The following is a 252624-nucleotide window of genomic DNA, read 5'->3' as shown; positions in this document are numbered from 1 at the left end:
CAAATGTCCAAATATCAATTTAAAACTGTATTAAAAAGTTGTGATTTTGCTGTGATACTTTACAACATAGTTTTTTTTTCTAAACTGAAAACAGAATCAATTCTAAATGGAGAAGGTATAAAATATTGTGTTTAATAATACCAGTGTGCTGAAACGACCGTCACTGCTAAGCATTCATTCATTCTAAAAAACATGGGTGTCGGTTCACTTTTCGTGGCAGTTTTTCTGACCACGTCACGTGTCTTTACGTATTTACGTCACATGTACAGCCTCTAAAAGGAGAGGATCCGGCTTCGTTTTACTGAACGCGAGCTGGTAGAGCAATGGAGACTTCAGAATGGGAAATTCAGAGCTCAGTTAGCTCATTCACTCATATAGTAAAACCAAAGAACGAATCAGAGTGCTCTCTCTCTCTCTCTCTGACTAAACATGACATGGAAACGGATTCATCCGCTCTGAAAGGAGGCCGCATCTCACCCGCCCAGTTTCAAATGATTCTTCCGCATGCTTTGTGCTATTACCCATTCTTACCAGAGAGGGCCCTTAATCCTGCAAATCACAAAATTATGGACATCAGCATATAAATACACTTACTGTCTGACTAAAAGCGTATAATGCTGCAGCTCTTCAGACATTCATTTCAAGCTACATGGAAATCATATTTTATGCGTTTATGTGACATAGACTTAAAATTTCCTGCTACAGCATTTTGTATACTGTTTACCACTTAATAATTACTATCACTTGATGCAACCAGTGCTGGAAGTGTGAGAGCTAGTATAGCTAGTATAGTTCCATTCTGAAACCAGCTGACTGCATTTTTTTTCATACTGTCACTAATGCAGTGTCACTGAAAAAGAGGAGGAGAGAGGAGGAGAGAAATAACTGTTACATCAGCTTTGACAGTTTCCCACAATGGCTAGTACAACGATCAAGTGATAGAAGAGAGAGAGATCTGTTCCACCCAACCAGAGGAAAAAGCAAGGCCAGTCATGTTCTCTAAAACATCTCCAGAGATCAAACCTCACAATCTCCTGATAATAGGGTCAATGCTTAGACAATTGTAGCACTTGAAAGACCAGAGAAGTTTAGATTTATGATAATTCACTAGCGTTATGAAGGGGGAGTTTGAAAAAAAATATTTTTTTGGGAGGAAGAACAAGCCCCATTTCTTAATATTATTAACATTATATAAAATATAATGACTACCTTGACCACGTGTCCATGAAGTGTCTTCACAACCCTCCCCACCCGTCTTCTGCTTTTAATTCTGTTGCCTTTTCTTCCTTAATCCACTTTTTAAAGAGTCAAAGACTGGCTTCTTACAACAAGTAGAAACTGCCCAAATTCCATCCCAATAAATTTCCCATCTCTCTCTCTTCAGTCTTCATTCAATAATCACAAGCTGACTAGAAAAAAAACACAGAAATCTTTAGTCTTTAAAGCAGAGGAGAAACCATAGCTCTACTCTTGTTTCAGATCTGGTTTCTACACTGGTATCTCTGTCTGTCGTTTCACTGTGAGCAGATACAGTCACTGAACACTGCTTGTCTAAAAGGATGTCAGAAGATCAAAAAGCTCTTACTGGGAAATGTAAGGTTTATGTTCTCAGATCAATGAACTGAACTCACAATTTAGTGTCTCCAAAAAAGAAAAAATAATAACTTTTAACATAATGCCTTGCAAACAATGAATGTTTTGACCAGCAATAATGAAATTAATTTAAATAATATACTATATACATAATTGTATATGTTATTTTCTATAAGACATATAGTGCACATTTTTTATGTATACTGAATAAAATTTAGCAATTATATAACTTATGATTAATGACTAACGAGTTCATTTCTTTTACAGATCCCAAAAATGTCTTGGTTAGCAAGACGAGCTTCATTACCAGACTCCCACACACTGCCAAAGCACAGAACATCCTGTTTAATTAAAATTATTTTATAAAGTAGCTTCAGATTTCTGCATCAAATTATTTATAAGGATAATTCAGTCAGTTTTTTTTAAGAATAAAGAGCAACAATAGGAAAGCAATAAAAAAGTGTATTACAATGAGAGTAAAGAGGAGGAGTACAGAGAGAGAATGATGTGTGTGTGTGTGTGTGTGTGTGTGTATGTGTGTGTATATGTGAGGTGTCTCCATCAATATGCTGAATGGATTTGTCTAACTGCAGGTCATGGAAAGGAATGCCAATGAAATCTCTCTGTCTCTGTCGTTCTCCCTCACCTTCCTTCCAATTTATTATTAACAAGTGTTGTCTGTCTCGTTAGCGTTCAGAAACACCACACTGTAAAACGCAAACAAAAGCCGGAGCACCAGCCCAAGCTCAGATAATTGCCCTCTTCCCGTTTGTCTCCGTCTCGCTATCTCTCTCTTGCTCGCCTTCCGTCCCTTTAACTGCTGAAAGTTTCACCCCGACAATTCAGAAAACATCAACCTGAGGACAGAACTCTGCTCATTCCGCTCACACCACATCCGTTCATCCATCCATTTGTCCACCCATCGCCATCTGTCTGTCCATTGAGGGCTACCTATCCTCCTCTGATTGAGTGCTCTACTGGAGCGTGAGGAACAACCTTTTCCACTCTCGTCTTTAGCCAGTTGGAGAATACCTGATGAAGTTATGAGACCTTGCTCTCCCAATTTTCCATCTCTAGTGTAAAGACTGCTATACTGTACTTCCTTACTCTCATCACTGCATAGTAAATTACATGGCAGTGACTAAATCGTCTATAGAATTTGTTTTAAGTAGAAATATAAGCCTGGAATTTGGTACGAAGGTTTTGCCTAAAATCAATTGAGCCCTAAATGTAATCAATCAGAAGAGGCATATCTGACAAATTAGCTTCTTCAATTTTTCCAGAGGCTAAGAAGTAAAAGGTCATTCCTTCTATTTAGCATTAAAGCTTGTTTATATTTCTGCATCAAATCAAAATGCTATTTTATTGCAGTTTAAGTCAGGAAGAAAGGAATGTGTGGACAGGAACACAAGGCTTGCCAATCACAGCTGCTGCTGTCCACATTGAGTGACAGGTAGTAACATTTCTGGGGAGGTATATGTCGGGCAACACTGTAGGGTATGCAGCTATGTGCTACGGCATAGGTTTGAAGCAGAACTATAAATTGTTCTTTATCATTGTACAAATTTCTTGGCTGCATCATGACTACAATCCTTTTAAATTTGAATTAAATCATTGAATTTGAAGGGTTGTGTAATAAAAGATACTGAATTATCTTCAGCAATCTGCTTAGAGTGTAAAGGGCCTCACAATGAGCACTAGATATGACAGTCGGCCACTCCTCATAATTCAAGGAACACTAATAGACATCCTGCGGGCACATGTATTGCCTTTTATGGCATTTTTCAGCGAGATAATAGTGGCCCACATACAGCTAGGGTTTCCACGAATGTCCGTAAAATACCCAGTCACTAGATTTTTAGTTAATAGAGCATTTATGGAATTAGCTAGGACATCAGCTTCGGCAACCTACAAGTGAAGAAGATCTGCAGGCCCATCTTGTATCCAGGCTAAGGGCAAAGACTAAAACCCACAGTGTCCTTTGTACAGGTTTCCCCAATAATTCCCCTTATCTGTTTACTCTAATAGTGTTTTTACTGAAACGTGTCATGATACATCTACAGTTTTGTCAATTCCATGTTTTATTTATATAAGTTTTTAAATTTTATTTCATTTTTTTTCCATTTTCTCCCCAATTTACATGGCCAATTACCCCATCACTAGTGATGCCCCAACACACCAGGAGAGCGAAGACTAACATGTGAGATACATGTGATACATGTGAAGTCAGCCACCACTTCTTTTCAAGCTACTGCTGATGCAGCATCGCCGAGCAGCCAGGGGAGGAAAGCGCAGCGACTCGGTTCCGATACATCAGATCACAGACGCCCAGTGCTGCTGACATCACCCTAGGAGTGATGTGGGGAGAGCACACCATCTACCCACCCGGAGGGAGCAGGGCCAATTGTGCTCCCTCTGAGCACCAGCAGCTTGATGGCAAAGCTGCATGAGCGGGGTTCGAACCGGCGACCTCCCGCTCATAGTGGCAGCGCTTTAGACTGCTGGACCACTCGGCACCCACAGCTTTTAAACTTAAAATGAATGAAACCCTGTGTAAATATAGATGCTTTGAAAATAGCTAAAAGAATGCTTTTGTGGGAGCGTACACATATGTATAGAATATGTTCAATGCTCATAACTTACTTTAATCTCCACAAGTATGTATAAATATTTTCATATTGTTCACTACTTCAGCATGCAGAGGACTCAGTCCTAATATCATGTAGAACTCTTTCATGCTCTACACTCATTCCACGAGGAGAGGAGCTGAAGGTTTTTATGGAAAAGCCGTGCGGATCATGTATTTAAGTAAAAACGGAAACAAATGTGGGGCTGCTGCTGGTGTGGGGGTTCCTCTGAGCTCTCTTTCTCATTGGAATTCCACACACTCTCACTCTGTCTTGTTAGGAACATCTTTTTGAGCCAATTAATTTCTCCTCCTCATCTCCCTCTCTCTTTCTCACACACACACTAACGCACTAACACACACACTTACACACAGACTGCCCCTTGCTTCATGCATTCGTAATTCCCCATCCATTTTCTCTTAACTACGCACCCTAACCACAAATGAGGAGCGTGTTTGCGTATGTGTGTGTGTGTGTGTGAGCACAACATTTGATTTTGCTCAATCCATCCAGTTCCGTCCTTCTGCCAGAGAGCTTCGAAAGTTGGGGTAGGAGAGGGAAAAAGAAAGAACAAGAGAGAGAGATAGAGAGGGAGAGAGAGAGAAAGAGGGAGGGAGAGAGAGAGAATAAGAGAAAAAGAAGAGGGCAAAGAACAGAGAAAGATTTAGGAACAGTAAAATAGTAAGATAAAGTAAGAAAGATAGACTAAAGAGAGAAACTAATAGATGGAGAAGAGAGAAACATAACTAGATTGGAAGAGAGACTATAAAATGAGGGGAGAGAAAGAGAAAGAGAGAGAGAGATTAGAGTGAAACACTATCACACAGACTGTTTCTGCAGACTACAAACTGAAAGAGGTAAGCTAAAAAGAGACAGAGTGAGCGAGACATAGAGAGAAGTGCCATAAACCTTGACCAGTGAATGTAACAGTATGCAGGACTCATCCTTCTTAAGTGTGTGTGTGTGTGTGTGTGTGTGTGTGTGTATAAGTGTGTGTGTGTGGGTGTGTGTTTTGTGTGTGTAAGAGCAGCAATCCTGCTGACAAGCTATCTCAGGAAGCTGACAGTATTGACAGAAATCACTGTGAAAATAACACAAGACATTTCGACATGTGGACCTGGACTTGCCCCTTACGAAAACATGAAATATCATTCAGGAATGTATTTATGTATCTGTGTGTGTGTGTGTTTGTGTGAGTGCATGTGTGTGCGCGATATCCTGCATCCTTGAACAGACACTGTACTTGTAGTATATTAATTATGAGCAGCACTCTTGAGCAAAACATGAAGCTTTCGCACTTTAATTAAAGAAGACACTCTACTAATCACACACACACACACACCCACACACTGCGTGAGCTATGCAGGTTTTAAGTGTTGTGTATTTGCTGTATTTCACAGTATTTTTAGCATCTTCATGCAGTACAGAGGCCACGCAGGTGCTACCTTTCTGCAGATACGTCAAATTAACTAAACTCATCTGTCTAGTATTTTTGGAAATAACTCACCAGAATACACTTACAGTATTCACAGCTACAGAAACTTAGTCCAAGCTGTCTTTTTGACTTAGAATCACATTAATGGCTGAGTTAAGGGGTAGATGGTCAGGGATTCTATCCTCTGGACAAGCTTCCACTGCTGCCATGACAATGAGCAAGACACTTAACCCCAGTCCCTTAATGGCTCTGAGGTTGTGTTTTCTCACTGGCCTGATCACTAGTGTGAACATGGGCATGTTGAATTGCACAAACAGATAAAAATTGAGCATAATTTTCATTTTGTTCGGCTACTGTTCAATAGTAGTAAAAGGTGCTTAATCTTTGTGGCCTATGTTACACCCTGCACAAGGCACGTCACAATGCTTATTACTATCTTACACCTCGGGAACAATCTATTTTCATGCACTGTGTTCACGATATATCTGATGGGCATGATGGTCTGAAAGTGAGATGTGTTCAGGTAAACTTCTGGTGTATTGCTATCTTGGCTATGGACAACACAGGTGCGCCACTGACTGATTTGAACCCCGACAACAGTCACCAGTTAGACATTCATTTTGTGCACTCTCAACGCACATACACCACTGCTTGTTACACACACATGGACACACTGCAGCTCAAACAACTTTTTCATCAACAATAATCAGAATACAAAATAAACAACATTGCTGTTCCTGTACCTTTACAGGATGAACAAGCAGGTCAGTTTCTTCTGCTGAGAAGAGCCATTAAAATACCAATCTGCCAAAGCCAGAGCCACCTGACTCTAAAAGGGAAGGCAAGTGACACGCATCATTATTTATTAAAGAAGTAGTATATGCCTTTTGCATGTTTGGAGTTATGCAAGGCATTTTTTAAATATATATGATACAAAAGACACACTAACTGCCAGGTGTGCGGTGGTCGCTAAATCTGTGCTTAATCTTTAACTGTTTGTAGGAATTAGTCTACATGGATCTGGTGCATACAAGGGCGTAGGAGCGGGCTTGATATTGGGGGGGACACATTTGCCAATATGAACCCAAGCCCACCCAATAGTTTCCTAGAACAACATTTGTGGAAATTACTTTTAATTAAAAGTAAATTATTATTATAAGGTGATTTTACAACCTAAACATGTTACTCCACATTACAGCTACTGTTGTTAGAAAAATTATGCAAGCAATGTCTGAATTATATACATATGACAAAAATTTTCAGTTATCACCTAATATTTAAAATAATATAACAGATTATTATTATTGTTATTATTATTATTATTATTATTGTTATTATTATTATTATTATTGTTATTATTATTATTATTATTATTATTATTATTATTATTATTATTATGTATTGGCATGTCAATTCTGTTGTATATTTACATTTTCTCCTGCACTTTTATTTTTTTCTACTGAGAGCTCTTCTTAAGATGGTGTCCTTTTATGTAAAAGAATGTAACTTTACGTTTCATAGAGACTTTTATAAACGTCAGGATATGTGGTCTTACTGTGAAATACAAATGAACAGAAGTCAGGTTACAGCAGTATTTCTCAACCCTGTTCTTATATATTCTACTGCATATTAAAACTGTTCTGCATATTTTAGAGCTTCCTCTGGAGGATATACATGATTAATTTAGGCTCCATAGGGGGCTAAAGGATTTTAACAGGTAAACTCAGTAAATGACTGTTTATTAGCTGATCAGGTGGAAAACACTAGTTTAGGGCAGTGATCGGGGTTAAGTAACTGCTTTAAACTACCAACTTAAAGTACTGTACGAAATTCTGGCGATCATCTACATCCAGCTTCTAGATAACTAGTTAGCTAAATTAATTTTCGTTCATTATAGCTCACAGTAAGTCCTGTAATCCTAAATGAATAAACAGTTTGAAAATTAAAGTGATTAGCTGATCAGGTACAGGGAAACATTACATATATATTTTATTTTTTTCCTTTAACCCTGACTCCCAATCCAGCTAATTCCAAAGATAAGCTTACACACTAACACAGCTGCAGTTTATTAATCACAGTGGGTTTAAACTGTGGGCTGATTCAGAGACGTGTATTTTTAACCAGCTATCAGAAACATATCATCACAGTTTACGTGGTTAGCCTATCGTTACCTTTATTTTAGTAAAATCTCCGTATATTCATCTCTGTTTTAAAATCAGCTGAAGCTGCTGCGTCCTGATCCCGCTGCTAAATCTCACAGCGAGGGGGCGGGGCTTCCCCAACAGCAAACTGCCTCTGCTCCGCGCGCCGCAAAACCAGCAAGCTGATTGGCTGTTTCTACTGAGAGGCGTGACTTAATACCTGAACCGGCTCCGTAATTGGTCCGGTCTGTCTCCTCATTAATAGTACAGCTGACCTGAGCGAGCTGATATCATTTTTGGGGGGGACAAATCCACCTGTTTCTAATATTGGGTGGGACATGTCCCACCCATCCCCCCCGGTTCCTACGCCTATGGGTGCATATATTTTAGGACATAACAAAACACAATTATACCATCAATTATACAAATACAGGTGAATACAAAGGCAACATGATTGGGAGTATGACCAGGATAAATAGTCTGTTTTTAGCAGAACTGCCTTAAAACAGGTGTAAATGTCCATGTGTGATCCAAGATATTCAGGGCACAGTTGTATTCTTGAGACAGAAGAAGGTGCTTTCACATCTAGATATCCTGTTTGGTCCAGATCATCTGACGTTTCAGTTTAGTCCAAATTAAAATAGCAGGTCTGAAAGGTGCCTCAAACTACAGTCCAAAATTCAGGTCTGATCAAAAGAGGAAGCCTTAGTCCTGATCAACTGAACCATGGTCAAGTTTGTTTGGAGTACAATGTAACAGATACATGAACTTTGGTCCGGACTTTCAAGTGTGAAAACACACTGACATCATATCACTCGCTGTATGAAAATGGGAAAAATTACATCATGTTTAAAGGTTTGAAATAAAGCATATTAAGCATATTAGTTCATAATTGCTATGAGGATTTCATAATGTCATCTACTGATGTTAAAGGATAAGTGTAAATATGTATAACATATTTTAATTCAAATGGTTAATTAATGTTCCAGTAGAAATGATCAAAATGAAATCTTTCTAAATTTACTTCTATTGAACCATAACATGTTCAATGTATGTACTCCTATAAAGTTGTTTTGGAGTTTTGGAGATTTAAGGATTTTTAACCTTTTTGATTTATCTTAAATTCACAACTCATCATGGTATAAGGCAAGTGTGTGTTAGTCATGCTGTTAGCATGATGCTTACTGTCACTGTGGCCAAATGCTGCACACCAAACATGCCCTATAAATATGACAGAGTTTGGCCAAAGCACTGTTTTAATTTGCCAATACAGTAATTCTTCTCTGATTTGTAGACACGAGGCCTGAGTCACTAAGTTGTAAAAACAGCAACAATCTGCTTTCCTTCCTGTTGTCAAACTGTGTAGCAGAATGAGCGATCACAGAATCTGTGCACACTGTAACATATGATGCAACATTGAAGTAATGGAGCATTATTGCTGCTCTTCTACTGTATGAAGTGGCCTTTTCCTTTATGCCAGAGGAGGGATGTTGTGTTTTGAAGAGAGCCTTTTGAATAAGAGCTGCGGAGCATCTCTCCTTTTCTCCGTCATGCTCTCCTGCTCACGCTCTTAAGGTCACGGTTTGTACCCACCGTCACCGCCTGTCATTCCATTTCTCTCTCTGCCTCCTCTTCCACCACTCCTCTTCCTCCCTTCCCTTCTCTCCCTGGCCCTCTGTCAGCCGTTTCAAAAACACTTCAGAGACAGCGCGAGAGAGAGAAGGAGAAAGAGAGGAAGAAAAGAGTGAGGGGGTGAGGGAGACAGAAAGAGTGCAATTGCTTGTTTTCTGACTGTTTTACAGAACTGTCCCCCGGAATGCCAGAATGCCATTTTAGACATGAGAATTAAAGTTTTCTGTGTGAATGAAAGAAAGAAAGAGAGAGAGGGAGAGAGAGAGATGAGAGGTGGCGTTTCCCTTTTCTTCCTTAATCAGGTAGATCCATAAAAGTAACAATGACTATGCAGTTTCAGTACTGCACTGTAATCAGTTCTTTAGCAGTGTAAACATCACAGTGATTTGGTGTAATTAGAATTATTCAGGAAATTATTTAGAGTATTAATGAATTGGCCAATATATCCATCCAAAATATATATTTTTTGACATTGATATTTTTTATTTCTTTCTTTCTCTGTGACATTTCCCTTTTGGAGACACCTAATGTTTTCTAAACATTTTTTGATGTGTACATGAGATGGTTTGATATTTGGAGTAAGCACACGGAACAGTTTCACGTGAAATTACATATTTTTTATCTATTAGTCTTTATTTGCATACGTGGCTTTAAAAGACAAATAATCTGATCATGGAGCATCAAGCATGTTGCTGCAATCACAGCTACTCTGGGTTTAGCACACTGCTAACTGCTCTATGTAGCTTAAATAAACAGGACAGGAGAGAACTCATAGGAAATCTGTAACACTGTGTAATATGAGTCATAATTTTAACAATCCTGTAATATTACTCTACAGCCTCAATCCACATGCTTCTTTCAGTTCAGGTGGTGGTTCTATGTCTCAGTTAGTAAAATGCATCTGTAAAGCTGTGTTCCTTAGTGGTGGCTCAAAGTTGCAGAAAGTGAAAAATGCCAAAACAAAAGGGGATACTAGGTTTTAGTCCAACAGAGACTGAGAATTTGCAAGGAATACTTGGAAGCTATACCTTATTACAATATTAGGAAACAGGGTATCCTTTCAGTCACTTTTAAATTTATTTATTTATTTTTAATAAGAAGCTGACCTTACTGTATGGTTTATTCTGTTAATATACTCAAAGTAATCATTTTTTAGTCCATCATTTGTAAATCTGAATCTGTCTAACTGAATATATTGTTGCTTTTTGTGCACATTTTAATTTATAAAATAAAAAATATATAAAAAGAGACATACAGATACCTTTACAGTATAAACAGTATACAAAGTATACTCTATAACATTACACATAACTTACACTATAGACAAATATTGCTCATAAATATGTTAAGTAAGACTGAATAAGTAAATAAACGATGCTATGTAGATATGCAGATATCTGGAGTGTGTGTGTTTGGAAATGAGGAAATAGTCCAATAAGTGACAGAATAACTATGAGTAAGTGCAGGTAAGGAATGTGTTGAGTGGGAAGTGCAGGGTTCAGAAAGCTGTATAATATGAGAAAGTCTGATAGATGCAGTGTAAAGTAAAGTGCAGGGTGCAGAGTTTGTATGGGTGTCAGTCAGTGGGGTGGGTTGGGCAGAACACTGTTCTACTGGCTGTTCCACAGCCTGGTCGCCTGAGGCAAGAAGCATGTATTTACATGTATATGTACAGTACTGGCCAAAATTTGAGCACACCCCTTCTCATATAATGTTTTATTCTTTTTTTTAAAATCTTCATTGTAGATTAATACTGAAGGCATCCAAACTATGATGGAATGTGCATGAAATTATGAAGTGTTATAAAAGTGTTGAACAAGTTAAAATATGTTTTTTACGTTAAATTATTCAAAGTAGTGCCAATTTTGCCCTCTTGGCATTTTTCTCATAGTTGACCTTATGAAAGAAGAACATGGAATGATTCTCCAACTGTTGCCTATCACCTAAATTCATATATGTTCCTTCCTAGTATTTAATATTAATCTACAATGTAGTAATAATATAATACAAAGGATACAAATAAAGAACAAATATTATTCAGAATGTGTCCAAACTGGTTCAGGCTGTTACTGTATATGTACCTTTATTTGCCTAATTATGACATTTTTTTCTAGATAGGTAGATAGAATGTATTACAGAGAAGAATACACAAACATTTATTTGATTTTCACCATATATAACAGCTCTCTGTTATATTTTAGTTCTACTCTGTCTTTTCTAGTCTCCCCCTCTCTCTCATCCTTTCTCTCCTTCTCCTTCTGTCTCAGTGTGATCCCTCTCTCTGGACCTGCTGTGGTGCGTTCAAGCGCTCCACCGCCACGCACTAATGAACCTCCAACATCTTGTCCCGTCACGGCAATTACACACACACACACACACACACACACACACACACATACTCAACACTTTTCTTCCTTACACCGATCATACCACATAAATAAAAACAATATATACATAATATATTTAATTACAACAAGATGTGTTGCGTTTAATGTGATGCACTACCACACATATTTTACATACACATATACTGACCCACAAAAAAAACCAATGATTACAGGTTTTATCACAGTGATATCACACACATCTCTGCCTACCACGGAGTCCTGGGGTTAATCAAGGCTCACACTTTAATCAGACATGCTTAATCATTCATAGCCTCAGCGACCAGCCCAAACAACCAGCGCACACCAGCATACATTATTCAGCTATATTTCCTTTTTATACTCAAACGTTCAGTTAGGAAACGGCCGAGCAGGCAGAGCAGGTTTATAATAGGAACAACTGTTTTGGTCCAGGATGGGTCCACCAGAGGGAGCAAGTACAAACAGGCTACATATTTTACTACGTCAGTCTACACAAGTGCGCTACACTAATATGAGAGTTTTTATACCTAGATGTTTCTACACTGCTCTGCAATGACACTGTTAAAACTCTAGTTGGCAATGGTGATATACTGTGTACTAAAAACCATGATAAGTCCTGGAAGTGGCAAAAAGAGGAATCCATCTAGCAACCTTCAAGTGATTTAGTGTTTGAGTTTGCACAGTAATGCACATACTAAACGCTGAACATCTCCATGTCTGAAGATACACACCTCTACTGAAAAGCACAAGAAATCTACAGATTTAGACAAGTAGTGACTCAGAAGATCCTTCCTCGCTGTGAAATATGGTGGTGGATATATGATATTGGGTTATCTTGCTTCCAAAGACCCTGGAGACCTTGTTAGGATCCAAGTTCAGCAGAATCTTGCTGCCAGGCTAAATCTGTTCTACCATCCAATCTTCTAGCTGAACCTAAAGCACTCTTTAAGACCTTCACATGGCTCACAGAGAGCAGACTGAAGTTTTGCTATTATTACCACAGTCTCTTATTCTAGCTTCATTAAAAATCTTTGATAGAAGCTGAAGAAAATGCAGGACAGTGATGAGAAGTGAACATTTGGTGTATACAACAATGATATCAGATCTCAGATTCAACAGAACAGAATCAGAATTTACATAGCTTTAATTACTATGGTCTGACAATGCAACAAGCAATCTGGTGAAACTAAAAAGAGAGCACTACCCATTTAATCTTAGAATTAGGCTCAGGCTTGAGAATAAGGTAGGAATTTGTTTAGGTTTAAAGCAGGACTATGAGTAAAAATGTTTTTTTTTTTGCTCTTTGACTCAATAAAGGACATGCCTTACACATGCATTTATTGACATGCATTTCTGGACAATCTGTTCTGTGCAAGTATGTTGTTTGTGAAATGATTTTGGACTTCTCTTCTACTCATGTTACATATGGTTGTTGGGAAAACTGCCAAACTGTCCTAGTAGGCCAGGTCTGTCGGGAGGGGCTGACAGAGAATGGACCCTGATCAAGACCTCTATTGTGGAAGTGATGTACATACTGTAATTGTGGATAAGAGCTTGTTGGAGTCTGTTATGGTGGCAACCAACGAACCTATTGGTAGGCACCTGGAGTGAGAGAAAGCTTTCTGAGCTTGGTTGGCTTAAAACGCTCACAATTCTGATGATACCAGCAGGTTGGCTTGAGATGCTATCGATTCTGATGATACCAAGTAAAATCCAGGGCATGTGAGTTTGGAAAGGTCATGGAGAACGATGTTCATGTCATTAAAGGAGGTCCTAGAAAGGGGATAGTGGAAGGAACTCTTTGGGGGAATCCTAAACCAGAGGAAAATGTAGAATGGCTGGGGGTTACCTGGGAGTCAGACTTCATCTCTCGGGCTGATGTAACTGAAATAATTACGCAAAACTCCACAGGGGCAAGGCAATGGGAGAGGAGGAGTTCTGCCTAGATTTGCTGAAATCTCTGGATGTTGTGTTGCTGTGCTGACACACTTCTGCAGTGGTACATGGACCTTGGGAGCAATGCCTCTGGATTGGCAAAGCAGGGCCATGGTCCCCATTTTCAAGCGTCCAAAGAAGCTGTGAATGCTAGTAAGGGGTTGAGCCTAAAGGAGTTTAAGTATCTCAGGGTCTTGTTCATGAGTGATGGGAAGAGGGACTGTGAGTTAAATCATAGGTTAGGTGTAGCAGCTACAGTAATGCATTTGGTGTAGGACAATTTCACACCTGTAGTTCGTTTCTCTGGTCAGAATCAGTTGATGAGTTTGATTATTTGGAGCGTTATCTCCCTTTGTTTGGTTTGGTTTCACACAGGCATAAACTTAAATGCACTTAAATGTGCACCAATAAACCACAAGAGCACATGGATTTCTCTGATTAGTCAGAGCTGTCTGGTGTGGAAGCAAGAAGGTAAATACAGTGAAAAGATTCTGTGTTCCAGCGTGTATATCTACGCAGTGTAAAGCTGATTTAACACAAAACGCTGAAAATATGCTGCTAAATGTGCTGCTAAAAGGAGTATATTTAATCACATTCTCACCACAATCAAAAGGCTGCAGAGTTTGTTTGGGACCGGACCGAGACAACCTGCAGTAGCTGGTCTTGGTCTTGTTGTTTTGACCTGCACCCGAGTGTGATTACTGATTTCACATCTGCTTAATCAAACCGCACTAAGGGTACAAATGAACCAGAGTCTGTTTTAACTGCACCAAATAGTGCTGGTGTGAAAACGCCTTTAGACACTGTGTGTACAAGTGATTAAAATGTGTTTTCTTCATCAGGTAGATCAGGAGTTCTGTTATCCAGGTAAATCTGAAGCTCCTCTATGTTACTATAAGAAGATGAAACTGGGAGGAAATCCAGGGCAGACCCTGGACTCACTGGAAGGACTGCATCTCCTTACTGGCCTGAGAGTGTTTGAGAATTCTCCAACAGGAGCTGGTAGAACTTGCTGGGGACAGGATTTTCAGGGCTTCTGTGCTTGCCTTATTTCCACAGCAACCCTGAATTGGACCAAGCCGATAAGAGGATGATAATTACATCCCATTTCTACAGTTATACAATATATACTTTTATTTGAGGCTGGATTTTGACCTTAACTGCTCTGTTATGTCCCGAGAGCAAAAGCACAGTGCCTTGGTAAAGTATAATAATGGCACACAGACACTTTGACCAAAGACACCACAAATCAGAAGCTTTCTTTTTCTTAGTGTGGGGCTTTTAATTGAGTCTGTGGACACAGATATAACACAACAGGCTAGCTGGGATAAAAGAGCACAAGAGAGAGGAAGAGAGTGAGAGAGAGAAAGAGAGACTCTAGGGATGTCAGGATTTATAGCTCTGTAGCCGAACACAGTTTATGATAACTCGACCACTGTAATTCTTACCTCTTTAATCTAGGATTTCTTTTGTCTCTCTTTTGTCACTGATACACCAAAATATAAATCTCCTTCTCCCTCTCTCTTTTTCTCATATACACACTCACACAGAGGAGACAAACCATCATATTTAGAATTCATCCTAACATCCTATACTATTATTAACACATCTATTATCCTACTTTCCATGGCGGACTTGATCTGCATACACATAATCATAATCAATCCAACAATAACAACTCAAAATGTCAGCCGTAACAGTGTGCTAAAGCAGCCACATCTTTTAAAGGCTATTGTACAGTAGTTGAAGACTTTAATGCCTGTATGTGTGTGTTTGTGTGTATGTGTGTGTACATGCCTGTAGTCAATGAACCATTACAGCACAGGCAACCACAACCACAGAGTAATGTAACAAGCATCACCTCCACACAACTCAAAAAGAAACAAGCAAACAAATAAATACAGCAGAAACAAAAGTCCGGCAACTTTGGAACGTCTTTGGAAATCACACACACACACACACACACACACGAAGACAGACATTTAATTCATAGGTATGTTTTGGTGGAAGCTAAACGAATGCTTGTTAGTGGTGAGATAAAAAGAACTGAATCCACCTCTACAGTAGAGAGGAAAGAATGTACAGAGGTTTGCTGCTTGCTGTAGTCAGGTGGTGTTTACTAATGGCTGTCAAATATGAACAGTGCTGTGGAGGTGAAGATGATTATGTGTGTGCGTGTCTGTTTAACCGTGTGTTCTTTTGTGTGTATGCATGCATGTAAAAAAAATCACTGACTGTTGGAAATCGTGGTAATGTTTGTGTGTGTGTGTGTGTTTGTGTGTGTTTTTGAGAGAAGACAGACTGTTTGGACACTTTGTTCAAGTTTCTGAACCAATAATGCATCTTTGTGAGTGTAAGAGGTTTACAGAAGAATAATCACTGTGTATCTGAGACACACACCCACATACACACACACACACACACAGCGTAAGGGTGTGTGTTGGGGGAAGGGGATCGATGTGTTTCTGTATCTCTGTTGGTCTTGTTATTCCTGCTGGATGATCCCTCGTTTTCTTTCCACCCCTGCTATCTATCTCTCCCCCTCTCACTCTCTCTCTCTCTCTCTCTCTCTCTCTCATTTTCTTCCTTTCGTTTCTAGGTCTAGCGCTTTCTTGTTCCTAATGCTCTAGCGGCTGACTGCAATCAAACAGCAAAAACTTGATTCTGGAGGAAATGTTGGATGAGCAGGTGTCTACAAACTTTTGTTCCATCTGCATGTCCATCAGGCTATTTTAATGCAACTAAGACTACTGCTAATTCTATAACTTCGGTAGCCAACCCTCCCACCCAGTGAGAGCGAAGTCAATTATGCTCACTTGGACTCACACTTGGTGATTTTCCAGTAATAGGGCCCTTATAATCAAGTTTAATTGAGTAATAGGGATAAAACCTTTACACAGAGAAACGAAGGCATGTGTTTGACCTTTAACATAAAATCTAGAGCAGCTGTTACTAAAGGTGTTTTCACACCTGTAGTTGGTTTCTCTGGTCTGAATCTCTGGTTAATGAGTTTGTCTAATTGGCGCATTTTCCCCCTCGCTTTGGTTGGTTTTCACACAGGCACAAATCTAAACGCACCAAAATGTCAGAGCTGTCTAGTGTAGGAGCAAGAAAGTAAATATAGCTAGAAGGTTCTGTGTTCCAGAACAGAACATATATATGTGCAGTGTAAAGCTGCTTTAACACACTGAACACTGAGATTTCAATAGGATGTTCACACATTAAGTGGAGTTGCCAGGGTATGATCTTCATACATACACATAAATGAACAAAAAAAAAACATTAATTCAGAGTATCTGTTATTTATCATTTGTCCATTTCATTTAATTTGACATTTAGTTTTTGACTAGATAAAATGTTGATATAACTACTAGGCTACTTAAGCATAGAAGGACGTGGCACAGAATAATAATGATGTTCCAGACCTTTAATTGGACCCTTACTGAATTTTAATTGAATAACCCTGGTTTAGAATGTGCGCAAAGTCATTTTCTTGAAAAGTGTGTAACCTCTGTGTCTGTTTACAAAACTGTTACGACTGCATAACACACCATATAAACATACTTGTGAAAATAGTAAAATTCTATTCACTCCCTAATCCTTACAGTCCATACATCGAAATTAGTCTGCACATATCTCCGCCTATTTAGCCAAGCAAGTTTATATGTCATAATATGTTGTATATTTGGGCAGTGCAACTATATATATTAAAACTCACACCTTTTCAATTATCTTCTTGCCCCATCTATGTGCATACTGGGTGTGCTGTTATACTGTGAATTTGAGTAGTGTCAACTTAAACAGAGTAATTATAGTTGACTTAATGTACTTAACTATTTAACTTTCGTTTAACTCATTAATACATGGCAGTACAGTTACAAATAATGGCTTTTTTAATTCTAAGACAAAGAGAGAGAGAAGAATGCAAGTATTAATATTGTAAGAAATACAGGATAAAAATAACAATAAAAAGAGTGTGTGTGTGGGTGTGTGTGCACCATGTTGTGGGGTGATGGGATATATTTTCTGTCACCATTTTAAAGGTTATGACCCTGCAGCTAATTACTCTTCAACTCTTCAATTATTCAGAAGTGTGTGTATGGGGGTGTGTCTGTATAGGTGTGTATATGTGTGTGTGTGTGTGTGTGTGTGTGTGTATGTTTGTGTATGTGATGGTAATCCAGATGGTGAAAGTCCTGAGTCCAGTGACTGGCATTTGCACATGAAAATCAGTTCTGGGTTTAAACACATGCATCCCCCAAGACTCCACAGCGCTCCTCATAGACCACATGCACCACTGCAGACTGCGCATACTCTGCAGTCTGGATTAAATATTAATGTCTATTCCTAATGCATATCAATAAAATGCTGAATTTACTAGTTAAGTCTTCATAATACAAACCAATGCATTATTGCTCAATAAGCCATGAGGTCATGGTGCAAAAAAATACCTGAATGCAAAACTTTTAAATAACTCTGACTGGGCAACCACAATTTGTTTTTACGTTATTACATTTTAACCACTGAATCTATAATAAAAACCAAGCAATGTGCTCCAGCACAAACATTAAATGAAAATACATTATTTACATTCTTTTCATATGATCTATAAAGTGCAGATTGCCATATAATATAAATAAGATAAAACAGATTATTTACAAATGTGTTTCTTCATTTTCTTGTTTTAGATTTGCACACATTTAAAAATCATCCTTTGCATTCTCTGTATCATGCACTGTTTTTGAAGATCTCTAACAAAAGTCTCAGACTGAAGGCAAATCACCATTTGTTCAACACTCATTCAGTTGCTATATGCAAAATGTAAAAAAAAACATAATCAGAGACTTTTTCGGGTAATCGCTGATGCTTTACAAGCTCCCAACAAATATCTGGTAGATTTTATATCTGAATCTGTTGGCAAATGCTACAGCCAATAAGAGCCCAGGACAAAGAGTGCAGAGAAAGTTTTTGGAAGAAAAACAGTAATGCCTCAGTTGTGATTTTGTGAAGCAGACAGATTTGTCATGGGTTTGTCCTGGTAAATGATAATAATTACGGCAATTTGTAATACAGCCTTAGGTAACATTTGCTAACTTAGTTATCTGGCTTTCATGTTTAGTGTATGTATGAAATATTGAAGTATTGAAATATTCAGTTTTTTTACAACGTTTAAACAGCCTCCATAAATTTACCTCACAGTTGTTAGATGTTAGTTCCACATATCATGAGAATGTTTTTTTTTTTGGTCTGGCCAGTGTGTCGGTCACTAAGCAAAGCATATGTTTCTTTATATTAAGTGAGTATTTTGCAAACATGCAAATAAACATGCAATTTGATACGATTTCAGAATTCTCCTTAAACCCTATCACTAAAGCTGCCATGAGAAAAGGTGCAGAAATTATTAAAAAGAAACATGGATGTATGTATAATTAATACTTATAACATTAATATTGTCTGTATTTAATCTGTTAGTTGTTACTGAGTAAATAAACTAGCTGATTTTCTCAGAGTGTAACACAGCTGTATTATTTATCAGTGACAAAATTCTGATCAGAATATTTTTCTTTGTTCTGGCAAAATGAGAGGAGTTTTTCTTTACATCAGACCATAATTTAGATCTGCCTTTCTTTGTGAAAACTGTAAAATTGAGAGTGTGAGTGTAAGCTGGGTTTGGGGTAATGCATTACTGTTTACTGAAGTGAAACAGTTTATCTAACCTTGGAGTGTCACCTAAATTAAAATATAAAATACAGACTATACTGAGTAAAGGAATCATATCAGAGATATTTCAATATCAGAGATATTTCAGAAAAAAGCTAAATAGGACAGAAGAATGACGGCTTAGAGCAGAGTGGTAGATATAGAATAAGGTTGCATCCAAACTGCAAATCAATCAGTAATACTAAACAGTGGCAGGAAAACCTGCAGTAATGTATGTTGGCATATCAATGCTTTATTTCTTTCCATTAGTAAAAGAACAGATTACAAAACTCGCAAGAGTAAAGAGAATATACCCTAATATTAGTGTGTAGTACAGAATTGGGATACAGCCTAGGACTTTTAGAGGCAGAAGTAGAAATGAAGGAGGAGAAGGAGAGATGGTGAGAGAAAGTGAAAGAGAGATAGAGGGAGTGAAATAGAGAGAGCGAGACAGAGAGAGAGGGAGGATGACAAATTGAGATGAATAGATGTAGTCCGGTGCAACAGTGGGGAGCTGTGCCTTATTAATAGAGAGAATTAGAGAAGCAGGCCAACTCAATCTGCACCATGTCACCCCATATCAGCAAGCAATCAGAGAGACACACACACACACACACAAACACCAATGAACAATCTAATATATAGACACAAATCGCTGCTTATAGAGTACATACACACACACCTTTTGTGTAGCAAACATGCATCTATTGTGTAGCAAATCAAGTCAAATGTAATGAACAGAAATTACAGAAATAGAAACTGTTTTATGTAGAATTAACTGCATAACCTCATTTACGCAATGATATGCTCAAGGTCTGTGATTTAATGTGAGGTATTAGCACTGGTGTTCTCTGGTCATGGGCACAGGGCTGCAGGCAGAGTATAGATTACATTACATTACATTGCATTACGTTACATTTGGCAGACGCTTTTGTCCAAAGCGACTTACAATAGTAAAGTACAAAAGTAATAGAAGTTAAAGGTAAAAACATCTTTAGACAGGGACTAAAGGAGGTCAAAGGGAAATAGTGGCATAGAGGAGTAAAGGAGGGGAAGAAGGAAATGAGGTTAAAAGTACCGTAGTTAGTTTGTTAGAGGTGTTAAGAGAGTAAGCGCTCTTTGAAGAGCTCTGTCTTCAGGAGTTTATTAAAGATAGTGAGAGATTCTCCTGATCTGGTAGTGGAAGGTAGTTTGTTCCACCATTGGGGAACTCTGTATGAGAACAGTCTGGATTGCTTTGTGTGAATGTTTATATGTTAAAGTGAGGCGACATTCATTGGAGGAGCGCAGCGGCCGGGAGGTAGCGTAAGCCTTCAGGAGCGAGTGCAGGTAGGAAGGAGCTGTTCTGTCATCACCTTGTAGGCCATTGTAAGGTCTTTGAATTTGATGCGAGCATCAACTGGTAGCCAAAGGTCAGTACATGAGTGTGAATACCCTGCTTTATAGCATAAACCTAGAGTGTATTATCATTTATACCACATTGATTATATTGATTATAACAAGGTTTCACTATCTATCGTAAGATTTTAAAATGTAAAAAATCTATTTGTTTTTTTGTAATGACATTTTGGTTACATAGTTGTATTTCATCAAAAATCCCTATACCCTTGTGTCATAATAGTCCAGGAACAGTTCATACATTTCCAATTATCAGGGTTACAAGCAATGGCTAGCTCCTTAGGTGATGTTACAGGTTACACAAGGTATTCAGTATTGCCCTGCCTTGTACAGACAGTATCTGTGCTTAGTGTAACTTTGTGCAATGTGGGATGCCATGTGAATAACAGCAAGAAATCTCCAGCATTTAGATTTCATTTCTTTTTTTTTTTATTAAGTGATCACTATAGTAACAAATTAAGCATATTAAAGGCACTCATATCAAATACAATTTAATCTACCTTTTATTTGTGTAATTATAAGTCATTGCTTTGTTATGACTGGCTCTGGCATCATTGCTGAGTTATATATGCATGTGGTTAAGTTGTTCCTAAAGACTTTAAGTCAAAGTGCCATTATCCTGCAATACTGGCTGTCCTAGAATGTCCATCGTAAGGTTGGAACAAACTGTAGTATTTTAACCAATGATTACATTAGAGTTAATGTGTTCAGCAGGTCATGTTGTTTCAGTTCTGTTTCGTCTTGTGAGGCCTAAGTATTAAATATATGCTGGCTTCAAACTACTCCATTTAATTATTAAATTGCAGATGTGGTCATACATTTACATACACTTATCATAGGCAGCAAAATCTTTATAAGCTTTCACTTAAAAAGTATTGGTTATCGAAAAAAGAGGCGATGGCTGCCTTCACATGTATCAGAGTACACATGTGTCCATGTGTCTTCACCCTCCTGGAGTTGGGGCATCACTAGTGATCCTAATGAGTGGGTAGGGTAGTTGGCCTTGTTGTAATTGGTGAGAAAATCAGATACAAATTAGAAAAAAAAGTATTGATTAAAAGGATTGATTACAGATAAAAAAATATATATCCGTTTAGAATCATCAGCTGAAACAGTTGTACTTAAGTAAAATTTTTTTGGGGAAATGTAGCCAGTCAAAACTGTCATTCTCAGCTGAGGAGAACACAGGTGTAGCTGGTCAGGAACAGCACATACCTGCCTAGTTCTGGAAGCTGCTGAAACACCAGTGTCACTGTCTACTATCAATGTTTTACATCACCATAGACTGAGAGGCTGTTCACTGTACAAGAAAGAATCCCCTGCTCCAGAATCAACTAAAGCCTGCAATGGATGTGAACTCCACCAATTCTGCCAAGAAAAGTGGTCAAATATCCAAACAAAATGCTGCCAAAAGCTTGTTGATGGCCACCAAAAGTGTCTGGTCAAGGATTACTTTACTAAAAAACGTGTTTGCCCAGAAAGGTTTGGTCACATCTGACATTTATCGCATGTCAAATTTGTGTTTTAAAGAATATGGAGAAGTTTGTTTGTGTTTAATAAAGTTGGCCAAGATTAGGACAGACATTTTCATAAACAGCAGCGCAACCACAGTTGTACTGTGAGCCGTGGAGGGAGCGTCACAGTGCTGTTAGCCAATCAGAGGGGACACTTTTGCATGTCATGAATATTCATGAGTAAGAAAAAAACCTGCTCACAGTGCATTTGTCATGCTAGAGACCACCTCAAAATGAATGAAAACATGAGATGCAACCTTCAAAATTAAATTATATTTTGTTACATATGTATAATAATGCTGAGGACTGTAGTAGTTACAGCCTAACTCCTACTGTTTGGCAATGTTAGCCTAGTATCTCCTGTGGTGAACTAAAGAAGGAAATGTATAAAACATAAAAACATACCTTTTCTGAATAACTACATCTGGGGTGTATAATAAATCTATTCAAATGATTTTGTTGTGGTACTATTTATTTAAGGTTTATGAGTATAAAACTATTTTTCCTTAGTTTCTGCATACTAAAAATCTCACTTTCGCATATTTGTGTGTGTGAGCGCAATTTTCTGTGTATTTATTCACTATGTTAATGTGACCACGGACACACCCTGTAGTCTGGGGTAAAGACAGTGGACAGGCTGCATCACGGGAGCTGCTCTATTGATCGAGAGCCAAAATGGCAGCGAGTTCTCTATGGACTCGTCCTGATGAGCTTTAAACAGGGAGGAGCAGTGACAGCGCCTCAAACACCACTGTCTCTCTGCACTGTCTACATCCCCTGAGCCCACAGTTCTCTCTCTCACATACACACACACACACACACACATTTTTAAATGAGAACAGTGACAACATTTCCCTATAGGTTTGGCCAGACCAGATCACCATGACAGAAACAAAATTATTTGTTAAAAAAAAATTAACTTTCAGATTTAGAAATTACACTATACGATACCAGAGCACAATTACATTTGTGCTATCTTTAGCATTACTGTTATTCTACACTGATATTAAAGAATCTGTAGTTTTTTAAAAGGCATATCATTATTTTTATGCACGTTAAACACTAAAACATTATTTTGTTTTTATCCAATTAAAACAATTACTAACCAGAGTTTTCTGAATGATTTCTTTTTGCAGATTCTAAGGTCTACACTCAAAAAATTACAAAACTGGGGCTTTGAGTGGTCCACTATGATCGGGAGATCATTAGTACGAATCCTGTTCATGTAGCTTGCCATCAGCTGCCAGAGCCATGAGAGAGCACAATTGGTCTTGCTCTCTCTGGGTGGGTAGATCGATGGAGCTCTCCCTCACATCAATCAAAAGGGTGATGTTGCTCAGCACAAGGCATCTGTGAGCTGATGTATCGGAACCCAGTCACTGTGCTTTCCTCCAAGCGCGCTTTGTTGCTACACGGAAATGCTGCATCAGCAGCAGTTCGAAAAGAGGCGGTGGCTGACTTAACATGTATCGGAGGAGGCATGTCTTCACCCTCCTGGTGTTGCGGCATCACTAGTGATAGGGAAAGTCCTAAATGAGTGGGATGGATAATTGGCCTTGTAAATTTAGGAGAAAACTGGCAAAAAAAGTTACAAAACTATCACTGGGATGTTTTTTTCTTTTGTGGTAGTTTTAAACACTTTACTCTCCTCACTCCTGGCATTTTTTTTTTAAACGTACAAATATGTCCTTTTCTCATGGAAAACTGGGTGCAGTGTACTTTGCAAGTTCCAACTGTACCAGCTTATAAGGTGTTGAACAACATGTTCCTGTACTGCAGTGTTTGTACTGACAGCATGCCTTCAAATTCAAAGCATTACAGGTTTTATTATAAGAATCAGATATTTTTAACAGCATGACTTTGCAAACATATGTGCAGGCTCACTCAGCAAAGCTTAGCTAAAGCAGTGAGATGGATTGTGATAGGTGTGACAGATGTTTGGTTCAACCTAATACAGATGTTTTTTGTATAGCATATTACTACATAAATTAAATGGTCAAAATTATTGGGACACCTGCTTGTTCATAGTTTCTTCTAAAATAATTGGTATTAAAATCCTGATTGTTTTTCTGTTATCCAGGGAAAGCTGTCTTCTACATTATGGTCCAATGTTGTGAGGTTTTGATTACATTAAGCAACAAGATTTAGTGAGTTAGTGAGATTAGTGATCACCCAACCTCACTGCACACATTCAGTACTGAGATCTGAGTCGCCACTGCTTGGTCCTGTCTATTTATTGTACCTGTGTCTACTGTATTGATTGCATCTGGTTTGTACTGTTTGCACACTGGACTTCATTGTACACAGATGGAAGGAAATAATAAAAGTAATAATAAAAGTCTTTTGGCCTTACTTGAACAGTCAGATTAAACTATAGATTTCTTTATATACAGTACATTGTCGCTATTAAGCAAAACTCATTTTAAAAATTAGAAATTTTTTAAAACTCATTTTAAAAATTACCTTCTTAATTTTTATTGTAATAAAATATTTTATTCCAAATTGTTTTAAAGCATATTTATCGGTCCATTTATCATGAACCTTTAACATAACTAACATACTAAAATGACATTTAAAAATAACAAAATTATTAAAAGATATTAATTAACTGAGGTAGTTTGACAAAATGGCATGATTGTCTTTTTATCATATACTCCTAAATATTTTTGTTGGAAATTCTGAAAAAAAAAAAAGTTTAATTATATTATTATTGTAACAAACAAAGAAAATTTAAATCAGTCTAATGATAATAACAGAGGTGAATTAATGATGTTGCATGTATTCTTGTTTAAAAACTGATGATCTACTCATTTAGAATTTTCTAATGATCATTTGAGCAGGCTTAACACTATATGCTGGAATTTTGCTGTAGAGATTTGATTGCATTCAGCCACAAAAGCAATAGGGCGGTCAGATAGTGATGTTGGATAATTAGTACTGGCACTCCAACTTGTTGAATGGAGTTGTCTCTCTCCAGAGAACACAGCTCCAGTGCTCTGCAGCCTAAAGCTGCACTCTAAAAAACAGAGGTACGATATGAGTACTTTTTTGTACTCAAAGGTACACTCTTCATAATTGTACACTCAATGGTACAATATTGGTCTTTACAGGGTCAGATTTGTTCCGTCTGAAGTACAAAGTAATTTCTAACAGCAATAAGTACAAATTTGTACCATTTAACCAGCCAAAATGTACATTCAGTAATCTGCATCACTGTATTGATAAACAATATATAATTTAATTACACATTTTTATTTGAAAGCCAGACAATTTTAGATTATCAAGTTTTTGAGCCATATTTAGTTGATGATAATGTTTATAATCTTTATAATCTTTACTGGCACAAAAACCATGGGTACAAAAAAGGACTGTCACTGAAAGGTACTTTTTTGTACCTCAATATAAGGTACAGCCCCAGCGACAAGCTTTGTACTCTTTTAAGTACAAATCTGTACTTACTTTTCTTAGTGTGTGGGGGCTATGGTCTGGTGACTCAGACAGGGATTAATTTTAGCCCTTGTCAACACAATATTCTGAATTGAGATTCTCCATTAAAAGAATGTTGTCCAGGATGAGATGCAATCCCTGTCAAGAAAACCAACCACAAATTAATCGAGCTCAGGGGTAAACAATTTCTGTTCCAGAAGGCCAGATTCCTGCACGTTTTTTGCTGTACCAGCTCAAGCACACCTGGTTTAACTTCCAGGTTAATTCCCAGGTTCAGTAATTCTGTTCAAGCAGGGAAATCAACAAACTGTGCTGGACTCTGACCCCTGTTACCCACTAGTTAATCTAGTTAAGGCTTGCCACTAAGCATGATGACCCATTCTACTTGCAATGTTGTTCGTAGATATTGTACAAACTCAAAACCTGTGTCAGCAGTGGGTTTACTTTACAGTAATATGAGAGAACATACAGTGTATATATATTATCACACAGATCAGATTTTACAAGTTATTAATATTTTGGACGATTTCTCTTAAGTTAAAGGCCTTAAGCTTACACAATCAATAGGAAGGTACCCACAGAAAGGGTAGTGTGTGTGTGTTTGCGTGTGTTTGGGGGGAACAGCAGGGTGGGCCACTTTGTTAAGATCGAGTCTAATAGCAGTAAACCCACAGAGAGGGTGATAGAGTCATAAACAATGATGAAAGACTGAGTGGTGGAGAAGGAGAGGTGAAATGTAAAGAGAGTAGAAGAGGGGGAGAAGCTGTCAGGAGCAATGTGTCTTTCACTGCTAATGAGCACTGAAGGCAAGAGAAACACACACACACACACTCGCGCACACTGACAACAGACTTGAAAACATTGCTAAACTGTCTCTTTGTCATTCTATCTCTCTCTAACCCTGCACACCTCTCTGTCATTCTTTCTCTCTGTCTCTCGTTCACGGCCTCTCTCTTCCACCCTCGTCCACTTTCTGTCATCCTCATCCTCTAGCTTTCTCTCACCTTTTCCACCTTTCTGTCACTCTTTCTTTGTGTGTGCTCTTTACTTCCCTTTATATCTTGCATTAATGAAATATTGAGTTTTGTTTAAGTAGTATTTAATTGATAATTCTGGTTGTGAGTTTGTAAGCAAAGGTAGGTAAACATGGAGGGATGAGGTTCAGTCAGTATTGTTGGTGGTGGATTGCAGTGTATAGCCGGTGAGCTCCTAAGGGAATGGCAGTGAAGCGAGAGTTGAGTTAAGACGGGGAGAAGAAAACAGAGAAAAGCCAGCATGCTGGATTTTTGTTGAAGGAAAAATCCTATATAGTGGGTATGCAAATCCTGTTGCCAATTTCCAGCATTCATTCGTTTTTGAAAAATATTGTTACAGGCTTATGGATATTGGGAAGTATGATTGTTCTAGTTTAAACATAAATATTTTAAATTGGTAAAATTGGGATTCATATAGCTTTCAAACTAACACGGCTCACATACAGGTTAAGAATATACATTTATGTATACAGGTTCTTGTTACCTAAATGAACCATTCACAAATTATTTTGTAAAAATAGATAATTTGCATTAAGGTGTTTTTTTTTACATTTGTTTACACAACACTTTTACCTCAAAATAACAAAATCTGCGGAATCACTATCATGCTCCACTGCCTTATTTAATATAGAATGACGATTCTATCATTGCCACTCTGGGCACAGCATGCTGGCAACAGCACTATGTATCTTTGGTGAAGTGGACAGAACAATGCTTGTGAAAGCTTGTTATGAGAAGTCATATTTATATAAAATATTGTTTTTTACTCTACAGCCTCAGTCCATATACTTATTTCACTTTCAATGATGGTTCTTTATCTCCCAGGTGAATGAGCTCATTTTATTAACCTAATGCTGCTCGTCAGTTATATCTGCCTCTAATACTTACGTCTGGCTTGTTTTTGATTAAAATCTTGATTTATTGAAATTTTAACACAGTTTTTATTCAACAGCATTTCTTTCCACACCTGTCCATATGGTCATTTTATCATTACTGTGATACAGTTTAAAAGCTGTTTTTAAAATTCAGCACAATTAGCAACTATTGTATTTATTATGATATTTTTTGTCATAAACACCCCCAACCCCATGTAGGAAAAAAATAATAATGCATGGCCACAACTTATTAAGAAGTGGAACCTATATTATAAAGTTGTGTGAATGACTTATTAAGGCATAGGAATTAGATAATTAAGTCCTTTCCATATACGTTGTCCCCACCACTTAATTATCTTATTCCCATGCCTAATAAGTTATGGCAATGCATTATATATACAGCTCTGGAAAAAAAAACAATAAGAGATAACTTACTGATTATGTTTTTCCTTAATTTTACCAAATAATCAAGAGGAAGATGGATGATCACAAGCCATCAAAACAAGATGAACTGCTTGAATTTCTGTGTTGTTTTTTGCACCCACTCACCTGTGTGACTGCACCTGTGTAACCCCCAAACACGTGTTACATCCACGGGTATTAACCCCCAACAGACACAAAGCACGCCTCGTCCACTTAGTTTTGTTGTTGTAAATGTTTTTTTTTTCTGTAGAGAGCCAGTTTGAGGTCTTGGTGCAGGTTTGTCGGTTAGCGCGCGGGCTAACGGGTCAGTGGAGAGAGAGCGCGGCGTCCCCGCGAGGAGCAGCGCGAGGGGGGCGGGGGAGCGCGAGGCAGCGCGAGACACAGCAGCAGCTCCTCGCGCAGATCACACAAGTGAGAAAACTGTTGCTTCTCCCGCAACATTACCGTGTTTTCTTCCTCAGTTCTGAGATAATTCAGCGGATTACTGGCACGACTAAAGCCGGTTCCATTTAAACTGTATGAGACATTTTGTTTCCCGTTTGTTTTATGGGTAAAAGATAAAAAAAGTAGTTTTAGCAGCGAATTTCAGGAAAAGAAGAGAAAAAAAGGAAAGAAACTAAAACTGAAAGGAAAATCCGTTAAAGATGGACTTACTTTTTAATGGAAATGACTGGAGCTAAAGCGCTGGAGAAGAAGAGGAAACCGGCGAGTCTGAGAGAAATAAACGGATAAACGGGAGAAGAAGCGGAGGAGCTGCGGGACTTCTCCTCAGAATTACAGGACCTGAAGGTAAAGTGAATATAAATACCACGAAAAACAGTTTACAGAGATCACAGATAGACTAACTACTGTTAATAAAAGTCTTAATTGTGTTGTAAACGTTGCTTAACGTTCCTTAATTTGAAGCCAAATTAACTTATATAATTAAACGTTTAGGACGAGAAGCTATCAGCCACTCATTAATAAACTGTATTTTAATACAAATTTCTCAAATTCGAGCAGAATTAGCTGTTCATGTGGAAAATATTAACCTAGTATTGTAAAGGACTATTTACTCTCATTTATATAGTTTAATTGCTGCCATCACCTTTAATAGGCCAGACCTCCCTTAGATTAAGAATCTTAATAGAACATTATAGAACCAAAAACAGAGAAAACGAGAAAATATACAACTTTATTGAATTCATTAATATTGCACTTTTATTTTAACCAAAACTACCAAAGAAGTCTGAAAAGGTTTACCAGAGCTAGTAACCTATTTCACCAGACACATGCAAATATATGCATGTATTCTTACTGTATAAATGACTACCACTAGTTGCTTTTAACGACACTGAAACGTGAGCAGTTACCCGACTAATAAAAATCTGCAGTTGCTAATCCTAAAGAAGCATTTTTTTCTACTGTAAGAAAGAACTTATACTGAATTAATACAATCACTCTCTATACTGTAATACTGAATATTAAACACTTTAACATTAAAGATTGCTATATACCATATAATACATCACTACAGGCTTACCATGTATATATATATATATATTATTGTTTAGATTATACAGCCAGAAATAAATATTGTTTCTTATAGCAGCCGATAATGAGACTGGTGTAATTAGCTACATTTAAGCTGTTTTAATGGGTACTAAATGTTTCCATTTATAGTCAAGGTAAGGCCCATAAAAAGTCAGCAAATGTAAATCTTTCTACATATTATATTAATGTGCATGGTAAGCATTTTAACTAATCTATTATAAGAACTATTGAAACCATTTACATTTTTTTTTTTCATTTATTGATTCTGTTTAATATAGGAGAGCAGTGACAGTCACACATGTCTAAGGCAGTCTGTCGTGGAGCTTAAAGGACTCAGACGGTTAGTGAACTGAAACTGAAGACCCACGGGAACTAAAACCCTGCCAGCCTGATTTTATATTCACATTCCTGCTTTTTCCTTCCTTCCCTCTATCTGCAATCCAGATAATGCAGCCGAGCAAATGGACATATATCCTGGACGTGGGATTGGCATTAAAAAGTAACCGAATTTACTGAAAAGACATGAGAAAAACACATGCGGTGAGAAAAACTGAAAAAATCTTGTTTTTTCCAAAGGAAGAAGAGAATGAAAGGCAGTTTCAGAGCTGCAGTAGACATGGGATCTGCAAGGGATTCTGCAGAAATAAAGCACTTCTGTGAACACAAGGCGGTTAACCTGAAAATAATGCAATGCTACACTGTTATCAACTCTCTGCATCTATAGAAATACGTTACTAGCAGGATACAACTTCTCAGCTCAGAAATACACCTCCACATCACACCTTGATAAAATTGCCAATAAAGGAAAAGCCCCACCAGCGTAATACAACCATACGCTGCCTCTGGAACACTGAACGTTGTAGGTGAAGTTGTTGGGGTTCATGCCCTTTATTGATTAAAAGAGGGCTTCTTCATGACACTAAATAGACAACTCTGACATTTAGAAGACTGCAGTTCAAACTGAGGATAATTTATTTATTTACGTACTTAAAGAGTGTTGGATTGTTTTTCCCGTCTTTTTGTGCTTTTTTCCTTTTTGCATTTCCCATCGCTCTCACCCTAGTTCTCTAATTTTCCCAGAGTTCATTCTGGCCGGCCCCGTGACCTCTAAAGGAGAGGAGGACTTCCTCTCTCTGGCGGCCTCCCGCCTCAGCCGCAGGAAGCGCGTCATTGGCGCTGCAGTGGGCGTGGCCATGGTACTGGTTCTACTGGTTGCTATCCCGCTGTTAGTCCACAGCACCAAGCTGGGAGGAGCCGGCAGCGGAGGGACGCATTATGAAATGTTGGGCAGCTGTAAGATGGTGTGTGACTCCCTTACGCCCACTAATGAACTCACACCTGTTTCCCCACCTCCACAAGACATCCCTGGGCGCAGAGGTGGAGCGAGATCTGGTTTCCGAGGTAACCCGGGGCTTCCGGGGCCCCCAGGCCCAAGAGGGCCACCTGGTGAGCCAGGCAAACCAGGTCCCCCTGGTCCCCCTGGCCCTGGCCCAGGAGGATATGTCCCTTCTTTCTATAGTCCCAAAATAGCCTTCTACGCTGGCCTACGTAAGCAGCACGAGGGCAGTGAGATCCTCAAGTTTGATGATGTGGTGACCAATGTGGGGAATTACTATGAGCCCACCACAGGCAAATTTACCTGTCCTCTGCCTGGAATCTACTACTTCACCTACCACGTCCTTATGAGGGGAGGGGACGGAACCAGCATGTGGGCGGACCTCAAGAAAAATGGGCAGGTAGGAGATAGATGCACATTATGTTATGTTGAATATGTTATATTATGTTATGTAATATGTTAATTTACATCACATTATATAAGTGGAGTGGACTTGTTTTCAGATGGAGAGCCACATGATGCAGACCAGCCCATCCCAAGACAGCTCGTATAAAAAAAACTTATCTGTTTCTACTAGGTGGTACTAGGTACTCGATTATGTGCTCTTAACAGGTCCATATACTACCTTTTCTTGAAATTTTTCCCCTAATCTGACATTTGTGTTTTTTTTCTCTATTAAAATGTAATAATAAAATTGGTACATGACAATTTTTAGACTTTCTGCAGAATTACACATTTTTTTTATTTACAAAGAAAAAGATTCCACATACGCTGTGTGCTTTAGGGCACAAACACATAAGAAACAAGATGTAAGAACTTGTAAGAAAGTCCTGTAAGTTGTAACACATTTTTAACACATCGTATGAAGAACTTACTGTTGTTCACTTTCTGCCTAATATATCCCACACTTTAATAGATGCAGCAACAGATGACGATAATCCGTATTTTCAATTTACATATTAGTGGTGGTGTTATGGCTAATCAGTGTAAAAATTTACAAAATAAATAAGAGCTAAAAGGCATCACAGAGTGGAGTCTGAAGCAGAGACCTGTGGTGAAGGGCCTCTCATGTAGCTGAAGTGAATATCACACCAGTTTCAAAAAATGCTGAGAAACATGAGATGGCATGGACAGTGATTGGCATTTAGGATTTTTTTGGGATTGTTGTTTGTTGAGATGAGATCAGGGAATGGATTTAACATTCAAATAAGATCTGGTAAAGCAGCTTTTCAATAATTCAACAGCCATTTTCTCATCGTATTGTTCCAGACTTTGCTGAAATTGCTGACATAGAGAGAGAGAGAGAAAGAGAGAGAGAAAAAAGAGAGAGAATGGATGATCAAGGGCTTTTTGACGACATATAAAATGTTTCTATGATAAACAACATACTGTTTAAAAACACAGTTCAGTGTTCACTATATAGAACCATTTTGCCTAACGTGTACTAAGAATGATTTGTATCTATGTTGAAACACCCTTAAAAACATTTAAAACAAGGGGTTTTAAGGTGCTAAAAAAGGATCTCTTTCAATCTCTTTCTCTCTCTTCCTCTTTGGAGTGGAACGAAATGCAACAGCTGGAGGCAGTCCTCAAAGGACCTCAGGATTTTTGAATAAACGGATAAGTAAAGCGAGTGAAAGAACTACCAGAAGAAAACACAAGTCTCCATCTGGTGAAACATGACACGGATCGGGGACTCAGTTGCTCTCAACTCAACCGTTCAGTTTTGATTTGAGTCACAGAACAGAGGAGAGAAAGGCAGGGATTATCCAAAGAGAGATGAAAAATTCCCTTGTTAATGTGTGTTTACACACACCCTCTGTCACACATATACACACACACCTGCACACACTAGCATTACAGGCACTCTGCTGTTTCCTCTGGTGGCAAATTCAGACTGTAAGATAAGAGGAGAGGCTAAAAACCCTTGGGAGTCTCTGAGATACAGTGTCAATAAGCCTTTATTGCAGTGTAATTAGGTGGACATAATATTCAGTTATTAGTGCTCAAAGGTGCTGGGAGTAGGGAGGAGTTGTGCATAAACCTTCTAGTCTGGCTGGTTTTCGGATAGACAGTGAAAATTTTAAAAAGCAAAGTCTAGTTTAGTGTAAGTAATGTAACCCTGCTGTCATGCTTAATAATAAAAATAAAAATAATAAAAATAAATCTGGCAGCTATTCTTTATATTGTATCTATTGTATTGTACATGAGTTGGTGTCGATTTCAGAGCTGTTATGGTGTGACTGCATGACTTGGGCTTGAGAACAAATAGAACTGTACTGTGATCTTAAATAGTTTGGAGACTTCTAACATGAAAAATATTTTTTTTATAATACCAGATCCCTTAAGTCATTTTTGGGTTAGCAGCTCCACTCTGGCTTTTTGGGTTTCTGGTGTCTTGTGAGGCTGAGCTATACTGGAAGGCCAGAGATATCTAAACATGCTGACTTGTAGTCTTCTTTTTTGCTCTGCTGCAGTGGCATTTGAACCTGGACTTTAAAGATTCTGTCTTCTTTTCCAGATGGTAAAATTGCTTTGTTGGCATTCTGAATAAATGTACATTCAGTGCCTTCAAAAATGACTGACCTTTTTAGATGTTTTCCTCTTTACTTAATTTTCTAAACGAAATTATGTTCAGTAAAATGTTTTCAATATTATTTTTTTACAAGAATTGACACAAAAAATATTTTTTGTGTTTACTTTATGTTTAAATATAGAAAGTAATATCAGTTCAATGAAAAAGTTGAAAATAAGTTATTACATAAATATGAACTCCTTTAAAAGTGACAACTCAATGACCATGTAAGGAGACCAGTGAGGCAGGACACTAAAAGCTTCAGCTGCTCAGGATCTTCACCAATCAAGCTTAATGGGGAATCTGTACTACAGTTAACTAAAAGGCAAGATGAAGCATGGTGGTGGTAGCTTTAGGAATCATGGCTTCTTTATAAGTTTGTGTGGATGGCTGGCTCTAGGCAGATTTACATATGTGTAAGATTGCTGCCAATACTTATTGATGGATTTAACTGCCAGTGACCTTCACCTGATAAATTGCTCGATATATACTCTTCAGTAAGCTCTTCTCAGAGTTGTGTGGAATGTTCTTTTGTATTTATGGTGTATTTGTAGGGAGGTAGGCTTAGTGGTTAGCATGTTTGCCTCTCAGCACTGCGGTCTTGTGTTCAAGTCCATATCTTGCTGTACATATGTTCTCCTAGTGTCTCTGATTTCCTCGCACAGATCAAAAACTAAAATCTAATTCAAAAACTAAACTATCCCGGAGTGTGTAGTAAATGTCACTCTGTGCTGAGTCAGCTTCTCAGTGCCTGATGCAGTCCTCCAGGTGGACAGTTGTTTCCGGTTGAGAGTACGCTGTGCACAGTTGGCTGAAGCTTCTCAGCGGTGTGTGTGTGTGGATGAGTGCTAAGTGGTTGTGTGTAAAATGTGATTGTAAAACATTCTTGTTTGGCTACCAATGCACTATATAAGAGTTACTTCATCCATTCAATCATCAATTTTATACTTCTAATTTTTTAGTCACATTCACTGCCCTTAGAGGATCTCAGTTTTACTGTCAGAATATTAGCACCAACTGTCTGGACCTCTGTTGAATTAGGTTTGTCACTTTAAGTATATATATATATATATATATATATATATATATATATATATATATATATATATATATATATATATATTTATTTAATTGGCATTACTTTGTAGAAATATGTTTTCACTTTGACATTATAATAATAATTAATTTATGCTTAACATTTTCTTACACAGGGGTAAATAGCATGCAATCAGCTGTCTGTAAATTACCAAGAGGACACAAGGTATCATTCTCTACAGTGCAGGATTTAAGACATCGTTCCCTTAGAAATCCTTCCAACATCTGCCATTTTTCTCTTTGAATCTCTGTCCTACAGGAGTATGAGGATGGCTCCCGTGACACTCATACAACACAACCGTTTTATTGCCAGAATACATAAGGAACACACACACACACCACACACACACACACACACAGTGTCATACATTACAGGCCACAGCCAGACTGTTCATTGATTTAACACTACTGGCTCTATTAAGAGTAAAGGGACAGTGAGAGTGTGTGAGCTGGAGGAATGGAAAGGGAGTGGGGTGGTACGGGGGTGCAGGTTTGCAGGTTTAGCCGGCTTATTGCATGCTGTGATATATTGTCATTCTAGTGCTTTCCTCTTCTGTTAAATCATTCATGCCTTTAAGATGAGATTCCTCCTCTTCCACCTGTGACACACACACACACTGCTGTATGTCCATCTGTGGCCTCATTAATTATCTTTCTGTTTAGCTAAACTCTCAAGGTGCTCTCAAACAGCCTCTATTTCAAAATTGAGCACACCCTTGAATTTATGCACACACACACACATGCACACACACACAAAGACACAAATGCACGCAAATAGGCTTCACAACATGGACCAAGTACTACATACTTTGTTACATATTGAGACTGAAATGCACTTTGTAATATGTTTATTATATGTCCAAATATTTATGAACACCCCCTTTGCTTTCTGCAACTTTAGGCTGCACCAGTTGCTGACATAGATGTGCAAATGCACATACACAGCTTGTCTGATACCTGAGAAGTACAGTAAAAAGACTCTCTAGGCTTGTTGACATGGGGTAGAACAATTTTAGCATTATGACTGCAACAGGATATCAAAAAAGTAAAGAAATGCTGAATAATACTGCATCTATACAATTAATACCTGTCAATATTTCTCCTACTTGTAGATTTTGTCTCAGTTGCTATGGAACACAATCATAAAGTCTTATAACGGCATATTTCAGCTCCAAGTGGTCCAGCTGCCACTATGATCAGGGGATCGTCGGTTCGAATCCTGTTCATGTAGCTTGTAATCGGCTACCATCTCTCCCTATATCACCATCTCAGCTACAATCTTTTTCCATATCACTTCAAAGGGGGATGTTGATCAGCACAAGGCATCTGTGAGCTGATTTATCAGATCCGAGTGATGCTACTTGGCAATTCGTAAAAAGAGGCGGTGGCTGACTTCACAATTCGGAGGAAGCATGTGCTAGTTTTCACCCTCCTGGTGTGTTGGGGCATCACTAGTAATAGGGGGAGTCCTAATGAGTGGGTTGGGTAATTGGCTGTGTAAATTGGGAAGAAAATGGAAAAAAAAACAAGCAATAGTATTACAATAGTATACACGTTAGGTCTGTTTTAACAGCTAAAGTCAGGGGCGTAGCAGCAACTTTTGGGCCCTGTACACTCTTAATGTCAGTGGGACCCTATCCATGCCAGTACACAAGGAACATGTGTAGGAATCCCTACTTGGGCCCTGGGTAGTCAGGTCCACTTTTCACCCCACTACCACAGCCATGGCTATAGTTGTGACACAAAGTATCACTTAAGTAACAATTAATTAGTCTGAACCTCAAGCGGTTCTGATGTAAGAACAAAGCAGCTCTTTTCACAATTGTTTGTGGACTACAATAAGCTGAGCATTCTCTTGGTATGTGTGTTTTTTCATATGTGGGGAAAACTCTCCTTAATCAGGTGTTGATAAAAGCTACTAAAAAATGGGAATGAGCAGATGTGCCAGTAAGTTTGTGCATACAAATGGCAGTAGTTCCTTAATCAATAACAAAAAAGAGTGCCGTAATAATTTGAACAATTTTTTTTTTACTAAACCCTAAATACGTTGTAATTGGGTAGAGGATTTATTTACATATATACATATATTTTTTTCTAAATTGTTGTTACTAAAAAACATACAATTCAAAATATGTACACCACTACATGAAACACTACATGTTTATGAGACCGCAAATGTGTGGAAAGTGTGTGTGTAAGATAGAGAGAGAGAAAGGGATCAAGAAAAAAAATGCAATCACTGGAGCTCATGTCCATCAGTAGCTTTAATTGTAACAATTGCAAGGCAATAAAAGGCTAAAACACAGAAATAACAGTAAACCGACCACCCCGTGTTTCTGGTGAACAGTGGGAGGGAGCAAGATTGTGTGGGATGATGGAGAGATGAGCGGAGGAGAGGAAGATGGATGGCTAATCAGAGGAGTGCAGACAGAGAGGTCGAGAGAGAGTTGCAGCGAGGCCAGAGGCACAGACATCATCAGATCAGTGTAAGTAAGATAGATGAGCAGAAATGGAGGTGGGGGGAGGGTGGGCCAGAGCGGGTGAGAGTAAATGTCTGTTGACCTTATCACAGGTCGTACAGTTTTATAACTGATACTATGAAAAGAATTACCTCCACCATTACGATACGCCTTGTTCACACCTTGTAAGTAAAGAAACAGTGATCAGCGTGTCAATAAGGTAACAAATTTGTAACCATGATTTAAAAACTTCTTATTTTTGTACATTCATTATTTATTAAGCTTTATTATTAGTCATGTTGACGAGTCCTGATCAATTTGCACTCAAATTAATTTGCACACAAATGTGCTCTTTAACTGGTTTAAAGAGCAAAAAGTTAAACTTTTAATTTACAAATACAGCAAAACTGTACTTTTACAGATTAGTATCTGGATGAGCTACAACAGCAAAAGACCACATCAGGTTCCACTGTCAGCCAAGAACTGCATTAGGCTCACGCTCACCAAAACTGAAAAGTGTAAAGACATAAACCAATCCTCATCTGATTAATTTCAATTTCTGCAGAGGCACACATATGGTTAGGTTTAAATTTTGCATCTACTTTATGAATCCATGTATCCAACCTCTTTTATGTCAGCAACATTCCAGGCTGGTGGATGTGATGAAATGGTGTGGTGAATGTTTTCTTGGCACACTTTGGGCCTGTTACTACTAAACAGTCAACATCTGAACATCGCTGCTGACTATGTGAGTTTGTTTGTGACCACAGTTGGAGCATCTTATTATTCATCACACAACAAAAACTCTCTGAAACTGGTTTAATGAGATTTGTGTTCTTCACTGTCATTCTCATTCACCTTATCTGAATACAATAGAACACATTTGGCATGTGCTTCAACAACAGATTTATATAATTAATAGTGCACCTGAGATATCTTTTGTAGTTGAGTAGTACAATCATGTCAACATGGACCAGAATCTTAAATTAATGTTTCCAACATTTCGTGGAATCTGTGCGAAGTGAGGCCCTACATAGTATGTGTTCCTACTAAATAGATCAGTGAATGAATTTGCCCAGACTGTAATTTATATATACTTTTAAATCATGTCCAATTTAGGACTGTAGATGAAGGATCATCATCGTTTTAATTAATTCCTTTCAGTTAGACTAGTATACGTTTGATGTTTGGTTAGATGTACCTCAAGGTCGATTTTCTCTAAAGTGAAACATATTCAGTGTAGACAAATTACTGTCATTCCCTGAACAGATGTAACAATTTTTGCAGTTAATTAATTCATTTGACTATTAAAATGTACTTCCTATATGTCTCCAACTTTTTTTCACCCACTGTATTTCCTCACTCAATCGCTTTTTCTCCTGTGTTTACCCACCTTTTTGCTCTCACTGCATGTTGCTCTCCACTTCTCACCCTACCTCCCTACCTTTCTCTCTCTATATCCCTCCCTCTCTCTCCCTTCCTCTCTCTCTCTCTTTCTCTCTCTCTCTGTCTCGGTGGAGCTGTCGGTGTACCACACAGCTAATTACAGCACGATACAGAGGAGGTGTTAGCACTGGCACTAACAGTCTGTCAATTAAACCACAGCTAATGAGTTTACATCCTCCGATTAATTCATTAATTTGGCTGATGATAGAAGCCTGCGTTACCTTGATGCCACTGCTGTTGCCGTTGGTGTAATAGTGCACAACAGGAGATTCAGTGCACTGTATGAAATACACCCCCAGCATTTCTTTCAGCGTCTCCTTTTCCAACCTTTCTCCCCTTGTTATCCTTTTCTCTCTCCCTTTTCTTGCTCTCTCTCTCATTTCCTATGTTTTCATTGCCCTTTGAATAGAGCAGCCTAAAGGTCGAACTCATACAAACGCCGAGATTAACGTCAGCGTGGGATTGCAAAGAAGCCCAATAAAGGACACCCCCTGTCGCAACCACACACTCACACACACATGCTCAGCCTTAACCTATATCATGTTCATGTTGCTGTTAAATGTCCAGGTATCACCTTTTTTTTATCAAATTAGGCTTTATCTAAAGTCAGCTGCCAATTAGAGGATTCCTAATTGAGCGGTGCACACCTGAACCACCAATTAGCCTTCAGCACCACAGTGAGACAGAGATTTGTCAGCTAAGTAAGGGCTAACCCTCAGAGGAAGGCAGACAGGATTTCTTTCTGTTCGGTCTGTTCTTCCTGTGAGTCCCATGAGGACTTGCTTTCAGAGCTTTTGAGAACCAGAGAGTTCATATTTTCAGATCTCTTCTGTACTACTGTATGGTAAGGGTATAATAGTATGTGTATTTTTGCCTTTCACTTTTTGTGTTCCCTATGTTAGATTAGGCATTGATTGTGTCATAATTACTTATTATGTATTGCTTGGAAAACTGGCAACATTTTACATTTAAGGCCAACTAGGGCTGCATGATATTGAAAAAAATTTACATTGCAAATGTTTTTTTTTCGACGATATATATCGCAATATGTCTCGCGTCTGGACCGATCAAGAGCTAAGTCAGCACCAAGCACTCAAATCCTGAGGAAAACAGCAAAACAACAGTAACCTACCTTTAATCAGACATTTAAATGGCTTCTAAAAAGGTAAATAAGAGTGTTTTTCTGGGATTAAAAGCGTGAATTCAGCTGTAACTGGAAATATCTGCGCAAAACTGTGCTGGACTGAGGTGCACAGCTTTCCACATGTGCGTTTACAAGTACGTGCCCAACCATGTGAATGAAGGCCATGCAGTTACCTCGTGTTTACTCCTGCCCCCTCGCTCTTCTCAGGCAGCAGCAGCCTGTCATTTACACAGACACAGAAACAATGCTGTGTATCTGCTTGTGTCAAGAATCAAAACATTGCAACATGACGTGTTTGATTTAATTGCCTTAAGTGACATTGCATGTCCTGCGATGTGTCTATTGCGCATGCACACATTGAGATGGCAATTCTTAAACGATATATTGTGTAGGCAAAGGCCAACCAATTATTGTTCACATGCTTGAGTGAGTTTGTAGGTCCACAAGGAGGAGGGTCAAAGAGAACTTGTGTCAGGCAATGTGTCAATAACATTAACATAAAAGTAGTTACCAGCTTCATTGCATATAATCATGCAGTCATGATGCTTCCTCGATAAAAGGGCAAGAAGGCACGGGCATATATGTGTACACACAGTATATGTGCATCAGAGTGCATTCTGTCCTCCTATCAGTCATGTCACAGGACATCCTACACTATAGGCAGAAAAACACAAATAATCTAAGACTTATTGTTGGGGTGTTGTAATTCCCAGGCAACTGCTAAACTGGCTAAACTGATGTAGACTGTTGCCAACATTAGGGTAAATATGGTAATTTTACAATTATTCATGCCTCCTAGAAACCTTAAGCTGTAAGGTGCAGGATCTGAAATGGCAGGAACTGTAGTGGTATAGGAGTATTACTACTGTGACTGTAGTCAAACCCTGACTTCCATTGTTGTATTGTACCATTACACTTTAACTGCATTTGACTAAAGTTGACTTATGTCACAAAGTATTACAGCCATCATTTTATCTCAACATAAATCACAGTTCCAGTTTATCTTGAGATATTTTCAGTCTATTTCTCCTTGTTTATCTGCCTGCCTGTCTGTCTCTCTCTCCCTCTCTCTCTTTCTCACTCTTTCTCTCATACATTCTCTTTCCCAATTCTCTTAACCAGCAGTTCCAGAAGTTGCAGCGTTTTGTAACAGACGCAGACTCCCTCCCCTGTTGATACACATCACCTCTTGTGTGGATACTGAAACTGGTCTACCGCTTTCTCTTTTTATCTTTTTTCCTTTTCTCTGCATCCTACAGTAACTTTCTCTTTCTCTCTTGATTTGATATCTACAGAGAATGTATTCGTTTATCAGATCAGGCAACAATAAACTATAATTCTACAGTTGTAAATGTATTGTATAGGTCCAGAAGGGAATTTTTATTTAGCTAATGAAGTAGCTTGCCTTTGGATAGTGCCTTTTGTGTGTGTGTGCGTGTGTGTGTGTGTGTGTCTTGATCTTTCTCCATGTCTCACTTTCAATGTCAGTGTCAGGATGGCTAAGTGATCTCTACGTTTTCAGCTTGTGGCGAAACACAATTAGAGGTCTATTTGTTAAGGGAAGTCTTGGCCTTTTCTGAAGGAGGCAGCGGCTCAGAACGATACGCCAACCGCCGTCCATAAAGAAACGCTTCCAGCCACACAGTCGGGGGCCAGTCGAGGATCCTTTCACCAATTAGCTTTTTAAATGTTACTGAGGGACATGAGCTTGTGCTGAGCAGAGTTATGGCACATGATTGAATCACATGTGAATCCATAAATCACTGAGTTAACATTTACTGATTGAAATTCCTCTCTTGGGAGATAAATGTCCGATATACTCTATTACTGGAAAGGCTATATGCCTCACCCCGCTCTCCACTGACAGATATTATGAGCTGATCGACATACTTAAATGGCAGCAGTGTTTAAAACAATCAAAAGCTCTTAGGCATATATGATCATGATTCACATTATATGTAAAGGATGTCAAAAGTAATTGTATTATGTATAAATGTTTTTTAGTGATTTCTTACAATGAAATGAATGATGAATCGTTGTTTTATCATCACCAAGCTTGATTTCATTTATTTATTGATACAAAGATCAGAATAGATGAAATGTCTTAGATATCCCTTGAATCCTAATTCTAAATGACAGATTTAAGATACATATATTAAAATAATGGATTATATGGGATGGGTCAATAAATATTGAACTTAATTATTGAAGAAAGTATTGAATTATAAATAATAAATGCATCTATATTGATTTTGGACAGAGCCAATACCACAGAAATGCATTAATTGGTTGGAGAAGATTGGGCATCCTACAGCTGAATTGTGGATAGTTTCCTAAATTTCTTAAATATTTGTTTTTTTTTATTTTGGGAAAGTCTACTGTTCTGTGAAACTGTGCTCTTCTATAAGTGTACCTTCCACAGAGAACAAACCTAAATATATGCATGGATTAATGCAAATAGTGTTACTTTTTTAGCACATATAAATACAATCTCATCATTAATAATGATTAATGATAATATTAGACATAATAATAGAATGTGTCTAAAGGTTTTTAGACCTAAAAAGAAGATTGAAGTACTGCGTATACTTTCACATTTATTATTTTCAGGCTTAGTAAGGAGATGCACTATAAAGCCATTAAAGTTATTTACAATATATAGAGCAATAACTATAGTTTTTTTTTTTACTCTTTCCTATGTTTAATATCTCTCTCTCTCTCTCTCTCTCTCTCTCTCTCTCTCTCTCTCTCTCTCTCTCTCTCACTCCTTCATGACTGCATTTGACCGCTCTGCTCCTGCTCTCCGTTTATTGTCCTGCACTGCTCTTATTGGTCACCGGGCTCCATTAGCAGCAGCTCCGTGGCGTGTGCTCACCATCCCGCGGGAGACGCCACTGTGCGCCCTTAATCAATCTGATTTAGAGCGGACAGCGTGAGCGCAGTGGGGGGACACATGCGTGACCTGCATCTCATTCAGCACGCAGACAGGAAAAATGGATACATGTTTCCGGGGTAGACAGAGAGAGAGGGAGAGAAGGAGAGAGAGAGAATTAATGAGAGGATGTGAGGGGAATTGCAGGACAGATTCACGTGTTTCTCACACAGACCTTCTGTAACCGCGTATAGTAGTGCTGGGGATGTAATGGTTCATTCGTTATACTGTAAAAAAAAAAAAAAAAAAAAAAAAAAAAAAAAGCAGTGCTAAGTAATTTAGACACTCTACAAACAGCACAAACGCTTAGCACTAATGTGTAGCTAGCGACTGTAGGATAGCACTTTCACTCACTACCAGAGGATGTCCTGGCCGTTTTCATGTTCGCCTGATTTAAAATTAAACCCCTCTCTACTCAGAGAACCTGATTGGGAAGATTAAGCCATCACCACTTTAAACTAATTAAACTGAGATTGCGATTATTAGAGGTGAGCTCTCAACCAGTGGCCATGTGAGACACTTCAGCCACAGAGCACAAGTGGAGTTTCTCGCTTCATTCAAGCCTAAAAGATGTGTTTAAAAAAGGCTACACCATCCATTAATCAGAATTCAAAGTGAATTTTAAATATGCCATGTATTTCTTCCCATCGAGCCCATTACTACTAGACTAAAACTGGAATGTTCCACAACCATTTTAATAGGCAACTTGAAAATACAACTTTAGTACTTTATGCTTTTTACAAAAAACATTTTTATTTTTTGTACTCCTGAAAATACCATGATACAAAATTTTGATCATACTTCCCAATCCATAAAAGTTTAGCCTCCAAAAATCACTTTTTTACAGTTAAAATACTAGTTTCTAATATGGTATAGGACAAATTACAAGATACTATATGGCCAAGTTCACAAAATATCATTGGCTAAATGTTTTTTGTTTATTTGTTTTCTTCAGCAGTCTAATTAAAACATAAAAACTCATATTTGTTACTGTGTTATAAGGATAAGAGCTTTCTTCCCCCTTTCATTAACGGTAACCCCCGTCTGCTCCCTGTGTGCTCAGGTGGCTGCCCTCCGGGTGTGTGTTCTCACTGTCCCAGTCACTGCCACAAATGGGTTACATGTGGAGGTTGAATCTCTTTGTACTGCTTTTTCTAATCTGACTTCTTCTAATACACCTGTTCTCCTCTAACATTAGTGCTGGATGGTACAGCTCTGCATGAGAGCTGGCCTTCTCTGTTTAGCTTGACTTTGACAAGTCAGAGTACATTTCCTGAAACTGACTACGTGAAAATAGACAAAGAAGAAAACCGTGATTTGATGAAGTGACCAAGTGTAAACAGAGTCAAACCCAAACCTCTACATTTTGCCAGACATTACAGTACCAGCAGGGTTGTGTTCTGTGGTCAAATGTGAACAAAATTGTGCCTTTTTGTTTATAAACCGAAGAAGTGTGTTCATATAGATACATAGGTAGCCTTTAAAAAATACTGTATCACCATTGTGAAGTTTAGTGGCAGATGTTGTAGATGTGTTTCTTCCAAAAGCACAGAAAGTCATGTTTGAGTACATTATATCATGGACTCCATGAACTACCAGCAGATACAAAACCTGATACAATAACTGTGTCCGTCCGGATTAACTCGGTTCATGGTTGGATCCTCCACTGGGACAAAAGTGGAGTCCAAAGCTCACCTCAAAAGCAACACAGAAATGCTTCACTGGTCATGGAATCCAGGTTTATCCATGACCATCCCAGTCCCCCAACCTAAACCAGAGAGAAAACCTCTGGGATGAGCTGGAGAGAAGAGTCCACACGCACAGACAGAATCTTCAGGATCTAGAAGATCTTCTTTAAAGCTTTATTAGCTAAGTACAGCTGCAGAAAATATTAAATAAAATGCTGCAAAATGTAGCAATTTTTTGTTCATATTTTAAACGGAAGTTCAATTAAAGTCTTAATCAGTAAGGATTACGCTTAAGGTCACATCCACACAAAGACATGTTAAAAACTCAAATTACTCTCCAATATGGAGAGTTAAAAATAAGTTTTCAGTGTTTTAGTGTTTTTGTGAATGACAAAAACAGAGCTTCATAAAAATGCCAAAGTCACAGATACCTAAATCTCAAATACCTCTTTACACCCTATATATACAACATTACAACACATTGACATAGATAGGATGAGATTTAAAATATGAAAAAATATAAATACTGATCTATTACAAATATATATACAGTTGCAAGAAAAAGTATATGTGTATTTGGGGTTACTTGGATTTCTGCATAAATTGGTCATTCAATGTGTTCTGATCTTCGTCTAAGTCCCAACAATAGACAAACACAGTCTGCTTAAACTAATACCACACAAAAAATATATATGTTTGCATGGTTTAATTTAAAACACAACATATTAACATTCACAGTGCAGGGTGGAAAAAGTATGTGAACCCCTAGACTAAGGACTCCCGCCAAAGGAGGGTCAACCAGTTATTAAATCCAATGGTTCACATACTTTTTTCACCCCTCACTGTGAATGGAAATAAATATTTTCAAAAACATTAATAAAAAAAATAATTAAATAAAGACTTTTAAAATTTCAAGTACAGGAAAGACATATTCTTGAGGCAGAAAATCAACGTTTGTCCAAATTTTCCTTAATGAATTAGGTTTTACAGAAGTCTTGTGGGATACAGCGGTGTTTTTTTCTAATATATCCTAATGCATTAGGTGCAGCGAGTGGGCGATGCGGTGAGTGGGCCCATGATGAATTTGCATGCAGTAATGTAGTGAGCTGGAAACAGTGTAAACAGAGCACAGTTGTACCATTTATGTCTGGGATTAAGTTATTAAAGGGCTGCAGGGAGCTTGTGCTGAGACGCAAATCTTGAGTGAAGTAAAGAAAAAATAATAGATGGTGAAGTAGGACAACTGATTGTGTTACCAAACATATACACATTTGCGGGGCCAACTAAAGCCCTAGCAGCTTTCCATGTAAGACTGACTGTGTGTGTGTGTGTGTGTGTGTTCAGAATCTAAAATCTAATTCAGGGCATTTGTGAGTCAGTGAACCTTGGGGTGTGTTATAGAATGCAGCTGGTGTGTCCAAATCAAGTATCAGAGGAAGGCCGTCTTATAAATTACATGCAACACGTGGATCGATAGCCTCATCCCTCCAGACTTTAGACTTGTGTAGACACACACTCTCTCTCTCTCTCTCTCTCTCTCTCTCACACACACACACACCTCCGTATCTGTATCAACTAAAACACACTAATGTATGTACTTGTATCCTAAAATCAGTTTGTTTGAGTGTGTTATGTGTTAACTCTTACTGCTTTTAGAAACAGGTTAAAAGTGTGTATGTGGATGCTTATGTGTGTGGGTGGTTAAGAATGTATATGTGTGTGTCAGGGCCAAAAAGAGCGAGAGAGAGAAAGAGTGAGTTGTCCAGTGTCCAATGAGATTTGAGGGTCTAAGGTCATTGCCCATCTCATCTATTTGAGCCGAGCCCAGTGGACAGGAAGAAACGGAGATGGCATTACAGAGAAGAATAGAGGGAGAGAGAGAGAGAGAGAGAGAGGGAGAGAGACAAGGATAGAGTGAGAGAAAGGTAGAATAGGAAGACAAGTGCAATGGAAATGGTGTTCCTATTTTATCAACATTACAGCTGGAGCCGTTACTCATCTTTGGAACCAAATTGAAACTGTTCTGCCATGAAGAGGGTGCTGTGTGTGTGTATGTGTGTGTGTGTACATGTTTTAAGATTTAATTGGAAAGTGTGTTAGTGTGTGTGGTGAGAAAGGTAGCAGATCAGCAATTTAGATATAGAGTAGTTATTCTGAGGTTAAAGAAATACAAGTTGTGAATTTCCTAAACCAAATAGCATATTTTTCCCACTATAAGGCTATTTTCTGGTCTATTTTCATACATAAGGCGCACTGGATTATAAGGCGTATTTTAACTTCTAAATCAGCAGGTCTCGTCGCTGGGTGGTGGTGAGGGGTAGCTAACTAAGTTGAGTAAAGCTAAGTAAACAAAACTGTAAAAAAAAAAAAAGAATTTCTTTTTAAGTCAAATGAGCACTGGATATTAATCTAGACAGATTTCTCTCCTAAAAACTGTTTATTTGGGTGAGTAAAGTGCTTCCAATTATTAACAGTAAGCTTAGACTCCCCAATTTCTCCAGCACTAAGACTAGAGCATTAGCATTAGTGGCTAACCTTTAGCAGGTAATGCTAATGCTGCTCCAGCAGTGCTATCTATGGTTAGCAGCAGGCTACAGGCCAATACTTATCTCTGAACAGCAAAATAGCAGATAGCAGCTAATGCTAATGCTACTCTGAAAATCTCCTGCAATAATGCTGCACTTCAGGAGAGTGGCTTCACTGCTCCTTAATACGTGACTGGTAAAATTCATACATAAGGCGCCTTATAGTGCGAAAAATAAGGTACCTGAAAAATAAACAAGTACAGCTGGTTCTGCTTTTCTGCTCTAAACTTTCCATCATAATCAGTGTTTTTCAAAACATTGGTGACCCTTCCAGTCCAAGCCCAAAATAACATTGTGAAATTTGCAACTTTAGAGACCAGAGGCAGAGCCAGACACACTCATTTCTGCATTACATTACATTTGGCAGACGCTTTTGTCCAAAGCGACTTACAATAGTGAGGTACAAGAGTAATAGAAGTTAAAGGTAAAAACATCTTTAGATAGTGCCTAAAGGAGGTCAAATGGAAATAATGGAATAGAGGAGTGAAGGAGGGGAAAAGGAAATGAGGTTAGAAGTAGTTAGTTTGTTAGAGGTGTTAGGAGAGTAAGAGCTCTTTGAAGAGCTCAGTCTTCAGGAGTTTATTAAAGATAGTGAGAGATTCTCCTGATCTGGTAGTGGAAGGTAGTTTGTTCCACCATTGGGGAACTCTGTATGAGAACAGTCTGGATTGCTTTGTGTGAATGTTTGGCAAAGCGAGGCGACGTTCATTGGAGGAGCGCAGCGGCCGGGAGGTAGCGTAAGCCTTCAGGAGTGAGTGCAGGTAGGAAGGAGGCTGTTCTGTCATCACCTTGTAGGCGATTGTAAGAGCTTGAATTTGATGCAAGCATCAACTGGTAGCCAATGGAGCTCAATGAGCAGTGGCTCATTTGGTAGGTCCACCCCCTTTAAGCAGAACAAGCATCTTATGGTGTTTTTATCACACCTCAAAGTCCAGACCAGGGTCTGCACTAAGGCCTGTGTCTTTGTTACAGCTCCGTTTAGTATTGGTTTTACACTGCAGTTTACTGAGCGGACCAAAGAACTTTACTACATCCTGGCACTATTAGCTACGTGATCTGCGTCTCTCTATATGTGGTTTGTTTAAAGACTGACTCAGCTTCCTGTAATTGGTCAGAAAGTCAGAACCATCTAAAAAAAAAGCTTTTACTCTGCAGGCAAACCAGACCATGGTTCAGTAGATCAGGATCAAGACCACTTTTTTGTTCAGACCAAACTCTGGTCCTTTGGTCTGGACTGTGGTTCACGGCCCCTTTTACACCTGATACTGTGGTTCAGACTAAACTGAAAAGTCCGAAAGTACAGACCAAACAAGGCGGGTTTGAAAGCACCCTTAGATCAAATTCATTTGTGGACCCAGAAAAGACAGTGGTGTTTCTGAATTGTGTTTTTGGCTTGATACAGCTTTAACGGGTATTCGTGGAGTGCATGGTGAACTGTTTTAACAGACAGTGATTTCTGTTTGTGTTCCTGAGTCCTGGTTTTTAAATTCAGTGTCACCTAAGGGCCCAAAGATCACCAACATTCTTTAATTACTATCGGTCTTGTTCACGTTTCACTGTAAATAAACTCCTTTTTTTGCTGTAGATAATATAATTCCTGTTTCCAGTCAGTAGAGTTCCCTAAAATTGACCATGTTTCACCAGTCACACAGAATTACTTTGTGTATAACTTTAAGCAATACAAATTATACAAAAAGTTGAAATATTGTTTGAATTCTCCTTTAACCTTCTGCCTGTGTGTGTGTGTGTGTGTATGTGTGTGTGTTTATTAGGTGAGGGCCAGTGCCATTGCGCAGGATGCAGACCAGAATTACGACTACGCCTCCAACAGTGTGATACTGCACTTAGACGTGGGGGACGAGGTGTGTGTGCAGCTGGACGGTGGAAAGGTGCACGGGGGAAACACCAACAAATACAGCACCTTCAGTGGATTTCTCATCTACCCTGACTAACACACACACACACACACACAGACATCTACCATCTATATGAATTACGAATTACAGATGCAAATGCAAGTGAAAATTGATGAAGGAGCGTATTGAATTTCATAATGCCTTCGCTAGTGTAGTACATGTGCGTGTGAGCGTGATTTTAAATTTGTTCTGATAATTATCAGTCTTAACTTTACAGTTGCTGCCAAGACCCAGGCTGACACACACACACACACATGCACACAAGCACAAACACTGCCCTGAAGGCATTTGCGTCAATCACATTGTTAATGAGGTTGTAGAGTGATAGTATTGACAGAATGTCACTAATTCCGCTCACATAATTCGCCTCGACCCACACACACAGAAACTCACAGGTCTCCACAGTTCACTGCACACATCGATAGGTTGAGTTTCCTCAGTGTTTCAGCATCTTTTAGCCTGATCCCCAACCTGCCATATCTGTAGTGTACAGTCCATTACCCCACATGATCATTTCCCTGTTCTCACAACTAAACAAGTTAAAAACACACATTAACCCATTAACTCTTTAGCAGGCACTGTAAACACACTGTGAGCCTTTTTTCTTTAAGAAATCTTTAGCAGTTTGACCTTATTCCCCGCATTGAATAGAGTATATAATGCAAATTATATCGCCTGGATGCTAATTTCATTTAAAAAAAGCAGAAGTATATTGGCATAATGTGGCTCATTTATGCCAAGCTACACAGAACATTGTTGTAAGAAAAGTATATATATATATATATATATAGTATCAGTCAAAAGTTTAGATGCACCTTAAATTCAGTGGTTTTTTTTATTTACTATGTTCTGCATTGCAGATTAAGGTTATCCAAACTATGATAAAATACATATGGTTTTATGTATTAAACAAAAAAAAGTGTTAAACAAACCAGAATACGTTTTATATTTTAGATTCTTCAAAGTAGCACCTCGTGCTTAGATGACAGTTTTGCCCATCTTGGCTGGATTTTCTCAGTCAGCTTCATGGAGTAGAGTCACCTGGAATGGTTTTCAGTTAACAGCTGTGTTGAACTTATCAAAAATTTATTCATTGAATTTTGGGCCTCTTAATGTGTTTAAGAGCATCAGTTGTAAAGTTGTGAAGGGTAAGAGTTACAGGGATACAGTAAATAGCCCTATTTGAGTAATGTTATAATCCATATTATGAAAAGAATGACTCAACTAAGTAAAGAAAATGTACTTTAAGAAATGAAGGTCAGTCAATCCAAAAAAGTTCAAGAACTTAAAAAAAGTATCCTCAAGTGCAGTCGCAAAGACCATTAAAACATTATGATGAAACTTGCACTTATCAGGACTGGCCCAGGAAGGAAGAGCAAAACTTAACTCACAGGATAAGTTCATTAGTACTACCAGCCTCAGAAACTGCAAGTTAACAGAACCGCAGAGAACAGCCACCTAAATGCTTCACAAAGTATTTTGGTTTGTTTAACGCTTTAAAATGTACTAAATGATTTCGGTACCACTTTAAAATAAGACTACCTTTATAAAGCGTTTATAAATGGTTTATAATTAGTTTATTAATGGTTACTAATTAGGTTGTTAATGCCTTAAAAATCATTAATCAGTTACAACACATACGTAGAAAGGGCAACAATGACCTGTTGTTTGCCAAATAGTGAACTCACAGCCATCTATATTGTTGCCCTTTCATGTGTTATGACTGATTATTAATGATTTTTAAGGCATTTACAACCTAATTAGTAACCATTAATAAACTAATTATAAACCATTTATAAACCCTTTAAATGTCTTATTTTAAAGTGGTACCATGATTCTTTATGTGTTGTGGATGACTTCAGTATTAATTTTGATTTAGAAAACCTTTAGAAAGTAAAAAAAAATGCAGAAAATGTGAAGGATATTTTGACTGGTACTGCACATTTGTTGATATTTTTTTTAGCACATTAAATTAAACATTAAACTAGTTCTATTGTGTAACAGTGACTGTAGTTCTTTTTATTTCATGCATAGAATTATTGTAACCAGGCAAGTCAACAGAAATACTAAATTAGGATCCAGTAACATAATTTTACCAATATTTGTTTTTCAAGTCATTTGGGTTTCTTTGATGTGAAACGCCCAGTGTGATGGTGACAGGAACCAGACATTTGAAGTGCCTGATGCCACTAAAAGCTACCTCACAAAAACTAATTGCATGTCGTAGTTACAAATATGTTGCCTGATGCCTCGAACATTGCTGTACAGATGATTTAGGGTAAAGTTCCTTAATGTATTAAATGTATTAAAAAGACCTTACGTGTATTTAGTGTATGGTGGAGAGGCACATGCTAGGCTGAAACCTTTTTATATATATTGTGGTCCACATTACATATCATATACAGTATAACTATATTACATATATCACCTCAGACACTATGTAGAGATCCATGTTTCTTTTTTTTTTCAGTCAGAAGTTATTTATAATAAAAAATGCATTGTAGACACAAGCTCTGGTTCCTATCACCACCACGGCCAAGAAATTTCATTTACATTGAATCAGTTTACACCAAAACACTAAAATAATTGGTTTATAACTACTTCATAAGGCACAAATTATGCAGAATATTTAAAAAAATCAGTGGAGTTTCCTTTTTAACTTGACTTATTATAATTTTATGTCAGTAACTGAATGGCCCAGAATTTAACTAAAAGGTTATCAATAAAACAGACTGAGAGTGTTATACTATTACTATCCATATCAACTTTCTTTCCAGATTGACTGTCCTTACAAAAGTAAAGAACGTTTGTTTTGGTTCTCTTAAAGCCAACATATTGAACAGTAAGAAATCTGTCCTCTTTCCTCTTGTCAAATTGTGAACATGAGATTCTGGTGATTGCTGATATCTGTCAGTCCATTGTTTATTGAATGTTGAGCATGAGCTGTTGTGTTTTTCTCCAGTATCATTCTTTTAAAGTCTTTCTGAAGTCAAATTAATGATAATTGTTAAGAAAAGTCTGAGAAGCATATCCTGTGTGCTGTTTCTTTTTCTATTTTAATTTAACCTCAGCAGTAACTAAGACTGAACTGAATTACACTGCAAATGATACAGGGACTGATCATAAACAGGGAAAAATATACAAATATAACTAAAACTCAGAACTGAGAGATGCTCCTGTATTGTAAGAGAAAGTCTTCATAATAGTATGATTTCTTTTTGCAGCATGAATACACACTATGTTGTTTCCAGATGTACTGTATCTTAATATGTACATTATATTTATCTTACTTTATAACAGACGAACTCTGAGGTCTGCTGTTCTCTGGTGTATTATAACATAAGGATGTGGTACATACAGTATATTATCAACTGTACAATACATGTAATGTGTCTGTATACTGGGGTGGGTGAGTGGTGTGTGGGGGTAATGGGGGTGGGGGGAGAAAGAGTGATTGTGCCCCAATCAACCTGTAATATAAAACCACATGTATGTGACTGTGTTGACTCATGGTGTGATTAATGTACTTATACATATGAGCTTAAAGTGTACCTAGTAACGGGCTGAATGTCGCTGCAATGCCTTGCAATTCCAGAACTGTGCAGTTCTTTATTATGCATATTTATTCTGCCATATTGAACAGTATATAAGAATAAAGAGAAGTTTCAAAGCCTGTGTGTCTGTGTCCATTTTGTAGCATTGTGCACCATTGTTTGTTGGATATGAAAGTAAAGCAAGTATCCTAAAGCATGTGTCTCTGATTATTGTGCCTATTTATTTTATTTAAATCAATTAAATAAAACATGTTCAAGCCTCTTTTGAGAAAAAAAAACCCTGCACATGAGAAGGACAAACCCTTGAGAAGAACCAAGACTCAAAAAGGAAACTGAGCCTCCTCTGGCCAACAGCAAAACCATCCCAAATACACAACACAGCAGTCCAGCTAAATCCAGTTATTTTATAATTTTATTTCTAATTTTTATCCCATTTTCTGGGGCTAATTACCCAACCCACTCATTAGGACTCCCCCTATCACTAGTGATGCCCCAACATCAGAAGTGTGAAGACCAGCACATGCCTCCTCCTACACATGTGAATTCAGACTCTGCCTCTTTTCTAACTGCTGCTGATGCAGTATTGCCGAGTAGCATCACAGCGCACTCGGAGGAAAGCACAGCGACTCAGTTCCGATACATCAGCTCACAGACGCCTTGTGTTGATCAACATTACCCTAGGAGTGATGAGGGGAAAGAGCGCCATCTACCCACCCAGAGAGAACAAGACCAATTGTGCTCTCTCAGGACTCCGGTACCTTATGGCAAGCTGAATCCAGTTTTGAGGAACTTGTGGAGCTGACCTCAAGTAAACTCAATGATTGTAAATGGATAAACAACTCATGACACCTCAATTCTTTAATGATTCAGAATTATTTCTTAAATAATATTTATAATATTTTAGATAATTAAATAAATATTTTGTAATAATATTATTACAAAGCAGTTGTCTTCATCAGCTCCATGCCTCACAGTGAATACACTCATTGACAACAACATGGCACATGACCCCAGATTGTAAATAATGTAAAATCTGTCCTTGTGATAGGAGGTGCATTATTGGACTAAGTGAAGCAGGATGGGGGCTTAATATTCTCTTGTAATCATTTCTTTTGTAATCACACTCTTTTTTTTGTCAGTTACTGTATTTTTACAACATTTTTCTTTAAATCACTTTACACCATCCATAACATGTTTTTAAACCAATGCGATATCACTGTACAGCTGAACACTCTTTAGGATCCAGTTCAGATGCATCAGGTAACAGATGCCCACCCTGGTAAACATCACACAGAGTGATGATGAGAAAGAGGGACATCCTACTCAGACTGTGTTCTGTAGGACTTCCAGTTCCAGATGGCTGTGGCTTCAACCAACAATAGGGTTCGAACCAGCAATTGCCCTGTGCCAACACCAATACAGCTGTGCTACAGGTTTTTTATTATTTTTTGTTTGTTTAACGATGGGTTCAATGTTTCTTTTCAGTGACATAAAACCTGCTCTATATGACTTAAAGGTTTAATAAGCAACAAGTAACAGAATATTTTAGGTACTATATCATTCTTGCAAAGTGTGTGTGTGTGTGTGTGTGTGAGTGTGTGTGTGTGTGTGTGAGTGAGTGAAAAAGAGCGACTTTGCCCCCATTAGTAATCTCCCTGCTAAAGGCCAGATAGAAAGGTCCTCACACACATTCTGACAAGCTTACACACATTAAAATAATCAATACAACACACACACACACACACACAAAAATAAACCTATTTGTAATCATATCACACAGGTTCACACACACATTGACCAATACATACAATAAACACAACACAAAAATAAAATACATATACACAATGAAAACGAAGACAATAAAATGGATAACTGTTAGTTTCTCTCTCTCTTTCTCTCTCTGTGTCCACACACATACACACACACACACACACACACACACACACACACACTAATTAGTCACTGAGCCACTGACAGTATTGATCATTATTCACTCTCCATCTCCTAGATTTACACACACACATACACGCACTCACACTTATCCTTGTATCCTTGGTAATGAGGGGGAATGGTTGCAAGTATCTTTTGAGGGTAGATAACGAAAAGGTCAAAGAGCTGCTGTTGGCGAGACAGAAACAAACACACACCCGCACAAAAGAAGACAACTGTGACATAAACAAGCCTCGGAAAGGAGGAGAGGAAACTGCAGACCAGTCTACATCCAGCCATGCCCTCATTATCAATTTACCAAAAAACAGGCAATACTCACAATACATACTGTTAAGTGAAAAATGTGAAAGATAGATATGAAGGAATGCAAAAAAAAATACATCAAAAATACATTACAAATTATGTTGGTATAAAAAGGCAGCTACCTTCCTGTAAGCTATATTAAAGAAATATTAATGATTGCACACTATTCCTACACTATTCGTTATAGCTCATTAGTCTAAACTGTGATGCTTTCGTTTGCTTCCAGTAACCAGGTGGAAATCAGGTAGTGCAACAGTTAGGTAGGTATCTGTTGCAGTAGGTCAGGAGCATGAGGCAATCAAGACAAATGTCTCAAGAATCTTTATTTTTAATATATGATTTCCAAACAACGAGCTCTGTTCCTATAACAGTCCCATAACAAAACATTTATAGCAACTTACTAATAAATCAGATTAACCTATGAGGGACAGACAGACATTTTCTCTATGTTGGGTTAATAATGAGATCAGTCATTAACCCAAAATTTTCTGTCTGTCTGTCTGTCTGTCTGTTAAAAAAAGAGTAAATATTTATTTTTGCATACTTAAAAGCCTTTTAATATTTTAATATTTTCGTTAACCTGTAGTGTTAAGTGTGCATTTATTTATTAGGTGACTTATTTGTTTAAGTTTAGATCTAATAATCCTATATTGGTCAGCATAACGTGGTATAAAAGAAAAAGAACTGGTGAAATGTGCAATGATGCCAGGACTGGAATGCACTCAGAATTCCTGAGTCGGTGGGCTGATCTCACGTTAGATTACCTCTAAATCTCCTGAGACAATTGGTGCTAAGACCCAAAATACAAGTGGCTCTCAGTCCCAGTGTAGAACCTGTGCAGGTCTGGGGATTCCCAGCCAGCCTCCTCATGTGGGGCTCATATGAGTGGATTGTTGGTTTCAGGTGGGCATGGGCTCTGAGTGGGTTTATACATGTGTTTTTATTGGCTCCATCACTACAGCCTACCTTAATCCCCCATGTCATATCTAGGCCACATGTACATTTTAAAACCTGGATGGGGCCCCAATTGAGCCCCTCCTCATCCCATCACTGGCCTATACAGACCACACATGGACATGGCAGAACTATTGAACTCCTTAAACACACACACCTGGTTAAAAAGATATGAGTTGAAAAAGCATTGTTTAAGGAGGAACATCACCAAAGAGGTGACACTGGTCCTCTATAACTGAATGAGTTGAAATTCACTGCTACAGTGTACAGGCCATTAAATCCAGGCCTTGGTGGCTGTTTTTACGAAGCATCAGCTATCTTTTTTTGTTCCAGTACATCTGATCCAGCTGTAAAGGGGCTTGATCATTATTATCTGTTGTGCTAGAATAGGTGTGCTGGAGGCAGGGAATGCAGTGCAGGGGGTCTCCAGAACTGGGTCTAAAAATCACTTAATTCAACTCAACTCAAGGGCAAAAGTGCGTATTGGTTGTCTGACAGTGCCCTCTAATGGTGAGATACTGTAGTAAAGTTGGCTAGAGACCAAAGTTAGAGCCTTCATTCATAGTATCTCAGAGGTCAAGAAGTACAATTGTTACCTTACTTAAGTAGAAATATCTGTTATCTGTACTGCAGTAATTATTTTTCAGCCAACTTTTTACTCCTTACTCCTTATAGAAAGTATCTGTACGTTCTAATTAAAAATATCATTTTTCTTCTGGCTAGTCATTGTAAAAAGCTATGGGAAAAAAAAGTACTGCAATAAAAAACTACTTAAAAGTATAAAAGTAATGTAAAGGGAAAAAATACCATTAAGGACAAAAGCTTAGGCCACGACACAGGGTCCTATACTTCACTACCCTCCCTCCCCAAAACACATTTTCTAAAAGCCGTAATGATTATAATGTTTTATTAACCCTTAAATATCCTGTATCTATCACACATGCACACTAAAGTAAAGCATGGTAGCATCCCAGCTAACGTGGCAGAGAAAACATCTTTTCCAATCTTGTTTTTTTCTGACTAAACATAATTTGTGAAAATATATAGAAATATATAATAAAATGTGTGTAGAATAAAAAAAACTATAAAAGTTTTGTTATATAAAAAAATAAAAACAACAGTGTTAAACAAATGACTCTACTGCAATAAACAGACAAAATACAAATATTATATTTGATCTTTAATTATTAATTAATGTATTATTATTTTTTACTGCATCCTGTTTTTAAGTGCATTACAGGCAGAAAACAGCATTCTTATGTATTTTTTATCACTAAAACATAACTTAGGTCTGAAAGGGTTAAAATGTTAATGTTGGAAATTTTGATTTTGGGATGCACTAAGCTAGTTTTGAAACCAGTACTGTTATACTTTTACTTGAGTTTTTTAAACCCTGGTATCTATACATCTACCTGTGTAATGAATGTGAATACTTTTTTACACGTTCGGTTAAGAATCTGAAAGCACGTGGAACAAACCCCTGCCACGGTTATGAAAATATGACGACACTTACAGCAAGTATTCATTCATTTATTTATTTATTTATTTTAATTTTGGAGTCGATTTGAAGGTAGAGGGGGATGGGACTGAGAGGTCACCGCCGGTCCAGCTCTGCCATGTTGGCTCCAATATAATATGGTTTCCTTCGGCAGCTGGAGGATCTGATGTGAGCCGGAATGGACGCAGTTTCAGCGCGTCTTCAGCGACTCTCGCTGAGCCGGAGAAACGGCGCTGCGTGTCCGCCAGGCGGCGCGCCGCGTCCATGGTTTTGGATGTAGACAAAGATGGCGGTACGGAAGAAAGACGGCGGCCCGAATGTAAAATATTTCGAAGCGTCTGATACCGTCTCACAGTTCGACAATGTCCGAGTCTGGCTGGGCAAAAATTACAAAAAGGTACTGCTCGCTTTTATTCATTTAATACGAAGCTCTGCGCTGGAATTTAGTCAGTGGGAAGTGGGTAGAGTGATGAGGAGAGGCAGAAAGCGGTGCACAGAGGGATAGATAGAGAGAGAGAGAGTAATACAGAGGAGGGAGAGAGAGGGAGAAGGAAAGAGGGAGGGAGGGATGGAGAGAGAGAAATCCAGCTGTTTAAATCCGCTGAGGAGAAACGAAACAATAGAAGAGGAGAGATAACTAAACGCTTTGGGAATCGCTTATAAAACACAGACGTTTAAACTCTTGCTAGCGAACCCCCAGCACTCTCCGGCTGTTTCCATATTTTTCTGATGGTCCATCAGCCATGTTTAATGCGATTTCATGAAGGGGCTGGACAACGTTTTTCTTTATCTGGGGAGGAGAAAGCTAGCTGTGAGCTAACTAACGGTACTGCGGCGGCTGCCCGCTCTCCTCCAGTCCAGATGTGCAGCCGCAGGCTGGCTCCGCTTCGAGCCGCTGGCCGGAGCGGTTTTAGAGGCTCCGGTAAAATCCCGTAACGCTACGTCTCTGATCATTAGTAATAGGAGGTGAAGCCACAGCGTGTTGTGATTTTGCGGCCGATCTGCCCCTCCCCTCCCTTTCACACCGACCCGGTGAAGAGTCTGATACTGTCTGATAGTGAACAGTTTACCCGAGAGGAGAGAAACACCAGCTAAACCAACTGTGAGAGAGAATAACATAAATCAATAAAAACTCCTTAACAGGCCAGGATTATTGTCAATTGTCTGCCTGACATTATACCCCTAAATCTAGAGCATTTCTATTTAAGCTTTACATAAAAAGCTTTCATGTTTGACGAGTAACATTACTAAAAAGCCTTTTTCAAAAGTATTTGTAATTGTAATAGAACTTATAACGTTATAAATCAATAAGTAAATCTGCTAATGTCAAAATATAACAAATAAAATCATAAAATTGTCCTTTTCCTAAACTTTATTTTAAAATAAAAAAAATCTTGAATACAAATCAGTAGAAAGTGAACAGGCAGCATCCAAACCCAGTGTCCTGTAGGAGATTTCAGAGCCCTCAAATTTTCTGAATGTGAATAACTTATTTTACTGCAGAAAAAAGGGTTTTGTATCACCTATACCTGTAGCCTTAAGGGGTTTTAACACTAATTCTGACGTATGTAACCTAACCCTAGCTAAGCTAGGAAACCAGCCTATATAACATAGCTACATTAGCTACATTCCCATATTTCATGTACATAAAAGCTAACCTAGATTCATTATAAAAATGATTGAGTGAAAATGTAAATGCTATACATGTCAATGGCTTTGTTCAGCCAAAATAATAATAGCCATATATCTATTTAGCTAGCTACATCAGTCACAAAGTCTTAAATTAACCCATAAGAGCCCAGACCCATTTCTGAATATTGATAACTTACCATGTTAAAGTTTTTTTTTATTGTGGGCAGATGACTGTAAATATGTTAAGGTTAAAATCCTGATGAGCTTAGATCACGAGAATGTGGAGGACAAACATTTTTTTGTTTAGTATGTGACTCCATATGTGCCCCTTAATAGTTTTCATATCTTTAATATTAATCTACAATGTAGAAAATAAGTTTAATAAATAAATAAAAACAATTGAAATAGAAGGTGTGTCCAAACTATTTATACTGTAAACTACTATACTACTGTAACTATTTATATATTTTAAGCGCAGTACTATTTAGGTACAAGAAGTGCACAAAATATCCAGAAGGACATTATGCCGTAACACTTTATTTGGATAGCTACTCAGCTTTGGATGGTGGTATGTCTATTCATCAGACTCTTACTATTATCTTTAGAAGCAAATTAAGTATTAGGTAAAAAAAAATCTTATGAGCTATAGGACAAACCATTTCCTTAACCTCGCCCCTATTTTTCTCTTTCCTTATATTCTTATAACACTGTGAATTCTAACACCTTGTTTCTGTGTGTGTGCATGTGTAGTATATCCAGGCAGAACCTCCCACCAACAAGTCTTTGTCTAGTCTGGTTGTTCAGCTGCTGCAGTTTCAAGAGGAAGTTTTCGGGCGGCATGTCAGCAACCCTCCTCTCACCAAGCTACCGGTACACAAAAACACACACGTTCATACACACACTCACATACAGTCATAAAAACTACCCATGTTACTATCATAAACATCCCCATTCCCAAAACCTGTCTGCTGCCAAAAAGATGCACTTTAACATTGCTTTCAAACAGAAAAACTGGATTCTAATGTAGTATGTCTAGTAAGACAAGACAAGACAATATAAGCTGCCATATTAACCATACTTGTTTTGGACATACAGATGGAATGTGGCGTCCACCTTTATCCCACAAATATAGTGATAAATATAGTGATAAAAAATATCACAGCAGTGCCAAGAGCAAGTGATGGTTAAAGGCCTTGCTCAAGGACCCAGCTGTGGCAGATTAAAGATGCTCTAACTGGACTTTCTAACTGGTACCTTCATCTTCTTTACTATAACATTTAGTTTGAGTCAATAACATCCATAATATCTATAACCTGCAAACCATTTTAAAAATGAGTATACGTTTACTGCACAATATCAGAAATGAACTAGCAATAATATGTTATTACCTGAACATTTAAAATATATTTGTAAATATATTTGTAATGTAAATGTATTCTAAAATAAGCAACTGATCTCCAACTCACAGACCGTGCATCTGACTAATTTACACATGTGAGACCTAGCACTGTGGTGTTTATTCGTATATGTTTGTTAACAGCTATGCTATTGTTATAGGGAGCATTTTAATTGTATTAATGCTTATTTGCGATATTGCTGTTTAAACAAGGTATCACTTGACATTTCTGTCTGTTTGTTTAGATGAAGAGTTTTCTGGATTTCAAAGCCGGTGGAGCTTTGTGTCACATACTTGCTGCTGCTTACAAGTTTAAGAGTGACCAGGGATGGTGAGATACTTTTTACTTTTTTTTAATTGATTTAATCTATGAAGTGAAATCTGCAGTACCTAACTGCTGTTAATATTAGAAAAAAAAATGAAATGAAGCTGTTTTCTGATTATTTGTTTGTGTTCCAGGAGAAGGTTCGACTTCCAGAATCCTTCTAGAATGGACAGGAATGTTGAAATGTTTATGACCATTGAGAAATCTCTGGTTCAGGTAAGATTTTCGCTTGTACGTGTACATCTCACTCGTACAGCAGTGCCTGTAAATGTTTGAAACAGTAAAGAATAACCTTCATCCTCTGTCTGTAGAATAACTGTCTGGCTCGGCCTGTGATCTACCTGAGCTCAGAGATTGAGCCAAAGCTGCTAGGAAAACTGAAGGACATCATTAAGAGACATCAGGTACAGTTCTATTGTGTATGTTTGTGCGTTAAAGAGAGAGAGAGAATATTTTAGATCAGGTTTTAGTTTCTGTAATTTTTATGTTCTTTGTGTTTGTCCGTGTGTTTCAGGGTTCAGTGACTGAAGATAAACCATCCAGTTCTCATGTAGTGGTGCCTATTCCTGCCAGTCTGGAGGATGGTGAGTCAGTTAAAACCAAAACACTTGGGCTGGACATTAGAGAAATGACACTGCTAGAGTTCTTCTTATGCAGATTTAGAGCATAACAAGAGGAACACTGATCTGAGCACAGAATTGAACACAGATTTAAAAGCCACTCACTTTCACTGAATAGGCAGATATATGGATGGTAAATGTTTTTTTAAATTGTTGGTAAAATGAAGGTTTAGTGACATACCTCTAGTCCCAAATGGACTAGGGAGTAGCTGAATGGGATACTCTAAATCATCATCCTAATGGACAATTGCACAAGTGTGCCCTTTAGGACTGGGCTTTGTTCGTGTGAATGTCTCAGTACTGACTGACTTTGTGTGAGCGCTTTTTGAGTACCATACAATCCACCTGTCAATTTGTCAATTTGAATCCACATCAGCATCATTTTAATACATTTGATACCATAAAAGTGCAGAATTTCAATACACTGTCATGGTGCAAAATGATAGAATTATTAAGCTGTTATCTCACATAACTGACTGAGAGTATATGTGTGCATATGCAGAGGAGTGGGTCCGTCCTGTTATGAAGAGAGATAAACAGATGTTGCTGCACTGGGGCTACTGGCCTGATAGGTGAGGCTACACAAAAATACCATGTGGCAACTGCAATCTATATATAATCTAATGCAACAATTGAACTGTTTGTTGAATTGTGTCTTGTCTCATCTTATTGTGTAGTTATGACACATGGATTTCAGCCAGTGAAGTTGAAGCAGTGGTGGAAGATGCACCCAGTCCAGAGAAACCCAGGAAGGTCTGAGCCCATGTTCAATTAATACTCTCTATTTCTGTCTGTAGCTGTGTCTCTTTTTGTTTTTCTGCCTCTTTCTCTCTCACAATCTGCAGTATCAGGAACACTTTGTAAAACTCTGTTATTACTTGGAACATAAGAGTGTCATACTATATGAAAGTAGTCACGTTCGGTTGCATGAGCATACAAGAAACATGCCTTCAAGTAGGGCTGCACAATATATCATTTTAGCATCGACATCGCGATATAATCAAAAAAAGAACATATGCAATGGCAATTTTTTTCCAATATTGTGCAGCCCTACCTTCAATCCACTGTTAATCAGTTTATTCAGTTAAATCAACATAAATTTGGGTCGTGGAGTTGTGTGTGTGTGTGTGTGTCTCATCACGTATATATGTGTGCTAATATGGGTGTAGGTTCATGCTAAGTGGATTCTGGATTTAGACCAGTATAACGAATGGATGAATGAGGAAGATTACGAGGTTGGTGAAGGTGGCACGAGGAGGAAGAGGATTTCAGCCAAGACTCTGACGGACGAAGTGAGCGCTCCGGATGAGAGGAGAGATAAAAAAGCCAGCAATGCCAAGAAAAGAAAACGCTCCCCCTCTCCATCTCCTACTCCTCCCCCTCAGGAGAGCAAGAAGAAAAACACAAAGAAAGGGTATGAGAGAGACTAGGGAGCGTTTGCTACAAACACTCTGTAATCTCACATAGAGCTGATGTAACATCATTGTTGTGTGTATATGTGTGTGTGCGTGTGTGTGTGTGGGTATGTATGTTTATGCTCATTTGTGTTTGAAGACCCACTACTCCCTACACTAAGTCTAAGCGTGGCCAGAGAGAGGAGGAGCAGGAGGATCTAACTAAAGACGTGGATGAGCCCTCACCTGTTCCCGCAGCAGAGGAGGGATCACAGAATAAAACAGGTAACAGGATGCACAGAATCAAAAACCAACAAATCACACACAAACACTGACATACACTCTAGACCTGCACCAGACATTGAGATTGTATTGATATCATTCTGATATTAATCATTGCAGTACATATTACTGATATGACAGATGGCTGTCCAAGTCAGTCCAAGTTTGTTTTGTAAGGTCATCTGCATTATACAGTTCCCATCCAGTTACATCCCATAACCATTGCTTATGGATAATAAAACTGTGCTTAGATGGAACTGAGAGCCAGTTGCCATAAAGCACTGTTTTTCTTCAAAACTGTATTTCTTTTGTGTAGTGTTTTTTTTTTTTTTGCCAAAAGTTGAACAAATTCTTTACTTTATTACACCCTGTATATTTTAGAATTCAAAGCTACAGCTTATTATGTAAAGTCAGCTTCCAGGACTTATGTCATAATATTAGAAAAAAAATGTATTATTATGTTTTTAATGACCAAGTCATGGTCTGTGTCAAAACCCCTTTACATTTTGTTCATCATTATGTACATGGAAGGCTGTATACACACTTCTGTATCTGTTAAACAAGCAAAACAGCAGAATAAAAAGTACAACATACGTATTTAGGCTGATATACTGTAGATATGAACTACAAATGACTATTTTATATAATTATATTTTAGTACTGTTCAAAAAACTGTTTTTAGGACCTAATCACATTATTATCAGTAATAAGAGTGGGTTTAATTGTATCCACCACAGATTAGAATATCTGTTTCAGATTTCTCCACTTTTTCTTGAATTTATATATATATATATATATATATATATATATATATATATATATTTATTTTTATTTTTATTTTTTTTGACAATTTTACAGGTGCTCAAAAACTTTATTAACTTTATTAGTATGGTATACAATGACTTTTTTGCTATTTAAATCCAGGGACGGTATGTTTTCCCACCTTTCTGTAGTCCAACATGATGGATAGTTGCAATAGATACAATTTATTAATGAAAGACTCTGTGCAAGTTTTAAGAATATCTACATTAGACATCTATGGATGTATTGATCAGTCTTTCATGTACCAAAATCATTTATTTTCATCACGTTTAAATAATACTCATGTCACATTGCTGAGTCCTTGTGTATTTTTTGCATATTTTAAAACATTTCACAATATTTAGCACTATAAACAAAACAAAAACTACAACCCATTACTCCATTTTGGGCAGCATGAACACACACATGCATTCCATTAGTAGACTTATTGTCGTCACCTGTCTTCCACACGTATCCTACATGTTAACTCACCGGTGCACAATCCTGCTCCTTGAAATCTACCACCCTGAAGAGCTCAGATCCATTAACCCTGAAAGGCTTCAACACCTGTAATCAGTAATGTTATCTGAGGGTCGGGGTCTAACTACAGTCTGGTAGATCACTCGGCTCAGGATTGCCCACCCCTGTGTTGCGCGGTAGATAATGTTTTAAACCAGCTCTTTGTGTGTGTGTATAGTGACCAAGAAGGACTCAGACTCAACTCCAGTGAAGGGTGGGACTGACGTGGGTCAGTAGATTTATTAGTGTATCTGCCACTGTGTTTGCCAGCTGTGTGTGTGTATGTGTGTGTAATAGCTGTGGTACTGATAGTGATATTAGTCTTCTGCTTCTATAGCACTAACTGCTGTTGCGCTTTCTCTATTACAATCTGCAGACGAGCAAGAGGATGAGTCTATGGAGACTGTGGGAAAGGTATATCCATTGTTTTTGGACAATTAAGATATTCTGATGAGAATGTGTTTACACGTAAATGTGTTTATAGGTTAAGCTCTGCTCTTAACTGGATGTGACTCATCCCAAACCTGTGTAGGTGTGTCCTAAAACTACTAGTCATGCCATCATATTGTTTACACTGCAGGACAAAACTGATATGTAACTAATACATTAATACATTAGTTTCACACCTTAGTTCGTTCAGTCTTTGTTAGAATCCGATAAGTTTAATGGTTATATGAACTAAAACAATCAAGGGGTGTTTCCATGCCTGCACATTATGGCTTGGTTAAAACCGTTTCATTTGGGCAGGTGTGAATACAGATGAGATATGCGTGGAGTTAATCTCGATTATGAGCAAATGCCAGCACTGCCGTTGCTGTATGTTAAACTGCACAGAAATAAACACTAGTCCAGAACACAGGACATTTTTACTGTATTTAGCACCAATAAGCAGAGAGAATATTTGAATATGGTTGGTTGTGATGCATTTGGTATACTTACATTTTTCCCTGTGTGAAAACAAACCAAACAAAGGGAGAAAGTTAAACTCATTAACCAAGTCAGACCAGAACAGACAAACTAATGTCTTAATTTGTCTCATTTGGTCTCTGTCAATAAACATGTTAATATCTTTTTCTCAACAAAAAAATCTTTAGAAAGTTACTGGTGCTTCCACACGTTTGGCCTAAATAATCAATAAACGACATTCAGAACCTTAGTCTTTTTTAATTCTGTTAATCTTTTTTCCACTCTGTGTGTTCATGTACTGTTCCCTTTAAAACATACTAATGTGTACTGGACATGGTGGAGTCGCATAAGTACACATTCAGCAGTCTGTGTACGTTTAATGTTTAAAAGGGAACAGTACATAAAACGCACAGAGTGGAAAAAAAATTAACAAACTTAAGATTAAGTCAGTTAGAGGTGACAAATATCACGGTATCTCAAAGCAGCATAGAGGAGAACTGAAATATTGAGCTAACTGAGCAACTTAAGCAGCTTGTTCATTAAGTAATTGCTCATTAATTATTGAGTTATTAAGTTAAAATATTCATTTAATCGTGATATACATTTGGTCATATGGCCCAACTCTAGCACTTTCCTTCTAGAAGGCTATAAAGGTACATACATGTCAAACAGTAGGATTAGTACATATAACTCTACTGTTCCATAGTCAAGAGACTCATCTTGCCTGAGCGAACAGCAGATCAGAAACACTAAAGCATTTCAGTGGAATTAGATGTGTGGAAAGACAGTCTGTATGTATATGTTTGTGTAGGAGGAGGAAGAGGGTTCCCCCAGTGTGAAAGGAGAGCCAGTGAAGGGTTCTGATCTCCATGAGGATAACGTAACAGAGCAAACTCACCATATCATTATCCCCAGCTACGCTGCCTGGTTCGACTACAACAGGTAATAATACTAATATATCAGCCTTTGTTTCCCAACATGCCTCTTAGTATTGTCTCTATTGTATGAATGAAGGTACTTTAGAGGTCTGAATTTAGATCTTCATATTAGTATTTAAAATATTTTTATTCTTTTTACACTTCCCTTTATTCATTTCTCCCCCTCTCTCCTCTCTTTTAGTGTTCATGCTATAGAGCGCAGAGCTCTGCCAGAGTTCTTTAATGGGAAGAACAAGTCGAAGACCCCTGAAATGTGAGTGGATGTACACACATCCTAATGCATATCATGTAGAACTTTCTCACGTTTATAATCACTCTGTTTATTACTTATACTGTCTTCTTTTCTCCTCTCTGTGCTGCAGTTATCTGGCCTACCGTAACTTCATGATTGACACATACCGACTGAATCCGCAGGAGTATTTGACCTCCACAGCTTGCCGTAGGAATCTGGCTGGAGATGTGTGTGCTATCATGAGGTTAGTAGATCACAAGTAGCAAAATGCCACAAAAGACTAGCGTATTTTACGGACTATAAGGCGAGCTATCAATGAACATCTATTTTCTGGTCTATTTTGATACATAAGGCGCACCAGATTATAAGGCTCATTTTAAGCGATACTAGTAAGGAACAAGGGTTTCGCCATGTTGTTAATCTACACAGATTTCTCTCCTGAAATCTGTTTATTTGGGTTAGTAAAGCTCTTCTGTTTATTTACAGTAAACTTTGATTTATAGTATTTTAACGGTGTGGTTAGCAGTGATTAGCTCTAGTAAATGCTGTCTGACAGCGCTACACTGAGGATCCCTGAGTATTCCGGTAACCCAGGACGATATCAGCTAGCGGTTAGTTTCACGTAGCTTGTTTTAACACGGAAAACACACAGGCTTCAGTCCGATATTCTCACATCTGAACAGCGAAAGAGCTAGTGCTGAGGTTAGCAGCTAATGCTCATACTGCTCCAGCCTCGGTGCTGGAGAAACTTCACTGAAACTCCTGGCTTTACTGCTCCTTACAACCTGACTTGTAGTGCATACAAAAGGTCCACTGGATTATATGGTGCACTGTGGATTTTTAGGAAAATTAAATGCGCCATATAGTGCGTAAAATATGATGTTTGAGATGTAATTGAGATGATTTGTATTTGTTTATTCTGCTGGAGACTGAAGCTGTGTATTGTATACAGGTGCAGGTTGAATGAGAACCGTTAAAGTAATAGAGGTAGATGGAGAACCGTGTGTTTTTGTGGATGTTTACAGGGTTCATGCTTTTCTGGAGCAGTGGGGTTTGATTAATTATCAGGTTGATTCAGAGAGCCGCCCTACTCCAATGGGACCACCACCCACATCCCACTTCCACGTGCTGGCAGACACACCGTCTAGCCTGGTACCCCTACAGCCTAAAGCTTCTCAGGTATTTATACACATATGTACATACACACATACAGTACCAGCAAAATGATTGGACACAACTTCTCAGTGAATGGTTTTATTATTTTTTTTATTATAAATCAGTACTTTAGTCATCCAGATTATGAAGGAACGCATAAGGAATCATATAGTAACTTCAAAGCGTTAAACAAACCAAAATACTCTGTGACGCATTTAGGTGCTCTTATATGTGGGGCTGTTAACTTGTGGTTTCTGATGGTGGTAACATCTGATGAACTTATCCTTTGCAACAGCATCACTCCTGATGAGTGCCAGTTTCATTATAATGTTTTGGATGGTCTTTGCGACTGCACTTGAGGATCCTTTAAAAGTTCTTGTTTTTTTACTTTGGTAGTTCTTGCCTTAATATGCATTAGATCATTACTCATTGGTTACCTCCAACTCTACCTCTTCACAACTTTACAATTGATGCTCTCAAACACATTAAGAGGCAAGAAATTCAGGTACTGGAATCTTGATAATTCAGCACAGCTGTTAACTGAAAGCCATTGAATGTAAGATGTGTCCACATTTTGACTGCTACTGTACAGAATATATGTACAGAATATAATACTTATGCATTAAACCACCATCTACTTATTCAGTTCATAATATTTATTCATTTAAAGTAAACAGCAACTACTACAGATGGCATATTGGTATTAATGGACAATTTTTTTATCAATATGAGCAGAAATGTAGAAATGAGAGTTATAATTGCCTCATTATTATTTTATGATATGCCTTGTATCTGTTCTTTGCTTCATAGACTCCATCCTCCCAGCAGATGCTGTCTTTCCCAGACAAAGTAAAGGACAAACCAACAGATTTGCAGAACTTTGGTTTGCGGACAGACATGTACAGCAAAAAGAGCGGATCTGCAAAGGTATGACCGTGACATCTGGCTGTTTGAAGTATGTTCTTAATAAGAGTCTGAGAAAAGAGGGTTTAAAAATGTGTTTAGGATGTTTGTTGCTTTATTAACATGCAGTCATTTTGTCAAATTGCATTTTAGAATTTCGCTTTAAAAGAAAAAAAATGCCATACAGTAAAATCTTCACTTTATTGTTTTAAATAATGAGAATCTTGCATTCTTTCTTCATGTATGTCAGAATTTTAGATAAAAATATTTTTGCAGTGCCTACTTTTAAGCAGGATCCATAATGTTTCAGTTGGTTTACTAACTGGATAACACTGTTTGTGTGAATAAGTTATTTACAGTAATTGTGGAAGCATGGACATTTTAGAAAGTTCATTAATTAAACATTCATTATCTGTCTTCTCACAGGGCAAAAACGCAGCCAGTGCTACACGAGAATGGACTGAACAGGAGACTCTGCTTCTATTGGAGGTGCACAAACACACACACACACACACCAGAAATCATCCCTGTTCTCTCTCTAATCCACACAAACACATGCTATAAGCTCCTCTCTTCATTCTGTGTCTTTAGGGTCTGGAAATGTACAAGGATGACTGGAACAAGGTTTCGGAGCACGTGGGCAGTCGCACGCAAGATGAGTGTATTCTCCACTTCCTGCGGCTGCCTATCGAGGACCCTTACCTGGAGGATAGCTCCTCCACCCTCGGCCCGTTAGCCTATCAGCCGGTTCCATTCAGCCAGGCTGGAAACCCCGTCATGAGCACCGTGGCCTTCCTCGCTTCAGTAGTCGACCCACGAGTGGCCTCCGCTGCAGCCAAGTCTGCTTTAGGTGAGAGTTAGTAAAATTAGTGTGGAACCCTCGTATGTCCTGTTAATAATAAACAATATGGGCCCTATTTTAGCTATCTATAGTGCACTGTTCAATTGCGGATTGCGCAGATTGATTTAGGGTGTGTCTGTTTGTCTTTGGTATTGCAAGGGCCCAAAAAATATGCCTTGCGCAGCTTGAAACGCACAGAAGGCATGTACTAATTTTCTTAATTAATCATGTTTTTTTTAGTGGGGGGGGGTCTGCCTTTAAGAGACGGATGCGCTTTGACTTTGGCATGTTCGTATCTTAACAGTGAGGTGCTTTGTGCATCTCAGCAGAGAATAGTGACCTGCATGTTCATGCTGTGAAGGTACACCAGCAGCAGCATTGTGATGCGCCTTGCTCAGAGTGTTCGATAAGGCCCTAAGTGTCCAATTTTTACAAATATTTTTTATAAATGATAATTTAAGTTGCATCTCTTGCTGGCACAGATGTGCAAAAGCACACAGGTCCCTGTTGAGACGTATTGCCAATAGAATGGAACTTCCTAGAGCAGATAAACATTGATCTGCTACTGGAACAATCCCTAATGCTAGGTGTGAGCTAGAGGGGTATAAAGACCCCCAGCATTGAGCTATGGAGCAGTAAAACTGGGTTCCACTTCTCAGAATATACTTCTTGGCCTCACCAAACAATCCTTACAGCTATGCTTTTTGGAAACCATAAAAAAAACATTTGTCCCAATACTTTTGCCCATATACTGCATAAAGTGATGCAATTTCTGGCCTTTTGTTACTGTATAAAATATATCTGATTGATTTGATGTTATCTGTGTGGCAGAGGAGTTCTCTCGTATGAAGGAAGAAGTGCCAGCAGCGCTGGTGGAGGCTCATGTGCGTCGGGTGGAGGAAGCAGCCAGAGTAAGCGGCAGACCAGATCCTCTCTACGGCCTGGAGGGCAGTGGCATTGCCGGCACCGGCCTGGAGGACTCAGAGAAGCCTGGTAACTCAAACACACATATATACATACATACATACATACATAAACATATATACATACATATACATACATACATACATACATACATAAACATAAACACACAATCACATGCTCTAATAAAAGCTCATTTAATGCTTTAACACTTTGATTTCCTTAAGAACTTGAGAATTTGTGTTAAGTAACTTATAATAAAGTAAACTATTATGTAGCTTTAGACCCTGAAAATAAAACTTACATATTGGCTCTTGCATTTGTTGTTGCAGCAGAGGAAAGCAGTGAGGAGAGCAAGAGCAGCGATGGCCAACCCAGTGAGGAGAAGAGAGAAAGTAAGGTAAGCAACTGCACTGGCTTTATCACACTCTTCATGTAGTGTATGCTTCAGTTAGTGGACGTTGCGTTGCATTGTGCTGTTTATTATAACACAGTTTGTTCTGACCCTGCAATGTGATTGGCTGAGAAGTATTCTATAAGTGCTGTTATAAGCTGGTAATGCACTGTATCCGAAGCTCTCCATGTATTACTCCGCCACATACAGGTAACCTAGCAACGATGCAGCGTTTACAAGCCAAACAGTGCAGCTACAAACAGAGCAGCAATGGAACTATTTTAACTAGCGGAGTGTTTGTAACCAAACCAAACTCGTGCCCGACCGCAGTACAGCAGTGCCAATAACAATGTTATAAAACTTCTTCTTGTGTATTATTGCTTAATTATATGCACTGTATGTAGGCCTGCCTCAATTGCTGTTACTAACTTAACAAACAATTAATTTACATGATCCTAATAAATATTGCTGACTATGACATTGCCTAGTATTTATTTAATTTTGATAAAATGTGCCCATTACTAAAATTTGGCCAGTATGGTTACGTTCTTTGAAATTGTTTTTAAATTTTAAATTTTTAACTTTTAATTTATATTTAAAATTAATTTATTTTATTATTATTATTAGATTGTAGTTCAATTCCGATGCGTTTTTATTTTTAATTAAACTTTTAATTTATATTTAAAGTTTGTTTATTAAGAATATTTTTTTTAAAAGATTGTATTTCAAGAGTGTACCTGTGGTATTATGCTATTGTATTATCATTACATCAGTGGCATAGAATAGTATTAAAATAACAATAATACAGTTTTTTATCACAGTTATTTCTAGGACAATATTTTGTCCAAACAAACATGGCATAACTGTATGTATATTATTCCTGCTTCTTTGGTACAGGAGGGTAAAGATGGAGCGAGTGAAGAGGAGGAGAAGCAAGCAGAGAATGGGAAGAAAGAGGAAGAAAGAGCAAGAGAAGGAGAGACGGAACGAGAGGCTGAGAAGACAGACTCAGAGATGGGTGTGTTCATGTGCCCAGAGCTGATTACGTCTGATTAAGGAATGATTATTCACTGATGACCAGATCTTTCTTTAGGTGATGCAGAGAAGGAGAAGGAAGGGAAGGAGGGATCAGAGGAAGGCCAGAGGGAAGGAGAGAGTGAGGGAGAGAGAAAAGCCAAGGTGGAGAGAGATGTTGGGGAAGGGAATCTGGCCACTGCAGCTGCTTCTGCCCTGGCTGCTGCTGCTGTAAAAGCAAAGGTGAGTGGTCCTGTAGATAAAGACCATTTGGAACTATTTCTTTTTGCTCGTGACTAATATTTTAGGTGTTTTAGATCAGGACACATTTCATGTCAAAAATATATACAAAATATTGTATTGAAAATAAAAAATACATATTTAATCAGCACTATAGCATGTTTACCTTAAAACGTCAGCTTCATAGTCATGTTGATGTTCTTCTCTCTGACTTGCAAAGGGAAAAATTGCATTTCTATCAGATGCATTCTAATGAATGTTTGTTGAAAACCATACAAAAGAATCAGTCATACAAAACATACAAGTGCAAATCCAAAACACAAGGTTGTAAATACACAAACAAAAAAAGACGCTTCAAAACTAAGCACTGTAAAGATAATAACAAGACGTCACACCGTAGTTCAGGTGTGGCATCCTTAAAACCAAGAAACAGATGTTAAAAAAAAAAAAAAGAAATATATGTTTAAAAAAAAAAAAAAGAAACAGATGTGCACAAAATGAAACTACAAAACCTTACATAATTTGAGTCAAATTTGTGTGCAATCCTGTATTATTACTTGACATTCTCAGTCCACATGCGTCTTTCACCTTCAGTGGTGGTTCTGTATTTCTCTGCTTGTAAAATGCATGTAAAAAGCTTGTCCTTTGGTGGAGGCTAAAAGCTCTAATTCCACTTCCTGACTGTGGGGAAGCCCCACATCCTATTATCACATATGATGATGTAATGTTGGGCACATTTTCACCCAATCATTACATTTACTTTGTCGAGTCAAGACACCACATTAACATATCAAATCAAATCGTTGGATATCTGCTCCTGAATGAATTAACCCTCTGTCTTATTCCCTCTATCTCTCTTTAATGTGTGTGTAGCACTTGGCTGCAGTGGAGGAGAGGAAGATTAAGTCACTGGTGGCTCTGCTGGTGGAAACTCAGATGAAGAAGCTGGAGATCAAACTGAGGCACTTTGAGGAGCTGGAGACTATCATGGATCGTGAGAGAGAAGCGGTAAGGCATTATGGGTATTGTAGTTTTCTAAAAGACTGACTTTCTTTTTCAGACATTTTTTTTCTGGAACTTATAAGTGTAGTAACTGTAGGAATGCATTTATTCTCACTTATCTGACCCAATGTGTGTGTGTCTTTAGTTGGAGTACCAGAGGCAGCAGCTCCTTGCAGATCGTCAGTCGTTCCATATGGAGCAGCTGAAGTATGCAGAGATGAGAGCCCGGCAGCAGCATTTCCAGCAAATCCAGCACCAGCACCATAGCAACCAGCCTGGAAACCAGCCTGCCAGTGCTCCTCCTGCTCCCCAACCGTCAACTCCCAACACTAGTGCCCCAGCAGCCACACCCAGCCCTGCCCCAGCAACCACTACCAATGCCCCCAGCGAAGCCCCGCTCCCCACAGCCTCTCATACTTCTCCACCCAACAACACACAGACTGGAGCAGCACAGGGTGAGAGAACATGAACATGCTGCCTCATCTCACACACAGACACACACTTTTATATATACATACTCTAAACAACATTACAGATGTTTATATTGTGCCATACTAGATGCATGTACCCACTCAGTTGATAACATTTAAAAGTTACATATAATGCTGTTATTGTGTATAATAAGTGCATCACTGATGTTCCTTGCTCTTATCTCTCTCTCTCTCTGTGCTCCATTTCCTCCCATCTTTCTCTCAGACTCCAGCACTCCACTAGCAGGGGATTCCCTCCATCCCAATGCCCCGGTGCCCCCATCACAATAAGCAAGCAGTGAGTTTGAGGAATATAAGGCAGTGGATGGAAAGAGATAGAGAAAGAGACGAGATTGAGACAGGGAAACAAAGGGAAGTAAATTGTCGTTTTTAATCTTTAACTTTGTTTTTGGGAGAGAAAATGTAGTTCTCTGTAAACAAAAAGATAAATTGCCAAAATTACTGATTCAGTGTTTGACAAGAAAAGCCCACCTGAATCTGTGCAGCCTTAGAGACCTGTTTGGACCAACCCCTGTTATACAGCCAGAGAAGAAACAAACACAAACCACACAAACTTCTGACTTAAACATATCAAAAAACACAAACACTGACAGACAGACAGACAGAGAGACAGACAGACAGGCAGAATGGAGATGAACAGTATTCTTTAACCTTATGTTTGCATCAGAACACCAGAAGCAGTATTGAAGGTCCTTTCGGGATTTGTAGACAGGCTCCAGCCTCTTCTCGGTTAATGTTTACTGACCACTACAACAAGCTACAAGCTACAGAATCCACAATCCAGAGGTAACTGTCATCTAAACACAGTGTAGGTACTTATGCCTGTAAACAAAACAAAAAGCTGCACTTTTTAGAATGTTTCCCTGTTTTTACTTTTGGAGACAAGAAGTCAGATTTGACCTGAAGCACTTAAAAGTCCTTTAAGCAGTCTCCTTTCTCTCACTTAATCTTTGTATTTGTTGAAATAGAAGACCTCCATTTGGAACGAAATTGAAAAGAAACTTGACTTTGTATTTGTTACTCTGTATGTGTGACTGTTGGTTTTACTCTTGGGAAAATGTGAAAGCTTTAGTGGGTTGGCCTGTTGTGCTTACTTTATTTTTTACGTACAAGTAACCTTTAGCATGACGGAAGAAAAAAAATGAGGGCAAAAAAATAGCAGTGAAGATGTTTTGCCTTGTATGAAACTTGTCTTTGACTGTAGATGAAAAACCATGTACTGTAAACTTGGAGAGTCTGTTATAAGCTTGTAACCTTTCCACTCTTTAAGTATGTGTGTGTTTGTTTGCAGTTAGCAGCATACTGTAAGAGGCGACTCTGTCTGCAGTCTCTTTCACCCCAGTTTAAAACAATGAGCGTTTTAATGTCTTTATAGTGTTTTTCTTTTTTAAGATCAACTGTCTTGCTTTATATGGTCAGCCTAGACGACTGGTTTGGGTTTCGAGTTCACCAGTTCATTGCCAATAGTGAATTGACAGACTTGACCACGTGTGTGAACAGCAGGGGATATTTCTGGTTCTGGATTGGGTCAGTGGAGATGTGTGTGGATTGTGTATGATACAAGAAAACAGGTAGAATTAGTCCATCTGTAATCAGAAGTGTTTTAACATAAAAAGCCCATATCACACCATATATTTCATTTACTGAAGCTCAGAATGTGTGTTTGTAAGTGTGTGTGTGTGAATGATTGTGTCTGTTGAATGCCAGGCCAAACCCACAGCTAAATGAAGCATGGCTAAATGAAGGAGAAAAGCCTTTTGATTTCATTACCTGACGACTATCTAAACAGGACTATCTAAACAAGGGATTTCAGCGTTACATTTGCAGTTGTATTCTGTGTATCTTCATATTGTATCCTTCCTATTTTTGTATTTTTATATGTTTTCTTTCACTATTATCATGATTGCAGTATTGCTGTTAACATACTGTATGTAACTCTGCTCTCTTTCTCATTGTGAACATACTTGTGTTTCTAATTTGTTGATTTGTGAAAGTGTCACTCTGTACCATGAGACTGGACCGGTGGGTGTGCATTAGCCTGGAATTATTTGCCACGCATTTTTTTTTTATTTCAGGACGTTTTCACACCTGTAGTTGCTTTGCTCTGATCTGTTAACAAATTAGTAAACTTTGACCATTTTTTAGTTTAGTTTTGTTTGTTTTTACCAAAATGTGTCACAGCTGAAAATGCAAGAAGGTTTTCTCCATTTAATAAGCAGAGAGAACATTCTCACATGGTATGTTGTGGTGTATTATAATGTGCATGCAGAGCACACCTGATGGTTGGTTTGATTCGAGGTCATATCATGTTCTCACCACAAACAAACCACACTTTGTCCTTTAAGGAACGGAACCGAGACCAACATCTCCTATTAGTATCAGTACTGTTGTTTTGATTTGAATCCAGGTTTAATCGCTGTGTTCACACCTGCTCAAATGAATTGCACCAATTTAAAAGTCTGAATAACCGGACTAAAAACTGCAAGTGTGAAAACACCCTAAAATCCTCTGCCTTTTATGTGCCATGTGTTTTTCATATGCAGATGCTGGTAACTCACTGCTAAACTTTGTACTGTAAAAGCAGTAAACGCCACAGCCAGTATCAGACTCCAGTTTTTTCCACTGTAATTCTGTTTACATCACGCATGCATGTTAACACTCACATTTGCAGTAATCAATCAAACGTTTTACACACACCACAGGCCTCATTACCAGTGTTACATATGTAATATGCCAAACTCTTTCAGATCACCGGCTGTCTCTTTCTGTCTTTTCCATTGTGTGACACAAGTGATATATTAAATAGTCAGTCTGTATGTTTCTTTTCTCTTCATTCGGTTTGTCTTTTTAAGCGATGGTGCGAAGCGTTGGAGAGAATTGCGTGTACAGTGTTCAGATGCTTTTGGATGTGTGTCCTTTGCTCACTTGTTGCAGGTTAATGGGTCAACACCTGCTTGCTCAACAGACTGGATAGAAAGAATGCATCAGTTTTAGTTTCCGAAATACATCCATAAGTCTTGAACAATAAAAAAAACTGTCATCAATGATGAACTTCAAGTGTCTAGTCTCATTTCAGATGTTTTTTTACATTTAGCTTATCATTGTGTGCTAAATTATATGTAATGGTCCAGAAAATGGACCAATAAAAATTATTTGGTGCCAGATGGATTAGATGGATTGGACCCCCTATGTCCTGTGACAAATGCCATGTCAGTTTATAGGATTATGGTAAAGGTTTCATATGCTAGCCTCACCTGGGCTCAGCTATTACACCAAAAACACACAAAATTTCTCCAAAATGTCAGCATTACAGTTAAACTCTTAGCGGAAATCAATGTAAAAAGTAATTTTGGAGTATTTCAATTAGTCCATGAAACTTTGATACAACCTGAAGAACAACTGTCAGATCCACATTATGTAAAATGGCACAAATAAAACATAACTACCAAATTGAATCAAGTGTGTTTGAGCAGGACAATCCTACAAACTATGTAGGACTCAAGTCCTCCAGGACCTAAAATTTAAGTAAAGTGTGTAAAACAGTCATACAACCACAAGAGGGCAGTAGAACCAATCCATTTACAGCTCTCCAATTGGGTTATGGGTCAAATTGACCCGTTTCAAAGTTTAAAGATCTAGGAAAAAATTTTTTTTTTTTAGTATAAAACTTCTTCTGCTCGTCTTAATTAGTGTAATCAACATATAATATAAAAATGGGTCATCTTACATATTTGCAACCACCCCCTGAAAAAACAAACTAAAACAAAATGACAATGTTATGTTTCAATTTTATGTAAAACTATTGTTAAAAGATATTAAGATATTGTTATATATATATATAGAAAAAGGAGTAAATTATCCTAATTGAACCATTACCTGTTAGAGGTAAGGAACACCACTGCACTAAATATTGATAGAATAATTAGTGATGGAGTTAGTAATGAAATGTTTACACTGCTTGTTAGGATTTTTTTGGTTTCAGTCAACTTTTGATTAGTAAAACATGCACCGGAAACCCGCACGCTGACCCGGGAACAACATTGCTGTTCCCGACAAATTAACATAATAGGAGGGTTAAAAGCACTTTTATCACTTGTTCAGGCTTCTATTATTGTTTCCAAGAATGCTGTTATAATCATGTGCAGAGTTGGATTCATTAACTACCCAATTAATTTCCCTTATATGAAAGTAAAGATGATACATTAGCAGGTGTTACTGCCGCAATCGCCATATTTGTTCAGGCCTTTCTAATCTAACCCAAACAGTAAATTAACCAAACAACTCACATAATCACACTGATAGCCAGTGTTTGAGCTCATACATGTGTGGAATTATGTTGTAAGTGTTTGCTTTGCATACTTTATCTATATGGCTTCCAAGTTCACCAAGCTTCTCTTTGTTTTACCAAAGAAGGATCACTCTCACCACAAGCCTGCATGACGCTCCTCTCTACATACACTCACAGTGACACCGCATTCCTAATTTGGTTGTGCCATGAATTGAACTGGAATATATCCATCAGAACGATAAATCAAGCACTAAGTGATGAAGGTTGGAATAGCAGAACCTTACTAGGTAATCTATTCTCTTAATAACTGACATAAAAAGATATATCCAAAAAAACAAAATGCAGAACTATTTTGAAATCTCTGAGTATTTATTAATTTACACTTGAACAATACAACAGGTAATGGGGAGGGACATAAAGTCAGCTACTAACAGATGAATGAATTGGCCTGTCCCTGCTTACAGGAACTCTACATGCACCTTTTCGGTATAAAACACAATGACAGCATGAGAAAGTTCAGGACACAGTGGACCGAGTGGAATGCTAAGCCTGACGCAAAGCTATGAGACTTAACGTCTTAACACCATGGAAGATGTGAAAAGGAATTAACATTCAGAAACTTCCCTGGACAAAAAACAAAAAAAAAAGGAAAAAACTTCCATAGATGTTTCAGGAATGACAATGTAACACAAACAGATCAAAGGCACTTAAGAAAAAAAATACAATGCAGCCATGGACATATACAAAAAAAAAAAAAAAAAAACAGGACGGGGGGAAAAATAAATGGGAAATAAAAATGGGAAATGTTCGTGAAATTTTAACCGCTCATTACCATCCTTACGAGTTCTGCAAAAGAGAAAGAGAGAGAGAGAGAGATAAACAAATGTCAGACAAATGTAGGCAACCAAGTGGCCTCCACCTACAGAATCAGTTAGTGTCATCATGCAAATCTGAAAGCTAGCACTCAGCACTGGAATAGCACACTATACATCATATGTGCCGTGGCTGTCAGTCAAACAACACTCTCGTGGACGCACCTGACAATAAACAGATAGGAAATGGGATGCTGCAGCCTGAATAGGAAAAAACTGAAGCAATAGGAGAGGCTGTCCAGGCCTACAGGAAGCTGGAATATGTTAGGGTTAGCACACCTCCTTATAAGGACAGAGAGATAGAAGACACCGAGATATACAGAGAGAAAGAGTGAGGGAAAGAAAAAAAGAGAGATACCAACAGAGAGAGTGAGAAAGAGAGAGAGAGCAAGAGAGAAAGCACGAGAGAAATACAGATGAAAGACATTGAGATACAGAGAAAGTACTGGAGACATACACAACCAATAGTCAGGAACGGAACTAAAAACTTCATCTCACTGCACCACTATAACACACATACTAGCAGTGTAACGATACGATCAATTTACACCACAATTCACCACAAATGTTACAATGTTACAATGACAGGAGGAGAAGGGTAGAAAAAAATCCACACATAAGATATAATGTCTGTAGATGGTTAACTAACTAATTACTAAGTGTAAATGTTCATGATGTTTCCAAAGACACGCTATGCTGACATCATCCTCAAGTTAAAACATTAAAACCAACAAGATCTGTCGATTACTTATTTTTCAGTCACTTCAAATCTTAAGAAGGGAAAAGGACAGACATATAAGAGATAAGAGGATAAGAGATAAGAGATAATTTGATAATTTGAGACAGAAACAACCATATGGGCCACTCCCCATATACCCTGCAACGAGAGATTTAAAAAAAAAAGTGAGGAGGTGACAGTCTTGTCACAGCATTACACCAAAACCACAATGACTTAACAAAACCAAGCATATCCAACAGCTTACACCATAAGGTTTTCAGGTGGCATGTGTGGTAGTTACATTACTGTATTCATCCTAATGGTGTGTATTCTGCGTATCTGTGTATTCTCTGTGCACTGAACCGTGAGCTCTGAACACTGGCCCCTGTACTGTGATGTTTCAGTGCAAATATGCACACCATTACACCACTAACACACATCACTATTAAGTATCTCTACAACCACCAAGATTGTAGAGGTTCACATGTACAAGGCAAGGAAATAACAGTTATTATTATGATCAACAGTTAATAATGCCTACTGCAATCTTTTTATATATTTATTGGGTACGCTTACTGTGTAGCTACACTCATTGGCCATTTTATCAATGTCACTTAAACATTGAACATTCAGTCCCAAAAAGAGGTTCAAAAACCTCAGCACTGCTGTGCTGAGAATGATTGTTTAGCCATATCATATCTGGTTCAACGTCTGGTGGTCCCCGATGGAGAGGATAGGGACAATTTGGCCAATGAGTGTGTGTACAAAGTCAGTACTCTGCCTACTCTGTGTAATCCTCAATATTGTCAGGAACTTCATATGATAAGGATGTGGCTGCACAGTATCACACTTTAAGCTTAAATACATATGCAAACAGTGCTCAAAGCAATATAGCCCGAAAAAAAAGTGAACAGCACAGTGGGGCTCTTTCAGACATGTATTAATACAGCTGATATATGGGGAAAGCACTGCTATTAGACAGGGCATCAAAGGAGGCCAGCCAGTTGTGCTAATGATAAGGTTAGCTCTCAAATGAGTCTCCTAGCCACATGCTGAGACGCTACATGCTAGACTACAGAAAGGAGGAGCAGGAGAGAAGTAGCTGCTGGAGAGAAAACCAATACCACACAAACTACAAGCAATATAACAAGAGAGAAAGTTGGGTTCACTGTCCGTACCCTCCACTCAGCCAGCCATGATCTGGCGCACAAAGGCTATTGGGAGGGGAGGGGAATAAAAACAAACACAGGACATTAACACAGTGTGTACAAACAAACTAATCAAAAATAAAAATAAATGAAAAAAGGAGGAAAAACTCACAGAACACTATGGTCTATGACCATTGGATGTATGTCTTACCTTCATAATTGATACAGCCATTGGCATCCTCATGTCCTGCCAAGAGTGTCTCTACCTCCTCTTCTGTCATTTTCTCACCTTCAGGCGAACACACATACAATCTCTAGATTATCTTCATTATACATCTTTTCATGCTGAATATTAATAACAGCTGACTATGTTCACATGGCTTTACTGTTCATATGAAACAGAAACAACTTCAAGATTAACTAAATTAATAATGGTTGTGCAAATAATTTCTGGGAGATCCTCTTTAAACTGATAGTGAAGAAACGTTAAAATATTTTCAACTTTGCCTTCATCTTAGTATTCAGTTCTGCACATCACAGAGAACCCAGTTGACTACTTACCCAACGTGGTCAGGACATGACGTAGCTCAGCGCCCATCACTGTCCCATTGCCCTCTTTATCAAACACCCGAAGTCCCTCAACAAAGTCCTCAAATGAGCCCTGGTCTTTGTTCTTGGCAATGGCTTGGAGCATGGGCAGGAACTGCTCGAAGTCTAGCATTTTTATATTCATCTCTGAGAGAAAAAGAACATCATGCACTACATTATTCAGTGCTTAACAAGCAACATTTCTACTTTCACTAAAAGGCAGTAAGCAAAACTTCTAAGCAAAGTGCAACAAAAATATTTAGGACTACGCAATGCTCACCTGAGTGCTTGTATAATTCCTTTTACAGTTTTAGCTTTAATATTTTCTATATTTAAACTTATACAAAACCCTTTTCTGTTTGTAGCCATGCTACTCTTGACAGACTGGATTTCATGAACATCTTTCTAAAACCTTCTATAAAGAAAGTTACAGAAGATAGGTACTCACTGGACTTATCAACCAAGCTGATAAGTCCAGTGCTAGCTATGACTCAGCTCAGTACTCATCATGATGCATCACTTCCTATACAGCAGGGGTGGAGAACTGTAGCCCAGCACATTTTGCTGTTGTTTCTGTTCCAAAACAAAGAATCCACAGCACAAGTCTAATCCTGGAAATTAAATGATGACTTAAATAATGTGGTCAACAAACACCTCAAGTCTGGCAGTGATAAATCCAGCTGTAAGTTAGCACATTCATTTAAAGCAGGGTTCTGACCTTCAGCTTTGGGATTGCCGAGCACTTTGAGCACTTCAGCGTTGACGGGGTTTTGACCCAGCGCGCGCATCACATCCCCACACTGACTGTAGCTGATTTTTCCATCGCCTGTCCTGTCAAAGAGCAGGAAGGCCTCCTTAAATTCTGAAGAAAAACAAACAGAAATGGATTAGAGAGATATACATATGTAGTATAAATAGTGCTGGGAATTATTCATAAAAACAATATGATTAGGGGAGGGTTAAATCTTTAAAAAAAAAAAAAAAAAAAAAAAAACCCTACATCTTTAATACCAATAGTATTATTCCCAAGGTTCCACTATGCACTAGGGGACTCAGTAAAATGAGGAATCCAGCAATAGCATGGTGTACCAATCTTGATAGCTAACTAGCTACTGTAAAACAAAACTATTTAAGTGATTTTGTGAGTAAATAATTAAAAGCTGTGATAATGGTAAGCTCTAAATATACATTAATTTACCTACTATTTCCTTTGCCAGATTCTACTTTTTACCAGGTCTCATCCACTAGTGCTATGCAGCTAATTAGTTTCACAAACAGAATGGCTAAATCAGCACACACTTGCCTCAAACCAGATCTAAAAAAAAAAACACACCATGCACTGGGTAATTTGATACATGTTGGGATACTGGAAAAGGTGTGTTGACTGCATTTTTGGCCAAAATATTCCTTTAAAGGAATGCAATAGCAGATTAAAAGAAACCCATGCAGGTATGTTTATATTAGTTATGTATATGGGATAGGGGAACTCTCTCACTCAAGCATATTAAACAAAAGGGGCATCTGAACATGTTAACACACAAATGCATTTCATTTCACAGCTGTTTATTCCAGGAGTAACTGTAAAAATACAAGTTTTAAGCCAATAACATACAGGCCAAATGAAACAGGAACAATAAGAGGCAACCCTTAAGACTAACTTGCTTTATAAGTAGATATATGCTGACATAATGGTAGTGCACATATTTTCTGTGAAAACCTACAGAACTCTTTAATCCCTTAACAGGCCAGGATTTTTGTTAATAGTTTAGCTGACATTACACCACTAAATCTTGAAGATTTCTTTTAACGCATTACATAAAAAGCTTTCATGTTTGATAAGTAACATTACTAAAAAGCATACCGTAATCGTAATTGTAATAAAAAATATATATTTAATAAAATCATAAAATAGGTCCTTTCCTAAAGTTAATTTTAAAATAAATATTTTCCTGAACACAAATCAAACAGTCCAAGTCCTTCAAACCTTTAGTTTTGTTATGTTTTTCTAGTTTTTGTCTATTTTCAAAAATGCAGAATTTGGGTTAATTCCTGTTACTGATCTGGAATTATTAAGCGGAGCAGATTTCAAAGCCCTTATATTTTCAGAACGTGAATAAGTTATTTTACTGCTGAAAAAAGGGGTTTGTATCACCTACACCTATAGCCTGTATACAGGACAAAGCATTTTAAAGGGGTTAAACTGATAATGAAGAATCATTAAAATGTTTAACTTTGCATTTATATATTAGTTTTCAGTTCTGCACATAATTAAGAATCCAATGGACTATTTACCCATGCAGGTATGTTTATTTTAGTTATGTGGGATGCCAATTAAACAAAACTGGGCATCTTCAACATGTTAACAAACAAATGCATTTTATTATTTCACAGTATTGGAATAAAATCTGTTTGTTTCAGGGATAACCGTTTTGATTTAAGGTCAGTATAGTAAGAGAAGGCCTACACTTTGTTTATTTTGGCAGTGCAGATAGAAATCTCTCCGGGCCTCCTCGGGTCTGAGCTGTTAGCAGGAGGAATGCGGCTCTCCCCGGGCAGGACTGACTCAGACTCAGCTCCACGCTACTCCACGCCATATAAGGCAGTGAGAGAGCGGGGGGAACACTGCACTCCATCAGGCAGGACTTTATCAACCAAACAAGAAGAAGGAGGAAAAACAACGCTGTTCTGTTAAAACAGACCCCCGCCTAAAAAGGAGACAGAGCTCCTGAGTCACGACATGAGGGGCCAGTCCAAGACATCTCTGACCTGAAGGCAAAACCTAAACAACGTAGCAAACCTGCCTAACCTAGCTTGACTTCCTTTATATCAGTGTGGTCACGCCTTTCAGAACTGAAGTTGACTTGTGTGTCTAATTTTTCGTTCCACCTTAAATGGGGTAGAATTTACATGCAAGCGGCTGACGCTCCAAAATGAAACAGAGAGACCTTTTAAGGTGGAACCAACAATTCGAATAAGTCAACTGCAAGCCAAATTTTAAAAACTAAAATGTTATTTTAACTATTTAAACAACTATTTATACTAATGCATATTGGGTTAGGCTGAATTTCTCTGTTTTGTGGCGTTTTTACCATTTTGTCCTGAAATTAATAGTTATTGAGTTTGTGTTTAACGGTTTCAAATTCCGTTCACTTCCTGCTTACAAAAGTCACACGACTTAACCCATATATTATTTTATTATATTTCATCCAGATGTTAGTTTGACAAGATTCACACAAACACACTAACTAGTTAACTAGCTACGATTATAGAACCACACTCCCACTTTAATTATTAAGTGCACGTTAATTTAGGTTATATTTGTAGTGACATTCTTTCAGGAGTTAACTAACTAAATAGACCCATTATAACGTTAGTAGTAGTAGTAGTAATCACACCAACGTTCACTGAACTCACCAGCAGCTAAATATGTGCCCTAGCAGTGACATGAACATGAATAAACCTATAAAGACAGTGCAGAATATTCAATAAACTGAAGACAGTCATTATTATAGCTAAGGAATCTTAGGTATAGACTAGGTTAACTCACCACTGATCTGGTCCTCTGAGAAGTCAGACTGGATGCATAAAGGTGATGCAGACATTGTAGTTAGGTTAGAAAAGGAGAGAGAAAGGCAAAAAAAGAAAATAAAATCTTATTAGCTACTGCTACACAATAAAACGTAGTTAAAGAAAGACACATTCATTCTGCATTGTTATTATCACATAACAGCCGACTAATAAACTGATAACACAGGTCAGACAATAGGACTGTTAGTATTTAATCTATGTAGGTTAGGATAGCTGGTTAGCTGAGCTAGCTTCATCGTTAGCTAGCTGTGTTAATCCCCCCCTTGCCTGTCAGGCTCAGAAGGCTCCACAGATGCCTCCTCTCAGGGTAAGACCAAGCATAAAGCCGGGGTAATGCAGTAAAACAGCGAAACGCCCGCCCGTTCCCTTTCACTATTGTGCTGAAAATTACACACATCGCCTGAAATCACTCACCATTGCGCCGGTTGAGAGATGAGAAGGAGAGGTGGGGCAGGCTGGGGTTTGCACAACGTCGGAGCCCGAACTGCGCGAGGTCCTTCAGCACACAGCAGCAGGGCAATACATGCATGACGTATTTTAATCTCGAGTCAGCGCGGCGACCAATCAAATCGAGTGGGCGTTGGCCTGATCCCAAACGACTCCCTGCCTAATCCCTAAATAGTGCACTACACGGAAATAGGCGGGGAACGGCTTTTCACAATTTCCGCAACGTTTATCAAAAATGGATTTTTTTTTATCGCTTCTCGGCCTTTTGGTAGTATCTGTTCTATGGAAGCCCATTCCCTAAAACCTAAAATTAACAAAAATAATAATCCAGCACATTTTTTCGTATTATTAGATAAACTGCTATCTCGTTATTTTGAGATATTATATCATTATTTTGAGATACTAAGTCATTATTTTGAGATTGTAAGTGTATTTGCTTTTGAAAAAACACGTTTTGTTTCTTCCAAAATAATGACTTAATATATCAAAATAATTTTAAAAAATACATATGTTTTTATTTTCGGGTTGCAGTAATGGGCTTCCATATTGTTTTTATCAGGTATTAGCAGACAAGTTGACCTGCTCCATCATTTATCGAAGCGGAGCTTTAATGAAATTATTTTGAATGTTTTATTTTAAATAAATTTATTTTAAGTGTATTTATGGGGGTGGTGAAAAAGGATAACCTAATGGCATTATACTGGTGAAATGTTTCTGAGCTAAAAAGGACAATCTCCAAAATGGTAACTTTTCACATATTTATTTTAATTTCCTACTTCTTAACCAACGCCATACAGCCTACTACTCCAAATTTAAATTCATTTTTATAACGAAGTGGAAAAAAAATTGTGGAAGTCGAATTTTATTATATGTGTCCATCCATCATCACAATTTGGCACAATGTAAAAGAAGAACAACTTTCAGATTCAAATGATGTCAAAATGTTAAAAAAGGAAATGACGCCCAACATTGATCCTTTCCTGTGTGAACAGATGCTAGCTTAATGTACTAAAAAGTTATAATAAAATCAAACACATTTTCTATCCTTAAACCATTTATTAACTACATATTATGGCACTACTTTCACGTAAGTGTGCTTTATGGTTTCTTTATTCCATTTGTCATAAACTTAAAGTTTAAGTATGTAGGGGAAGTGAAAAATGGTGGAATTGGACACATACAAAAATTCAGCAGCTGCAGCGACACCTTGTGGACAGCAAAAAAAGCACACAAAAAGGACACACTGTGATACATCAAATGTTTTATTTTAAATGCAGATTCAGCTCATTTGATGAAATTTGAGCATCATAAGCGTAACCAAAATCATAATCGTACACATCTGAAGTGTGTGTATAATGTGTGGGCTCAATAAATTTCATTTTTTCCATTTTGCATGATAGTCCAAAATAGGAGATTTCATCCTGGTCTTTTGTGTTTCACAGTGCTGAAATAGATCAGCACTCCAGCTTTTGGCTTTGTCTCATAGGAAATGTCTTATTCTTTTTTTTTTTATCTTGACTGGGGCAACTGGGTAACTGCATATGTGTAGAGTGTTTTTTTTAATGCAGTATGAATGGATCTCTGCTCACTCTACCTCCGGTGTGTTGCTCTCGCCACACTTGTAGCGTATGAAGTCAAGCACTCGTGCGTTATGCAGAGTGAGGAACTGTCCTACAGTGTATTTGGGCTCTAGCAGGAAGGTCTGTGGTAAAAGCCGTGTCTCAGATTCCCCACAGGGTAGATCTTCCATGTTGCCAAGAGTATCAGGAGCCTCCCCTACTATGTGCTGTCCCAGCTTCTTGCCCAGAAACTCCACCTCTCCCTCAGGCCCCCCCTGGAACACCACCAGAGAGCCATAGCGCCCCATCATCAAACTGCTGGGCCCTGTAACTGGTGAATGCACATATGAGCCAATGTGCCAGTCAGAAGGTATACCTATGGACACAGCTCGCCTTATGGAGATGTTCTCACCCAGTCGGCCTGTGAAGAAAGAGGGGGGGAAACAGAACTAAGCAGGGCAGTGAAGAAAGAGCAGGAGTCAGAGGTGGCAAGGTCTTTTGTAACTTACACGAACACTATAAAAATTACAAGGCAAGAAAAAGCACCTTAGGCAGAGAACAGCATCTATTCCAGTATGTTATTTAGACATTTAGTCCCTGCAGAATGCACATAAACATCACTAAGACCCACTTTTCCTTACCTATGGTCAGAGCCAGCTGATCTGCCAGTGAGGGGCCCTCCACCATAGTGAGCTTAGCAAGGTCTTCAGCAGACAACAGACTCTGTAACAATAATAAAAGTTTAACATGCTCTTTTTAGATGTGCAAGTTAAATTGAATGATAATAAACATTCACACATGCAGATGCTAAGCAGACTGAACATACCTTTCTGTATCCACCTTGTCCCTTGCTGCAATGATGAGCCATTGTAGCCAAAGCAACATCCTGCACCAGCTGCTGAAACTTTTCATTCCTTGCCACAAAGTCAGTCTCACAGTTTACCTAAACCCATAGAGAGGAAAAAAAGTGTTTTCATGGCAACATGCAATGCACCAACTTTCACTTAGTTTAAGCAAGAGTGTGTAAAAATGCAAAAACTACACCACATTTGTTATTTTTCCTTTTATTGATTACAATCAGGTGATTTTTATGTATGAAATAAGACAAAATTTACATTGACTGGCTGTTACTCTGCCTTGAAGGTTTATTTTGTGTGTAAATGGTTTCTGAACTGAATTTAGGTAGACAAATGCATAACTTCGATGTTAATAGCTTTATGAGACATATGATTGAAATTAAATTAAATATGTGCCTGGTTTCTATGTACTGAGTTCACTGATTTAGGAGGTGGTAAATGTAGTTCACTAGGGGCATAGTTTTGCTCATACAAAGAAATAACTATTTTTACACCATTAATGAGCTCAAAGTAGCTTCATACTTCATTGGTATAAATTTGAGGGCCCTGACATTTAAAACAAGGCACTAAAAAGGCACTGAGAGTGCACCTCCACTAAATTAATTTAACTCTGTGTGAGCGGGGAAATAGCAATGTATTAATATCATTTCACATCAAGCACTCGAAGTGAGTGAGAGAATATTTAAGATACTGCTTGAGATACTCACACTTTAAAGGAGAACTCCAGTCTAAAATGGACTTTTGATATAGTAAAACATGATGCAGAGTACTAACCTTTGTTAAATAGCCCACCATCAGTCTCCCGCATCTTTCTGAGATCTAGTAATTTTGTGCTTTTTGCCCAGCACTTTACATTGAACGATTCGGGGCATCCACTTGCCCCTAAAGATAAATCACTTTTTTACACAATTATCCAGGCTCAAAGTAGCTCCACAGTTTATTTATAGAATCCAGGGAGCCCTGACATTGAACATCAGGTATTAAGAACTTTAAAAGCATTTAGAGCATATTGGTAGGATAGTTGAGCAGATTGCAAAATTCATTCCTTGGAAATGCATGAATTCTAGTTGTTACTGAAAATATCTGGTTGCTGTCATATTAGAACGCATAGAACCAACAACAATTTACATAAACACTGCTCTAAATGTTTTAGTATTTGTGCTCGGCAGTTGACTTAATGTGACTTAAATTTAAAATGGTGGTGCCCAGAGAACAGCGGTGTTGAATAAACTTCTAGTGCAGTTTTAAAGTTCTACATGCCTCGATTTAAATCTCAGGGTTCTCCAGATTCTATCCATGAAGCGTGGAGCCTGGATAACGGTGTAAAAAGCGATTTATCATACGCAAGGCATGCCCTGTATCATTTTTTGTAAAAGCCTGTTTGGGCAAAGTGCACAAAATGACTGAATCTCAGAAAGCTGCATGAGAGTGGAGATGGGCTATTCAACGAAGGTTAGTACCCTTTATCATGTTTTTCTACACCAAAAGTCAATTGTACACAGGAGTTCTCCTTTACGCCATGACTAACTTTCTTCAGTGCTGTCTTTTAAATAAGCTGTATTGAATACTGACCTCCACCATGACTGCTGCACTGTCATTCTTCAGAACACCAATCAGCCCCTCCTTGGCTCTCCTGCCCTCCAGCTTGCTCGCTTTGCTCCATCCCTCCTTCTGAGCCTGTTCATGCAGCCAGCTTTCAGCCTGCAGACAAACAGAACATTAAACACATCTAATTTACAGTATACATTAAAAAACGCATAATTTCTGCATTAATCTACCTGCGTACCTGTGCGATGTCGTTGTTGAACTTCTCCAGCGCTTTCTTGCAGTTGATGAAGGTGTAGCCGGTGGCTTTGCGCAGTTTTAGCAGCAGGGCTTTATCCGGACCGCTGTGTAAACACTGAACATGCTGCTGGAAGCAGACCTGGGAGGAACACGGCGAGATATTTCATTACTGAGCTTTAACTTAAAGAGAATAAATAAAGTGTAGAGAGGCAGGTACATGTTAGATAATCGTCAGAGCACACAGTATTAACACGCCTTTAGTATTGTCCAGCCTTCTTTACACTGCTTTCTGTGCGCTCAGTTTAAGTGTACATGTGCTGAAGCTTAATTATCACCCCTACCTTAGTGAGTTCTTTTCTGATAGACCTGAATAAAGTCGATACAGCCATCTCTGTTACCGGTGTGTCATTGAAGCACGCTGAATACGGCAAGCCGAAAGGACACGGTACTTACTCTACAGTGCTCATACACACACTCAGAGCGCCACCTACAGCAGAGGAGCGCCAAAGGGCTGTGTCCCATATCTGCTGCTGTAGTCTACTAGAAACTGTACAAAAATAATAATATATTATAAAAATAAAATATTTCACATTTTATCGTTTACATAAAGTACGATTTTATTATTTTCTGTCTTGGCATTAATTACACATTATACACATAATATTTTTGAAATAAAAAGGTTCCAATCTGTCATTTTTATCTAAATTGATTTATCTAATATATTCTGTTTCCTTTGACGCTATGTAAGGTGTTATGTTTTTCTATAATTACAATTAATTAAATTAAATAAAAATTAAATCAACATATTTTCTGAACAATACTATACGAATAAAGCTTTATCCATTTGTATTGGTTCTATACAGATGTGCTTCTGAGCACAACATGCAAATGCTAACTGACAGCACAACAAAACAATACAGTGTTCATGTACAACACTTTAGACTTGTAATCGTTAGAAAAATGTATTTATTGAACTGAACTCATTACATTTCCAAACATATTAGAGCAAAGCGTGCATGTTTCCATTTCTGTGTCCACAGTAAAGGTGAGAAAAATACTGTAGTACTACTTTACCCGTGAACAGTATAGCAGATTCAGGATGATTGTTAGGAAGGTTACTGCCAAAAAATAAAATGGGCACCAGTGTTGGGAGTAACGGTGTTAAAACTTTTTTTCAGTAACGAGTAATCTAACTAATTACTATGACTGTAACTATAACGCCGTTACCATTTCCGACACCCTGTTACTGCACGTTACTTTAGCCACACTTTTTTTTACTTCGCTTTGCCCTGGTTAACCCCTCCTCTTTCCGGTGAACTTGAGCTTCTGGCCGCTGTGCCTGTGGTTTGGCGTGGTGAAGTGAGGCACATTTGTGACGATTTGCTGCTCTAATCAATTCAGTGATTGCCGTGGACAGCCCAAGTTTCGAATTAAGGACGTTAAACTCTTTTTAGCTGCTCCGGTTTTTGTGGTGCTGCTGCTTTCTCTTTTAGAGCTTAGATTCTCTGCCCGAACCCGACCTGACCCGAGGACCGACCCGAAATCGGGCTCCTATTTTTATTTTATATAAAGCTCTGGTGTGATAATCACAATGTTGCTAAGTAACCAATTATTATTGTTCACTAAAGCGAACGAAATATAAAAAACTTAAAGTGAAAAAAACATTTGTGTTAACTGAATGTAATAAAAACGGTAATTAAAAGGAAAAAACATAACTATCTCGAACTGTATTTTGTGTTTATAAAACTAACTAAAACGAACTGAAATTACTGATAGAATACCCTCATTTTTAGTGTTTAATTTATTTATAAGCGCTGTTGTACAGCGGAGTTGTACAGCGGCGGTGTTGTGCCGAGCGCGCGGCACCTCGTGGTCCGTTAGTTCTTGTGTAAAAATACGACAGAAAACACTAAAAACTGCAGAATTATAGAATTACAATATGAGCGCCAGGCAGATGAAAGAGAAACCGGAGATCACGTAGCTCTGGGCGCACGTGAACGCCTCCGCGTTTAACTTGCAGCACTGTAGCTGTTCTTAAAAATCATTTTAATTAAATAGTAGTTCTATGCTTCTATGTTACAGTGTTATTGAACATAATTCTGATTATGTTTCGCTCATTCAATCAGCCCGAAAACAGACAGTTTATGGGTCGGATCGGGTCGGGCTCATAATGACAGTTCATGGTTCGGGCTCGGGCAGAACGTGCACGGGCTCCGGCTGGGTCGGGTCGGATTTTTTGGGCCCGATCTAAGCACTATTCTCTTTTGGTGAAGCTGTTATATTAATACCATTTTAGCGGTCATTAGATTGTTGTTATTGTCCATTATTTTGTTTTGTATATATATACATATTTCCTTTGAGTGTGGCTTGGTTTGTTTAATTTCATCCCCAGACGCGTTTTTCCGTTTTTTCCGCTTTTTTCAGTATTACAAGTTTTAGTAATTTTCTTTGGTTGTGTGGAGAATTTCGTTTTATTTTTTTTTTAATTCGTTAGATTATATTTTTGTCAACATTTTGGGTTCATTTTCGTTTGTTATTTTTCTAATAATAATAGTAATTGCATAATTGATTTCCCTTTCTTTTTGACGGGTGAATAATAAAAAGTAACGCGATAGTTACTTTTACTGGTAACTAATTACTTTTATAGTGGAGTAGCTCCGTTAATAACTCAGTTACTTTTTTGGAGAAGTAACGAGTAACTATAACTAATTACTTTTTCAAAGTAAGGTGCCCAACACTGATGGGCACATATTGCTATAATAAAATAGTCCACTGGTGGGACACTTCTACATGAAAGGAAAACCTCAGTGTGAAACAGACTTGAGGTGTAGTGAAACATGATAACGAGTACAACATTTTATTCTGAAATACAGTGCTTTTAGCCAAGGCTTCTAACATGCTTACAATGCTAGTGATAGGGGCATAGTGTTGCTCATGCAAAGAAATCTCTATTTTTACATCAGTACACCAGTACACCAGTAACAAGCTCAAAGTGGCTCCACACTTTATTAGTAGAATTCTGAGGACCCTGACATTTAAAACAAAGCATTGAGAATTTAGAAATTGTACTTCCACTTTTTCATTTTGCAATCTGTTTGTGCTCGTCAGTTGATTTATTGTGACTGTATTTCAAGGTGCCCAAAAAATTGTCTGCTGGTTAAGTAACATGGCGGCATTTTTGCAGTGCAACAATAATAATTATGCATCTAAATGTAATACTGCCATTATAAGAGCCACAATATTTAACTGCTAGTGTATAATATCATAACAGGGTTATATGTTTAAAGAAGAGTTAAAGTTCATGTTGAAATGATCACTTTATGGTGTTGTTACAAGAGTAGAAAAGTGCTACACATAAAACTAATAAACTGTAAGTAAATGGTAAAACACCACGGAACTTTCCTTCCTTATTGTTTCCGTTGAAAGGTTGCAGTTTAAGAAATGTAAGTACATTCACACAATAATTGACTAAATTGACATTCTATATTATTTATATTATTACATTATTACCCTTGCCATTTGTGAGTGTAAGTAATTTAGGGTAATTTAACCTAAATTATAACTTTAATAAACTATTTATATAAACCATTTATAAAAGGTAGTCTTAGTGAGTGCTACCAACAATAAATACGATAATAGATCTTCCATATAGTATAATCTTCTCTGGTTTGTCTGTAATGGAAATCTGTTGAGGTTAATCTGCACAGGTCTCTCTCTCTCTCTCATCCTGTATGACGCTGTTCCTGTCTCAGTGGGAAGAGCACCAGGTGGCTTCTGAAAGAGTCTAAAAGTGCATGTTTAAATCTCGTGCACTTGCCTATAGAGAATAATATTTACAGCAAGTTAACCGTGTGAAACTGACAGACTGGGAGGAAGTGAAGCTGAGATGAGACTTATATAGAAAAAAGAAATGAAAGTCTATCACAATAGATTTACCTTTAATCAGGTTTTTTCTTGGTTACACATAAGCATATGTTGGAGCTACTGTAGAGTTCCATCTGCTCCACATGGACTGCTGAACTTTCAGAGCTGCACTTGTGATTGGATGGTAAAACATATAGGAGGAGCCTGTAAGGTGTGAAGGGCAATTCAGGCTGGTATAAAGACTGGGTGAAGACCTCTTACTGGGTGCTTTCCAGTCAGCATCTGTGTCTGTGATGAAGAGGATGAGGATCACTGTGCTCCTTGCTTTCACTCTCACCCTGATCTCTCAGGGTTACAGCAGTAAGTTAAGAAATATTTCAGTCTATCAGATGAGTGAGTGAGATGAGTACTTTTACTTATTCAGACTGCTGTAACCTTTGTTTGTATTGATTATTTATATTATTGTAGTTATTTTGCATTATTTGTCCTTTCAAATGCAAGGGCCTATATATAAGCGCACCTCTTTTATTCCTTCATTTAATAACTAATAACTTACGTTTTACAGCATGAAGAAAAGCAGTGACCAAGAAAAACAAAATGTAATAGACAGTTGAATTGTATGACAGTAAAATAACTATGAGATTTTTTTAATTTAGTTCAGCAAACTGTTACAAATAATAAATTAAGCTGTAAGTGATTGTAATAGAAAAAAGTGTTTTCATTTTCATTCACCAAAAAATTTGATTTGTATGTGATAAAATACTAATTATTATTACTTACTTACAACAGACACTGCTCTACTGCTCAGGGATTAACTCAATTCTAAAAATAATAATTTTATTCTCAATTCATTTTCATTGCCAGCATATCCAATTCCAATCCAAAAGTACCAACTGGTATTGATTTTGTAATTTTAATAATATTACACTCATGTGATTTATTTGTGTATAAAGTCTAGAATTATTGCATATTCTGTTACAGTTACAAAGTCTGGCCGGCAAAACCGTATCTACCATTTTTTACATTTTGACATAATTTGAATTTGATGTTTTAATGGATAAATAGTAATGCTCCAAAATTACTAAATTCAACCTTTTTAACTGACCTCCATTCTTTTTTTCATCTCATGTAAAGTTGCCATTTTGAATATACAGCTCTGGAAAACAATTTGAAACCACGTAGAAATGATGAGTTTCTTTGATTTTACTAAATTGAAAACCTCTAGAATATAATCAAGAGGAAGATGGATGATCACAAACCATTAAATCAAGCTGAACTGCTTGAGAAATTACATAAAGTTATCCAAAAGCAGTGTGTAAGACTGGTGGAAGATAACATACCAAGATGCATGAAAACTGTGACTACAAAACAGGGTTATTCCACCATTCCTCTTAATTTTTTCCAGAGCTGTATAAGGCCCTTGAATGACAGAAATAAATATACATATAATATACTTTTTTTGCCCACAAATACTGTATAATGGCCCTTCTATATAAAATTACATATTATTTAATGTCTTAAGATTTACTTGATAATTTAGTTTTAAATTGGGGCATTGAAACTGTGAAGTTTAGTCTGTAACAGTGTAAACATCAAAACTGAGGTGATTTTGCTTCATTTTTCTCATGCCCTTTATCCTGCTCCTCCCTTTGGTATTAAACTCACTCTTTAGTTCCAGTTTAAAATGACAAAAAATGGTTATAGTGAATTACCCTCATGGTTTTTGATGACATGGCCAAAAATTATAACACCTAAAAAAAAAGCTGTGTAGTGTTACAGCTCTGTACACACCCGGGTCTGGAGGCAAGGCGACTTCCTGAAATGCAGCTATTTGTATTGTGTTGTCAGCTTCTGATAACTGTCCTCACTGCTGCAGTGCTGGGAATAATGTGTCTGATGGCTGTGCAGTACAAACAAAGGGCCGGAACAGGATCTGTCCTAAGATGCTTGATTTGTTAAAATAACCTTGTCTAATCTATAATCACCCATAATAAGAACACATAGGCATTCTAATGATTAGGCTAAACAAGGGGTAAACTACTTTGGTTCAGTTAATAATTTGATGTTTAATTAGATTCTAACTGATATTTGTGGCTATAATAGGGTTAGACAGGGATTAGGGCTATTTGTATACTAGAATTTCCTTCCAATTGAAAACTTCAATTCATAGTGTCATAGTGTCTCTTATATTTACAGTATATCAAATAATACTAATTACGTGTATGCTTGAAAGGGTCAACTGTGTTCCTGCATCAGTAAAAAATAGATATAGATAGATATAAATATAGATATAGATATAAAGCACATGGAAAAAGACACGCTCAGTCAAGGACCGTGTTTTTCACAGCAGTACCAAAGGAAAGCTTGAATAAACTCACTTTGGGGTTTATCATAAAATTTGTTATCGGTTATCAGCATGGCCCTGATGCCAACTTTATACTGGGTAAGAGTATTAAGGTCATTGGTGTCCACCTGCTGGATTTCACACACTGACACACCCAGATTTTTCCACAAAGCTGTGACATCACTGTTTAACTATCATACTTTGCAAAGCATACACGAAAAATATTAAAGTAACTGTGATCTGAATCCAAGTCTCACAGGTTTTATCAAACAATTCTGCACAATTATAATATATTGCTACTAAACACAAAGGAGCAATACAGTATTTTTGTTGACTTTATTTTGATGGTATCCAACGAATTATGCACAGATACTCAAAAGGCTAATGGTTAAGTTCAGGATCAGGCTCAAGAATGGATTTTATGTGCATTCTGTAAACTGTATTCTGTAACTAGCTCTGGAAAAAATTAAGAGACCACTTCAGTTTCTGAATCAGTTTCTCTGATTTTGCTATATATGTTTGGGTAAAATGAACACTGTTATTTTATTCTATAAACTACAGACAACATTCCTCCTAAATTCCAAATAAAAAATATTGTCATTTAGAGCATTTATTTGCAGAAAATGAGAAAATGATTAAATAACAGAAAAGATGCAGAGCTTTCAGACCTCAAATAATACAAAGAAAACAAGTTCATATTCATAAAGTTTTTAGAGTTCAGAAATCAATATTTGTTGGAGTAACCCTTGTTTTTAATCACAGTTTTCATGCATTTTGGCATGTTCTCCTCCACCAGTCTTACAAAGTGCTTTTTGATAACTTTTTGTTACACTGCTGGTGCAAAAAAAAATTAAGCAGTTCAGCTTGGTTTGATTCCTTGTGATCATCCATCTTCTTCTTCCAGAGGTTTTTTAAAAAATCAAAGAAACTCATACTTTTTTGTTCCTTTTTTGTCTAGAGCTGTACCATAGGTTATGTATTGTTAAGGATTGTACTCTGTACTGTATTCATACTTACCGCACTCCATGTCTCATCGTCACTAGTTTCTGCCATAATATTTAAAACTCAAACTCAGGCCAAGAATCTCTTCCGCAGTTGGAACTTTTGCAGCTGCATGTGTGTCTTGCACAAACGGTCCGACCCTAGGAAGTTCAAGAGTAGACGTCAGTTAGATTTAGAGACTATAGCAACCACTTCTGTGCTTATGAGCCTATAGTAATGAAAGTGTTGGATAATTTAGCATGGCATGGCTAAGATAAAAAGATGACTATTAGTCAAAGTTTAAAATGTATGAATAAAAGATTATATTAAAAAATAGTACAATTATTTTAGTAGGTCAACACATTCCCGAGAGACACCTAATGAACTTACCACATAATAAGCCCTTTAAATAAATAACTGAATAATAAACCAACTCTCAACTCAATGCTCTGTCCTTGGTCTCTGTCTCCATCTGTATGTGTTTGTTTTCTTCAGACCCTGTGGAGATCAGTAGTCGAGTGTCGGACTCGGAGATCCAGGCTGTTTCTGAGTCTTTGTTTGCTCTGGACTCAAACAAAGCCTCAGCCTCTGAAGTCGTCATCAACCCTCAGACCCTCATCTCTAACTCTGAGACCAGCGCAAAACAAGACCGTGCACCACAGCCGTAAGAGTTCAGACACACACAGCCAAAGTTTAAGACTTCTGTGTTGATGATCAGTCTACAGCACCTGTTCTACAATTTTAGCCCTCAGTGGACTAAAACAGACTGGTGTGGATAAAGTTATTATGACAGAAATTATAGTAAATATAAAAGAGGAACAATAACTTTACAGCCAAAAAAAATCAGTTTCAACAAAGTGTTAGTATCACGGTTAGGAACAGTGTACAGTAAAAAAAAATAATTTCTAATTGCCACTGTTGTTGATTAGGGCTGCAACTAATGATTATTTTGGTAGTTGACTAATCTGTTGATTATTTTTTTGATTAGTCAAAATTATTTCTGCCATGTCCTCTATCTCTAAAATTGTAATAATCAGCTGAACATGAGATTTAAAGGCATTTAAATGTTTAGATGTTGTTTAAATGTGGAAAGTACTGATATTGAGTGAGTAAATATGTAATCTGTTGAGTTTGGGCACTTTTGGAGACACAAACTAAGTTAATTGTAACCTGTATGAGTGAGCTATTTACCCATCTCCCATTGTGCTTCTGTCCCCAGCACTTTGTGTAATGCAGTACTGTTATAAATTAACGATTAGTCAACAAAGAAATTTGTTGTCAACAAATGTAAACCTTCTATTATGTTCATTTGTCAGGAACAGCAATAGTGTCCTGGGGTTAATTTGACCTGGTGCATGTGTAATTATCCAAAAGATGCCTGAAACCCAAAAAAAAAATCCTTACAAGCAGTGTAAACTCCATTGCTAATTATTCAATACTTAGTGCAATGGTATTCCTTACCACTAACAGGTAATGGTTCAATTGGGATAATTCACTCGTTTAAAAAAAAAAAACATGTTCAGACTTTTTAAATGTTTCACTACTTTATTACTTTTAAAATACCAACATATAAAACAATAGTTTTACATAACATTAAAACATAACAAGCAGAAGAAGTTTCATACTGAAAAAATACTTTTAACTATATTCCCAGGAGGGTTAAATAATCAATATTGTCGATTATGCCGTCAACTATTCGGAGTAAACTGCAGGAACCCTGCTCAGATCCATTAGCTTGCTAATAGTCACCTGTGTTGACTAACCTCAAATTGGTATTGATGTGGGGAGACAGTGCTATCTACCAATGCCAGCTGTGCTTTCTGGCTTGCCTTAGTCTCCAAGACCACTCAGAGCCCCACACTGTTCCATAAAAGGTCTTTATGCTGTCTTTAAACACAAGTTTGTGGTGAACATGGGTGTGCCATTTTGTATCGTATGCAATAATAACATTTTTTTTTTAAATATCATGAACAATATTATCCCCTAAAATATCGTGCCACATTACCCATCCCTAATTATCACATCAGGGTTCTATTTTTTTTTTCTGTTTTTAGCAAAAGAAACGTTCACACTGTTCTCATTTCCCATTATGTATCTACTAGAGACAGATTATATCTGTCCAGTATCATTTATTTTACTTTTATCCTGGATATATGGAGATATTTAGAGTGCATTATTAGTATCATTACATTCAGATTTTTTTTTTATATCTCAGTTAGCGCTGTTCCATATCATATTGTATGCAACAATAAAATGTAATTTTGTTGCAGTAGTGTATTCTTGAAATATATATATATATATATATATATATATATATATATATATATATATATATGTTTTTAATTCAATGATTTGTCATATCGCCAAGAGTATTGTTATTACAAAAAATACCATGAAATATCATGTTTACAATCACTATTGATGCGTTTTGTGTCATCCTGTCTGATGCTACTTTCTTATTCTCCTTTTTTCTTCGTTTTCTTTTCTCCTCCAGTTTGTTCAGTCGTGTGAATGAAGGCTCGCTGTTCTCTAAGCCAACCTATAAAGCCCTTATCGCTTTGCTGGACAACTATGAGAGTAACACAGGAGTAGCGGAGAGTGTGACCTCAGGGGAGGTACAGGAGCAGGAGACCTTCCTCAAAGAAACCATAAGAAACACAGCATTGGGACAACAGCTGTACTCCTTCCTCAACAGCAAAGGTCTTTTAACTAGATATTAACTCATTTTAAAAGGTCTCAGCATGGGAAAATGAACTGTCAGTAGTTTGATGTAGTATACAGCAAACTGTTCAGTATTAAATCAGCACTATTAGTGTTAACACTGATCTTTAATATTAATTTAACCCCAACAGTGCTGTTTACAACAATAACAATACATTACTGTGCATGCAAATATATGGAAACTAAGCAGCAAAAATAAAAACAAATACAGCAGGCCCAATAAGGTCAGTTACACCCTCCATAATTTTTGGCATCCCTGGTTAAGAAGTGTTTTTTGGCTTCTAATTTAAAAAAAATAATAATAATATAGAGCAATGCAAAATGTACACCTCAGGGAAGCAAGAAGTAATGAATTACTAAATAAAGGTTCCTAGATACTTTGATCCACTTTATAAACTACAGTAGAAATGGCATAAATGGTTTACATACATTTATTTTCGAGAAATTAAGGGTGCTTTTAATTGTGGAAAAGTTTATTTTCTTAAAAATAATTATTTCTTAATCAGATTTTTTTGTATTTTTTATTTATTCACTTGAGTTGAAGGTTGCTTTATTTTCTTTCAGAGTGTGATGATGCTTCTGCAATAATAGTGTAATTTATTTTAAGGCTTTTAACACATTGTAACTAGGGTGCCAGTAATTATGGAGCGTGCTGTGTTTCAGCTTTAACAGTATAATAAAATGTTATAGCTACTGACATACTATATTGTCTCTAAGAACTACATTAAAATTATATTATAAATGTATATATAAGAGATCATATACTAATACATATAATGCACTTGTGCCAAAGTTAACGCAAAAAATAGTGTATTACAAAACTGATTGTTTTAAAGTAAAAGTAATGGAGGTAGTTATACTGATTAAATCAAAATGCACTGATGTTAAATGTCAGTAGATACAGGTCTTATGCACAAAGCCCTCCTTATAATCTGATCATTATATTTTTGTTGTGTGCATATTTGTGCACTGTGATGAATGCCAGGGTACTACAGCTCCTGGCAGGAGTTTCTGGAAGATCTGAAAATGATGTGGTTTGGCCTCTACTCGCGCAGCAATGGCAAGATGGACTCCAGTGGCTTTGAGCACATCTTCGCAGGTCGGTGTGTGAGTGTATGTCCACACATAGTTTTGCTGAATATCCTAAAGTAAGCTGTCTGTATTGCATGATTGATGTTGAATGTTTCTGTGTGTATGTGTTACTTTATATACAGGGGAGATCAAGGGTGGTAAAGTGTCTGGTTTCCATAACTGGGTGAGGTTTTACCTGTTAGAGAAGAGCGGGAAGCTGAATTATTACAGCCACAGCTTTGACGGCCCTGTGAGTTTTCACCTGTACTATCCTTTAATATTATTTAAAATAACCGAATCCATAATATGGTATGTCTATTATTCAATTATTATTCAGTAACTATCATTAAGCTAACTAAACACACGTTCTTTAAGTTGTTAAAGAATTAAAATGTTGGTCTACATTCAGGCACAGTATGCAGTTTCAAGCATAGTTTGGCCACAATCAAAGTTACACAATGTAAAATGTGATTTCCTGCCAATCACCGAAGAACCTAGTGTGCTTGTTTAATTTTGTGTATGTAATGTGACAAAACACTCTTTTTGGAGTTACTGTTACAGTCCCATTGTACTGTTTAGAAGCAATGAAAGCAACATGACAAGAGAAGCTGAGAGGTAAACACTAAAGTAAAGCAGAAAGTGTACAACAGGACATTTTACAGCGGGGGTCTGCAATTAAGTTGGGCCGCAGGCCAGATATTTTTTAAGCCATTACGTGGTGGGCCACAAAAGAAAAATTCTGTTTTGAAAAATGAAGTGTAATGGGATGACAGACAAGCTCTCCAGCCCAGAGGGTTGTTGAACCCAATTGCAGAACAGTTGATCTCAAAGCAGGTAAACCCAAGAAGAAAGGGAAAAAAAATAAAAAACACACACAACACTCCTCACACGGAATCGAACTCGTGCCAACAGGGTCGCGGTCCCATACGCTGCCCTGGGTAGTGAATTGGGACACAGCTGGGGAAAAACAAGAACAGGCGGAAACTAAAGTCTTGTCGAGGGCGACAGAGAGACAGGGGAAGATGTTTTAGTTTCTTATTTGATCCTCCATGGGCAATTGCCATTATTGATATGCGGTAGACTCACGCAACTTCCAGGAGACTTGGGAAGTCTGCAACAAATCAAAGCTAGTCAATCAAAGCTACTTTCAAAGACAGAAAACATGCACTACACACAACAGAACATTACCATTACATCTATATTTGAAGTGAAGAATAGCTGTAGGTACTTAACCTATATAACCTATAGTCACCTGTTAGAAAAATGCTAGGTAGTTACAACTGTGTAATGGTTCCACTTGTGTAATAATGTTTCTCTCTTTCCCTCCTTCTCAGTGGTTGTCTTATCCTGATGTACTGGGGAAGCAGTTTATGTGGGATGGTTACTATAAGCAGGTTGGCTCCTCCATCATTGGCTGCAGCCCTGAGTTCGACCTGGCTCTCTACACGCTCTGTTACGTTACTCGCCCTGGCAAACTGTGAGTCAGCTCTATAGCGTATGACTCATTGCTTCACAGGCACCTCTCTGCCTGCACCATGTATTATAGCTACACACTGGTCTGAGTTTTATCATATATTAATATGTATTATCATATCATACAAGCCGTGTTTTTTTTTTTTCCAGATGTCGTCTGACTTTAGGAGGAAAGCAGCTGAATATCCAGACCTACACCTGGGACAAGACCACTTATGGAGACGGGAAGAAATACATTGCCTCTGCATATCCTGCAACTCCATGATCAAATCCAGCATATAATTCCACTTAATTACTAAAGCAATATTAATGAATTTTACTAATTCTGTTCTAAAAGCATAAATCAAATGCAATATAGTTATAAGAAAATATTTTTTTATTTTTAATTTTTTTTTCTTTTGTAGTGTTTGTGTTTAGTTATACAATTACCGGTACTACCACCTTTTTCTTTTAATCGGTGTTTAATGTTTGCTTACAATGAAACAAAAAAAAATAAAAACAATAAATGTTCATTACGCAATTTAAAGTTGACCCAATTCTCTCAATTCATGAAACTTATAAACTCGGCATACTGCAACATGCCTGTTCTAAGAAAAAGGAACGCAACTGGAGATACGACATTTTAAATGTTTATTTAGATAAAAACACAATATTATAACATAGCAAAAATGGCCCCCCAGTCAAATTCAAGTGACATGACAGTGTGGAAAACAGTGAGGCAGGTTCAGTCTAGGTCAGAGGTCATAGTTTTGAGTCAGCTGCACAGCGGAAGCCTAGGTTAGACGCGGAGCTGTCAGGAGTGTTCTGGCTACGGGCAGCACACCGGTACCTGTAACAGTATGACTACAAAGAGAAAGAAACGTGAGAAGGGAAATAAATTGTTTTTGCATGGCTTTCAAAAATATGCAAATGTCTGAGTATTTAGGTTTTACCTTGTGGCACATATAGGAACCTCCTTTCTTCACTTTATCTGTTCCCTTTTCTGGTCCCTTCTGTAGACACATACAGTTGTTTGTATATAAGAAATAAAATGCATTTTAATTTGTATATATATATATATCATTATATACGGCTAAGAATTCGGAAACCTTTAAGATTTGTTAAATCATCTGAAAACGCCAACTACATTTTGAATAGTCTAGACAAAAGGATTAATAGAAAAAGTCCGACACAAAACTCTTTTTTTCCTGACAGTGACAATATCTAACAGGCTGTGCAGATGTCTCACTGGTGTCTTTTGTGTAATGCTCCTGTTTATATGTCTCCTACCGGGTTGCGAGCTTCATCTCTGGTGTGGTGAACGTTCCACCAGTCTGCTGTCCACTCCCAGGCATTCCCCACCATGTCATACAGACCAAAGCCATTTGCGGGAAATGACATCACCTGTTCAACACGCTAGATTAGTAACATTCCTCACAGCATTCCTTATCAAGGGCAAGGACTATACTACACTTTTAAACATGCTCTTACTGGTGATGTGTTTAAATATCCATCCTCCGCTGTGTTCACATTGGGGAACTCTCCCTGCCACAGGTTTGCATAGTGCTCTTCTCTGGGCATCAGCTTATTCCCCCATGGATACAACCTTGATGGTAAGAAAGAGTGTTCAGAGAAACATAATGTATACTTTTTTTTTTTTTTATACACAAACACATAGAACAAATGTGTGCATCGCATCTTTTCACTCATACTTGTCCTCCAGACCACCCCTGCAGGCCAACTCCCACTCAGCTTCTGTGGGCAGCCTGCGCTGAGCCCACTGACAGTAGGCTTGAGCATCTGCCCATGAAACGTGTAGTACAGGGTGATCCATCCTACATACAGAAACATAAAGTAGTTAAGATGATCCACTTGATTTTAGCAGACTAGATCAGTGGTTCCTAGTCCTGCTACTTGAGTATCAATGCCATGCATAGTGTGGGATCCAGGAAATTAGCTGATTGGCTATCACTTCAAGTGTGGATGCAGATGAATTACTGCAGAAAAATCACTAAGAGTCAGTTTTGTTGACTATGCTGTATAGGCCAATACTAGGATTAACCTCTGTGTGAAAAAAACTGAACCCTGGCACTTCAAACAGGATGTAGGATTGGAGGATTGGATTGTATAATACTGGGTTTAAATTGCTGTATTAGAAAATATTATGGTAAAAGTGTATGTATAAAATAAAGTAACTAATATTACCTGTTGGATATGGTTGAATCTGGGCCCTCTGGATGTCTCCAGTCTGCTCCCTTCACTGGTGACCACCAGGGAGCAGCAGCAACCTACTTAACACAATCACACACACACAAACTACACAAGTGTCACTAAACACCATTATTATATTTAATGTCTTCATCATGAACAAAAACTACCCAATTATATATTTTTACCTACTGTATAAAAGTGAACAGCTCTGTTTTTTCATAAGAATACTTCAACACGAGTAAGCAGATTTTTTTTTTCTAGAATTATTCTTTGATTTTCAACCTGTTTCTAACACTCACTATCTCTGCGTTCCATTACAGCACTGAGGGGAAGTCAGGGATGGAAGAACACAAGTGTGTGGCCAATGATCAAAGGCCCCAAGATTACATCATATTTTGCCTTTTATGGTTTGTTATAACCACAGGAATAAATCTTAAACCAACAGTTTACATTCTGTGTGTGTGCGTTTGTGTATAAAAGTGAAAATACAGAGATAGTCACTAGTGCCGTAGTTTTGTTCAAGTCTATGGAAATGTCCATACTAAGAGTTCTCAGCATTATGGTGTAAAGGTGCACAGGAGTAACTACAACAGCTGAAGCACTACAAGCACTGGTGCATAAATATACACATATCCAAGCATTGCTCAGATTCAAATTGTAATATCAAATTCAAAAGGTTTTTGAACAATCTGAGCATAGACTGATATGTTTGTCACAGATACGCCTGTCACCATGGTCTGTTTTCATGCATGTGCAGACTGAGTAATCTGAGAATCTACCGGTTATGAGTACTGAGCTAAAATCATATTTTAAGACCATACTCTGATCTGGGAAATCTGAGTATGTTGTTAACATAACTACTTAAATATAACTAAATAACTGCAGTAATATGATTATGAATGTGCACATAAATGCAGTGAGATCAGTAGATTAAGGAACAGCTTTAGCTTTACACTTGCAATTCTAATAACAATTAGAATCCTAAAAGAGTTAACAAAAATGAACAAAACTGTACAAGGATGCATGTATTCATTCCTGTTGTAGGACAGAAATAGTAAGTGTGGTCATTAAGTGACAGCAAGCAGGCCACTTTTTCTGTCACATCCGCTGTCTGGCAGGAAAGACTTCAGGCAAACCATTTTAAATATCCCAGTAGACACATTTTACCTTTCATTATAATGAGGATAAAGTGCTGGCAGGGGTACACACTTTCTACTGCCCAGTGCCACTGATCAAAACAGTTCATATTTTGGTCACTTAAAATGCAGCGGCCACTTGCTTTAAACATTCACTAGACCACTTTAAACACAGATTTCAAATCAATTTTTAAGTTTTCATCAGGAATGAGTCTATGGCTATGTCTGAAACTTAGTAGCCAGCAGACTAGACCTCTGGCTGTCCACAATGTCTTGGTAGATAGTGGCCACTGTTATGTTAAAGTCAGCAGTGCATCTGTTGTTGCCAAGGTATGGACAGCTCACTGCTAAATATGAGCATTCAGCTGTGTCGTAATTATCCATTAACATTTTCATCCAAAAAATACAGAGCTAGATTACTAACCTTCAATTCAGACATGACTGGGCACCTTCCTGTATATACGATAAACAGGTTTTTGTAATGCTGGCTACAAATTTACAATCGTTGTCACATCAGAGTGAAATTGGTCAATGAAATTGTCTACCTCTGCCTTCTGGGTCCTAATTAAAAATCAAGTACAAGTTCAGAGAAAAAAACCTATTCTTTATTTGTCATATTTAATAATAAATAAGGTTTTTAATAAACTTTATATTTTTTTTAAACCCACAATTCAGTGCAGCATACAGTATTGTTCTCTAATTCCATCTAGTAGATGTTTACAGTCAGCTGTAATACAATGAAATTCATTATAGTGTTTATGGAAAGTAAACTCTGAGATGTGTGTGTTTGTATCTTACCGCTTGGGTCAGAGTATTCTTGATTTCTTCGCTCAGCAGTCCCTCAAACACAAACGAATCTCCAAATCGCTCAGCCTGAAGATAAATAAAACAATTAAACTACCATAATATCATTGTTTGATATATGTTAGTTAAGTTTACCAAAGGTTTGTAAACTCCTGCTCTGAAATCTTTAGAGAGAACAGGTACTATGATCACAATGTATTGGATCACAAATGACACTACATCCTAGCTGATGCCAAGCATTGGGCATAGTGATCTTAGGCTCATCTGATTTTTTAGGCTCTCCAGAAAATGAATTATATAATATACACTATACAATCTGTATATGTGATTGAAAGCATGTGTTAATTGTGGAACTTGAATTAGCTCAACTAATTAAAAGAAAGTGTGTCTATATACTTTTGGATATACAGTTCTGTACCTCTGTAATGTGGCCTGTTTGGTTAATGAAGCGTTGAAACTGCTTATTGTTGACCTCATGCTCTTCAATGAGAAAAGTGTCAATCCACACCCTCCTCTGAGGAGCCTCCCCATCCTGTGGTATCCCTGGACCATCTGTACCCATCAGGAAAAAGCCACCTTCCAGCTGCACCATCTAAACCAATGGAGAGGGAAAGGGAGAGAGTGAGAGACCAGGTACCGGGCTGTTATTATCTGGATCAGATAATGGAGGGAAGCTTTGCAGTTAGTCTTTGAAAGGCTAGTCATTCAGAAAAAGCATACCCTGAGCTGGTAGGCTAGCTTGTTAACTAGCATTAATTACTAAATGGTCTTTAGTTGGATTTTTAGCAGGGTAGGAAAAAAAACTTTAGTCTACTCTACTTTGTTTGCATTTTTATAAAACACATAAAGCACACAGGTGTAGTAGACTTTTGTATCACGTTAGAATCATCAAATACAAATACACTGCCTGGCCAAAAAAACAAGTCGCCATCTGAATTTAACAAAGCAAATGATGTGGGGTTGATGCTGCAGTTGGTCAGGTCTAGGTTCAGCAACAGTATGTGCAGAAAGAATGAGGTCAGATGACTACCTGAATATACTGAATATAGATCAGGTTATTCCATCAATGGATTTTTTTCTTCCCTGATCACAGTCGTATTCCAAGATGACAGTGCCAGGATTCATGGGGCTCTAATTCTGAAAGAGTGATTCAGGGAGCATAAGATCATCATTTTCACACATGGATTTTTCACCACAGAGTCCAGACCTTAACCTCATTGAGAATCTTTGGGATGTGCTGGAGAAGGCTTCGTGCAGCAGTCAGACTCTACAATCATCAATGCTGCAAAATCTTGGTGAAAAATTAATGCAACACTGGATTGAAATAAATCTTGTGACATTGCAGGATCTTATTAAAACAATGCCACAGTAAATGCGTGCCACAATCAAAGCTAAAGGTGGTCCAACCAAAAATTAGTATGCGACCTTATCTGTAGCATTTTTTTCTTGTCATAAAAAACAATTATTCCTTTTTATTTATTATGCAAAGCCGAAATTAGCTAAACTTAACTGGCTGTGGACAATGAGTGAGGTTACCTTGCTGAGCAAGTCATATTCATGCTCTTGAGAAGGGTTTCCATTGGTTGTTTCAGTGTATTTATCGGCTGGATTTTCACACACTGTGCCTTTTCCCTCGCTCGTTTCCCGGTTCAGAGCGCTGCAGCCGCAGTCCGGACCCGCTCCAACATCTGACCCGCTTACAGTGAGCGGTACCGGGTACAATACAACACTCAGAAACGCTCCAAACCTCCACAGGAACAGAGCCATGCCCGCTATAAGAGATTTTACCAGGGTGAAGCCATTTTTTGTGAACTTGGTCATGTGATCAGTCATCTGACCTTTTTTTCTTTTCGTTTTTTGTTTTATCCAATAACTTTTTAAGTAAAATGGGAAAACCGTAATAAAGCTGGATTAAATACATGTTTTCTAATAAAATAAAAAAAACTAAATCCTGGTGCTTTCGGAGAGTGTCCTGATTAAGTGGATGCAGATTATTCATGCATTTAATGTTTAGAAAACTTAAAAAATCGAAAAATAATGTTTTATATGAAACGAGCAGATAAATAGATTAGTGAATAAAAAAAAATAATGTTATGAATGAATATGCCCCCTTTTCAGGACGTTACCCTCAGTCAAAAAAAAAAAGAAACAAACAAATAAATAAAAAAGAAAACACTTTTTAGATTATTATATGGTCCCTTAAACATTTGTTCACGGGAAATATGTCAAAATATCACCTTTACTTTTTTGTTTTCTTACTAAAGCGGTGTTTATGTATTTGTCGCCTCAGGACAAGTTATGCAGCTAGAACACTTTTGTTGGAAATAATGCTAAGCAATGGTGGTTATTATTTTTCTTCCAAAAAACAAAATAAAATTGTCATGAAGGGTTACCGTGGTTATGTTTAGGAAACTAAGTATGTGTTATAGTGTAGCTAAATTTGTTACGTTGTATTTCTTGGCAGCAACATAAATCTAAAAAGTTTTTCCCCATATGAGAAATGATGTGTTTGAGATTGTGGGATTTGTAGTTCTTTGTTATACGCAGGCTCGTTCCCGACAGCAGTACCGATACTCTCCAGAAACACAATTTCCCAGAATGCCGTCCGAGTTTACAGTCTGTGAGGCGGCTCGGCGAGCCGAAAAGAGTCGAAGGCGAAGCGGGGCGATGGATGGACCGTGCTGTGAGTAGCTGGTGCTCCGCGGAGTTTCGGGAATATGCTTCTACAAGACGGAGAAACTTTCAGACGGATTCGCTGAGCGACGCGCGGAATATCGGGTCGAGTTGCTGAAGTCCGTGAGGTAAAGGATAAAACTACGCGGGAGTGAGCGCTCTTTCTGTCTGAGCATCACCTTTTATTAACCTAAATATTTATCTTATCTGTGGGAGAGCATCGCGCTCACCGCAGCTGGACTGGGTTACCTGCCTCTCCCCCAGCAAAAAGAACCAGTAAAAACTTTTAAACCTGTATTTATCTGGATTATCGCTTGTTGCTGCATATATTAGTTACATGCTTAGAATATTAATTAACCCTGTAAGGCATGTATTATATTTTTCATGAGGAAATGAGAACCACTTGTTTATCATAATTAATCTAGCGTAAAGGTGGTCTATCTGCACAATGTTGCCCAAAAAGCAACAAACAAAAACAGGCTTTTAATAAGTTAACAACAAGAATTAAACAATATCTTGTACGTGTACATATTTTTGTGTATGCCCAACTAGTGTGTATTATTGCATTGGACGTAGTTATACCTGTTTTTAATACATAAACATAAAAAATAATGAAAAAGTAAAAAATGTGTTCCTTAAAGCATTACCCACCAAATTATAATACTAATATTACAGTATTAAAATTTCTGTGCTGCTGCATGGCTTAATATAAAGTTGTGTTTGGACTAGGGGTGACCCTAAAATTATATCCACAATATTTCAGGGTATTTTTGGGATAGCGATATTCTTGGCGATGTAACAATTAAAACATGAAATATTCATATGAAACAATATGAGTATTTAAATTAAAGTTTATTTGGTGATATTATTGCATACAATATGAAATGTAACAGTGTAAAAGTGTAAAGTCACTGATCCAACATATTATGATTTTAATAATGAACTCCATATATCCAGAACTGAAGTAAAAAAAAGATACTGGACAGATATAATCTGTCTCTTGTAGATATATAATGGGAAATGAGAGCAGTGTGAATTTTCTTTTGCAACAAACAGGAAAAAGTTGTACGCTGATGGCTCATATGGCCCTAAAATAATATCACAATATTTCTGGATTTCTGGTTTGTGTGGATTTAAGTATATCAGCCTCCTGAACATGTTGAACCTGTTCAAATATGAACTTGCTGCAACAGCTACAGGTGCAGTAAATTAAAGTATAATGTGTATGCTGTGTAACTCTTTTCATATGATGCACCAAAAGTGTTTTGTGTTTTTTAAGTCTCTGATCTATTTTAACCTCTGAAATTTTACATTTCAGTTCTTTCCTTGGTGAAGCTCCATCTCATTCAGAGATTTAGTGCTCTATATTAAAACTTATCTCTCAAACCTTTAGACTTCTTTATTAGCTGTACCAGAAATACCCTCAACACAGGCCTATGCAAATTCTCCCGCTGCCTAGAACAGAACGGCCAGAGAAGTGGAAGTGTGGAGGTTTTCATCATGTGTGTCTCTTCATTTGTTATGCAAACTAAGTAGGTGTACCTGGGGAATCTATGGAGTGTGTGGTAGGCTAGTTGATAACGTACAGTTCGGTGGTGTGAAAGTGACAACAAAAGGCAGTCTGTTCACTAGAAGAACCCCTTTGTCATATCTGCCATAAGCAAATTATTCATGTTTTATAAGACTGTAAAATCCTGGACTGAGAAGCTTTTCCCCACCCGTAAATGTTAAGAGTATGAGCTGTGATTTAGTCACATTGGTGGACTCAAAACAAGTTTGTTCTTTTTGCAATATTTTGTTAACATTAAAGTGGCAGTCCATATTATTTAGTTTCTAAACGGAAAGCAGAAGCATTTCTGTTTGGAGAAGGTATAGAATATTGTGTTTAACCAGTGTGCTGGAACGACCATCCCTGCTAAGCCTAATATATTTATTCAAAAACTGGGGTGTCAATTCGCTTTTTTCGTTGGAGTTCTTCTAGCCACGTCATGTCTTTACGTACTTACACCACATGTACAGCCTCTGAAAGAGGATACGGCTCAGTTTTACTAAACGTGAGTGGCTGGTGGAGCAATGAAGACTTCAGAAGGAGAAACTCAGACAGTAGCTCATTCACTCATAGTAAAACTATAGTGTGTATCAGAAGTAAAGTTTCTGACTGAGAGCACTCTCTCTCTCTCTCTCTCTCTCTCTCTGACTGAACATAACCTGGAATCGGATTCATCTGCTCTGAAATGAGACCGCGTCACACCCGCCCAGTTTAAAATGATTCTTCCGCATGTTCTGTCCTCCTTTAGGGATTTATGGATATCAGCTTTAACTCAGTCTGTAATTTGTGGCTTTTTAAACTTATTTGGTTTTAGAGGTATAAGATGGCTGGGCCATATATTTTTAATAAAGGTGATGTGATTGTCCAATATTTCAGTATACATTTACAGCATTTGTCACGTTCACACTTTTAATATAATACGCTGTAAGACAATGTGGTTTATAAAATATAAAATATTTTATCATTTTATTCATCTTAGTAAACAACTGAAATGAACCAGTATACAGTATCAAATAAAAGGCTGTCAAAAGTGTCCTGTGGCTGAACGTGAGCACCCCACACTGAACAATTGATTTTTAAAACCTTTATCCCAACTTAATGTCTTACTTAATTAAGAAAGAGGCCATCATTTCTATAAACTTCTGCATAGGAAGGTTTAGAGATTGCTATGCTACATATCTGAAATACAGTCTCTGTGGAGGATAAGGCATTGTGCCACATTTGTGGATATAGGTGGTGGTTCTCATTACAGCTGCATTAACTTTACAAACCTTATTTCTTATTCCTGCCTTTTTAAACTCTGATCTTTCTGCCTCACTGGTTCACATTTGTGTGGGCAAGTGACTCATCTCTGTCTTTAGTGGGAACACATCTGCCCCCTTAATCGACCCATATACATGCATCCAGATCAGTAACCTCACATGGGTGAACCACAAGCCCCATTAACAGCTACATCAAAGGAAGTAACTCACAGCACAAGTAAATATAATTAGCCCTGTACAGCTCTGAGCTGTTCCATATTAGAATAAAAACAAAAGTGAAAGAGATCACTTTTGGGATGATTACTTGCACTGGTGGTGCATGTGCAGTGAAAGCAAGCTGGCTTAGACACATTCAGAAAAAAGATTTAGCATTTTTAAACATGTGTCTATGCAACATTTCCTGAATTTCAGTGAAGATTCAGTGACCAATCAGTGTTTTTGAGCTCAATTCTTAGGTAAAACTGCACTGTGAAGCTCAGAAGGTCTGCTGTTTTGTGATGCTGTACTGTACTGTACTTTACTGGGCTGAGTGATTGACTTAATATACTAATGATGATTATAAAGCACTTATTATAATACTGCAGGTTTGGCAGGTTAGAACAATAATATTTAATTTTTCCTCCAGATAGTAGTAGATAAACCAGTAGAAAAACACCTTGAAAAACATCAAGCTTAAGTTTGGTATCATATGATCTAACCAAAATCCAGGCTTGACTAAATTATTGGGTGATCACATATTTGGATTGTAAATAAATTTGATATTTATTTATTTGATATTTGTCATTACCTGAAATGTATTGAAAACCTACATGGTAAAACCTTTGGAGAAAGTAAAAAGATACAGTTGTTCCTTCTTTTTCTGTATAATAAACTATGTGTATATGCATATTTGCACACATACTGGGTAATTCAATGAAAAATAAAGCACGGAACAAACATATATAAACAAAGACTGCATGGTGGAGAGGCGCAGTTTGTGTGAGGTGGAGGAGGCTGAAGTGTTTTTAAGTTTCTGACATTGTTCAGCACTTTCAAAGAAATGCCTAGAAAAAGCCAAAGATTAGAAAGTTGAAATGAAAGAAGAGATATTGGGAATTTTTTTTAGAAATAAAGTCTGTTTAAAGTCTTTTAAATGTGTCATAGGATTACCATTCAATTAGTGTTTTAAGATTGTCTTTGATGTTTTAATAGTAAATTAATACAAAGTTGTAAGGGCTATTGTTTTTTTTTAGCTCCTGAGCTGAGTAGAGTTTTGCTTAGGACCCCTTTAAACATTAGTGCAGAGAAACTGGTAAAATTACAGTTTGATTCACTGTAAGTTTGAGACCATCTAAATACTTACTAGATTTTCCTCACTGAAGCCATGCTGGGAATTTCTTAAAGTGTCTCAAAGCCAAACTAAACTTTACCTCTCTTTTTAACTGTATTTACAGACTGAATGAACTAATTAGGTTGGTGGTTTTACATGAACTCACCGTGCAGTTCCATCTGTCACACAAAGTAAGTGAGGGCAGTATGTTGCTCATTAGAATAGACTGAGGCCAGTGTGTTTAAATATCAGGAAGGGGAGTACAGAATACCTTTAGCAGAGGAAATTCTCCCACAATGTCTATTTATAAAGACAGTATTGTAGCTGGATGACTTATGCTTAAATGAGAGCAAATAAAATTAGATAATAAAATAAACTAATGGGGATTTCTACATTCCTTTCAGTAGCAGAATATTCTCCATGTAAACACCCTGGATATGTGTAAATCTCCTACTAAAGCTTCTGGATGTGGGACAATAAAATCAAGGGTACCAACACTGCTTGGACATAGTTTAAAAGAGACATTTATTTATTTATAGAATTTTTCTAGAAGTGGCTAAAATGTCTTATGCATTGTAACACTGGGTAAACAGTTTCCAGTTTTGAATGTAAAAATCTGAAAAATAAAAAAGAACTTGGAGCCTTTACATGACTTAAATGTGTGAAATGTTTGCATGTGAATAAAATCTGTTAAACAATACCGTTTCTATCAAAACTAGTTGTGTTCACATGTCCCCACAAGCACAATATTGTTAAAAGAACATTAAAAAACTTCAAAGCTTTTTGTTGCAACTATGTGCTCCACTGTCATTGAAAGTGAAAGTGGTTGAAAATATCTTTATGCTCTAAAGCTTTTCAGTGCTTTTTTAACGATATAGTTAAATGAGGGTTTTAACGTTTAACAACTTCTACATTTAAATCATGTAAATTTAAACTGAGACTGTTGAGACTGCAGGCAAAATTAAATTATCTCCAGGTGGTAATCAGGTCGGCGTCAGTAACTTACCTTTAATGCTCTCATTGGACCCCCACAGTTCTGTCACTCTAGATGACTCTTGATGTAGGGGTGTGTACTGTATGGACAAAAAATGTGGTGTTGATTGACGGCAATGATTTTCCCGTCATTGTGTGAAATTCAACAGATTAAGATTAAATTAGTTTATGTTGCTTAAAGGTTTTTTAGCACTAATTTATTGTTTATTGACTTTGGTGTGAACCTTTACTGTGGATCTCTACCTCACTCTGTTGCTCTGTCTCCAGTTGAATCATGTCACAGTCTGCATTGTGAAGTGTGCTCTCTGTTGCTGCAATATAATTTAAGTTTGTAGTTTTGTCATCACAGCTCTTTCGATGTGTTAAGTTTATACTACGGTAATAATCAAAATATGATTTATCGTACAGTTCTAATTTGATTAGTTTGTTTATTGCATTTCAAGTGATGCAAAAGACACATTGATCTTTGCTCTGTGTCACTGTTGCTTACTTGTCCTTTTATGATTGCTGCAGGTGGAGGTGTTCCTGCCATGGTGGATAAGATGTCGAGTTTTCTGCACATTGGGGACATCTGCTCCCTGTATGCTGAGGGATCCACCAGTGGCTTCATCAGCACTCTGGGGTAGGTTTACCTGTTGTGGTAGTTTCACTACACATCCCATACCTGCACTACTGCTACGCTCGCACTGCATTACTCACTTTAACTCCCCATAAACTGTGAACTTTAAGAACTTAAGCACTCATTCAGTTTACCAGCCTTAAGCTATTATAGCATATTATATGTTTTATATGGGTTCTGTTTATACTTGTACTGTCATCCCATCTTAATCACCCCCCCATTACTATTGCACTATTGTCTTCTGTCTTACGTATGTCTGTTTGTGTATTGTACATATAGTGTCTCTCATTCTTTATATTATGTATCTTATTTTAACCCCCCATCACTATTGCACTATTGTCTTCTGTCTTACGTATGTCTATTTGTATACTGTACATATAGTGTCTCCCATTCTTTATATTATATATCTATTTTCACCCCCCCATCACTATTGCACTATTGTCTTCTGTCTCACGTATGTCTACTGTGTCCTTGTTGTATTGTACATAGTGTCACCCATTCTTTTATATTATATATCTATTTTCTGTACTTGCTGTAATTTTTGGGAAGTAGGGTAACATAATTTCAGTTCTCTGTATGTCCTGTACATATGCAGTATTGACAATAAAACTACTTGACTTGAATTGACTTGACTTCACTAACATGTAAACATTGATGTTTCAGGATGGTTTTGGAAAAACCCTTAACGATATATTTGTGTGTATTAAGGACTTGAGTCTCGTTCATGAGCAATTTCAGTTACATTTTAAGATAATAACGCCCTGCTCACTGTACAATAATAAAAGCTTCTGGTTTGACACTCAGCTGACTATACACACATACATAAACACAAAGCACAAATATATTTTAGTGGTTGCTTCAGCTTTACTGTATGTGTGGGAACTGTCCCTGTGTCTGACTTCAACAGTTCATGTTGTAGTTGGAGACAGGCAAGCTTTTATAGTAATGAATGCAGAATATTATCAGCTTAATGCTGTCTTGTTAAATAGTGGTGTACTATTAAATAGTACTCTACATTATTACATTTGCAACTGGCACATATTATATACACATATTATATATCAACATTTTTTATGTCAGTATTGAACCACCCACAAAATACTGATTCAGATAGTTATTTGACTTGTCACAGTTCAGTATAGAACCACTGACTTTAAAACAGCTATATAATCTCATTTTAAAAGCATGTTACACATATCATAACATAAGCTGAGGCTAATTTAGCTTAACAAAATACAAATATTAAATAAAACTGCAGCTTTTAAATGCACATTGTCATGTACAGTTTTTACAAAGTATATGGAGAAAAATAATTAAAAGTCCAAAACATGTAAAGGTTTCTGTACTTGTTAAATATTGCTAATTTCTTCCACCAAAAAGTAATGCCAATGTTGTAAAACCAGGTATAACAACACATACAACACATTTAATCAACCAGGGGCCAGAAAAAGCCTACTCAGACATGGATGTCAGTTCAGTTTTCTGGCGACTTGATTGCAGAGTAGTGTTATGTCATCTGCAGTTTATTACGACACTCTAAATCTGAAGCATACTGCATACTTCTTCGATTAGAAATTGAGATAGTCCTTTAGGTTTAAAGTTTAAGGTGTCATAGACTTAGTGTGAAGTGCAAAGATTCACTTCTCAGAGTAAATATTATCTAAACACCTGATTCAGCACTCTCAAAGTCAAAACCTAAACTCAGCATTTAATACACCAGACATCAGCCTCTGTGCTAATGATTAGCCTTTAGCTATATTAGATGTATACTCAAGTTTTAGTCTGGATAAGAACTAGCCATGGATTTAAACAAATGATGTATTAGATGATTGAAAATGTCAATTATGTTTTCACTGAACACGTACTGTGCGTTTACTTATTTTAGGATTTAGCACCTTTGCTTATAGCTCTGTTGCTTGTGATTTTAGGAACTGTGTGACCTAGCTGTCAGCAGTTCAACACTGCAGTGTGTGCATGTGTGTGTGTGTGTGTGTGTTGGGGGGGTTGCGGCTGACTGATCGTGGGATTTGGATGATGTCCAGCAGGCTGTTGTTTTGAACTAGAAATGGCTAAATTTGTCCTGAGGAACGAAGCTGCCCCTCTCTAGCCCCCCGTACTTAACACACCCACACTCTCTCTCCCTCATGCTTTCTTTTTTCTTTTGTGCTCCCTCCCTCCTTCTCTCTCTCTCTCTCTCTCTACATACACACACACATATTCACATTAATACTCCCCAAAATAACTCCCTTTTCTCTTTTTTAAGGTTAGTTGATGATCGCTGTGTCGTCCAGCCAGATGCTGGAGACCTGAACAACCCACCGAAGAAGTTCAGGGGTAAGAAGTGCGAGTGTGAATTCATGTGTAAATGTGATTCTGCTGATCTATTTCAGGCTCATGCAGAGGAAGTTCAGCAGTGACGCTGGACTTCAGGGTCGAAGTTGAAATATTCTCCCTGGGGGAAAGTAGTTATCGTAGCCATGGAAACCGCAAGAAGGATGGTCAAGAAGGATAGTTTTTGAAGCCCCAATAAATGTGTTAATTTCTCCAACAGACGTATGGCTTTGATATTAATTAAAGCAGCCTATTTTGAGACATATAGACATATACTTAATTGATCACAAAGGAAAACTTTACAAAAATACAAAAAGTAGCTTCAACTTTTAAAACAATTGCTGATTTAAGACCCCTTAATTAATTTGCTCATACTTCTTAACTTAAAACTCCAAAACATGCTATTGTGTCATTATTTTTGTGAATAGCATCTCAGCTCTGATTTGGTAGAAACCATGAACAAAAGCAATAGGAAGCCCAGATCTGTTCATTGCAAAGTAAAGTGAAACACCAAAAACATCACAAAAAATAATAGGCCAATCACTTCTTCCACATAAAAAATAGTTCCAGCAACTTAAATGCAAATGCCATTACTGAGCAACAAGCACAACCAGATATAACAACACATACAGCACTTTTCAGCAAATCAGGTGCCATATTCACTATAACAGTCCAGACTATGATGAACCATAAAATAACCTTAATAAGTTCATAAGAAGAGCATCATTCACCAAATGCTCTTAAAGTCTTTTGAATTTGAAACAATTATGAAATGGTAAGATTGTGTTTGTAAATCCTCATTTAGCAACATTTCAGTTTCTTTTCCTTGATGACCCATTCAGGAAGCAGATATGCAAGTCAAGCAGAGAGTTAGCTTGCCCTGTTAGGGTAATTCTAGACATGGAAAAAAAAGGATTGCAGAACAGTGTCTATAATATTCAGTCTAGCAAAGAAATTGATGATATTATATTGTGCAGTGTTTAAGCTGAGCTATAAAATACATTATAAGGTTGATGCAAACTTTTTGTCCGTTCTTCTTAGGAAGATACTGATGATTGAGACCTATTTTCTTTAGTGCAGTAAAAATAAATTAAAGAGAATTATACATTATAAAAAAGTCCTATTATTTTATTAATTAAATGCATGATTAACAATAACATCATTTTTATTCTTGTTAAAATATTGTACAGTCTAGGACAAATGGACCAGGCTATGGCAAGGCGGAGGAGGAGAAGAGAAGCTTTGTAAAGAATAACAGTATATGTCATTTGTTCAATTTAAAGTTAAATGTAAAGCTTTATGAAGTCATAAAATCTTTTTGTATGGTATCTTTCTGATCCTGAGCCCAGGTTCTGAGCTCAGAATTATATCTACCAATGTTATTGTGCCAGTAACAGTACAGCACAATATTTTAGTTATAAGCTAACGTTTAGCTGGTGATAGTTTACTGTGATAGATGACTGTACAGAACAGCCTGTTTTGAAATGGTTGTGTTGCTGTGGAAACAACCACCAAAACAACAGCCTGCCGCTCTTTACTCAGTATGAGCTTAAATAAATGATAGAATTCCAGACACTCTTCATTCAGACGTGTGTATGTGCGCCTCTGCAGGGGTTTATTATGGCATGGAACGCTCACAGCTTTACCGTAGGTGCATCTGTGAGTGACACTGAGTGGTCTGGGCGACAGCAGTGTGTGTGGCAGAGTGTGTGGCAGTGCTAGGGTGGGAGGGGGTTATGGCTTTGGGGGTCTGGAGTGAGAGAGGGAGAAGGATGGCCTTTGGGCCTCTCTAGAGAGGAATGCATACTATTTCCTCTGAATATAAACACACACACACACACACACTCACACACACGCACTCACACCTTTTGCCCCTCACCTTGTATGATCAGTTTGAATGCGGTTTTGGAACATGTTGAGTGTGTATGTGTGTGTTTCTGTATTTCACAGTGATGATGCTTGTGATGTGTTCATGTTCTTTGTCAAAGTTTTCATGCGAATAATCTGCATCCTCAGCAGAGCACAGCCGCTGATCTAGAGCAGAGAAGAGAGAGAGAGAGAGAGAGTGATGAAGAGTGAGGGAGCTGAGAAGTTAAGAGAGGAAAGCAATGACACTCGCTGTGTCATCCTGTCAAAATACTCACAGACACAATCAGCCCTAAACATTCTGAACTCTGATTCTCATTGCTCCGTCAGCTAAGAGCTAAGAGTGCTGTGTGTGTGTGTGTGTGTGTGTGTGTGTGTGATGTGTCCTACATTCCTCTGATTGAGCATTTAGTTGTTTTATCAGCCCAATCTCCAGAAACAGAACAGACTTCTCCCTCCCTCTCTTTCTCTCTTCCTGTCTCTCTCTCTCTCTCTTTTTCTATCTGTCTGTCTCTTTTCCACTCTTTCTCCCTCTCTCTCTTTCCAGCTCTCTTTCTTTCCCTCTCTTTCTTCCTCTCTCTCACTCTCTCTGTCTCTCCAACACTCCCCCTCTCTCCTTATTTGGTAAGGCTGGTGCTCCTGTAGGAGCGATGGAGGGCTTTTTCTCTTCCTTGTAGATCCTGACTTATCAGAAGTGACTATGTACTGGATTTGCATGAGTGTGTATCTGTTTGTGTGTGTGTGTTTGTGTGTTTGTGTGTGTGTGTGAATGGGCGTAATTAAATAATTAAATTGTTGATTCAGGTTCTGGTCCTAAAAACATATACAAAAACATGTGTGCATACACACACGTACACACACATACTGGTTTTCATACCTGTTATTTCCTGTACACTTATTATCTCACCATCCTTATCTGAGCCACAGCCTCATCCATCTACACTCCACTCCACTACCAGAAGTACTGGATGGAGCACCATCATTCCAGAGTACACAGCTTTATACCCCTCTTATCCACACCTGACATTAGACATGGTGCCCATAGCTTCAGAGAGTCTTAGGGCCCTGTTTTAACAATCTATAGCGCACCAGTCAATTGCGCATCACGCACCTGGTATCATGAGGGTGCAAAAAAATGCCTTGTGCAGCTGGACCTGCGCAAAAGGCGTGTACTAATTCTCTGAATTATTCATGGGTGTGGTTTGTGCGTAACATACAATTAACCAATCAGTGTGCCAGTAGTCATTCCCTTTATGAGGCAGGTGCCCTCTGACTTTGCCGCATTGGGATCTTAAGAGCACTGCGCTTTGTGCGTCTCAGCAGAGGATACTAACCTGCGCATTGATGCTGTGAAGATACAGCAGCAACTCATTTAAGGGAAGAGCAATGTTATTTTATCCTTATATTCATTACATTCACGATAACGATACTTTTGGTGATATGACAAAACATAGAATTAAAAAAATGTAAATTACATTTTATTATTGCACACAATATGATATAGCTCTCCCCTAACTGAGATATTTAAAAAAATCAGATTTGTAACAGAAATTAATGATCCAGAATGTCATGATACTAATAATGCAAAATCCAAATATATCTCTATATCTCCAGGATTAAAATTAAATAAATGATACTGGACAGATGTAATCTATATAATAGTTTCTAGTAGATATATAATGGGGAAATGACAACAGTGTGAATTTCTTTTTGCTAAAAACTATAATAATGATGATAATTAGGGGTAATAATGATAATTAGGGGTGGGTGATATGGCACGATATTTCAGGGTATAATATCCTCCACAATATGAAAAATGTTGGTGATATTATTGCATGACACGTTGTATGTATATTGTATGACACCTTACTGCACACCCCTAATTCAGTACTAATTGTTTTGTCTTTATACTAATTTGGCCAAATGCTGAAAGTTTTTGCTGAATAGTGTTTGCCATTTTTAATGAATATTTTTGCTTGGCAAATATTCGGTGCTTCTCTTATAGTGATAGTTCAGATTATGAAAGTGCTGATTTTTTCATAGCAGCTGTTGTTTGTGGCATTGTGTTCCGTCAACTTCAGAGCCATCTACTGTATGAACAATGAGACAGTTCGTAAAAGTACTTGGTAAATACTGTTTAAAATTTAAATATATATATATGGTAGCATTATATGTCCATAAAAAGTCCTAACAGTGCCTGCACTTCCGTAATAAAAGAGTTATAGGCCGTCTGAAACCGTGCATGTGCAAAAGAGGACACAAAGTACTCTTCATCCCTCTGATACACTCTGCTCTGTTGGAGGTCCATTCCAGCACACTGCCCAGCTGAAGCCTGAATCTGCAGCACACTGTAGCACACAGTAGTTTTATTGGGTGCTCAGATATATTTCTACACCCTATCTGTTCTATCTGGAACATTATGGTTTATATTGTGTTCTCTCTCTCTGTTCTCCAGACTGTCTCTTCAGACTGTGTCCCATGAACAGATATTCAGCACAGAAACAGTTTTGGAAAGCTGCCAAACCTGGGGGAACCAGCACCACTGACACAGTCTTACTCAACAAACTACATGTAAGTGTGTGAATGATGGTGTGCAGAAGATCCTTGTTAGAAAAAAAGCAGTAATCAATGAGAAGATGTACAGTGATTGTGTAGTTGTTTAGTTTAGGTAGTTTGGTTGTTTAGTTGTTTACATTACTCACAGCCATCAAAACCTTAAATATGTTGATTTTTTTTTATTTACTTAGATGATTTATTCATTTCATTATAAATAAAATAATTTATATATACAAAAGAAAATAGAAATCACAAATAAAATGACAGACAGCAAAAAGAAGAAAAAATCTTATAATATCAGTTTTTTCCCCAAGAATCATTTAAAACAATAAAACCAAAAAACATCAAATCCTTCTCGAACAACAGTTCGTATAGATACACAATACACTATTTTTTTTTTTAAACATGACAACTTTTAGCATTCTTTTAAACACACACTAGCATTTTTAATATTACTCTCCAAATTAATCCATAATCATAATTCCTTGAATTGAAGTACACTGCTCCTTTAAACTAGTTCGAAATTTAGGCTTTACAAACATCTCTATCCCCTTAAGATTATAACAACTCTTTCACTTAACAAAACTTCATTGCATGTTTGATTCATTTCAACTAATAAAATAGTGTATTTGATGGATGACTGTAATGTTTTGTTCAAATATACACTCACAAACACGCTATTAGTAATTTCTGTAGGCCTTGTTGTAAGACAGATATGGCCAGAATTGTTTTGAAGTGACAGAAAAGCTACAGTAACTCAGATAACTATTCTGTACAGCTGTGTTGAGCACATTAGAATCTGACAGACTGATGGGCTACAACAGCCGAAGTCAAATTTTAGGTTTCACTTCTGTCAGAACAGAACAGAAATGGACACAATCTCACCAAAACCGGCCAATTAAAGAGACTATAAAAATGAATACTTTTTTTAATTTTTTTTTAAATAATTTTATTTCAAAATTTTCCCATTTTCTCCTCAATTTACATAGCCAATTACCCCCTATCACTAGTAATGCTCCAACACACCAGGAGGGTGAAGACTAGCACATGCCTCCTCTGATCCATGTGAAGTCAGCCACCGCTTCTTTTCGAGCTGCTGCTGAAGCAGCATTGCCGAGCAGCCAGCTCGCTTGGAGGAAAGCGCAGCGACTTGGTTCTGATACATCAGCTCACAGTTGCTCTGTGCTGCGGACATCACCCTAGAAGTGATGTGGGGAGAGAGCGCCATCTAACCACCCGGAGGGAGCAGGGCCAATTTTGCTCCCTCTAAGCGCCAGCAGCTTGATGGCAAAGCTGCATGAGCTGGGGATCGAACCTGCGCTGGACCACCAATTTCTGAGGAACCACATAAATGGTTGGGTCAGAAAGTGGTGCCAGAAGCATAAATACTAATTAGTCATTGCTTGAGTGTCATATCCTAGTTAAGTATTGTTGCTGATCATATTGATTCACTTATAGCCATGATTTACTTATGACAATCCTAATGCATCATATCACAAAGAATAAGATGTCTCTGGTTTCATGTACATGACAATGGGTTCAGTGTTTCTCAGTGCCCCCTCCCACTTACCAGATCTGCATCCAGTAGAACTCTTGTGGGATGTGGTACAATGGGAGATTCACAGAAAACGCCCCTGAAATATTTGAGAAATAGTGGTACTGATTTTTACAAGAGTAACTAGAGCCTACAAAGAATGTTTTTTTTATCATCTTGTAAATGTTTCAATGTAAATATATCATTTTTTAATACTACGTCCTTGTATGGCAATATTTCAAACAGCAGTACTTTGGCCTGTGTTTAGTTCTCTGTACTGATATGTCTGATGGGCCTTATATAAGGGATTTGTGATCATATTTCAGGGCCTATTCAAGAGCTGTTGACGTCTGCTGGTGTGTTTGTGCGTTCTTGTGTTTATGCATGAGTGAAGCTCTGTTTGTTTTTGAAAAGGCAGTGGTTATTAATTTTCAAACTGTGGATGATATGTAGTGATATATGATAGCCTAAATAGCTACAGGTTCTCTGAGCAATCTAATAATTTTACTTTTTATTAAAAATAAGTCTTTTTTTGTGATGTTCATCTCACTCTCTTCAGAATTTGTTCACATTCCTTCTCCTTTAGCATGCTGCTGATCTGGAGAAGAAACAGAACGAGTCAGAAAACAAGAAGTTGCTGGGAACTGTCATTCAGTATGGAAATGTCATCCAGGTAAAACTGTCCTCTCTCTGACAAAACACAAGCTAAATACCTGTAATACCGTACTTCAGCAGCAGAGTCAACCTTTGTGTGTGTGTTTTTTTGTGCGTGCTTAGTTACTTCACCTGAAGAGCAATAAATACCTGACAGTAAATAAGCGTCTGCCAGCTCTGTTGGAGAAGAATGCTATGCGTGTTACTCTGGATGCTGCTGGAAATGAAGGCTCCTGGTTCTACATTCAGCCCTTCTACAAACTGCGCTCCATCGGGGATAGTGTAAGTACTGTGCAAGAGTGGGAGTGTGTTTAATCTGACTTTAATTGAGGAAGTTCAACCAACCTGTGCCAAGCAGAGTTTAGTAATTCCTCTTCTAATACATACCAAATAAATACATCTGGCTATTAACACGTGATATAAATCAGAAGACTTTGTGCAAGAATTTTGGAAAGGAATACCCCGACTTTACAGCCCAAAGTGGGAGTTATTTTCCCACCCCAAACCTAAGACTCCCTATATCTCGTGATGCCGCTGGTGCTGGGAGGTTGAAGACTAGCATGTGGTTCCTTCAACGCACATTAAGCGAGATTCTGCATCTTAACAAACTGCCCAACAGCAAAGATAGGGCTAACACTTCTGCACCACTTAGGAGCCCATCTGTAGACAAACTGCAAAAGAAACCTATTTTATTATATGATGTATTTATTCATTTATATGATAGGTGTGTTTTTTATACTATAACTTAGAGTGTACTCACACTAGGCAATCCAAACTTCCCAAAGCACGGCTTGGTTAACTAGTGGGATCACTTGTACTCCAGCAGGGTACACATGCAGTGTGAGCGCTATCCGTGTCCAAGCACAGAACAAGATGAACAACATCAGTATTGCGTCTTTCCTGTAAACAAACATGGTGGTATTGTGCCGAATTTAGCACCCTCGCCAGGAAAAGCACCCCATATGATTGTAACTGTGATTGAGAAAACCGTGACTTTTGGTGCGTATTTCAAAGTAAATAAAAGTGGATTATCTCCATGGTGTATACGCACTTGTCGTTTACCGCTGTCTCTTTGCTGTGAAGATGCTTGAAGATGAGGAAGAAGACACCGCAGACATTGCCTTAAGTGTAATACAATTATTTATCACAAAAGACTAAGACAATATCTACAAGGCTTCCTAGGCCAGCCTTGGAGAGAGATGTTGCCAATCCGATGTTCCTGCTCTCTCCCCCTCCATTTTTTGGAGGGACCCCTTTTATAGATTTGTGGTACACATCTGGAAACACTTAAGCATACAAAGCCATACATAGCCATAGACAGTCATAGGCAGAGTCTACAGTACATGCATTAGTGAAAGAGTATAAAGAGAAATAAAAGAGAATATAAAGAAAATACATATGCTGAAAATAAACTTTTTATGGAAGGGGTGCTGAACATCGGCAAGCCCTTTGAGTAGTGAGTGATGACGTAAGCGTTCTTGGGCACGGATTGGAGACCCTTATTCCTAAAATTTGATAGATTTTTTTTAATGAATCAGTATGCTTACAATTTTACAATATAACACAAAATTTTAACTGTAACCAATGTATTGTGAGATGTATTATATTACAAGGTTCTTGTCAAAATAATAAACAAATATTTTTTTTAATCATTCAAACTCTGAAAAAATCATCTGGAATAAAGAGGAAAATTAAAAATTCAAAAATATATATTCTGGAACTGTTGAGCTGAGTTTGTATATTTTAGCTACTACTTTTTTACATTTCAGTTGAACAGACTTAACAGTGTACATACTTTACAAATGAGGAAGTAACAATGTATTCATATGTTATTTACTAATGAATGGGTTGAAAATCATTTAGATTGTTACTCATATATCCAAGCTGTGTTGCTGTGTTCATGACTTTCTATCAAACTTGGAATCTGATTTTTTTTTTCAAAGTATTATTTAATACCACCAACTGCACTACTATTTATCACTAGGCTATTATAGCTAATAAACTTTGCGTTTGAAAAACACCAAATTGTGCATACAGACACTTAAAACTTTCATTGCATATATATTTTGTACATATGAAAATTTTGTAAATATTTTTAAAATTTCCCCAAAAAAGTGTGAGAACCCGAGAGATGAGTGTGTGTGTGTGTGTTTGTGTCTTTCAGGTTGTCATTGGAGATAAGGTTGTGTTAAATCCTGTAAATGCTGGACAACCACTTCACGCAAGCGGCCATCAACTGGTAGATAACCCAGGATGCAATGAGGTAATGCAAATACACACATTCACACACAAACACCACAGGCCATTCTTTGTACTTCCATTTTTCTGAGAAACTGACTTTGCCCCCTTTTCTCATTTCTCTTTTGCTCTGCTCTTTATCTGACAGGTGAACTCGGTGAACTGCAGCACCAGTTGGAAAATTGTTCTGTTCATGAAATGGAGCGACAATCAGGAGGTCGTTCTGAAAGGCGTGAGTTAAACGTGCACTTTCACTTCTGATATTTAGATTTAGCAAGTTCTGACTCTTTAAGTAAACTTACTTTGAGTTAACCATGTGCGTGACCATTGAATAGAATATATGGCAGAGTTAAAGAAACATTTACTCTAGATCTTTTAACTCTTTTCAATTTAGCCCAATAAATTGAGTTGATTTTGACATGAACTCCTTTACGGAATTAACTAAAAAGGCTTTTTCCACCAGCATAAAGTCTGAGTTTGCAGTGAAGAAAATAGCAAATTGTTATGGCCTACAACACTGTAGATGGACAGGCAGCCACTATATAAAAAAACAACTGAATACCCAAGAGGAAAGGTAGCCTTGGTGGGTAGGACTACACACTAGTGGTGAGCAGGGGTTATAGGACACCACATTTTTTGCCCATTCTGTAAATAAAGAATGCCAGAAACCAAAAAAAAAATATGTAAGTTTTGTTTAATATAATGTTAGTTAAAGAAATTTTAGGTAGACATTACCTTATTTCATGTTTCTCAGCTCTTCAATTTAGTTGCTATTAACACAAGTTATGAGGTGAACTTTTACTACTTAAACAAAGTGAGTGCAAATTGTTGCTTCAAATTGCAAGAAAGCAGTAAATGTGAATCAACACCAGGAGGGTTTAATTACGCCCCTTAACACATTGTTAATAAACTCTGAAACACTACAGAATCAGTGAGTACCTCTTAACTCAAGCTGTACTCTTAATGGAAAAAATAATAATCTGTCCAAAATTCTGCAACAAAATTTGCACATAAGAAGTGTGTATATATGTCTCTGTGCGTTCTATGTATTTTAGGGGGACGTAGTTCGGTTGTTTCATGCAGAGCAGGAGAAGTTTCTGACGTGTGATGACCATCGTAAGAAGCAGTATGTTTTCCTGCGCACCACCGGACGGCAGTCTGCAACGTCAGCGACCAGCAGTAAAGCACTCTGGGAGGTGGAGGTCAGTGTGGATGTGTGGATGCTTGTGTGCGTTTGGCACGTGGACTGGTCCGGCTCTTGTGTGCGTGTGGATATGATGGGAATTTCAGCAGGTGTGTTTAAATATGTGTTTGACTTTTACAGGTTGTTCAGCATGACCCCTGCAGAGGAGGAGCGGGCTACTGGAACAGTCTGTTCAGGTTCAAACACCTGGCCACTGGACATTACCTTGCTGCAGAGGTGAAACATAAACTAGAAGCAGGATATTTTAAAATACTCATTAACCCCTTAATGCCTAAGAGCCTGTAGATCAGTTCAAGCTTTAATTATTCAGTCAGCATTATTAACACATTGGTTTCTGAATAGTTAATGAATAATTGACATGAAAGGACATTTTTTCCAGTCACTGTTATATGTTTTTGTTTGTTTGTTAGCATCCGAAACAGTTACTTAGATTATGAATAAAGGCCACAAATCAGTGACAATTTATTGATTTTCCCAATCGAGACTTTCAGCTCTTAGATCACAAACTCTCTCTCAGAAAAAAAAAACACTGTGCATCCAACAAGAAAAAAAATTATCTATTTTACAGCAGTACAAACATGGTAGCAATGATTCTATACACTAAACAGTTTTATATGTTCAGCATATATACTGTAAACTATGTTCAATATATATGCTGTATGTTTATATGGAAAACAGTATTGGGACACCTGCCTGCTCATACATTGTTTTTTTCTAAAAGACATGTTTATCCTTCTTTTACTGTCCAGAAAAGGCTGTCTACTACATTTTGGAGTATTCCTGTAAGGATTTGATTGTATTCAGTGACAAAAGTTTTAGTGTGGTCTGGATGATGGTTGTTCACCTTCTTTCTGTCTCCTTTACCAGGTAAACCCGGACTATGAAGAAGAATGCCTGGAGTCCCGTTCTTCTGTAAGTGTGTGCCTACTATATACACAGCTCTGGAAAAAATTAAGAGATCACTTCAGTTTCTGAATTAGTTTCTCTGATTTTGCTATATATAGGTATATGTTTGGGTAAAATTAACATTGTTGTTTTATTTTACGGACATTTCTCACAAATCCTAAATAAAAATATTGTAATTTAAAGCATTTATTTGCAGAAAATAAGGAATGGTTGAAATAACAAAAAGATGCAGAGATTTCAGACCTCAAAAAATGCAAAGAAGACAAGTTCATATTCATAAAGGTTTAAGGGTTCAGAAATCAATATTTGGTGGAAAAAAAATGGTTTAAATCTCAGTTTTCATGCAGTTTTCATGCATCATGCATTTCATACGTCTAGAATTTCCCCTCGGGATCAATAAAGTCTATCTATCTATCTATCTTGTACAATTGTACATGATGAACTGCTGTGTGGAATAGCACATACTGTTTAATGTTAGCAAAAAACAATGTCAGTGTTTATTTAAGTGCAGCTATGTGTTAGATTATATATAAGTGTATGGTTGTGGCATATTATAGCTGGACTCTGAACATGAAGTGATACGAGCACGTGCGCGGAATCCACAGGATAAAGTCATGTACACGCTGGTGTCTGTTCCTGACGGCAATGACATCTCTTCCATCTTTGAGCTGGACCCAACTACTCTGAGAGGCGGTGACTCACTTGTGCCCAGGTAGGATTTACAAATCACATCATTTACAGAGAAGATTTATTAACTAGATCTATTTATTGTATTGATTAATTTTGTAGTCATTAATTATAACTGCACAATATCTGTATGTGTTTGTTAGAAATTCTTACGTCAGGCTCAGGCACCTCTGCACAAACACCTGGGTCCACAGCACAAACCACCCCATAGACAAGGAGGAGGAGAAACCAGTCATGCTCAGAGTGAGTTAATATGCACACAGCGGGATTCATTTACTGTGTGTTGTTTTTGTTTTTTATTGCACTCATTATTACTGTGTTCCTTCTTAAACACACACAGATAGGAACATCTCCACTAAAAGAGGATAAAGAAGCCTTTGCTATAGTGCCTGTGTCCCCAGCAGAGGTCCGAGATCTGGACTTTGCTAATGATGCCAGCAAAGTTCTGGCCTCCATTGCTGGCAAACTGGAAAAGGGTACCATCACCCAAAATGAAAGGAGGTAGAGAATCCGTCCAGCTTGATATCAATCCATTAGTCTGTCAATCAGTTAATACAATATTCATTTGTCTCAGTTTCTTTAAATTCTTATTTTTTTATTAATCCACAGAGCAGTGACTAAGCTGCTGGAGGACCTGGTGTACTTTGTGGTGGACATTCCTAACAGCGCTCAGGACGTGCTGGAGATCACAGTGAACAAACCTAACAGAGAGCGGCAGAAGCTCATGAGGGAGCAGAACATACTCAAACAAGTACCTGTTCCCCCCTAAACACTCCAAACACTCCATAGATCAAGATGACTTTCTAATGTCTGTATTCTGTTTGGTGATTTCTTTTATATTTTTGCTCTGTATGGTTAGATCTTCAAGCTGCTGCAGGCTCCTTTCACTGACAGTGGAGACGGTCCCATGCTGAGATTGGAGGAGCTGGCTGACCAGAGACACGCCCCCTTCAGACACATCTGCAGACTCTGCTACAGAGTTCTGAGGCATTCACAGCAAGACTATAGAAAAAATCAGGTGCCATCACAATTACACAACAGTAGTGCAATAGCAGATCAAACTGCAGCAGATTCTAAACTAAGTATTGAAAAGTATTCAGAATTTTGTTAAAATTGCTTAGAATTTAGTCTCTGGATTGATCAATATATATATTTTTTAATTTTCTAAAAATGTACTTACTTACTGGAACATCACTATTAATGAAATGCAGCAAAGAAGCTACATTTTACAGTTTTACTAAGCTTTCTGTGTGTTTTGTGTGTGTGTGTGTGTGTGTGTGTGTGTTTGTAGGAGTACATAGCAAAGCAGTTCCGCTTTATGCAGAAGCAGATTGGCTACGACGTGCTGGCCGAGGACACCATCACAGCCCTGCTACACAACAACCGCAAGCTGCTGGAGAAACACATCACCGCTGCAGAGATCGACACGTTTGTCAGCCTGGTCCGGAAAAACAGAGAGCCTAGGTGTGTGTACCAGAAAATTCATGTGTTCCATTAAAATATAACCTAAATTTTGAAGGAAATCTTGAAAAAAAAGACTGTAGTTTGCTGTTGATATTAGCATTTGGTATTTTGTGTTACAACTATTGTATGTGTTTGTTATTTGTGTGTGTGTGTAGGTTCCTGGACTACTTGTCTGACCTGTGTGTATCGATGAACAAATCCATTCCTGTGACGCAGGAGCTCATCTGTAATGCTGTACTGGATCCAGCCAATGGAGACATCCTTATTGAGACAAAGTATGACAAGATCTGTGCAACATATCACTGCAGACTGACTGATAGAGAAGCATTAGCCTGGTGTTTTAATGCACTATTATTTGTACTGATGTACTAATTTCACAAATTCATTTTCACAATTTTTTTTTCATTATTTTTAAACTGTCTGCATTGTAGATTAGTAATAAAGTCATCCAAAGAGTGAAAAAAAAACATATGGAATAAATTAGTAAACAAATGTTTTATTTTTTAATTATTCAAAGTAGGAACCTCTTGCTTAGATCACAGCTTTGCACATCTTTTTTCATCATGGCATTTTCTTAGTTAACAGCTGCGCCTTGTTTAGACTTGAATTTCGTTCTCTCTTAATGTACTTGAAAGCATCAGTTGTGTTGTGAAGAGGTAGAGTTGTTATACAGTGAATAGCCATCTCAACTAAATGAAGAAAAACATTTCAAGAACTTTGAAAGTATCTTTAAGTGCAGTCGCAAAGACCATCAAACATATTATGATGAAACTGGCTCTCATCAGGACCAGCAAGAGTTACCTCTGTTGCACAGGATAAGTTCATTAAAGTTAACCGCAACTTAACAGCACCCCAGATAAGAGGTTATTTACCACTTTTACGTTTGCTACATGATTCTGTATGTGTTTGTCTGGATGACTTTAGTATTGTTTTTACAATGTAGAAATAAAATAACAACATTTAATGAAAAAATATGTCCAAACATTTGACTGCTACTGTATACATATCACAGTTTCTAAACACCATCATCACACTTAATCAATTAAAGCTAAAAAGAGTTTTTTTGTTTTAAGTTCTACCAATTATTTAAAACAAAATATTACACAGGAATCCATGCAGAAATGTTTGATCTAGTGCAGTATGGATTATTCGGCCATTTTTATTAAGGAGTTAATTATACATTCTGTGTGTTTCTCTGTATATCAGGCTAGTACTGTCACGGTTTGAGGTGGCAGGAGCAGTGCTTGGCGAGAGCACAGAGGATGAAGAAGAGGATGAAGAGGAAGTGTGGTTGTTCTGGAAGGACAGCAGCGGTGAGGTGAAGAGCAAAAGCATACGAGAGCTCGCCCAGGACGCTAAAGATGGACACACTGAAGACCAGGAAGTGATCAGTTATTACAGGTACATAAACAAAACAAACACATAAATTCACCAGACCTCTCATCCTCTCAAGAAACTCACACACTAACTTGGTTTTTACCTACTAGGAGAAGAGGAGAAAATAAGATGTAGAGCAATATATTTTGAGCAGAAAGATTTATTAGTTCAAAGTTTATTACATTAGAATACACACATGATGAATTTCAGCTCTTCTTTAGGAAGCCCAGTATTTAGATTTACTATCTAGTGGTTCTAGTTAATCTAATCAGTCCTTCATTAGAGTGAATCAGGTGAGCTGATGATGGAACTGAACAGATCCGTACAGCTGCTGTAGAAGTAAGGATCCAAACATGTGTTGTTATGACCGTTTTATAAGCAGCATTTCAAACGTATTTGAAATTCTTTAAATTCTGTCGTTAGGCCTTGTTGTATTTAAATATGTGGATACATTATGTTCCAAAATTTGCAAGATAATCAGAGAAGATGGGTAGGATACATATAAAAGATTCATATAAAAGATCACAACCTGGGCTCCAGCGGGTTAAACACTACTGCCACTTTGATCAGGAGATCGCTGGTTCGAATCCTGTTCATGTAGCTGGCCATCAGCTGCTGGAGCCCTGAGAGAGCACAGTTGGCCTTGCTCTCTCTGGGTAAGTAGGTGGCGCTCTCTCCCTACATCACTCCAAAGGGTGATGCCGATCAGCACAAGGCAACTGTGAGCTGATGTATCGGAACCGAACGCGCTGTGGTGCTACTCGCAAGTACTGCATCAGAGGCGGTGGTTGACTTCACATGTATCAGAGGAGGCATGTGCCTGTCTTAAGGAGTGGGTTGGGTATTTGGGTGTTTTATAAGCCGCACTCAGTTTCTACTAAAATAAATAGTCCTTTATATTCTTATGAGCCAATATATACTGTAAATACTATACTCCAAGGGTGATGACGTCATGGTGTGAATCTCTTCCTCAGGTATCAGTTAAATCTGTTTGCCCGCATGTGCCTGGACCGGCAGTATTTGGCCATTAATAAAATCTCAGCTCAGCTGGACGTGGATCTGATATTGCGCTGCATGTCGGATGAAGATTTGCCCTTTGACCTCCGAGCCTCCTTCTGCCGCATGATGCTGCACATGCACGTGGACCGTGACCCTCAGGAACAGGTGACGCCCGTCAAATATGCACGGCTCTGGTCTGAAATCCCCTCCCAGATCTCCATTGATGAGTGAGTGACACATCCAGCTGCTGATCTTATTAACCTTTAGTGAATAGCTTGTTGCTAACCAAGCCATGACCTTATTTTTACCCATACTAATAATCTTGGCACCACTCTTCACCTAATTACAGACATCAGTGCCTTATTAAAGTAGTCAGCCTCTGTTAGAATCATCAGATTTGTCTGAATTACAAATTATATTTAGACAGATTGTTGCAGCCAATAATGTTATTGCATATATTAGGTTAATTTATTGTGCAATGAAATTGCCTGAAAGTTAAAGGGACTTTTAATGATTTGGGCTGTATATGGGGTTGATTTTAGCCCTAGAATATATCACTGATATGTTTAAAGAATGTAGAATTAGCTGGGCTCTTGGATATATGAACAAAGGTCAGAGAGTAGAACCCAAACTGATTCAGACTGTAGGAGATCTTATATATGCCTCAAGTTAACATCCTTACTTAAGAGATAAAAGTTTAAATATTTCTATTTTCTATTTCTGTTTCCAAGAACTTGCACTTTTTCTTTCTGCTCTGCTTTTATCATTGCACTTTTAGTTAACAAATCTTATGCTTTTATTGTTTGTATGTTCTTTTATATTTTATTTGGATTTTATTTTTCTTTATTTAAGAACAATTTGTTTATTTTTGCAAATCTAATGTAGAAATGATCTTTGTGTATGAAATGTTCTATTAATTATTAATCAGTAAGATGTTTTGACATTTTTAATCAAGCATGATTTTTTTATTTCAGTTTATGTTAGCTTTGAGTAGCAGATTTGCTAATGATTGACCTATAAGTTCTTAATTTTGTTTATTTTTTTATATTGTTTATTTTGCAAACAGTTACGACAATGATGGGACTTCGCGTGACGAAGTGAAGGAGAAGTTTTCCCAAACGATGGAGTTTGTAGAGAACTATCTGCGGGACGTTGTGTGCCAAAGTTTTCCTTTTTCAGACAAGGAGAAAAATAAACTTACCTTTGAGGTGCATCTTCATACTGACTTATCTCTTTTCTCTTCTTAACCATGAACAGCTTCAACAGCAACACTGTTCAAGTTTTAGCGAATATTGGACCTCTAACCTGTGCTCTGTGTTATAGGTGGTGAACTTGGCGAGAAATCTGATTTACTTTGGCTTCTATAACTTCAGTGACTTGCTGAGGCTGACTAAGATCCTTCTGGCCATTCTGGACTGTGTGCACGTCAGTGCCTCCTTCCCTGTTAAACTGGACCGAGAGCCTGGCAAAGGTTAAATACACTTAAGTCAAATGAGCTGTGTTTGGATAATTAGACAGGTTAACAATAAGATACAGCCAGGAGCCTGTTATAAAATGCATATTACAATATTAGTATTGTCTGGTCATGGTAAATTTGTGGTGAACCAGGCAGGACACTGGGTCTCCAGGAATGGATCAGTTTAAGTTAATTTTAGTACTTGGTCTTTCTTGTATCTGTGTGTGCAGGCAGTAACGTGATGCGCTCCATTCATGGCGTGGGGGAGTTGATGACACAGGTGGTGCTAAGAGGAGGTGGCTTCTTGCCACCAACGTCACGTGTCGCCCCAGACAGAGATTCAGTCAAAGCCCAAGCAGAACCTCAGAAACAAGATATTCTCGTCATGGACACCAAGCTCAAGATAATTGAGATACTGCAGGTATATATAAAGTAGTGCTAATCAAATTATTTTTTTAATTCAGGTGACTGATTAGGATTCATTATGAGTTATAAAGCACACTGGAACATTGATTGTGATGTTAAGAGGAAATAGTGCAGATTTTAGAGGAGCTGATACTGTTTTTGTGAAATCTGAAACATATTTTACAGCATTTTTTTTACAGAAATAAAAATTCATCAACTCAGAGTAAAAAATCTGTTTGTGTTAAGTACTTTAAATATATATTGTAAAACAAACAATATCAGTATTTTGATAAGATTGAAATGCAGACAGTGTGTGTTAATACAAAAACTGTGTGAATATCCATCTTGTTTTTCAGTTGCTTGTTTGTTGCTGCTTTTTTTTTTTCAAAGTAGCATTTTGCTTTTTTACCCTGTTATTCGTGGATTGTTAGTCTGTTTTGACCCTGCTAAGAACTGGTCTTGAATTTGCATTAGTTAGTTATGTTTTATAAGGTGATCACAGGTAAAAGTGCTGCAATGTTAAACAGATGCTCTCTGAGCACTGATTAGGTGACCTTATGAAAAGACTTAATAAGACTTAAATGATGTGCCAAACATATTGTCCAGAGTATTGTAAAAATCTGACACAAAATGGGACATAAGCTTTGATCTGCTGGTCAGCTACACTGTTTCCTGATCAATGGTACTGTTTTATCAACTTCTATCAGATTTTCTATCAGGTTTTTATTCTTCTTTCTTTGTATGTTTGCAGTTCATCCTCAATGTGCGGCTGGATTACAGGATATCCTGCCTGCTAAGTATCTTTAAAAGAGAGTTTGATGAGAGTAACTCTCAAGTCGAGCCCTCTATTAATCCAGACTCGCATACCAGCGTCCAAGGTAAGACAGACTGTGCATTGGAGTGTACATGGGTGAATATGGTTATATATTAAATGTTATGCTGTATAAATAAGAGACTACTTAAAAATGATGAGTTTCTTTGATTTTACCAAATTGAAAACCTATGAAAAATAATCAAGAGGAAGATGGATGATCACAAGCCATCAAACCAAGCTAAAGTTATCCAAAAGCAGTGTGTAAGACTGATGGAGGAGAACATGCCAAGATGCATGAAAACTGTGATTAAAAACCAGGGTTATTCCACCAAATATTGATTTCTGAACTATTAAACTTTATGAATATGAACTTGTTTTCTTTGCATTATTTGAGGTCTGAAAGCTCTGCATCTTTTTTGTTATTTCAGCCATTTTTCATTTTCTGCAAATAAATGCTCTAAATGACAATATTTATAATTGGAATTTGGGAGAAATGTTGTCTGTATTTTATAGAATAAAACAACAATGTTCATTTTACTCAAATATATACCTATAAATAGCAAAATCTTAGTACATAAACTTGTGTGTTGCTTAGGTGCACTGGACTTTGAACACATTGAGGAGCAAGCAGAGGGGATTTTTGGAGGAAGGTGGGATTTATGATGTTGTGGACATTATCATACATGATATGCATTTCATATGTATACTATCCAGATTAACACTTAATCATGCTCTTGTATATTTTTTCGTGTGTATGTGTGTCTAGTGAGGAGAACACCCCTCTTGATTTGGATGACCATGGTGGCCGGACATTTCTAAGGGTGCTTCTCCACCTGACCATGCATGACTATCCTCCACTGGTATCCAGAGCCCTGCACCTGCTTTTCAGACACTTCAGTCAGCGTCAAGAGGTTCTGCAGGCCTTCAAACAGGTATCTCAGACCTATACAATCAACCTTATCCCCTTATCCCAATCCCTTAAAGAAGAACTCCGGTGTAAAATTAATTTTGGGTGTAGTAAAACATAACAAAGAGTACTAACCTTTGCTAAATTGCCCACCTCTGTTTTTCTGCAGCTTTCCAAGATCCAGCACTTTTATTCCATTTGTCCAACACCCTTTAGACTGGGTGATACGGGGCATATTTTATACCGTTATCCAGGCTTAAAGTAGCCCCACACCTCATTAGTAGAATCAATGTAAAAAGTGATTTATCTGCAGGGGCAAGAATATGCCCCTTATCACCCAGTCTAAAGGGTGTTTGGACAAATAGAATAAAATTGCTGCATCTCAGAAAGCTGCGAGAGAATGGAGGTGGGCTATTCAGTAGAGGTTATTACTCTTTATCATGTTTTACTACACCCAAAGTAAATTTCACACAGGAGTTCTCCTTTAATTTTTATACCCTGTATGTAAGACCACACATACTTGTCATAATACATTGATAATGACTGTAGTCATAATTACTACATCTATCAGTTTCTTAGACCAGGGGTTCTCAACCTTTTCTACATTACGGCCCACCTGTTTACAACTTGAAAGCGTCAAGGCCCCCCTAATAAAAAAAAAAAATATATATATATATATATATATATATATATATATATATATATATATATATAATAAAATATCTAAAAAAAACAGAGTATAATAAACTCTTGCTACCATAACTTTACCCTGAAACTGTGATTTAGGCTTTCCAAATGTAGTACATGAACTTGTTACTGGAAACATGCTCTAATATTGTGCTTCTTTTGTATTTTTACCTTTAAATATACACATAAGAGTAGCATGGTTTGACAGGGTAGCACAACTCGACAGAACACCTGATGACTCGGCTCGCCGTGTGGGCGTATCCGTGACGTTTTTTTAATTCAAATGAAGCAACAGGTGTAGTCAATCGTAAGTTTAAGATTTTTTGTGTAATCTATAGTTATGTAATTCCTTTTTTAGCTTCTCCTCTGTGGTTGAAAGGCATCTGTTCGGTGTGAGAGGCTCGTGTGTGTGTTTGTGTGAGGCTCGTATGTGCCTCTGTCACACACAGTGGAACTTTTTGCTGGAGGGCGGGGCTGCGCTGATGCAGCGACTCTCTCTATTAAAATGAATGGGATGCACTGTGCTGGTGGACGGGAGAGGATGCGTCTTGATTTGATTTCAAGTCGCGGGAAACAAAATATTGTCTGCGGGCTGCAAGTTTGAGACCCCTGATTTAAAGTGCTCACTAGAGACTACTGTCTCCCTCTGCGGATGAACCTGCAGACCCCTAGAGGGTGCTTTGTGGCCCCCTGGTGGTCCGCGGCCCCCCGGTTGAGAAACCCTGTCTTAGACCCTAAAATAGAACCAGATAAGACTCCACAAGAAACGCTACACCAAACAGTTACTGAATAATTCACTGTAGCTTTTGCGTTAAGATTTATGGATAGAATTTTTTCTCATACATGTCATCATGTGTTGTGCAGGTGCAGCTCCTGGTGACCAGTCAGGATGTGGAGAACTACAAGCAGATTAAGGCCGATCTGGACCAGCTGAGGTCTATTGTGGAAAAGTCTGAGTTGTGGGTGTACAAGAGGCAGGGGTCAGACTCAGGTCTTCATACAGGAGAGGGCATTGCCTCAGAAACTCATCATAAGGTCAGTATATAGTCCACAGCAGTTTTGAGGTTTAGGTGTGTTTATATGGTAGACTTATGAACTCCTGCAGAATTATTCTGGAACTCTGATCTCTGATGCCACTGAGGATGGGTCCAAACTGTATGTCACATATCTGCATCTGCACATAATATATATTATATAATTTATACTTTTAGAACTTTTGTTTATTCATTTTTATTGTATTTTATTTTAAGTACAGCTGACAGTCTTTTTCATTGTGCAAGGTCAGCTTTGGAGAAATCTGTCTTAAATTCAAGCTAATCAAAAGTTTTGCTTTACTATTACTGTTTAACAGAGTGACTCCATTTCTGATGGAATGGACAAACCCAAGGTAGAAAGCACCAGCAGCTCCAACTACCGACTCATGAAGGAGGTACGTTTTTTATATACAGCTCTTTGTTTGAATTTTTGCAGCAGGAGTGGCATAAAGTTATCCAAAAGCAGTGTGTAAGACTGGTGGAGGAGAACATGCCTAGATGCATGAAAACTGTAATTAAAAACCAGGCTTATTTCAGCAAATATTGATGTATGAATTCCTAAACCTTTATGAATATGAACTTGGTTTCTTTGCATTATTTGAGGTCTGAAAGCTTTTCACCTTTTTATTATTTCAGCCATTTCTCATTTTCTGCAAATAAATGCTCTTAATGACAATATTTTTATTTGGAACTTTGGAGAAATATTGTCTGTAGTTTATAGAATAAAATAACAATGTTCATTATACTCAAACACACACATATATATATATATATAGTAGCAAAATCAGATAAACTGATCCAGAAACTAAAGTGGTCTCTTTTTTTCAGTGCTGTATGTAACGCAAACTCAGGTGCACATAAAACTGAGTTTGATGAGTCCTAAGCTGCAAGAAGATGAACATAGACCCATGTGGGTGTTTTGTGTGTTTGTGTGTGTATGATTGCAGATTCTCCTAAGACTAAGCAAGCTGTGTGTGATGGAGTGTCTTTCCGGCAGGAAGAACAAGAAGCAGCAGCAGCGTCTCCTCAGGAACATGGGAGCTCACTCAGTAGTCCTGGAACTGCTGCAGATCCCCTATGAAAAAGTAAGTGTGGTGTGTTGTTGGTGTTGTGTGTTGTGGTTTAGAGATTATACATTTTGCCACTTTGTTGTGTTGCTTTTGTCCGTGATTGTATGGTTCTTTGTGTGTGTGAGGGAGAGGATGTCTGGATGCAGGAGATTATGACCCTGGCTCATCAGTTCCTCCAGAATTTCTGTGCAGGAAATCAGCAGAACCAAACACTGCTTCACAAACACATCAACTTGTTCCTCAATCCTGGCGTAAGCTTTTACATCACCAGTGCAGTTAACAATTAATATTAAAAATAAATTAATAAGAAAATGTTGAATTAAATATACTGTGTGTAATGTTCATCTCTATTTTTTCTCTCTGTCCATCAGATTTTGGAAGCAGTGACCATGCAGCACATTTTTATGAATAATTTCCAGCTGTGCAGTGAGATTAATGAGAGAGTGGTGCAGCATTTTGTTCACTGCATCGAGACACACGGCCGCAGCGTCCACTACCTCAAATTCCTGCAGACCATCGTCAAAGCTGAGAACAAGTTCATCAAGAAATGTCAGGACATTGTCATGGCTGAGGTTGGTTTCCATGGCTGCCTGCTTGCATGTGTCCCATCATCAATTTGCTGTTTCCAGTTCTAGTAAAAAATATTTCATTATGACAATACATGACAATACACAGTATTTATCTCGATATGTGTACTCATCACAGTCAGATGGTTTCAGTAGCAACTGATTCTAACAAGCAAATTCAATATAAAATATGTTTTTTATCCAATTAAACAACACTAATCACATTATTTTAATTATTTGGTCAATGTTCTTTTAGCAATGATGATATGCTCATGATTGGGCACCTCATAAAGTTAGTGTTTGACCTCATGTGTATTATATACCTTACATTTTTTTGTCTCATAGATTTATACAGTGTTGAGCTGGGGGGGTAAAATGTATTTCTGTGCACTGCCTGTGTTAAGCTGCTAATTTTACGATAATCAGAGTTATTGTTAAGTTATAAAACAGTAATTAATTTATCTAGGAACATGCTCAGTTATGTGTGTAAAATGGTGAGCTGTCAGTCATGAACTGGACTGTTTGGGAATAAAACAATATTGGAGAAATATGTACACTTTTATTTCTAATGCATACAAATCAGTTTTACAAGTCAGTTTTCTTGCGTTGCGCTCTTTTGGCCACCATGTTTGGTATCACTGCACTGAACACACTGCAAAGTGGTTTGGAATTTTTATTGCTCATCACACTCTACACATTTTATAAACAGCCCAGAATCTTTTCACGTCACTGTGTGTGTGTGTGTGTGCAGTTGATTGCATACACTCACTGACCATTTTGCCATTTACGAACACTTGGTAGTTTTGTTATTACAGGCTGTAGACCATCAGTTTCACTCTGTGCTAATGTAACATAATAAATGTATGAACCTTTGTATATGTCTCATTTAAGTTAAGCAACCAATAATCCATGTCAGTAGTATTATTATAGGTGTATTATTTAATATAAAGTACCTGTTAAATACAGAACACAAGGGGCAAAATTACTGGCCTTAAATTAAGTATTTTATAAAAGTGCAATGACATTGATGAAATGAAACTAAAAACTGTCTTTGAACTGCACTGAACTGTGTGTGTGTGTGTGTGTTTGTGTGTGTGTGTGTGTGTGAGCAGCTGGTGAACGCAGGTGAAGATGTCCTCGTGTTCTACAATGATCGTGCATCTTTCCAGACATTGGTACAGATGATGCGTCTTGAGAGGGAGCGCCTGGATGACAACAGTGCTCTCAGGTGAGTGTAATTTTTCAAACGTACTAGGGCTGCACGATATATCGTTTCATGTTACACAGCGCTGTCTCTGTGTCTGTGTGAGTGATAGGCTGCTGCTGCCTGAGAAGTGCAAGGGGGGGGGGGGGTAATTGCAGGAGTAAACACGAGGAAACCGAATGGCCTCCATCCACAAATACCACAAGTACCTCAGTCCAGCACAGTATTGCACAGATATTTCCAGTAACAGCTAAATTCACGCTTTTAATTTCAGAAAAAATGCTCTTATTTACCCTTTAAAAAGCCATTTAAATGCCTGATAAATGGGCTGATTACTGTTGTTTTGCTGTTTTCCTCGGGTTTTGAGTGCTCTGCGCTGACTCAGCTCTTGATAGGTTTGAATGCAAGACAGCGCACAGGTGGGGGTTGATATATATATATATATATATATATATATATATATATATATATATATATATATATATATATATATAGTGCTGGACGATATGGCCAAAATTTATATCACGATATATTCCTTAATTTCGGTCGATACGATATAATTTCGATATCGATATAAATACTTTGAAGGCCTCAGAAAAACTGCAATGGAAATATGTACACTACTGTTTGAAATTTTAATTTATGTTTTTAAAGCCTCCTCTCACAAACTTTAGAAATGAAAAATTGTTCAAATTAAATTAATGCTCACTTTTATTGGCATGTAGCAAAATAAAAACATGACATCTCTGTCAAACACAAACCTATAACCTATATACATATCACCAATATAAATAACTTTACATTACAAAAGAGGCAGAGCTTCTTATTCTTTTGTAAACATATTTAACAGATCAAAACAAAAGTGCTTCAACCAGGATAAAGAATGCAAGAAACCTTCATATATATAAAGGGAACATGATATCCCCGTCAAATAAACAGACCTACCAACTATAAATAACTTAGATACAACATAAATTACAAAAGTGTCTCAGATATTGTGTGTAGTGAAACTGCTTGAAGTGGTGGAACAGACCGGACCGGAGCGCAGCCGAGAATTATCGCGGGAGATTCTAGGTGCGGAGCGCGGCCCAGATCCGCTCGGTTAAGGTCGGTTTCGCTTCATCGCGGGAGATTCTAGGTGCGGAGCGGAGCGCAGCCGAGATCCGCTCGGTTAAGGTCGGTTTCGCTTCATCGCGGGAGATTCTAGGTGCGGAGCGGAGCGCAGCCGAGATCTGCTCGGTTAAGGTCGGTTTCGTTTTATCGCGGGAGATTCTAGGTGCGGAGCGGAGCGCAGCCGAGATCTGCTCGGTTAAGGTCGGTTTCGTTTTTTATTGCGAGACATTCTAGGTGCGGAGCGCGGCCGAGATCCGCTCGGTTAAGGTCGGTTTCGCTTTATCGCGGGAGATTCTAGGTGCGGAGCGTGGCTGAGATCCGCTCGATTTTGGTTGGTTTCGTTTCATCGCGGGACATTGTAGGTGCGGACCGGAGCGCGGCTGAGATCCGCTCGGTTAAGGTTGGTTTTGCTTCATCGCGGGACATTTTAGATGCAATGCAGAGCGGTGCTCAGCCGACCCATGATTACGTCATTGCGCACTGACGTAGCCTGGATACGGAGGCTGATTGTGTAAATAATACTTATCGATATAGCGCAACAATGATATCACCGTTATTGAAACATTTCTTATCGCGATAAATACCGATATCGAAATATTGTCCAGGCCTATATATATATATATATATATATATATATATATATATATATATATATATATATATATATATATATATGATATATCTTTGAAAAAAGGACACTTGCAATGTTAAACTTTTCCAATATCGTGCAGCCCTAAAACGTACATTATGTGAGGATCTCAGCAGTAGACTGTTGTTGTTGGGGCTGTTTCTGTGTTTATAATGATGTGGGTTAAACCTGTTTGAAAATCCCTGTCCTCTCCAGGTATCACATCCACCTGGTGGAGCTGCTGGCCGTCTGCACGGAGGGAAAGAATGTCTACACTGAGATCAAGTGCAACTCTCTTCTCCCGCTTGATGACATTGTGCGTGTGGTCACACATGAAGACTGCATCCCTGAGGTGTGTGTGTGTGTGTGTGTGTGTGCTGTAAAATGTTAACAGTAAATGTTGTTATAGGGTTGTTTGTATGTGATGGGAGTGTAAAGTGTGGCAGTTATTAGAGCAGTAAAATGTGAGTGTGTGTATATTTAAATATATCTGTAAGGAAAATAACAGCCTGTTTTTCTCAGGTGAAGATGGCGTATGTGAATTTCCTGAATCACTGCTATGTAGATACAGAGGTGGAGATGAAGGAGATCTACACCAGTAATCATATGTGGAAACTGTTTGATGACTTTCTGGTGGACATTTGCAGGGTAAGAAGTCCTGCATTTGCTTTTCTGATTTCATATCCATTTAATGAAATCAGGTGTTCCCTATTTAAAAAAGCATTATTATACTATAGAGCACTTAATTGTACTTGTAGCCACATTATTAATCAGTATATTTAAAGAGTGCTAAAATGAAACTTTTTTTGTACTAAAACTGTACTAAAATGGATATGTTATGTATACTTAAGTAACATTTAAACTTTAATACTACTTCATGTATGTAACCCCATATTTTAAATATGTTTAGAGTAAAATTATAATACATTTCATAAGTATTACAACTGTATCATTATTATACACCCGGCATATGAAGAATGAACTAAGAATTGATGTTAAATATATTTACACAAGTAGGGCTGCCACGATTAGTCGACTAGTCACGATTATGTCGACTATTAAAATAGTCGACGACTAATTTAATAGTCGATTAGTCGTTTTTTTTTTTTTTCTTTGTTTTTCTCTCCAAACTGCTGCGACTGCCTTTCTGTCCTGGACGCACATGCGCAGTAGTGGAAACCGGGGTTGGTAGTGGACGACATCTCAGGACATTATACAGACAGGCTCTGGTTTCATGGCTACCCCGCTACAGAACTCAAAAGTGTGGGATCACCAAGAAAATAAAAGTGAAACGCGTGCAATGCAATATCTGCAATGAAGAACTTGCCTTCCTCGGCAGCACAACCGCGATGCACGAGCACCTGAAAAGGAGGCATGTTGTGGCTGATTAAATGACGAAGAAGCTAAATTGCTATTTAGCTGCTAAAATTAGCGTAAACAGAGCGTTAACTTAGTACTTAACTTACTCATCTTGATAGCTTTAAAACAGAGGTCACTAATAGGCGGACCGCGATCCGGATCCGGACCCAGACGTTGTCACAAATGCTGTCCCAAACCGATAAACTACAGAGAAGGATTTCATTCTGACAGTGGCTTCTGTTTTCAGTGCTTTTCGGTGCAGTAAACTCACAGATCAGTCATGTGTGGTGTAAAATCACCAAACGCTCTCCTCTGCCAATCAGATCTGTGCAGACCGCTGCCCTGTGTACGGTAATGTACACAATATCTGGACATAGAGGCATTTTTTATTAATATACTTTTTTTTCATAATAGTTCAAACAACCTCACGGTTGAGATGTTTCATAAATGCCAGTGCCTTATCCTTATTTTACACAGTTGTTTACACTTTATGCTAAACAGTAAAATAATTGTCTGTTACAACAAGCTGCATATTTCATTAAAGGTTTAATGAACTATGATTTTAATTGTTTTTATTTTTAGTTAGCATATAGCTGAAATCTAATGTTGGTTGTATAATAGCAGCTGCATTCTATTGTGATAAACTGTGTTTTATATTCAATTAACGTATGATCCGATTAGTCGACTAATCATAAAAAATAATCGGTGATTAGTCGACTATAAAAATAATCGTTTGTGGCAGCCCTATACACAAGTATTTAACAAGTATGCTTCTTGTTCCTGTCTTTTGTAAGTAGCACACTTCTAGTATACTTTGTTGGGTATAAAAATATATTTTAATATACTGTATTACAATTTTTAGCATGTTAGAAAATTACTTTACATTTTTTAATTAGTAGTAGTAATTAAATTTACTTTCTAAAAAGTTACATGATATGTTGTACTTTAAGTGAACTACGGTAACAGTTGTTTTAAAAGTGGACAAAAGTATTTATGGAAATCAGTATTTTAGAAGTATACTGAATTATATTAAACCTAAAGTGTACTTTATAATAGTCTATTTTTAAAATAAATACAATATATTGTACTTTTTTAAAAAGTATGACCAAAGTTTACTTTTAAACTTTCAACTTAAACTTTTAATTCTTTGATGAAAGCATAATATTAATTTACCTCTAATATATTTTTAGTCAGTACAAAAATCTGTTAGTATATTTACAGCATACTTAGACATTTCTCAATATGTTTTAAGTACAATTAAGTATATGTTTTTTTTTCACCACGGTTGCTGGGTTTCCAAAAGAAGATATTTTATCTAGTGCTGGCATTGTTTAGAATACTTGATATCACAATATTTTCTAAAACTCACAGTCACATGTTCTTTTATTAAGGTAGCAGTTATTAAATAAAACTCTGCTTTATCTAGGTGTGTAACAACACGAGTGACCGTAAGCATGCAGACACAGTTCTGGAGCGCTATGTGACTGAGACCATCATGAGCATCGTCACAACGTTCTTCAGCTCACCGTTCTCTGACCAGAGTACCAGTCTGCAGGTAACAGCAACCGCAGCACATAACACGCTGTGAAAATTGTATTTTTGCTGTTATTGGTGCAAATTACTTGCTGTTTCTCTCTGTCTCTCTCTCTGTCTGTCGCAGACCCGTCAGCCAGTGTTTGTGCAGCTCCTGCAGGGAGTGTTTCGTGTGTACCACTGTAACTGGTTGCTCCCCAGTCAGAAGGGCAGTGTGGAGGGCTGTATAAAGGTGCTGAGTGACGTGGGTAAGAGCTCATCTTTAATGCAGTAGTCCGTCCTATCCCTTTAAAGATGAAAAGATCTCCCAGACCTTTAAACTGATATTGTGCTGTCCTGTTATTGATGAAGGAATACACAAGTCATCTTATTTGCATATCTTAGCTAAATAGACTCTGTTTGTTAAAGTTGTAAACTGTCAGACAGTTGACAGATACAGCATGTCAGATACACCAGATATGACACTGTGTTAGCTGAAGAATTCATAGGTGAATTTGACAGCTGAACACAAAAATCAATAAATTAAAATATTATGATCAATATAGCATCTGCACACACTTTTACTAGACCACAAGAGGGCACAGTAACCACATGGATTTTTCCCCCAGCACATTAATTTTTTTGGCCAGTGTTTCTCATCCCTGTTCCTGGAAGCCCGCCACCACAAACTCTTTACTGATTTTCCTAATCAGCTCATCAGTTTATTAGTAGATTGGTAGATACATTATTGATTTGAAGTGTGTGTTAAAACAGGAAACCCATGTAAAGCCAGGACCAGGATTGAGAAATTGACATTATTTACTTATATTTCACACTGGTCTGCACATTACTTCGTGAAATTGTCTAAGCTACAATACACACAGAATGTGTAGTATATAGCACATATATTTTGTATGTTTTTCCTATTTTTATTTATATGTACATTGGTCTTTTTACTTAGTACCAGTACTTAAATTTTACTTTAATTGATAGTACTTGTATTCCAGGAAAAAAAGTGCAGGGTAAGAACTATTGATGAAACTATTAATAATTATAATAATAATAATAATAATAATAATCTTATAAAATAATGGATTTTAGTTTTTTGCATTGCTGCAGACAGAACGTTTCTACAGCAGTTTTCTGTGTGTATTTTGTGTACAGCTAAGGGCCGGGCCATCGCCATCCCAGTGGATCTAGATTGTCAAGTGAACAATCTGTTCATAAAGTCCAACAACATTGTGCAGAAAACAGCTCTGAGCTGGAGACTGTCTGCCCGCAACGCCACACGCAGAGATTCTGTGCTCACTGCGTCCCGCGACTACCGTAATATCATTGAGAGGCTGCAGGTAAGAGAGTGATGATTAGGGCTGGAAACTTGTATTCCAGCAAAGTCACTAAAACTCTTTATTAGCAGTATATACAAGTTTATATTATCTTCTTTAGTGCCTACTCTAAGTGTTTGTGTGTGTGTGTGTTTGTTTGTGTGTGTGTGTATAGGACATAGTTTCAGCACTGGAGGAACGGTTGAGGCCTCTGGTGCAGGCTGAGTTGTCTGTGTTGGTGGATGTTCTCCATCGTCCAGAGCTGCTCTTCCCAGAACACACTGAGGCTCATCGCAAGTGTGAGAGCGGAGGATTCATCTGCAAGTATGTGTTTAAAGCTGTCCAACACGTTAACCTTATTCAACCTAATGTTATATCACTGATACATATATACTATATACCAGTGGCGTGCACAGACATTTTGGGGGGCAAGTGCTCAGGGTGAAAAAAGGGCTTTTTTTAGCGCAAGTGGAACACTGCATTATGAATGAAAAGTGAATTTTATTTGTAACATCATGTGACAGAGGAAGAGAGAGGTCGGATGTGGGCGAGCTGATTTCAGGGCATTCTGTTTTCATTCTCGTTTTTAATCGCTCAGGTTTTCAAAAGATCATTTCAAACCGGCCTCAGTAAAATCTTAATAATAATTTCAAAAGGGCACTTTGGTTGATAAAGGGCAGAGTTGGTGGTGCTTTAGCACCACTTGATGTCTATGTCTGCACGCCTCTGCTATATACTATACTTTTATAGTTTTATATTTTTGTCAAGGTACTGTATTTTTAATCTAATGTATGGAAAACGTTACATTAAAAAAAATAGAAGGGGTGGGCGATATGGACCTAAAATATTATCACAATATTTTATGATATTTTCACGATAACGATATTCTTGGGGATATAACAAAACACTGAATAAAAAAAAAAATATTTCAAGAATACACTACTGCAACAAAATGAAAATTAAATCATATTATTGCATATGATATGCTATGGCACACTCCTAACTGAGCTATTTAAAAAAAAACAAGAATTTTATCAGATTTCTATCAGAAGTCAATGATCCAGAATGTCCAGGATTGAATCCAGGATTAAAGTAAAATAAAGGATCCTAGACAGATAAAACATGTTTTTTAGTAGATATACAATGTGAAATTGGAAAAAGAAGTACCCTGATGTAATAATTAGGGGTGGGTAATATGGCACGATTTTTTTGTAGGGTATAATATTGTTCACAATATTCAAAAATGTTGGCGATATTATTGCGTACGATATGATACGGCACGTCCCTAATAGATAGTTCACTTTATTTATACATTTTCTACATTGTAATGTATGTAACACAACAATAAATGCATTAAACCTATGAAATAGAAAAAGTGTTAAACAAATCAAATTGTACATTTTTAGAGTTTTTGTGTTTTTTAAATATATATATATATTAGGGATGCAAATTATCGATTAATTCGTTAATCATTAGTTGATTGATCTTATCGATCGACTTTCGATTAATTGATAAGCGGCGTTTTTACCTGAATTTTAGTGTTTCAATAGGGCCTTTAAAAATACCAGCTAAATAGTTAAAACACTGAGCTCAAAAAGTATATATTATATTATGATAATTATATTGTATTATATTATATTATATATTCCTCAAGTAATTATGCATTAGGAAAAGAAAGCAGACTTTTTATGGTATAAGAAAATACATTCTTTAATTTAAAAAAAGAAATAAATTAAGGATCAGTTTTTGCGTTTTTGTACCATTAGACATATAAAAAAAAAAAAAAAAGAATAGAAGAAATTAAATAGAGAGCCAAACAGATTATTATTGAGCCTATAGATTATGAAGAAACTGCATCTAGGCTATTAATTAGGAAATCCTCAACAATCCTCAATGCAAAGAGATCCTGAAACCCTGTACCGTCAACTGTCTTGATCATGCTGCATATCCTCTCTGTAATGTCCTCCGCCCTTCTCTCATCACACGCTCGCGCTCTCAGTGAAACTGTGACGGCGTTCAAATGATAACTGAGTGAGCTAGTGGAACTGTTGTATTTCAATACCGCATTACACAGAGAACATTTGACTTCTTTGCCTAAATTAACACTGTTGAAATGGTCCCACACCGCACTTATTTTCGCCCGCTTCATTTTGTTTTCAACCCTGGTCTCTCGCGAGTCGTGTTCACCTCTCGTTCTCACGCTCTGTTCAAGTTACTACAGTAGCGCCCTCTAGCGATTAATCGCGAGTAATACATTTTATTCGAGCAACCTCTTGATCGACAATTAATCTAAAGTCGATTAATCATTTGCATCCCTAATATATATATATTTTTTTATTTGAAAACAGCTTTGTGAGGAGCCATATTGAAAGGTGCATTGAAATAACATCTTCATCATTTCCTCTACAGATTGATAAAGCACACGAAGCAGCTGCTGGAGGAGAATGAGGAACGCTTATGCATCAAAGTTCTACAGACCCTCCGGGAAATGATGACCAAAGACAGAGGATATGGGGAGAAGGTAACAGGAGAAGAAAAGAATAGTTAGCATTTAGTCAGAGAGTGGATAGAAGGAGCAAACAGCTTTAAATGTTATGAGTAGATGCCAAGAGCTTATATAGGTGTTCTCTTTCCCTGCACTCTGTGCATGTGCACCCATGCTTTTAACTTTGAATGAATGTTCTCTCAGAGCACCTTAATATGCATTTACTGTATGTTTATGTTATTTGCTTGTTTATTTTATTTTACATTTGCTTTACTTTAGATCACAGATTAATCTCTGGCTGTGTTTGACGTGTGCATGTCTCACTTGCTAATCCAACCTTCACTCCTCTTTTTCAGCTCATGACATTTGATGATGAGATGGATGTTACTGAGGTTGTTCTGTTTTCTTATTCACGCTGTTATCTCTTCTCTGTTTTGTGTTTTTTTTTTCCTCCTTTTTTTTTTCTCTAGAACTGAGTTGTAGTGTGTTGGAGCTCCTGGCTTTTCTGCCGTGTGTAACTGTTAGGAGATAAAGGTGTTTGGGTGTAATACTTCTGTTTAATATTTTCATACTCTTTATTTTTAGTGTGGTGTTTTTTTCTTGTGCTGTTTTGCTTGGTGCATCTGTTCTTAACCCATAAGAGCTTGGGCTAATTTCTGAATATTGATGCTTTTTAAAACTCAAAATTGATTCATGTTTATATTGCGGGCAGGCGACTGTAAATATTTTAAGGTTAGAATTCTGTTATAATATAAATAACACGAAAACAATTTCACATAGTTTAACATTTTGTTCTAGAAATTTGGTCAGAACTAGTTTTATGGAACATAAAACATTAAAATTAAAGCAGTTGGAACAGACTGTAAAAACAGAAAATACACTTTGATTTTTTTAGTTTTTAGTTTTTATTTTAATGCATGACTAACACATTGCTTTAAAAAAGCATTTATATGGTGACCTTAATAATGAGAATACATATACATAGACATGACTTGGGCACAGTTTCCCTTAAGTATAATTTCTTAATAATCTTTTAAGAGTGGAAACTGAAGCACTGTGATTCTCTTTTATATCCTTTCTCTGCTTTGTATGCAAATATTAGCTTCATTTTCAGATCTTCAGCAAGCAGCTTGTAGTAGTTGTTGAATATTAGCTTAATTGATTTTTTCAGCTAAGTTTTAACAAGTTCTTTATTGAAACCTTAATATATATTTATGTATTTTTTTTATAAAATTATGTTATTATTGTGGTAATGATTTCATGGTTTTATAGCATCAGATGAAGTGACAGTGTTCAGACAGACTCCCTTCATTTTCTGAAGATGCTTAGCATGCTCATCTTATCCTGTATTTTCAGTTTTACTGTCTTTTCAGTAAATGCATTCGTTTTTAAATAATATGATGATGAACAAATTGCATACTGCAGCCAATCATTCGACAGTCTCACCACTGAAAATGACAGTGTGCTGCATGATGCTGTTTGTGTATGTATGTTGTATGTGCTGCTGCATGGTGATGATGACTAACTCTGCGTTAGTGTTCTGTTGTTGCTCTGCTCACTCACTCAGGAGGTGGATGTGAATCTGCCACCAAAACAGCAGGAGGATCAGAGGAGGGTAGGTCATCCTGACCCCTGACCCCTGACCTCTGGAATTAACTTAACACTGCACTAACCACACACTTAAAACTGTAAACTGAAAAATGTACACACAATTTCTGAGAAAGACACAAATGTACCTGTGTAATCATAAAATAATATTGTGGAATAAGAATTTGTAGACTATAGCGCTGCGTGGTTTTAACTGGGGAGTTGGGTTAACTTAAATTAATGGACATGCTCAGTAATTTAAGTTCGAATGCACCACATTAGTCATTTTTTCGGATTCGGATTCCACAGAATCATTTTACCTTGCATAAACAAGCTGTAAAAATCACAAAACATCATCTCAGGTTATGTTAATCCTGCGCTAAACGAAATGTGGGTAAATATTCTGGCATATATTGTGGAAAAGGATTTTTTGTTGATTTTCTGATGTACATAAGAGTTAGGGGTGGGAATCGATTACTATCTCACGATTCGATTCGATTCCGATTTTGGGGGCCACGATTCGATTCAAAATCGATTTTTGATTCAAAACGATTTGAATTATAAAAATTTCTGCTTCTGGCTTATGAATCTTATTGAAAAAAAAACCCTCCATAATATACACTGGTCCTGGAGCAAGTAATGTGTTACAAAAACAATAAAATGTACAGGAATGTGGGTCCTCAGTGACAGAGGAATCACTGGGATATCACAATGACGTTAATGAACAATAAATAAATAATAAATAACACTGCTTTATTACCAGGCTACTAGCGGTGGTGTGTAGGTGACGCTGCTGGGCTGATGTGATGATAGCACTGGAGCACTAAAGTTCAGGAGCAGCTGCTGATTAACTAGTTAATTTAAGGTCGTTGTATTTCTTCAGAAAGGGGGCAGGAGGTGGAGAAATTAATTCATATGGTCCATTCCTTAATTCCTCTGTGATGAGGAGCTGAAATGAGCTCTGATTAGCTTATTGTTATTTTTCCGTTCCGCCTTAAATGCTGCAGCCCGCAGCCACCTGTAGCGTTATTTAAGGTGGAACTGGAAAGTTAGCTTGTTAGCTAGCTAACAGTTACTGAAACTAACTACTAGCGATCTTTTTTATGCTTGTTATGAAGCATTCTGCCATAAAACATTAAAACTACACGTTAATCTAAGGTAATATAGTGCTTGTTCTGCCATCTTACCGGTGATTCTCAAACACCTACTACGCTCTGTGTGGGTCTGGAAGACCTCGGTTTGAAGGGACAAGCGGGTTGCCAGGTCCAACAAAAATACCCAGCCCAAAATCAGTCCAAAACCCGCCCCTCAGAATCGATTTTGGGACATTTTAAATCGATTCTGAATCGTAGTAAATGAGAATCAAGATTCTTATGTGAATCGATTTTTTGGCACACCTCTAATAAGAGTATAAATTAATATTCATTTTACATTACCTTACATTTGGCAGATGCTTTTGTCCAAAGCGACTTACTTATTTTGCATGGCACAGATATGTTAGCTTGTCCAGGTCTATGGTAAACCTCAGATGTTAATCGATGTACAATTACAATGCTCAAATTGAGAAGATGAGCCAAAGACACCATGCTTTTCAGAGCTTTAGGCTACGTCATTGTGTGTCTTATGGCCTAAATTACGTGTTTTAAACATGTATCTGCTAATTTTCAGCATAAAAATTAATAATTGCTATGAGTAGGTTATGAGATTAGTTATCGTTATGAAGTTTTTGGAGATGACAGTGGTGTGTAAATTGAGTAGCTGCTCCCATCTCAGTCATTTATGCTGAGATTTCTTATCCTGTGCAAATCAGTTATCATTTTAGATATCCTCTAGTAAAAATACATTACCATATCTCCCCAGGTAATACTATTTTTTGTTACTTTAATAGATAGAGATTTAATATTGGGGAGTTAATTGATCTGTTTTACAAAGTGTTAGGGGTATTTGAAATTGTGACAAACAAAATATGTAAATAAAAAATAAACTTTAGTTTAAACTTTTAGAGATATAAATAGAATGTATTTTTAATTTCTTCTTTTTTAATAAAAAAAAGCTTATTAAAGAAACATATTTTTTGGATTTACATAAACCTATTAATCTTTAAGAACACAGAAATTCCCTTTATTCTACTTTACATATCTGATAAATTTGCTATCACAGGGAGAGGCTCTCAGACAGTTGCTGGTGAACCGGTATTATGGAAATTTCAGGAGTGGTGGGCGGAGAGACAGTCTGACAGCATTCACAAACTCCGCCCTTACACCTGTCAGTCCCAACAAAAACCAATCAGGTGAGTGCATGAAGATTTTTTTTCATGATAAAACTTTTGACGGCATCTCACAACATTTGCATTATTAATGTGAAGTGTGTTTATGTGTGTGTGTGTGTCTCCTAAATAGGGGCTCTGAGTCGGGCTGAAATGTCTCTAACAGAAGTGCAGTGTCACCTGGATCGAGAAGGAGCGTCTGACCTGGTTATTGATCTCATCATGAACACAAACAGTGACCGTGTCTTTCATGAGAGCATCTTATTAGCCATCGCCCTCCTGGAGGGTGGCAACACAACCATACAGGTCAGATCATACTTACACTGTTTCACTGCCACAGCTTTGTTTATGGGTTAAAAATGTATCTCATGGTGACCCATGGGAAAACACAGTTAACGTTGGTTGGTGTCAAAATATTTATCTGTCACTTTAATATCTTTAAAATAAGCAGAGACGACAATGGTTCATAATGGAAGGTAATGGATGAATTTTAAAGTAGTTTACTACATAGCTATACTCACGTTTCAGATTTCAGAATTGCAGTTCAACAAATTGTCATTGTAAGCCAGAGACTTGAAAATGATTATTATTGATTATAATTAACATTAAGTATTATTCTTATTTACTGATTTATAGAAATATTCCATAAAACGTGAGTCAGTTAGTTAATTGTTTGTAATGCTTTAAGCCACCTTGAATTTAAAACCATATTATAGTGAAAACTAATATCAAAACAATATTATCTCTTCATAAAGAGTTTAGCTTTATTTGTAGTAGGCATATATTTTTTAGGGCTGTCAACGTTAAAGCGTTAACATGCGCTGTTAATTTGCAATCAGTAATTAAGGCACCAAGTTTGACCACTACTTCCGCTGTAATCTGCCCCGCCCCCGCCAAACGCACTGATTCATTTTCTGGCTGAATGATTAAATGGGTCTTATGGTGTCCAGCAGTAACACTCCGGTTCAGACTTTCAGTTTTGACCCAGTCAGAGATCTCTCTCTCTCTCTCTCTCTCTCTCTTACTCATACAGGCACCCACGCGCACGCATGCACACACAAACACAGACCCGCACTCCTGCACTGCCCTGCTCCTCATCTCTGATATTTTTTACTCATCGAATTAAGCTCGAATTCAGAAATCCTAACAAACCAATTTATCATTTATTCTTTATTCCAGCACCCTATATTGAGTTTATCTCCCCTCAAACATACAAGTATATACTAGCATTTTAAGTGACACCACTAATATACATATAATTGCATTTTACATTTCTTACATTCTTTTATTTACATTTAAATATTAACTAAAAATTTACGTCTGAAGAAAAACTAATGTGATTAATCGTAGTTAATCACAGAATTGTGTAGTGAGTAATCGGAATAAATTTTTTAATCAATTGACACTAATGTTTTTTATTATTTATTTTGTAGCTGTGTAGGATACTTGGGTTTGAAAATGCTATGTAAATTAAATTAAAAATATTAATATATATATATATATATATATAAATATTTGTTTTTTTTTTCTTTGCCTTTTATTGCTACAGCGATCCTTTTTTAAACGTTTGACGGAGGACAAAAAGTCAGAGAAGTTCTTCCGAGTGTTTTATGACCGAATGAAAGCTGCCCAACTAGAGATCAAAGCCACGGTTACCGTCAACACCAGCGACCTCGGCAACAAGCGTCGTGATGACCACGGCTCGGACCGGGATACACCCCAGCGCAGGAGAGGTCAGCTGTGTGCATCGTAACCTATATATGTGTATGAATGTGGTGATGATGATGAGAAGCTGTGCAATGCTGTGTTACAGGATTGTGATGATTAAACACTAATCACTAATGATAAATATGACCTAAACTGTGGAGAAGTTGAATGTATTGTCTGTGTTTAGAAAAAGATTCAGTAGTCATGGTGACTGATGACGCACGAGAGCAGCTGTTGGAGGCGTCTGCAGTGACGAAGAAGGCGTACGGCTCGTACCGGCGCGATGCTGATCCTGAAGAGGCGTACGGTCATACAGATGGTGACAGAGGAGGGGGAGATAAAGGGGAGGAGCAGGGGGAGATGAGCCCTGTCATTCTCATCATGGAGCCAATTCTGCGCTTCTTACAGCTACTGTGTGAAAACCACAACAGAGACCTGCAGGTATTTACAGTTATCAAGTTAATTACTTTACCTACAAAAGACATGTATATTAAGTATTTATATTAAGTAAGAGACATTTTTTGTACTTAAGTATTGCAAGTAGTTTATTATAAAATGTCCTACTCAAGTATTGACAGTAAAAGTATAAGAATTGTGCAGTGTAGTTGTTACAGAAAGCAGTCAAAAGTGTAAAAATCATTATGCAGGCAGGGAGCAGAGCAAAAGGCAGAGCGGGAGCAGCTTGGACTTCTTATAAGATCAGCCTAATCGCTTGATTCAAAAGATCTCTAACATTTTTATAATTGTAATGAGTAATGATGCAGCATATGAAAAATATATCTGAGTAAAAAATAACGAAACTAATATGTAGTAAAGAAAAAGTGTAAAGAAGAGACAAAATAATACTCATTTAGCATTTTAGTACTGAAGTACAGTAGTGAGCTGTCAATACATTCGTGCTACATTTGTTACATTGTGTTCATGTTTAGGTTTAGATATTCTAATGTTAGTTTGTGTTAAATAAAACACTTTAAAAAGTTTCTCCAAAAATAGTAACCCTGCAGCTGGTGGAAAAGAACAGAGAGACCCTTTTCCACAGTGACCACAGTCAAAGAATGCTGCTTTGGGTGTAACAAATACAGTGCCCTTATTTATGCTTTAGACTGAAAAGATTTAAATTTAACATTAAAAGAGAGAAAAGAATCAACATTTCAGCTTTTATTTCCATATATGTACATTTGGATCTGATACACAGTTCATAAGAAAAATGGGTGGGTTCAGACAGAAGGTGCTATCTTCTCAACTGAGATCAGACCTAATATTCATATTTAAGTGTTGGCCTCACTGTTCTAATACTTATAGAGGGGACTTTATGAAAAATTCTGGCTCCTTAAACTATCTTAGAAGAGTTAATGTATGCAATTACACATCAGTGCCTTTTGCATTATAATGTCATATTTTTGTTTTAATACACACAGAATTTTCTGCGCTGCCAGAACAATAAGAACAACTACAACCTGGTGTGTGAGACGCTGCAGTTTCTGGACTGTATCTGTGGCAGCACAACAGGAGGTCTGGGCCTGCTGGGCCTTTATATTAACCAACACAACGTGGCTCTAATTAACCAGACTATTGAGAGCCTTACAGAGTACTGCCAGGGACCGTGCCATGACAACCAGGTACACATAACTGCATTTTTTTTGGTCCTTATTTATGGACAAGTTACATATAAGCAACCAGTGTTTATTTTATTCAATGTGTGTTTGCATGTGTTTCGGTAGAATTGCATTGCCACTCATGAATCTAATGGTATCGACATCATCATTGCTCTGATTCTGAACGACATCAATCCCCTTGGTAGAAAGAGGATGGACTTGGTGTTGGAACTAAAGGTAACATGTTTAAGCAACTCAAATATACAAGAAACCTTATTTCTAATATGTGTGGAGTATTGGGTATTTAACTGGGCTTAATACTTAGGTATGTCAGTGCCCAAAACACAAGATGTCATATCGGATCTTGTATCTTTTGTTTTGTAAGTCATGATCTGTTTGGAGTATAAATAGACCTGTAACATTTTCTCTTGTTTTGTATTCAGAATAATGCTTCCAAGCTGCTGTTGGCCATAATGGAGAGCCGCCATGACAGTGAGAATGCTGAGAGGATTCTGTACAACATGAGGCCCAAAGAGCTAGTGAGTAATGTGGCAGTTTTTTCTTTATTTATGTGAATAAATTAATAAATAAATGAATGCATGAAGTTTTACTTGTTGTATTGTCTTTCAAAAAAAAAAAAAGGATGCTGTATAATGAACATTTTACACAATTATTTACACTGAGCACCCATTACTCCCAACTGTACTCCCAGTAGTGCTATTTCACATTATATTCACACTCTTTTATTAATTGTTCACACAGCAGGGCAGTTTAGAGTTACTAATTCACCTGATTGAGGAAACCCACACAGACACAGGGAGAACATGGAAACTCCACTCAGATAGGGACTTGAACCCAGAACCCCAGTGCTATAAGTTAAATGTGTTAACCACCAAACCACTATGCCGCTCATTTTACTAGTAAATTCATTATGTTAAGCTTGTTTGTAAATTTTATGTGTATGTGTGTGTTTTTGTGCACCAGGTGGAGGTGATAAAGAAGGCCTATCAGCAGGGAGAGGCTGACTTTGATGAGGAGGAGGAGAACGGAGAGGATCATGCTGCCTCTCCACGCAATGTTGGGCACAATATCTACATTCTGGCTCATCAGGTACAAACAATCACACATATCTTCCACAGGTTAGATACAGGGGTTAGACAATGAAAGTGAAACACCTGTCATTTTAGTGTGGGAGGTTTCATGGCTAAATTGGAGCAGCCTGGTGGCCAATCTTCATTAATTGCACATTGCACCAGTAAGAGCAGAGTGTGAAGGTTCAATTAGCAGGGTAAGAGCACAGTTTTGCTCAAAATATTGCAATGTACACAACATTATGGGTGACATACCAGAGTTCAAAAGAGGACAAATTGTTGGGGCACGTCTTGCTGGCGCATCTGTGACCAAGACAGCAAGTCTTTGTGATGTATCAAGAGCCACGGTATCCAGGGTAATGTCAGCATACCACCAAGAACAGGATTAACTGTGGATGCAAGAGGAAGCTGTCTGAAAGGGATGTTCGGGTGCTAACCCGGATTGTATCCAAAAAACATAAACACACAGCTGCCCAAATTACAGCAGAATTCAATGTGCACCTCAACTCTCCTGTTTACACAAGAACTGTCCGTCGGGACAAAAAAATATTGTGGTCTAAAACCAGGTGTTTTAGTTTCATTGTCCAACCCCTGTACATACTATTGTTTGCATACTACACAAACAGCGATTTCAGTATTAGTTCAGGATTAGTTTCTCAGGGGGTTCTGGGGTAATTTTCTCTTTTATGGGGGTCCTCTGTGATTTTATTCCCATCCAGATTGACCATGTATGTGTTTTTCTCAGACGTGTCTGTGGTCCTTAATTGTAAGTGTAGCAATTTGTCCACTACAACCACTATAATTACATTTTGGGTGTGCGTTTCCACAGAGATCCACGTAAACACAACAGTGAGTGGAAATGGGGGGGCTACTGAATGCGATGTCACATGACCAAGAAAGCCTAAAAACTTACTGGTCCTACTGTTTTTCAATTGCAGTCCAGACGCAAGAGTTTTATCACTGAGTAGAAGTGTGAAATATTTTTCACAGATGTCCACCTGAGAAACTAATCCCATCCCAAAGGGCTATACACTTTTAAAGTTAAGTTTAGTCTTCTTACAGTTGGATTAAACACAATCAAAACCTTCACTACTATGTTCAGTCTTTTTCTTCTTTAATTCTTCAGCTGTCACGTCACAACAAGGAACTGCAGCTTCTGCTGAAACCAAGTGGAGAGGACCAGGCTGTGGAGTGCTACACTAAACACACCGCTCAGATAGAGGTGACACACTGATGTGGATGGTTACAGTATATTTTACATGCATAAAAATCACATTAACAACAGAATTATTCTAAATACAAGGACATTTAAAACAGTTTGTTCTGATTTTGATATAGTAACTTCTCTACAGCCCAGGGGAGGCTTTCTACTAGATTTTGGAGTACTGCTGTGAGGATTTGATTGCATTTAATGACAAGTGTTGTTAGAGAGATCAGGATGTTGGATGATATCCACCCTAGCTTATCCCCAAACTCCCCAACTCACCCCAGAACTACTGAATGGTGTTTCATCACTCCAGAAAACACAGTTCCACTGCTCCTCAGCTCAGTGCTAAGGGCTTTATGTCCCTCTAGGCCACACTTTTCATTAGGCAAGGTGTCAAAAGGTTCAAGCTGTATTTGTACATCTCTTTATGCAATGGGTGCAGCTTAAAGTAGCTAAATACATTCATTTAAAGCAGTGTCCACAAATATTTTGACATATACGATATTTGAATCAGAATGATTAATATACTATAATCATTTTGTATGATTTAGTTTTTCTGTGTATCTGCTTTTATGTGCAGATAGTCCGTCAGGATCGCACTATGGAGCAGATAGTATTTCCTGTGCCTCATATCTGCTCCTTTCTGACAAGTGAGTCGAAGCTGCGAGTTTACTACAGCACAGAGAGAGACGAGCAGGGCAGCAAGATCAACGACTTCTTCCTCAGAGCAGACGACCTCTATAATGAGATGAGGTGGCAGAAAAAACTACGAGGTACACTTTTTCGGACTAAAGTGTCTTTATCTAGCAGCAGACGTAGTCTAAATGTTAGAGAAGTTGGAAGTGGAAGTGGAGGCAGGGGTGGGATTGAAGGGGCAAGGAAAGAAACAGCACTTTCTTTTCTTTTTAAGCACCTAGCACTCTTTTAGCTAAGTTGACCTTAAAGGAGAAATCTGGTGTGAAATGGACTTGGAGTGTAGTGAAACATTATAACGAGTACAATTTTTTATCAAATAGCTCACCTTCGTTTGCCCCCAGCATTCTGAAATACAGCACTTTTAGCCGATGCTCCCAACAGCCTTACAATGCTATTGATAGGGGCATAGTGTTGCTCATGCAAAGAAATCACTATTTCTAATAATGCATGAATGAAATGTATAAATATTATAGAAATACCTTTAGCTGGACTTTTTGAATTTCCACAGAATTAAATGTTGCAATCTGTTCCTCTATCCTAACTATATGGTCGTGCTCATTAGTTGAATTATGGTGACCTAATTTCAAGATGTCTGTGGCTGGAAAACTACCTTAAGGTATTGTGTGTATTTACAGTGTTTTTAATAAGCTATCTTTTAAAGTTCTCAGTGCCTCTTTTTAAAGGTCAGGGCCCTCAGACTTCTACCAATGAAGTGTGGAACTACGTGAATGGTGTAAAAATTCTTTGCGATTCTGTGCATGGGTAACACTATGCTCCTATCGCTAGCATTGCAAGTCTGTTGAGAGCACCGGCTAAAAACACTGTATTTCGAAATGCAGGGGGTGAATGGAGCTGTACTCATTATATTATTATGTACTCATTATAATGTTTCACTACAGCCCAAGTCCATTTCACACCAGATTTCTCATTTAAAGCAAGGGACCAAACCCCCAATTGCTCCCAATGTGCTGAGATAGCTGCAGAAATGTGGAGGTGGGATGCTTTTTTATGGCTGTGTAATGGCTATTCAGTATGTTTCTCATTATAAATTTTGTGGAGTAGGTTTTGAGACTGTGGAAGACCTTCCACAGTCTAAATTATTTAGACTGTAAATAATTTAATTTAGCACTCTTTGGTAACAATTAGATTGATGCTTGTGTTACAGTAATCTTTCATAAGGTAATTAGGAACAAATCATGCTGCTGTAGATATGAAGTGTAAAGGAATTATCCCTTGGGGTTCAAACCTTTATTAAATTGTTAATGGCAGTAATGGGATACATAACCCCAAGACCTTTCGCTTGTTATGTGTTTCAGCCCAGCCGGTGTTGTACTGGTGCAGCAGGAATATGTCCTTCTGGAGCAATGTCTCCTTTAACTTGGCCGTGCTCATAAATGTATTGGTGGCGTTTTTTTACCCTCTGGACAGTGTGAGGGACAGTGAGTATTACAACCAGAATTACAGTCTCTGACACCTAAACCTTCCATCCTTTTGTGATACTAATCTTGATCTATACCTGCATGCTTATATTTCAGGTACACTGGAGCCATCTCTCTCTCTGCTGCTATGGGTGTGTGTTTTGGGCTCACTGGGTTTTGTGGTTCTGTTGCCCAGTCCAAACGCAGTGCGAATTCTGGTCATCTCCTCTGTTCTACGACTCGGCTTTTCCTTAGGCCTTCAGCATATGCTCTCTCTGCTAGGAGCTTTTAATGTAAGTTACAGACGTACCTATATGTTACCTATATACCAGTAAGCTATATTATACAGGGTATATCAAAGTACATTTTACCAACAAACTTGATATTATTTTATACAAGAAGGGTAAGAGGGAAGATTTAAGCAGGCAGAGAAAATAATCACCAGGTTGTAGCACATGTAAATACTATAACAAAAAAAAAAAAATAGTGCAAACGGATATTGTAACATAATGTGCCACAGTTAATAATTAAATATTATTATATTGGCCATTCCTAGTTTAACCCTTAGAAATATGGTTGCTATTGTCATCCTTTTGTATATTTGTTTCACATTGCCATCGCCAGTGTGCCTTATAATCTGGTGTGCCTTATGTAGGTTATGAATTCTACCAGTCGGGTTGTAAGAAGCAGTAAAGCCACTCTGCTGAAGAGCAGCGTTATAAAAAAGATTTAGTCAAGTTTCTCCAGCACCAAATCTGGAGCAGCATTAGCATTAGACGCTATTCGCAGTGCTATTTTTTTGCCATTTAAAGGTGAGTATATCAGACTGTAGCCTGTGTGTTTACTGTGTTAAAACAAGCTACATGAGACTGATAGCTAAAATTGCCCTGGCATAGCGGAACATTCAGGGTTCCTCAGTGTAGTGCTGTCGGGCGGCATTTACTAGCACTAAGCACTGCTTACCGCGGCTAGCACTGCTACTAACTGCGCTAAAATACTGGAAATCTAAGCTTACTGTGAATAAATGGAAGTGTTTTTTTCACCCAAATAAACAGTTTTCAGGAGAGAAATCTGTGTAGATTAACATGTTTTTTTATTTATTTATTTAAGAATTACAGTTTTGTTTACTTAGGCGTCCCTGGTGACGAAACCTGCTGAATTAGAAGGGAAACATGGCAACACCACTGTTCCTTACTATTTTCGCTTAAAATGTGCCTTATAATCTAGTGGGCCAAAAAATAATGTTCATTGACAGTGTGCCTTATAATACATAAAATACGGTACATATGTGACCTACTATTAAGAAACAGTTAGAGTACATTTATTAATATTACTAAAACACAGCTAAAACAAGTATGTTTTTTTTTCTCTTTCTGTCTGTTGTGTTTAGGTGTGTAATAAGATTGTGTTCCTGCTAAGTTTTGTTGGTAACCGAGGGACGTTTACGCGAGGATACAGAGCGATGGTTATGGACAGAGAGTTCCTGTTCCACTTACTTTATCTCCTCATCTGTACACTGGGGCTCTGTGGACACGTCTTCTTCTACAGCTTACTGGTGCTTTTCTATAAATCTTCAATATTCCAAATTAAATCAAGACTCAGATTCAGTGGCATATAAATATACATTCATAATGCTTTGCTATCTAACAACAGCCAAGATGTGCTGCTAAAGTAACAAACAGAATGTAAGCTTTGCATTAGCTTTGCATCTTGTAACCTGTGTTTTGTGGTGTTCTGTGAACAGCTGTTTGACCTCGTGAACAGAGAGGAAACTCTGCTGAATGTGATTAAGAGTGTAACGCGTAATGGCCGCTCCATCGTGCTGACGGCTGTACTGGGGCTCATTTTGGTCTACCTCTTCTCCATCGTGGGATACATCTTCTTTAAAGATGATTTCATCCTGGAAGTGAATCGCATTCCCAACAGCACCCTGGGTATTAAACGTTCTCTCACTCACACATAATCAACACTAATTTAACAGTCTAGTAAAACTTTTTAATGCTGTTAAGGGCTCAGTAACATTCATAGGCTAATTCTATGAACAGTAACAATTAATAAGTGCTCTTAAGGTTTCTGATGCTCCCTCGTAATTTTAAAGGGGGCACGAAACCCCACGATTTTTGCTGACTCTATCCTCAGCTCAAATTTGAAAAAGGCTAAAATATGGGAGGGGTAGTTTGGAAGGGGCACTTGGTGATGTATGGGTTTAGAGGCAGGGCAGGAAGGAGAGCTGATTGGCTGAGCTGCAGCAGCAGCAGAGTGCATCTGCATATTGTGATGTGTTTGCGTACCAAAGTATTTGGACACATTATCCTCGCCTATAACAGAGATAAACCTGTGAGGGAGCTGCAAAGGCGGAAATTACCACAATAAATGCATTTTATAAAGGTTATGAAATTTTAAGCAGGACTGGTATGTTTTATTACTTTAGAGGAAAACATTTCAACTATTAATTAAAATGAACAGGAAATAACATCTAAATAGGGAGATATAATATCTTTATTGTTCACACTGAAGGCTTGGTGTGTTGTTAACTGCACTATTTAACTTTGGTAAAGTGGGCTTCTCACACAGTGCTGCATTAAAAATCCTCAGCAGTTTGACTTCTGTATTTTTTACTGTTGTGTTTCTGTATGCATGCTACAGAGGAAGGGGTGAATCTGGCCAATAGCTTCCTGTCTGAGGGAACGTGCAGTGTAGAGAACGGGACTTGTGTCTCTGTCGGTGAAGAAGAAGGTAAGCAGTAAACAATTATTATTAAAGTATGAAATAAATACTAGACTGTAGTTAACGAGGAAATATTAATGTGTGTGTATTCGGTATGTTATGTCCCTTTGTGTGTGCAGATGATGTTGAAAGAGCGTGTGATTCTCTGTGGATGTGTATGATTACTGTACTGAGTCATGGTCTCAGGAGTGGAGGAGGAGTCGGGGACGTGTTACGCAAGCCTTCAAAAGAGGTATGCTCATTCACACGCTGGTGGACAATGTTATATTTATATGGTTTGTGACAGTTTTGTGAGCATTGTGTACAGTTTTGTATTGTACATCTCCTTGAAATCTTTGATAATGGTGCTGCTGATATTTGGATAAACGTAACATCCTTTTTTGATTTTTGCCTTTTCCAAATTTTAATTTTTGGATGTTATCAGTTTAAAGTGTTTCAAAAATGACATCTGCATATTTCGTTGAACAGATATTTAAAAATGCTTTCAAGTGGTATAAATATGTAAAGTCTTACAGTTATCGTGAGAGTTGGAGTTGGAATTATAACATTGTCAAAAGATATCGCTCCCAAGATACAGGTTTTTGCAGTATATACATCCCCTAATAAAACAAATATTTTGCTGTCTGTTTTATGTTACTAAAATATACAGCTCTGAAAAAATTAAGAGACCACTTCAGTTTCTGAATCAGTTTTTTTAAGATTTAGTTTTTTTTTTAGGTATATGTTTGAGCAAAATTAACATTGTTGTTTCATTCTATAAAATACAGACAACATTGCACCCAAATAGAGAGCATTTATTTAAAAAATGAGAAATGGCTGAAATAACAAAAAAAGATGCAGTGCTTTCAGACCTCAAACAATGCAACGAAAACAAGTTCATATTCATAAAGTTTTAAACGTTTAATCAATCAATAAATCAATATTTGGTGAAATAACCCTGGTTTTTAATGTATCTTGGCATGTTCTCCACCACCAGTCTTACACACTGCTTTTGTATAACGTTATGCCTTTACTCCTGGTGCAAAAAATCAAGCGGTTCATTTTGGTTTGATGACTTGTGATCATCCATCTTCCTCTTGATTATATTTCAGAGGTTTTCAATTTGGTAAAATCAAAGAAACTCATCATTTTTAAGTGATCTCTTACTTTTTTCAGAGCTGTATATTATATAATATAAATTGCAAAAAAGGTTTGTTTACAGTTTTTGAGTCACAAGCTAGTTACATTTTGGATCAGCAAAATGTGACAGTTGTTTAATCTGTTGTTTTTTTAAAGTTGTTTTTTTGCTTCATATGTATGAGTCACTTTTACTTTGACACAGTTGTTATGTTTGTTTGTGTTAGTGACTTATATTTTGGCACTGCCTGTTTGTGATACAGTGGTTGTGTTTTTTGTACTCAGCCTGTGTTATTATTTAAATCTCAAACCTCACAATAAATTATCTCTGCTCTCCACTCACACCAGAGTGATGTCACTGCAGATGTGTAGCTGATGAGTAATTTGTGATCTGTCACACCACTACCAAAAACATAATAAACATATTATTGAATCGTGCTATTACAGTTTTTTGCCATACTGGGCATGTATTAAAGAGAATGCTGTAGTGTTAGTAATACATTATGATTGTGTGTGTGTGTGTGACTGTGTGTGACTGTGAGTGTAGGAGCCTCTGTTTGCAGCGAGGGTGATATATGACCTACTGTTCTTCTTCCTGGTCATCATCATTGTGCTGAATCTGATCTTTGGTGTCATCATTGACACTTTTGCTGACTTGAGGAGTGAGAAACAGAGGAAAGAGGAGGTGCTGAAAACAACCTGCTTTATATGCGGTGAGAATTCACACACAAGCATATAAACTGAATCACTCCAGGTGCTTTTCCACAGCGGACAGTGCGACATATAAAACGTGTGTGAAAATAATACATCAATAATGTTCTTATCATATTCAGTTGATGTGCTGTAGCTGATTCAGTTTTTTATATATTTTAAGTAGTAAATAATGTTCCGCTTCCTAACATTTCTCTTTTATGAAAATTTGTGGTAAATACATTTATTTTGTGTAGTTTATTTTTAAGTTTCATGCAGGGTTTGTAAGGTCATAAAAAATAGGAAAAGTCATGGACTCTGAAAATAGCTTTTTCCAGGCCTGGCTAAGATTTGGAAGAATAAAAATACTCAGAAAGTTTTGGAAAAGTCATGAAAATTTGGTCTACAAATTTTAGTGTTTCAGTTTATCGATGGTGAAAATCTATTTTGAGCTAAAAAATATGTCAGCTCAGAGTTAAATCAGTAATGTAGCCCTACACAATGGAGCTCTCAGGATCTGACACATTTTATTATTAAAGATTGTGTCAACATTTTATCTGATTCATTTTAGGCCTACTATAATCAATTTTAATTATAGTTTTAGTTGATTTTTGGTTTTATTGTCATTGTCTGCGCTGATGTTTTAAAAATTCGTATGGTCCTGAAAATTTGCCTTGAAGGCATGGAGAAGACATTAAAATTTATTGGTTAAAAAAATGTATAAGACCTGTTCCTGTGTTAATATCACATGTATCTCTAAGTATTCTTAAAAATATTTAAATGTTTGTGTTTTGATCAAATGAATATATTTTAGGTATACTATTTAGGTACATATATATATTTTGTGTCATGTTTCTGCAGGTTTGGAGAGAGATAAGTTTGATAATAAAACAGTGACGTTTGAAGAGCATATCAAAGAGGAGCACAACCTGTGGCATTACCTGTACTTCATCGTGCTGGTCAGAGTCAAAGACTCCACTGAGTACACTGGTCCTGAGAGCTACGTGGCTCAGATGATCAAGGTGAGTAAAATAAGTCATTGAGTCTACAGGAAGCAACAAAATGAATAAAACATTTAAAAAAAAACAAGATTTTTATATATATTCATATTATTTCTGTCACAGTGCAGTGTGTGTTCCCTCACAAATATTGCACCACAAAGTCTTATTAGACTCAGCACACTAATGTACTCAATATACTTGTTTTACATATTTAATTGTATTTGCATGTTTTAAAGTGGCAGTCGGTAAGTTTTGGGAAAGTATATTTAAAGGCTGCTTTGTGGTGCAGAGTCATTTTAAAGTAAATAAATCTGGTGATTTTAGCGAGGACTCTCTTTTAGCTCAGTTTTTCTTCAGCTCTAAATCTGGGTTTCTTTGTTTTTTTTTCTAACGTTGCAATAATGAGCAGATTAAGACTGAGTTTGCTGTTCTGATCTCTCCATGTGTACAGTAGCACTTGTAGCACTATTAGCAGCACTATGCTTGGTCAGGTAACCAGAGAAGGCTGATGCAAATTTATGTAATTTATTATAATATTTTGTCCCGTCCCAAATTGAAAGCAGTATTATTTCTATAATACTGCTTTCAATTTAAAAGAAAAAAAATCTTAAGGACTGCTGCTTTAAATGAAAAAACACTGTACACTTATGTATGTTTGTCATTTTTGTGGCTGGTAACTGGATTGAGTCCTAAAAAGCCATTAGCCATTTGCATTACACTTGGTAGTCAAAATCCAATTAATGTGTGGAACAAAATCTGCAGATTTACGTATTACACAGCAGTTATTACTGGTGTCTTAGTTGTACTGGAAGGAGTTTTGGTTGTTGAAGTTGTTTTAGAGAGCTGGTTGTGTTTACACTGCTATTACATGGTTCTAATGTGTCTTAGACCTCTTGAAGTGGTTTGATAGATCAGATTTTTAGTTTTATCTGTTTTAAATTAGATATGCACCGATTCCACTTTTTCCTTACCGATACCAGCTTTTCTGGTATCTGCCGATACAGAGTACCGATACTGATACCAACTATCTTATCCTGAATAAAATATAATAACCTGATTGGCTGCTCTGCAGTTTCCGCCTTTTTTTTTAAAGCTCTGTTAAGATGATTGGCTGCAGTAGATAATGATTGACACAGAGCTCCTGTTGTCGAAAATGTTTCAATTTAACATATAATGATCAAAATATGGTAAAAACCAGGAAAGGTTTTAGACGCTTTTCAGATTTTCTATTTAAAATTTTTATTACAAGATATTGTGCACTGCGTTTCTTTAAGATACCCAATGCCGATACCGATACTGTGTGTAAGTGCCAGTATCGGCGCCAATACTGATACGGTATCGGTGCAACCCTATTTTAAATGCATCTTGGCTGTGTTTTCACATACATTTTTTGTGTTTTGACCTTATGTAATCCTGATACTTAAGACACATGCAGTGACCAGGTGTAAACAGGCCAGATATGTTGTGTTTATAGGGAAGCAATATGCTCTTAATTTAAACAATAGGTCCTCGAAGAGTAACTCTCTTTTCACAGGAACACAATCTGGACTGGTTCCCACGAATGCGAGCGATGTCTCTGGTGAGCAGTGATGGAGAAGGGGAGCAGAACGAGTTGCGTTGTCTGCAGGAGAAACTCGAGTCCACCATGAGGCTCGTCTCCAACCTCACCAATCAGCTCACTGAGCTCAAAGAGCAGGTGTGTGCCTGTATTTGTGTCTGTGTGTGTGTGTCTGTATGTACAAAAATATATGTTCAGACTCTTTATGATTTCTTTTCTACTACTATTGTAGATGACTGAACAGAGGAAGCATAAGCAGCGGATCGGACTACTGGGGAACCCCGCCCACCTCAATATTAACCCACAGCAGCCTGCCTGAGTGGAAAGGGTCAGTTCAACAGGAAGATTAATGTGTGTGTGCTTGTGCGTGAGAGAAGACAGAAAGAAAGATTTAATCATATATCAGATGCAGCCTTAAATAATGGAGTGATTTGAGGGAACGTAATGCAGTCTACATTTTTCTAAATGAGAAAACTGTCTTCCATGCTTATGCCTATACAGCCCAGTCTGCCTAAGTCACCCAAGTGCCATAAAAAAGCCTCTAAATGAAGGAATCTCCGGTGCCAGAGGCTTAACCCACACTGATAATGGAAACCACTGACCACTTAAAACATATGCCTCTACAGAATGTTCATATTTTATTCGCATTTGATACTCGACTTCACTGGTACGTTCATGGATTGACTAACTGGGCACTAAAGTTATATATTTTCCCACTGTTATATTGTGTGTAGCATGAATTTCTCAGATATACAACTACTTTGTCAATAGACATCACTCACAGAGAGTCTTTGCACTGTTTATAACTAGTATTATGAGATGCTTTCACGAGTGTCCAGTTGTTGTCAATAACTGTGGGTACATCTCTATTTTTCCCTGACCCTGTCAGGTAGGATTTGCTTTGAGATTTTTGTAGGTTTTTATATGTATGCACATAAAAATCTGTTTTAAGAATGACTTCTGTATTTTTGCTGCCATGCAATGTTGTAAGAAAACCAAAGATATTTCTTCACTACAGAATTTTACATTTACCTAGATTTTGTTTGACCTAATATTAAAAACTTTATTCAAAAGAAGAATCACTAAAAGACTTGCACACTTGTGTATCATGAGTGTTTTTTAATCAGAACTTGAACATTAGCACTTAACAACGCAAAAATACTTTACACAAAAATATAATACAAACAAATGAATATAAAGAGTAGTATGTTTCGCATGGACCAGTTTAATCACATCTACTTTGAAAACTGAACAGATATAAGTCTTTTTCTTTTGAAAACTGGACCAAAGACTAAAATCGCTTAAACAAATTGTGCGTCTAAACTCTGGATTAAGAAAATTACACAATAATTAATATAATTGAGACTAACAGATTGAGTGACATAGCAAAGATGAACAGTAGAAATGTATGTTATTTTTGTTCAAAGATTCACTTTGATCATCTTCACTATGAGAGATTCTGGAGTGATTCATGCACCTCTGTAGAGGCAACAGCAGAAACCAAGCTGTTTTTATTTTTCTGTTCAACACAAATGTTTAACTTATGTAAAAGTGCAGTCACACGTTGAATGATTTTGAACAGCACACAGGTGTGGGATCACCAGTAGCATATTTTAAACATTATGACAGTATCAGCTTAGTGTATCCAGGCATTAATCTAACAGCAGTTAATGCATGCTACTGTTATCTGCTGAGAATCACTTTATAAATATTCACAGATTTACAGGTATTTACACATTGACACAGAACACTAGGCTCTCCCATTTCTTTCTGCTTACAATGAAAAGTGCTCATGAAATAAATATATTGCATTCATCTGTGCAGTATGAAATTACTGGAGTAGAAAATGGAGCCACATTCACATCACATTCTGATGTTACTGAAATATTATGCAATCTGATTTTTTTTTTATCGATTGCAGAAAAAAAAGTTAGAGATGATTTAAAATTCTACACCAGTTGAAGGTTCAGTAAGACATTAATAAAGTTGGTTAAACATTGAAAATCATTTTTACATACTGTTCTAATGAGATTTCAAAGAAAACATAAAAAGATACACAACTTCCAGGAAACAATTACTATTAGCAACACTAGCGCCACATACCAGCAAACCCTTTAACCAAATTAGCATTACTTTAAATACCAGCCACCGGTCAAAATCTGACCAATACACTTTTACGGTGGCTTGCTAAAACGTGAAATCAGCACATTTAGCCTCAACTGCTTATTTTTATTTTTTTTTTTTTTTTTGCTCTTTGGGATTTAAATATTAATTTAGACTGAATAGAGGAATGAATAAAACTTACTGAGCTTATAGAAGTCTTCAATAGACTTTGGTTTGTGTTGCACAGTGTATTTCACTATACCCCCACCATCGCCACCAACATCACCATTACCAAAAAAAGACAAGAAAAGGAAAGAAACAAAAAGGTAAGAAAGTGCTATTAACAAATAGAAATAGTACACAAGTCTTCCCAAGAGGGACGTACAATATTTCTTCAAGGAATGTATGAAATCAGTCAAAGAAAAAACAAAACAAAAACAACAATACTTAAGAAAAAAAATCTTGGAAACAAAATATATTGGGAAAAAAAAATAGAAAACTTTTGTCCCCAAAAATGATCTTCACATCCATTCTGCACTGGCATTAAGTTTGCAAAATGACACTCATGTAAACACACTCACCCCGCAAAACTAGGGTTTATACTCAAAGAACTGGATTCCAGTCATCACTTTTAACACTAATAAGAAAAAATAATCAAATCATGCATATTCTGTATGCTTCAGGATCAACAACAACAAAAAAGATCTACAAAATAAGACTAATGAAGCAGGAGTGCTGATCAGGTGAAGAGGGTCTGGTGTCTGACGGCTGTGTGCGGTGTCTGAGATATGTGGGTTACTGGTGGGCCGGGACTGTGAAAAGAGCTTCCTCCGACAGACGGGAAATATTGACATTCTGAGGAGAAAAAGTGATTTAAATAACAAATAAACAGCATCTAAATGTACACGTTTCTCACACATTTGATTTGTCTGAGATTGCATATTTGATGTGATGAAAGGGGCTCAAATCTGATTTGAAAGAAGGCCGGCTAATCTAATTTATTTCTCTTCAGATCAATTACCATTTTTTCAAGAATACAAAAATGATATTTATTCATATTTTTTAATAAACAGAGGAAATCTCTAGACTACATACCTCGGGTTTGTCCCTGTGGGTGTTCACTGCCTCCACATTGAGATAGATGGACTGTACTTTACATCCTGGCATAAAAAAATAGAAAATACTAATAAGCCATTTATGGAAAAACACAAACACCCTGAGGGCAGAGAGTAGGCACAAAGGACTGATTTTAAAGACCTTTTTTACGCTTTTGTTTTTACATTTCATTATGTTACACCGTAGAGAAACAATTACTCTACGATCTTTAGTCATAATTATATAAATCATGAATATTTGCATTTCAGTGTAATTTTACAGCATGCATGTTACATATAGGCATTCAGGAGGAATAGAAGATTCTCTCACCATAAGCCACTGGGGTCAGCTTCAGCACGGTGTGTAGGGGACATTTCAGATAAGGCAACTCATCTAGAACAAAACACACCACAAAAAGAACCAGTGAACAACCCAGCCAGATAAATAAGTTTAGAAATGATCAGTGCTTAGAGTTATTGTTGAGAGGCCAATCCTGATGTTATACACTATATAGACAAAAGAACTGGGACAATTCTTACAAATTATTTTACAGTATATTATTATAGTATTGAAGTCTTATCTTATCTTATCTTTAAGAAAATATATCTGCTAGATTTTGGAGAATTTCCGTGTGGATTTAATTGCATTCATTGACAAGAACATTAGGTGGAGCCAGAATGTTGGATTTTATTCTCACCACACAAAATTATTCTAAAAGTATCCGATAAAGCACCATCATTCCAGTAAACAACATTCCACTGTTCTAGAGTGCACTGCTTGGGGATTTATACCCCTGTACATCCCACACCTGCTATTAAATATGCTACAGAAACTAGACAGTTTGCTTTTGCACATCTATGTCAGCAATGGGCGCAACTTAAATCTAATAATGTGTTCATTAGAAGGGGTCTTTATCGGTTTCGAACAATTATGAAGATACTCGACTAGAAGAAAATGACTGAGATACCTGCGCTTTTGTCCAAGAAGTAAGCGAGAAGGCAGCGCATCACAGCCTGGTGGCAGATGACCAGAACATTCTCCTGCCTTTCCAACTCCATGATCACCGGCTCCAGACGCTGTACCAGGTCCTCATACGACTAATACATAGACAGTGTGTTAAATGTTTTTCAGCCTTCTGACAATAAATATTACAGATATTAATATTCATACATTAAAATATGGTCTCTGTTCAAGGCTAATTACAGCATATTAGTGAGCATGCTACACCCTTTGTAAAAATAGCCTTTTTACACTTTTAAATACAGTCTTTCTAATATAACCACCACTGTTTTCCACGCTCCAAGATTATCCGAATTTAATCCAGTTATATTGTATACTGATGTCCAGACATAACCAAGTATTTGAGCAAAATCAAAAGAACATTAAAGAGTGATTTCACATACCTCTCCTTTAGGGTAACGGTAGCGATACTTGTCCTGGTCACGCAGAGCAAACTCCAGTGGGTAATGTTCCTGGATCTCTTCATACCTCATCTCTTCACATACTCCCTACAGACATAAGCAGAATTTAAACTACATAGATCACAAGTGAAATTCAACTCTGAAAAAAATAATAATAATAATAAACAAGAAACCACTTAAAATTATGAGTTTCTTTGATTTTACCAAATTGAAAACCTCTGGAATATAATCAAGAGGATGATTTATGATCACAAGCCATCAAACCAAACTGAACTGCTTGAATTTTCTGTACCAGTAGTAAAGGCATAAAGTTATCCAAAAGCAGTGTGTAAGACTGGTGGAGGAGAACATGCCCAGATACATTAAAAACCAGGGTTATTTCACCAAATATTGATTTCTAAACTTTATCCATATGAAATTGTTTTCTTTGCATTATTTGAGGTCTAAAAGCGCTGCATCTTTTTTGTTATTTCAGCCATTTCTCATTAGAGAAACTGATTCAGAAACTAAAGTGGTCTCTTCATTTTTTTTCCAGAGCTATATATGGAGGCAAGTACAGGAATATGGAAACTTGTTATTTTAGTTAAGTAAAGTTAACATGGGTCAACACACGTACAGCATCAATTTCATTGAGAGCTTTCCACTGTTCATACTGAACACCCAGAGCCTCGGCTGTTTGGATGGTTCGTTTCATCTGACTGGTCCAAACTTTCAGATCTTTTATATTCTGATCCTGAATGAATTTTCCTAGACAATGTGCAAACTGAAAAAGAGAAAAAATGTCTTAGTTAGGAACAGAACAATAAAATAATAAATTCACCTATATTTTTATAGTTAAAATAAATAAATTCATGCAAATTGTGATTCACTCGTAACACACACCTCTTTCCCTCGGGTTGACAGGCCTGAATCCCCACCAATGCGTCCTCTGATGTTAAGATCGCTCTCTCCGTGTCGACAGAGGTAGATGGAGCGTGGAGTGATGTGGATGTTCATCAGGTAATACACAATCCGGCTCTGAATGTGATCCTGCACACGATTTACTAAATATCGTCGACCCACATCCATCACTTTAATGTAGGACAGCTCCCTAATCAAAGACAACAAACACTACAATAAGCATCAAACCCCCTTCATTTTAAAACTAAAAGTAAATTATAAATGCTCTTTACTCTATACAGTCTGTTTATAGAAACTTTATTATTCTGTTTTTATTCAGATTTTATGAATATAACTTATAAAAACTCAAAAAAGTCAGCACAAAATAAATATGTACAGTATAACCGTCTTAAAAACAAACAAAACAGATTTATAAAATTCAATAATCCAAAATTATAAAACAAAAATAATGTAATGTCCTACCTGTCTAAAATCTCATCCAGTGGCTGATAAGAGTTTTCATAACATTTGATCCTCTTCATGAAGTCCTGAACGGCCTCTTCAGTGTTGCAGTCAATGTAGTCTGGACTGCCCAACTTCACCTGCTGCTTTGACAAACAAATAACTTGTGAAGTTACATGAATATTATAAATTATTCATTTAAATGATAAATGATCTTAATATTGAAACTACAGACTTACTACAATGTTCTGGGCAATAACTTCAGGGTCTTCACAAACAGACTCCACAAAAAACACCTAATATCAGCAAACACACCAATATTAAAAACACACAAATATCAGCAGTCTGTAAAAAGATTCATGAGGACCTTAAAGCATTTATTAAGCACTTAAGGATCTCAGCATCTGTGGTGAACTTCAGTACCTTGTAGCCATTTTGCTCTGCAAACCTCATAATCATCCCCCTCCTCTCTCTTGTAGTGTTAGTGGCATCAAATACCTGTCAGGGTTAACACATGCAACTATTAACCACAGTACTTTAGAACTTCTTTTTCTGGTAATCTCAGTATATCTCAGTATACACCTCCATTATGAACTTATCTTAGTTAAGTCTTATACTATATGCAACATAATATTCACTAAAATGTGCAGTTATGCATTAATTCTACTCACAGCCACTTGTCCTCCTTCCACACTGAGGTACTGTCTGACATCGTTCAGCGCAGTCAGAGCACACTGCCTATAAACACAGAAACACAACGCACCATTCATTTAAAAGTTCAACTAGTTACAAATTAACAAAACCACACTGAAGCAAACTGACTTACTTCCTGATCTTTAGCCCCTCTTCATTGTCAGGGCGGAAGAACTCGAAGTTCTTGTATATTTTCACGCACTCCCTCCGATACTGCCCAACATTAAACTCTTAAAACACAAAAGAAACAATAAACAGTAAAAGAGACATCTTGAACTTTATGGATTATGTATACAGTGTGTCTGAATGCAATTCTAATTTGTTGTGAACACATGGGCTAATTTAAAGTGAGCAATTTGCTGACACAGGTGCTTAACTGCGTAAACACAGCTTGTATAATCTGCTGAGAAATATAATGACAATAAGAAGTGATACATTGAAGCAGCAGCATTTGAGCCAAAGGTCACCATGCCCAATGCAAAATAACTACTAGAGGAAGCCTAATATCTAATATCATTTGGATGAGTTGGAGTGGCGTTTGCAGTACAGAACTTGTCACCCAACATCCAAAATCACTAAATCTGTTGGGCCGAATGAGACTTTTTTTTTTTTTTTTTTTTACAGCAAATGTTCCATTCCAACCCAAAAATTAGAAACTGTTCCTGTAGCAAAAAAAAGAGCATTTTTCCTCATCCACCCCATATGTTTCATCTAAGCAATGTGTCTAGTGTATAAGTGTGAACTACCTTTAGTCGGTACACCAATCCAGTTGAGGTAGCGAGTGAGTTTCTTAGAAATGTAGGTTTTTCCCCTGGCCGGCAATCCCACAGTCACAATGAGGGTAGGACAGTTGGTCATGCATACTAAAAGCCAAGCAAGACAAAGAAAAAAAGACAGAAAGTCAGTAAATTACAATATAAAATTATTTTTTTAAAGCAGTTTTATGTACTCCACACAAACACGTGAAAATAACCAGAGTGAATGACACACTGGAATGTGAATTCACCAAACCTGAGAGAAAAATGAATGCCCTCTTTGTTCATCTCTGAGTGAATCTCAGCTGAAAGAGCCAACCATGCAGAGAGACTACAGTGGAGCACCACACACACAGACTTTACACTTTACACACAGTCCTCCATCAATGACACATTTTCTGTAACATGAAGTACTCTAAATGAGAATCTTCATACGAGGGTCCTTATTCTCAAACCTAAGTAAAAAGAATCAGGTTTTTATACAAACCAGTGTAATTACTATATTCACTGAAGTGTGTGATAATCTAAGTTTCGCCATAACAGGTTAGAACTAATGGATGGTTAGTTCATTTAAGTTCAGCATTAAGCTGCTCAAAGAAGTCTGTAAAGTGATTGAAACTAAACTAAGCCCAGGAGTAAATGAATGGAAAAGAGTCTGGGAAAGAATATAATCTATTTAACCAGTATATAAGGTTTCCAAGAGGTGTTTAGTTCCTGTGTGTGCAGCTCTGAGATGCATTAAGGCCCAATTATGCTCAGTGTTATATAAGGCTGTGTACTGGCAATAACACTAAAAAAAGCAATGAAAAATATATATTTATAAAATTTGAATAATAAAAAAGTTCACTTTACATGCAATAATAAAAGTTGAATATAACAAGAGTATAAAAATACAACACTGCTATCTGCCACCAATCTTTACAAGTAAAGTAATATTAAAAATATACTGTGTTTTTGAAAATTGAAAAAAAAACAACAGTACAACAGTACAACAATCACTATAGCTATACCAATAAACATTTTAGAAATCTTATTTGGAAAATTATTCTGAAATAATAATAATAATAATAATAATAATAATAATAATAATAATAATAATAATATAAATACTTTATTATTTTTAATATTATCTTTAAGGTCATGAAAATGCTTACAAGTTTAGCTTACACAACTTTAGCTTTGCCTATTTACACTGAATGAACAACATACTGAAGGTGTATCAGCCTGAACCACATTTTGAATGAGGCTTAATACAAATTAGCACTAACTAAGGCAGCCGGTTTTGTATGAAAGATAAACATCACAAGGCACACTGTGTTTCTTAGAGGGGGTCATGGTGTTTTCCAAGCCACATTTCTTGCTGTGTGTGTCCCTGTTGCTAAGAAACAATCTAAAAGAAAGGGTTCTACCATTAACTAACAAGAGTGGCTAGCATAAATTAGGTAAATTACATTTTGTCTGATTGGTAAAATAATCAAGTTGAGAATATTAATATCTACAGTCAGTAAAACATTTCATTTACCCAGCACCGAATGTCCCAAAAAATACAGAAGTAAAAAACACTGCACAGTGGGACTTTTGAGAACACATCTGCTACAACTCCTCTAGCAGCACTGCTTTCCACTTCACCTGAATAAAGAAAATATCATAGCTCAGTGTAAAACCTTTACATGCAAGAAAATAGTTGGAAGTTATTCAAAATATTCTGTTTTCATGGTCTCACTGTTCATGGTTTTCTTTATCCAAACACTATGCCAATGTTGGCATGCCGATGTTGGCCCACATATACAAATGTCAGTGATGGGGGGGCCCCCCTTAGGGTCAGCGATGGAACCAGGTGGGGTAAACAGGGGCACGCTCTGGGTTGTAAATCGAACACAGGGCCTAGACGAGACCCATGTAAGATTAAGGTGGGCTATAACAATGAGGCCTATTTGGGAAGCCCAACTGGATTCCGGTACAAACCCCATGTACACACTCACTCAAAGCCTATGCCCCCACCTGAAACCCACCTAGCCCATGTTACACCCATGTGAGCCCCACGTAAGCACATTTGCTAGGTTCCTAACCCTTTAACAAAGTCAATTCTTTAACAAAGTTCACATGACCATAAACATTGTTTATACCACTACTGACACACAATTCTGTCATTATACTCATCCAAGTACACATACTTAGTCTGTTTTTCACCTCTCCTTTATCTAAGAGGCAGATATGATGATAAACCAACCATCCGCATACATGTCCTAGTCCAGGCATGGCTTAATTAAAGCACCTGGGGAACTGGTCCTATGTGCTCAGTTAATTACCAGTGACCCCAAAATCTAGGCCTGGATTTTAATTAAAATGTGAAGGACCCAGCCTTCCAGGACAAGAGTTGATCACTCCTGTTCTAGCCCTCAGAGTGTAGTATGGGATACAGAGAAACAGGGTTTATATAACATGAGACAGCCCAAAATCAAAGGGCAGGGGGGTTGACAGGGTCACACACCATTTTGGCTCCATTTACTATTTCCCACAACAATACACCCATGCCGTATTTACCAGTGCCAGCTTTTTCTCAGCGCTGCCAGGCTTTCCACACACATGGACACAAAAAGTGTTTAGTAGTCTTGTGCAAAATTTTGGGGACCCCTGGTGGAAAGGGCATTTTTTTTTCAGACAATCAACAAAAGAAAAAAAAAAAAGAAATAAGTAATATCCCAGAAAATTTAGATGGCACAATTTAAATTTGTTAGCTGAATAAAACAAATTGGGAAAAATAAAACAAGACAGCACTAATGATAAAGTAATTACTTGAAGGACCAAAAAATACAGTACATTTGAATACAATATATTATATTACTAGTTTCCAAGTTTCCCATTTTTTTTCAAATATAAATTGTATAGCCAGCACTCCCATCAAGGCCAAATAAATCCTGTATTACATTGGGTGTTAAAATCATCATAGTCTTCATGATCCACACTCGATTCTAAATTAGTGCAGTGGAGGAGCCCTCGGGACACACACAGCAACAACCAATTAATATAAATGGGTTGAGCTACTTCTATCACTGACTGACAATCAATAACATGCTTCTTTAGAGTGACCCTTTAATTGTATATTTGTATGTATATTTCATATGTGTGTTTTGTGTTTATTTTAATAGGCAGACTTCTATCCTTGATATCTACATATCTATCTATCTATATCAATATACATATTTTGCTATGATAAAGACAAGAAAATTTCCTTCCTCAGGGTCTGGCTTCTGTATGGGCAACAGCACTAATCATATTAAAAACAATATGAAGAGCAAAGCAGTAGTTTAAGGCGAAAGGAAAAACAAATCATGTTGCAATTTAATGTTTATTTTAATTAATTTTGTGTGCCTATGTTTCATACATAATATTTTTGCTGATTAAGTTGTTAATAAATGAATAATAGATATCGTGAATAGGGGTGACCGTGAATAATATCGCCAAAATATTTTAATACGGTTATCGCAAAAATACCCTAAAATGTTATCATATTTAAGGAAAGCAAAAATAAAAAGCTCAATTTTTAAGTATCAAAATTAACAATAATAAAATAATTTACATTTATTTTTATTTAAAGGAGCTTACTTTTAAAATAATAGCGCAATATGTTTGGAATGCACGGTAATATAAAATTTTCACTTATTTCAGGCGGTTAGGATGTATAGCTCGTAGGATACCCCTAAACATATATAACCTAGAGCTATCGCCATAAATGAACGCAGGAGCCCGCCGAACCCAATGACCCCATTAGTGAAATGATGCCCAGCAGCAGCAGAAGAAGAAAAGGATCCGGTAACGCGAGTAAAGCTCTTTAGTCAGCGGTTGCATCACTTTACGGGCCTTCTGTGAGCGAGAGTGAACACGCGGCTTTAAACCCCCTCCGCTGTGAACAGCACCAGCCGCTCCCGAGGCTTAACCGCGGTAAAACCGCGAAAAAACAGTGGTAACCGCGGTAAAATAGTGAAGCGGTAAAGCGGTACCCACCTCTCCTCTGAGAAATGTGTTTATCCGGAAGACCGTTCTTACACGGCATCCAGATCTTCCGCAGCGGGTTCTGGGTGAGCTCGCGGGGCATGACTGCCAGCGTTACGTCTTCAGTGGAGTTCATCCTCCCGGTAGCGCTAACATCCCGTTTCTACAGATCCCGTACAGCTGGCTTGTAGCTAATGAGCGTGAAGGCACGAGACACTGGCGGGCGGCTGGTTGTGGTGCAACTTATGTCATATCGGCTGAGGAACGGCGAGAACCCGTTTTACCGTAACACCAAGAGATGATGCGCACGAGAAAAACACACACAGCAGACAACCCCATGAAAAACATACAGGATATACTAGTGCGTCTCAAAAATTAGAATATCATTGAAAAGTTACTTTATTTTAGTAATTCAGTTGAAAATGAGAAACTCATATATTATATACATGTATTGCACACAGAGTCATCTGTTTTAAACTTTTATTTCTTTTATTGTTATGGCTTACAGCCAGTGAAACCCCAAAAATAAGTTAAATAAAAAAAATGTAAAAAAAATCCCAATTGACCTATTAATACTTTTGGCAGTGTGCCAAGTCCTGCTGGAAAATGAAATCCGCTTTCCATAAAAGTTGTCATTAGAGAGAGGCATAAACTGAAGTAAGATTTTCCAAAAAAAAAACAATGCACTGGCTTTGGACTTGATATAACACAGTGGACCAACACCAGCAGATTACATGACTCTCCAAACCATCACTGATTGTGGAAACTTTACACTAGACCTCAAGCAGCTTGGACTGTGTGCCTCTCTACTCTTCCTCCAGACTCTGCCTCCTTGCTTTCCAAATGAAATGTAAAATTTACTGATGGTCAGTGATGGTTTGGAGATTCATGTCATCTGCTGGGGTTGGTTCACTGTGTTATGTCAAGTCCAAAATCAGTGAAGTGTTTTCCCGGAAAATCTTACTACATGATTCCCTCTGCTAATAAATTTTCATTTTCCAGCAGGAATTGGCACACTGCCCACAGTGCCATTAATTTTCTTCTTTTCTGAGATATTGATTTTTGGATTTTAATTGGCTGTTAGCTATAATCATCAACAATAAAAGGAATAAACGCTTAAAATAGATCTATATAATATATGAGTCTCATATGTTTAACTGAATCACTGAAATAAAGTACCTTTTCAATGATATTACATTTTTTTGAGATGCACTAGTATATTAAACAGCGTTAAATATATTTGCTTATATTTTCTCACAATCCTAGTTATACATTTGCAAACAAATTGTAGTGAAAATGGGCAATTTTTCACTTAATTCGAACAGTAACGTTTTTTCTCTAAGTATAACCTTTGGTTATTTACACTTATACACTTATATACTGGAATATTCATTTTTTAGCTGGCTTTTTAGTTCTACTTATATTTTCACACAGTTCTGTACTTTCTGCCTTATTTAAACTTTCAAAATAGCTTTGTTACTTCTATTTCATTACAGCTTGTTTTCATTTGGGCTTTTTATCGTTAAAAACTGTTCAGATAAATCTCTCCATCTGGATAAAGTGAATTTGATTGTGGTTGGATGAGAAGTATAAACATATACTATTCCGACATCCTATTGGTTTATACGTGATCAATCACACCTGTACAGGTCAAATCAAACTTAAGCAACTTGAGCAAAATGTCCAATCTAAGCTTATTTAATATATTTGCATTGTACTAAAATGCATTCATTTTCAAAAGGCATAAATGCAGCTAAAAACAGGTAGAATAGTACATTCCAAAACCAACATTAACATTGTAATATAACATTATAATAATTAAGAACAATGTCTTTTGAAGAGAAAGGGTAGTGCACTATAGGACCCTGTGGCGCCGCCTAAGCTTTGGTTCTTCATTACTTTTATACTTTAAGTAGTTTTGAAACCAGTACTTTTACACTTTTATTTTTGTAATAGCTTTTTATTTTAGTAAAAGCTTGAGGTTCTACAGAAGTATTTTTAAACCATAGTATCTATATAAGGTAAGTACTTTTAACACCTTTTTTAAGCACTGAGGAATACTATTTTGTAAAAAAAATAAAAAATAAAAAAACGGAATGGACAGCATGGTAATAAAATGTTCAGTCTTTTTAAAACTACCGTATATGAATGAGAAGAAGAGCCCATCTTTGATGAAAAAACGGCATACAGGAGGGGTTGAACAATTTTTAAAAACAGAAGTCCTCTGCTGTTCACATGCAGCGCACATGGGCTGTGAATGTTAATGTGGCTCTGACCAATCAGAACGCTTCGGAGGAGAATGGTCGTCCAATAGCGAACCAGGCTTACTGCACGAGAAGGCGTGCACAGGCTATGGGGCCCACTGTAGTAAACAGTGGCCTAGAACTGAACGGCTCGTGCTTTTCACAGAAAAACAGCAGCAATAACTCAGAAAGATCATGCGAACCCTACTCCAGCGAGTGGTTGATCCTCTGCAGTGCAGATGTTGAGTAAATGCGCGCTTTAGTATTATAGAGTAATCAGAGGTCAGGACAGCAGCCTAATGCTGCATGCAGAGTTATAAAAACAACAACAGCCAATAAAAAAACACGTCTTATAGAAAAGGACATAACGAAGGAGGTTCAGGGGAAGTTCACACACTCACATATCCTGTCAGCTTGAAATTATACTGGCTGTCTGATTTTTGTCGACTGACTTCACTTAACCTTATAAGGAACATGCTGTTCTGTACATGATATGCTCATCATGCCCTGAGCACGCGTTATGTTACTGGTTGCTGTTAAACTTAAGCTTTTTATTGGTCTAAAACACCGTGTCACGCACCTTCCCATACTGTTATTGTAGGACAGAGCCCTGACAATTTAATAGTGCCAAAAGGTTTAATAAACATTATACTGAATAAAAGCTTTATGAATACTTGTTTTACTTATCCTTGTTGCTTCAGCATTTTATATTCAGTCCCACTTTCTAAACAGAACAGGGCCTCTCTTCCATATGTTGCACATATTCACATACATGTAGCATGGCTTTATGTCAGAAAGAAAATCTAATAGGTATATTGATATAATTTCTCCTTGTTACCTGGGTCTATCTATTCAAGTGTGGGTCGCTTTTTTTACTTTAAAGTATGACCAGGAGCTGTTATGTCCCATTTTCTGACTATGTGAAATTGAAAAAAGAATAAAAAACAGCTAAAAAGTGAAAAGATATAAATTTAACAAAAGGAGAATAGAAATACTAATAAAGACTGGGTTTAGATACTTAGAATACTTTAGAATAATCCAACTTTTCTTCTGGGAAAATTTTATGCTAGATATTGGAGCACTGCTTTGAAGATTTGATTGCATTCAATAAATTCATGAATGAGGTTAAAATGTTGGTATTGGAGGGTTAGATCTTATTTATTTATGCAGGCTGATTATTAGAAAATATATCTCGAAATGCTGGACCTATGGACCTATTGCAGAAAAAAATATGCACATATAGAAATAGTGCCATCTAATGGCCAAACTCATTTCATGTTCATAGCCATTGCACATTGCAGACTAGTGGTTACTGTTTGTAAACGTGTCAGTCAAAAATAAACAAACAAAAACACTTTTATTTTGTTAATAAGATGTAAGTAATCTACAAAGGTACCAAAACAGAAGTTACTGGTACGTTCAATGAGAATTTTTTTTAAATTGCTGATTTTAAAGAAGATAAAGCTGTAGATACTATTATTTTACTTGTAATTTGATTGTATTGTATTTAACAATGTTTAGTCATAACTCTACGAATTACTCGATTATTTTATTTATTTATTTATTGGGAGGTAAACAAAGTCATTCAGAGTGGATTAATGAGAAATTGTAAACTGTAGAGAACCTCTTTATTTATAGCCATGATGTCTACAACACAAAAGTAATTGTTTTATTTACTATTATATATGCCCATTGATCCTATACATGTATTATATATAATTTAATATGAAATGCTTGGTAGTTTTAAATCTAAAAATGGTAGTGTTAAATCTAAAAATGGTAGTGTTAAATCTAAAAATATGTTGTTGGTATAATTGTGTTATGCAACACCTTGTATATACCTTTACACCATTATCTGTATAATAATATATGTCAGTGCAATGAAAATTCTTTAGATTTTAGTCAATTGTTAATTTATTTAACAAACTCGCCTATTTTATTGTTTTATGCAAAGCTAAAATTGTGTGGGCTAAATTTGTTTTATCATTAATCTGGTCACCTGCCACCTGTCATCATTTATCATCTTTTTAAACTTTTAATGGTACTGGTCTTTATTCTCAAGTTATTTATGTAAATGTGAATTGCTTCATTAGATTTATTAATATTAGTATGAAAGTAGATAACACTACATTCAAATATTATTGAATCATTTTCATATAATATTTATTTATACCATAATATCCTTTCAAATAAACAATACATAAAGACTTCTGTGAGATTCCATAAAAAAAAACAGTTAATGGAAGGTTTCACTTAAGGCAACTCTTCTTTGGTCCACTAGATGGGAGCCGCACACTTGCAGTTGCAGTGATCGTACTGCAGAGGGCTGTTTTAGAGGGAGGGAGAGTTTTTCAATGTAGATCCTGGTTCTCTACTCTGGATCAGTACATGACTTACTAGATAGAACTGTGTGTTCTGGATATGGATGACAATATAATCCTTTATCCTTTGTCTGTGTTTTACACATAGACACTGTTCACCATATTTAAGGCATGCAGACTGATTATGCTTAATTGATAGTCATGGCCTGATTTGTGTTCAATTTAATTTACATTCAAAGTTTAAAATCATAATTAGAAAACTGAAATTATTCAAAAATTCCAAAACTATTATTAAGAATAAGCGACTTCTGTTTTTGAATTATTGGCCATTACTACATAGTTAAATAGTTGTAAATAGTTCCATAGTCTATCTTTCTTATGTCCAAGATCATTCACAAGTGATTTGATTTTGTTTCAGTTTCACACCCTGATATTTTATTTTCGATGCTGCTATATGATTGTATGTTGCTACTATATGATTGTATGAGCATGTGTGACTCTTGTTTCTGGAGTATTTACATACTTTTGCAGCTAGTTCTTTCTTATGTTTATCTTATCTTTGATTTACTTCATTTTATTTTCTATACGGTTTATTGACCTTAATGTGCTTCTATATAGTACTGCTCTATTGTACGGTGTCCTTGGGTAAACCTTATACATATTATTATTATTATTATTCCTGTCACTGTTGTGTATACAGTGTCTTGTTTAGCTGATATCCACAAACACGTATTTACACTCTGTCTTATCTCTCTACTGCTCATTCTCCTGCATTCTTATGCAGGTCAAACAGATTTCTTACATAACAGCTCGTCATATCTGAGCCTATAATACACATGTAGCTGAGATCTGTTTATCCATCCATCTCTGTGTGTGCGCGTGTGTGCGCGTGTGTACTGCAGCATGACATCATGGAGAGGATACAGATCTGTGTAAGCAGTGTTTAATCAAATAGCATTTAAAATGTAAATGCATAATGAAGGGCAAATACAAATGTACATACTGATACAAACACACACACGGTCGCACTTGCTGGCAGACAGACACAGAGAGCTGGTGCTGCTGCTGAAGGCTGAAGGGGATTGGAGGGAATGGAGTTGAACTTTCACACAGATACTGCAGAGAGAGAGGGCGGGGGAGCGAGCAGGAGAGAGAGGGGGAGGAGGAAAACAGGGAGGCATAACCAGAGCAAGGCAACAGAAGACTAGGCTACACACTGAGGCTGAAGAATGAGTGATAGAAAAGAAAAATAATACCCTGCGACGAGGAAATACTAAGCCTGAAATAAAACCAGAAAGAGAAAGGCTGAGTGTCCACCCATTTTTATCTGTGTAGAAATATGAAGAACAGCATGCACTATCACTGCAACTGATTCCTGGATCTATCTTTCCAGTATTCTGTGTGTGCATGTTGTGTGATATGACAGCATACAGCTGGTTTTAAGTAACACACACTATTACACACATTATACACACATTAAAGAGAGCAGAGGCTTATCAAAAGAGATGGAGAGGAGGATGGGAGAGATGGAAGTGAAGATAGAAAGCAAGTTAAAGGAGGCAGACATTAGATGGTGTGATAAACACAGAGAAACAGTGCATTTACTAGCCTTTCCTCAAAAATAGACTTACCCCTTTTAGATCTCATTGCTGGAATATTCGACTCTGTCCTACCATCACACACCCTCTCCATAGCTCACACAACACACACACACACACACACACACACACACACACACACACACACACACACGACCCAAAGACACGTCACTCATGGACTGTTTGGGCTGTTTTATAATGAGGAGGATAAATGCTTTAAAAACATTCATATGATATAAACATAATTTTGGACACACGTTTTAAAATGTGGGGCTTATTAGAGTATTCTTTACATTCAACACACACACCACACACGTCTTGTTTATCATCACACCCCCCCTTCACATCCGTTCACCTGCCGAACAGACGCCCCCAGCCTCAAAACACGCTGTCAGTCCAGTCAATGAAGTTTGTTTCACACTTTGGACTCATTTTAGTACATTCTGAAATTGCGTAACCGGAATCAACTCGGAGCTCTACAGTTAGCAGCAGACTTCCATTCAACTGCATGCAGTCCAACATGACCTCCACAAACTGCTGCTATAACGAGCTACTTTACTGCAAACACAGCCCTCAGACAGGCGCGGACAGCTTAATGAAAGGAAAGTGTACTTTTTTTACTACACGACACTAAATTTCACCATATCCCCAGTTCTGTCTCTCTGCTCCTCCTACACTCCAGTTACACTGTTAATGTTTTACTCTAAAGCTGTAGCAGCAGCAGCTCCGCGAGCTGTTTACACTCCGTCCACTCTCTGATGCTCGAACATGGCGAGTCAGTGCTGTATATGAACCTCCGTGACCATGTTTGAGCCCCACAGCCGCGGGTAGCTAGTGTGTCCTGCCCTGCTGACCGCTGACTGACCGTGTCACCGAGGGTCCTGCTTACCTGCCCTGTCCCGGTGGCGCGTGCAGCCTCTCATGCTGTTGCTGGAGCCCTGCGCGTGCCAGCGTGCTACAAGCGCTCAGTGTGGATGGGTATACAGAAAGAGAGAGAGAGAGTGAGTGAGTGAGAGTGTGGATGGGTATAGAGAGAGAGAGAGTGAGAAAGAGTGCGCGTGGATGGGTACAGAGGGTGTGTGTGTATGTGTGTGTGGATGGGTATATAGACAGAGAAGAAGTGAGGGAGTGTGGATGGGGACAGAGAGACGGAGAGAGTGAGTGTGGATAGGTATATAGAGAGAGTGAGAGACAGTGTGGATGAGTATAGAGAGAGAGTGAGAGACAGTGTGGATGGGTATATAGAGAGAGTGAGAGAAAGTGTGGATGGGTACAGAGACACAGAGAGAGTTTGGATGGGTATAGCAGGTAAGAAAGTGTGGAAGGGTAAAGTGAAAGTGAAAGAGTGTGGATGGTATAGAGAGTGAGAGAGAATGTTAGAGACAGAGAGAGTGAGTGTGGATGAGTAGAAAGAGAAAGAGAGTGATTGTGGATGGGTATATAGAGAGAGTGAGAGACAGTGTGGATGAGTACAGAGAGAGAGTGAGAGACAGTGTGGATGGGTATATAGAGAGAGTGAGAGAAAGTGTGGATGGGTACAGAGACACAGAGAGAGTTTGGATGGGTATAGCAGGTAAGAAAGTGTGGAAGGGTAAAGTGAAAGTGAAAGAGTGTGGATGGTATAGAGAGTGAGAGAGAATGTTAATGGGTATACATATATATGGATGAGTATAGAGAGACAGAGAGAGTGAGTGTGGATGAGTAGAAAGAGAAAGAGAGTGATTGTGGATGGGTATATAGAGAGAGTGAGAGACAGTGTGGATAAGGTATAGAGAGTGAGAGTAAGAGAGTGTGGATGGGTATAGAGAGTGAAAGAGAGTGCGTGTGGATGGGTAAACAGATGATGTAGGAGTGAGGGAGTGTGGATGGGTACAGAGAGACAGAGAGAGTGAGTGTGGAAGGGTATATAGAGAGAGTGAGAGACAGTGTGGATGAGTATAGAGAGAGTGAGAGAAAGTGTGGATGTGTACAGAGACACAGAGAGAGTGAGTCTGGATGGGTATAGCGGGTAAGAAAGTGTGGAAGGGTATAGACAATGGGAGTGAAAGAGTGTGGATGGGTATAGAGATTGAGAGAGAGAATGATAATGGGTATATATATATATATATATATATATATATATATATATATATATATATATATATATATATATGGATAAGTATAGAGAGACAGAGAGAGTGAGTGTGGATGAGTATAAAGGGAAGGAGAGTGACTGTGGATGGGTATATAGAGAGAGTGAGAGAGAGTGTGGATGGATATAGAGAGTGAGAGAGAGTGCGTGTGGATGGGTAGAGAGAGAATGAGTAAGAGTAAGTGTTAATGGGTAGAGAGAGTGAGAGAGAGTGAGGGAGCTGGGGTGGGTAGAGTAAGTGGGTTGGTGTGTGTAGTGCTTGGTCCGCGTTGCTTTTGTGGATTGGGATGGATTTGTATTGTGAACAGATGCACAACTAAAAACAGCAGCAGAGGCAGACAGGGCTGCACTGGGACAGATTGAGGACAGAGGTACACACAGTACACACTTCATCCTATTTAAAGTGGCAGTCATTAAGTTTTTGGTGAGATGTGTAATTGAACCAAGCATGCTAAAAAGTACTTTCAAAGCATGCATTGTGGTTCGGTCTTCTTTCAGAGGACATGAATCCGGTGATTATAACAAGGAATCTGTTGCACTTCTGTTCTAATTCTGCATTTGTTTGATGATCTCCATGTTCACAGTAGCACAGTATCAGCACTATTGGCAGCACTGCAGTCGCTCAGGTTACAAGCAAAAGCTGTTATAGGCAGAAAACTAGTTCCCAGGACCTACCAGACTCTCTGCTTTAAGAATAAATGTGCAGTATGTGGCTGTGCAGGGGTGGTAGCAGAAGCACATTGATGCAATATATTGTAATATTGTGCCCTCTATGCATTTAGGAAGACTACTGACCTCAGTGTTTAAAGAGAATAATCCTAAAACCAACCTTCAGTTTAGTATATAAAGAGAACAGTACAGATGCTGTAGCTCATCTGTTGATGCATAATTAAGCAAAATAATGATTAGCGTTTTACCAGTGGTCAGTTTCAGATCACATAATTTCTTTTGGTTGGATACAGTGTACCTATCCACTGATCTGTAAAAACCTAAGTAACACCACTGTGTCTAATACACTCATACAGACAGCATGCAAAAACTAAAAGTAGCAACAAGCCACAACTCCCCCTAAATGACTCATCAACCAAAAATAATTGCATTTAGAACTAAGTGTCAGACTGCAATGTTATCATAAGGTTGAAGAATGAAGGTTACCAAGAACAATAAATGGTAAAAAAAATCCTTTACTGCCACAAACATAATGCCTGGGTTAGGGTTAGCCCTAATTTATGTCACATGCACAGCCAAACATAAAAAGCTGTGAACTGATGTCTCACAATGTCAAAATGTCAAACACCAATTTTCATTTGTTTGTTGGTTCCGTTTGGTTGAGTGAATGTACATAACTATACTGTTAAAAATATCATATTTACTAAATAGATTCCAGTACAGATTTGATCAGTTTCTGTTTTATTTTTTACTAAACAAAACTTGAGATTTTCAACTTAACTCTGGAAAAAGCTAAAAACTAACTGACCTTTAAACAGTGTTACAGTGTTACAACTATGCTATGAAATGCAACACAATTTTGTAATCACCTCACACAAGTTTTTTTTTTTTTTTAAACAAGCATGATGCATGTTTCATTCTAAGGAAAAATTCTTATTTTTCATTTGTTTGTTATATCACATCTAATCCTTTTTTTGTCATGAAGAAAATATCCATACTTACTATTTATTCATCAAGGAACACAATAAATACTTAATGTAATCTCCGGAAGTTGTTTATTTTCACTGCAGTCTTAAATGTTGCAATAAAAGAGTAAATCAAACTGATTCACACACATAGATACAGGGTTTAATTAAATGTGCAGTCTTTCTTAACGGTCTAAACACTGAATCAGAATATAGCTGGAGTGACATCAGAGATCATGAATGAAATGATGAGAAGGAGAGGATAGTACATACAGTATATATAGAGCATGTTAACAGGTATTAAACTGCAATAGCTGTGTTGTATTTACAGGATTTCAGGTGTGTTTACTCATCATCCTCGAAGTGAGTGTCTGCTTGCATGTCATCTAAAAAGAGGCAAATAAGAACTGTAAATGTTTAAAACCATAGCATAAAAAAAGGCACTCTTTGTTAAATCTACTCTTTCCAAATGTCGCTATGTGACAATTTCATGATTTCAGTTATTTCATTGCTACTAACGAAGCAAACTCCACCAATCATTGATTCAGTGTGTTTGTGGTAAAAGCTAAAAATGTGTAAATATATGTTTTTTCCAATATTTTTTTTTTATACTGCAAGTAACTTCATGTGAACTAATGACGGTTAGAGAAGTGGGCTTGGAACTACAGAGCGTTGGAGATTTTAACACTAGATTAGCAGCCATTTTTGAAACTTGTGTTCACTTTCACTGTTTCATAGAGCAGTTCACAGTTGGTGCTGAGAGTTGGCAAAAGTTGCACTGGCTCTGATTCCTATATTATACCATTCTGACAGATTAGCAAGAAAATCATAACAATCGAATTACACAAAATTCAGAAAAAGTCCCTTTAAGAAAGACAAACTGATAAAGAGTGAGACTTTGTGTGCACTTCTGTGTGAGAAAGCATGAAAAGAACAAGCACCTGTAAAATGCAAGCTTTTGTGGTGCTTCAGGGCAGATGGGGAATAACTTCCTCCCTAAAATTAAATACAGAAATGCACTTTAATTTTAATAACTTTATTTTGTACAGATGTGTACAAACACCTGCCTAAATGTTTTGTTACATTCGGGTTTAAATTGGTTGTTTACTTACTGGAGCAAAGCTGGCACTTTTCTTTACTCCTGTTTGATTTATTTTGGGGGCTGGATAAGATGGGGGGAGTGGAATGGAAAAGCTACTCAGATTAAGCTTGTCCAGGTTGCTTGTTGAGGCTGAGGTTGCATTAGAAGGGATTGGGGGCAGGGGTCCCTTTCTCTGGGCCAGAGAACCAGATGCAGATTTAAGATTGGGGAGAGTCTTCGAATAATTGGACAACTGGTTAGTTGACACAGAAAATGATTTGGATTCTGGTGTCTTTGTTGGAGTGCTTGCCTTAAAATCAGGACTGGTCGGAGTTTTGGGGGATGAGGAGCTGCAGAATAAAACAAAATTATGCAACATTGTGTAACTTAGTCAAGCAGATCAGAGATTAGAGCTAAATATCCAATCAAGCCTTTAGAGATTAAAGAAATCAGAAGTCTTAATTCACAGAATGTACACTTTGGAACTGTGCACTGTGGGTTGGATTGTGCACAGGAGAAGACTCTGCTTACCGACTGCCTTGTCCAGATTCAGCCGCACATGTGTTGAGCTTGTCTCTTAGCAGCCAGCCAGAGGTAGAATCCAGACTGTGAGTGCGCATGAACACAGGGTGTGCTACAAAACACAGTTACAAATAGATTACTGACAAATATTACCTTCATATTCAACAAAACAAATAATAGTGTTGTGTTGAGATGCTGTTCAATAGAAATGTAATGGGAAACATAAAATTACTTGATTCAATTTGATATGATGGTCTGTCAGTATAATTACAGTTTAATGTTAACGTTATTATGTTAATATGTATAGCATGTGCAGTACTACATGTATACCACCAGCTGCCTAATAATTCAGGCTGATGCTGTCAGGTTTAATACAATGTTCAAGCTATGTGGTAGTGCCCTTAGCAAGGGTTATAACCACACCGTCACACTCTAATTCTACCAGACTGGCCTCCCTTCACTCCTAACCTAGAGAAAGTTTCATTTAAAGGTATTGCTGCTAACAGACTAAAGCCTACCAGTGTTACATTCACATTGCAAGCCAATTGTGAATTATTCCGTCCCTAAAACTAAACACATGCACTTTGATGTGTTTATGTACACCATCACTGTCACAAACACTACTCAATATCGGTTGGTTTGTTCAAATTGAAAAATGACACAAGAAGTCAATAAGACTGTACTCAATCTAGGACTATATATGAAAGGGACTTACTGATGTCCACACAGCCCTGTAAAATCAGATCTATGTCATGTTAAGGCGAAAATAAATAAATAAAAACAAACTTGAGTCACTAGCGCTGACCATTACTGTCCCATAAGAAGTGTGTCAGTAGATACTGTACATGCACACTAAAAAACAGAGGTACTTTCTTGTACTCAAAGGTACACTTTTCATAATTGTACTCTCAAAGGTCTATTATTGGTCTTTACAGTGTCAGATGTACAAAGCCTTTACTAACAGCAGGAAAGACAGATTTGTACCATTTAATCAGATAGAAGATTTTGAATTTTATATCACTGTACTAATAAACAATATGTATTTTAATTATACATTTTTCAATCGAAATCCAGACAATTTTGGATCAGTTCTTAACACATATTCAGTTGATGATAAAGTTTAGAATCTTTAGAAGCTTTACTGGTACAAAACACATAGGTACAAAAAAGACTTTCACTGAAGGGTACCCTATTGTACCTAAATATAAGGTAAAGACCCAGCGACAAGCTTTGTATTCTTTTAAATTCAAATCTGTACTTATTTTATGTGTCATTATTTAATGCATTATATATTTGTGATTGCATGGTGACACTGTTATAAGAAAATTAGCATAATGTGGGTTAAACATTTAAAACATTAAAAGTTTTATTTTTACCGACTGCTACTACATATGACTGATGCTGCAGACCTTTAGTATTCTTGATGCAGTTTTGTACAGCACTGTAGAAAAGGCCAGCTTCCTCTTCATCAGTAAAGTTCAGTCCAGTCTGGCATTCCTGTAGTGAAAGACAAACAGCTTGCTTAGGCCCACTAAGATAGCATATAAGTGTATTTTCTGTTGTGTTTATTGAAGGTACATAAAGAATTGTATTGAGGTAGGTCGGCATGGAAAATTACCATACTACAGATGCAGCAGGTATTAATTATGAGACATAAATAAATATATCTTTATCATACAGATCCATGGTTATACTTAAGAAGATGGAATGGGATAAAGTGCAGTGAGACTAACATCTCCAGGGAAAGTGTGGAAAAAGGGGCAAGGTGCTGAATACTGGAACGGAGTGTAGAGCTCTTGCTCCCAAAGCAGCTTCGCTTTCTGCTTAGAGAAACACAGAAATATTACTCAGTATAACATGTACTGAATAATTATCTATAATTTATATAAAAAAAAACAGTTAAATGTCAACAAATCAGTGATGTAACATATTAAACTACATAGCGTAAAGTATGTGGACACCTATATAAGCTTTTCGGATTCTGTTCTAAATCCTTAGATGTTATGTGGAATTGGCCCACAAAAAAGGCTTCGCTCACGATTAACATTACAGTTTATCCCAAAGCTGTATAGTAGTGTTAAGGGGAGCCTGTGGGTGTGGTAGAGGCACCTGAATTAATAATTAAGAGATGGGTCCACAAACTTTTGGCTATAAAGTTTAAAATGATTGTATTTCGTAGCCACATATGGTCACATTACACATAATCAGTCTGATATGCTGATATGCATAATCAGTCTGAAGAGGACTAGTTTGTGTTCTTGCTTGTGTGTGTGTGTGTGTGTGTGTGTGTGTGTGTATAACCTTGACACAGAAGACTCGTATAAAGGATGAATGTAATTTTCTGTCCTGCACCAAACACACAACTCCACAACTGTGATATTTCCATTCTGACTTTTGACCTTTACAAGCCGCAGTCGCCATAAACAGCTGCACCACTGAACAAGCAGACACCTGAAACACACACACACACACACACACATGAAAATGGCCTATTGTGTTTGATAGTAAAATCAGTTATGAGGAAAAATGCCCTTCACAGCATCAAAAATTATCATAAACAAATCAGTCTCTACATAAACACAGTCTCAGATTAAATCAACTGCGGACTTCTTTAGATGTCTTTCTACTAAAGAAAATGTATGTTTGCAGTATGTTACTGGTTACTTTTTCTCAACAAAAAAATACTGTAATATTTGTGTCTACTCTTTTTAATTGGGGTGTCTTTATCTGTTAGAACAAATCTTTTTAGGACTGTGAAAATCTAAAGATATTTTAGATCAAAACATAATTTAAAAGGGAATAAAATTCGAGCACCACTGTACTTACTACTAAACAATATTTTTATTATTTTATCTAATAAGCCAAAGATTCTTAGGTAAAAACAACAAATAGTAATATAGATGTTAATGTAAAATTACAAAAAATAAAGAGTAAAATGTAGTTGAACTTGAGAGCCGCGTGATGAAAGTTTACAAGAAGGTAACAAAATAGAAGCTGAAGAAAAGAGAGACAGAATAGAGTGAAATTCAGTGCACTCACACTGCAGTCCTGGCCCAGCATATTGAAGAGGAGACCATTCTCTCGAGTAGACAAAAGTGAGCTAAAAATCCGTGACATCTTACTGCACTCCTATAATAACCGCTCTTTCTCTATATTACATTCACATTTGAGCCCAGGTCTAACCTCAGATTATATAAATACAGTAAACCCACCCACCAACACACACACACAGTGTTGTGCTTACAAATGCAAATCATTGAGCACCATGTCCAGCAAAGTTCACATAGGCATGCAAAACGAACAGTACATGATTATAAGGAATCATAAGGTTTTATAAGACCTTGTGCTTTATTTTTGTAAGAACACATCTGTATAAAAAACAGTGTTCGGTTTCATCTGTATCAAAATTCAGCTGTTGTACCTGTTAAATTCTGTCCATGATACAGTAGTTTAGGATTGTTCTTTGTGTATTGTGCACTGTAACACCACCATCTAGTGGTTATCCAGTGGAACCTCTACAACTCCAAATAAGCAAGGGCAAGTTGCATTAGCAAACATTTTAATAATTTGTTGTTCCTGGTGACTTTTATCCTTCTTCTGAATAGCATTTTAATCAAATTCTATAATAATAGGTATAAACTAGTGATAATCTGGTCAGTTGTGCTCCTGGAGAACTACCTAATAGATTTGGGCCCAAAACTAACAAAATACGGCCAGTCCAGATCATTTAGGTTTTTAGTACACTCTAAATATTATAGTTGGGTGGGTTTTGACATTAACTGAAACAATGATTCTGGTAAGTAGTAGAGTAGTAAAGACTCTACAAAATGTAGGACTTGTTTTTGGTGATATCTCCAGAGGTAAAGTATCCTGCTTGATTGACTGGCCAGTGTCCAGGGCATGAAGGGGGGGTGTGTTCAATAAGTTGAAACAGGACATTCTCAGGGCGGTTAGACTTCACAGGAAGACATAACCGCACATGGCTATCGTGGCTTGGCCAGAATGCATTGGGGTCTGCCCACCGGCTTAAAGGTTGTCTCCTGCTCCTAGAACACACACACACCAAAGCAGGGTGAGGCTTGATGTTCTAATCACACTCTTACATACAGTGTAGTCTATAGAAAACTTGGAAGTAACTGGTGTTTCAGATTTGTACTCACTAAATTTAAAATGAAAAAACAAAACTGAACAATTACATCATTTTGTGAACTTTTGGTGAAGTTGATTTCTTCTCATCAATCCCTTCTTTTTTCCCATCTTGTTGAGCGTTGTGGCATCCTCTAGCATGCCCCCTACATCCCAGAAGAGAGCTTGAACCCATCTGTTTTAACATGCTGTACATGTTTATGTCTCCAGGATGCAGATAACCTTATCGTGAAAGAGAAATGCTAAGGTTAAGGGATCAATGTTCCTACATACATATACAGGTGCTGGTCAACGAATTAGAATAATTTGAAATAGTGCAATCATGAAATTCTTTGAATGCATTTTTTGTGCAGAAAGCAAATCAGGTGTTCACCGCACCTGTCCTACTCGTTAGACTAATCACAGAACTCGTTACCTGGAAAAAAATTTGCTCAGCTGAGCTTTCCAAAAGGCCCATTTAGGCCATTTAACTGTGACACTGTTGTTTTATTGAATTAGAATAATGGAGAAACCGTTTCATTGAATTAGAATAAATGCTCGAATTTTTGTTTTCTGTGAAGAGTGTTCACTGTGCAGTATAAAGTCAGGGTTGAGTAGAATTTCTAAGTTGTAAAATCAATCATGGGTAAGCAGCGCGACCTCTCAACCGGAATAGTGGCTCAAATTCAAGCCCTTCGCCAACAAGGCTTGACCCAAATTGCTGAGCAGCTCGGCATCAGCCAGTCTTCCGTCTGCAAAGCTCTCAAGAAAAACTGCAGCAAGCGCACCAACTGTTCCGGCGTCCAAAAAACTTCTGCTCGCAACAACAAGCAGCTGAGAAAGATCGCAGTCAGCAACCGGTTCAAGTCCACTTCCGAGCTCACCGACTTGTGGAACAAGCAGACCGGCGCTGACGTCTCCAGATCAACCACTTACCGTCGTCTGCGCGAACTCGGCTTCAAATCTCGCGTTCCAGCAGTAAAACCGATGCTGAACAAGAAACAAATGGAGAAACGGCTGAAGTGGGCCAAAGAACACGGCGAGTGGACTGCTGAAGACTGGCAGAAAGTGGTCTTCAGTGACGAATCACGCTTCTGCATCTCCTTCGGTGACCAAGGTCCTCGTGTCTGGCGTCGTGGTGGCGAAACCTACAACCACGAGTGCGTGAAAAGATCCGTCAAGTTTCCCCAGAGCGTTATGGTCTGGGGATGCATGTCCGCTCGAGGTGTAGTTAAACTCTGCTTCCTCAAGAAGACTGTCAATGCTGCCGTATATCAAGATGTTCTGGAAACGTTCCTGATTCCGACTGTTGAGGAACAGTTCGGCGAAGAAGACTTCATATTTCAACAGGATCTTGCACCGGCTCATGCGGCAAAGTCGACCAAAGATTGGTTCACTAAAAAACAGCTTGAAGTTTTGGCATGGCCGGCCAACTCGCCTGACCTCAATGTCATTGAAAACCTTTGGGCCATCGTCAAGCGGAAAATTCGCGACAGAAAGCCTACTACGCTGGACCAACTGAAGCAGAACATCGCCACTGCCTGGGAAGCTGTGAGTGCGGAAACTTGCAACAAGCTGGTCAAATCGATGCCGCGGAGACTTCAGGCAGTCATACAAGCCAAGGGGGCAGCCACAAAATACTGAGAAAGTGATGATTGTAATTATAATAAAAATTATTCTAATTCAATGAAACAGTTTCTCCATTATTCTAATTCAATAAAACAACAGTGTCATAGTTAAATGGCCTAAATTGGCCTTTTGGAAAGCTCAGCTGAGCAATTTTTTTTTTTCCAGGTAACGAGTTCTGTGATTAGTCTAACGAGTAGGACAGGTGCGGTGAACACCTGATTTGCTTTCTGCACAAAAATGCATTCAAAGAATTTCATGATTGCACTATTTCAAATTATTCTAATTCGTTGACCAGCACCTGTATATGATGTGTTCCATATGTCCAAAAGTATCCAGACACTCCATTTTTCCTAATGTTGATTACCCAAACCACCTTCTAAGCTGTCTGAAGTTTGCTTTATAAGTTTTAGAGCACTGAAATTGTGAGCAAAATTATGTCCATTTTCAATTAATGAAAAGTTGCATAAGTAATTCATATATTGGTTGAAATATTAAGCAACACAACATAGTTTTAGGTGAATGTGATGATTCTCTCAAAACCATTGTAACACAGTGATTTAGGCAGGTAGCTGTCTCTGTACCTCTCTTTAGTGTGGGTTGGCTAATTGGCAGATTGTGCTGTTGGCACTGCTCCAAAGACTGAAGATATTCTCCTAGACTCTGTTTTCTGAAGTTCTCCACCGCCCTGCCTGTAGGACCTGTCAGAGTGGATGGGTGTAGGTGTGTCTCACTAATCATATTGTCTGTTTGCTGGCTGGCCTCTTCACTTTGCATACCTCTCTGCAGAAGACAGACATCAGAACATCAGACATCAGAATCATCAGCAAAGTTGAGCATGTAGCATCCTAAACTACAGTGTGAGTATATGATCCATTATTTATTATTTTAACAATAATGGAATGTTTAGTTCAAAACAATACTGATATCAATAGCACAGTAAATTTTATACAGTTTTATTTGATGTTCTATTTTTTATTTCACATAATATTTTTCATGTTGTCTTCATATTTAGCTAAGGTAGAAATGTGGGATGTTTTTTCGAATCAGAACAAAGTTATTATGAACAATTCAAAATGTTTTCATTGAATGCCAATTTTAAATAAAAAGTGAAATAAAAATGTAAATAAAAAGTGAAAATATAAAGTGATTCTTGTGTAATTTAAAGTCGTGTAAATATGTATTATAAAAAAGTAATTTAAAATCTTTAAAGTCACTTTTGTGGACCAAGTAATGAGTATTCTGATAATAATCACTTACAATATTGGGTAGGTTTTAATGTTTTGGGTTATTAATAAATGGTAGTGTGTGTGTGTACCCTGGTCCTGTCAGGGAGCAGCTGAGCTGGAGCTTGTGTGACTCTGGATGTCTTCTGGCGGTCCAGGACCAGGTATTCCAGGTCGGTGAGGGTGGGCTTTCTGTGCAGCCACCCGTCCAGGTCGCCCAGGTGATCCAGGCTCCAGCGCAGCGCCCTCCTCTGTTTGATCCAGTCCCCCAGCTCCGCGCCCCCCGGCCCGGTGTAGCTCTGCAGCTCCAGCCCGCGGCCTGATTCACACCTCTCACCTGGACCTGGAGGGGCTTTACCCCGCGCGCGGTGCACCACCTCCACCGGCATGGGTCTGTCCGGGAAGAAAAGCGTTCCTCTGGAATCAGACTCGCGGTAAAGCGCTGGAGAAACTTTATTATATCAGACTCTGCCCCGAGACTCGGGCACGCGCCGAAGCTGTAGCTTGTGCTTGTAACCATAACAACCAGGGCACGAGCTCATCTACAATAGCCGGTGATTTAATGGGTTATACTACCTTGTCAAACCGTGCTACACTAGTTTATATTTAAAGGGAAAAAACACCATATTAAAATATCCCATCAGAGGTCTGGATGGGCTATTTAGCCTAAATCACTGAATCAAGGTAATTTTAAGCTTACATTTGGTGTGTTTTGCAGTCTCATGCGTTTATTACGGCGTATAACTGTTATTTGATGTTATTAACTGCCATTTACACATTTACAATTACAGTTACCATAACACTCAAATAGCTAATAACTGTGAACTGGTTAATACACCCAAATGAAAAATAACTTTAAAAAATGTGGATCAGCGCATGCGCAGTGCGGGTAAGAAGCACCAATCAATGGGTAGAATAACTCACGCCATACCTTGGGGTAAACAATCCGCTCAGTTCGAATGGAAGTGAATGGGGAAACTGCGGTTCATCGTGTCTTTAAACAGCTTTAAAATAAAATATCGACAGCAGCCTCTCTCTGCACCCTTCCGCCTGAGGAAAGAGAAAGATATACACTAAAAATAGGTATGACTGAACCTCGTCGGTGTTCGTTTTATATCCCAATTTGAGGAAAAATTAGTAACCACAGAGTGGCCAACAATCACTTAGGCCCAATCCCATTTCTATTTTGCACCCTTGTTTTAGAATGTAACCTTTCCGCTTGGAACAGAGTTAACTATATGTCTTCATAAAGGGGGCAGGTGGTTTAGCAATCAATTATTATTGTCCATTACTAAATTCCTCTGTGATGGGGAGCTGAAATTAGCTTTTATTAACTCTTATTGTATTTTATTTTTACGTTCCACCTTCAATGATACAACCACCATTTTAGGTAGCATTGAAACTACACATTAAACTACATTAATATAGTGGTTACAGTTAACCAATACAGTTTTTGTTTAAAAACTGTACAGCTATTTTTTGTTTAGCTATTTTTAAACATGTCCACCCTCTCATCTTCGGATTAGTGCCCCTTAAGAAAGTGACCTTTGACATCAATGATGTCACAACGTTCACTCTATTTGATTTTTGAAGGAACTGAGGACACATGCTGTCAGATTGTCTCCGTATTTTAGCTGAGCTTAAGCTGTCCACCTTGTTGTGGTAAAATAATTGTATCTTATAAATTCTTATAAATATGATAATTAGTCAAAAGAATTAAACCTCTTAAGTCTTTAGATTATGAGGGCCAAAAGTACACAGTATTTTGAGTTTGATCATTTAACCACCGCAAAGTAAGTTTCGGCTCCAATAATATAGATGGATAAATAAAGAAGCAACAACCAGTGTATGGTGAAGTTACTAGTCCACATTTATTTGATCTTCAAAGATGAACACATGGGTGAATTATTCATGGGTTTTGCATGTTGTATGTGGTATGGATCCTCTCAGAACCTGCTGATGTGACTGGTTTTTACTGCCATACTTGATTTCTTGCATACGGTGGTATACGTTCTGAGATTTTTTTGACTTGTCATAACTTGTACTGTACCTTCTTCTTTCAGTTAAAATCATTATTTTACAGAAGTGTGGTGATGTGAGAGGGGTGTAGTTCAGTGCAGTGCTCTGTATAGTATACGTTCATCCTGTACGTGGTAAGGCAGTGTAACTCGCAGCTGCGTCTGATCCTCCATGGTGAGCTGAATGGTCTCATGGGCATTTGAGTTTCCTGACCAGCACCTTCGAGCCACCTGCAGAGATAAGCACCAGTATACAGAATGTGACAAGAATTAAATTGAGTTATGTATGTCTTACATGCTGGCTAATAAGTTTATTTTGTCAATCAACCCTTACCCCATTAGACACATCCCAGTTCAACATTGTTCTGGCTCTTTTTCCAGCATCCTCAGAGCCATCCAGAACCAATCCAAAGCCTCCATTCATCACCTCTCCCCTGAATTGCAAATAACCACAGCAGAGTTATCAATCAACCCCCTACATTATGGGATTAAGCCCAGTGCTAGACTACATATCTCACTGAGTGGAGAATCTCCATTTACACCTCTGTATAGGCTAGGCCTAATCGCTGTCTGGGAAACTGCCCGTGTTATATTTGCATTAAATGCAGACATAGACATGTGTGTCCTAAAACAATGGAATGCTGTGCAGCAGCTACCTTGCTTAGTGGCAAACATTGTAGTGTCAAACAAGTGTATAACAAGTGTCTGGAGTGAGGAAGGTCTAACCAGTATCTTGGAATGAATTAATTGGAGACTGATGATTGTGATTCAGATCTAATCATCCAACATCAGTTCCTGACCTTATTATTGTTCTTGTGTTAGAATGTTATCAAATCCTCACAGCAATGTTTTAACATTTAGTGCATAGATTTTTCAGAAGAATAGAGGCTTTAACTCTAGAAAAATATTCTTCATTTCAAAATCAATTTTAAGGATCAGTCTACAAACAAACTTCTGGATATATGGTGTATCTCCAAGCAACAATACTTAATAAAGATTACAGGCTTAATGTCTTTTACCATCCAACACCACCACCATTATGTAAAGCAACCCATGTGGCACCACGGAATGAATCACCAATTACATTCTGTACAGCCATATCTAAACACACAGAGAGAAAAAGATTTAGAGCAGATTTAAATCATTTTAAAATGTACATTCAACTGATATCTTATGTGTGAAGGTGTTTTATTTTGGGTACCTGCACAGAAGGCTGACCCATCGTAAATGTTGGATGTCTCTCTAAAGGGGCTGTCTGTGCCACTGACATCATGATGATCTCTGCTTATTACTACAGGCGCCTAGAGAGAGATTCAGAAAGAGAACTCATATATAATAACAATATTAGCATGCATTAAGCTGTATGATACAGAGGCTATAGTAAAATATACTTTATAAATCAATTGAGTGTATATGTGTGTGTTGAGCTTTACTTTAACTCTCCCATCCGAAACGGCTTTGTTTATGGCCAAGGCAATGGATACTCTTCCCTTCTGGTCTGAGTAGAGAATACGGGCCTGAGAGCCCACCACCTACACAAACAAACACTCAATTATAGTCTTCCACAGAGGGTCTTCGCAAGTATTAAGATTCGTAAGTATCCATAAGTAACTGTTAATAACTGGGATTTAATATTAGTTGATATAAAGATGTAAACACTCCCAAAATTAACAAATTCATAAAGTGTCATAAGCAAAACTGCACTAAATGTTCAGCTATATTATCCACTACTGGTGAAATCATTCTTTGTTTAAATAAGAGTGTACAGTTCTCTGGACAGTAAGTGGCATGCTGTACCATGTTGTGTTTCCCAGCCTCACGGATCCAGCAGATGTTGTCATTGTACTGCTGCCTCACTAGCTCCGTTACTGAGGCACTGATCTCTTCAAGCACAGCAGTGGCAATGCCATCAGTTGTTGCTAAATCAGCAGGGTCTCCTGAGGTACAAACCCAGCGGAAAGGCCCAAAACCCAGAGAGAAGATATCACTGCACATACACAGGGGAAAAAATCTAAATCAGTGATACTGTGAGAATTAGTGGGATGTGTATGTGTGTGTACTGTGTATGCACTGTGTATGTATTGTGTAATGTAATGTAATGATAGCATTCACAATTCAGAAATATTGTGGGGAAATTGATAGCTACACAATTGTCCTACAATACATACATGCTGTAACAGCCTTAATAGCTATATCTCTCTTTTTAAAAGGCAATTAATAGGGTCTTTTGCCTGAGAGTTTGCATTTAAGTATATGAATGTTAGTAATTATGTTAAGATTAATTATAAATACATGTGTTTATAAAAAATTAAGGTTTGTGAGTTAGTGACTAACCCCATTATGTGTTGGACATATGAGGGATATTTAAACTCCGTAGCTCCAGCTCCACTCTTTTCCACTTCAGCTCCTAGAAGACATAGCAGCATATTGTTAAACCAAATATGTGTTTTGTGAGTTGTGATCTATTTCTAGTATAAAATTATAATTTAGTCATTCAGTGTCATTTAGTACAGAATAATTTTACAGTACTTTTATTCAGACATGCTTTTAACAAAGTGTGGTAAAAAATACTGTAGTGAAAATCCCTGAAAAGACCCCTTTTTATGGGTGGTAAAGAGAAACAGGTCAAAAGCACTAAAAAAAAGGACATATGTTCTCATCCCCCCTTCACATTTTGTTTTGTTACCTTTATCCACTGAGGGTTACACTGTGACTGCAAAGTATCAGTCATATCAGTCTCATTACCATATTTCCCCTTACACAGGTGTAGCCACATTCACGGCAGAACTATGTACATTGTTCCTGAGCTGTATTTAAACAGGTAGCTCCTCCCCTAGATTAGACCATACTTCTTACAGGTAAAAACAAAATATATCAGAAATATCTGAACAGTACACAGATCAGTAAATATGGCAGTATGTTATGACAATAAACAATATAAACAATAATCATAGGCACACAATTATCATCACGTTTCAACATTTACAGTGTACATGATTTAACACCTATGTTCTTTTACAGGTTACATCTTCCCTCCTCTTCTGCAGAGAATGGACTCAAGAGTTTCCACCTTGTACACTTTAAGGATTGTAAAGTTAAGTATGAGCAGAGCTAGCCTATGACAGACAGAAATTTACACTATAGTCCATGCTGGTAATGTGTCAGGGGTAACTTAAATCATCACATTATAATGTATGTGTTCAGTAGTTACACAAGTTTTTAGCACATAGCATAATTGGCTGAGGCACTCCCCTTAACACTCAATTGTACATGGTGTCCATCTTCTTGTTTACACACAAACAGAGTACATACTTGGCCTAAAAAGATCAGAAGCTTAGCTCTGTGGTAATACTTGCCTGCTCGCTTAGCCTCAAGAAGAAAGGCATTGCCATAATCCCAGAAGTACATTCCTTCCTCAGAAAGCTTATTAATGGCTGCTACATGCCTGCAGAGGCTGAAGAAAGAGGGACAGTTGGGTTTACAATCATTCTCTCAAAATTTACTGCAGGAGGCAGTAGACACTGTACTGTATTTGTCTGCATTTGTTTCTATTACAATAATTCCACAGTGTGTAAGTACCTTTCATGTACAGTGGTTTTGAAGAGCTGTGGGTCAGTGTTCATGAGGTGATTGGCTTGTTTAAAGCTGAGCTGAACTGGGTAATATCCACCACTAAACGGGTTGTGCAGAGATGTTTGATCAGAACCCAAATCCACCAGTAACTCACCCGTCCGCTCATACTCCTGCCACAGACGCTCCCTGAAAAACAGCACAACACACACACACACACACTGAACTTGCAATAATGTCATATTACTGTTCAAAACTTATGAACATTTTAAATTTTATTTAAATAAATTTTTTTCTTAATTTTGATGTTGTCCGTCAGAATAACAGCATCACATTAACACATACCACAAGTCCACAATGTTGCCATGATAACCTAAACTCAGTGCCATTTGTGATCTCCTGGCCTCCCTGTAAGAGAAGAAAACATTGTCAAGTTATCTGATATTCCTTTAGCAGCACTAGTCCAAAGAAAAACAGTGACTATTGCGATGAGGCTTTTTCTTGTAATACCCATTTTCTCCCCAATTTAAAAGGGAAATTAAATTCCTACAGTTTTCACCTACAGCTACATAATACTATTATAAAACAGTTACTATTATTGCTACATATTACATATTATTTTTTTATATTTGTATCTGCTGTGTCTGTGAGCTGCACTGCTGTAGTAAAAGTTGTACGAAGTTTTTGTGAATACCGGTACTATAAAGCCTTTCAGTGTTGGTAGTTTTGGTTCCTTTGAAATTGGGATTGACAAAGTGTGCGGTACCTGATGCGCTTCATGCAGTGGTCAAGGTCCTTAGTGACCTCCATTAGCCAGCCTTGCTCATGTCTCTTCTTCAAAGGAACCTCATCAACCTTCAGGAAGAACACAGCTGTAATTATGCACTTACCATCTTATTCAGTACAGCTTCTAAAGCCAGTAAAGTACTTGCATATCCTTTGTACTTTCTTTCAACATTAGATAATGGTTTATGAAGAGGAAGGTTACTCATTGTTGGCATTGTCCTGGGCTATGATTGTCTTAACGGGCAAAGAATTTCACACCCAGTCCCAAGCTAGAAAAGCATTTCTCTGTAATGACGATGATGATGATGATGATGATAATGATAATGGCTGACCTCTGCAATAACTCCCACACAGCCAGCAATGACCGCAGCTTTGGCCTGTGCTCCACTCATGCCTCCTAATCCAGATGTCACAAACACACGACCTCTCAGATCACTTGTGCCAAGGTACCGCCGGCCTGCGTTCAGCACAGTTAGCTACAAAACATAAAGGAGAGAGAGAGAGAGATTTATAAAAGTAGTTTTTTGCTTTTTGTACTAGTTAGAGCTAGCAATTGATATTTAAAGGAAAATTAAAATGGTCAGTTGGGTTTATTTTATACCATGGTTCCATGAACAATCCCCTGAGGGCCAATATAACAGTAACTTCCAGCAGTCATCTGCCCATACCTGACCACACATGCACAGATAAACACACAGAAACGGAAATTAAAACTGATGTACACAACAATAAACTGTCAGTAACCTAATACCAAAAACTTTAGCTCTTGTAAAAGCTGATCAACAGGGTTATTTGAGAGCTGCTATAAATCATTTGTAAAAAAAATAAATGTCTGAGGAATCTTTAACTTGACTTAACTTGACTTGACCTTTTATTTTTTCAAGAAAATAAAAGTGGTTCTTTCATCATGTTATCACTCAAAGAATACTCTGAAGCACCATTATGTATTGTGGTATAGTGTAGTGTAGTAATAAATGACTCTCACATGGTGATTCCTAGAGCAAACATCTTCTCGTAGCTCTCCCTGGAGGAATAGTTTGGAATGACCTGGCAGAAACATAGGGATTAAATGTAAAACACACCACTGTGTAAACGAATGGAATAATATATGATATAATGATACAATTGTATATGATATATGAAGTTGTCAGAATTGTGTGTGTGTGTGTGTGTCTGTTACCATGCCGTTGGTGATGACACAGCGCGGGGAGGAGGGCAGGCTGGGGAACAGGCCTAGAGGATGACCACTGTACATCACCAGAGTCTGCTCTTCACTCATGGTACTCAGATAATGAAACACCAGCCAGAACTACAACACACACACACACACACACTCAGAGTACTGTTTACAAAAACATACAAGATGTACATAATTTTTTATGAATTCAAAAAAATTTTAAGAATTTAAGATCACAACATGTGCTGCATACAGATCCAGCAGTGAGAGAGTAAGCTGACAGGAAAAGCAGATAAACGACAGGTTTAATTTAAGTCTACTCTTATAAATGAAATGTCTGTTTTCTAGCTGTACATGTTAGTTGCTAAGATAACATTAGCTGTGCTAACTTGGCTACATATGACTTAACATATAACTGCTAGCTAGCTAAATGTGTGCCTAGAATGTCACATAATACTTAATAAAATGTAGGATTAAAATTGCACTGCTGTGGTACATTTATGATAAGAATGGAAATTAGAATGGTTATTAGAATAATACTGCTGAAGTAAGTTCATGATTAGAGTATCACTGCTGAAGTAAATGTATTATGCTTTGTCCATTTATACAATACATATAAATAAATAAATAAAACATATTTTTGTTATTGCTTGTAAAACAAGACAACATTTATGCTATGCAATTTAATGGCAATTTTAAAAAGTCTCAAATTCAATGAAAACCTGCAAAAAAAACACGCTCAGTATTTGGTGTTCATCTTTTGCCCAAATGTTTCATTGTTCAGTTGTGGCCAAAACGTTTAATTACAGTGCACCTCTAGGTATAAAATATACACAATATATTACACATACCTGGGCCCAGTTACTGAAAACCTGTCCATTTCCGCCATAGGTGACAAGCTCCTGTGGAAACTGAGAAAGGAACAGAGATGTAAATGAGTGAGGTAACTGTTCATGTGTCATCATTTTATACACTGAGACCAGCTGCAGGGATTAACTAAAAAAATAGCATGAAGGTTAATGTAATGTGATTTATTATACCTGAGCTACAGCTGGATCCAGATTATTCATGATCATGTGCATGATGGCTGCAGCATGTCTTATTTTACAGGGGTACTGATCAATGGGATAAGCCCTGCAACACACACATAAAGGACAGGGTACATTGTGAAGCCCTATAAAGCACATCCCTTGCTAACATGTGCTTAATTGCACATACACAACTAGACAATTAGATATGCAGTGGTAGGTTTTTATATGTACATGTAAGCACTTAATAATATGTTATAAAAACGTGACATTGATTAGTCTATAAATATATACCTCATGCGCACAGTAGGACAGAAGCGATACATGTAGATGTGTCCATACTGCCTGAGCTCCTGAGCAAACTCTGGAGCCAGAGTGGAGTGAAGATCAGGAGGAAAATATCTCAGAGCATTCTTCAGGGCCAGCTGATGGAGAGATCACACGATGGGGGTTAGATTCTAATTAACTCTGTTTGTTCTCTGCAATCACGCTCTCTCTCCCTGTGAATCTCTATCTCTGTCTCTCTTCCATGCGCACAGAACTTCTTGTTCCATTTGGTTACATCGTCTCTAATCTTCTCTAATTATTGACAGGGCAGCAAACAGAGTGGAAGGGCTTCAGAGGATTCTGTATGCTTTTAAGCCGGCCCTGCAACACCTAACCTTTGGACCCCAAGCTCAACAACAAATTAAATGTATTGGATGGATGAATCTAAATAGATTAGAGTAAATAAAATAATCTAAAATGTCTCCAGTAATACTGGTACTTTAGTAATAAGGTACCAATCAAAATTAAGTTTAATTTTATTAGATTAATAGAGAATAAAAATTCAGAGACTGTAATTCCTATTTATAGTATGCTACAGTACACACATAGCTTATATAAATCTTTATAGTACACTTTTGGTATTATGTCAGTGTTTGGTAACTAGGCAAAGAACCATTTAAAAATTCAGGTGATTCTATATTTGTCAGCACATGTGTACATGCATTTAATGTATAAAAAACAATGAACACAAATGCATGTTTAATGTTTTCATTTGCAGATAAAACATCATGTAAAAGCACAATTAATACTTTATTAAATACTATCAGTAAATCACTTAAAAAAAAATTACTTGCTGAGGGATTGACTCACCCGTTCCTCCTCCGCAGTGAGGTTTGGGGTGCGGACAGGTGCGTGAGGCATGCTAGGGTCTCTGCCGTTGTTTGGTGGAAGAGGGTTTAGAGGTAACCCCCCACAAAGCTTCTTCAGAGTCTCCATCACATCAACTAGTAAAGTTGAGAAGATTTATAGGAATGGCTCTGCCGAGACTGAAAGTGGATGCAAGGCTGATGAAGTGAATATTGTGTTCTATCTTGTGTCCTGACTCAATAGTCCTCTCATAGACAGAAAGGGCTTCCCAAAGCCCCTGTCCCACTGACCCTGTCATCCCCACCCCTTCACCCCATAGGCCAGCTCTGCCTATTCCCCCCCAGGCCCATCCACTCAGAAGCTCAGGCTTTTTCACTCAGGTAATCATTGATTACATCAAGCATGATGTGGCAAGTGCCCAGAATCACAGTCCTGTCGTTAAACAGTAAGAATCTTTAACCAGTTAGACAGTGACACACAAACAAGCCATGTACGTTCACATAAACATAACTGGTCATCTGTACAGTCCACAGAATTCTGTTCTGAAGCTACTAAAAGTAATGTTTTGTACACTGCCTGGCCAAAAAAAAGGTCACACACTCCAATATTTTGTTGGAGCGCCTTTAGCTTTGATTGCTGCATGCATTCGCTGCAAGCTTCTGCAACATCACAATATTTATTTCAGTCCAGTGTTGCATTAATTTTTCATCAAGATCTTGCAGCATTGATGATGGTAGAGTATGGCCGCTGCACAAAGCCTTCTCCAGCACATCCCAAAGATTCTCAATGAAGTCACGGTCTGGACTCTGTGGGGAACAATCCTTGTGTGAAAATGATGATCTCATGCTCCCTGAACCACTCTTTCACAATTCCATCCCAAATAAATCCTGGCATTGTCATCTTAGAATATGTCTGTGCCAACTGAAAAAAACATTGATGGAATAACCAGGTCTATAATAAGTATATTCAGGTAGTCAGCTGACCACATACTGTTACTGAAACTAGACCTGACCAACTGCAGCAACCCCAGATCATTTGCTTAGTTAAATCCAAGTTTAGGCTAGGCAATTTTGCTTTAGTGGAATGTACAATTAAACCCCTGTTTTGAATAAAAACATATTAAGCTTATTTAGCCATTTTGTCCAGACAGAGATTAAATCTAGTCCAAGACTATATTTTCCATTCAGTGGAAAAATCTCTATTTAAAATGCTGTGCAGTCCAAGACTAGACCTAAACCCTGTCTGGGATAATATCCAAGAGATTTTTGCAACTTGTTCCAAACATTTATATAAGCATGAAAATTAAATCAGCATTTTTCCATACAACTGCAGTAAAAGCGTACACCTGAATGCATCATAATATCATTTCTATGGTTAATCTGGCAACTGACATAAATACACTAAGTGGGCAAATATGTTGGGAGACTCATAAAAACGTTCAAGGCCATTAAAGAGAGTTCATCCTGCTTTTGTTGGAGTAAATGTCTCTACTGTTAAGAGACAGATTTTTATAATATTTGATTAATCACCACCCCACTTCATTCTCAACTGACCTTCATTTTGAAAGGTACGAATGGTGGTAAGGCCTTAGCCTTCAGCTTGATTAAGCTGAAATCTGTCTCAAGGTTGGTATGGTAGCATGATGGTGATCATGACTCTCTTTGCCTGGCAGTAGATCTAAAGACTAAAATGCATATATATTGGAAACAGAAGATTGAATATAATAAATCTTTTTCACATATCCAGTCATAGTGGTTATACGTTCACATTTGACCACTTGATAAAGAATATTATAAACTTTCCTCATGCTTTTCTGAGCCAATCACTGACTAGGCCAACTCAGGTCACAACCTGCTCAGTTTCTCTTTGTCTTATGCTTGTCAAATGCAGTCTACAATCATAAATAAAAGGTAAATCTTTAAACATGGCTGCACCTCCTAATTTAATTTCTCTTTTCAGAAATAGCTACCCTTAAATTTGAGTTACATTTTAACAACTGTGCTAGAATTATTTATTCATGTTGCAAATTGCCCAAGTACCATTCATTCTCTTAACAGAAACAACACTGACAAACAAACTTCTCACAAAAAGAGCCTTTACTGAGAATGAGCACTCTTTCCAGAAGATAAGAGGTTTGGAACAGCATTTCTTTTTACATCGGCAAAAGTTATTTTACATGGTGGCACATTAAATGAAATGTCATATATACAGACACAAAGTCAACAAGACATCAAAACATTGTTTTCCTGGTGTAGGGAAGTGAAAAGTTTATTATAACCACAAGGTCCAGACCATTTTAGTCAGAAAACCATCCATTGACCAATCACACTTTCACTCAAAATCATTTCTACCTTTTTATGTAGACAAAATGTTTCCAGCTTGGATAGAATCTCTCACAAAAAGGGCAGAAATGTTGGACCACACTTTCTAGTGTGTTTTACCTTCTCTCTTCCAACTTAGTTGGACTGTTCCATTACATGGCCTTATACAATACAAAGCACATCTGCTTCTATTGCTTATCGCTTATAACACAAATGTCCTTTGCTAGCTAGCAAACACTAACAATGGCAATGTGAACCATTCTGCTCAGGAAAGTTTACAAAACGCCACCAGTGACAAACACTATTCAGCATGATGCTGAAGTGCAAGACTGACAGGCCACTGTGTGGTCAAACAGAACTGAGGCACTCCTCAACACTGCCTTCAGTATATGGGATATGGCAGAGCACTAAGCAAAAACTGTGGACGAACCTTAAGATCAACTGTAGAAAAATTAGATGAAATACTCTGAAGAAACAACGTGGGGCAGTTCAAAAACATGAGACCACCCATCAACCATTCAAGCTCAATCTAGCTTTACTGATTAACCACTGAGTATTGTAGAAATATTTGTCCTTCTGGCCAAAGAAAAAAATTCCAAGGCCCAAATGGCCAATAATTTGAAGTTTGCTCAAGACAGCACTGGTGACAACAGACCACTTAAACTCAAATTGTACAAAAGAAAATAAAAAATAAAATGATGACAACACTCATTAAAAAAAGAGTTTGATAAGATGTCTGTCAGCATATGCATGTGTCCATATGAAAAGAATTTAGAAGAGTAGGGCTCCCATGCTTCCAACTTCACTCTGTTCCTTAACGAAGATCTCAAAGTACTGGTAGATGATTGTGACTGCCAACAGGATTCCTGTTCCTGACCCGATGGCACCGAGGAAATCAGCCATGACAGACAGACCACCAATACACAATCCACCAAATGCAGCTGCTGTGGGGATGTACCTGCATGTGGACAAGGAAGGGAGGTGAGACGAAGAACTTCTGAAAAGCATTTGCGTTTAGAAAGAACAGATGCAGTGAGACGTGAAGAGACTGACCTGTTGAGTTCATGTACCATGGAGGTTTCTCTATGCCCCCTCATCACCATCTGCTGTTCCTTGAGCTGTTTGGCCACCTGAAAGACAAACATGCATCCATTTTTACAAAAATCATACCAATACATATGTGCCCACATCATTACTGTAATGGTCTAAATTGTGTTTCTCAACCCTGTCCTAGAAACCCACTGTCTTGGTAAAACACACCCATTTTAAACCAATACTATGCTGATAATGAGCATCATAAGCAGCTGAGAGCACAGAAAACACTAAAAAGTGCAGGGAAGTGGGCTTTCAGGACCAGGGTTGAAAAAAAAAAAACACTGGTCTAAATAAGCAGTTAAGGGCAAAGTCTCTGCAGTTTACAATCACAGAAGTAAATCAAAAGCTGTAGATGATGCATACATCTTTGGCAGAAGACCCAGACACTTCGATCCATGTCTTGGAGAAGAAGGCACAAGATCCCAGCATGAACACAATGTAGATGACTGCATGAACCGGATCATCCAGCACAGAACCAAAAGATTCCGGAGGTGAGAGATAGTAACACAGGCCTCCTACAGGGTAGGCACGAGCTGGGCCACCAGATGATGTATCCTGTGAACGACAGAAAAAGATAGCACATTGGTCATCTGTCTTTCTAACACAAGCTTGTCTGGTCACAGCCAAAAACTGTGTTCTACTGCAGGATTTCTCTGTCCTGTTTCTGGGAGCCACATTACTGCACATTTCAGAGGCCTTTCTTTTTAATTAATTCACCTCATCAGTTCATTAGCAAAATGCTTATTAAGCAGACGCGGCTAAAAAATGCAAAGCTGTGCATTCCCAGAAGCATCCATGATAATAGCACATCATTTGAAAGGGCTAAACAAGCATGAAAAAATTAAAAGTATTATGTCAATAGAAACGGTCAAAAAAAAAAAAAAAATTCCTTGATACTTACAGACCAGGTTCCCAAAAGATTGACAAGGAAGTTGCCACTGAACCGTGTAGAAAGCATCTGAGAGATGACGTAGAGGTTGGACACAAGAGCAGACTGCAGAATGATGGGGATGTTGGAGGTGTAGAAGAGTTTAATGGGGTAGGTGTTGTACTGACCACGGTAACGTGCAGACTTGATAGGCAGGTCAACTCTGAAGCCCTAAGATTGAGAGTAAAAGAAAGCATAAATTAAAATCACACCAGGCTACCTTCCTGTAATCAAATCCACAATATGCTGTCAGGCATAAACTCTGCAAATGTATCAGGTACCGCTCATTATTTCCTAAGAACTGACCTGGAAGTATATGACCACAGCAAAGACAAAAACTGTAGCAATGAGGTTCATAAGGTTGGGCAGGTTCTGCCTGTAGAAGGCCTCTCTCAGAGCTCGCACTTTATCGGTACGTGTTGCCAATAAGTGGAACAGGGCAATGATGGCACCCTCAAATTCAGTACCTATGCAGGGACAAATACATATTTAGTGTCTCTATAGTCACATAATACAGTCTCTGTTTTAATCAGGATGAGAGTTTAAGATCTTTTTTATTTAAAAAAAGTGTACCTCTGCCTGTGTTGACTGTAGTTGGGCTAAAGGCTTTCCACACAATTGTCTCGCAGATGTTGGTGGCGATGAAGAGAGAAATTCCTGAGCCCAAACCATAGCCTTTTTGAAGCAGCTCATCCAGCAGCAGCACAATTAGACCCGCAACAAACAACTGCAGAAAACAAACACACACAGTCTCAGTTACATCCATCGAATACAATAAGGGGTAAAGTGATCTGATAATACAGCAAGTTACTTAACAGAAACATGTAAGCATGTGAGCTCACCTGAATAATGATGAGAAGACAGATGCCAGCACCCATCTCTGAGGGGTCTCCATACATGCCAGTCATCACATACACGATAGCCTGGCCGATGGTGATGATCATGCCAAACACTGCGAACACATACAAACCACTGAATTAGTATTTCTGCCAATCTGTGTATCCATACCACTTTTAAAGCAGCAATATGGAGAAACATTAACCAAGAAAGACAAAAATTATGAATAGTCAAGATTAAAGACAATTTACACGGGCTCAATCACAAATTTTCTTCAGCAGAATTGAGAGTAATACTTCTGAAATGTTTTGCACCTCATGAAAACTCAAAAATTAACCATTATCTACTTCGCAAAAACACTTACGTTTCTGAGCTCCATTGAACAGTGCTCGGTCTTTAGGCGTGTCTCCGACCTCAATGATTTTAGCTCCAGCCAGCAGCTGCATGATGAGGCCAGAGGTCACGATAGGAGAGATACCCAACTCCATCAGAGTACCTGAAGAATACACACAAATCATTTTTAATTATAGTGAGAGAGTCAAAACACTGTAGAAAAACAGCCAAATAAACTTCTTAGCTAGTCCTAAAAACAAAAGTTAAACTTCATATTAGCGCACATATTTCTGCCTGGTTAGAAGCTGTCATACTTTACCTGTGTGCTAACAAATTTTAACAAAAAAATCAATTTGACCTAAAACATGATTCAAAAGCAGTTGTTAAGAAGAAAATAATACAATTTGAGTAACTGATTTAACTCCAAACACTTTGTTATGACCATACAACTACTGGAGCAATGTTTGTATATAAACAGATACTGACCCCTGTTGGAGGCCAGAATGACTCTCATCCAATAGAATGGATCGGCTGAATCTGAAGACATGATCCCAAAAAGAGGAATCTGAAAAAGAGAAAATATTGCTTTGAATCAATCTACAAAAGAGCATTAGCTTAGCGTACGCCAACTTGGGCTTAAAATCTAGAAATCAAGAAACATAGCAAAATAAAACATACCTGACAGCACACAAGAAAGATGAATAAAGTGATGGCTGTCCATAGCACCTTTTCCCTGAACTGGATCTGAGAATAGAATTACAACATGAAGTAAAGTTAAAAAACAACATACAATACAGTGATTTACCTTGAGTTTAAGTAGAACCGATGAGTAGAAGCAAAACACTGAAGTCCAGCAATATACATACCTTTCTTTCTGGTTTCTGAATTTCGGGTAGAACCGCACAGAACGGTTTTATTACTTCCAGGAATTTAACTGAAAGGAGAGAAAAGAGAGAACTTATTAAAAAAAAAACATGAAGGGCATCAATTGATCAACTGTTTGTGCGGCCTGGCTACTGGCAGAGATGAGGGACCAGTGTTTTTAAGAAATGCTCACAAAATAACAAAAATGTAGCTCAACTGAACCGAGTAGTTAGGATTTTTTAGTGTCTGTATTCGTGTGTTTGTTTCTTGGGTTCTGCAGTGAAGCTACGAGGGTTTATGTAGGCTAGTTAGTTAAAAGTAGCCCGAAAAGTAGCTGTCAAATCTGTTGCCAAACGTTTTTAGTTTTTTTCCAGGCTTGTAGCTTTTAAAATTAAAAATCCAGTCAGCAAACATGTCTTAGCCGATAGGGTCTTTTTGTAGCCAGAGTAAACTTGAAGTTTGGCTATATTTCCAACCTTTTTCCATGCATTAGTAAGTGGAGAGCTAAAGCCTCGTCATCAGAAGTTGGCGATGGGTCCTTCTGCATTACGCCTATTTAGCTATGAACAGTCGACACGTTTGCGTGCTAGGATAACACTGATTGAGTAACATGGGCATTTTTTTTCTTTTCTTGGTTATTATCGGCTTCCAAATGTTGTTTGTTGTTCGAGTATCTAACCTACGTTAATGCTCAAGGCACCAAATCAAACCAGACAAAATTAGCCAGCTAGCTAACCCAGCCCATCGCCCCAAGCCGACCTTTTAATGTAGCTAGATTAGCCTAGCCTAGCTTAGACACAGACTGACTGCTCATGATATGTTATTCTTTAGCGTTAACTAAATGATTAAGTTACTGAATAGTCAGCACAGTGACTTATATTAATAACATTGTTTAACTATTCTACACTTAGTTAGCTTGATAACCTAGTGTAACATTTGTCAGAAAGCTAGCTTAGCTAATAGCTAACGCGACGCTGTCCACATACACAGCCAGTAAGATTAGCTTAATTAGCATTTAGTTAGCCTAGCTACTTTGAAAAGTAAATCTAAACGAAAAATCAACCAGTTTGCTGCGAATAAAGTGCTTAAATCAATTCCCATATAAATGTAAAATTAAAGTCCGTGAAAAAAGCAAAAATCCCCACTCTCATACACTTCCTCCGCTCGCTTTCCCCGAGAACACACTGGCTAACCTCCAATCAATGAATCTCAATGCAAGCGAGCTAACGCTGCCTCGCTAAACTGTTGATTAAACTAATCAGAATATCAGCTATTTAACACCGACTGCTCTAATAAAACTGGTCAATAAAACACTAAGCTACATTCTCCAGCAGTGTTACTCACTAGCCATGGTGTTCTTTCCCGTCCAAGTCGTTCAGTATCTGAGCTCCCCGTGTGGAGCCACCGGCAGAGTCTCACCGCCGCGTTACGAGAGGAAGCGCTTTAGAGACACGTCAACACTACATGGGCTCGGCTACACGTCACACACAGCGCGCTCGGCAATCTCCGGCTCTTTCCGACAGACTCGCTGTTAACCGAGCGGTGGGGCCCAATCCCATTTCACCCATTGGCCCAACCATTTACCCCTACCCCTTTTTTCGAGGGTAACACTTCCCCTTGGAACAGAGTTACCTTGAAAAAAGTCTCCTCCTTAAGACCTTTAAGCACCAATAAGAAGTAATAAAGTTTAGTAATCTAGCAGCTGGTTAACTAGTTAACGTTAAAGTATTGTTTGTCTTCAGAGGGGGAGAGGGTGCAGAAATTAATTATTATTGTCCATTCTTTAATTCCTCTGTAATGGGAAGCTAAAATTAGCTTTAATTAGCTTTTGTTTTATTTTATTTTTCTGTTCTGACTTAAATGCCGCAGCCCCTGCCGTCTGTTGCACCATTTAAGGTGGAACAAGAAAGTTAGCTAGCTACAGAGACAAACTACTAGCTCTCTTTTTATGCTTATTATGAATAATTTGGCCATACATATTGAAACCACACAATAAATATGGTAATATATTACTAATCGTCACTTTTAATAAGGAATATTTTTATGTTTTTTACGAGTGATTCTCATATCACTTTGTTTGAAGTGTGCATCTGAAAAATCTCTGTATAAGGTGGAGGTGGGCAGATCGATCTAAATATAATAATATCAATAATACCAAGGCTGGGATTGATATTAAACAATACTAATGTAAAAATATATATATATATATATATATTACACTTCTTTTTACACAAGATTTATTTTGCAAATGTTAAGACAAACTTTGTTTTGTTACTGTTACAATGTTTCTAAATGTTTCTAAAAAAATTGTGATAAAGTATTTTGTTGCCATGTACAATATTCGGTGAAATTGTATCCTAGGTCATTTGGATCCTTTGGATCTACGAAGCTTAAATATTTAAAAGTATCAGTATCGATATCGGCAATACTGGCACTGACATTTACTTGGTATTGGATTGATACCAAAATTCCCAGTATCACCCACCTCTAGTATGAAGGGCTAACAAGGCCTATCCTTACCCCTACCCCTCCAGCCTCACAAGAATCTAGACACCCCTACCCCTCTGCAGGCTTGCACAAAACAGTTGGGTAAGGGGGATTGGGCCGTGGGAGTCGATTAAGAGACTGATATGGTAACTAAAGATAGGATTATACTGGATTGTACATGCTCCTCATAAACATTTTACTTTGGTTCCAATTTATTTTCAAAAAGATTTGGACTCATTAAAAAGTAGTTTGAGTCAGTCAGGACTGTGTCAAGACTACTATAAAAGACAGTAAACAGCTGGTGTGCACTGGATACTGCTGAACATGTTCCAGTCTGTTTATATGTTACCGTGAGTAACTAGTTGGAGTGCCCCCCTTGAGGGAGAATCTAATAACAGTGTTGTCCTCCACTGACCGTCACAGAATTTAAAGGGGAGCTCACACAGTTTGTCGTTGCACTCAGTACACAATCAGTCGCTGTGTGGGGGGGGGCCTTTGGCCAGCTCGGGCCCAGGCCATTGCTTGGTTTGCCTGTCCTGTTGCAACAGGCCTGGTATCAGTAGATCAGTAATTTGAATCAGTTGTTGAAAGTACTTTAAAATAAGATTTAAACCATTTTTTACTTAATTGATTTCAAACATAAGTGAACGAACTCCAACCACTAACCTTAGTTCAAATTCTTTACAAAAAATGTCTGCAAACGTTTGAAATGCAAGAGGAATAATTTTAAATGTTTGAAAACTTTTAAAACAGGGTTTTACCATAGGCTGTATATATTTAAGTACTTATATACAGTCTATGGTTTGAACATATGGTTTGAAGGTCTACAAAAATATTTTAATCTTTTAAAAAGTTAATATTTTGGAAAAACAGTTTGAATCATTTTTAAATAGATTAAAATATTTTGTGTCAGTGATTCAATCACTGTTTAAAAGACTTTGTAGTGTTATCCTTGATAGAAATCCACCTCAAGACTAGCTGGTCATTCAGAACTCTGATAGGTAGAGATAAGATCATACTAGATATTCTGTGTAAATCAGTGGTTTGTCCATCCTTTTTCACATGAACTTTTTATGTTGAAAAAGTGGTTTAAGTGGCTTTTTCAAAAAGAGTTTAAACACTTTAAAATGTAGTTTGTGGATCAGAGGATCAGTACTTTGAATCAGTTGTTGAAAATACTTAAAGCTCACCTTCTGTCGTTTTTTCTTTCATTTTAAAATGTCTAGTTGTGGTCTCTAGTATGAATGAATGACATGTGAGCCGTTTTTGTAAAAAAAAAAGTGCTCAGGTGTCTCTGTATAGCTCTTTTTTAATGGACTGTTTTAGGGGTGTGTCCAAAATGACCGGATTCCAGCTTTGCTCATGAATATTCATACATGCAAACAGCATGCAAATATCTCTCCTCTGATTGGCTAGGAGCACTGCGACGCCCCTCCACCGCTCTGCCGCTCACTACCTCCCACCTCCTAACTGATGAGCGGTGATGTTGCGTCGCTTCAGCTCCGCCTCTGGGAGTTTCTCGAGCCAAGGTGGGCTGGTCTGTGAGTTTCTGCCTACGTAGGCAGAAAGATAATTCAAAATTCACCCGTTTTTCGGAGGGGGGGAGGGGGGATTTCTTTGCTTAGCTCCTGCAGACAATGGGGGCTGCAAAACAGTTTAATGTGCAGGTGTACACATTCAACTCGGAGAGACCTACTGTATTCCACAAAAAACAAGAAAAATCGGATTTTCGCGGAAGGTGAGCTTTAAGATTATTTACTAAAAGATTAAATTAACCGATTTTATGCAAAACAAGTGAAAAGAACTTCCACCACAAACCTAGTTCATTATCAAAAAGTTTTTTTTAAATGCAGGAGGGATCATTTTAAATGATTTAAATGTTTTAAAAACAAAGTTGGAATCTTTTTCCAGTGTTATGTTCTCTTTAGAGGTCTTCTCATAAATGTAAAAATATTTTTAGCAATATAGTCCTTTTGAAAATTGAGTAATTTGAAAAGATAGGGTGTCGTATGATTGTTCTTTAGTCAGATCACGATATATTAAAAGCTATATTGTGAATAGTGAATGAGTTAATAAATGAGGCATTCAGAACACATATCAGTTCCTCAAAAGAAAGCCCTGGGCTTCCCATGGAAGTTTTGAATAAATACATAACATCATTTCTGTTTATGGTTGTGACTGAAGTTACATAATGACCTGAAGACAACTGAAAATAAATGGATTAGATTATATATGAATTAGATATGGTGTTAAATTAATCAACGTTTATTAATTTCAGTTATTAAGGTATCTTTAGTCAACTGAACAAGCCATGTATACTGGAAATAAGAGGAACATGGCTGCTTTTCACCAGTGGGTGTCATCAGGAGATTAAGAAAACACGGAACTGAGATCTGAAAAGCTTGAGGGATGTAATGGACATAAGCTGCGTGACCAGTAGAGAGTGCACCACAACCAGATATCTCTAAAGAAACTGTGGCCAGGTCAGCAGAGGACAGTGATCATTACATTACAGATGATGCAACAACAATTTTGAAGTTGAGGGTGTACAGGGTGGTATTCAGCTTAGACAACTTTTCTGCTTAAAAAATAGTAGAGTTGTTTTCCGGTTTTGCTCTGTTTATACTTCTCAGAATATGTACAGTTAACTAATGCAAGACCCAACCATCTGGCTATGCTGAAGAGTGAAAGAACACTAATGTCACATCATTAAAAAAAATAATAGATTTTTTGCATTTTGAGATCTAAAAAATAGATCTCAAAATGCAAATTAATTTTGTCAATCTACTGGAATTAATCTGAAAATTTTAACATTATATTTTTAATGGAGTTAACAATTTAAATCAAATTATCCGCCAGAGCTCTTAAACTCTCAATGCCCTTGAGCATAGGGAAGTATTAACAAATTGTTCATTTTTTGTTCTTCTCGCTCTCGTTCTCACACACACTTACTGACTGCTGCTGTTCATGTTATATTTTACATGTTTCCTTTCCCGGCTGCACTACACTAGGCTTTATATTCTCCATTAAAACTTCTGTGTACAAGATTTCTAATGTTTAGTTCTAAAGCTCTCCATTAAACTTTTAACTAGCACATTAAAATTCTCTAATTTAAAAAGCATCAAAACTACCCTAAGATATAGTAAAAAAGTAATAAAAGATTAGTCTGTTTGTACTACACTACACAATTATTTTTGTCTCCCTCTCAAAAATACAAAAATATTTCAGCATTTAAACTATAAATATATATCATGATTTAATGATTAATCACAAAATAATGCTGTTAGTAAAACAACTATTAACTAACTATTAACATCCGTTCTTTTATTTACATTTAAATATCCACTATTAAAAGCTTGTCTTAAAAATAAGGACTAGTGTGATTAATCATGGCTAATCACAGAATATTGTTGTGATGAATCTGATTAATTTATTTACATTTATTGACACCAGTTGTTTTAAATCATTTAATATATCATTAAGATTTGGTGCCACAGAGTGTTTTTCCCAGGTGGTCAGCCAGGTCACTTATATGGTAGAACCAGCTGTATGTGTAAATGTTTTTGTGTTTTTGCGTGCTCAGGAATTGTATTCTTGTTTTGTTTGTGTTGTTCCTCATCACCAGTCTGATGTCTCGTGAGCATCCCTCTCAGCCTCTGTTATGCAGGTGGTGACTCCCTCTTGCTGCGGGTCATAAGGGGACATGTCAGTTACACTTCGTTCTAACTGGGTCAGAGTGTCCATCCAGCAGGTCTGCCTTTGTTAGACCTTTATCCTCCCTTGAGTCACGCTGGGCACAGCCAGTGCACAGCACTGTGCTTACGAATAAGACGCACAAGGAGGTTCACAAAACCTACCCCAATCTCCCTTCTCATAACTACATTATTTACAGATGAGTTTTACAGTAGATATGTAAATACTTATTGAATACTAAACCTGTCACCCCCTAGAGGGTTTACACTAAAGGTGTAGGCAAACATCCATTTTTGAATGGGCCTGTAGAAAAAGTGGGTGGGCTGCAAAGGTAGAAATTTTGTTTGTGATACATTTTCCAACCAGCGAAACATCTTGCAGTTAGTGTTGGGTGGTATACCATGGAACTAAATTATTTTAATGGTGTCTTTAAACAAAGATGGTATTTCATGAATATGAAATGGCAAATTTCTGCATTATGGCTAATACAGAGCAAAATAGCTCACTCCACCTAGTTGTTAGTGTTATGACTGTCTGATGATGGCAATGTTCTCTGTTTATGTCAAAAGCAAAGCCATTGAAGTCTGCAGGGTGTGCCTCAAAAGTCTCACTTGCAGCTATCCCAAGTCTCCCAAAAGTTACAAGAGTCTACTTGTGTCGCAGGTTTGAAGCTTTATCTTCTAGACTTGAGTGACTTGAGCCTCATTTAGCTGGAAAAAGTTCACAGAGATGGTGGTTAGCATTTTAGCAGTTAGGCAATGTTATCTTGTTGTTAAGCTAAGTAACTAAGACTTCACTCTCTCAGAAACAAATTTTTATCAGCAGTACTCAGGTTATTTAGTCAAAAACAGCTGTACTGAGCTGTCTGATACTCTGATGTGTATCTGTATGGTAGGATAGCTTAGCAAGTGAGCCTTAGAACCCAACAGCATAGAGGAAATGCCAGTTTCTGATCTTTGTCAGTTTAGTCTCTCTATCATTTCCGTCTAAATGTTTATAAGTGGTGTTTTAATGTGTGCAGTGTTCACTTAGTCTGTAAACAAACTGATTGTTGTGTTGAGTATTTTAGCCACGTAATCACACATCTTACACAGCTTACGTGAATCCCTGCCCTGTACAAAACACACAACAGAGAACAGCTTTTTTCATTAATCAATTTCTTTTTTTAATTGATTGTTTATTGAATAATATGAATAAAACTCTTTCTAAAATTTATAAATGTATGTATGTAAGTCAGTAGTTCATAACAAGAACATGCAGATGTGTCCTGATCTAAATTAATGTAAAAAAAAAAAAAAAAAAAAAAAAAAAAAAACACCATGATTTATATAAAAAATATTAGAAGAAACTGTAGTGGCACATCTCATGAAAAAACAAAAACTATCTACAGATCTAAATTATGAATATAAACAAAGGTATATTTTATTTTATTTTAATTATATATTGTATTTTATTATTTTAAAGCAAATTACACTAATCTATTTATCTCAGCAATATGAGTGTTTTTACCTGAAAAAAGCACCACATGACTTGAACAGATTTGAATAAACATACATACAGTAAAACATGAAAAGGAATTCTCATTTTTAACTAAGTATGTTATATCCTCCTGGATGCTCCTCAGCCAGCATGTGTGACGCCAGGTAGAGAGGAGTGACGCGAGCCGAGTTAAAAGTACCAACAGGTTTATTAGCAGGCAAGCTAACAGATACTGCTAACAGAATAGCCAGGCAAACAGCGATCTCACCGATACCAGAAGACGTAGTCAAAAATACAGTCCGAGTTCGAAACCGAGAAACAGTCCAACCGTACAACAAATCCAATAAAGGCAAAACAAAAGACATAAACCGATAATCCGAAAACAGGGTCGTAACGAGAAAGCAAAAACAGAACATAGGAAACCGCTTAGTATGCAACATGAGTCGACAATACCTCGCGGTGTTTGTTTACAAACGGATGCCTTAAATACAGGAGCTAGACAAGAATGAACCGGAAGTAATTCAGAATACAGGTGAATCAGAGCGTCGGAGTGTAACGCGATTGGGTGAAGGTGAAAGGTTATTATTGATGTCATAACCAGGGGAATTCTGAGAAATGGGCTGTGACCGAAATGGCTCCCTACTCCCTCATTAGTATTGCGCTATGTAGGGAGATACTAATAAGTTCACTAATTAGTGGTAAAACTGGAGTGAATTCGGACACTAACTCATCATTATCATTCGCCAGCACCGGTCGCATGAACACACACAGGTGAGGGGGTTGAGCCGTGTTTAAAACTCAATAAACACACTGAACTGAGCTCTTACCCTGTGAATTGGTTTTATCTGAATCCCACTGTAACAATCTGGCAACCCTGGTGGCTCGCTGTCCGCTCCGTTTCTTCGGCTGTCTGTTGCTTAGTAGCGAGACCCGCAATGCATTTTGGGACACATTCAGCTCGCTTAGTAAGCAGCGAAGTCTACTATAAATCATGATGCATTATGGGAGTTTTTAGTGCCCTCAAAATCACGTTCGAGTCCCCCCTTAAGATTCGGACACTCAAAGAAAAATGGCTGACATACTCAATAGTGCCCTAACTAGTAAATAGGGAGCCATTTCGGTCACAGCCATGGAGTCCGGTAGTGTGGAAGGAGAACAAGGCTGCGTGACAGCATGTGTATATGTTCAGTTCCGCCAGCAGCTCACCTGATTTACCAATATACCAATAGACCAAACCAGTTGTTGATATTATGAGAACTAGAAATGACTCTATTAAACTCAGACGAGGAGAGATTAGGAGATGTTTTAAGGAAAACGGTGGTGTAAAAGCACTGCTTTTTGTAAAAATTGTTGTTTGTATTTTTTTGTAATTCTAGTGTTTTAATGAGCTAAAAAACACTAACTTCACAGATAAGACACGTATTCTTTACTGAAATTCCCACATGTGCCTAAAACATTTTCACAATACTGTAAATACAATAAACCCTTGCTTATATTCGTAATTTAGATGAATAAGATACAACACTTTCAAGTCATTCTGAACCATTTCTATTCACCATGCAATGTAGATAGAATGTATGGGACAGCTGATACTTTAGGATTATCCTAAATACGTTGTTTTATTGTTTTAGTGTCTTGAATACTACTCTACAAATAATCTTTTATTGAGGAAGTGTGTAAACGCCAGGCCTGTGCAGTTCATACAGCCTGAAAAGCCTTAAGGGCCCTGATGATTCAACAGTATGGAATCAGAAACCAAGAGGGTGTGTCCACCGAGAGGGATTTTCCTCTACCTAGAATCAGTGATGTCACACTGTAATTCGGAAAAAGTGTCTGTCACGTCATCTCACAGAAATGACTCAGAAATGTGCCATGAATCTTCAATACACTCGCGTCCGTGTCACACTCATGCCTCACACCACACTCCCAAGCACTATCCAAACCCACTGACTCTGATCCACTGAAAGCCCTGCTTTGAGTAAACAACTGCGGATTATTCCAGATTATTTCAGATTAAAGCCTTCTTTTGCCTCTGCTGTTTTTTATGCACTGACACACTCACAAACACACATACACACACACACAAACACACATACAGTACATGCTCATACTGTATGCCACTATGTATGTTAGGGAAGACCTGAAGATGGTATACACATTTCATTTTATATTTAAAATGTGGTTTAATTGTTGTTACAGTTAAATGAGTGTCTGTATGTGTGTCCCTATATTGCCTTATATTGTTCAATATGATGTTAGGATCAAATAAAATAGTTTTTTATTTTACTGTTTAAGCTTGTATGCACCAGGGTTTTGGGTATTTTAGGTTAAGAGTTTTTGACAGTATGATTGGAGTCGTTTTAAATCCTCACATTAATCTGTGTGTGTGTGTTTTCAGGCTGTCACAATCAGTAAAGTTTTAGATTTGATCTGAATATCTAAGAGTGATATAACAAGGCCTGCTGTCGTTTAGGGGTCTGAGCAGATGGCTGGAAAATCAATAATCTGAGTTATGAAATATCATAACTATCACACTCTATTCAGCACCATTACAAACAAGCACAGTTATAAAAAAGAGAGACTGCAGTTAACATTCTGCAGCATCTGAATAGTAAGAAGGAGAAACTGCACTTCTTGTCTAAGAAAGTTTAATATTTTTCTTCTGAAATCAAGAGTTTTAATAGGGAGTTTAAGGCCATTTTGTAGCAATATCTTCAGATTCTGATTGCAGTCCAGCTCAGCAGCATTTTGGAGGTCAGGTTCTGCTGTGGATCATCATTTAAAAGAATGTCATGTAATCACTCTAAACATGTTTGTAAATCGTATTTTTCACACTATAAGGCGCATTTAAAATCTTTATATTTTCCCAAAAATCGTAAGTGCACCTTATAATCTGGTGTGCCTTATGTTTTAATTTTATCATTATGTCATGTTGTAAGGAGCAGTGAAGCCCCTCAGCTGAAGTACAGCGCTATAAAGGAGATTTTAGTAACATTTCTCCGGCACTGAGGCTGGAGCATCATTAGCATTAGCCGCTGACCACAGCTGTACCTCTTTCACCACTCAGAAGTGTTTATCGTGTTAAAATAAGCTATGTGGGACAAACTGCTAGCTGATAGTGCCCTGGCTTGCAGGAACATGTGTGTCTTACAGTATGGAGTGCCTTATAGTCCGTAAAATACAGAAATCATTTCATTACCTCATTTAGGTCTATTCATAACCCTTTAGTCAACTAGAATCTAGTAATAAAAAAATCCTTTATTTGTTTTCTGCTTCAGTATTAATTGGTATTTGGACTAGAAAAAAGTGCAAAAAGTTACTAATTAAGTAAAGACTGTTTCATGCCATCAGTGTCTGCAAAAAAAGTTGTGTCACTTTTTAGAGTCGCCTAATTGGTGTGTTTAAAAGTTTGAGTTAATTTTAAAATCATTAATAACCAAACAATGGTGGTATTACTTTAAAAAACAAATTATTTTGTAATAATGCTCTTAAAAATAAAACCATAAAATAAAACGTTAGTGTTGGCAAAGTAAGGAAGCTTTTCTGCTGTCTTTTGTGTTGTAATACAGATACATGATTTCTGTGTTCTAAAAACATTGTGCCAATACTTGTATGCAGTACACCATACACCATAACCCTACACACTGCGGATTGTGTGAGTGTGTGTGTGTGTGTGTGTGTGTGTGTGTGTGTACTGAGCAGTGTGTCCACTTCACCTTTCCTCAGGCTGTATTACCGCTGTTCTACATGCATTTCCTTGTCAGCGTTTTGGTGAACTTTGATCAAGGAGAAGTGAGAGAACGGCATGTTCACTGTCAGGGCCAAGTGTAAAGAACTCTCTCCAGAAACAAAGGCCTGCCTGCTCCATCTCCTCACTACTACCACATCAACATCATCCATATTGATTTACCTTCTCTTTTCTCTCTCTCTCTCTCTCTCTCTCTCTCTCTCTCTCTTCTGTTCCCACGTTATCTCTGCTTTCTAGTTGTTTAGTGACAGATGACAGATGGGGTCAATAAAACAGCAGAGCTGTTCCACTCTCAGTGTAATCACACACTCCCTACACCATCATCTCCACACACTGTGAGAGATTATCCTCGAATGCAGACGCACATCTTTCTTGTTCTTCTTTTGTTTTACATTAAACTGTACAAAGCGGAACAGGGCAGAAGTGCCTGGAGAGTTTAAATTATTGCTAAATATTTCTTTATTAATTTAAGTTATTTGACTTCGCTTAACATGGTACCAGTAACTTTCAATAATAAATTACCTTTACCATTATATAATTTGAAAGAGGTACTCAATCCAAAAGCTCATAACCAGTGACTGTTAATTTGTGAATTCAGATAATAAAAATGGGAGTCGTTTTCACCTATAAAAGACCACAGACAGTCATTTTTAAAACCCTTTATGCAGTAGAACAGCCCCAAGACCAAACGCATGCTTAATTACTGCCGATTTCAACTGGGTCAGCGCATAAGATAGAAAGATTGAGATAATAAAGAGGTTGTGTAACTGCAGTGATAGCAGTGGATTATTATGGATAAGGCTGTGTTCTGAACTGCTTATGAGCTGCACGTCTCATTTTTCATCATAGGTTTCGCTGTGGCACATTTCACACTATCACAGACTATACAATCTATAAAAAATCTGAATAAAATGCATCTCAAGTGAACTGTGCATATACTGTAGTATGTGTATGAGAGTGGCACTGCCACATTTTACAGGAGGGTAGGGAGGGAGAAATGCTTTGTCAAACCACACTGGGCTGAACCATTAACTAAAGCATGAGTAAAAAAAGTCAAATAGAAAAACACAGAATGCTAAACGCAGTACACAGTGTTTCTGAAAAGCAGAACAGGAAACTGAGGCGCAACCTACTTCACCTGTCTTTATGTTTTCAGGATGTGTCCCAAAAATGTCAGGTGCATTTCTGGGTTTGTGAGATGACCAGGTTTTTCCTCACGTCCCGTCCCAGAGCCTAAAACTAAAAATACTGAAACTGTTGCCATAGTGATCCATCACTATTACAAAACCAATTCCCATGGCAACAAGGGAGGAATTGTAGGGCAGCTGTGATTTACACACACAAACAAAAACTTACACACATGCAAATGAATGAATACTCATTTGAATGAGGCAAATTACCTTGCTCTTCTTTCTGGGGGGTAGAATATTGTGGGTCTCCATGTAGAGAAAAGCTTTGTAATTTGTTTGTCTGTGTGCGTGTGAGCAGACACACACACACACACACACACTTACATATGACTATTCAACAATACTGAACTATGTACAACATACACATTTATTAGATTTTTCTGCACCTAAACTACTCTTTTCAATAATGCACATTGCATATGATGTCACTGTTGTTTACTATAAAGCAACACTGCAGTACCTTACACTTTAAATTTAAATGTTTAGTTTTCCTTTTGTCTAGTTTAACTAAATAATACCTCGAGTGTCAGCAGAGGACTAGCAAAGTAAGAATTACATTGTACAGTGTATCTGCCTGTTTACTGTAAACATGACAATATAACTTGTCATGTTTACCCATTATTGCTAGGGAACATTCAAAAGTCAAATATCATGGTGAAAATCTGGGTTATTTTGTTTATTTGAAACATGAAAAAGACCCTTGTTTAAAAAGGTCAGATTTTGGAAGCCCATGTTCAGACAGCTCTCAGGTGGATTAGTTCTGGTTTATCAGAGGCTTTTACACTAAATTGCCTGCCGTCACTAAAGGAGACACGGGACAAACCAAATACTATGGAATACTGTATAAAAACAGATTTACAATGATTTTCAGATTTCATAGACCCATATTTTATAAACAATAAAACATAAAACACACACATTTCAGATGTTGAAAGTGAGATATTTTACCATTTCATTAAAAAAACAATAATTAATTGATGAATTTGATGGCAGCCACACATCTCACAAAAGTTGGGACAGGGCAACAAAAGGCTGGAAAAGTGTTTTTTTAATGCAGTGGTGCATTATATAAGAGGTGCAGTGATGATATTATGTACTATAGATGGTGTGATTTCCACAGTCTGCACAATGTTGGGAAATTTTCTAAAATGCTCTAATGCTCTTTTTATACCCAGTGAGTTATTTGTAAACTGTGCCTATTGCAGTTTTTTTATTAGTATCTGTCCGGTTGGGAGCAGTAATGAGACGTGGACAGCAGACCCACATGCGTGAATTTATCATAAAAAAAACAAACAAACAAACAAACAAAGAACCAAAAGCTGAAACAATAAAGAAACACGCATAACATAAAGACTGAAAAAACAAGGGAACAAGTAACCTTATTGACGATAGACGTACAACCACCGACAAGGGACACTAAAACAAAGGGACTATTTATACACACGGAGGGGACAGGAAGCAGGAAACAAATGGGACCGGGTACCAAGGGGGCGGAGCTACAAATGAACACAAGTGAGAACAGAAGACAGGGGTGGGGAGACATGGGAAGAACACACAGTCCATGTGCAGGGGTTGGTAAATAAACAAACATGATGGCAGGAAAAACACAGAGACAGACAAGAGAGACACAAAAACAGGACGAGACCATGACAGTATCACTTGCACAAAATGCACCAGCATATTGTTTTTTTTAAGATGTATCACTGCCATCAATTTCTATATAAGGTAATATTTTATGAAAATGCAAAATGTCTCTGAATGTGTTCTGTGTTCTGTCATAAATAAAATATGGGTGTTTGAAAGATGTGTCCAAAGTCCGGCCCTTTAAAATTAAGGTGTGTTTAAGTGAACGTCATAAAAGATGACGTAAATAAAAGCATTGGGTCAAGTTAGTGTATCTTGTATAAGCATTAAGTTGTATAAGTAAGCCTAATAAATACACTAGGCCCCCTACGCAACTGCCTTGTCTGCACTGCCAGTAGTTACATCACTGAATTCTAAGAATTTTAGACTTTGAGGGGCCAAGCTCTTGGCTTTAGCTCTCCTTAGTCTTGAGTTTTTCTCTCAAATGGATGTAACTCAGCTAATGTATAAAATAAGAATGAATATTACTAAAATAAGGAAACATCAAAGACAATGTAGTGTCCATCCAGACTGGGATTGAGCACACACTGAGTGAAATAAATGATCTGAACAGTACTGGATTACCCAGGATCTGTCCAGATTTTCATTCACTCAGTCCAGAGGCTGAGCGCAGGATTTGATTTGAATAAAGAGATTTTCTTAGTGATTGTGTGGAGCAAACATGTACAGTATGTGTGTGTGTAGAACTGAAGTAACAGAAAAACACTACCAGTGAATCAGTGTGGACACTATACCCAACATATTTTATTTTGTATTCAGTGAAAATAACAGCTCAGTAAAACATGTTTGAAATAATACAGAGCTGATCAGATCAAAGCAATTTCTTTATAAATCATATATGATAGCTTGATGCAGTTGAAACATCCATTATAATGGATATACATATTATTTCTTTACTGTTAGGTCAAATTGTAGAATTTTAAAAATCCCCAAAGCATAAATGATTTTTAAAATAACAATTTTACTTTCATCATTCTTAAACAGACTTAAACATATACAGTAACCTGGCAACAACCACAGGTCTTAAAATCTAATAATAAGCACATTTAATCAAATCAAATAATCAAATCTAATAAGAATCAGTAAAACTGTGTGGCAATTTATTGCCAATTGCAGAAAACCTGTGGCAGCATCACATAATATGGAATTCCCTCTAGAGCATTGATGTCAAACTCATTTTAGATAATGGGATGCATTACAAGTAATCCAGTGTAAATAGGGCCAGACATATTTTTATTGGAAAACCTGTCAATGTGCACAGTTTTTTTTTTGAAAAGTAAAGCTTTTGTACATTCTGACTTTAGTGTGCTGCTGGTAGATCAGTGGCAGACTGACTGAAAATGAAAACATTGTCTGACTGATAAAAGACAGACAATAACTTTCTAACTAACACTGGCTCTCAGCTTTAAATACAGCCTCTGTAAGTGCTATAATAAAGTTATAAGTGCTTTTTAACATATTAATAAAAAGTGTTAATGTCAGTATTCAGTCTATTTTAATTCTGTATGTTTACACTGTGCTTTAATGGTGCTAGCTAACATTTCTGAAGAACAGTAGGTTCCATCTATATGAGGTAGAATTAAAAAACTGTCATTAACATTTGGTAAATTCCATACAGTTTTTGTGTTTTGGTGTTGTTTAAATATTAGTTTGTACTTTGCAGTAAAAGTGATCACTGGATTAATGAGCTACAGCAATGCTCTCACTGCACTGGCATTCAGCTGACTGTTTGGGAGTCCCTTCCCTCCCTGCAATAAATATTCAGATTGGTTCTGCCTCATGTTCAAACAGCCTATAAAAAACATTTTTTTAACATTTTTTGCTAAATATTTTTTGCTATTGTTTACATATTATTTCCGTGCAATTCATGCATATTATATTTTCATACAATTGAAAATAGAATTGCATGATATAAACCTCTAAATATCCAACTGGGAACTGATTTTTTGATGGCATCAAGTATTAGCTGTATGGATGTCAACAAAAAGAAGTGAAACTTTAGAATTACATCACCTTGGATGCAGAAGGCCTCTGCTTAGAGGCAGTCAGCAGCCATCTTCACTGTCTGCATCTCTTATCTCTCGCACATTCACACAAACACACACACTTACACGCACAAATACACACTGACGGAGAATGTAGACAAGGATGACAAGCTTTTCATAGCAGCTTGTTAAAGCATGTAACACTGAGTGTATCACAGCTATGAGAAATTCCTCAGCTGAGTCAGAATCGGCCTCATTGACCTGATCAGCAGGACTGACTCAGCAGCACTGTGTAATATATAACTCTGCACTTGGCAGTATCTTCTAATTCACAAGTCAGGTTTCTTTGAACTGTGGACAGGGGACAGGGTGTGTTTGTGTGTTAACACGGCTGAGCTGGGATGGTGTTTTCTGTTGCGGTGGTTTTCCGTTTTGGGATTTGGAGGCATAATCCACAGAGGTTTATCCAGGAAATGTGAGTGCTGGAGCAGCTGAGGCAGTCACAGACTGGTATTCTGAGGTTGAGCAAGGATAAACACACTTAAAGGCAGATACATACACACACACAGGAAAAGTTATTATCTGTGCTTTGGTCACCTAAGACCAGATCATTAAGTTTTCACAGAATGGAACCCAGCTTTGGTCAAAAACATAAAAAAAAAAATCCCTCTCATCTCTTGCTATCTTGCCTGCTTACACACACACACACACACACACACACACACACACTCGTGCACAAGCACATTCACAAAGAACAGGCTTACGAAGTGCTTGCTGAAAGCTCTCAGTGAAAGGCTGAGTAAATCCCTAATATGCCTGCTGAAGCTCAGCCAGAGCAGCAGTATATGACGCAGGCCAGCACAATAGCAAATACAGTACAATCTACCCTACACACAGCTTTCTCTGGATGTGGTCCAGTTACCCTGGCTGCACTTCTGTTTCTCACAATCCACTGGACATGGGAAAAACACCTTTGCTTGTGACTGGTTATATAATACAAACAATGATCAAGATGTAGTACATGATAAATCATTATCTATTTATTATTTTTTTTACTTTCAATGTTTTATCATAGATAATCACTATCATGCAAAAAAAAAAAAAATAAATTACGGTAATATGAATCTGTTCTTTTTTTTTGTAAAAGTGTAAAAGTACTGGTTTCAAAACTACTGAAAGTATAAAATAAAAAAAAATTAAAAAGTAATGCAAGAGGAAAAAATACCAGTAAGGACATTTAGCTCTACCCCACCTCCATTTTTTTTTCTATAAGCCATAGTGAATATAGTGTTTTATTAAAATGTTTTATTAAAATTAAATTGGGATGCACTAGGCTATCTATTTCAACCACATATATGTCCATTGAAATGACTGGGTAACCCTGATGCTCACCCGCATGTGCCACAAAACCTTACCAACTGTAAAAATTGATCCAGCCATAGACTTAAAGCCATTATTACTAACCTAACTAATTATTGTGTCTTCTTCATATATTCACAATTATTCTCCTTCCTCCTAATAAGACTTCTAATACTAAACACAAGATTTTAGTGATTAAATCTGAGCATTTCTTTATTAATATTTCAAGGTTGTATATTCATTATTAAATATTTTGCCATGTTTTTGTTGTTGTGTTGTCTGTTGTCCAGACAGGGATGAGTTCTTTTGTTTATTGCTCTGTGGGAGTTTTTCCCTGCTACTGTTGCCATTGGCTTGCTCAGTAGGGGCTTGGCCCCGGGTCTCTGTAAAGCTGCTTTGTGACAAGGCTTGTTATAAAAGCGTTACATGACATACATAACATAAAAGCGATAAACATGACATGCTGAATCCCAGCAACACCAACCGTGCCATGGTTATGGGACATCATGTGATAGGGTGAGATCTAACCCACAGGTGAATAGGAGCAGTGGACTGAGGGCGAGGAGTAAGACAAGGAGTAAAAGTTGAACTAATGATGTACTGAGTTGCCTAAACTATGAAGGTTTGACTAAACTAGGGTGGATAGACTAAAAACATACTATACATTAAAAACATAAATCTATAAATCTGTAAATCAGCTTTTTATGCTAGAAATGTGTGAAAATGTGCACAGTGTACAGTGGTCCACAGACAGAGTAGATAGATCCTGATAGCCATAACCCAATCTATGTGTGTGTTCAGATGGGTTAAAGGCAGAGGCCACATTTTAACCGTGTGTACACCAGAATGGTGAATATGGTTGTGCAATCAGTTAAGTAATTTTACACTAACATGCCAAAGGTGACAGTGTATTGAGGAGTGTTAAATGCTCACACTACTTCGGCCTCGCTCACAACATAATCCAATAATTCATGACGTCTTGCCGTGAGCACGCTGGCCAGTTATCAAGCCATTCGCTGAAGTAAAACTCCGTGATCAAATTACATAGTGCTATCCCATGGCTTTTGGCATATCAGTGTACATGAATAATTATGTAAATCAATGTGTGTACTAGCAAATAGCTATAGTTTTTTCTTGCAGTTAGTTTTTGCAGGGTGAAGCACAGTGGTGTGAAACTGGCCATGGCTAAAGCCAGGTAAATCTGCAGACACATATTATGTGTGGCTGATTATTACAGGAGACGCCATAAAGGATTTTGTGGGAGTAAAAGGTATTACTTTTGTATCTGCAATTAATGAGCAGATGCACACTGCAATTTTGTGAGTTGTTATTATTATTATAAGCCCCTAAAATTCACCAGTTTCAGGCAGCATGTGCAATTACGATCAATTTGGCTTCTTTCACATTACCAGGCTATGGTGACTCCTCTCTTAGCAAAAAAATCAGAATTGATTAATGAGGCTCTGCTGACCACAGAATGAGCTGTACTGTACTGTAGATGGTCAGCTGCTCATATACTTCTGCTACTGCATAGACACACAGGCGCACACAAACAAACACACAGACTATTTATAATAATCAGACACTTATTGCAACACAGGTTCAGGATTTACCACAACTAAATCAGGATTCTCTTTATTTTCTTTGTGAGTGTTTAACACAGAGAGAAAACAGTGAAAACCGTGACAAAGATTGGTTCTTATAAATAACATCTTAACAGTACAGTGGGATGGAATGTCTTATAGTCCACTCAGGTTCACCCTTTATTGTGTAGTAGAAAATAGTCTAATCAATAAATAAAGTTCTCTTTGTAGCATCTAATTGTCATGTGTAATGAACATAACTACGGAATGATGAGGAGGAAACACAACCGAAAGTCAAGTGTCCAAGCAATGACATCAGTCCTTTCGAAGATACATGTCCAAGTGCATGTACAAGAGTTATCCATGCAATCTTCATAAGAATCTTCATAAGAAACTTCAAGCATCTCTCATTCCCTTCATGACCTCAGTAAGAGTCCCTTATATATATGTATCTCTCTTGGTCTTGTTAAGAGTAGTGAAGCACCTTAATGTCTACATATTGTTTATTAAGCACTGTAATGGCTTTTCTATTCGTTTTTGTGCTACCAAGTTTTAAAAAATCTCTTTGACAGTTGCAACAAACGCACATGGCATCAAAGGATGTATGCTTGTGAGAACTATTTGAGAACCATTATCATTCTCAGTTCTCTTCTTAAAGTGTCTTTTAAAGTGTCTCTTAAAGTAAAGTTTTTCTCTTACAGAATTCACAAAGCTTCTCCACTCCCGTCTCTTTTAGGGAGAGAGGGAGAACAAATGAAAACACAGCAAGTGAAAACAGCCCAAACATGAGGCCCTTTGCATCCCTCCATCATGACAGCGGGAATTGACTGGTGGAGAGAGAGACCACACACTTTCAGTGAGATACATCTCAAAACAAACAAAAGTGTGAGAAGTCCAGTACCATCAGCTCCTGAGGGCCACTGAGGGGTTTGAGGATTGACCTCTGAAGCTGGCCCCTGTGGCCCCTCTTCCTTGTGTCGCGGGGTCACCCAAACATGGCCTTCAACCCTGCTACCATCATCAGGGCATCCATAGCAAGCCTAGCATGGCGATTTGACATAGTAACACACAGTTGTGCATGCTTAATCGTTACTGTGCTCCTCAAGCTGTGAAAGAATGCTGATGAGGTTCTGAAGGCCAAAGATGTAGCCGCTGTCTCCACCCTCGTGAACCACAGCATCTTCTCCGTAATCGCGACAGGTAGTGTGAGCAAAATCGATCATTCTCACGTCCACCAGAGGTGAGCCTGATGGCGAATTGTCTCGCCCCTGTGAGTGTCCACCATATGCTCCTTCCTCTTCATCATCTTCATCCTCATCATCATCCTCATCTTCCTCCTCTCCTCCGCGTGAGGGGCGGGGCCGAGTAGGTGCTGGGGCTGGTGCTCCGTCATAGATGATGAGAAGAGAAGATGAGAAAAAGCGATAGCTCTCGCAGGATTCCAGAACCGCTCGCATTTCTTTGAGCCTCTGGAGAACCGGAGTGAGCAGTTCTCTGCGGAGAACTTGTCCGTCACTGAAGAACTGGCACAGAGCTTCTTTAAAGCCAGGCAGACTTAACTTTCGTCCGTGGTATTTGTTCATGAACATCAGCTGTCCAGTAACACTGTGATAAACCTACAGGCAGAAAGAGAAACGATTAGATATCTACTAACCAACAAAAATGTAATCAATACATGAGGAAATGTTATCTTTTCTCATGTTATTACCTGCATCCCACAGAGTCGAACTCCTATACTGGAGGATGTGCTCTGCTGACATTTGCGGATTTGATTGGCCTTCTTCTCCTCAGTGGCATCATCCCCATGCTGCCTGGTCCCCATCTTCAGGTCCAAAACACAGGGAACCCGATATCGCCATGTGAGATTCTCCAACAGAATAAATTCTGAAAGGAATTATGGGTCAAGGAAACAACACTAACACTGTACAGGAGAACACACTCTGTGTTACCTCTTTAATACTAACAAATCAGTGAGGTAAAGATAAAAGACTAGTGATGTTAAAGTATAAAAAACATCAACATGTATATCTTTATAGAGTATTTATATGTATTTTTGGAGCAAGTGTGTGTGTGTGTATTCAACACATTGGCAGCATTGTCAAAGGATACTGTGCTGGTTTCTGTGTTTGGAGTTCTCCTTCATTCGCTGGAGATGCTGCTGGTGGCACTGTAGACTCCATGGGTTGTGTTTAATCTGTGGTACCACATTACCTTTCTCCAGACTGTAGTATAAAACCTCAGCTTTATCCTCACGATTACTGCAGAGACAGAATTAGACAAAGTGTGAGATGATGATTTTGATGCCTTGAGATACGCTATATGAAATATACTTCAATACATGGTACTTTTGTACTCATATATAATAAATATAATAATAACTGTGTAAACAAGACAGAGCCTGTTTTTGTAAATAAATGCAGCTCACCTTTTGCTCTTCTCCTCTTTGCGGCTTTGTCTGGCTCTGTCGTTCTCCATTAGACCAGATGGCTTCTTCTTACCCCACTTAAGGAATTTGTTTTTGGGTTCTCCATCAGTTAAGGGCTCTTTGTTCTCTAGGTCAGATGGATCGCTGTGCAGAGGGTATGCTATCAAACACAGGTTCCCCTCCTCATCCTCCTCAAAGCTCACTGAAACCACACCTAAAAAAGAAACATGAAAAAGACGAAGAAAACAGAAGATTAGTATAGTTAATATAGGCAGATTTAGAGTAGTACATAAAAAAGAGAAATAACACAAAGTTAACAGGTTTTAATTTTTAAAGATCACAGAGAACACTTTTTGTTTAACATTCAGTGTACTTTTATTAAGCAAGAATTAAAAATACCATACATGCATAGCAAGCAAAGATAGGTTTACAAACAAATCAAGTGATTGAATTTGAAAGAAACCACAGTCTTTCTTTACTGCTTTGCAATATGAGCACTGCACAGTTTTGAAAGCCAAAGCAGGTCATGAAAGAGAAGAAGAGCACAGGCTGCCTCGTGGCCTAAGGGTGTCACGCACACTCTTATAACATGTCTCTTTTGGATAATTTACTGTGTGTGCCTCATGGCAGCCATAAATGGATGCCGCCTCCCCCTCCCAGAGGCTTATAGTAAGAAGGGAAAGTACAGAAAGTTCTTTCAAGCTCTACTATGAGCAGGATGGAAAAAGAGAATTCCAACGGCACGGAACAGCAATGAACAGCAGCCTAGACATAAAGGAATGTATATGCACCAGGAGCATGAGTGGAAAGAGTGTGGTGCGTCAGACAGCAGGACCCAGAAGCTTCTGCTCTCTGCAGTCTGGGTGCTGATGTCACAGGCTGTGGTGATGTCACATCTTTGCACCACTGAGCAGCACACTCATGTACACTCAGCAGCTGAGTCAGATAGTAAGTGTGAGTGTGTGTGGGAGAGAGTAGAGTATTTGTAAGTATGGGTTTTGACAGAATCCTCAGTAACTGTATGGTTGTGTGAGTGTTCTGGCTGGGTGTGAGAGAGAGTCAGGCTGTGTACTGCATTCTTTCCTCTTGGTCGAGTTCGTTCCGGTTGGCATCTTATTTTAGGCCCACCATCCACTGACTGTCACAGAGTCAGAAATACAGCCGACACACATTCTGTTTGTCATACGCGCGCTGGGAATTACGCCAGAATGTGTGCGTGAGTGAGATGGCTCATATAAATATATTAGCTAACGATTCAGTGTGCTGAACAGGATATTCCATTAGGAAGGAGTAGCCTAACATACATTTGTGTCAGACTGACCTGTTCTATCAATCCATATTTCACAAAGGTTCTGTAACACAAATCTTACTTGGCTGAACACTTTAGTCAGTTACTGTTTGTATTTGTAAATGTTTGTGTTGGTCTGTGTGTGTGTGTGTGTATTTGAATGAAACAGACCAGGCCCTATCACTAGACTGAATAGAGCTCCTTCTTATATATACTAATACTATATTACTATATACTCTATACTCTAACTATATTATCAATATAAAATATTAAAACAATACAGCTTTACCTAATATGTATCTGATGCCTGTATGTTAATGCAGTACACTTATTCTACCTTCTATCTCTCTGCATTTATATAATTTATACATGGTGCATATACTCTGTGATATGGTCTATTGTGTTTATTAGTATGTTTGTTCAAACAGTATTTTTTCAAGCCATGCAGTGGCCAATGCTTCAATATCTGTGACTCCATTCACACAGTATGGACTGCAGTAGGTGAATAAAGAGTATATATTTCCCAAACTATGATTATTGTATAATTACACATTTCTTGCCTTTAAATCGGTATTAATTATTTTCTATATTTTTATATTGACGTTATATCAGGGGCATTTAAATGGTCTTTAAATGACAATACTATTTTAATCACAATAATTTCTGGAACAATATATATTGAATATATTCGAGAGACAGAAAGAAAGAATGAGAGAGAGAGAGAGAGAGAGAGAGATACAAAGATGCATCCTGATGAATAGTGTGTTACACTGGTAGAAGTGTGTCAGTGTGTTCAGGAGAATGTGTGTGTGATGTGTGTTACCTTACCTTTGTACTGAGGTGTGAATCTGCGGATCTCCGGAGGTAGGCTCTTATAGAACTGGTGTTCTCGGGGGATTAATGGCTTGCAGATTGTCTGTTCCCCGAAACGCAGCACACACGAATGGCCTCCGACCTGATGGACAAACGGTTCCAGCATCACTCCTCCCTTCATCGCCCCTTTCCCCGGGTACCTACACCCCTCCATCAGCGCCTCTAAAGCCGGACTCATCCTCCGCGCGCATTCGTCCCTCTCCAGCTATCTCTCTCTGCTCCTCCTGTCCGCTCGGGGGGTCGCTCCTTTTCTCCTGCGTGGCTGCTGCTGTCCTTCTGCTGCTAGAGCACAAAAGCCAGCAGAGGAAATCAAATTTCAGAGCAAGATAATATTCCTTAGTGAACTCCTCTCCTGGGTGAAGGACTGAAGAAGCGGGTAGTCCAGCAGGCAGTGATGATAATTATAATATGAATCTTTTGTTGTACAGAGGCAGAGAAATTCTGCAGTAAAAGCGCAGCGCCTGAGCTCGGTCTGATCCGCTGTCTCGGCTCTGACTGAGCAGTCTGTTCTCGGTAGGGAAGAAAAATATCACAACAAGCCCCGCAGCTCCGCCCTCTCCTCACCGTTCAGCCAATCAGAGCACAGGAGCTGTTGTCGGGTGGGAAAAGAGAGTGAAAGGAGAACTGAACAAACAAAGGGCAGAAAGGGGAGGAGGGAGAAAGAGAAAATAACAAAGAAAAGGAAGGAAAGAGAAACTGTGGAGCTGCTCTCAGCTGTTTCTCTTCCATTACTAAATTCCTTATTAATCAGAAGTGAGAGTGAGAGAGAGGGGGAAAATAGAAAGAGGCAGAGAGAGAAAGAAGGGGAGACAGAGAGTAAGAGAGAGAGAGAAAGAGAGAGAAAATGGGGATTAAGAAAAACATCTATTAAAGTTAATTACTCTGCCAGTAAGGATGTATTACTGGAAGTAGAGTTGGAATAAAAGAGCTGTATTACAGGAACACAGGATGCAATAAAATACATATTCTCTCTTTCTTTTAATAAAAAAAACTCCAATACACAAATACACTGACCACTATGATGGCAATTCAGGTCTGAACCATATTCATTACAGTTTCTACACTTTTTATCAAAATAAGTGACAATAATGAGTAAGTGACAGGTTCAATGCCCCCAAAATCTCTGACGTGTCCAGGCATAACCTCCACAAGACATCTGAACATGTCTTGTGGAATATGCAAAAAAAACACAACATTAACAGCAGACCACGTACATCTTTTAAGGCCTCCATGGATTATATCTCTGCATTATAACCCTCTGTGACATTTGGTCACAGGATTATTTCCGGATGAGGCAGGTTATAGCAGTGCAAATTCAACTTTCTCACCATGCAGTATGTAACTGCATGAGTTAATCAGTCTAAATAGATTTTTTCTTTTCAGCATGGACTGCTGAAGCTGTTGCCTTCTCTGAAGAGGCTAAAGAGACAAACAACTAGTAGCCCTGCAATTATCCGATTTGTATTTTTCATCCCACACAGCATTTGGATTTCAGTATGACTAACTGTAAGCACATTTGATTACCAAGTGTAAATGCATGTTTAAAATCTTATTACCATACAATCCATATACTAGTCACATGAAGTGACTAGGGGTAAACAGGGTTATTCACCCTCCTGTCAATTCACTTGCTGCCTATCCTTGGATGATTGCCAGTTAATCAGGTAAATTCTCCAGTGATGCTCAAAGCACTCCTTTTGTGACTTTAAAGGGTACAGAAGTGGTGGACACAGGTTGTGTGGAGGCAAAGAAATATCATCAAGAATCTTATTCACATCTTTTAAAATGTCCTTGTGTGTATTCATAAATTGATGTAATTTTTAGTCTTCTTCATTGTTGAAAAACCTAATCCAAAGATGAGCCAAAGATGTTACAAGTTTCATTAATCGGTTCCATTTTTCTGTTCATATTTTACATACATTTAAACATAATGTGATTGATCTGTATCTTTCTGTAATGTGAACAAATATATGCCTGAATGGCATACAGGGACATTCACACATTTATGAACACTGCCTCCATTGCTGCTTTGCCAGACTGGCCAAACTGGCAGTGAAAATGCATCTGACTATTCACATTCATAAGCCATGTATCTTATCTAGGACCAAATAGGAAAGTAAATCACATCTGATTTTAATAAGAATAAATTTCAACATTCAACCCTGAAAAAAAAACCCCAGATTATAACAGATTATAGATATATCACTCAACCTTGAATCACCTCTCCCTGGTAATGTAAATGTAGTCTAATATTGTTATTAATGTAAGTCAGGGTGAAGGTCAGTGGGTGAACGCTGGGTGACTTACATGACAGAGAATGTCTGTGAGGTCTGAATATTAGGTCAGGGGTTTATGTTGGAATATTAGAGACAGGGGATCTGTGTGTATTATGTCATGCTGGCGCTCACTGGCAGGTTAACACACATTATGAGCCCAGACAATGCACCCTGGCATCCACTGAGAAGACCAGGTTATGCAACCAGGCACAGGTCGACAAGGTCAAATATTTCTCAATGGGATGGTTCTTCAAAAACAGTGAGAAAGAACTAAACACACATTGGTGCGATTGGAAAGAAAGATCAGAGGAGACACAAAAAAGGATGAAACTCAAAGAACACCTCACAATTTTATCCATTCTATGTTTGTTACATGTTTGTGAGTTAGAGAAACTGCATATTCCAGAAGATCTGAAATGAGCATTCTAAAAAATAACAGATGATCACCTTCAGCAAATAGAAGAATTCATATTGCTCAATATGTATTTGATTTAGCTGTGGCAGTGATTTTCCTTTAGCTATGATGTTTTTATTGCAAACAGATGGATAGTAACAGAATAGGCGCTGTGAAATCCTGGTACAAATCATCCTGAATCTCACAAACTTTCACCTTGTTCTGCTCTGCCAGATCAGTATGTGAGTTCTCCAACAGTAAACATTAGTGCACAGGGTCACAGAATCAATGCCAATCTCAAACTCAGTGGCCTTTGGCTGCTGTTGCCTTTTGATTTTTTGTGGCCTGGATTTGTTGTGATCAGCTGGAAAAATGTGCTATAGTTCATTAAAGAAGACTAACTTCTTATTTTAAAAACAACATTGTGAAACAAAAGCAACTGGAGACTGAATCAGACTGAATCAGAATCTACCAAGCACACTGTAAAATGTGAAAAATAAGAAAGCTTACAGGATTTAAGATATTTTTACCCAGCTGGAAGAAAAACAGCTAATTTCAATGGTTATTTGTGTTAAATTGCATATTGGTTTAAAAAATAATAATTATTACCAATATAAACAGCCACAACATTAATACCAGGTACCTAATATTGAGTACCCTGTGCCACCAAACTGTTTTGACCTCAAGGCAAGGACTCCACAAGACCTCTGGAAGCTTCCTTTGGTTTCTGGCATCAGCGACTCGAGTCATCTAGTCCTTGTCAGAATCATACAGATGCTTATGCTTGTCCATTTTTCCGGTTCCCATCCAGCGAGAACAGGCACAGTGTAAAATGTGCCACAACCGTTTTATTTAGAATGCATCTGAAATGTGTTTATTTTAATGGGAAAGCTCAAAGACCAGGCCTCAACCCCATCTTCGAAAGAAGGCCCGTAATAAAATAATTTGTTTCCCACTGAAACCTTAAATATACCTGCCTGTTGAATGGAAAATGTGAATTAAAATTTTCCTGTAATGTGATGTGATATTTTTTACTATATTTTACCAATTTGTGCTCCAAAAATTCATAGATACAATAGTGGTTTTAATAGTGTGACTTTAATATTGGTAGTCAAATGTTCTTCAGTTTAGAAAACAACAGTGCTCCTGAACTAAAGCACAAAGTGGTTTTATGCATGTGTAACTGATAACCAGATACGCTGTCAACTATTTATGACATCAGTGCAGGCAATGGGGAAGCCCTTTTCAGAGAAAAACATCTGAGCACAGCCAGAGCTGCATGTTGCCCGATGTGTTTCCCTGGAGAAGATCAGCGTAACTACAACAAAAGGTTATATATCCAGTACCTGAGAACAATAAATACACTATTTGTGTCCAAATGTTTCTGAACACCTTTTCTAATAAGTGCAATCAACTGTAAGTTACTTGAAGTACTAATTGCGGTCTGGTCCTGAGACAAGCATTACCTACAGAACAGAATTCTCTGAGAAGAGAAACATTAAATTGGTGGCACTGTGCCGAACATGGTGGAGCAGTGGAACTGTGTGCAATAATGGTGCTCTGTTTAAAGCCTTTGTTGTTGTTACTTTTTGTCAACTTGCTGCATCATTTTGCTTGATCATGTAAGTAGTGCAATAATAGCCCTTTTACTCTTATGATTAGTTTGATTTGTAAGAAGGGTCTGGCCACTGAGAGAACTGATAATTTTGTGTTTTTTTAATTGTGTGCCTTTTTCATACAGTATTACAGTATATAATAACACAGACAGTGTAAGATGAATCCTAAGCAATGTTATAAATAAACTGTCATGTTTTCAGCACATTTGTTTAGTTGAATTTGTTTAGTTACCCAGGCTTAATGTTAACTAACACAACTATCACATACTAAATATCGATAAATGATTATCTAAATATATCATCATTCCAGTTCTCCATTCATTTGTCTACTCAGGAGTTTATGTGTTTATTGTTGTAAGTATCAACTTTATTCACATTACTTTGTTTATATTTTTGTCACATGGTAAACAATCAGTACGTGCAGTATGTGTTTCTACTGCTGTTGTCATTACTGTATTATTTCCGGATTTAAAGAATGCCAGTGTTTCGGAATTCTCAGAAACTAATATCGGAACTGTTACTGTAAAAACAACAGTAATGAAGTGTGGTCGCTGTTCACTGCAGGCTACTAGTAAACTCCTACTAAATAAACAAAAAAAATGACAAAAACATGCATCACATGTACAGCAAAAACATGTAATCTAAACAGAGTGATCAGCGCAGCCAGAAGATCAGGTCTGGAGGACCTGTTGTTCAGCTCCCACTGCTTCAGCAAGACAGCCAACATTCTGACTCCTCCCACTCTGGACATCATCTGTTCCAATAGCTGCCCTCTGGAAAACACTTCAGATCCATCACATATAGAACAAATAGACCTAAAAACAGCTTTAACCTCAGCGCTGTAGGGAAACTGAACACCGCAAAACACACACACACACCTAGGGTACACTACATAAGTATAAATAATACTTTTAATACTTTTTTTAATATTTATTGAGAATAAATAAGTATTTATTTATTCTCCAATTCTTTTAAGATACTCAGGGCCTGTGCAATAATCTGTACTGTATCGATTTCCATACATTCACTGACACTTAAATGTGTGTATCTGTGTACTATAGATTTTCTTAGTTCATGTTACTTATTGAATGTCTTAAGCACCTTAAGGATTGCTGCTCAATTTTATTGTACACTGTGCAATGACAATAAAATTATCCTGTCTTATCTTATCTTATTTAAATGCAGGCAGAATACAAATCGTGCTTTGGCGTGACTGCAGTATGTGCTCGCAATGTGCTGGAAAAGATTTTAAATTTAAAGTTAATTATGCAGAATATTCTATATGGTGTAATTCTACCCTGGCTGATTTATTTATAAAGAATATAATATATACAAATGTACAAAAAAGTCCAGGCAGTTGTTGTTAGTTTTCCCACATGGTGATCACTTGGCTGCAGTAAACTGCAGTGTCTTTGTAGTATGTGTATCATAAAGACACCATTCTGGAAATTCCAGTCATTAGCTGTGTTTTGAAGCCTAATCTGTAGCCAGGGTAGGTTTCTCTGCATTTCTTGTCCGCTGCGTCATAGAAGGGTGAAACTGAGAAATGCAACCCTTTTCTTTTGTGGCATCATCGACTCTAAACTACAGTTTATCCCATTGTGAGGGCACCTATAAGGCACCACGTCACATTTAATCCACTTTGGGGCACTTATTCATCAGAGGAGCACCTAACTGGGCACTTCATCCTGTTCTCTTACACAGAGGAGAATCATATACACCACAGCATTATTTTTTTCTGTTGAAAATGGCACCAATAGGTACACAGCCTAGTAAGGGTGGCATAGCAGACACTTCACGAAGGCACCCTTTTCTTCAAGAAGGGCTTGCATTAACACAGATTATCAAAACATTTTGAAACAGAGGGACCATAGTAATTTATTATTCTGAGAATGGGCACTACAGGAGGCATTCGATCACCTTTCCCCACAAGAAGGGCAGCTAACAGGGAACCTTGTCTCCTTTTTGCCACTCTAAAGGGCATTTTGGTACCACTTTTTCACTCATGGGGGCACCAGAAGGGACAGTTGCCTCCCTGCATTTAGTTTGCAGGTGCTTTGGAACATTCTCCCTGATTGATTGATGTATTTCTGACTACAAATACAATATTAACATAAAAAACAATCCAATCAACTCTAAGAAAAGATTATAGAAGAGTATAAGTCACAGGATGGATACAAAAAACTGACATGTAAATCGGTCTAGAGCAACCATCCATATAAATTGCATGACCACGCAAGAAGACTAATGAGGGAGACCACCAAAGCAATGTGCAGCTTACAGTACCTGTGATCATGTGAATAAAGTCATGTTGTGCATGTCTCAGTCTGACCTTTGTATTTCAAGCACGAGTGGAAAAGGTATTAAAAACATACACAGTATCAGTAGTGGAAACACTGAAGACAGATATAATCTAAGAAACACTTTCATACGTCAGCTATTTCATTTGCACACACACACTTATACAAACACACACACACAGACACAAGTCTCGTTTTTGTTTATGGTAACACTTCTGGCTTGCCTGTGTAACACTGTGTATACACTCCTCTCTATTTACACTAAACTTGAAGATTTACATCATATGCTGGTTTTGGACAATAACAGACTTCTCTTATTTCAGCACAGCAGATGGGTGGGGGCTGGTGTGGGGAAAAAAAGGCCCCACCTCTTTTCAGGAAATCACTTTCTAGGAACATGTTGAAAACATACAGGACATGCCATGATCTGTGTTTCTGCACGTCTGCTTATGGATGTGTACATCCACTTTGCATCGACTTGGCTTTGAATTTCTTCCCATTTTACCACATGGAGCAATCAAAATAATGAAATAAAATATATATGTATTACATATCTATTATTTAGCGATTTAGTAGAGACTGGGAAAAAACTATAGTGATTAGTGTACAGTCAGTGATGATGTGTGTGTATGTATGTGGGTGTACAAATGAGCTTTACTAGTCATGGGTCAAAACTTGTGCTTTCGCTATAATTTCCACGTGATCGCTGCTGGGCCACCAAAGAAGCCCATTAGATGCCAAAGCCTTCTGAGTGCACATTTAGCAAAAGGACGAGTGAGACCTGGAGGAATTTGTGAATCTTTTCTGAATCTGTCATCTGTAAAAGCAGAACACTCATTAATGTTAGATGACTAAAAATCCAGAGTATACAAGATTATTTAAAGAACACAGGCTTATGCATTTAGTAACCACAGCCTCTGTACCTAATCAAACATAAAATACAATGTTATATATAATATAATATCAGCACATCCTGATGCACAGTTATTCTGACTTAAGAAACATAAAAAAATCACAATGTGGCATGTTCAAAAGCTTATATACAATTTAGGCTATTTTTAGGTGTCCTGGCCAAATTAGATTTTTGGCATCTGGTAAAACCAGATTGATTTTTATAGTCTGGACACCCAAAAACCATCAGATATTTGCACATTGGATCCAAACCACATCCCTTCTGTCACCCACAATGTCAAATCCTGTGTGTAAGTTGAGGGGTTTGATAAGAGCATAAAAGGTTATTGACATATTGGCTGTAAATGGGAATCACATTTACAAGTTTTATAGATTCTCTGACTCTTTATACATTAGCATCAACTAAGCACCATCTGGAATGACAACTACTTGAAATGTCACAGCAATTGCCATGCAACTTCTTTTCATAGCTCTACTTAGCAATACCACAGCAACCACCTGGGTTACTATATTATACAGCTAGCAACCACCAAGCATTTCCATGTTAATCATCTTGAATACCATAACAAATATCTAGCAATAATTTAGCAACTTCATAGCAACCACCTGGGATACCCCAGCAACCACTTAGCAACCCCATTGCAACCACCTGGCATACCACATCAATCACTTAGCAATAACCTAGCAACACCATTGCAACTACTTAACAAAACCATAGTAACTACCTAGATGATACCATATAATCACATAGCAATACAAAATCTATCAAGTAGCAACTACTTAAAAACACAATGGCAACCACAAGGGATGCCATAGCAAGCTATCCTGTGTTTTCTTTAAGAAAAGCACTTTTCTAGATTTCTGCAAAATCCTGCTATCAACAGTTAGACCTAATAAACCAGAAAATAAACAATTGACTCATCTTCTCATAGTCCAGACCTAATCATCATTGAATGCAGATTACCCAATAAACTTTGGAATCGTCCTGCAGATTTTTGTTGTAATACAGGTTTTCAGTGAATCATATTTTTTTCTTCTTCTTTATCTAATGCAAAATACATTTAAATGAATTAATAAATTAAAGCATTTTTTTACTTTTGGCTGGCAGTGACCCAGTTTTTTTGTTTGTGTGTGTAGGTGTGTTAATGTGATGCTGGTCTGCATTTATACCATGCACTTAATACGCGCTCAAGTGGTGTTTTTATTATAGTGCTATAAATATAACTGGCCCTCATGTGCCCCCTCACACTGACACACTTTCACACACTCGTAATGCGTAAACATAATGTGAAAGATCCCATACAACCCTATCACACCTCTCTCACAAACATATACAACACATATATTTCCTAAATGAAAAGTTGTGAGAGCCTCACCAGCCAAAGGACAGAATTTAAGGTGGCTGCACATCACATCTGCAGTAGTAAAAGCTGTAGTATTATACAGTTTATTAAGGCTTTATTTATTCATATTTCATAAAATCAGTACTGTCTAGCTTCTATCTGTGAACATCTTTTTCGTGGTGTTTGGATGCACAAAATACTGTGTTATGCATGGTTTTCAACTGGTATTGTTAACAATGCTAGGCTGGGACATGAAATGTGGTATATATTTTGGTTGGATTAACCATAAAGCACCAGTAAATAATACTCAAACCAGTTATGGCAAACTCCAAAGTATTTAACTTAAAATTACACTGGTTCTGATTGTGTATCTTGGATATTTGTGTATACTCAAATTTGATCCGAATCACTCAAAACCTACTAGTTACTATTAATATGTAATGTGTCCATAGCTGAGGGTGTGGCCACACCATGGACACACCCTCAGCTATGGACACACTCTCAGACTTGCTGATGCCTATAACACTATTTTTATAGTTTTACCCTATTTTGCACTCACTCACTAGTTCATTCATCTACTGTTTACGTATCTTTTGCACTGCTGAATTTAAATTATTATATAACTGTGTATTTGCACTTTCTGTATGGCTGACATCAGTTATCCTCACTTTATGCACATCAACTGGTGTTCACTGCACTACCTCCATTCTACATTACACACACACTAAAGACTGTACTTTTACATTGTACATTCTATTTTTTATTTGATTGTATTTATATGTATCTTTATATCTTTATATTTTTCATTTTGTAACTTTGTGTATTATACCTGCTGCTGGATGTCTAGAATTTCCCCTCGGGGATCAATAAAGTATCTATCTATCTATCTATCTATCTATCTATCTATCTATCTATCTATCTATCTATCTATCTATCTATCTATCTACTAATTAGTATGTAGTTGGTATGTGAAACACGGTGGTGGTAGTATCATGGTTTGGGCCTGTTTTGCTGCATCTGGGTTTGACGATTTGCCTTTATTAATGGAACAAAAAATTCTGAACAATTTTAAACAATTCTAAAGAAAAATGTCAGAACATCTGTCTAAACGGAATCTTAAGAGAAGTGGAAGTTATGGAAGTAAAATTCAAACACACGCACACACACACTCTTCCTGCTCCACTTCCTCTGAAGTTGAAAGGTCATTGCAAAGTATTAGTTACAGCGATTAGATTACATTGAGCCCTCTGCAACTCATGCTCCTCTGCTGACGTACAATCATGTGTGTGTGTGTTGCTCAGCCTTCAACTTACCAGAAGCTTGTGGAAATCTCTCACTCTGTATCCTTGCTGAAAAGTATATAACATCAGTCTGATTTCAGAATGATATCAGCGGCCACGACTAGCATAAAAATAAATGTGCTATTTACTTGTACAAAGATTAAGCCTAGGCTCCACATTTCTAGCAAAGGCCAGATCCATTTACTAGCATGACTGGCTTACATTTATTCAGTAAGGCCTAATCTCACCCTATCCTTAGACTTATCCCTACTTCCTGAAAGATCACATGTAGGTGTGTCCCAATTATTGTTGGGATAGAGGGGTAGGGTGGATTATATTATTTTTTATTTTGGTGGCACAAGCGACCAAAGAAACCTACAAAAATAACAATTACAACAAATTACAATATCTAATGCATTATCTTAGATTAATGTAGTTTGACTGTACTTTTTTTTTAAAACAAGCAGAAAAAAATCGTTAGTGGTATGCATCAAAGTTACATTTATATTCCACCTAAAATGGTGCAGCAGTTATATTCTAGCAGCCAAGGCTACTGCATGTTTTTAGGTACAGTGGAAAGATTTTAACATGAAGCTAGCAAATAACTAACTTTTTCTCCCTATTATTGAGGAATTATGTTTTTTTGAAAGACATGATGCCCTAAATTTAATTAAAGTTCAGCAGAGATGTTGCAGAATTTTGCAGAAACAGACTGGCACCTACAGAGTACCAGTAGTGGCTGGTAATGAAGCAGTGATGTTTTTTTATTTAGTTTTATTTATTTTGAATACGCATTGGGTTATTGAAGCGTTGTCCCACTTCTTAGGAGGAGAATTTCAACCACTTTGCCTTTTAACTTGATTTCAAGGGGAAGGGTGCCAATTAAAAACAAGATAAGGGTTACAGAAGAGAAATAGGATTGAACCTAAGTATAAATGCTGTCTTTTGAACAGTTGTTTACACAAGGCTGCCTGAGCCGGTTTACTGGATGCTGTTTGATTAAAGTATGAACACAATATGAATCAATGGTACAGTATTTAATTGCATGGCATGCTTCAATGTCAGAAGATAGCTGTGTTAAAAGTGTTGCAACTGTAGCTAAGATGACCTATTAATAAACTATACATGTATACAAGCTATATAATGCCTGGGTTGGGAAAAACTCAACCCTCACAAGACAAAACACCAGGAAAATACCCAAACTTCCCAATGCCTATCTTGAGGCTGTATCATTCTTCAATATCATGTGTCATCTGCTACTCTCACCACCCCAACCTACTCCCATTTACCTCAAATACCCTCACTGATACCATGGTTCTCTAGGGATAGGTCACTGTATAGAGCGTGTTCCTGAATTTCCTTTTCCAGAATATTTTTAAATAATACTAATTTTACTTATAGTATGAAAAATAAAAAAAGTACTTTATCATTTTAAATTAAGCATCTTTGATTTCACTCAGTTCTGTTGGATTAGTGCTTTGGTAGCAAATATGTAACAGGTAAAATGGTGGTCATGCAAATCAAAGTCAGGGGATCAATTCCACTCAAACAAGCTATGGTTTGATTTTGTCAGTTTATGTGAGAAAACATCAAATATTCACTTTATGTGATCTGGACTGTATTCTGATATTATTACTGTTGTTTTAGTTGTCCTGGAAGTCAAATGTGTCTGCTAGATAGAATTTACATTACTATAACATGTGGTTCAAAGGTATCTCAGATCTTCTCCTGAAATGGGTCCTGGGTGTGTTTATCCAAATATAATTCTGATACTCAGGAGACATGTAGGGACAAGTTGTCAGACACACACTGCATATACTGCATATAGCCATATCACTGCAACACAAACTCACAAAAACACACACACAAACAGATCCACACAAATAAATCTACACGGTAAACATAAACTTATTTGGAGAGTAGTTAGGGTAACATTAACAAGCTGATGTGACTCTAGTCTGATTTATTTGACTTACGTGAAGCAGATATGTGTTTTTATTTATTTCAGGGCTGTATGGACATGTCAAATATTTTTTTTTCAGACTAGGTTCACTGCGTATTTTTGCCTGTACACACGCACTTAGTGCTGTTGTCATCGGCCAGCAGAAGATAAAGGCAGTGGTGACGTGCATAAACATATCAGTGTGTGCATGTATGCTGTTTCAGCAACAGATTTGTTTATATTACAGACAGATACATTTACAGACAACTTACATTTATTATTGTGAACCATCAAGTTCAAGTCTAATCTGAGCAAAAACCCAAACTGATTAGTTTAAATTTAGACATTAAGGGTTTAAAGAAAAGAGACAAACTCTACATAGCCAAATGTACTGTAAAAACATGTCTGAACACCTAATCTGTGTAATTTGTGTAGAAAATGTAGCAAAACAGGTTTAGGAGTGAAAACATTGAAGACCTAAACTCGCTCTCTCTCTCTCACGAACCAATGTTTCACAGATGTTGGCCGTTTTCTTGGAAAGGCCTGAACGTAAGCCTTGAGTTATCTTGTTTGTGTGTGTCAGTGTCAGAACATGTGTGTAAGTGTGTGCTTGCGTGTGTTGTGTATCAGATAAGCAAGGCTGAGTTTCTGTCATTGTATTTTCACATATGGCATAAACTAAGACTGTGAAGTACAGTAAAGCTTTCAAAGCTAATGTGATTTGTTTGAAGCCATTATTGAGAAATTACACTCTGGCCTGCTGTGAGAGTGGGAGTCAGAGGGAAGCAAATTTAGGGCACCAAATAAGGCTGTGAAGTTCATAGAGCTGCTGCATTGTAATTATCCTGTTGAAACACTTTGGGGGGTAATGGTCCAGAAGAATAAAAGCATTTAAAAGGGCAAAATGTGAAAAGATGCACTAGGCTCTAAATCTGGCTACTTGCACACATTTGCACAGAGCCATCTTCATTTCCTTGTCTCTCATTGCCTCATTGTCTAATAACTGCCCGCATGAATGCACTCACACCTCCATCCCCTCTTCCCTTCATGTACTCCATGACCTTCATATGCAGGTCAGAGCTATGTCAGCTATAACTCGTCCTTAGACAAACAAACAAGCCCACATTTTCTCATTGCCAGTTAAACGGTCTTTACTCTCTCTCTGTCACACTTTCAAATTCACTCAGCTCAATAATCGCTCTGGCTGTCCCTGTGGAACTATACTTTAATTGAATCCATATGCCCCGCAGTTATAAAAACACTGAACACGTGCGGAGTTCTGGGCCTCACGTGGACTGTCCTCAAAGATCTCTAGGATACCACAAAACAGCACAGGCACAGACTGTCAGGTCAAGCACTAACTTACACACAAGCTCAAAACCAGACCACTGAAACCCACACACTCACATAAACAAATCACACGTGAAGAGGAGATAAACTCTACACAGCCAAAAACAAACTCAGAATCCATGTCTCAACAAGTAAATGAAGTCGAGTGTGTTGAGATGTGGCCAGAAACAGATCCAGACTGAAACTTTCAAAGAACAAAGTAGCACTTGTCTTCACTCTCTGACAGGCCGGCTGGAATGCAGTGTTTTCAACAGATGTTAGAAGAGTTCTTGGAAAACCCTGAACGTTAGCTCTTGGTTATCTTGAATGCGCCAATCAGTGTGTGTTTGTGTGTGTGTGTATGTTAGTATGTGTTATGTAATATGCCACAGAAAGCATAAATTCACAAGCCAAGTACATAAGGTCACTGAGTCCACTAGATTGAAGAGTCAAAACATTGACTGACATTTTCTAAAACTTAAAGTTAGTATGTTAACCTTCTAGTAATGACACATTTCTTGCATCCAATTCAAGATCTTCTTTTCTCTTTTACTTGACACTTTGAAAAGGCTTTTAAACATTAAATTAAAAACATTTACAAAAATGTTTACAATCAAATCAATATAAAATGTTTTCCAAATAAAATAATTCAACACCTCCGGTTAATAAAACTGTACCAGTTCATGTTCTGATGTCACGGAACAGAGCTAACATAGACCCCCTTTAAACCTGGTTTATATCTGGATGAGGCCAAGTCACATAAGATGCAAATGTACACGCACCCAAGTGGGCCTGTCAGGATACCTATTTTTGTTTGTAAGATTTAATAAATCAGAGATAAAGTAATTTTATGCCACTGAAATAATGACAATATAAGAGCATAAGAATAAAATTATAACAATTTAAAGAGTCATGTAACTTTAATTATTATGAATATTTAGACACTGTTGCTGGAATACAGAAATGTTTAAATAACCTAAATAAATAAAATATAACTCAGATCATGTCCACATATTGTTAAGATAACTTAAAAACATGAGCTGGTTTCAGCAGTTATAAACAAGTTCAAATGTAGGCCGTTATTAACATAAATACGGGTTTACATATTAATAACCTTGAACAGGTTGCACCACACAAACGTAGCTTAATAGCTACAAAATATTGTATTTATGTACATATACATATGTTTTCAGAAAAAAAATCAATGGAAACAACAGAGAGAGGGCAAACTAGTTGACTAGAAAAAGCTACTTTACTTACTTAAAAATATGTTTAAAAAAGCATCGATTGCTTATGTATCGCCATTGGCCAATTTGTATTTCAAAACATTTTTCAGCACTAACTGTTCATGAAATTTTGTCAGATTTTATCAGTGATGTAAAATAGATTGTTCAAATGGTAATTAGTCCTTTAATCCTATAGTTTAGAATATTTGGTCTCTCCCCATTTAAACAGATAGGAGGCTGGTCTTGCATGAAGCTATATAAGTGCCTGGCCTGGAGTAAACTGACTTGCCTATAAGGACTTTGAGTGCTAAATGTTTTTTTACCATATTAAAGCAAACGCAAATATTTGTAGGATGTGTGAAAACAACATGTTAATAGAGTTTAGCAGTGTGCGTAGACTTTTACATAGATATGGACAGATCAGTGTTTTTTAGGACATTTTCAGGATTTTCAGGCAACCAGGTAATGAATCATCATGCAGGGCTTCTGCAATGTGCTGTGCATCATCTCTCATCTTTTAATGCTCTTTACCTTTAAGAATCAATCACATTTAAAACACTGTGAAGTCCCTAAATCAGAACTAAACACACTGACTTAAAACTGAATAGTGCTGCTTATCCAGTGCTAAATATACATGTATTTTGAATGTAATTCCTTTAGCCTTCTGATCACTGCTGTTGTGCTTTTGGAGGTGATTATGTGAGGTTAGCACTGTTTGTGAGCTCTGTTGTGTTGCTACGCTAATAGCTACTCACTGTATATTGTAAAACTGTGCATCCTTTAGGTTGGGTATCCCATAAGTGGTATTAAAAGTCTTTATTTTGCTTCCTCCATGAGACATTGCTTAGTTGAATTGCTTAGTTGGTTCTCCTCCATGTTGCTTCCATTGTTGCTGAAAGCATTGGGAAGAGTCCACACACTGGAAGTGACTACACATTTCTCAACAGAAATTAAATAAACATCATGGGCAAGATTACATTTGTAGGAGGTTCTGAATATCTGATCCAATTCATTTTCAATTGACTGTCCAGGCCTACTTGGCCTATTACTACTATGTTTTTTTTTTCAATCCAGGCCAGGACATGTATTTACAACCTACAGCCTACAGTGTACAAATGTAACCTTCTTAAACCGATCCATCATGCTCATCATGACCTGATTATCTGCATTTGGAGTTATTTATGATTGCTTCCCTATAAGTCCCTTTTAAAAACCTTGTCGTGAAAGTGACAGGGAAGTTTAACGAGGGCTGTAGGTGCCGGGTATCAGTGACAGTCTGA

At 37.6% G+C, this 252624-nt stretch overlaps 12 protein-coding genes across 22 annotated transcripts; 4 read left to right on the top strand and 8 right to left on the bottom strand.

Annotated features, from left to right (window-relative positions):
• Positions 1-30597: 30597 nt before the first annotated feature.
• c1ql4b (complement component 1, q subcomponent-like 4b) lies at positions 30598-52500 on the top strand. Of its 2 annotated transcripts, none has more exons than XM_049479777.1 (2): positions 30598-31389; positions 48686-52500. In XM_049479777.1, the coding sequence occupies exons 1-2, from the start codon at positions 30847-30849 to the stop codon at positions 48863-48865; spliced, it is 723 nt and encodes a 240-aa protein (XP_049335734.1). In that variant the 5' UTR covers positions 30598-30846; the 3' UTR covers positions 48866-52500. The 2 variants fall into 2 exon arrangements, with proteins under 2 accessions (XP_049335734.1, XP_049335733.1); XM_049479776.1 differs by lacking the exon at positions 48686-52500 and adding an exon at positions 31493-31772 and having other exon boundaries at positions 30737-31389.
• A 4838-nt stretch (positions 52501-57338) lies between these two features.
• smarcc2 (SWI/SNF related, matrix associated, actin dependent regulator of chromatin, subfamily c, member 2) lies at positions 57339-76145 on the top strand. Of its 3 annotated transcripts, none has more exons than XM_022675769.2 (26): positions 57339-57485; positions 59471-59590; positions 60362-60447; positions 60576-60657; positions 60753-60845; positions 60956-61025; positions 61564-61633; positions 61739-61814; positions 62231-62475; positions 62616-62740; positions 64236-64286; positions 64434-64471; positions 65775-65905; positions 66083-66154; positions 66264-66377; positions 67159-67312; positions 68099-68215; positions 68618-68680; positions 68783-69041; positions 69864-70025; positions 70286-70353; positions 71245-71365; positions 71441-71604; positions 72475-72609; positions 72749-73058; positions 73300-76145. In XM_022675769.2, exons 1-26 carry the CDS (start codon positions 57375-57377, stop codon positions 73362-73364), a joined length of 3102 nt encoding a protein of 1033 aa, XP_022531490.2. In that variant the 5' UTR covers positions 57339-57374; the 3' UTR covers positions 73365-76145. The 3 variants fall into 3 exon arrangements, with proteins under 3 accessions (XP_022531490.2, XP_049335116.1, XP_049335117.1); XM_049479159.1 differs by having other exon boundaries at positions 71429-71604; XM_049479160.1 differs by lacking the exon at positions 64236-64286 and having other exon boundaries at positions 71429-71604.
• Positions 76146-77730: 1585 nt separating this feature from the next.
• On the bottom strand, positions 77731-84823 carry myl6 (myosin, light chain 6, alkali, smooth muscle and non-muscle). 2 transcript variants are annotated; one of them, XM_007254250.4, is made up of 7 exons: positions 84711-84823; positions 84256-84283; positions 81427-81570; positions 80682-80855; positions 80332-80409; positions 80151-80186; positions 77731-78228 (listed from the first exon to the last, which is right to left on the bottom strand). In XM_007254250.4, exons 1-6 carry the CDS (start codon positions 84711-84713, stop codon positions 80158-80160), a joined length of 456 nt encoding a protein of 151 aa, XP_007254312.1. In that variant the 5' UTR covers positions 84714-84823; the 3' UTR covers positions 77731-78228; positions 80151-80157. The 2 variants fall into 2 exon arrangements, with proteins under 2 accessions (XP_007254312.1, XP_007254313.1); XM_007254251.4 differs by lacking the exon at positions 80151-80186.
• A 1164-nt stretch (positions 84824-85987) lies between these two features.
• tsfm (Ts translation elongation factor, mitochondrial) lies at positions 85988-89392 on the bottom strand. Its single transcript, XM_007254252.4, has 6 exons — positions 89286-89392; positions 88946-89083; positions 88732-88860; positions 87129-87245; positions 86944-87025; positions 85988-86723 (listed from the first exon to the last, which is right to left on the bottom strand). Exons 1-6 carry the CDS (start codon positions 89331-89333, stop codon positions 86329-86331), a joined length of 909 nt encoding a protein of 302 aa, XP_007254314.2. The 5' UTR covers positions 89334-89392; the 3' UTR covers positions 85988-86328.
• Positions 89393-93057: 3665 nt separating this feature from the next.
• Positions 93058-101924, top strand: endou (endonuclease, polyU-specific). The gene is made up of 7 exons (XM_007254253.4): positions 93058-93168; positions 96629-96797; positions 98628-98833; positions 99840-99953; positions 100069-100175; positions 101260-101402; positions 101549-101924. The coding sequence occupies exons 1-7, from the start codon at positions 93102-93104 to the stop codon at positions 101661-101663; spliced, it is 921 nt and encodes a 306-aa protein (XP_007254315.3). The 5' UTR covers positions 93058-93101; the 3' UTR covers positions 101664-101924.
• An 87-nt stretch (positions 101925-102011) lies between these two features.
• On the bottom strand, positions 102012-107354 carry sumf1 (sulfatase modifying factor 1). The gene is made up of 9 exons (XM_007254254.3): positions 107065-107354; positions 105947-106120; positions 105523-105597; positions 103583-103665; positions 103090-103212; positions 102869-102983; positions 102668-102781; positions 102331-102390; positions 102012-102241 (listed from the first exon to the last, which is right to left on the bottom strand). Exons 1-9 carry the CDS (start codon positions 107347-107349, stop codon positions 102140-102142), a joined length of 1131 nt encoding a protein of 376 aa, XP_007254316.3. The 5' UTR covers positions 107350-107354; the 3' UTR covers positions 102012-102139.
• Positions 107355-108155: 801 nt separating this feature from the next.
• itpr1a (inositol 1,4,5-trisphosphate receptor, type 1a) lies at positions 108156-167927 on the top strand. Of its 4 annotated transcripts, none has more exons than XM_022675765.2 (61): positions 108156-108329; positions 113828-113936; positions 116197-116267; positions 120586-120701; positions 122807-122893; positions 122998-123156; positions 125039-125137; positions 125261-125344; positions 126168-126314; positions 126437-126532; positions 127184-127228; positions 127828-127934; positions 128053-128152; positions 128250-128410; positions 128519-128660; positions 128769-128927; positions 129201-129373; positions 129529-129648; positions 130580-130774; positions 131725-131976; positions 132816-132957; positions 133073-133220; positions 133436-133626; positions 134362-134488; positions 135020-135074; positions 135191-135356; positions 136883-137053; positions 137370-137447; positions 138000-138137; positions 138248-138373; positions 138494-138694; positions 139801-139916; positions 141850-141985; positions 142156-142281; positions 144419-144547; positions 144653-144773; positions 145669-145853; positions 146005-146153; positions 148239-148350; positions 148671-148706; positions 149882-149929; positions 152062-152191; positions 152301-152473; positions 153717-153900; positions 154062-154315; positions 155293-155493; positions 155596-155706; positions 155913-156008; positions 156454-156579; positions 157687-157782; positions 158348-158540; positions 159780-159902; positions 159999-160174; positions 161272-161436; positions 161626-161815; positions 162528-162617; positions 162728-162840; positions 164272-164437; positions 165276-165436; positions 166950-167111; positions 167206-167927. In XM_022675765.2, exons 2-61 carry the CDS (start codon positions 113845-113847, stop codon positions 167290-167292), a joined length of 8103 nt encoding a protein of 2700 aa, XP_022531486.2. In that variant the 5' UTR covers positions 108156-108329; positions 113828-113844; the 3' UTR covers positions 167293-167927. The 4 variants fall into 4 exon arrangements, with proteins under 4 accessions (XP_022531486.2, XP_022531484.2, XP_022531485.2 ...); XM_022675763.2 differs by having other exon boundaries at positions 127780-127934; XM_022675764.2 differs by lacking the exon at positions 148671-148706 and having other exon boundaries at positions 127780-127934.
• A 145-nt stretch (positions 167928-168072) lies between these two features.
• pfkfb4b (6-phosphofructo-2-kinase/fructose-2,6-biphosphatase 4b) lies at positions 168073-185627 on the bottom strand. 3 transcript variants are annotated; one of them, XM_007254260.4, is made up of 14 exons: positions 185426-185627; positions 174373-174489; positions 173760-173856; positions 173605-173671; positions 173357-173431; positions 173173-173229; positions 172955-173076; positions 172475-172682; positions 172209-172355; positions 171575-171679; positions 171139-171268; positions 170502-170564; positions 170172-170236; positions 168073-169931 (listed from the first exon to the last, which is right to left on the bottom strand). In XM_007254260.4, exons 1-14 carry the CDS (start codon positions 185457-185459, stop codon positions 169872-169874), a joined length of 1347 nt encoding a protein of 448 aa, XP_007254322.1. In that variant the 5' UTR covers positions 185460-185627; the 3' UTR covers positions 168073-169871. The 3 variants fall into 3 exon arrangements, with proteins under 3 accessions (XP_007254322.1, XP_007254321.1, XP_007254320.1); XM_007254259.4 differs by lacking the exon at positions 185426-185627 and adding an exon at positions 184570-184659; XM_007254258.4 differs by lacking the exon at positions 185426-185627 and adding an exon at positions 178387-178620.
• Positions 185628-188442: 2815 nt separating this feature from the next.
• On the bottom strand, positions 188443-198627 carry si:dkey-197j19.6 (EF-hand calcium-binding domain-containing protein 12). 2 transcript variants are annotated; one of them, XM_022675762.2, is made up of 11 exons: positions 196974-197383; positions 196240-196438; positions 194101-194272; positions 192944-193950; positions 192206-192355; positions 191638-191724; positions 191314-191401; positions 189914-190016; positions 189414-189732; positions 189243-189297; positions 188443-188687 (listed from the first exon to the last, which is right to left on the bottom strand). In XM_022675762.2, exons 4-11 carry the CDS (start codon positions 193019-193021, stop codon positions 188647-188649), a joined length of 921 nt encoding a protein of 306 aa, XP_022531483.2. In that variant the 5' UTR covers positions 193022-193950; positions 194101-194272; positions 196240-196438; positions 196974-197383; the 3' UTR covers positions 188443-188646. The 2 variants fall into 2 exon arrangements, with proteins under 2 accessions (XP_022531483.2, XP_022531481.2); XM_022675760.2 differs by lacking the exons at positions 188443-188687; positions 189243-189297; positions 189414-189732; ... (2 more) ...; positions 191638-191724; positions 192206-192355 and adding an exon at positions 197813-198627 and having other exon boundaries at positions 193234-193950; positions 196974-197274.
• Positions 198628-198728: 101 nt separating this feature from the next.
• On the bottom strand, positions 198729-206847 carry uroc1 (urocanate hydratase 1). The gene is made up of 19 exons (XM_007254256.4): positions 206598-206847; positions 205755-205885; positions 205473-205566; positions 205284-205343; positions 204436-204564; positions 204241-204302; positions 203857-203923; positions 203588-203731; positions 203236-203324; positions 202815-202877; positions 202479-202658; positions 202256-202353; positions 201234-201306; positions 200697-200886; positions 200333-200431; positions 200101-200200; positions 199919-200000; positions 199234-199333; positions 198729-199130 (listed from the first exon to the last, which is right to left on the bottom strand). The coding sequence occupies exons 1-19, from the start codon at positions 206721-206723 to the stop codon at positions 198993-198995; spliced, it is 2025 nt and encodes a 674-aa protein (XP_007254318.1). The 5' UTR covers positions 206724-206847; the 3' UTR covers positions 198729-198992.
• A 1825-nt stretch (positions 206848-208672) lies between these two features.
• Positions 208673-214468, bottom strand: sec61a1 (SEC61 translocon subunit alpha 1). Its single transcript, XM_007254255.4, has 12 exons — positions 214317-214468; positions 212975-213042; positions 212787-212852; positions 212595-212673; positions 212140-212271; positions 211781-211890; positions 211512-211665; positions 211245-211405; positions 210912-211109; positions 210374-210565; positions 209969-210045; positions 208673-209873 (listed from the first exon to the last, which is right to left on the bottom strand). The coding sequence occupies exons 1-12, from the start codon at positions 214321-214323 to the stop codon at positions 209687-209689; spliced, it is 1431 nt and encodes a 476-aa protein (XP_007254317.1). The 5' UTR covers positions 214324-214468; the 3' UTR covers positions 208673-209686.
• A 17690-nt stretch (positions 214469-232158) lies between these two features.
• ip6k2b (inositol hexakisphosphate kinase 2b) lies at positions 232159-237218 on the bottom strand. Its single transcript, XM_007254262.4, has 5 exons — positions 236682-237218; positions 234566-234779; positions 234250-234398; positions 233849-234024; positions 232159-233756 (listed from the first exon to the last, which is right to left on the bottom strand). The coding sequence occupies exons 1-5, from the start codon at positions 236902-236904 to the stop codon at positions 233223-233225; spliced, it is 1296 nt and encodes a 431-aa protein (XP_007254324.1). The 5' UTR covers positions 236905-237218; the 3' UTR covers positions 232159-233222.
• Between the last annotated feature and the right edge of the window lie 15406 nt (positions 237219-252624).

This window comes from Astyanax mexicanus, chromosome 5, assembly GCF_023375975.1.
Source record: "Astyanax mexicanus isolate ESR-SI-001 chromosome 5, AstMex3_surface, whole genome shotgun sequence".
In the NCBI taxonomy this organism is placed as follows: domain Eukaryota; kingdom Metazoa; phylum Chordata; class Actinopteri; order Characiformes; family Acestrorhamphidae; genus Astyanax; species Astyanax mexicanus.
Note: the sequence above shows the minus strand (reverse complement) of the source record. Positions and strands in the feature narration are given on the sequence as shown.

What these genes read in the sequence shown, in the direction of transcription:
- endou (XM_007254253.4), top strand. Translation starts at nt 93,102, where the DNA reads ATGAAGAGGATGAGGATCACTGTGCTCCTTGCTTTCACTCTCACCCTG. An exon ending in CAAGACCGTGCACCACAGCC is followed by an intron (nt 96,798 to 98,627) that starts GTAAGAGTTCAG and finishes TTTCTCCTCCAG; the next exon opens with TTTGTTCAGTCGTGTGAATG. An exon ending in GTTACTCGCCCTGGCAAACT is followed by an intron (nt 101,403 to 101,548) that starts GTGAGTCAGCTC and finishes TTTTTTTTCCAG; the next exon opens with ATGTCGTCTGACTTTAGGAG.
- sec61a1 (XM_007254255.4), bottom strand. An exon ending in TTCAGAAACCAGAAAGAAAG is followed by an intron (nt 212,853 to 212,974) that starts GTATGTATATTG and finishes TTCTATTCTCAG; the next exon opens with ATCCAGTTCAGGGAAAAGGT. An exon ending in GTTCAATGGAGCTCAGAAAC is followed by an intron (nt 211,891 to 212,139) that starts GTAAGTGTTTTT and finishes ATGTGTTCGCAG; the next exon opens with TGTTTGGCATGATCATCACC.
- sumf1 (XM_007254254.3), bottom strand. Translation starts at nt 107,349, where the DNA reads ATGACCAAGTTCACAAAAAATGGCTTCACCCTGGTAAAATCTCTTATA. An exon ending in GATATTTAAACACATCACCA is followed by an intron (nt 102,782 to 102,868) that starts GTAAGAGCATGT and finishes CGTGTTGAACAG; the next exon opens with GTGATGTCATTTCCCGCAAA. An exon ending in GTTCCTATATGTGCCACAAG is followed by an intron (nt 102,242 to 102,330) that starts GTAAAACCTAAA and finishes TTCTCTTTGTAG; the next exon opens with TCATACTGTTACAGGTACCG.
- smarcc2 (XM_049479159.1), top strand. Translation starts at nt 57,375, where the DNA reads ATGGCGGTACGGAAGAAAGACGGCGGCCCGAATGTAAAATATTTCGAA. An exon ending in CTCCTCTCACCAAGCTACCG is followed by an intron (nt 59,591 to 60,361) that starts GTACACAAAAAC and finishes CTGTTTGTTTAG; the next exon opens with ATGAAGAGTTTTCTGGATTT. An exon ending in AGACTCTGCTTCTATTGGAG is followed by an intron (nt 68,681 to 68,782) that starts GTGCACAAACAC and finishes CTGTGTCTTTAG; the next exon opens with GGTCTGGAAATGTACAAGGA.
- myl6 (XM_007254250.4), bottom strand. An exon ending in CGGCAATCCCAAAGCTGAAG is followed by an intron (nt 80,856 to 81,426) that starts GTCAGAACCCTG and finishes TTTTTCTCTCAG; the next exon opens with AGATGAATATAAAAATGCTA. An exon ending in TCATGTCCTGACCACGTTGG is followed by an intron (nt 80,410 to 80,681) that starts GTAAGTAGTCAA and finishes GTTCGCCTGAAG; the next exon opens with GTGAGAAAATGACAGAAGAG.
- si:dkey-197j19.6 (XM_022675762.2), bottom strand. Translation starts at nt 193,021, where the DNA reads ATGTCACGGATTTTTAGCTCACTTTTGTCTACTCGAGAGAATGGTCTC. An exon ending in TACGAGTCTTCTGTGTCAAG is followed by an intron (nt 191,725 to 192,205) that starts GTTATACACACA and finishes TTCTCTAAGCAG; the next exon opens with AAAGCGAAGCTGCTTTGGGA. An exon ending in GAATCTGGACAAGGCAGTCG is followed by an intron (nt 189,733 to 189,913) that starts GTAAGCAGAGTC and finishes TTTATTCTGCAG; the next exon opens with CTCCTCATCCCCCAAAACTC.
- c1ql4b (XM_049479777.1), top strand. Translation starts at nt 30,847, where the DNA reads ATGGTACTGGTTCTACTGGTTGCTATCCCGCTGTTAGTCCACAGCACC. An exon ending in ACCTCAAGAAAAATGGGCAG is followed by an intron (nt 31,390 to 48,685) that starts GTAGGAGATAGA and finishes TGTGTTTATTAG; the next exon opens with GTGAGGGCCAGTGCCATTGC.
- ip6k2b (XM_007254262.4), bottom strand. Translation starts at nt 236,904, where the DNA reads ATGAGTCCGGCTTTAGAGGCGCTGATGGAGGGGTGTAGGTACCCGGGG. An exon ending in AAAGAGGAGAAGAGCAAAAG is followed by an intron (nt 234,399 to 234,565) that starts GTGAGCTGCATT and finishes CTGTCTCTGCAG; the next exon opens with TAATCGTGAGGATAAAGCTG. An exon ending in CAAACACAGAAACCAGCACA is followed by an intron (nt 234,025 to 234,249) that starts GTATCCTTTGAC and finishes AATTCCTTTCAG; the next exon opens with AATTTATTCTGTTGGAGAAT.
- pfkfb4b (XM_007254258.4), bottom strand. Translation starts at nt 178,510, where the DNA reads ATGAACTCCACTGAAGACGTAACGCTGGCAGTCATGCCCCGCGAGCTC. An exon ending in TTATTGCCCAGAACATTGTA is followed by an intron (nt 173,077 to 173,172) that starts GTAAGTCTGTAG and finishes TTGTCAAAGCAG; the next exon opens with CAGGTGAAGTTGGGCAGTCC. An exon ending in CTGGATGAGATTTTAGACAG is followed by an intron (nt 172,683 to 172,954) that starts GTAGGACATTAC and finishes GTCTTTGATTAG; the next exon opens with GGAGCTGTCCTACATTAAAG.
- tsfm (XM_007254252.4), bottom strand. Translation starts at nt 89,333, where the DNA reads ATGGCTGTATCGACTTTATTCAGGTCTATCAGAAAAGAACTCACTAAG. An exon ending in TCAACAACGACATCGCACAG is followed by an intron (nt 88,861 to 88,945) that starts GTACGCAGGTAG and finishes GTTTGTCTGCAG; the next exon opens with GCTGAAAGCTGGCTGCATGA. An exon ending in GACAAGGTGGATACAGAAAG is followed by an intron (nt 87,026 to 87,128) that starts GTATGTTCAGTC and finishes TTATTGTTACAG; the next exon opens with AGTCTGTTGTCTGCTGAAGA.
- uroc1 (XM_007254256.4), bottom strand. Translation starts at nt 206,723, where the DNA reads ATGGAGACTCTGAAGAAGCTTTGTGGGGGGTTACCTCTAAACCCTCTT. An exon ending in GGATTGTTCATGGAACCATG is followed by an intron (nt 203,732 to 203,856) that starts GTATAAAATAAA and finishes TATGTTTTGTAG; the next exon opens with CTAACTGTGCTGAACGCAGG. An exon ending in ACTGGGATGTGTCTAATGGG is followed by an intron (nt 199,131 to 199,233) that starts GTAAGGGTTGAT and finishes TTATCTCTGCAG; the next exon opens with GTGGCTCGAAGGTGCTGGTC.
- itpr1a (XM_022675763.2), top strand. Translation starts at nt 113,845, where the DNA reads ATGGTGGATAAGATGTCGAGTTTTCTGCACATTGGGGACATCTGCTCC. An exon ending in CTCTGCTAGGAGCTTTTAAT is followed by an intron (nt 160,175 to 161,271) that starts GTAAGTTACAGA and finishes TGTTGTGTTTAG; the next exon opens with GTGTGTAATAAGATTGTGTT. An exon ending in CATTCCCAACAGCACCCTGG is followed by an intron (nt 161,816 to 162,527) that starts GTATTAAACGTT and finishes TGCATGCTACAG; the next exon opens with AGGAAGGGGTGAATCTGGCC.